The sequence below is a fragment of the Hylobates moloch genome, unplaced genomic scaffold (assembly GCF_009828535.3).
Source record: "Hylobates moloch isolate HMO894 unplaced genomic scaffold, HMol_V3 SCAFFOLD_11, whole genome shotgun sequence".
Classification (NCBI taxonomy): Eukaryota; Metazoa; Chordata; class Mammalia; order Primates; family Hylobatidae; genus Hylobates; species Hylobates moloch.
Window position 1 is genome coordinate 48364574 of NW_026652286.1, and position 288358 is coordinate 48652931.

Sequence of the window (288358 nt, forward strand, 5' to 3'; positions counted from 1 at the left end):
TCTCTCAGATTGGCTTAGATCAAATGGGCTATTTATGAGAGATCTACTTACATGTTTGCAGTAATGGGGAAAGATATTTGTTGCAGCATTGTTTAAAGCAGAAGTCAGCAGGTCTACCCTTTTTCTGTAAAGGGTAGACAGTAACTATTTTAGGCTTGAGGACTATATAGTCTCTTGAACTCCTGGGCTCAAGTGATCTGCCTGCCTCAGCCTCCCAAAGTGCCGGAATTACAGGCATGAGCCACCATACCCAGACTATATGGTCTCATTGTAGGTAATCCACAATGCTGCTACAGCTCAAAAGCAGTCATAAACAAATGTAAATGGATGGGTATGCCTGTGTTCCAATAAAATCTTATTTATGAATGTTGAAACTTAAATTTCATATACTTTTCATGTGTCACAAAATATTATTTTTTCAAAATCATTTATAGGCCGGTTGTGGTGGCTCATGCCTATAATCCCAGCACTTTGGGAGGCTGAGGCAGGAGGATCACTTGAGGCCAGGAGTTTGAGACCAGCCTGGCCAACATGGTGGAACCCCGTCTATAACAAAAATATAAAACTTAACTGGGTTTGGTGGCACATGCCTGTAGTCCCAGCTACTCAGGAGGCTGAGGCACGATAATCACTTGAACCTGGGAAGTGGAGGTTGCAGTGAGCTGAGATTGCGCCACTGTACTCCAGCCTGGGCAACAGAGCCAGACTGTCTCAAACAAACAAACAAACAAACAAAAAAACCCATTTATAAACATAAAAATATTCATAACTTAAGGTACATAAAAAACAAGAGCTGAGCTGGATTTGGTCAGGAATCCATAGATTGCCAACCCTGGTTTAGATTAACAGAAGACTAGAAACTATCTCAATGCCCCTCACTGGAAGAATGGCTAAATGCACTATGATATATCCTTAGGACCCCTGGATAGTTCCTCCTCATTCCTCAGGTCCAGCCAAAGGAGGTGTCCCCATGACACCATTGCTGAACACTGCTTTACACCTAAGCCCTTAAAATACCTGCAGTAGAGATGTGTTTATCACCTGCCTCCACCTGCATTTTGAAAAGAAAACACACCCATACATCCTTGTGTAGCCTGGAACTTGGGAGGATACAGAAGGGAGACAAATGACCACCTTTGGAGAAGGAAACTGGAGACTGAGGGAGCCAAGGGTGGGAGGAAAACGCTTCAAAGTGTACCCTAGTGCACTGTTTGGAATATGTTAATACCATAAGCCCATGTTAGCTTTTTCAAAAAACAGTCAATCAGCTGGGCATGGTGGCTCACACCTGTAATCCCAGCACTTTGGGAAGCTGAGGCAGGCGAGGTCCGGAGTTCGAGACCAGCCTGGCCAACATGGCCAAATCCCGTCTCTACTAAAAATACAAAAATTAGCCAAGTGTGGCGGCACGCTACTCGGGAGGCTGAGGCAGGGAAATTGGCTGAACCTGGGAGGTAAATGTTGCAGTGAGCCAAGATCGTGCTACTGCACTCCAGCCTAGGCAACAGGGTAAGGCTCTGTCTCAAACAGTCAATTCCCCACTCCCCCAAATAAAGATGTTCCATGACACAAAAGGATTTTTGGTGAAATAAGTTTGGTACATGCAGGATTAAGTGATGTTCAAGTGTCTTTGCTGCATAGGTTTGGGGTGGGGTGGCCTTTAACATGCTGCTGGGTCTGGTGAACCCATCTGAGGCCTGGTGCTCTCTACGCTTGCTGCTGGGACCATTTTTCCAGACCATCTGATGTGGTTTGGCTCTGTGTCCCCACCCAAATCTCATGCTGAATTGTAAACCCCAGCATTGGAGGAGGGGCTTAGTGGGAGGTGATTGAATCATGGGGGTGGTGGTTGTGAACAAAATGCTAATAGTGATATGGACAATGAAGTCCAAGCTAAAGAGGTCTCTGATGGAGATGAGAAACTTATTGGGAACTGGTGTAAACGTCACTCTTGCTATGCTTTAGCAAAGAGACTGGCAGCATTGTGCCCCTGTGCTCTAGGGATCTCTTGAACTTTGAACTTGAGAGAGATGATTTAGGGTATCTGATGGAAGAAATTTCTAAGCAGCAAAGGATTCATGATGTGGCCTCACTGCTTCTAAAAGCCTACACTCACCTGCATAAACAAAAAAATGACTTGAAATTGGAACTTATATTTAAAAGGGAAGCAAAGCACAAAGATGTGGACAATTTGCAGCCTGGCCAAGTGGCAGAAAAGGAAAACACATTTTCGGGGAAGGAATTCAAGCTGGCTTCAGAAATTTGCATAAGAGGAGCTTTACTCATTAAATAATTATGTTAAAGCATGTTAATAGCCAAGGCAATGGGGAAAATGCCTCCATGGCATTGCAGAGATCTTTGTGGCAGCCCTTCCCATCACAGGCCTGGAGGCCTAGGAGGGAAGAATGGTTTCACTGGCTGGGCCCAGGGCCCTGCTGTCCTGCGCAACCTTGGGACACTGCTCCCTGCCTCCCAGCCATGGCTTACAGGGGCCAAGCTATATCTCAGGCTGCTGTTCAAAAACAGCAAGCAAGTCTTGGCAGCTTCCTGTGGGTGCACAGAGAGCAAGAGTTGAGGCTTGGGAGCCTCCACCTAGATTTCAGAGGATGTATGAAAACACCTGCATGTCCAGGCAGAAGTCTGCTGCAGGGGCAGAGCCCTCATGGAGAACCTGTACTAGAGCACTGTGGAGGAGAAATGTGGGGCTGGAGCCCCCACACAGAGTCTCCACTGGGGCATTGCCTAGTGGAGCTGTGGGAAGAGGGCCACCATCCTCCAGATGGCAGAATGGTAGATCCATCAACAGCTTGCACCCTGTACCTGGAAAAGCCACAGGCACTCAACACCAGACCATGAAAGCAGCCAAGGGGTCTATATCCTGCAGAGCCACAGGGGTGGAGCTTCCCAGGACTTTGGGAGCCCACCCCTTGCATCAGTGTGGCCTGAATATGAGATATGGAGTCTTAAGAGATTATTTTGGAACTTTGAGATTTAATGACGGCCCTGCTGGATTTTGGACTTGCATGGGCCTGTAGCCTCTTTGTTTTGGCCAATTTCTCCCTTTTGGAATGGGAGCATTTACCCAATGCCTATACCCACACTGTATCTTAGAAGTAACTAACTTGCTTCTGATTTTATAGGCTCATAGGTGAAAGGGATTTGCCTTGTCTCAGATGAGAATTTGTTTTGTGGAGTTTTGAGTTAAAACTTAGGGAACTATTGAGAAGGAATGATTGTGTTTTGAAGTGTGAGGACATGAGATTTGGGAGGGGCCAGTGGTGGAATGATACAGTTTGGCTCTGTGTCTCCACCCAGATCTCATGTTGAATTGTAATCCACAGTGTTGGAGGGGAAGCCTGGTGGGAGGTGACTGAATCATGGGGGTGGTTTCTAATGATTTAGGCACATCCCCCAGTGCTGTCTTGTGACAGAGTTCTCATGAGATCTGGTTGTTTGAAAGTGCATAGCACCTCCCCCTTTCCTCTCTCTTCCTCCTGCTCCAGTCATGTAAGATGTGCCTATTTCCTCTTTGCCTTCCACCATGATTGTAAGTTTCCTAAGGCCTCCCAGCCATGCTTCCTGTACAGCATGTGGAACCACAAGCTGATTAAACTGCTTTTCTTTATAAATTACCCAGTCTCAGGTAGTTCTTTATAGCAATGCAAGAATAGACTGATACAGCATCCCTGAGGACTAGTATTCTGTGGATTAGATGTTGAGGATCACTACCTCCAGGAGCAAGTACAAATGCCCTCACCTTCCTGTACACACACACACACACACACACACACACACACACACACACACACACCCCTCCCGGCTTTTCCTGAAGTGCATTCCTCAGGCCACTGATCTGAGATTCTCCATGGTCAAACATTCTTGGGAAACACTGCTCTGTCAAAGTAAATGACAAAGTAAATGACAAATGATCACCAACATTTCTCCTAGACTTTAATACTTCTCTGCCTTAGCTCCCACCATTCTTTCCATCGGGACTGCTTTTGTTTTAACTCGTTTCTCTCTGCCAAAGTTCTATGTCATCTGTCAAGGGTTGAATCTCATGCTTTTTGCATCATGATGAAGGCTTCTTGAATCCTAGCAAAGTGCTTGAGGTGTCTGACGGGTGTCCCCACTCATTGAAATAAATAAATTACTGAGTGCAATAGGGGAATGACTGAAAGGAGGGAGGAGGAAGTAATAGGTGGATGGGGAAGTGGAGAATTAGATCATTGGGAGTGATTGTGACTGGGTTAATGAGTGGTGGCATGCAGTAGTTTGCTATTCCTGTCCACAATTCTACTCATTGTGGGTGGTTTAGGCAGGAGCTTGAGCTCTACAGGTTGGACTGAGGTTCCCACAGTAGCCTGTTGGTGGCTCTTGGGCAGCCCCCAGAAACAGCTGAAAGGTCCCTCTCCTCAGCCTTCCCCTTGGTCTCTCATTCTTTTCTGAGCCCCACCAAAAACACTGCCAACCACTGGACAGTGATCTAGGAGTGCCTTGCTGCATTGCCTGTTCTTGTCCTTCAGACCATCCCCACGGGCTCTCCAGAGGAGAGGGCACCTGAATTAGTTTGACCAGAGAAACTGGTAGGGCTCTGTGGAAACTGGGCTGTACTCACTTCCCACCCAGATTCTGCAGCTCACTGGACACCCCTACACTGCCCCTCTCAGGGGCCATAGGAGGTGGACCTCCAAAAGGACCCAAAATGGGGAGGCCTATTGACCTGCTTATCCTTATTTATTTTTTATTTTTTGAGACAGGGCCTCACTGTCACCCAGGCTGGAGAGCAGTGGCACAATCATGGCTCACCACAACCTGGACCTCCTGGGCTCAGGTGTTCCTCCCACCTCAGCCTCCCTAGTAGCTGGGACCACACAAGTGCACCATCATGCCTAGGTAATTAAAAAAAAAAAATTAATGGAGACAAGGTCTCACCATGTTGCCCAGGCTGGTCTCAAACTGCTAGGCTCAAGCGATCAGCCTACCTCAACCTCCCAAAGTACTGGGATTACAGGTATGAGCCATAGCACCTGGCCTGACCTACTTATCCTTATAAGTAATTTCCTCTGGAACCGTCACGACAGCAAATTATCTAACCTCTTTGAACCTCATTTCATCCTAACTCTACAATGGGTCTATCTATCTCACAGGCTAGTTTTAAGTTAAAGTGCCTGGCCTATAGTAGGTCCCTAGCAGCTGTTACTTTCCTCCTTTTCCCCAGTCCTGATTCTGAGCTGCTAGACAGAGACTGTTTTTTAGTTTTCCATCATGTGGTGTCAGGACACTGAATGTAGGATAAGTTGGGATGATGGGAGGGGCAGCTGTGGCCCAGTCCATGTCAAATACAGGTGTGCAAATTTTAAAAGCCTCATTGCACCTCCGCCCACCCCCCTCCGCCCACTCCAGGGAAGGCTTTCCTGAGCCTTTCCCCTTCAAGGATTGTTTTATTGTGCCATCTTGTAACTAGCCGGTTTTCTCATCAGTCTCCCACTCACTCCCACCCACCTCCCACAGATACGAACTTCCCTCAGATCAAGTGTCAGGGATGACTCAGGTCTGTGTCCTCAAGCCCACTCAGGGCTTGGCACAGAGCAGCCTCACCAAATAGAATAGTGAGAAGGATGGTTCTCTATAGCTGTCACTGAAGGTCCCTAAGAACAGTTTTACTGGCTGGGAACAGTGGCTCACGCCTGTAATGCTAGCACTTTGGGAGGCCGAGGCGGGCGGATCACCTGAGGTCAGGACTTCAAAACCAGCCTGGCCAACATAGCAAAACCCCGTCTCTACTAAAAGTACAAAAATTAGCTGGGCATGGTGGCGGGTGTCTATAGTCCCAGCTACTCAGGAGGCTGAGGCAGGAGAATCGCTTGAACCCGGGAGGCGGAGGTTGCAGTGAGCCGAGATTGTGCCACTGCACTCCAGCCTGGCAATAAAGTGAGGCTCCGGCCGCCCCCCACGCCCCCAAAAAAAGTTTTACTTGCTGCTGAGAAGGTGCAGAGCTCTTGCAAGGGTGAGTGGGCACTGGGAGCCGAGACAAGGAGAGGAGATGATGTGGTGAGAGACAAGGTGGACAGAGCTCAATGAGGAACAAACTACTTTGTGATTTCCCCTTGTATTCATTCATTAAACTCAATTAACAAGTATTAAGTGCCTAGTGTTTGCCAAAACCTTTGCATGCTCTGGCTTGGGGTACTGCAGTGCATTGGTTAAGAGTGATGTGGATCTTGCTCTATGCATTCTGCGCAAGTTGCTCAGCGTCTCTGAGCCTCAGTGATATCAACAATATGGCCATAATACCCAATGTTTCACGAGGTGCTTCTGAGACAAAACTTAAAAAATTTTTTTTTTTTAGAGACAAGGTCTCGCTTTGTTGGCCAGGCTGGTCTCGAACTCCTAGCCTCAAACAATCCTCCCACCTCAGCCTCCCAAAGTGCTGCGATTACAGGCATGAGTCACCACACCCTGCCAACACAACTTTATTGATGTAAACTGATAGACACAGTCCCTGCTAGATAATTGTTCCCTATTAAAGATAATAAAAATCCTCACTCAGTTCTGTGTGGTTAGAGTGAGGGCTCCAGTAGGCCTTGGAGTTCAGGTCAGCAATATAATTCCTTCATCCAAGAGCTCAGAAAACTGAGGCCAGAGAAGACAGAGGTGGAGCAGGAAGAGATCCCTGGCCAAAGGCTTATAGGGCACTCTCTTTCCATCTATGCTGTTGTTTTTCCCAGAGCTTAGAGTCTGCAGAGCAGGCGTGTATGCTGGTTTGCCAAGTGCTCTTTTGGGGAAAGTGGTATGTGAAGCTGGGGCGCAGTTTGCACATAACAGAGCAATAAAGGCGACTTCCTGGACTCACAGCTGAGGATGCACGTAAGGACTGGGCCTGCAACGTGCTACTCTGAGCACCTCCTCTCTCTGGCTGTCCCTTCTGCTGAGTTACAGCCTGGCCCGGGAGAGTTTATTGCTTTGCCCCAGAACATTCTCTTACTGGATAGAGTTTGAGGCAATAATAATGATACCAGTGTATCTGTAAGATTTTCCACTGTTTCCCTAATGCTATCATATTCTTGATTTCATTTGATCCCCGAAACGTGTTTTGTTGTTGTTGGTTTTTTTTACAGCTAGAAAAACTTTGGCTCACGGAGATAAGTATCTTATCTGAAGTCTTGGTACTGATCACCAGGTAGTTTCACCAAGTCTAGTGCTCATTGAGTACTTGAAATAAGAGTTGACACTGAGTGCTTCCTGGATGCCAGGCTCTGCTTGAAATGCTCCACCTGCAGTAGGTCCTAGTAATCTACACAGCCACTGTATGTGGAAAACAGTTATTATTCCTTTCCCAGATGAAGATGCTGAAGGACAGAAGTGAAGCAACTGACCCAAGGATACACAGCTAGAGATGGCAGAGCTGGGGTTCAAATCAAGGCAGTTAGGCTCCACAATCTATGTTCTTCATCTCAATGTCAGGGTTTCCTAACCTTAATGGGAATTTTGGGCCAGATGATCCTTGTTGTGGGGCTGTCTATGGGATGCTCGGCAGCATCCCTGGCCTCTACTCTCTAGATGCCAGTACCACTTCCTTGCACCATGGTCGTGACAATCAAAAATGCCTCCAGATACTACCGAATGTCACTGGGGGGTGGGGGTGGGGCAAAATCGCCCCCAGTTGAGAACCGTTGGTCTATGTTATGCTATTCTAAAAATGACAACATATAGTTATTCAATGGCAACCCATAATTGGACAAAATATGTTCCTGGAGACCTCTTCCCAAAATGAACCAACATTCAGACTCAAGCAACCTTAACTGCTCACCTCCTATGCCCAATTTATAGACCATTTAAAAAATGCATTGATGCCTAGAGAAATCAAGTGACTTGCCCAGAATAACAAAGCTAGTATGTGACAGAACAGAAACTTGAACATTGGTTCCAAAGTCCACGTGACTTTTTTTGGTAATATTCATTCTGAAGTGAGATAATTGTATTTTTTTCAATTCTAAGATACATTTTCTCCCCACAGTTTAATGGTTTTGAAATTGAGATGCAACATAAAACTAGTGTATGTTTATAGTTGAAATATTTTTTATTCCCCTAAAAGCTATTATGTAATTAAAAATGTGTCTCCACCAATAGCCTCTTAGAATTGAGACTCACGGGCTTGAGCTGTGAGAGTGGGGGATGGGGTCAGATGGAAGGAAAGAGACACAGCAGTAGCCCTCCTGTTCTGATAGGACACTGGGCCTCTACCCTAGCCATCCACACGAGTTCTGCATCCTTACCTGCTGACCTATCCAGTCTTTGTGACCTAGTTCACACCACACTCCTCCAAGAAGCCTTTCCAGGTCCCTTGGTACATATCTCGCCCTGTTCTAATTTCGTCTAGAAGCCTTTTTTCTGTCAGAGCATTTTAGTAACAATATTGTATATAGCTTATTAAATGCTTTCTCCTTCATCATGAGATGTTTTAGCATCCTTGCTTTACAGATGAGGAGACAGGCCCAGAGAGGGGTGGCAATCTGCCCAACATCTCTCTCAAGGTCAGTGGAAGGGTAGGGAAGGTAAGTGAGTCTCTGGGTTCTTCACACCAATATTTCATGCTTGTTGTGGGATAGTTAACCACAATCAGCTGGTGAGCAGTCAGGTTAGCCAGACCTTTCCTTGGAGAAAGTGGCATTCCAGGATGTGATGAGGTTTGCCCATAGACTCCACAATAAAAACTGTAATATGAGCTCAGAGAGGTGAAGTGGTTTCCCAAGGCCCCACCACTTCAAAGTGACAGCATTTAGATGGGGTGTCCCGACACCCTCGTTGTTGCTATCTCTGGTTCCTTGCTGCTGTTTTGTCCAACCCTGACCCTTTTCTCACTCTGATGCTTCCAGGTCCCGGCCACATTTGTCTCCACTTCCTCCAGCAGGAAAGGGACAACAGCCTCTTCTAGGCCCATGTCTTTGCTCTTATTGATGTCACAGGGGCTGTGGCTCCTCCAGCATCTCCCACCAATGCTCTCTTCAAGAGCCAGATTCAAATCCCTCCACCCACCACAGTGATATACACAGGACCCTATGCACCAGACTCCAAATCAGAAAGCCACAGAGCTGGCCTGGTGTGGTGTCTCATGCCTGTAATCCCAGCACTTACGGAGGCTGAGGCAGGTGGATCCCTTGAGTTCAGGAGTTCAAGACCAGCCTGGGCAACATGGCAAAACCTTCTCTCTACAAAAAATAAAAAAATTAGCAGGGAGTGATGGCTTACATCTTTTGTCCCAGCAACTAGAGAGGCTGGGTGGGAGGATCGTTTGAGCCCAGAAGGCGGAAGCTGTAGTGAGTCGTGATCACATCACTGCACTCCAGTCTGGGTGACACAGTGAAACCCTGTCTCAAAAACAAAAAACAAGAAAGAAAAGAAAGAAAAGAAAAGAAAAGAAAAGAAAAGAAAAGAAAAGAAAAGCAAGCAAGCAAGCAAGCAAGCAAGCAAGCAAGCCACAGAGCTGGAGGAAAAGAGACAAAGTCCATCCCAGCAGTGCTGCATTTTGGCAAGCCACTTGGGGATGACACTGCCATCTTATAGGCTGTTACGAGGACTGAAATGGCAAGACGTCTGTGCAAACTCTTGGTGCACCTTCGAGTGCTGTGGGATTGAGGCTGGCTGTGTGGTGCAGTGCAAAGAGCACTGCCTCTGGCTTTGGGCAGACACAGACCTCAGGCAAATGATCCTGAAATTCAGTTCTCCCATGGGAATAACACATTAGCCTCATCAAATTGTGGGTCCACAGTGCCTGGCATACAGGAGGCACACAATAAATATTATATTCCTTCCTAAGTGTAAGCGTCATTATATGAAGCACAGCAGAATCAATCCTTTAATTCTATTATTTAAGCACATGGATAAATCTCATGCTATGGGTAGGGAATTTAACCTCAAATGAGCCCTAAGATTGCTAATGATTTTAAGGCACAAGCATTTAGTCATCTATCTTTCAAGGAGACTGTACGCTGGAAAAAGAATTGCAGTCCAGAAGAAGATGCCACTATGTATGGAGGGTGATTTAAAAATGCACATCTCTTCATCCATACTGTTTCAGGTTGGCTCCCCTTCTGTATAAAAAGGCAAGAGCTGAGACACAAGCAGGTTCTAAAGAGGGCAATGAAAATTATATGGGTTGTGGTTTGAGAAGGGAAGGAAGAGAAGAAAAAATAAGGCAGAAATTATTTCACTTGGAAAGGAAGGGGTAAGACGGGTGATAAAAAGGAGGGTATTATACAGCAGCAGAGGGTGGTGAGTCGCATGCCAAGGTTGTTATTGTGGCAGGGGCCTGGGGGACCAAAGGGATCATGTCTCGAGACTTGGAACGCATTGGAAGAAAGATTATACATATCACAGACGTTATTAATTACGATTAACAGTGGCCAGTGTGAGGTTTGCTTTTTGATTGTGTTCTCACTTTTTTTTTTTTTTTTTGACAGTTTCGCTCGTTGCCCAGGCTGGAGTGCAGTGGCACGATCTCGGCTCACTGCAACCTCCGCCTCCTGGATTCAAGCGATTCTCCTGCCTCAGCCTCCTGAGTAGCTGGGATTACAGGTGCCTGCCTCCCATGCCCGGCTAATTTTTATATTTTTAGTAGAGACGAGGTTTCACCATGTTGGCCAGGTTGGTCTCAAACTCCTGACCTCAGGTGATCTGCCTGCCTCAGCCTCCCAAAGTGCTGGGATTACAGGCGTGAGCCACTGCGCCCGGTCTCTTCTCTCACTTTCTAAACATGCCCAGAAACTACAGGCTGTACTCTGCCATATGCATCTCACCTGCAAAGGGCACTCTATGACCAGGTCACACGAGCAGGGCCAACTCCTGAGCAGGGCTTCCTAGGTTTTCATGGATTGGCCCCTAAGTCCCTTTCTATCCTCACTTTGGTTGCTTTCCTCCCCTCCAATCCTCTAGCCACTCTGAATTTCCCATTGGCCCTAGAACCCACCATTTGTTCAACAAGTATGGAGCAACTATTACATGCCAGGTCCTGTTTTACACATTTGGAATACAACCAGTAAATAGGACAAAGTCTCAGCCCTTTGTAGAACTTATATACTAGTGTGAGAAGACCCATTATTTCCAGGAAAGGTAGGCTAGTTTTGAAAGGGTAGTCTGAGAAAACTTCTCCGTGGAGATAATATTTAAGCAAAGACCTGAATGGTACAAAAAATGAGCTAGGAGCTAACTGGGTCAACAGCTTTCAAGGCACATCAAGTGTAAAGGCCTTGAACAAGCTTCTCTCAATGAACTTGGTGAGCAGATGAAACCAAAAGACCACCATTAATAGCTGGGCAGAATGAAGAAGGTCCAGAAGTTGGCATAGACCAGCTCACATAGGGCCTTAAGAGTCATGGTCAGGAGCTTGGATTCTGGTCTAAGTGTGGAGGTCCGAGAAAAGGAGGTCCACGCGATCACTCTGCCTGTTGGGTGGAAAATAACCTTGTAGGGAACGATAAAGTGAGAGATGATGATGGTTTGGACTAGGCAGGTAACAGGAGAGGGGGTGAGAACTGAGGGCCAGACATAGGGGTACACTGGTTATAGGACACTTGAGCTGGGCCCTGAAGAATTAGCAGTCTAAGTTTGCCAACAGGGTCATTGTCTCATCTTTGCAGCCAAAACACCTAGCATAATACCTGGCATGACATGTGTTAAATGGAACTGGAAAAGTAGTAACAAATATTCTGGAAGAAAAATGTTTTCATGAAGTAATCTTGAATTTTCTATTTCAGAATGCTATTTAATCTTTTTCAAGATGGCTATATATATAATAGAACATTTGAAAAATTGAAATGTCAAGGACGGGAAGTTATAATTCCTCATAGTCCCACCGCCTGGAGACAAACTGGTATTTTGGTGTACTTTCCCCCAGTCTTTCCATACTCATTTGTAAAAAGGTGGGTATTTCCTCTTTGAGGAGCAGCCTAGTCTACCAGAATCAGTTGGTTAGGGTCTGAATCCGACTCTGCCACTGAGTGGTTTTGGACAAGCCATTTGCTCTCTGGTCTATCCCCAAAATGGGGATAGTAACATCTGATTATTGTGACCTAAATGACTGATACAAAGTCCCTAAAACGATGCTTGGTACATAGTAAGTGCTCAATACATAGCAGCTGCTATTAATAAAAGGAAGTCCAAATTCCACAAACCCAATTATAAAGAAAGCTTTCAACATCTCTTTTAGGAAATAAAGGCTTTGCAAATCTACAGTCTTATCACATGTACTCTTCTAAAGAAAAACAATCATACCAAGAATAGGAATTTGCCAAAAAAGATGTAAGGAATACCAAATATTTTTAAAACCAAATTTTACGGTAACACAAAACAGAAATGGTGCCAAGAATCCCAGACCCTGGCCTGTTTAATAAATCTCTCTCCTATAAAGCTGACATACTTATGGGATTACCATTTACACTAATAATAGTTTAAAGGGCAGACACTGCTCACCTGCCAAGAAATGATTCTTTCATGTTTTCCATCTTGAGTTACATCTGTGTGGTGTGACAGAGCACAGCACTGAGTGAGGACACTTCTGCTCACCCCCAGCCTCTGCCATCACCAAGCAGTGCGATCCTGAGCAAGCTGTCCTCTCCAGTACTCTGTCAAATGAGTTGTCTACAAAGTTTCCACAACTCCTTCCAGCTCTAAAACTCTACCACCATGAAGAATTTACAGTTCAATGTGTGTAATACTGGTGTGAGGAAGACTTATTACTTATATATCAGGTGACTTAACCTGAAATAGCATGCTGAATATCAGTTTTTTTTTGGGGGGTCGGGGGGCAGAGGATGAATCACATTATATGGGTATACTTGTAATGCTAAGATAAAAGCTACATTTTCACTGAGAAGGAAGTGAGAGACTAACCTAATATTTGGGGTCATAAAGTTGCACAGTACACACCATTTTCAAAGGTCCAACTACTGTTAGCAAATGCCAACTTCTCAGTGGCTTCAAACATGTTTCAACTGGACCTATATTGGCAATGATGGTGGTGAATTTGGCTTAGTTTTATATACCATCATCACTCATTAACTTAATGAGGTAATATATGGGGAAACAAATATTGCTGTTTTTATAGGTTTCTGCAAAGGCTGTTGCCTACCTCTTTGACCTCCTATATTCAATGCTGTCTACTACTCTGAGCTGCAAACTGGGAGACACCTCAGAGCCACACAGGTTCTCACACAGCTTTCATCCAGTGGCGGAGCCGGGCAAACCTGGAAGCACATGTAAGGAACCCCCAACCCAGATTTCAGGGATGAGGAAGCCCCTAGGGGAACTGGCATCTAGACTAAGACCTGTGAGGGTAATGACACACTACACATGCTGCACTCTGTTGATCCAGGGCATTGCCTCTGGTCAGTCAGGGTACTCTCCACTGTACTCCCCTCACACTGAGTTTACCTCTAGCTATGGTGAACAAAAGTCGTGGTGTGCCCTAGACAGTCTGTAATCTGTTGTCTGGCATAACTACTAATAGTGCCCCCTTACATGCTCGAAAGTGCTTTGGTTAGGACCATCAATTATAGGGTTACCCTACCTTTAGACCTGATCCTGGCAGACTCCAGCTTGCCTGTTTGGCTCTCCCATGTGACTCAGCTCACTGGGGGCCTGGGGTCAATCTTATTCTCCTGTGTATCCATGGCACGGGCTCTATGTCATTCACATTTGTATCCATGACAGCCTTGTGCCTGATGCCAAACAGACTGAGCAACATAGGTGTTCAATATGATATTCAAAATTAGAATGAGAAGCAAATACAATTAACAACAAATTAGATTTGCAAATCATTATATCATGTTGGGATTCTGGATTTACCTTTCACTAGCTGTGTGACCTTCTGATTCTTAGGTTTTCACCTGCAAAATGGGGATAATAGTACCTTCTTCATAAAGTAGAGAAGTTTAAATGAGACACTATAGGTAAAGTGTTTTGCACATAGCTGGCATATACTGAGCACCGTTAGCAGCAGCTGCCGCTGTGGACAATGATGACTGCTGCTGCCACAACCCTGTTTTGGTGTGAGAAAACTGACACCTAACAAGCATCCAGTAGAAACTCAGTAAGTGTGCACTAAAGGAATGCTTGGTCTCATGCTAGGTGCTGGCTTCACACCAGAATCTTGGGTTACGAGATGCATTAATCAAAATTACAATTTAGAAGTCAAAAGTTTTGACTCCAAGCCCAGCTTTCATAACAATTCAAAAAAACCTCCTCATATCCATAAGAAGCATAGAACACAGCAGCACTATCTGGCTGCATCCTTAGATGTGTACCAACATTTAAACTTCACCTTTGTTATAACTATACTCTTAAAATTTACTCATATAAGAATGCCAACTTGGATATTTGGGTCCATCTCTTCTCTTTTTGAACTGTCAACCTCTCAAGTTGTATGTGATTAATGTATATAGAGAAAAGTAGAAAGGCCTCAGATTGAGTCAACAGTTTTCTTGATCCCTCAATTACAATATCCTCTTTAAAGTATATCCTTGTTGAACATTTGGAATGAATTAAGACTTTAAACTTCCAGATGTTTAAACTACTACTGTAAATTTAAACTCATTAAAAAGGAGCAGATTTACTACCTCTACATAGTTTTGAAGTCTGTTGTTCACCCTGTCCAAATAATTTATGAAACTAAATACAGTGGCAGGTAGTGTATTCTATTTATATAGTATTCATGGTGAGAAATAAGGGGCATTTTAAAAAGGTCTGGAAATTAACTGCCATTTAGCCAACCTATAGATCACACTTATTGTTACTTCTAAGCTAGTAATTGTTTCCTGAAACTGATCTTGTGGATATTTTTATGCTCATCTGTACTAAAAATTACTTTACTTTTTCTGGCCACAAAAAGCCGGCTACAGAGAAGCATTTGATTATGGCAAGACAGCTGCATCCACTCTCATGAAATAAATGGACCTGGATCTAGTCCTCTGTGGTAGTGTCTTGGCAGCCAAACAAAGGTGGCAGCACTTCTACACCCAGTTTGTAAAGTCTCAGAAGTTTCAGGCTCCATTTTTTTTTCTTTGCAAGAAACCCATGTCAACTACAATGACTGCATTTTGGAGATGCTGTGCTGAAAGCTGGCAATGGATAAAGCAAGAACACAAAAGGAACCTATTCCTAAAGCAAATATTCCTTTTACAAACCTTAAGAATGAAGTGGCTTTCACAATCAATTTTAATAACGAAGCACTGGACTGAAGTACCTGCCTCTGGCACTTACTTGCCATTTAATTTGAGGCAATTAATTCATCTCTGTGAGCATGATTTCTCAACTGATAAAAGGGGGTTAATACCTGTCTGAATTTTTCTGAGAACTTGAATGAGATCATTAAAGTGCTTTGTAAGCTCTAAAGTAACACATAAGTATTAATAAACACTGCAAGTACAATTTTCCTGTTTTATGACTTACTTAAAATAGCACTTAAAAGTGGCTGCCCCTAATATCAAACAGAAATAAACCTGATCCAACTAAGTTACTGCAGAGGAACTGGTCTCAGAAGGAAGGCTCTTTCAACCCAACCAACTACTACTTACTTCACAGGAATTATTCTAAGAATTAACTGAAAATTACATAGAATTATTAATAAAGTGTTTGTTCCCGCTTATTTCACAGGTCACACATCCTACATTAGGCTTCAACTGTGTAACTTTTATTTTCCAAAAAAAAAAAAAAAAGAGATGTCAAAAGCAAAAATTCCTCTGATTAGATATGCTAAATCTTGAATGTCTTTCCTAGTACATTTGCAAACTATTTAGATATGATACAGACCTCATTTTAAAAAAACAGCACAAGGCTTTTGTGGATACTCTATATGTTATTTTCCTTTCCTTTAATTTCAATAAATCGGATTTTCTGAAGTCTATGAAGTTTGTGTGTGTGTAGTTATAAGTACGTACAATTGCATGTACTTATGGGCCAACTCTAGGCTGTAAGCTTGGTGAGTCAGAAAATGCACTGGGTATTGCCAGCACTTAGACAAGAGGCCTGGCACACAGTAAGCATTCAACTTATATTTGTGGAATGGTCATGACACCTACCACTTTCTAAATTATCTCATCTTGCAAAAGACAACCTGTTTCATCAGTGCACTGATTCAACCTACCATCAAAGATCAGTTTGTTGAAAACATCTTTTAATAAATTAGGTTTTTAAGCTTTCAATAGACTCCTAAATTGGAGAATATACATACATTATAAAAACAAATGATGGGCATCTTTAACTAATGCTTGTTGCATGAATGTTTTTGGATACATTATTGTGGCAGACTGAAAAGGGGGCCATTATTTCGTAGCTCCTCCCAACAAAAGGAGTCTATTTCCTCATCCTTCAAATCTAGACTGGCCAAGTGACTTGCTTTGACCAAAAGAATGTGGTGAAAGTGATGCTCTGAATTACTGAGTCCAGGCTTTGAAGCCACTGCCTTTGCTTTCCTGACTCTTGAGACCACCATTACATAGCGCAAGATAAAAGACCACACGGAGAGGCCCAGTCATCATATTCAGTCCCCAGCCACCCTCCCAGCTGAATGCAGAGAGCCCAGATGAGACTAGCAGAAGAACCACTCAACCAACCCACAGAACTGCGAGAAATGGTAAACTATTTCTTTAAGCCATTAAATTTGGGGGTAATGTTAAGCAGCAATAGGTCACCGATGATAAATTAATTAACCCTCATAGCACAACCTTAAGGTAGATTGTATAGTTGAGGAAACTGATCCAGGTTAAGTAATCTGCCAAGGTCACACGACTCTTTTTTTCCCCCCACACCACTCTTAAGTGCCCTAAGAACAGGATGAATGTATTGAAACACCAGCTTTGTGTCTCCTTCATTGTCATCCTGCCATCATGAACTTGATCAGTTCTTTCTGCCAAGGACAGAGGCATCTCTTAGAGCCCTGGTTACAAGACAAACTCTTGTTATCTTTTTGATAAGCTGCATGCATAATGTGTCCTGATTTGACACATCTGTGGGCTTTCCTAGGACAGAGAAATGGACTGTGGGCTATCATTCTCAGCAGTCCAGCAAATACACACCACTCTGGTTTCTGAAGCTCAAGGAACACTTACTCCCAACATAAAATAATTCATTAACACCTCTGCATTCATTTTAGCCAGGAACAATAAGACAAACTCCGACAATTTATATCAGGGCTTACACAGTACATTAAAAAAAAAAAAAAAACCTAGTTGGGTGAACCTTACATTTAATACCTTCTTAATTGTTTTTTTCTATAACCCAAGTAGTAAACCACATACAAAAGACTCACCTTGAATTGTGAAGCTGTTTACCAAATGTTTTTTAAGAGAATTTACACAATAATGTTTTGACCCCACCAAAAACAATGTGCCTAAGCTTTAAACAAAATTCACATTTTATTTAGATTGAAATAAACTATACAAAATTGATTTTCTTCACCAAAAATAACAGCAATATTTTCCATATTTTTCCAGATAAACCACAACACTTATTTTGTAGGTTTTCCAGGTTTTGCTTATAAATCAAGATGAGGCAGTAGGTAAGAGTCATGGAAAAAGACAGAAAAAAAAAAAAAAAAAAAAAACAGACAAATCAGTTGTCAGTATCCATGGCCTCTGATTCCGTCTCAATCATGAAACAGAAGTGTTCAACATATACCTGCTAAAAAGCTTAGGAAGATGTAGGCTCCACAAAGGAATGTAAACAGCAACGAGATGTGGAACAACAGCAGGCTTTTCCACTCAAACTTTGTCATTTGTTCCTTTAAGTTCGAGAAAGACAAAATCTACACTGAAATCCGTGTTTGGTGAGCTCACAAGCTTTTCTCCAGTAATTTCTTGTAACTGTCCAGTATAGATTTTTAACATACTTAAAACTCCTATTAGTCAAAGGTCAATTGTGGGCTTCACTATAACATTTTATAAAATGTATTCCTTCCTCCCACACCTCTTCAAAATATATTTCTTCAAAGAATTCATAACACCCAACAAGTAGAGATCCACAGTGATAATAAATGCTATGTCTAAAATGACTTAACTGAAACAATTCCAGAGTGCCGTCAACAGAGATCACGCAAAAGGAAGCATGGCACTTTCAACACTCTCTTCTGGAAGAACAGGTAGGTCTTCAAAGCATGAGAGTTCAAACAGGTGCCATTTAAACAGGTAGATTATCAATGGCTAATGTATTCAATGGAGTCCTATAGGCAAAGATATTTAGTTATTAAGTGGCCTACATACACCTTACGGCTTTTCTTCCAAATATCAAATATAAGAAAGCCTATTTTTAAAAGTCTCTTAGGTATTTTCCACGGTTTCGGAATTATCTGTAGGAAGCTCTGACTTACTTGTATAGAGTTTAATATATGTGTCCACCATTAAATCCAGGTCGTGTTTTATATCAAAATTTATGTTAAGCAAAGCCAAGTTACTTGACCTTTGGTCTGTCAAAGTGTTCCTCAAATAGGCTTTAAGACGCTTTCGTCCATTTTCATACCGCTCATTCTCAACCTTCATCACAGGAAGAATACACAGGACCTTCAGCAATGCATACACATTAGGAAAAAACTTGATGTCAGGTAGGTGGAGGGCTTCATAGATGGTGGACGGAAGCTCTATATCTTTCCCCCTGTGTTTCCATTTGATTCTCCAACAATGAAGCTCAGCTGACAGCGTGTCAGGATTGGGTAAGTCACTTCTATACATGTCAGCATGGTGTTCCTCCGACGTATTGAATTTGAGTTGTCCCATGACTGAGGGTACCAGAGATAAGCATTTAAGAGCTTTAAGGTGCTGTTCTGAGAATATATCTTTAAGTTCCTGAATAATGTGCTCCACTGTTGGGACGCTTAGGGTTTCTTTATAGTAACTCTCAGAGGTTAGCTGAGATTCCAAGTTACCCTGGTGAGCTCTGCGGAATTTCCCAGGGAGTTTCATTTGAATATCAAGTTTGGTTGCCAAATTTGTGGCTTCCTCAAACCAAAATTCATGATAAACTTCAATATTTTCCATCACTTCGTTGAGTGAATGCAGTACTGCAGTCAAGCTACCGGCTGCAAAGAAGACATCGGAGGTTTGCCCCTGGAGGTTTTTCCCAAAGGCTCTTGTAAAAGATAGGACATTTTTAAGAACAACAATAGTAACAATGAAATCAAAATCTGTTACTGCACTGCAGAGTACAAATGCTCGGCCAGCTATACAGTTACTCCATCTAATATTTGTGTCACTATTTATACCATCTAAACATAAAACAAGTGCTTGCAGGAGTTCCACTAAAATTTCAAAAGCATCATGCCTGCCTGTCCACTGAGAATGGCAGATTTCCTTCAGTTCTTTACCCCTTTCTTTACTGTTCTGAAAAAGAACAGAAATTACGTTGTCAAGTTCTAAAAGCAGTTGTGGTGATCGATGGAAAAAAGAACAAACTTCCTCAATTGTTCCTAATGCAACAGATACTCCCATAACAGGTACTGATTTTGCCAACCACATATTTAAGGCACAGGAAGAGCAGAGTGTGTAGATAGCTTGGGGATATTTCTCTAAAAGTCTAGAAGCAACAACTTTCATTTTGGAAGAAAATCCGCTAGAGACAATGTAAGCCTGGCCACGACAATACTCCATATTTAATCCCCACTTCTCAGTTATCATAGTGTGAAATTTCACAGCCAAAATTTCTGCATCGGCTTCATAAGGCAGGAAGCCTATAAATTCCTCTCTTAGGTTATGAGATTCATCAACAAACCTCACCAACACAGGTAGGTGCTCTTCCCCTGCTATGTCCACTACATCATCAGTGATAATGGAAAAGAAGTGTGAGTCTCTCACTTCCCTGAGAGTTTCTTCTCGAATACAGCTCTCACAGATCTCTAGCATCTGCCTCTGCTGTGTTTTTGAACAAAACAACGTGTTAACTGCTGTTGTCTCAAACCGCTTTCTCAGAACCTCTTCACCAGAGTTTATCCGACACTCCAGCAGTGCCTGAAAGTTATCTGGAGTAAAGAGACCTTCTGGGATTTCATCAGCCTCATGTCCATCCAGAGGTATGTTTTGCTTTCCCATCAGAATCAAGATTTCAAATAGAGATTTTAGGTATTCTTTGTTTTCCTTCTCTTCAAGGGTTAGAGGTAAAATGTCCTCATCTTGCCCTTCACCCTCTTCTTCGCTGGGGTTCTGAGCATTGCTATTGTTGGTTTCTTTATGTTTTTGTTCCTGCTCAGAAGTTTCATCAACTGGAAAACAAAGAATTAATTTTACAAACAGGCTCATGAAAAACGATACAACAAAAAATATTACATCTTTGGTTAAATATTTAAAATCCATAAACTCATTCATTCAATATTCACAGGGCATTTACTAGACCACAGACTAGGATAGAGATTAAAATAAGACACTAAGATAAGACACATTCTAGTGGGAGGGACAAACAGTGTAAAGAGATATATTTTAATCCTACATGTAAATGCTGTTACAAGATAGGAATAATTTTGTTTTTTTAAGTAGAGGGAGGGTATCAGTATGTTGCCCAGGCTGGTCTTAAACTCCTGGCCTCAAGTGATCCTCCCAACTCAGCTCCAAAGTACAAGGATTAAAGGTGTGAGATACCACATCCGGCCTAATTTTTAAAATACACTTAACAAGACATTCCACATACATAATGAATGACAGTCCATGCCCTCAGAAAAACAAAGTGGGACAGAACTAATTACTAAGGTACTGTGCTTAGTATTTTATATGCATCACATTACTCTCTGTTCAGGCAGGTGGTATCGGCCCCATTTGACAAACGAGGACACAACTTGCCCAAGATCACAAATACAGTTAGGAGAATGGAAGTAAAGTTGAAATCCAAGTGTGTCTGGCTCCAAGATCCATGCTGATGCTGTTTTTATCAAACCATTATGCCACACATTTACATGGGAGATGGGATAACTGTACAAACCAGTATAATATAAAGGAGATTAATGTAACTCTTAGGGCTAGTATTAGAATATCACACATCTTAGCCTAATCTCTTCATAGGGGATAGGAAAACTGAGGCCCTACAGGCTAAATGCCCTGCCCATAGTCATACAGGTCAGTGGTGTCTGCAGGAAAAGAACCCAAATCTGAGGAGGCACAGTTAAAACCTAGTTCTTAGAACATAAGACTAGGGCCAGGTGCAGTGGCTTACGTCTATAATCCCAGCACTTTGGGAGGCTGAGGTGGGTGGATCACGACGTCAGGAGTTTGAGACCAGCCTGGCCAATATGGTGAAACCCCATCTCTACTAAAAATACAAAAATTAGCTGGGCGTGGTGGCACATGCCTGTAGTCCCAGCTACTCAGGAGGCTGAGACAGGAGAATCGTCTGAACCCGGGAGGCAGAGGTTGTAGTGAGCCGAGATCGTGCCACTGCACTCCAGCCTAGGCAACAGAGTGAGACTCCATCTCAAAAAGAAAAAAGACTATGGAGGGCGGTGGGGAGAAACAAAAATTCAGAAGAAGTTGCATTTGATGACAAGGATAAATAAGGGGGACATGAACAAGGAGGGCATTTCAGTTGGTGAGAACTATTCCAGCAAAAGCACTAAGGTAGAAGAGGGAAGCAGGCTGTCCAAGTACAAAGAGAAATCTAGTCTGACTGGAGCCCGTGTGAGCCATGCTTCAGAGCTTCATAAGGGCTCAGCAAAATGCAGGGAGCATCCTTCCTTCACCCCTCCTCAAATCAGATGACACTGCTATTCATCATACATGACACAGCAGTGGTTCTATACTAGGGAGGCTTCCCAAGCCAGAAAGCAAGAGGTTATCCTGGACGCCTGCCTGCCTGGCTGCCTCCCTCTCTCCTCCATTATTTCTCCACTTCCAATTAACAAGTACTAATTCTCTTGCTTTTATTTTTTTTTCAAAAAGAAGTTCATTAAAGAGCAAGGAGTACAAACTGAAAAGTCAAGTCCCTCTTCTTCTGGGCATCTTTCCTAGGTGTCATAGGTATACAAATTTTTTAAGTTCCTTGAATCTATTCCCTTTACTCTCTCTACTATTGCCTTAATTCAAGGCCTTTCAACTTTTATTTGGTCAGCCCAACTAGCCTCCGTGCCTCCAGTGTTACCTTTTCTAATCCAACAGAGTACTCTATGTACCATGGAAATCAGGTCCCTGTTATCACCTACTTACAAACCCCTCAATGGTTCCCTATTGCTAATAGCCCACAAGTCTGCAAGTTCTGGCCTCTCTAGGCTCATTTTCTAACCATAATGGGTTATCACAAACTTTAACAACACTAAAATGAGTGTAGTTCCCCAAAACAGCACCCTGTTTCATGCACAGAATACCTTTCCCTCTCTTTGCCCAAGTCCATATCTCCTCATCCATAAAGAGAGAAATAACAGTACTTATCTCATGGCTATTGTGAGAATTAAATTAATTAATACAAGTAAAGCACTTAGAACAATGACTTGGCATCAGTAAGCACTCAATAAAATGCTATGTTAATAATAATAGCAATAGGAGGAAGAAATAGAGGAGGAGGAGTAACTAATAACCAACAAGAAGAAAAACAGCTTCTAGCCCTCGTCCTTTGGTAACATAATTCGGACATCAGCACCTACAGAAAGGCTGTTGTGACCACTACTCCCAATGGCACTATATGCCCCCACAGCATTTAGTCCTTAAACATTTACCAAGAATTTATTACATACCACAACTGGGTGGACAGAAAAGAGATTCAGTGCATGCCTCTACTGTTGCCTTTCCTTCCCTACAATGGAGCACTGTGTGCCTGCCACCCCTACCACACTGAGAGAGGAAGCGTCACCTCCATGAGGCCTGCATATAGCACAGTGCGTGGCATTGCAGCACTCAATAAAGACAAACTAAAATTAGACTTTAGTCTCACAGATAATTCCAAAACACAGGACAAAGTTGAGCACACTCCTACATTCATTCTCAAGGTAGGTTTTCAACACAGAACATATTTATTTGTCCTTACCAGGTCAAGGCCTTTTTAAAAGGCATTCAGAAGTTGAGTCATTAACACTATCACTTACTTTTTTTCTGTTTCAGTGTCCTGATTTCGTCTTCACTCTAAATGTCAAGAAAAAAAAAGAAAAAAACAAATCATCTTTAAAAAACTGACCTCTAGTGTATCATCTTAGACTCACAAATACAAATGCCTATTCTGAGTCAATTTAATTCTTTCAAGAGCATAAATTCTTTATATAGTATACATTCTTCAAACAGACAGACAATGAGAAAACCAGGATAAGCTGTTAATGACTCCAAGGTTATAACAAAGTCTTAGGGAAAAAAGAATATATCATTTTACTTATTTTCTACCTAAATCATCATAACTTTGGGTTATAAGTGTTTACTGGCTAATGAAAGGCACGAAAATACACCATGGCACTTGGAGTTAAATTCAAGAGGACACAAATCATTTTACTTCCCAATTTAACCCTGGAGATGTCCCATAAGAAGGAGGTTGCTGAATCTCAGGACTCAACACAAAAGTGATGAGAAATCCCTGAGAAGCAGAAGGTGAAAGAGTACCAGCATGGAAGAGATACACAGAGCATAGTAGGCCAAGTGGCACCAATAGGGTTAGACAAAGGAAGAACTTTCCAGCTGCATCCTTTACTTTCCTTCCAACCCTCTACAATGCTTAAATCATGAGCCACTCTGTTACTTTCTGTGGCAGAAAAGCAGCAATGCCAGTGACAGCTGAAGACAGCAGGATGCCTGTTGGGCAGCACTGGATATGGTGCTGGTAACAAGAAACATCAGCAGGTTGGTCAACCTGGACATCCCCTCCCTTATCCTATGGACTGCACGTTTATAAGGATGGTGGGTCAGGAAGAATATGCCTGCTGTGAGATATGTGAGGCTCTCTGAGGGACAGACTACAGGGAAATGATAGCTACAGGACAGCAAGTGATTGAGCTCCTCATCCTGATACATATTATACTTCGTATCTATGGATTCAACCAACCATGCACTGAAAATGCTGGGGAAAAAATGGATGGTTGTATCTATCTTGAACACGTACAGACTTTTTTCTCATTATTCCCCTATATATAACGTAGCATAACTATTTATACAGCATTTACATTGTAGTAGGTGTTACAAACACGTAAATGTATTAAGCATCATAAATAATCTAGGTATTATTTAAAAATGGATGGTTGTGCCGGGCATGGTGGCTCACACCTGTAATCCCAGCACTTTGTGAAGCTGAGGCGGGAGGATCACCTGAGGTCGGGAATTCGAGACCAGCCTGACCAACATGGAGAAACCTTGTCTCTACTAAAAATACAAAATAAGCTGGGCGTGGTGGCACATGCCTGTGATCCCAGCTACTTGGGAGGCTGAGGCAGGAGAATTGCTTGATCCCGGGAGGCGGAGGTTGCGGTGAGCTGAGATCACACCCTTGCACTCCAGCCTGGGCAACAAGAGCGAAAATCTGTCTCAAAAAAAAAAAAAAAAAAAGGATGGTTGTGTCTACACTGAACACACAGATTTTTGTTCTTGTCATTATTCTCTAAACAATGTAATATAACAACTATTTACATAGCACTACATTGTATTAGGTATTATAAATGATTTAAAGTACACAGGAGGATGTGTGTAAGTTATATGCAAATACTACACCACTTTATATAAGGGAATCAAGCATCTGTGGATTTTGCTCTCTGAGGGAAGGTCCTGGAATCAGTCCTCCATGGACACCAAGAAGAAAGCTGATATGGAGGACTATAATGTAAGTGCCAGTATTCATCTAAGAGAAGTCCCAGGAAAATAGAAATAAACAAATAGAGGGGAAAATGCATAAAGAAAAATAAAAACTAAGGATTTCTCAGAATTTAAGATGTAAGTCCTCAGCTGTAAGATGACAAATTAAGGTACATAAGAAACAAACTCACATCTAGATAATTAGCAAATTTTAAAATGTCAAATATAAAGAAAACTTCTAAAAGGCTTTGAGGGAGAAAAAGAAGATTACCTAAAAAGGAACAAGAATCAGGCTGGCACAGACTTCAATAGCAATAATGGATGCAAAAAAATCAAGAAGAATCAACATCACATAGACTATATGTATCCTCTATGTATCTCTTAATAACATTTAAAATTTAAAATATCAAATAGTTTTTAAAAATAATTCCACATCTGGAAACTAAGAAAAACAATCCTATGTTAACAAAATAGAGAAATTACAAAATACCTACAGCCAGACATGACAGCACTATATGTCTAAAGTTGTGGGGTATAGCTAAAATGGACCTAAGAGGGACTTTTATAGCTTTGAATACACATAAATATGAGCTAAACATTCAAGAAGCTAGAAAAAGAGTCAAAAAATAAATCACCCTAATCAAGGAAAAACCAATAAAATAGTTCATAGTACAACAATCACTGACAAAACTACAGGTTCTTTGAAAAGATTATTAAAGTTTCATAAATTTTTGGAAACATTAACAAAACACAAGAAGAAAGAGAACACCAATAAAGATAGCAGAATGGCAATCAAAACTTTCCCTCACCCACCCCAAGCCATCTAATGGTTTTACCAAGTTCTACCTTACTTTCAAGAGCAGATAACATCTATCTATATAAATTTTTCTAGGAGAAAAAAAAAAAAAGATACCTAACTTATTTTATGAGGCCAATAGAACCTTGATATTATAACTGGGTAATAAGAGTACATGAAAAAAAGTTACAGGCCAAGATTCACAAATGTAAAATCCTAAATATAATATTGACCAATTGAATCCAATGGTATATAAAAGCAAATAGACATATTGCAATCAACTAGAGTTCATTACAGAAATGCAGATGGTTCACAGAAAATCCATTAGTATTACTTACTGCATTAAAGAATGAAAAAAATGAACTTTTCTATTAAATACATGCAATGAAAGCATGTGATAAGTTAAATACAAAAACGGGATATAGATCAGGCGTGGTGGCTCACTATTGTAATTCCAGCACTTTGGGGGGCTGATGTAGTAGGACTGCTTGAGCCCAGGAGTTTGTGACCAAACTGGGCAACATGGCATGACCCCATCTATAAAAAAAAAATACAAAAAAATAAGACAGGCATGGTGGCACACACCTGTGGTCCCAGCTACTTGGGAGGCTGAGGTAAGAGGATTGCTTCAGCCCAGGAGGTGGAGGCTGCAGTGAGCAGTGTCTGCCCCACTGCATTCTGGCCTGGGTGACAGAGTGAGACCCCGTCTTAAAAAAAAAAAAACAACAGAACTCTGAATATGGGAGTAGAAGAGAATTTCCTTAACTTGATAAAAACTATCTAACAATACCAACAGCAAACATTATACTTAATGGGGCAAGGCAAGTATGACATTACTAGAATTGTTCAACATAGTACCAGGGATCTTGACTAAACAAGACAGGCAACAGAAAAAATTAAAATAATAAGAACTGAAAGAGACAAATTTCTCCTTATTTGCAGATGATACAATCAGTAACAGAGGAAAAACTCAGACGACTTATTAGGATTAACTTAAAAAGAAGTTCTTCAAAAGTGCTGGAAACAATTTCAACCAGAATATATCATCTGTACCAATAAGAATCATAATGTATTTAAGAAGTGATCTAAGGAAGAATGTATACATTCTCATTTAAAGAACTGTAACAAAAGCTCTCAAAATTTTTCATTTTCTGTACTCCTAAAAGTATTCTAATATTCTTTTCAAAAAACTAGTATTTAGTTTTGTTGACGATTGCTATTATTTGGTAGGTATTTTACGGGATATTTTTTTCTATTCATGGATAGAACTAGTTAATACTTTACAATAGTTTATACTGTAACAGTAAACTAGTAATATTCATTTACTAACATTAGTAATACTAAACTAGTAATAAATTTACAATAGCTAATATTGTAAAGATGTCAATTCAAAGCAATTATAATGAAAATCCCAAAAGAAGTTCTAGGAGAACTTGACAAAAGGACTTTCAAATTCATATGGAGAAGGCTGGTGGCTCACGTCTATAATCCCAGTACTTTGGGAGGCCAAGGTGGGTGAATCACTTGAGGTCAGGAGTTCGAGACCAGCCTGGCTGACATGGTAAAACTGCGTCTCTACCAAAAATACAAAATTAGTCAGGCGTGGTGGTGAGCACCTGTAGTCTCCGCTACTTGGGAGGCTGAGGCAGGAGAATTGCTGGAAACCGGGAGGTGGAGGTTGCAGTGAGCCAAGATCATGCCACTGCACTCCAGCCTGGGTGACAGAGTGAGACTCTGTTTTGGAGGGGAAAAAAAAAAAAATTCATAGGAAGGAATAAAGGTCCACAAATAGTTAAGAAAAAGAAGAGTTAAACAATCACCTTATTTGAAAGTAAGATATATTACAATGCCATGGTAATAAAACAGTGTGGTATAGTTGCAAACAAATAATACAGTGAAATGGAACAGAACTCCCCAAAACAGCCTTATGTAAACTTGTTATATAACAGAGGTGGCATTTTATACCAGTGGAGGAAAGGAAGAATTAACAGACTATGTTGGGAAAACAGTTTCTCTATAAGGAGAAAAAGTTATTATAGATCCCTACTGTACATCATACCTACTAACTCCAAATGGATAAAATATCTAAATAGGTAAGCACAGAATAAGGAAAATTAGATAAGTGCTATCTTTAAAAAGCACACAGTAGGTGGACTGATAGGACATATATTAAATACACTAGCATGGACACCAACTGGTAGGGAAAGGAATGGTAATGGTAATAGTGGGTGAAGAAGGAAAAATAATAAAGCAAAACAAGGGCCTTGCTAGTGGAAATGATGACAGAAAGCCATGGACTAAGGAGTTACTGTACTTCTGTTCACCTAAGGTCAACAAAATACAGACAGGTGTCAATCCTCAGAACTGAAGGATATCCAAGGAACATAAAAATATGTGTAAATTATGCCATATACAGAGATTTCAACGTTTTTTTCTAAACCCTGTCCATATTTAATAGTGATAGAAGCCTTATCTTTAAAACATTCCATGTCTCCACTTTGACACTTTCCCTTTCTTTATTCCTTTGTGCTGAACTCTGCAAACACCTCGGCTCTATTTTCCTTACTACGAAAGAAAAGGTAGCTTTTTCCTTCTTCTCCAGAAGGGAATGAGCTAGTGGCCTGTAATTAACAGCACACTCTGGACCAAGACAACAAGTATCAACTGGCTAACTTTGAGGGAGATTTTCCAGTTTAAATACTAAAACTCATCATCTCACATCTAGGCTACTATTTAACAACCATAACATTTATTTCCTGTTACATTACCTCTGAAATAGAGAGTAATTTGGATTAATTTTAACATAAATGCATCTGTATTTGATTTCGTAGTATTATGGGGGAAGGTGGGAAAGCTGAAAGTACATAGACATACCAGTTCTTTTATTCGTTTTCTGTGTCTACTATGTGGGTTGTTCAAATGACTGGTAAGATCAAATATTGTTGGTATTGCATTATCTCGAAGAACTGTCCTATAAGGACTCTGAAAAAGAAAAATGTGTTAATTCAGAGATGGTCCTTATAAATATATTACACATCAATAAAATTCTATGTTAATGACCTCCACAATATTCCTTCAACTCCAGCTCTAAAGTATAGAGACTTACAGAATTTGATGTCAGTTCAGGTCAGTCTACTATTTCCAACTGTGCCTGCATTTGCCCTTCTGGCAATCTATTATAAATTAAGAAATTGAATTGAAGGTAGGCATAAAACATAAAATGTACTTGCATTTTGCATATCTGTTTCTAATTCAGCATCCCAGCTACTTTATCTGTACTGGCATTCCATGAGCCCACCAAATCTACAGGAGGTACCTCGTACAAGTCTCCCAAAATAATCTGCACTCTTGTATGTTCCATAATAATGCATCCCTATTTTACCTAATGTTCCACTTTTGCTAATATTACTGAGAAGCATCAAGGTACAGTGAAAATATTGGACTGGGACCCAGGAGACCTAGGAACTAGTCCAAACTCTACTAGTGAGTGACTCACTAAGACACTCTGGCTAAATTACTTTCCCTTTTTGGGCTCCAGTTTCTTTTTCTGAATAAAATTCTGGTATTGAACTAGATCAACATTTCCCAAAATGAAATTATTCACATACTAATGATCCTAATGCTTGCCATTTCAGTTATATTACCATCTGTATTTTTACACAATCTACTCATTTTTTAGTTAGCACTGTCTTAAGTAATAAAACTGTAGGAAGAATAATCTGATGTTTTTCTTATGTTTTTAAAAAAGTTTTTAAAAATTTTATGTTTTTAACACATACTACAAAACTTCTAAAATAAAAATTGATTCATCTGCCACATGAAACCAACTCTCACACCACAAGTGATATTGATATACATAATCACACTTTTGCAAATGCTAATCTAGGTATTTCTATATTTCTTTCAAGTCCTAATCATCTTATGAAAGAATGATCATACTCTACCCTACTTCCTGTTAATTTCATCCAACTTGGCTAGAAGCTGGATGCATACTTAGATGGTAACAGTCCTACTGCCAGCCCTGAGGAGGCTGGGTAAGAGACAAGAAGCTTATTAAGAGGGACAGTAATAAATAACTGCTATTACACTCCCCTCAGACAGTCCAAAGAATAGTGCCTTTAATTTCTTCCTGAATTTGCAATGATAAAGGTAAGACGTACTTTATTTAAACAAGCTTTCTTGGAAGCAGTGATTATTTCAAAATATCTAAGCATGTTCAAAGAACATGCCAAACAAAAACAACAACTTCTAAATTTGTTCACCCAAGGAAGAGAGGTTGGGAGGACATGAAGGGAAAACTTGTATCTAAATGGAACACACTATCTTGGGTTGTACCCAAAGAGTTGTTAAACACATTTGGGATGAATTTCTATTCAGAGTCAATATTTTCTAGTTCAATTCCATGCCATAATAGAAAACACAAAGATGATTCTCTGACTTCTTAGTAACACTCAACTTCTAGCGCTGGGCTTGTGATCCTGAGTCTACTAAGGAGGCTGAATGAGGAATCGGTTAGGGACACAATCACTGAAGGGAGTACAAGTTATTATACTCAAAGCTCCCCCATCTTTCACACTGAGCAAATGTCCCCAAAATAAGCAAAAACACATACACAGTCAATTCTTGATATCTTACTAATTATTAAATAAGGAGGAGAGGAATAAAACATTTTAATAAATTTTTAAAAGTCAAATCAAATTGATTTTCTATTTGCAAATAAAGCAAAGATATTATAGATCAGAAAACAGAATGTATGAATGAAAAAAATGACATTTTATACATATTTATTTTGGCCAGGAATGTTGGCTCACACCTGTAATTACAACACTTTGGGAGGCCTTGGCCGGGTAGACGGCTTGACCCCAGGAGTTCAAGACCAGCTTAGGTAACATGGCAAAACTCCATCTCTACAAAAAATACAAAAATTAGCGAGGTATGGTGGCACGTGCCTGTAGTTCCAGCTACTCGGGAGGCTCAGCGGGGAGGACTGCTTGAGCCTGGGAGGTTGGGGCTGCAGTGAGCCATGACTGCGCCACTGCACCCCAGCTTAGGCAACAGAGCGAGACCCTGTCTCAAAAAATAATAAAAAAAAAAATACATAAATATCTATAAGGACACATGCCAAAAAAGACAATATTCAATTACTACGTATGATATCAAGTATCTCAGTATCAAGATTTAATCTTTAACTGCTGAATTAAGGTTTGAGCATAAAACAATAATCTTACTCTAGCATCAAAATAATAAAATATTTGGCTCCGGCCAAATTCAGTAGTCATGAATGTTTACTGATGAGATCTTTTTTTTTTGTCTGTTTGTTTAAAGACAGGGTCTCACCACCATGTTGCCCAGGCTGGCTCTGAACTCCTAGGCTCAAGCAATCCTTCAGCCTTGGACTCCGGAGTAGCTGGGACTACAGACACGTGCCACTGTGCCTTGCTACTGATGAGATCTTCAATGCCAAACTAATAAAGCCAAAACTCTTAAACATTTAGATACAGATATCAGAAAATCCAGGGGTTTTTGTTTGTTTTTGAGACACAGTCTCACTCTGTCACCAAGGCTGAAGTGCAGTGGCGCAATCTCGGCTCACTGCAACCTCAGCCTCCTGGGTTCAAGTGATTCTCCTGTTTCAGTCTCCTGAGCAGCTGGGATTACACGTGTGCACCACCACGCCCAGCAAAATTTTTTTTGTTTTGTTTTGTTTTGTTTGGTATTTTTAGTAGAGAAGGGGTTTCCCCCTGTTGGCCAGGCTGGTCTCAAACTCCTGACCGCAAATGATCAACCCGCCTCAGCCTCCCAAAGTGCTGGGATTACAGGTGTGAGCTACCATACCCAGCCCAGAAATCCAGTTTTTAATAACAACATCTCCTAGACGTATAGAAAGAACATTTTCTCACATTTGGATTCATTTATTCAAGATTGAAGAATCATTTAGAAATTTAAAAAGTAAACCTGGCTCATCTTTCTGTTCTATTCTCTAACTAAAGAATGTAAGAATGAACTATCCTTTAAATTTCTCACAATCTGGTTAGAATTATCTAATTAAGAGACCATATTTATTGCTAAAATAAAAATGCAAAAATGCATATGGCAAATGTATTTAAAATAATTTGGGATATTTTTACTTAGTGTCAAGAACATAAAAGTAGTTTGCCTTTTAAACATATGAAACCTTTTATTTTGGTTGATCATTATTACCCTCTTAACAAATCAAGGCAAAAATATTCCTCAAATATTTGTGATTAAACTGTTGAACCGGAATTGGCTCACCTCCCAGTGACTTCACAAGTATCTGCTTCAATTAATTTTGAGAAATAAAATAACCCAATCATTCTTTAGTTTTCTGATGCCTCTGCAAAATGTATCTGAAAAAAATATCAAAATAAATTGCTGCACAACAACATATAGTGTACCTTTGAATCAAGTTTATGTCTATCCCAATATCTGAGGTGTTACATTAGTTACAATGAAACAAGTCTGCTTCATTTCAATCAAATTTGTCTTATTTGTGCCTTTTATAAACTACAGCAAGAGAATCACAGAGGGTTAAAAATCTTAGAACTCAGGAACTACCTGGCCTAATCTCCTTATTAGGAACTGGGGCCCAAAGAGGGGAAGTGACTTGGCCAAGCTCACACAGTTAACAGTAGGTCCTGATATGAAATTACATATTATTGATGAAAATGTTTTTCCACACTACCTGGCTAATTTGTTTACTATTATATCTACCACATAAAAATTAAAAGTTGGTTCTAATAGTACATACAAAAACATGAAAACAAGAGCTCCATTCCGAGATGAAAATTTTACTCATAAAAAAGCTCTAGATAAACAGCTCCAAATAAAAACACCAACTTTACCTTAAATAAACATATACTTTTATAATCATCTAAAATTTTCCTGAAGACTAAATAATATTTAAAAGTGGTTACCTCGGCCGGGTATGGAGGCTCATACATGTAATCCCAGCACTTTGGGGGGGCGAGGTGGGCGGGTCACTTGAGGTTAGGAGTTTGAGACCAGCCTGGCCAACATGGTGAAACCCCATCTCTACTAAAAATACAAAAATTAGCTGGGCCTGGTGGCACATGCCTGTAATCCCAGCTACTTGGGAGGCTGAGGAGAGAGAATCGCTTGAGCCCAGGAGGTGGGGGAGGTGGCAGAGGTTGCAGTGAGCTGAGATACCGCCACTGCACTCCAGCCTGGGTAACAGAGTGAGATTGTCTTAAAAAAAAAAAAAAAGTAGTTACCTTGGGTGAGTAGAAATGGGGCATCAGGAATAGAAGAGTTTTTTGTTTTTTTTTTTTTTTTAATCATTTTGAGTTTTTTTTCCAGACAAGCTCTCACTCTGTTACCCAGAATGGAGTGGAGTGGCATGAACACAACTCTCTGCAGCCCCGACTTCATGGGCTCAAGTATCCTCCCATCTCAGCTTCCCAAGTAGCTGGGACTACAGGCATACGTCACCACACCTTGCTAGTTTTTTTGGTATTTTCTGTAGTGATGGTGTCTGGCCATGTTGCCCAGGCTGGTCTCAAAATCCTGAGCTCAAGTGGTCTTCCTGCCTCGGCCTCCCAAAGTGCTGGGATTATAGGCGCCTGGCAAAATCAGGATTTTAAGAACAAAACAGATACTATTCAGCTCCAAATCTGTCTTCATCTTAAAGTGGCAGGATATAGGAATACCTTCCAACATTGGTAAATACTTACATTTCCAACCAGAGTGAGAGAGAGAAATCAAGACAAACAGAGAGACACCAAGCTCTTCTATTACTCACAGTTCTACAGATCATAGAGGTCTCAAAATGTTTGGCACATAATCGATAATGTTTATTTAGCTGATCAGGTGTTTTATCTTCTAAGTCTGCTCTCCTACAGTTCTCCACCCACTTCTGGCATCTATAAATAAAACCAAAATACAATTATGAAAATGAGCTCAGCATTTAAATTTCAGCCTTCAGTTTTAGGCAAACATACATTAATAACAACTGATTCCTGCTTCCCTCCCTGAGAACATAATTTGGAGAATTTGATTAATAACAAAATAACAGTTGGAAAAAACCTTAGATGTCATTTAGTACCAACATTTCAATTACAGACAAGGTTAAGAAGTAACTTGCTTGGAGGGAAGTACAAAATCATCAGCAGAACTAGAACTGAAACCTGCATCTTCCAACTCCCAAAACATCAAAGAAGATTCAACCATCAGCAGAACAAGCAGAAAGCTGCATGCACAGCCACAAGGCTAACAGCTTAACATTCCTTTCAGGATTTCAACTTCAACAAGCAAACAAAACAACACTGTCACTGTAGAAAATCAGCAATTAGGCCGGGCACGGTGTCGCGCCTGTAATCCCAGCACTTTGGGAGGCCGAGGCAGGCAGATCAGGAGATCAGGAGATCTGGAGATCGAGACCATCCTGGCTAACACGGTGAAACCCCGTGTCTACTAAAAATACAAAAAATTAGCTGGGCGAGGTGGCAGGCACCTGTAGTCCCAGCTACTCGGGAGGCTGAGGCAGGAGAATGGCGTGAATCCGGGAGGCGGAACTTGCAGTGAGCCGAGATTGCGCCACTGCACTCCAGCCTGGGCGACAGAGCCAGACTCTGTCTCGAAAAAAAAAGAAAATCGGCAACTAGATGTTCTTTAAATAACTAGTTTCTAAGGGAAGCATAAAGGCTGTATTCGTTTATGTTCCTATGAACACAAATTATTATCTACAGTAATACGTGCTGACTAGATTGCAAGCTCCATGAATGCAGGGACTGTGACTACACAATCTAGTATACAAAAAGTGTTGAAGACAGAGAACAAGACAAAGTCCATGCCCTCTCGGTGCTTAAATATTTTCAGAAAAACTAATAATAAGCACTTATTATGAGCCAGACACTGTTCTAAGTCCTTTCCAAAGATGGGTACTATTATTCCCCTTGTGCAGATGAAGAAACCAAGGCACAGAAATATTAAATAACTTGGTAAAGTCACAACTAGGTCTTTCCTCAAATTTCTTTTCTTTTTTTTTTTTTTTGAGACAGAGTTTTGCTCTTGTTGCCCAGGCTGGAGTGCAATGGCATGATCTTGGCTCACTGCCTCCTTGAACTCTGCCTCCCGGGTTCAAGCGATTCTCCTGCCTCAGCCTCCCAAGTAGCTGGGATTACAGGCATGCGTTACCACACCCGGCTAATTTTGTATTTTTAGTAGAGACTGGGTTTCTCCATGTTGGTCAGGCTGGTCTCGAACTCCCTACCTCAGGTAATCTGCCCGCCTCGGCCTCCCAAAGTGCTGGGATTACAGGCGTGAGCCACTGCGCCTGGCCCATTCCTCAAATTTCTAAGAATAAAAGTTCTGCCGTGGATAAACAGTATCACAAATTATTTTTTTGAGATGGTGTCTTGCTCTTTTGCCCAGGGTGGAGTGCAGCGGTGTGATCTCAGCTCACTGCACCCTCTGCCTCCCAGGTTCAAGCAATTCTCCTGCCTCAGCCACCCAAGGAGCTGAGATTACAGGCGTGCACCACCACATCCAGCTAATTTTTGTATTTATAGTACAGATGGGGTTTCAGCACGTTGGCTAGCCTGGTCTCGAACTCTGGATCTCAGGAGATCTGCCCACCTTGGCCTCCCAAAGTGCTGGGATTACAGGCTCGAGCCACTGCGCCCGGCCCAACATATTCCTTTATAATTAAATCACAGTATTTTATTTTTATGTTTTAACACTATTGTCCACCTCCCCCCAACATACATGCCCCTGACACTTAATTCTCTCTACTCTAAAAATGTAAAATCATGGTAAAATGCTATGATTTTTTAAAAACTACACCTAAATTGTACAGCATTTCATTTGACCAACAAGTATTACTGCTCACAGTAATGATGCCTAAGATGTTCACAATTTAATCACACTTTTACACAGTTGTACATTATGATTATAAACATTTCATGTTTCAAAATCCAAATATTAAGTATAAAAACGATCTCACTATAAAATAATTTGCCATACTGCTACAGTTGTTTGTTTTTTAAATTCTTAAATCTCTGGAGACCTTCCACACAGAGCAATACTGTACATACTACCTCTGAACTAAGTTGAAGCAGCTTTCTGATATCAACAGCAACTCTTATTCAGACAATCAAGAACAGAATGGGCATCAGGCAGAGAGCCTAATTAAATACACCTGTCTTTCTATATGAACTACTTAAGAATAAATCTAGTGAAAGATGTGTAAGACCTCTAATAATCTTTTTAAAGCAAACTTAAATAAATACACAAGTTTATGAACCGGCACACTAAATTCCAAAGATGTCAGCTCTCCCCAAACCCATTTACTAATTCAATATAATCACAAGCCCAATAAGTTTGTGAGAGCAAGAGAAAGAAATGACAAATTACTCTAAAACTTTTTATACACAAATTTAAAGAACCAGAGATAACCAAGATAATCTTGAGAGAGAGAGAGAGGAAAAAGGAGGTTGAAAGAATTACACTACCAGATATTAAGACTTACTGTAAAGGTTATTAAGACAGGTACTGGCTGAAGGACAGAACAATGAAACAAAATAGAGCACTGCAGATACTTAAAGGTAGCTTTGAACAGCAGCAAATATGGATTTTTCTTTTCCAATAAATAAGGGCTGAGTCAGCTGAATATCTACATGAAAAAAATAAATCTTAACTCCTACTTGTACACCATACACAAAAATAAGTTCCAAGTGATTGCAGATCTAAATATGAAAGGTAAAACAATAAAGCCACTAAAAGATAACACAGGAGATTATCTTCATGACCTTGGAATAAAGATCTCTTAAGGCAACAGCACAAACGCTAGAGGAAAAGATTTATAAATTAGGCTACTTTAAAGTTAATAACTTTTCTTCATTAAAAGAAGCCATTTAAGAGTGAAATGGCAGACCACGAAATGTCAGATATTTGCAATACATATATCTAACAATGGACTCACATTCAAAATATATATGAAGAACTCCTACAAATAAATAACCCAACATAAAAACAGGCAAGGGGCCTTGAACAGGCACTTTATAATAAAAAGGTTATAAAAATGGCAATACATAGATGAAAAAAATGCTCAATCTCATTTGCCATCAGGGAAATGCTAATTAAAGCCAAAACAAATTACTACATACCCACAAGAATGACTATAATGTAAAAGAGGTAATACCAAATATTGGGGAGAAGGTGAAGTAACTTTGCCCATCAACAGCAGAATGGATAAACTGTGGTATATTCACTCAATGGACTACTACTTGGCTATGAAATGAACAAACTATCTATAATCTCACAAATGTAATGTTAAGCAGAAGAAACCAGGAGTACATACTACATGATTCCTTTGATACTAAATTCAAGAACAGGCAAAACTCATTTATAGTGATTGTTCAGAAAGAGTTAACACAGCAGACCTCAGGCTGCTGTCCTTAGCAAGGCCTGTTTGTTAAGGACCTTGGGCTGGTATCTGGGAACTTGGTTGGTAAACAGTTCCACACACAGAAATAAAATTTTTCCTAACTGATAATGCAGCTCAATGTGCCTAGACTGTTCGTGCAAACAACATGATTTATGCTGAACACCTGCCATCCCTTCTGGGAATCTGGAATTTTATTATATGCCAGGCAGAGGCTGCCTATGTGATCAGGACCCAGTAAAAACCTTGGACACTATGTCTCTAACGATCTTCTCTCCACAGAAACACGGCACATGTGTTGCTACATTTCCACCACTGGGGAAAAATGGGCTCTGGGTGACCCCCTCGTGGGAAGGAGAGAGCATAGGGAAGCCTATACATGGATTCCTTCAGACTGTGCCTGTGTCTTTTTCCCTTATGATCCAGATGTGTATCCTTACTACAATGCTGCAATAAATCTTCACTGTGAGTACAACCATATACTGAGTCCTGCAAGCCCTTCTAGTGAATCTTTAAATATAGGGTGGTCTGGCTCCGCCTCAACACAGTGATGGAATAGTAGATACATTTGGGGAGGGTAACAACCGGGAGTGGGCACAAAAGAGGCTACTGAGGTGCTGCTAATGTTCCATATCTCAAACAATAATAAAGCTTCCATTCATTCTCCCTCTTCCCCCCAAAATCTAACTAATCCAAGGTATGTGAAGTCACAGTGGCTACCACTGGGGAGAATGGGATAATGGCTGGGAGAACCATGGAGCAGAGGAAGTTTGGGATGCTAGTAATACTCTATTTTTTAAAAAATCCCAGTGAAATTTTCATGGATATGTTACTCTGAAAATCCAACATGATGTACAGTTACCATTTGTGATCTTCTATGCATATGTTTTTTGGGTTTTTTTTCTTTTTGAGAGAGAGGATCTCACTCTGTTGCCCAGGCTGGAGTGCAGTGGTACAATCTCGGCTCACTGCAGCCTCCATCTCCTGGGTTCAAGCGATTCTCCCACCTCAGTCTCCCATGTAGCTGGGACTACAGGCACATGCCACCGTGCCCGGCTAATTTTTTGTATTTTTGTAGAGACGGGGTTTCACCATGTTGCCCAAGCTAGTCTCAAACTCCTGGGCGAAGTGATCGCCCTGCCTCAGCCTCCCAAGGTGCTAGGATTACAGGCATGAGCCACCGCACGTAGCTCTTCTGTGTATACGTTTTTACATGAATAAAATTATAAAAATTATATATGACCGGGAGGCTGAGGTAGGAGAATCACTCGAATCCAGGAGGCGGAGGTTGCAGTAGGCCAAGATCGCGCCACTGCACTCCAGCCAGGCAAGAGAGCAAGACTCCATCTCAAAAAAAAAAAAAAAAAAAAAATAATATATATATATATATATATATATGACCACAAGTCTTTTCACATATGTGTATTATGAACATGTATATATATTTATATACATACATACCCACTTATATACTCGTCTCAAATTTTTACCAATGCCTCCCCTTTCCCAGCTCTCCCTGTCATTGTTCTGTTCCCTGTACTCCAGATTTTGTAGACTTTTCCCTTAGCACAGTGGAATGACTCCCCAAATCCATCTGCTTCTCTCCATCAGTAACACCCTGGTCCAAGCTACCATAATTTTTTACCTGGTCTACTAGCATCTCTTCCAAACTGGTCATCTGCCCTTCTCTAACCCCTTCTCCATGCTGCAGAGTATTTTTTAAAGCCAATTTGAGAATGTCTCTCCCATGCTTAAGCTTTTAGTGGCTTCTCATTACTCTCAGGATAAACAATTGTGTTCACTTCTATCCTGGGGCCTTCTCTGCGCTGTTTACTCAGCCTACTACACTCTTCTTGCTGCTTTTTATACACTTCCTATGCACAGTTAACTATGACTCAGCCTTCAGATCTTAGCTCAAATGTCATTTCTTGAGGGAAACTTTTCCTGATTCACATGTGTACATATATGTGGGTGTATGTGTATGAATATGTATGCACACAGAAAACTCCAGGTATTTAACACTTTCCACCTCTCCATATATAATATCTGAACTCCCTACATTTATCTTACTATATTATTCCCACCGTGTAAACATGCCCTAATGTCTCCCATCTTTAAAACTCTCTTAACCCTGATCCTCTTTATAGCAAAACTTGTTAAAGCATCCATTTGGACTGCATCCACTTATCTTGTTGTACTGTCTCCTTAATCAACGTCAAGGAGGCTCCTGCTCTATCCCTTTTCCACTGAAACTGCTCAAGACAATTATTAATGACCCTATCTTGCCAAATCCAACGGTCACTTTCCCGTACAGATTTTATTTCATTTTTAACTTTTCTTTTCTTTTTTTTTTAGGTGGAGTCTTGCTCTTGTCGCTCAGGCTGGAGTGCAGTGGCACAATCTTGGCTCACTGCAACCTCTGCCTCCTGGGTTCAAGCTATTCTCCTGCCTCAGCCTCCTGAGTAGCTGGGATTACAGGCACCCGCCACCACGCCCAGCTAATTTTTGTACTTTTAGTAGAGATGGGTTTCGCCATGTTGGCCAGGCTGGTCTCGAACCCGACCTCAGGTGATCCACCCGCCTCGGCCTCCCGAAGTGCTGGGATTACAGGTGTGAGCCACCGTGCCGGCCTATCTTTTATTTCATTTTTAAAGTAATGAGAAGAGGTGTCATTATATTGCCCAGGTGGGTCTCAAACTCCCGGGCTCAAGCGATCCTCCTGCCTCAACCTCACAAAGTGCTGGGATTACAGGCGTGAGCCACTGTGTGCAGCCACTTTCTGTACACACCTTAAACACCTTCAGCACTAGTCAACCATCACTGATCACTTCTTTGTTTTGTTTTTGATGTTTTTCCCTCATTGGTTTCTTACTAATGCAGCATTTCTAAAAGTGTATTCCAAGGAATCCTGTTCAAAGAATTGCTCAAAAAAAAAAAAAAAAAGACAGGGCCTCAATGTGTCGCCCAGGCTGTAGCACATGGTGCAATCATAGGTCATCGTAAGTTCAAACTCCTGGGTTTAAGCCATCCTCCTGCCTCGGCCTCTCAAAGTGCTGGGATTACAGGCCTGAGTGACCATGACCAGTCAGAACTGTTCCATTTGAAAAAAAAAAAAAAAGGGACCGGGCATGGTGGCTCATAATACCAGCACTTTGAGAGGCCAAGGCAAGAGGATCACTTGAGGCTAGGAGTTCAAGACCAGCCTGGACAATATAGGGAGACCTCGTCTCTATAAAAAATTAGTCAAGTGTGGTGGCGTGCGCCTACAGTCCCAGCTACTTGGGAGGCAGAGATGGGAGGATTGTTTGAGCCTGGGAGATGGAGAATGCAGTGAGCAATGATTGTGCCCCTGCCCTCCAGCCTGGGCGACAGAGTAAGAACCTGTCTCCAAAAAAAAAAAAACAGGGTTCCATGGTCAAATAAGTTTAGGTAATACCTATTTTATCCTGTCCTACTCTTAAGGTTTTAGACATTCTTGTAGGGCCTTTAAAAAAGTTAGCTAACCTCTCTGTACCTACTTTGGTCACCTGTAAATCAAGGACTACCTCAAAATTTACTGCAAGGGTAACATGAAATAATGTATATATAACAGAGAAGTATATAACAGAGCAGTGCCTGTCACAAAGAATACACTACATAAGTACTGTTCCAGCCTGGGCAACATGACGAAACCCTGTCTCTACAAAAAATACAAAAATTAGCCAGGCATGGTGGTATGTACCTGCAGTCCCAGCTACTTGGGAGGATAAGGCAGGAGAATTGCTTGAGTGCAGGAGGCAGAGGTTGCAATGACTGGAGATCGTGTCATTGCACTTTAGCCTGGGTGACAGTGAGACACTGTCTCAAAAAAAAAAAAAAAAAAAAAGGAAAAAAAAAGAAGTACTATTATTACAACTCATCCCATTGTTTGGAAGATTAAATGAGTTGATATGAAAGTACTTCAGGCTGGGCGTGGTGTCTCACATCTGCAATCCTACCATTTTGGGAGGCTGAACAAGGGAGGAATGCTTCAGCTCAGGAGTCCAAGACCAGCCTGGGCAACATGGTGAGACCCTGTCTCTAAAAAAAAATTTTTTTTTTAAATTAGCCGGGGGTTGTGACAGGCACCTACAGTCCCAGGTACTTGGGTGGCTGAGGCTGGAAGATCGCTTGAGCCCAGGAGGTTGAGGCTGCAGTGAGCCATGCTCCTGCCACTACATGCCAGCCTGAGTGACAGAGCAAGACCCCTCAAAAAAAAAAAAAAAAAAAAAAGTTTGAAATTTGCTGCTCACATTTTAGAGCAGCAATTCTCAAACTTCATAGTCCCAGGATTCCTTTGCACTAATACATTATTGAGGACTCCAAAGATCTTTTGTTTTTGTGGATTTTACCTAACAACATTTATCAGAAAAATTTTTAAAATATTTATCAATTCATTAAAATACCAACCTTATAATATGTTAACATAAATAACGTTTTAATAAAAAATTACATTTTCCAAAACAAAAACATTTAGTGAGAAAAATGACACTTCTTCATTTTTGCAAATCTCTTTAATGTCCAGCTTAACAGAAGACAGCTAGATTCTCACATCTACTTCTGTATTTAATCTATTGCTATACGTTGTTTTGGTTGAAATATATGAAGAAAATCTAGCCTCATAATGATACGCAGTTAAAAAGGTTATTACAATACTCCTCTTTTTTCCATATAATTGTGAATTCTCCACAAGTGGTAGTTTCTTCAAGATTAGTTGAAATGTGAAATCTGAGACCAGACCAATAAGCTTTTTCATCCCCTACTACATAAAAAATCCCATAGTCTATCTTACACTTTGAATAGATCTTTTATCCACATATGTCTCTGTAAAACCATAAATTGGTCACTTGGAAAATATTAGTTCAGTGAGTTATACACACCATATAAATGTTAACGCAATTCATTATACAAAAAAAAAAAAAAAAACACATCAGTATCATCAGTGATCTCACCAGAAAAGTCTTTAAGTATTAGAGAGCTGTCAAGCTCACAGTAGCACATAAATTTTCCAAAATTCTAATTTTCAACTTGAATGCTCAAATTATCAGTTGTTCTCCTTGAAGTGGCAGGCTTGTTTATTTCTGAGAAAATGTCTACCAAACACCCAGATCTGAATAATCATATTTAGAAAATTCTAGAAAACACAATAGAAAATTTATCAAAGCAATGATGCCATCATGTTATGTAGCACCCCCAAAATTCCACTGTCCACTCCTGAGAGACTGAATATGAAAAATGCAAATAATATCAGTGTTATTATGAAAATAGTTTTGACATTGTGGACTCCCTGAAAGGGTCTTGGGGATTGCTATGGTCTGAATGTCTGCATCCCCTCAAAATTCATATTGAAACAATCCCCAGTGCAGTGGTGTTGGGAGGTGGGGCATCTGGGAGGTGACTTAGGTCATGATGGGGAAGCCTTATTTGCCCCTTCCGCCATGTGAGAACAGAACAAGAAGGCACCATCTAAGAAGCCAAGAGTGAGCCCTCACCAGATGCCAAATCTGTCGGTGACTTCATCTTGGACTTTCCAGCTTCCAGAACTATGAGAAATAAATTTCTGTTGTTTAAAAATCACCTAGTCTAAGGTATTTTGTTATAGCAGCCCAAACAGGCACCCTCACGAGTCCCCAGAAAACCAGTTTTACGTTTCACAAAGTAGAGCACATCAACTCTCAATCAGCCTTCATTAAATTGCCAGAAGAACCTTGGAAGCCCTCACCCATCTTGGGTGAGTTAGTACTAGCTGCCTGAGGAGGAAGAAGAGCGCTTCAACGCCCAACTCACTCTAATCAGAGCAATTCGTTAGCTCTACCTGTACCTTCTCCTGGTTTAGGAAGAGCTCCACTGTGAGCTGCCTCACAGTGGCAAGCCTTGGCATTAGGCAAGCCACCCTGGGGCAATCAAGATTTAGGCTTTTTTTTTTTTTTTTTTTTTTTTTTTTTTTCACTTAAATCATGTCACTGACCTAAGCTGGGTTATTTCACTTTTTTAAAAAAGAAGCATATTAATGCCACTTTTTCTAAAACAATAAGAACTATTATGGCATGTAAATTCCACACCATACACTTTATTAATTACACTCTTGAAGTTTAAATTATTTCTAAATAGCTGTTTCTAAAAGCATGCATGGAATTTATAACTGATGACTGGGAATGTACTGTTTTAATAGCATTAAATATATTCATCTTTATTGTTAACAATGTTAGCATTTGAAGACTAGACTGGCAATGTCACCTTTTATCAACCTTCCCTACAACCTGTTTATAGAAGAAAAGGTGGGGGGGGGGGTTAGAGCTAATAACCCTAAAAATACTGTTATTAATTCAATAACACCTCTGGAAACTACTTCTTTGTTATAAATAACACTGGGCACAGTGAAAAGGAAACTATCAAATACAGTAGAACTTAAAATCATGTAGTATGAGGAGGTTTGATTTGGATAAAAAGACCTTGAACATATTAAGTTAAACAAGCCAGACATAAAAGGAGAAATATTGTATGATTCCACCAATATGAGGAACCTAGAACAGGCAAATTTGTAAAGACCGAAAGTGGATTCGAGGTTACCAAAGGCTGGAAGGGCAGGGGAATGGGAGGTTATTGCCTAATGATTACAGTTTTTGTTTGGGATAAATGAAAAAGTTTTGGAAATAGTGGAGAAGGTTGCACAACACTGTGAACGTAATTAATGCCACTGAATTGCACACTTAAAGGTTAAAATAGCAAATTTTGTTGTATTTTACCAAAATTTTAAAAATTAATGTATATACCCCAAATTGTACACTTTACATGGGTGAATTATATGTGAATTGCATCTCAATAAACATCTTTTTAAAAAGAAATTCATGATTTGGTCTTGAAGCATTCAAAGGAGTCTAATGCTGAAAAGGGCACAGACTTAGTGTGATCCTGGGGACAAAACTAGGACCTCCAAGGCCTCAATTACAGGAGGCAGATGTTCACTCAATACAAGGAAGAAACAACAGCCAAAGCTGTCCAGAATCATCACGTGTCTTCTCACAAAGGGGAGGACTATCATTAGAGGTGTTTTAGCAAGGGCAGAGATGCCCATCTGTCAGGAATGCACAGGGCCTATAAAGGCCCATAAACACCTTTGTCTTCGAATGTTAAATTGTGTCTATGTTTTTTCAGGTAAGAGTCCTTATGCTAGATTCTCAAAAGGGATAATAACCCTAAAAATGACTAAAAGTCACTATTATTGAGAAAATTCCAGTATTTCAAGTGAGATTTCACTAGATCTAAACACTTCTTTCAACTCTGAAACTGTAAACCCCTATAGACTATACTCCCCTTAAGGAGTGTAGTCAAAACAGGATTCACTACATATTAACACAAATGACCTGTGGTCCAGAACTGACTAGGGGTGCCCTCATTATGGAAGTGAAATAAACTTGTAAGAATGTCTTTGGGCTAAAATTTGGGTAAAAGGAAGATAACGCATAATGGGGCAAGGCCAAGTCAGACTAAGATGCTCCTCTCCTCTGTTCCCAACTGCTACTCCTCACTGTACTGAGCGAGTTCTTTCCCATGTCTCGGAACTTAAATCACTGGGAATGCCCCAGGACTCAATCCTCAGATCTGTTCTTTGCTTACTCCTTAGATAACCTTAACCCGTACCACGGTTTTAAATACCCTCTATAAACTGAGAACACCCATATTTACAATTTTCAGTCTGAAAGTCTCTGAATTTCAGACTTGTATATCCTATCCTCTCTTCAAGACATTGATTTTCTTTAAGGTGAAATTCTCATAACATAAAACTAACCATTTTAAAGTAAAAAACTAATGGCAATTAACACATTCATCATGTTCTGCAACCATCACCACTACCTAATTCTAAAACATTTTCATCACCTCAAAAGGAAACCCTGTAACCATTAATCAGTTGCTCCCCACTCTCCCTTTCCCCCAGCCCCAGGCAACCACTGATACGCTTTCTGTCTCTATGGATTTACTTATTCTGGATATTTAATATAATAGAATCATACGACATATAAGCTTTTGTATCTGGCTTCTTTCACTTAGCATGTTTCTGAGGTTCACCCATACCGTAGTATGTACTGGCACTTCATTCCTTTTCATGGCTAATATTTCATTGTATTGATATACATTTTGTTTATCCATTCACGCACTGATAAACATGGCTTGTTTCTACCTTTTGACTATTGCGAATAGTGCTGCTATGAATGTGTGCACATTTGGTTTTTTTAAATATGAGTTTGCAATTCTTTGGATATACGCCTAGGAATGGAATTGCTGGGACACACGGTAATTCTACATCTAACTGCTACTTGTGGTTTTGATTTTAACTTCTCTAATAACGAGTGATGCTCAGCATCTTTTCATGTGCTTTTTAGCCATTTATATCTTTTGTTTAAAGAAGTCCTTTGCCTATTTTAAAATTGGGTTGTCTTTTTGTTGCTGAATTGTAAGAGTTCTTTATATATTCTGGATACCAGACCCTAATCAAATGTATTATTTGCAAGTACCTTCTTCCATTCTTTTCACTTTCTTGGTAATGTTCTTTGACACACAAAAGTTTAATTTTGATGAAGTCCAATTAGTCTATTTTTCTTTTTACTGCATGTATTTTGGTGTCATATCTAAGAACGTAGTGCCAGCCAGGCACAGTGGCTCACACCTGTAATCCCAGCACTTTGGGAGAAGCCAAGGCGGGCAGATCACCTGAGATCAGGAGTTCGAGACCAGCTTGGCCAACATGGCGAAACTCCGTCTCAACTAAAAAAAAATACAAAAATTAGCCAGGCATGGTGGTGGGCGCCTGCAATCCCAGCTACCTGGGAGGCTGAGTGAGTAGAATAGTTTGTGAACATCAGTGGCGGAGGTTGCAGTGAGCTGAGACTGTGCCACTGCACTCCAACCTGGGCAACAGAGTGAGACTCTGTCTCAAAAAAACAAAAAACAAACAAGAATGTGCTGCCAAATCTAAAGTCATGAAGATTTACCTGTATTTTTTTCCTAAAAGTTTAATGATATGGCTCTTATAGTTAGGCCTTTGATCTAAACAAAAGTATAGGCCATTTGGAGTTCATTTCTGTATATGGTATGAAGAAAGACATCTATTCTTTTTTTTTTTTTTCCATCTATTCTTTTTTTCTTGAGACGGAGTCTTGCTCTGTCACCCTGACTGGAGTGCAGTGGCACCATCTCGGCTCACTGCAACCTCTGCCTCCCAGGTTCAAGCGATTCTCATGTCTTGGCCTCCTGAGTAGCTGGACAGGAACGCACCACTGTGCTGAGCTAATTTTTGTATTTTTAAATAGAGACAGGGTTTCTCTATGTTGGCCAGGCTGGTCTCGAACTCCTGACTTCAAGTGATCTGCCTGCTTAGGCCTCCCAAAGTGCTGGGATTACAGGTGTGAGCCACCATGCCCAAGCTAGACATCTATTCTTGAATGTCTATCAGGCCTCTCAAACCCAAACTTTTAGTATTCCTCTACCAAATCTGCGCTTCCCAGTCTTCCCTATCTCAGCAAATGCTCACGTTAAAAACCTTGAAGTCGGCTGGGTGCGCTGGTTCAGAGCCTGTTCTAGCACTTTGGGAGACCGAGACAGGTGGATTGCTTGAAGCCAGGAGTTCAAGACTAACCTAGCCAACACAGATTTTTAAAATCTTGAAGTCGTCCTTGAGTTCTCTTTTTCTTTTACAATCTACCTCCAAACCATTAGCAAATCCTGTTGGCTTCACCTTCAAACCATATCTCAAATTTACCATCTCCTCCTCTTCTAATCTGGATTATTACAACAGCCTTTTAACTGGTCTTTCGGCTTTCACCTTTGCCTCCCCACAATCTAATGAGCAGCCACTGATCCTGTTAAAATTTAAGTCTCTGCTCTAAACCCTTCAATGACTTCCTATTTCACTCATAATAAAAACCATAGTGCCTTCCAAGACCTACAATGTCCTACCTAAAGAATTTGCCCCTACCATACACACACCTTTCTGGTCTCATCTCACCTCTCTCCCAGGACTCCTGGCTGCCCTGTCTTTGCCTTCTTTGGAATGCTGCCGCCCAAGGTATCTCCATGGCTGGCCCCTTCACCTGGTCTTTGCTCAAATTCACCTTCTTAGTGAGGCCTTCTCTAACCACTGTATTTAAAATACCAATTGTGCATCCCTTGATACTACTTATTCCCCTACCCTCTAACCTTTGTTTATTTTTCTCCACAGTATTTATCAGCATCCGACACACTACGTATTTTATTTATTACCCCCCCCATTAGAATGTAATCTTCGTGAAAGCAAGGACTTCGATTTGTTCATCTGTAACCCCCACTGCTCACAACAATGCCAAACACAAGTAGACCTTCAATAATTAATTGAATTAACAAATAACATAAATTATAGTCGCCCGTTGCTGTACCTGTTCCCTTAATGGACTGAGAGCTTTCTGCAAGCAGTGACACCCTTATTCACCCATGAACTCCCAGCACCTAACATTTGCGCTCGGCACATAGTAGGCATTGATTTTAAATGAATGAACCAACAAGACAGGCCTATGAAACATCTCGGCTTTTCAAACACAGTCCCTATGCTATCATTCCCTAAATATAAGTCAGTGTGTGGGGGTTATCCGAAGGAAGAGGTTCCAATACCAATTCCCACGTCCTCACGCGTACACTCTCTGTTATCCCTACAATAACCAAGTGAGAAAATGAGTAACGGTGACAGCCAGAAAATGAACGCTGAACCGTGCAACGACAACTCCGAAGGAGAAAGCAGTTGTGATGAGATGAAAGAAGGTAGCGGGACTCAAAACAGAAACACTGTCCCGGGAGTGGTGGCAAGGAGAGGGAAGGGCCCCAGCGGCCACAACCATAGAGTCCTGCTCTTTTGACAGCTAAGGAAACTAACGCCCAGAGAGGAAAGCGACTCCCCCGAGGTCACACAGCGAGTGAGCCACGGCGAGAATCCACAGCATCCCGCGTCCGCGCGCCGCCCCAGCTCCCTCGCGTTTGGGGTGGTGTCCTCCGCGCAGAGCCCCCACCAGCGCACGTGCTCCGAGGTCCCCGGACGCCCGCCCGCCCACGGCTCGGGGCCGGCTCCCCATCTCGGTCCAACGCTGGGGTCGACGGCAGTGCGCTGCGCCCGCCTCCTGCGCCCCTCTCAGCCAGCCCGGGAGCCCGCCCGGGTCCGGCGGCTGGCAGCGCTCACCGCGAAGGTGGGCCTGGGCCGCCCGCTCTGCGCCGCCGCTTACCTGGCAGGGTCCCGCGGGAACCTGAAGAAGGCCAAGTCGGACTGCGTGCTCTTCCGCGTGCAGTTGGGTGCAGCGCAGAAGTTCGGCATCGTCGCCCGCCCGCCGGCCGACCCAGCCCTCCCCTCCCCGCCTCCTCAGGGCAGTCCGCCCGCCCGTCGGGGCAGGGGAGGGGAGCCAGGCCGGCCGGCCGGCTCGGCAGGGCCGACGCGCGGGGGAGGGGCGGGCGGGCTAGAAGCCGCGAGGGCCAGGAGGGGTGCCGCGGTCCGAGGCCGGGCTGGAGACGCGGCTCCACAGTGCTGTGAGCGGCCGGGAGGATTTACCGCCGCCGCCGCCGCTGGTGCACCTCCCGCCCGCCCGAGACGCTGCCGCCTCCTTCCCACAATGCACCCTGACGCCCGGGGGTGCCCTCTCTTCCCTCAGCCTTCCTCCCCCGCCCCTCCTTTCCGCCTTCTCAGCAGGCGGGCACGCACAAGGTAGCGCGCCTGCCGGGGTGTGGCGAGGCGGAGGCGGGACCTGGCGCGCGCTGCCGCAGTGCGACTGCGCACGGTCTAATCCGCGGGGGGGAGAGAATTGCGCATGCGCGCCTGTCTCCCGGGACGCTAGAGCAGGCGATAACAGGGCTGCTCCGGTAGGTTTGGCGTGCGCGGGTTTCTGCAGATGTAGGGCGAGCTTACACGTTACATCACCGATGCATCTCTTCTTGCTTGCTTAATTTGCTACCACTTAGGCCTTTCTTGCAGAATTCGCCATATACTCCTTAAGGGCCGCAGAATCGGAGCGACCTTGGTGACTGGCAAACTCGGCAGATGTGCGTGCACTGGTTTGATGCAGACGTGGTTGTAGGCGATTTAATTTTTCCCAGCTTTGCAGCGACTGTTGGCTTCCCAGAAGGGATCCCCCCAGCCTCGACTGGAAGCTGAGGGACAAAAATTCATAAAAGCAATTACTCTTTCCCGGTCTGGCTTCTAGAAGAGCAAGAATAGCGATATGATTACACCTGCAGCCCTATAAAGATTGATCTGTCCGTCTTTCCCTTACAGTCGTGGCGTGTTAACGTTCCTGTGTTGTTCAGTGCCAGAATGAGTGACCGCTATTTAGAACAAAGGATTAGTATCAAATTTTGCGTGAAATTGAACAAGTCTGCAAGTGAGACCCACCATCTTTTAAAAGAAGCTTATGGGGATGAAGTCATGTCAAGGGCCAGAGTTTTTGACTGGCACAAAAGGTTTAAAGAAGGTCGGGAAGATGTTCGAGATGATGCCCGAAGTGGGCGTCCAGTCACCCACCGAACAGATGACAATATCCAGAAGGTCAAGGACTTGGTTTGTTCAAACAGGCAGTTAACCGTAAGGATGATGGCTGAAGAGTTACATTTAGACAAAGAAACAGTTAGGCTCATTTTGAAAGAAAACTTGAACATGAGGAAGATTTCTGCAAAAGTTATTTCGGGTGTTTTGAAGGGTGAGCCTAAACCACAAAAACTTGACTTTCGGTCCGATCTTTCAAAGGAAACTAGGAAAAATAGCTCATATTTGAGGAAAAAGGTAACAGGTTCTGAAACATGGAGTTATCTCCAGGGTGAAGCTGGTGGGGAAATGCCCCTGCCGGTATCCCATCCCAGAGTCCAGTACCCTGCCAGTCAGCTTCTGCAGGCGTCATCTTCAACAAGCCTTCCCCCCAGGGTAGCTGAGAATTGGTTCACCCCATGGTGAGAGGAATGTGAGTTAGCTGAACCAGAACTAGGATGCTGCCTCACTGTTAGGCACCTTCTTTGGCTGCTCACCTATTTTTCAGTCTTCACCACTCCTCCCTATGTGCCATGGCCCTCCTCATTACTCTTTGCTGGACTCTTGGACCATTTTCCTTGCTGTTCTCCATAACTTTGAAAAACTTTTGGCTGTTCCCTTCTGGTATTTGCTTGTTCTTGATTTCTTTTGCTCAACAAGTTTGGATTTCTTCTCTGCCCAGACCTTAGCTCATTGTGGCTGTCCTGTTCCTTTGTTCTCAACATTCTGCTTCAGAGGATCATGCCAGTGAGAAGAGAGGAACAGAATCTCCTGGAATCTGTATCTCTGTGCCCAGGGAGGCATGCTTTTCTGGGAGGACCCCAAAAGAAGGCTTACAGTTTCAGCCTGCTTCGCAGTCAGGGCCTGAGGTATGGTACAGAAGGTAGTGGTATGCTGGTACTACTGAACAGTGCTGGGCCTAGGGGCTGATCTGGCCCAGACGACTCAGTAGGCGCCCCTTAGGAATCAGGGATTGGCCACCAATACTGATCTTCTCACAGGCCTACACCTCACAGAAGAGCTGGGTTTGTTTCATTCTAGTCCTATGCTTTGGACCTCCACTCATTTGGGTATCACCCCTGTTGGAAGAGGAGGATCTGGTGCTAGAAAATATAAACCCGGGCACCCAGGCCTAGGCTGTGATGTGTAGGGAGGAAGACCAGGTGGCTCTCCAGTCCCTGAATTAAGGGAGCCTGCTGCCTATATGCGGATTCCCACACAGCAGCCTGTTTTAGTAACTAATGCTTATAGTTTTGAGAACTTGCTGTTTTTAGAACACTGCTGGGCATTGACAATGTGGAAGTTATGAACAAGATCTCCAAGGGCTGATGGGCTTCATGGATGAGATGGTTCTTGAACTGGATCCATGAGGATGGGTGAGACGGGGCTGTGAAATTAGGGAAAGCTTCCGGGGCAGGTGGAACAGCATGAGGCTTCCAACCTGCATCAGTAGAAAATGACACTGGCCAGGTGTGGTGAATCATGCCTGTAATCCCAGCACTTTTGGAGGCTGAGGTGGACGGATCACAAGGTCAAGAGATCGAGACCATCCTGGCCAACATGGTGAAACCCCGTCTCTACTAAAAATACAAAAATTAGCTGGGCATGGTAGTGCGCGCCGGTAGTCCCAACTACTCAGGAGGCTGAGGCAGGAGAATCTCTTGAACCCAGAAGGCAGAGGTTGCAGTGAGCCGAGATTGTGCCACTGCACTCCAACCTGGCGACAGAGCTAGACTCTGTCTCAAAAAAAAAAAAAAAAGGAATTAGAAAATGATGACACTATGGGCTAAAATAACAAAGTTTAAAGAGGAAGATAATGGTGTTGTAGCAGATGAACAATTTGGGATAATTTGCTTTCTCTCCTAAGCCTCCAACTCTGTGCCACTTGTTGTTAAATTGCTTCCCCTGAGTCTGTGAATAGGTTTGTAACAACCAATTTGATATCTGATTTTCCATTTGGACCCCAACAAGCAGTTTCTGCAAGTTCAAACTCTGTCTCTTCTCTTCCTGCCTCTTCCAGGATTTATGGAATGGAACTTTTCCCAAGTGGGTTCCAAGTAATACCACATAGACTGGAAACATTCAGGGGGCAGGGGTTTGGTAATAGCATTTCACAGAATTGGCCAGTCTTTGTTTTACTCAAGGATTTTTAGATATAACAGCTCCTCTTAAACAATACTGCCTGATAGTAGAGGCACAACACTCATTCATCACAGTTACTTTTAGTGCTGTTCTTTCACTTTCTCTACTCACCTCCAAAAATTACAAGTTCCTCATTAACACCTGTTTTTGTTTTGTTTTGTTTTTTGAGACGGAGTCTTGCTCTGCTACCCAGGCTGGAGTGCAGTGGCACGATCTCTGCTTACTACAACCTCCGCCTCTCGGGTTCACATGTTTCTCCTGCCTCAGCCTCCCGAGTAGCTGGGATTACAGGTGAGGGCTGCTACACCCGGCTATTTTTTGTATTTTTAGTAGAGGTGGGGTTTCACCATGTTGGCCAGGCTGGTCTTGAACTTCTGACCTCAGATGATCCACCCACCTCGGCATCCCAAAGTGCTGGGATCACAGGCGTGAGCCACCACGCCGGGTCAACACCTGTTAGTTTTGAGGCACCTTGAAAGCTAGACCTTGTCCCACAAAGAGAAGATACTATATAAGAAAACTCTTAAACCAGGCAGCAGCTTATAGACCTCCAGCTCCTTAACAGTTTCTAGACATTCCATTTCAGGACCATTAAGTCTTCCTACATCAGATGCGACTCTAGGTTGCCCACAAGCACTTGACACCAGGGACACTGCACTTTAGGAACAAAGTCCCCACCACTAGTTCTTGCAGCTTTGTTGCTGAACCTCATATTAATCCTTGCTAGTGGTAATTGTTGCAGATTTATATGCTCCTGGACCCAGGCCAGGATCCCACAACCATACCTACAGGAGTTGTTTCTAACCTGTTATAAAACAGAGGTCCTGAGACAACTTACTTCTGGATTTTATTCCAGTCCTATGAACAGGGCTGGTGTGTCCCTGCCAATGATGCTGGACCAAGACCCATGGTGAAGTGTAGAGTACCAGAAGCTATGTTGATTCAGACATGGTTTAGACACAGCAACCAGAAGCAGGTAATTAGGAGTGTGAATTCAAATGGTTCCAATTGGCTATAATGAAAAGGACTTATCCAGAGCAAACCATTCACATTTGGCTGCTCAGAATCTCTAAACCCAAGGGTAGAGCATGATCTAGGCATCTCCAAATAGGAAAGTTCTTATATGAGTACTCCTAATGTGCCCACCTACCAAATCTGTTTTATTGCTGATGCACGTTTTGCCCTGGGCTGCACCTTGCTGCCTAGGCCTCTTGAGCTCCTGGTTCCGTAGTCTCACACATTCAGCTATGTGTCTGTCACACCCCAGGCTCTTGTCCTTGACTATTTTCAGACACCTCTCAGTTTATTCTCCACAGTTTGCTCTTACTCCTCTCTTTCCTTGTTGCTTTGTTTTCTGGTCCTGGGTCACATCTTCAGTAGCTGCTTTTGGTCACTTTGGTGTGCTGATCCTTGTATTGACCTTTGGGTCATGGTTTTCCACTTAACTTACAACTCTTCTCTCTGATTTTTTGGATCCTTCTTTCAGCTCCTCACTTCAGCTGCTGAGTAAGGAAATTGTCTGCTCCAGCCTTGGCGCCAGGTTTCCTTCCTATCTTAAAGAAGCAGGGTGGGATGACATGGGGGAATTATGTGCTGATTTTGTTTTTTCTAAAGGACATGGGCACCTTAGCCACCCTCAATTGTGCTCCCCAGAGGCACCCAGTGTCACCAGTTTCTCAAGGAGGCAATATGGTTACCTCTAGTAGCAAGAGTCATGAAACTTTTTCAGAGCTATAACATCCAAAGCCCATTCTCCTAGCAACTGTATTTTCCCTGGCAGGAGAAGCTCCACCTAACCACAAGAGATCAAGCCTGGCTTTCTGTGGGATGTCAGTAGGAGAGCTGGCCATCTGCAAACTTTCTCAAGCTTAACACTATCAGTCAAAGACTCCATTTGGCTTTCAGGTTGATCTTTGTCCCCGCCCCCACGCTCATTCTAATTCAAAGTCCACATGGAATGTTTTATGCCACAGCTGAGAGTCTAAGAGGAATACATGCCTTCCGGGGCAGATCATCCTAACACTGATTTTATGCAATTCTCCCCTTCCATCACCCCACCCTACCTTGCTTCATTTGCCCCACTAGTAATGATCAAAAAGAGAAAATAAAATGTTCACCAAATCTGTGACTTAGAAAAACATGTGGAGGGTTCAGCCATCTTCTGAATTCTGATCCTCACTGAGTCCTCATTGAAATGTTATCATTTGGGGAAGAATGTTTACCTGGGGCCTCCTTCCCAGAACCTTTTTTTCAGATCAATTTTTTAGTCAAAGTCTAGACTTGCCTTTGGAAATGCCTGGATCAATCTGGATGCTAAATGACTTGGGGACACCTAATAAAGGAATGGGGTACTAATGGGGAATTGTCTGTCATTGCATTACAAATGCTGCTCAGCCTCCCTGCCATTTTCAGATATCATCACCAGCGAGTTTCACTAGGCTCTTTGGGACTGGGTCTCAGCGGTGTCCCATGTGACTCAATGAGAGCCCACCTTTGCTGCTAAATTGTGTATGTTACCCTGCATTCTCCAATTGCTTCTTCTTCAGTCAGCCCACCCAGATTTTACCAGGCGTTTATATCTTTTCTGAGGTAACCATCATGTATTTATGTTCTACAGTGTCTCCCTTATCAGATCCTTGCAAATACTACCCTAGTTGAATCACCCCTTTCCCAGTATTAATATCCAGAAACAAAAAATCTATAGTGGGGAGCTCCAGTGGGTCCCCTCCAAGGACTCACTTGGGCATAGTCCAGTGGTCAACGGACTTCTGTAAAGGAGTCTTTATGGGCCATATGGTCTCTTTTGCCACTAAATATTTTAGTGCAAAAGAAGACATAGTTAATATAGAAACAGATGAGCACAGCTGTGTTCCAATAAAACTTCATAGTTGGGCGCGGTGGCTCATGCCTGTAATCCCAGCACTTTGGGAGGCCGAGGCGGGCAGATCACGAGGTCAGGAGATCGAGACCATGGTGAAACCCCGTCTCTACTAAAAATACAAAAAATTAGCTGGGCGCAGTGGCGGTCGCCTGTAGTCCCTGCTACTCAGAAGGCTGAGGCGGGAGAATGGCGTGAACCCGGGAGGCGGAGCTTGCAGTGAGCCGAGATTGCGCCACTGCACTCCAGCCTGGGCGACAGAGCGAGACTCCGTCTCAAAAAAAAAAAAAAAAAACTATAAATGGATACTAGAATTTGAATTTTATATAGTTTTTATAAAATACTATTTTGATTTTTTTAAACCATTGAAAAATGTTAAAAAGAGGCCGGGCACGGTGGCTCAGACCTGTAATCCCAGCACTTTGGGAGGCCGAGGCGGGTGGATCACCTGAGGTCAGGAGTTCGAGACCAGCTTGGCTAACATGGTGAAACCTCGTCTCTACTAAAAATATAAAAATTAGCTGGGCGTGGTGGTGTGTGTCTGTAATCCCAGCTACCTGAGAGGCTGAGGCAGGAGAATCGCTTGAACCCGGGAGGCTGCAGTGATCTAAGATCTCACCACTACTCCAGCCTGGGCAACAGAGCGAAACTCCATCTCAAAAAAAAAAAAAAAAGTTAGACATTCTTAGCTTTTAGGCCATAGAAAAACAGATGGCAGGACAGATTTGGCCCATGGGCTATAATTGATATAACCCCCAGTCTAGTGTATATAAAGTGTGTATATAAAAATGACAGATGATTATTTTCCATCAATAACATTATTAATGCCACATTGATCTGGCAGTGTCTGACAATTTATTTGTAGAAATTGTGGGCCAGGCATGAGGGCTCATGTCTGTAATCCTAGCACTTTGGGAGGCGGAGGCAGGCAGATTGCTTGAGGCCAGAAGTTAGAGACCAACCTGGGCCAACATGGTGAACCCCTGTCTTTACAAAAAAATACAAAAATTAGCCTGGCATGGTGGCACGTGGCTGTAGTCCCAGCTACTTGCAGGGCTGAGGCAGGAGGATCACTTGAGCCCAGGAGGTCCAGGCTGCAGTGAGCCATGATCGTGCTACTGCACTACAGCCTGGGCAACAGAGTGAGACCCTGTCTCAAACAAAAAAAATTGTGGAATATTGGAGGGAATCTGTGGAGCCAGGAGAGTAAACTAAAGCTGAATGATTGGCTATTTTACCTTGAAACATTCTGGTTCACAAAATAAATTTTATGCTGTTTTTGACTAAAAATGATATTATAAAACCACCTATATTATTCCCATGTAAAATATCAAAACCAGTGTTGGCAACACTGAAACTGATGCCAAGCTGCAACCAACAATAATAGAATGAACTGAAGGTAGTCCCAAAAATGATTTGACCATGGGTAGCATTTGAATAAGCTTATGTTACCACCTATTAAAGTGTGTACTATGGAGCTGACAAAACTCACTGAAATGTATTTTTTGCATGCTTGCAAATATATATATGTATTACAGATACATATGTGTATTTGCACCTTGCAACTGGTGCTGAGATGTGTCCTTTTAGGTAAGTGTATTTGTCTTTTCCCCTAGAGAGCTCTTTATTGTGTCACCTTTATTTAAACTGATTTTCCAAAGTTGTGGTAGAATCTCAGCATTGAACAGACCGTTACAACAGTGTCTGATCCAGCCAGTCATGTTTCCTATGAGTTCAGGAGTAACTAAACCCTACAGCTGCTGAAAGATTGCATCTGAAAGAAGATTCTGTGTTAATTCACTCAACAAATTTTTATTGAGTGGCTGTACGTGCCAGATGCTATCTTGTGTGTCGGGATACAGCAGTGGACAAAATAGACACAGGCCGTGGATTAGATGGTCTGAAATCTAATTATATTACTCTTCACTCTTGCAAACTTTCTGTTCCGTGTGGGCACACTAACCCATTGTTAACTGCATACCTGGAATTAGGTATGACCGTTGCCACATGCCTTTGTACTCTGGTTTTGATGCCTCTCCAGCTGCATTAATAATTTGAGGACTGCGTGTTTCATTTAACTTTTATTATCCTTTAGACAGATCTATATTGGTAGAAAAACACACTGGCAATGTTGGAAGTGTAGACTGGCAGTGGTTTTCTGAAAAGCAATTTGGCAATATCTATCAGGAGCTTTAAAAATGTTTAGATCCTCTGATCCTCCAATTCCACTTCTGGGAATCTATCCTAAAGAAATAGTCTAAAATGTGGGCAAAATCAATGCTTAACAATCTTAAAGTCCAACAGTAGAAAATTAGTTAAGTAAATTACAGTATGACTATCCAGTAGACTGTTGTGCCATCATTATAATTTATGTTTCTGAAGAGTATTTGACAGCATGGCAAAGTGCTTATAGTGTTAAGTGAAAAGAGTGATATACAAAATTGTATGTATAAATCCAAAAAATGTCTTTTAAAAAGACAGAGGATATGCAAACTCTGGGTAGTTGAATTATAGGTTTTCCTGGTTTTATGCTTTAAAAAAATTTCTCCAGTGTATTACTACTTGTATTATCAGTAAAAATCAATAGCATCTAGAGCTGGCAGTGGAGAGACTGAGGCCAGATCACTAGTTTGGTCCATGAACAATTAACTGGCTGGGTGGACACAGAGGCTGTATGATCTTGTGTTGGCAGCAAGGCTGGGACAGAAGGGAAAAGGACCTGCCCAGGAGGAGAAGGGACCGTGTGACTATGTGACCATAATCCCTACAAAACACAAAGTGTTAAGGGAAGACACCGTGGGTGGCATGCTCTTGTGATGTAGTCGTAGGTAGGTAAAAGACCACTTATGAATCAAGTATATTCTGACAAGTGGAAAAGGATATGAATGCTCTCCTGGGTAAAATTAACCTCCTTTGCATTTCATTCTCACATTCTCACACAAAATGAATTCTCGAGATGGATTTTATAATAGCTGATTCTCTGAAGAATCCCTGAGACTTCGTATGATTCTTTAGTATAGCAGTGGCTTTCGATGTGCCAAGTCTACCTCTTCTCATACTGGGACACTCAAGCAACACAGATGTACACTGGAATTTTGGGTATTCTATACTGAGAATACTGCACACATACCATTAGTCATCTTAATGTTGTAACTTACCAAACTCTTAAGGTTTGCAAATGTGATTTTGTTGGCATCTAGAACCAGTGTATTTTTTATTTATGTCTGAAAAATAATCATTGTGGGGTTTTAAAATGAAAAATCATGTAGCTAATGCCTATCCATAGATGAAATTGTTATGTTGGGAAAATGTGTACTTAATCTTTGCTTTAGTAAAATGATTATTAAAAAAATGTTAAATGTCTCCTCAGTGAAATTTTAAACCTCCAAATGAGTACACAAGGTAAATACATATTTTATAGGCCTATAGCTCATATAATTGCCAAGCTGAAAGAGTTCTTTAAGATCTAAGTATAAGTCCTCTGGTCTATAGAATGAATGAGTGAGGCTTGGGTTTCAGTTCTGGCTTCTTAACTAGCTATGTAACTTTGGGCAGTTCATTTGTACCCTCTAAGGTTGTCAGTTAATTCATCTGTAAAAGGGAAATAATGCCATCTATCTCATGGAGTTGTTCATTTTGTTCATTTCAACAATATTTATTGAGTGCTTATCTATGATGCTGTTCTAGATACAATAAACAAGACCCCAAGAAATGTTCCTCCTCTTGAGCACACGTTTCAGTGAGGGAGACAGACAAGAAATAAGATAAATTAGTAGGCCGGGCACGGTGGCTCACGCCTGTAATCCCAGCACTTTGGGAGGCCAAGGCGGGCGGATCATGAGGTCAGGAGATCAAGACCACGGTGAAACCCCATCTCTACTAAAAAAATACAAAAAAAATTAGCTGGGCGTGGTGGCGGGTGCCTGTAGTCCCAGCTACTTGGGAGGCTGAGGCAGGAGAATGGCGTGAACCCAGGAGGTGGAGCTTGTAGTGAGCTGAGAGTGCGCCACTGCACTCCAGCCTGGGTGACAGAGCGAGACTCCGTCTCAAAAAAAAAAAAAAAAAAAAAAAAAAAAAAAAGATAAATTAGTAAAAATATCTGTTAGATAGTGATTATTAGATGTGAGGCTTACGTTAAACAGTGTATATGAGGCACACAGCACAACACCTGGCATGGAGTACGTGCTCAGTAGAGAATAATTTCTTCTGTTTCTTGAGGCTTCCCAACAGCTCCGGAATTACCCTACAACATGGTGGTAGTCGGCAAGAAGCCTGACTCATTGCTTTCTATCTCTTGCCAGTTAAGGCGTAAACCTGTTTTTGCTTAAGAAGACAAAAGAATTCTTACAGTGGTGTTTTGTACTTCCTATATGGCAGATTAATCAAGGTGGTGCCTAAACACTGTTGATAAATGACCTTTTCTGCAGCCAGTTGGCAGGAGTCCTTGCCTGGGGTGGGATGGCAGGTGTTAAGTCCACAAAGACAAATGCATAGTGTCATTGCTATTTAAGCAAAACAGTCTAGAAGACCGAAACGGCTGTTTCTCTTAAAGAAAAGATGTGTGCCCTATGTCCTGGGCCAAACGCTGGAGCACTGAGCAAAGTTTGCAGTATTAGAAGGAAACTGCCTACTGCATTATTTATGGGAGACCAGGGCATTGACAGAAAGCCAGGAAAAGGAGAGTTTAATGCTTTGCAGTTTTGATATTTTTGTCCATTATAGAAAATTTGGAAAGTTTAGAAATGTTTAAAGAAGCAGCCAGAAGTCCACTCCTAGAGTTCGGGTCTTTCATCAGACCCATCTGCTTGCCTCAGCTTCCTCCTTCAAAAACATCCAGCCAGGCTGGGTGTGGTGGCTCATACCTGTAATCCCACCACTTTGGGAGGCTGAGGCAGGCAGATCACTTGAGGTAAGGAGTTCGAGACCAACCTGGCCAACATGGTAAAACCCCATCTCTACTAAAAATACAAAAATTAGCCGGTCGTGGTGGTGCACACCTGTAATCCCAGCTACTTAGGAGGCTGAGGCAGGAGAATCACTTGGACCTGGAAGGTGGAGGTTGCAGTGAGCTGAGATCATGCCATTGCACTCCAGGCCAGGTGACAGAGTGAGACTCTGTCTCAAAAAAAAAAACAAAAAAAAACAGTGAACAGTCATTTACTGAACTCCTTCTTCAAGCCTGGGCCTGCACTAGGCACAGAGTATAGCCCTTGTCTTTGGGCAGTGCCCAGCTTTGTGGGTTAGGGAAAGGGCCAGAGGTGGAGAGGAGCCCCAAGAAAGGGTTCCTACCTTAGATTGTCAATTTTTCCCAGAGGACAGAGCTAAGGAACAAACTTTTGTAAAGAATTGAAACAAAAAGTTGTAATCATCAACTGAGGGTGATTGTGAAAAAGAGACAGTGGACTGTAAAGAAGGAAAACACAGAACGATGGTAACTGTAGCTCTTCTTATGTAAGAGAGCCTGGAGCTCTGTCCACAAGGATTTAGTGTGTAATATTACCTCTCAGAAGAAACTGGACTTGAGGCTGCGGGCCAGTACCCCTGTACCTTGCATTAAGAACCTAATAAGTGAAAATTCAGAATTACAACCCAAACTCAATGAGGGAATTGGCCCAGGGAGGTTGGGTGATTTTCTTGAATCACACATTTAGTTGGTGGCAGAGCCAGGATAGTAATGAAGGACTTTGAACTTCGCTCAGTCCGTGAGTTTTTTCTATTACTCCATCAGTAATTATTTCCTTTACTAAAATGTACATTCTTATGATATCTTTAAAATCATGCTCACCCTTGCATTTAACAAATGATTTACCAACAGTTGATTTACATACAATTTTTAAGGAACATATTTATAGCATAGAAAGTGGTGCAGAGGGTTTTACCAAATTTCTCTGGGGTGTCCAGGTCCCCTGGTCCTTCCAGAGCTCTGTATTCATAAGTAAATGTTGGCATTCTGTCATCCATTTTTTTCCAGATGTTCTTCCCAAGTAGTGTGTTATGTTTTGTGTTTTTAATATTTCTCATATACGTTTTTAAAAATCTGGGCACATAAATCCTAATAAAGCTCTCAACTATCTCCTCTGTGCTGTCTCAAATTTCTGAGTATGCTTATATTCATGACACAGTGTCTGAAGTCATGAATGCTATCACGTAATTAGGACTTACTTCCCTAAACCCCAGTCTTATGTTTCTAGATGTTCTGAAAATTCTTTACACTTCACTTATAAATGCCACTATACTGTGCCATGACATTTCCATAGTAACATATATTTCAAACATGAAAACAGGAAGTCCAAGGAAAAGGGAAGTTGGTTTCCAATGCATAAATAAAAAAATTAAAAATTGTAGAATACATAAAATGAGGTAATGGGTGTAGTATAAGGGGATACAATTAGGGGACTGTATATTTTATTCTACTTTGACCTCCTCTGAACAGAATGTTCCTGTAGGCTCACCTTAGGGATGGGCAGTATCTACCACCCACCCAGTGGCCCAATCTTGGAATCATGCTTTCTTTGACCCTGACATCCTGGCAGGCCATGTGATTTCCCTAACATCTCTTATTGTCACCTACTGCAACTGGACACGGGTGGTCACCCACCTCTCACCTCACTGTCTGAAGACCATCCCCTACACTGCTCCTGTGCTATTTGGCCTGGAGTTTGCTGAAAATTGGAGACTTCTGGATACCAACTTTTTGAGCTTGCTCAATCATGCCCCACTTTGTGCCTGGAATCCCTCTCTGCTGCCATCCACCTGGCAAACTCCCCTTTTGGACTCAAGCCTCAGCCTCACCATTGCTGTTCTCCCCCACCACCCACCAACCCACTCAGTGAAGCAGCCACCCTCCCCTACCACCATGTAAAATGCACATTCTTTAATTTTTTTTTTTAGCTTTAGCTTTTGTGGATACATGGCAGGTATATATATATTTATGGAGTATATTGGATATTTTGATACAGGTATACAATGTGTAGTAATCACATCAGGGTAAATGGGGTATCCATCACCTCAAGCATTCATCCTTTGTGTTACAAACAGTCCAATTATACTCTTAGTTATTATTATTATTATTTTTTTTTTTTTTGAGAGGAGTCTTGCTCTGTCACCCAGGCTGGAGTGCAATGGTGCCATCTTGGCTCACTGCAGCCTCCACCTCTTGGGTTCAAGCGATTTTTGTGCTTCAGCCTCCTGAGTAGCTGGCATTACAGGTGCACGCCACCACACCTGGCCAAGTTTTGTGTTTTTAATAGAGACAAGGTTTCACCATGTTGACCAGGCTGGTTTTGAACTCGTGACCTCAGGTGATCTGCCTGCCTTGGCCTCCCAAAGTGTGATTACAGGCGTGAGCCACCAAGCCCAGCCTTCCTTTAGTTATTTTTAAATGTACAATTACATTATTATGACTGTAGTCACCCTGCTGTGCTATCAAATATTTGATCTTATCCATTCTTTCTAACTATTTTTTGGCACCCATTAACCATCCCCTTTTCCCCCCACCCCACCCTCCACTATCCTTCCCAGCCTCTGGTAACCATCATTCTACTCTCTATCTCCATAAGTTCATTTATTTTAACGTTAGCTCCCACAAATAAGTGAGAACATGAGAGGTTTGTTTGTCTGTGCCTGGCTTATTTCACTTAACATAATGACCTCCAGTTCCATCCATGTTGTTGCAAATGACAGGATCTCATTCTCTTTTATGACTGAATAGCACTCCATTGTGTATATGTACCACATTTTCTTTATCTATTCGTCTGTTAACAGACACTTGGGTGGCTTCCAAATCTTGGCTATTGTGAATAGTGCTGCAAAAAACATGGGAGTGCAGGTATCTCTTTGATATATTGATTTGCTTGCTTTTGGGTATATACCTAGGAATGGGATTACTAGATTGTATGGTAGCTCTATTTTTAGTTTTTTGCAGAACCTTCAAACTGTTCTCTGTAGTGGATGTACCAATCTACATTCCCATCAACGGTGTATGAGGGTTCCCTTTTCTCCGCATCCTTGCCAACATTTGTTATTGCCCATCTTTTGGATAAAAGCCATTTTAACTGGGGTGAGATGATATCTCATTGTAGCAATGCACATTCTGACGTCAAGAAAACTGTAACACTTAACTGAACTTTGTCGTTTGCAGGATGTTTTTCTTCCCTACCAGCCCAGGACCTCCTAAAAGCTAAGCCCACATCTGATTCTTCCATGTTCCCTGAATCCAGAATAAACCTTGCCTGGAACTGCTCAATAAATGTTTGATAGATGAATGAAAGAAGGGATTTTATGGTAATTTTTTATTGTGGTAAAATTCACATGACAAAATTCACCATTTTAACCACTTTAAAGTGTACATCTCATTTGCATTTAGTACATTCACAATGCTGTGCAACCATCACCACTATCTAGTTCAGAAGATTTTCATCACACTAAAAGGAAACCCTATACTCATTAAGCAGTCATTCTCCATTCTCTCTTATCCTTGGCCCCGGCAACCATTAATCAACTTTCTATCTCTATGGATATGTTCGGACTCATGTATGTTTGTTTTATATTTTGTGTAATAATCTCATACTGTGTTATTTATTTTGTTGCTCAAGTTGTTCCAGCTTTGGCCATTGGATGTTTTTTCAGGTTGGCTTCCGTGTCTCTTTGATGTGCTGCCAACCTTTTGTTTTTTCTTAGCAGGTCCTTACCTTCTGGTACTACGATATGCTCCAAGATTATCTTGTTTTTTGCCTCTCCACACCTGTGACCAGCCATTTCTCTATTCTCGATTTCTCTCTAGCCCTGGTTCCTTTTATTGGAGAATGGTGTTTAGAAAGCAAGATATGGGCAGTGAGTGTATTGTTACTGGAATTTGGGTCTTTTTGATATCTTCCATGTCTCTACTTAACAAGCTCAATTTTTTCACTAGGATATTGATCACATAGAATACAGTGATAATAGTTTTAATGACCTTATCTACCAATTTTACCCATCTCCCTCAGTTTCAGTTGACTGAGTTTTGGAAATAGCTTTTGGCTATTACTTTTAAGCTTTGTTAGATGAGACCAGAGTAATATTAGTCTAAGGCTAATTTTACCCCAGTGTTGAGGGCACTGAAACTTTATGAAATATGTCTTGCCACTCTAGATGTTAGGAATAGGAAGTGGACCTGTGTGATCTCCAAAAATGGTTCCTTCTAATCCTTTTAGGTAGTTCTTTCTCTGGCCTCTGGTAGTTTCCTTACATGCATGCTGAAGACTTGAGGGGGCTTCATATATTTGGAAGCAATGTTGCCAGGTGGTACTCAGAGATTCTGGGATATATCTTCCTGGTGAACTTTTCCTTTTATCATTATCATTATCATATGATTCTTTATCCCTAGTAATTATTTTTGGCTTAAAATCTGTCAATATTGCATTATTTTGCTTAGCATTTGCCTAGTATACTTTCCCATTCTTTTAACGTTTCTGTGCTGCTATTATTATTATTATTATTTTTTTTTTTTTTTTTTTTTTTTTTTTTTTTTTTTTTGAGACAGGGTCTCACTCCTGTTGCCCAGGCTGGAGTACAGTGGCACGATCTCAGCTCACTGCAAACTACGCTTCCCGGGCTCAAGGGATCCTCCCATCACAGCCCCCCAGGTAGCTGGGACTGCAGGTGCATGCCACCACACCCAGCTAATTTTGTATTTTTTTTTGTAAGGATAGAGTTTCATCACGTTGCCCAGGCTGGTCTCAAACTCCTGGGGTCAAGCAATCATCCCACCTTGGCCTCCTAAAGTGCTGAGATTACAGGCATGAGCCACCATGCCTGGGCTCAAATTAGATGTTTTAACAACCAGTGTTTATTTAGATTTATAAACCTGCATGCCGGTTTCGTTGCCTATCTTTCTCTCTTTTTACTGAAATATAATTCATATCCAATAAAATCGTTAGTATATTTACAAAATTGTAGAACCATCGCCACTAATTTTAGAAAGGTTACAGCATTCCAAAAGGAAACCCCCTACCCATTAACAGTTTCCTCATTTTCTTTAATCCCCTGGCAACCACTCATATACTTTCTGTCTTTATGGATTTGCCTATTTTGGAGATTTCATATAAATGGAATAATAATATTTAGCCTTTTATGTCTGGCTTCTTTCACTTAGCCTAATGTTTTTAAGGTTCATCCATGTTAGAGCATGGGTCAGTCCTTCATTCCTTTTTTTTTTCTTTTGAGATGGAGTTTCGCTCGTTGCCCATGCTGGAGTGCAATGGTGATCTCAGCTCACCACAACCTCCACCTCCAGGGTTCAAGCGATTCTTCTGCCTTAGCCTCCCGAGTAGCTGGGACTACAGGTGCGCACCACCACGCCCAGCTAATTTTTGTATTTTTAGTAGAGACAGGGTTTCGCCATGTTGGCCAGGATGGTCTTGACCTCGTGATCTGCCCATTTCAGCCTCGCAAAGTGCTGGGATTACAGGCATGAGCCACCGCACTTAGCCCCTTCATTCCTTTTTATGGCTGAATAACATTCCATTGTGTGAATCTACCACATTCTATTTATTTATCAGTTGATGGACATTTAGGTTGTTTTCAGCTTCTGGCTATTATGCAGAATACTGCTATGAATGTTCATGTACAAGTTTTTTGTGAACGTATGTTTTTAATTCCCTTGGGTATACACCTAGGAGTGGTATTCATAAGTAATTCATTATTTCTTGTATTCATTGGTATGCTGGTAAATATTTAACACCAGTTTTCACTTGGTAGGGTTGGGGATCTCTGATTTGTAACACTTGTTAATTTCTAGAGTGTAAATATTCAAATTACCAATGTGTCATCATTTAATGTAGAATTGGGAACAGATGCAGAGTAGTACACCATTCTATAGTATGTCTACTGTATAAACACAGGAGATAGAAATAAAAGTTGCATGGATGATAGCACAATGTGCTAAAATAATTAAGAAGGGATGCATTGTGAGGATTTTTGACCTTTATATTTAAAGTGATTCATTTAATTGTAAGTTTACATAATTTAATTTTTGAAAATGGGCCAGATGCAGTGGCTTATGCCTGTAATCCCAGCACTTTGGGAGGCTGAGGTGGGTGGATCATCTGAGGTCAGGAGTTTTGAGACCAGCCTGGCCAACATGGTGAAACCCCATCTCTACAAAAGTATGAAAAGTACCCTGGCGTGGTGGCCCATGCCTGTAGTCCCAGCTACTCGGGAGGCTGAGGTACGAGAATCCCTTGAACCCAGAAGGCAGAGGTTGTAGTGAGCCAAGATGGCACCACTGCACTCTAGCCTGGGTAATAGAGTGAGACTCTGTCTCAAAAAAAGAAAAAAAGAAAATGACTGTGTAACAACCAATTCTCAAAATTCCTGAAAGTTTTAATAGTCTGCTATCTGGGCTGATGAGAGCTAGCTTCAGTGCCTCACTTGTATCCCACACCTTACATGTTACTTCTTTCTGGATTCAATTTTCTTTTGAGACAGAGTCTCACTTTGTAGCCCAAGCTGCCAAGCTAGAGTGCAGTGGCACAATCTCAGCTCACTGCAACCTCTGCCTCCAGGGCTTAAGTGATTCTCATACCTTAGCCTCCTGAGTATCTGGGACTACAGGTGCATGCCACCACGCCAGCTAATTTTTTGTATTTTTAGTAGAGACGAGATTTCACCATGTTGGCCAGGGTGGTCTCGAACCCCTGATCTCAGGTGATCCGCCTGCTGCGGCCTCCCAAAGTGCTGGGATTACAGGTGTGAGCCACTGTGTCTGGCCTCAATTTTCTCTAAAAAAAAAATTGTTTTTTTATGGAGTTGGTCTTGCTATGTTGGCCAGGTTGGTCTTGAATGTCTGGCTTCAAGCGATCCTCCCACCTCAGCCTCCGGAAGTGCTAGGATTATAGGTGTGAGCCACCATGCCCAGCCTGAATTCAATTTTCTTATAGAAGTATATCTATTAATGTATTAAAATACTTTCAGCAGGTTTCTGTGAGGTAAACTAACTGTCTTTGTTCATCAGAAAATGTCTGAAAGTTTGGCTGTCGCTTACTAATTTGACTGTGTATAGGATTCTGGTTTGAGATTTATTTTTTGTGCACACTTTGAAGATATCCTACTGTCTCCTGGTTCTCCTGGTTCCCATTTTTGCTGATGAGAAAGCTGATTTCATTGTAGTTAACATTCCTTTTGATAATCTGTCCCTTGTCACTGCAGACTTTTATATTTGCCTTATGGTTTTGCAGTTTCATCAGTATGTGACTAGTCATGTAATTGTATTGTATTTTATTTTATTTTATAATTTATTTTATATTTTATTTTATTTTATTTTATTTATTTTATTATTTTATTTTATTTTACTTGAGACACGGTCTCACTCTGTTGCCCAGGCTGTAGTGCAGTGGCACGATCTCAGCTCACTGCAACCTCTACCTCCCAGGTTCAAGGGATTCTTCTGCCTCAGCCTCCCTAGTAATTGGGATTACAGGCGTGCACTACCACTGCCTGGCTAATTTTTGTATTTCTAGTAGAGATGGGGTTTCACCATGTTGGCCAGGCTGATCTCCAACTCCTGACCTCAAATGATCCACCCACCTCGGCCTCCCAAAGTGCTGGGATTACAGGCGTGAGCCACTGTGCCTGGACTGTTTATTTACTGTCTTGGTATGTTTCTCCAGTTTTGGGAAATTATCAGTAATTCATGATGGTTAATTTTATTTGTCAATTTGACCGGGCCACGGGGTGCCCAGATGTTTGGTCACACAATTATTCTGGGTGTGTCTGGGAGGGTGTTTCTGGATGCGTTAACATTTGAATCAATAGACTGAGGAAAGCAGACTGCCCTTTCTAATAATGCGAGTGGGCCTCATTCAATTGTTGAAGGCCTGGATGGAACAAAAAGGCTGACTCTCCCGCAAGTAAGAGCAAACTCCTCCTGCCTGGCTGCTGGGACATCAGTCTTTTCCTGCCTCCAGACTCAAACTGAAACATCAGCTCTTTTTTTTGGGTCTCAAGATTGCAGGATTTTGAACTGGAACTTATACCATTGGCTCTCCTTTTCCTCAGGCCTCTGGACTCAGGCTGGAAAGTCACTGTTGGCTCTCCTGGGTCTACAGCTTGCCAGGTACAGATCTTGGAACTTCTCAGCCTCCATAATTGCATAAGCCAATTCCTTATAATAAATCTCTCTCTCTCTGTACACACACACACACACACACACACACACACACACACACACACAAGGATCTTGTTGGTTCTGTTTCCTGTTTCTCTGAAGAACCCCATAATATTTTAAATAATGATTTTCCACCATTCCCTCTGTTAAATCTTTCTTTCTTTTTTTTTTTACTTTTTTGAGATGGAGTTTCGCTCTTGTCACCCAGGCTGGAGTGCATTGGTGCGATCTCTGCTCACTGCCACCTCCGCCTCCCAGGTTCAAGCAATTCTCCTGTCTCAGCCTCCCGAGTAGCTGGGATTACAGGTGCCTGCCACCACGCCCAGCTAATTTTTGTATTTTTTAGTACAGACAGTTTCACCATGTTGGTCAGGCTGGTCCTGAACTCCTGACTTCAGGTAACCCACCTGCCTTAGCCTCCCAAAGTGCTGGGATTACAGGTGTGAGTCACCCTGCCCGGCCCCGCCCTCCGCCTTTTTTTTTTTTTTTTTGAGATGGAGTCTCACTTTTGTCGCCCAGGCTGGAGTGCAATGGTGCAATCTCAGTTCACTTCAACCTCCGCCTCCTGGGTTCAAGCAATTCTCTTGCCTTAGCTTCTCAAGTAGCTGGGATTACAGGCGCGTGCCACCACGCCTGGCTAATTTTTGTATTTTTAGTAGAGCCGGAGTTTCACCATTTGGCCAGACTGGTCTCGAACTCCTGACCTCAGGTGATCCGCCCACCTTAGCCTCCCAAAGTGCTGGGATTACAGGCATAAGCCACTGTGCCTGGCCCCTCTGTTAAATCTTTCTGGAACTCCTATGAGACATCTGTTTGGCTCTCTCTTTTTATTCTTCATTTCTCTTAGATTCTTGTTCGGGTTTTCTCTCTTTATCTCTCTTTACTCCATTTGGGGTCACGTCCTCAAAATGTTTCTTCAGATTCCCTCTTCAGCTAGCTCGAATATGTAGGTTAACTCATCTTTGGGTCTTTAATTTTAGTAACTATGTTTTTATTTCTGGAAGTTCTATATGGTTCTTTTTCAAATTTCCCAACTCTGTCTCCTCCATACTATTCTGTTCCTTTATTATGGCTTCTCTTTTTTTATATATATATATTTTCTCTTTTTTTTGAGACAGGGTTTCACTATGTTGCCCAGGCTGCTCTTGAACTCCTGGGCTCAAGCAATCTGCCCACCTCAGCCTCCCAAAGTGCTATAATTACAGGCATGAGCCACTGCGCCTGACCAGACTTCTACACTTTCTTATCTCTCTATTTTAATCATCCTTACTTCATAGTCTCTTTCGGGTGGTTCCATTTTTACCCTTCATATCTCTAGTTTGTTTTGTTTGTTGACTCTCTATTTTGATATTTTTTTTCCTCATGTGATTTATTACTTTCTGAGATTATTTTCCTCAGGATATTTTTTTTCTAATAAATTTGTCAAGCGTCCATATCGAGCTATTTTGATTTGCTTCAGCCTAAACCTAAGAGTTTTAATGGGTCTTGCTCCCTCCTAACCTATGAATTTTAATGATCTGGACCAATTTTTCTGTTAATTTATCTTGCTGGGAGCAATGGCTCACGCCTGTAATCCCAGCACTTTGGGAGGCTGAGGCGGGCAGATCACCTGAGGTCAGGAGTTTGAGACCAGCCTGGCCAAATGGTGAAACCACGTCTCAACTAAAAATACAAAAACTAGCCAGGCGTGGTGGCACACGCCTGTAATCCTAGCTACTCATGAGGCTGAGGCAGGAGAACGGCTTGAACCTGGGAGGCGTAGGTAGCAGTGAGCTGAGATTGCACCATTGCACTCCAGCCTGAGTGACAAGAACGAAACTATCTCAAAAAAAAAAAAAAAAAAAAGAAAAGAAAAGAAAGAATTTATCTCAATGGGTGCCTGCATCTAAAGGTAGAGTAAATTCAAACTCCCCATCTTGCATGTGGCAGAGACTGGGGTTTCTATTTTTTGTAAATGCTATTTATTACCCCACCCACAGCCTCTTCAAAGATCAATCTTTCTCGCAACTTCTCTAACACCAGGGTACAGCTTTTCCAGTCTCCTTTTCATGGAAGAAACCCAGCTTCCAATCTCAGGGCTTTATCTCAGTTCCAACTTGCTCACCTGGCAGAAACTTAAGCCCTATCTCCTACTCCTTAGTGTGCAGTGAAACCCTAGCCCACAGCCCTCTGGATCTACAGCTAAGTCTGAGGTCCCTGTGTGTTGCCTAGGCACTGGCTGTACCCTGTCCTGCCTTTGAGCTCCTTTTTCATTTCTGATGTCTAGAAATTTCTCTTTATATTTTTCAAATTTAGCGATAAAAAATAACATTTTTAGGCTGGGCATGGTGGCTCACACCTGTAATCCCAGCACTTTGGGAGGCTGAGGTGTGTGGATCACTTGTGGTTAGGAGTTCAAGACCAGCCTGGGCAACATGGTGAAGCCCTGTCTCTACTAAAAATACAAAAATTAGCCAGGTGTGGTGGTGCGTGCTAGTAATCTTAGCTACTCGGGAGGCTGAGCCAGGAGAATCACTTGAACCCAGGAGGCAGAGGTTGCAGTGAGTCCTGATTGTGCCCCTGCACTCCACCCTGGATGACAGAGCAAGACTCTGTCTCAAAAAAAAAAAAAAAGATTTGCATTATAATTCATCCAGCACCTCCATGTGTCTATAGCAAGGAGTGCGACGTGAGACCCATCTTCATTAGTGTAACTGATCATGTTTCTGGAAGTTGCCAGATGAGAAACAATAATTCTGTCAAGTAGACGCTTATTTTTCTTAATATAATTTAATTTTTTTTTTGAGAAAGGGTATCATTCTGTCACCTCAGCTGGAGTGCAGTGGTGCAATCACCCAGGCTCAATTGATCCTCCAGCCTCAGACCTCCCCAGTAGTTGGGACTACAGGCACACACCACCACACCCGACTAATTTTTGTATTTTTTTGTAGAGATAGAATTTTGTCATGCTGCCTAGGCTGGAGGTAGACATTTATTTATTTGTTTGTTTGTTTATTTATTTATTTTGGAGACAGAGTCTTACTCTGTTACCCAGGCTGGAGTACAGTGGCACAATCTTGGCTCATTGCAACCTCCACCTCCCGGGTTCAAGCAATTCTCCTGTCTCAGCCTCCTGAATAGCTGGGATTACAGGTGCACACCACCACGCCCGGCTAATTTTTGTATTTTTAGTAGAGACAGGGTTTTACCATGTTGGTCAAGCTGGTCTGGAACTCCTGACCTCATGATCCGCCCGCCTCTGCCTCCCAAAGTGCTGGGATTACAGGCATGAGCCACCTCGCCCGGCCTTGGAGGTAGACATTGTCTCCTGTATTAGTCAAGGTTCTCCAGAGAAACAGGACCAATAGGAGATACATGTAAATAGATTGATTCTTTCACCTGATTTATTGTGATTGTGGAGGCTGAGAAGTCTAAGAACTGCCATTTGCAAGCTGGAGCCCAGGAAAGCCAATGGTGTTGTTCTAGTCCAAGCCCGAAGACAAAGACCTGAGATCTAGAGTTTAGCGGGTTTTGTTGTTTGTTTGTTTAGAAACAGGATAATGTTCTGGCACCCACGCTGGAGTATAGTGGCACGATTTTAGCTCACTGCAGGCTTGCATTCCTGGGCTCAAGCAGTCCTCCCGCCTCAGCCTCCTGAGGAGGTGGGACTACAAGCATGTGCCACCATGCCCAAATAATTTTTTATTTTTATTTTTTGTAGAGACAGAACCTCGCTATGTTGCCCAGGCTGGTCTCGAACTCCTTGTCTCAAGGGATCCCCCCACCTTGGCCTCCCAAAGCTCTGGGATTATCAGCATGAGTCACCATGCCCAGCCAAAACCAAGAGTTCAACAGTGTAAATTCCAGTCCGAGTCCAAAGGCCGAAGAGCGAGGAGTGCTGATGTACAAGAGCAGGAGAAGATGGATGGCACAGCTCAAGAAGCGAGAACAAATTTGCCCCTCTCCTACCTTTTTGTTCTATTCAGGTCCTCAATGAATTGGATGATGTCCATGCACGTTAGGGAGGGGTGCCTCTTCATTACTCGGTCTACCAATTCAAATGCTAATCTCTTCCAGAAACATCCCCACAGACACACCCAGAAATAATGTTTTCCCATCTATCTCAGTACTCCATGATCCAGTCAAGTGAACACATAAAATTGGCTGTCACATCTCCATTTTGTTTATTTTACTTATTTATTTTAGACTAGTTAAGTTCAGTAGTGAGAAACAGGGAAGGAATAGAACGAGGAGTTCAATCTGTGACTGACTGTGAACAATCGATTGAGATAACTTACTACCTTTGGACCAGCCATCTCCATTTTATAAATAAGAAAACTGAAGCTCAGAAAGGTTGTCGAAACTGCCAAAGCCATACAACTTTAAGTGCGGAAATAGGTTTTGTGTTCAATCTGCTTCTCTATAAAATCCCATGCAGGACATCCAGGCATCTAAAAGGTAGCTCAGTATCTCTGTCTTCTCTCCATTGTTAGCATTTATGGGCAATTTTTGCTGGAGCAAATATTCTGAAAAAGATTCCTCCTGTTTCCTATGGGAGTAGAGAGCAAGCAGGTGAAGCCGGGCTCTCTTGAGCCTGGGAGCCCCTGGTAGGAGAATTTGGCTGGAAAGATGTGGAAGTCAATAAGCATTTCCTCTACCACCCAGAAGCATCTCCAAGCTCAGGCAGGAGGTGGGCAGTGAAGGGGAATACCAAGCATCCTGCACATCATCTTTGACCTTCCTCAGGTAGAAGGAGGAAGCCCAGGCTTCCTGTTGAGTCCTGCTGGGTTTGGGCAATGTCTCAGCAGAGACTGGCGTAGTCTCAGGCTTTTCACTTCCTTCCTTAGATTGGGGGCGCCTCTTGCCCTGTGCATCTTGCACAAAGCCTGGTCCTGAGTAGGTGCCCTGCAAAGATGCAGGGGATCAATGGGGATGACTGAGGTCTAACTGAAGAAAAAGAAGGCATTTCAAGTCTCTACAGGATGGGGACTTTAATGCGTGTAAATAGCTACCCTTTATTGAGCATTATTTATGTGTGGACACTTTTTATGCATGTATATTGGAATATTTTTAGCCGCAAGTAATGATAATTAACAGTGACTTAAGTAGGTAGTTATTCTCTGGCATAACAAGAATTCCAAAGGTGCTCCTTTGGTCTTTCCATCTTGGTTACAAGATAGCTGTGATACCCAGCCCTCACCTCCAAGGCAGGCAGGGGTTGGGAGGTGCAGACAGTTCAGACTCCGCAGTCCTGTTTCATCGGGAAAGCAAAAGCTCTCCCGGTAACTCCCAGCAGAGTTCTACTAAATCTCATTGGCCCAAGGGAGCTGCAGTGGTAGGTAACAAGGAGCAAATGGCTTTTGGGTAGCCAGTCAACAGGGTCTGCCATATGCATAGAAAGCACAGTATGTATTTGGCATGGAGTCAGTACTCAATAAGCATTTAGCTATTTGGCGCACCTGTGTGTGTTTGTGTGTCTATGTGTGGTTATATGTATATTCTCCATTTTCCTGAACAGTCCTTGGAAGTAGCATCCTCCTTTACTAATGGGACCTAACACACAGCTGGCAAAAGGCACAGGTAGAGCCACACATCAGACCCATTTCTTTCTGACTGAAGTCTGAGGGCTCTTTCCATTGCCATGCCATGTTCCGCCCTCCCCTTCAACTGCCCCTCTAAAGTCACATCAGGTCCCAGTGGGCTTGATGAAGGAAGAAGCGGGAAGGAGATCAGATCAGTACTGTTGTCCAGGCTGGAGTGCAGTGGATCGTAGCTCACTGCAGCCTCCATCTCCATGGCTCAAGTGATCCTCCTGCCTCAGCCTTCCAAGTAGCTAGGACAACAGGTGCGTGCTACCATGCCTGGCTAATTAATTACAAGAATTTTTTTTTTTTGGTAGAGACAGGGTCTCACTATGTTGCCCAGGCTGGTCTTGAACTCCTGGGCTCCAGTGATCCTCCCCCTTCAGCCTCCCAAAGTGCTAGAATTACAGGCATTAGCCACCATGCCTGGCCTGGAGATGAGTTCATTTTTACTTTTTTTGAGACAGGCTCTCCTTATGTTACCGAGGCTACAGTGCAGTGGTTCAGTCACAGCTCACTGTAGCCTCTACCTCCTGAGCTCAAGTGATCCTCCCACCTCAGCCTCCTGAGTAGCTGGGACTACAGGCATGTATCACCATGCCCAGCTAATTTTTGCATTTTCTGTAGAGTCAGGGTTTCACCATGTTGCCCACTCTGGTCTCAAACTCCTGGGCTCAAGCAATCCACCCACCTAGGCCTCCCAAAATGCTGGGACTATAGGTGTGAGCCACCACACCTGGCCTGGAGCTCAGTTCTGAAATAAGTTGACACCTGTCCCTGGGGCTATCCACAGAGTAACGATGAAGTCATGAGAGGAGGTTCAATAACTGTGTACTAGAGTCATACCTCCACCTGAGTGCAGCCACTTTTAAATGGTCAGGCTAGAAGGCTCAGCCTTTATTCTGATGATGCCACTACTGCCCAGAACTCCTCTGGGACTCTCTTTACAAGTTGCAAAAGACCTCAATCTCATTACTGTAATATTGCACCTCATTTCTGACCCCAAACCCAGCTGCAGCTTCTCATCTCACAAATTTCATGTGACTTTTGACTATTGCCAAAAATCAAAAATCATTCCCTGAAGACAGAGTATATTGTAATTTAGATGCAAAAGAATGTGTTGTCTGCTTTGCAGCCAATTTTCAAATAAAAAAAATGTTTAAAGTAGTGGAAGCACTGTTTAAATAAATATGCCGGGCCAGGCGTGGTGGCTTACGCCTGTAATCCCAGCACTTTAGGAGGCCAAGGCGGGTGGATCACGAAGTCAGGAGATCAAGACCATCCTGGCTAACATGGTGAAACCCCGTCTCTACTAAAAATACAAAAAATTAGCCGGGCGTGGTGGCAGGTACCTGTAGTCCCAGCTACTGGGGAGGCTGAGGCAGGAGAATGGCATGAACCCGGGAGGTGGTGCTTGCAGTGAGCTGAGGTCGCACCACTGCACTCCAGCCTGGGCTACAGAGTGGGACTCTGTCTCAAAAAGATAAATAAATAAATAAAATTAAATAAATCAATCAATAAATAAATATGCCCTCCCAGGTTGACATCTTGGAATAGGATAACTCTAAGTTTGGTTGTATAATTTCTGCTGTGTTTAAGAAAAATTACTTAACTTGTGAGACATTGTGAAAAGGATGCTGGACTTGGTAAAGATACAAATGGGATTATAATGTTGGTCAGGTGAGACGTGTTGCATTGGTGAAATTATAAATTGATATTGTTTTCTCAGAGCAATTTGGCAATGAGCATCACGAAGCTTTAAAGAGTTTACACCGGGCCGGGCGCAGTGGTTCACGCCTGTAATCCCAATACTTTGGGAGGCCGAGGTGGGCAGATCACAAGTCAGGAGCTCGAGACCAGCCTGGTCAACACGGTGAAACCCCGTCTCTACTAAAAATACAAAAATTAGCCGGGTATGGTAGTGCACGCCTGTAATCCCAGCTACTCAGGAGGCTGAGGCAGGAGCATCGCTTGAACCCAGGAGGTGGAGGTTGCAGTGAGCTGAGATCGCACCACTGCACTCCAGCCTGGGTGACAGAGCAAGACTGCCTCTCAAAAAAAAAAAAAAAAAAAAAAAATAGTTTAAACCAGTTGACCTAGGAATCTTCTAGGAAGATTTCTTAGGAATCTTTCTTAGGAAAACAGTCAGAAATGCAGACAAAGATTTATGTAACAGCTATTCATTGCAGACTTATTTATAAAAACAGTAAAAAGAAGGAAATAACCCAAATGTCCCACAATGGAGAAATTGTTAAGAAAATTAGGGCATACTCATTAAGTGAAATAATGCAGCTATTTAAGATGATGTTTTTAAAGAACTGTCAATGATGTTTGAAGATGTTCACAATAAGACAGGTGATAAAATCAGACTATAAAACCACATGCATTATATAGTCCCATTTTTACCTTCTCTGTGCTAAAAAAAAAACCCTCAAGATATATCCAAAACATTACCAGGGGTTGATCTGGGTGATGAAATTATAAGTGATGTTAAATTTGCTTCATTATGCTTTTATATATATAATTTTTATTATTATAACTATAAATACTACTTTTGTAGTTAGAAAATATGTATAATGAACATTAAAATTACTTTATAAGAAAGAAAGAAATGTGTTTTACTGGGAGAAGAGAGGTTCTGCCCCCAGGGTTCTGATGGTTTAGTGGAGGAAATGAGACACGTACACAGATACGTTTATTACAAGGCAGTAAGGGCTATCATGGAGGTTTTATCAAGTGTGGAGGAAAGGATTAGCTCTGCCTGGGAGAGCTGAAGGCTAGTGAAAAGAGGTAACATTTGTTCGGGCCTTGAAGGATGAATAGGGGTCCTCTAGGGCTTTGTAAACTGTGAAGCACTATCTAAGTGTAAGTTAGTCTTTGACTTTTATGATTACTGTCAAGGCTTACCTCATATAAAGCTCTCTTTCTTGTCTCTTTCCCATGCTCCCTGAAGCCCAGGATCCCTGGGACAGGAAGCAGCAGCAGTTAAACAGTCACACATCAGTGCTCCAGCAAGTGAACTGAGGTGCATCCAACTAAGGAGCAGATCCAGGACCAGAGGAAATAAAATTATCTGGGAGCAGGGCCAGGAAGGTGCTGGTGGGTAAACAGTTCCCCCTTATTTGCCACCCTGTGGTAAGGCTGGCTTTGCTTGAGGCCTCCACCCTGAGATTTGGGGCCATCTCCATCTGGGGGATGGTAAAACCTGTGAACGAGCATCACACAGCAGTCTATGATTTACATTGGCAGGAAATGGTGTGTCAGATGTCCTTACAGCCTCCAGACAGGGTGGAATGGAAAGGAGGGGTGTGAGCGAGGGGATCAGGAAGGGTGACAGGAGATGATTTGTACGGGAGAAATTCTTAGAAGCTCAAGATTGGAAGGGACTTAAAAATTCTGTGATTTAATCCTCCCAATCCCCTTCCTAGCATCTCTATCACATTGTCATTCTTCCCGGGTGCAGCTCAGAGGCCACCTCTTCTATTACCTTCCACTTCAGTTCCTCTGGCCTATGCTTCAGGCATTTCCCATTATTTAATTTTACGAAAGAAAATTCAGGGTCCGCTGCGTGCCAGGCACTGTGCTTAGAATAGGTCCTCAATTGCGGTATGCCCTCCTGTGCCTCCTGTTGTTTATTTATTTATTCATACAATGAATGTATACCGAATGCCTGTTATATGCCAGGTAATGTTCTAGATGTTGTAACAGAGTGGAGGAAAATAAAGCCAGGATCTCAGGCTCTCATGGACCTGTCGTTCTAGTAGGAAAGATATACAATAAACAAATGAAAAATAAAATAAAATATTGGGTTATAAATGTCAAGAAGGAGCCGGCTTTGGAAAATTTAGGGGAAGAACTTTCTATACAAAGAGAACAGCTAGTTCCAAGATCCTATGGGGGTAACTCCTGTTTGCTCTAGGAACAAAAGGAAGAAAACTGTGGCCTTGTGTATGGAAAATGCTTTCTTCTTTATCTGTAAATGAAAATATTCTTATGTGTCAGGATGTAGTTCAAGCATTGCCTCTTTAGGCAAATCTATCCTGATTTCTCAGGTAGAAGTGACCACTATCTCCTTTCCTCCTCACTGCCCGAGTAGACTTCTGTGAGCACACCTGTGACACTTCGCCATTCTTACCACATTAAATCATTGTGACTCCCTAGTGGACCTCAGTCTCATTCAAGGGCAGGACTGAGCTTTCTATCTAAATCCCTAATGTTCAGGATAGAACCTGGCACAGAGTCTGTGATCAGTAATGGTTTGTTCCTGGAATACTGAACTGTCACCCAGCACCCTATCAGAGCCTCACTAGTGATGCTTATTTGGAATTGGAGACAATTTATTGATCAGTGCCAGGCCCTATGCTGGGTATTTTCTACCCTGCTCATTCTTATAAGTCTCACAGTCAACATGTCCAGTAAGTATCACTATTTTATTCTATAATTAAAACTCAGGCCAGACTCAGTGGCTCATGCCTGTAATCCCAGCACTTTGGGAGGCTGAGGCAGGAGGATCACTTGAACCCAGGAGTTCAAGACCAGCCTGGGCAACAGAGTAAGACCCCATCTCTACAAAAAAATAAGAAAAACTGGGTGTGGTAATGCACACCTGTAGCCCTAGCTACTCGGGAGGCTGAGACAGGAGGATCACTTGAGCCCAGGAAATGGAGGCTGCAGTAAGCTGTGATTACACCACTGCACTCCAGCCTCCCAAAGAGGGAGAAACTTAGAGAATTAAAGTGATTATCTGAGGTGGCTCAGTAAGAAGAAACAGAACTAAGATTTGAACCCAAGTCTTGATGTCAAATCCCAATGGTTCCTCTTCTATGTGATGTGACTCATGATGCATTAGTTCATCTGTCCTCTCTTTTCTCCTATATAATCATTTTCCTGGGAAAAGGGTCTTTTTTTTTTTTTTTTTTTTTACTTCATTCTACTATGTTCCTTATGACACCAGAACAGTGCTTTGTATTTAGCACACAATCAATACATATGTCTTAAATCTCCAAGAGGTAAAAAAGAAAGAATGAATGTGTGAATGAATGCTTCACCCAAAGTGAATCAGTCTCTGATAACAGTTCATAGGATGGTGATGGGCTGGAGAGAGGCGTTTCTGAGGGGAGGCGCCTTCCCAAATACCTCCAGGCGTCGATTCCAGGAGGGCCTGGAGAGAGCCGAGATGCTGTCTCTGTGCTAAAGCACTTGTTTCTTAGAAATCACACCTTTTGCTCAGCTGCACATCTCGGCAGGCAGGCAGAGAAGAGGGGAACATGCATGGCTTCCAACCAGTTGGGAAAATGAGGTTAGGTTTCAATTCAGATACTTATTTGTGTTTTCTAGGTCTGCACGGTCGATGAATTTTCAACGAGCAGTGATTCTGTTCCTCATCTTTCATTGCTTTATGAGACTTCAGGGAATGAAAGCATAACATCCTGCTTTCCCATAAGTTCTCTGGCTGCTACACTGGCACCAATTAAAGACATGTCTATGCAATTAATCAAAACCAATTTGGAGGCACTCTGGCACTGCTCCTCTGATGTACTGCCTGCTCCACATACAGTAGTTCCTCAGCTGCGGTGATGGAGCCAGGCACATAGGAGCTTTTGATGAACTGGCTGTACTGGCTCCAAGTGTTAACTATGTCATCTGACATGACTAATGAGGCTCCGGACTTGATCCGCGTGAGTGGAGCAGCCCTGCTGTCTGGAGGAGGCTCAGTTTCCACAGCCAGCCTGGGAAGAGGCTGCAACGTGCAGGGTACACACTGCATCATGTCAGCTGGAGTCCTGGAGGCCTCTAGTGTTGGAGCTGGGAGTCATCCATTGAGAGGGTGATGGAAACTGTGGGCCAGGCTCTGTGTTGGGTGCCAGTGTGAATGTGACCCAATTTAAACTTCTAGCTCAGCCTCCTCATTTTAGACCTGAAAATCAAGACCCAGGAAAAGTGTGAGGCTTGCCAAAGACCTGAACTTTGGAGAGAGAAATGATGGAGAAAGCATGGTCTCTGCCCTAGACGAGAGGTAAATATGTATGAGGGTAACAACTGGGGCCTGGTGCAGGTATACCTCATCAAGGGTTAACCATAGGCTTCCTTTCTTCCTTCTGCAAACCTTTATCAAGGGGAAGGGTTGCTTGTGCCCCTGTCACCTCAGCAATTCCAAGAGCATGGAATTTGGAGTCAACAGATCTGTGTTTGAGTCCTAGCCCTACTCTGAGTTGATGTAATCTTGCAAATCACTTCATTTTTCTGAGCCTTGGTCTCCTCAGCTGTAACATTGGAACAGGCCATATACTGCCCAGCCAGCCTACTTCCATGAGCCCTTCTGTGACTCAACTGAGTTAATGGGTGTGAAAGTGTAAGTAAGAGCCTCTGCATGTGTTAGTTATTATTCCAGTTTTCATCCCCCTAAGGGGCACTGGCTGAAACCTCTGGAATATGGATCCACAGATAGCTTTAACTCTCTTCGTCTTCCTGCCTCTTTCAAATGGACATAAAAACCAATTGGTCATCTGCCTATAATTTCAACAGCTTTCCCAGAGAGCCCATGCATAGAAAGAGGAAGAACTCAACCGTTGTAAATTAATGTCATTCCATACATTGATTGAGCACCTACCACACGCCAGACATTGTGTGAGGGATGGGAGTTGGATAAGACATGTTTCTTGGCCACCTTGAGAAGCTCACCATTTAGTAGGAGAAACAGAGCTGGGCATAAATAGCTATAATTTACTGCAGACAAATGCAATTGCCATAGGAAAGATACAAATCAAGTGTTTTGGGAGCCAGAGGATGGAGTGATTCATTCCCCAAAAGGAGACTGGAAAAAGGTTCATCGACAAAGTGGTACTGAAGGATGGGCAGGGCTTAGCTCTGTCAGGAAAAACGAGGCAGGGCGTTCCAGACAGAGAGACCAGCATAGGCAAATGTATGAAATCTGGAAAGGAATGGCGATCTAAAGGATAGAATAAAATCAAGTGAGGTATGGGGTGTGAGCATGAATCAAAGAAAAATCACTGCACCCCAGCTCTGAAACCCAGGCATAAATGGTGCTGTTTCACTGTTCTCTTTGCTGGCTGAGGTCACCTTGGCCTCTGTCCCTCAGTCAGAGAGAATCCCACACTGGCCCTTCCTCCAGCAAAGCCAAACCCAAGCCCCAGCCAGCAGAGGCAAAAACAAATGAACAGGGATCAACAATACCATTAGATGCAAAAATTCTTGAGCTGGGAAGTGCCAGGTCACAGCCATACCTCCCCAGCCAGGGTAAGAGCTTGATCAGATGTGGCAATGACACCAACCCTGGAGCATGATGGCAAGGAACTTAAGCCTCTTGGCATGGGTCACAGGCTACATTTTTCTCCTTCCCCCCTTCATCCAAAAGAAGCTAGCTTCTTCTTTACGAGTGCTGCTGTCAGAATGGCTTTGGAAAGCCTAGAGCTGCAGCTGGACTCAAGGCATGGCCATGGGCCACCCCAGGGACTCGTATTTTCTCAGTATTTCTATCTTTCCTTATGAATAGTTTTTTATTGTGCAAATAATACAGTGTTAAGAACGGAAACTTCAAGAAGAGAAAGAGGAAAGAGAGCACCCACTCACACATTATCTGTTTCCATTTCTCCTTGCCCTTTCCTGCTGTTGTCCATGAGCATAATTTTTTGGCCGCTTGTATTACTGATACAACTATGTATTCTGTTTTTATTGCTTAGCCTTGTATCATACAAGGCTACTTATTGCCAGCCCCTCGTATCCACACTGGCTTGGCATTGTTCTCCCAAGACTGAAGAAATATGCCAGGGGTCATGTAAAGGGACTTTCCACAGATAACACGATCGCCATTGACAACTGGCATCATGTGGCAGAGGAAAAGCATCGATTGCTCTGCCATCATGTTGACTTGGGTTGGAATCTCAGCTCCTCTACTTTGAAGCTAGATGGCCCTGGGCAGATCATTCCATCTCTTTGAGCCACAGGTCCTCATCTATAAGATGGGGATGGCATTAGTACCATCTTATGATACTAATGGGATCACAGTGAGAATTAAGTGAGATACCAAAAGGGGAATGCTCAGTAAAGAGCAGCTCTCCTTCCCAACCCTTGAGGGGCCGACCTAGAATCCACTCTGCTTTTTCCTCTCTTGCCCACATTTGGCCACCTCCCCTCCCCTGGGCCCAGCAGGCACCCTGGGTGAGCCCACCTAAATTATGACAGGCATACCAGTCGGCATATTTATTGTTCACTGGGTGAATTTGCTATCTTTTACTTAAGTATTTTCCTCTGATGAAACTTTTGTTTTTGTCCAGTTTTTCCCTATTTCCAATAATGATGAAAAAAAAAAAAAATACCAGTGTGTGCTGCTCACCCTATGCTTTAAAAATTGTATTTTCTCAGAAACAATCCCCAGGAGCAGGATCACTGAGATAGAGGATAGAAACATTTTCAAGGTTTCTGATGTGTATTTCCAAATTGCTTTTCGGATTTGTACTTGTTATGCTGCCACCAATTTGAGGGAGGGGACCACTTGGGCTACATTGGAGGCCGCTGGGCTCTGGTCACAAACTTCTGTCTCTGCTTTATTTCTACTATTGTCTTCTCTTAACATGGCTCCTGGACTTCTCACTCCATGGGACAATTCATTGTTTGTCCTCAAAACAATGCTCACATGCTTTTGTGCCTTTGTACTTCCTATTAGTCTTCACCACACTTGCCCAAGAATATTCTTCCTTAAGATACCCTCTCACCTTAGAGCTCAACCTTTGTGGAACTGGGAACTTCTATACTCTCTTCAAGACCCGGTTCAAACACCCCTCTCTCTGTGAGCCAGTTCCAATCCCCCCAAGCAGAGCTCGTCATTTTTGTTATAAGTGGTACCTGGAGGAACCCTTGGCATCCAAGTATTCACCAAGAGTCAGCCATCCCCTAACCTCAGCTACAGGCCCCAGTTTTCGTGATTCTCTCTTCTCTTCTCCTCTCTCTTTGCACCAGGCAATCTCACCAGGTTTTCCCAACTCATGTCCTAAATATTCTTAGATCTACTTATCTTTGCCTCATGGTCATTGCCAGAGCTATCACCTCTCATCAGGATTCCTGCAATGGTCCCCACAAAAAAAAATAAATAAATAAAGAGTAATATGTACATGGTTCAAAAGCCAAAATAGTCTCCAAGGCTTATTACAAGAAACAGTAGATTCCTGCCCTAATCCCCCCTACCCCAAACCTTACTCCTCAGAGACAACTAGCCACTTTCAGCTATTTCTTTCGGTATTTACTTCCATTTGCCAAATAAGACACCTATACTGCAGCTTCTTGATTTTAAGTTCAGGCATTATCTTTTTAAAAATTTTTTTAAATATTTTAATAAACTTTTAGTTTAGAATAATTTGATTTACAGAAAAGTTTCGAAGATAGAACAAAGAGATCCATTTACCCCCACGCAGCTTCCTTTGTTAACCTTTTACATTCCTTTCATACATTTGTCAAAGCTAAGAAACTGACATTGGTACAATGCGATTAAGCTCCAGACTTTATTTGGCTCTCACCAGTTTTTCCGTGAATGCCTTCTTTCTGTTCCAGGATCCAGCCCAGAACACCACATTGCCCCGTTTCCCTATGCCCCCGGCTCAGTGCCCTTGGCTGCCTTAGTCTCTTCCTCTGTTTATGCTTAAAGCAGGGCAGGCCTTCCAACAACGCCAGAGATCCCGCTGGGCTGGGAAAAAACCTTTAGGGGCCTAGCTCTGGGCTTGGGCATCCCCACTCCGCCACCGCCTCCAGTACGCTGGGTTCCAATGCTGCCTCCAGCTGTGTTGATTCCCTGATTATCTGTGTTCCCAGGTCATTCCCCACCCCAGCCTAGCTGCTCCCGAGAAGCCAGTGAAGGTGTGACCCCACATTTCCCAAGCAGCTCTGCTGTGCTCCATGCGAGGAAAGCCGGGGTTGCTGTGATCTCTAGGGCGGAGAGCGGTCTCTGGCCTGGGCAGGTGACGGGTGTGCTACGGCCCGTGTCCCGCCGGTGTGCAGGTGCTGCCTGGTGGCGCGGGCTTGGGGACGCGGCTTGGCACGTGGTGGGAGGTGAAACCTGGAGGGCGTGGCGGGGCGCCTGGCTGGAAGGAAAATGGGGGGCGCGGCCTGGCGTTAGGGGCCTGTGGCGGGGGGCGTGGCCTGGCGCGTGGAGAGAGGCGTGGTCACCCGTTGAGGGCTGGGGGCGGGCTGGTGGGAGGGGTGGGTTCAGCTTGGTGCGTGACAGTTGTGGGGGACATGGCGCGGCCTAGCGCGTGGCCCTCGGGGGCTGAGGGCGTGACCTTGTACGTGGCCGTTGGTGGGGCGTGACGGGGGCGTGGCCTGGCGTGTGGCCATGGGGGGGCTGGGCGTGGCCTGGCACGTGGCCGTTGGCGGCGCGTGACGGGGACGTGGCCTGGTGCGTGGCAATTGGCAGGGCGTGATATGGCGTGGCCTGGCGCGTGGCCATGGGGGGCTGGGCGTGGCCTGGCACATGGCCGCTGGCGGCGCGTGACGGGGGCGTGGCCTGGCGCTGGGCGGTCCGGGGCTGGGGGCGCGCAGACTCGGCTGCGGCGACGTGGCCCTGGGGCCCGGGTCAGCGGCGGCATGGGGCGATTGAGCTGGCAGGTGGCGGCCGCGGCGGCTGTGGGCCTGGCTCTGGCTCTGGAGGCGCTGCCCTGGGTGCTGCGCTGGCTGCGGTCCAGGCGGCGGCGGCCGCGGCGCGAGGTGCTGTTCTTCCCGTCTCAGGTGACCTGTACCGAGGCCCTGCTGCGGGCTCCGGGCGCGGCGCTGGCCGGGCTCCCCGAGGGCTGCCCGTGCGGCCTGCCCCACGGCGAGATCGCGCTAAGCCGCCTGCTGCGTGCCCTGCTGGCCGCCCGCGCCAGCCTGGAGCTCTGCCTGTTCGCCTTCTCCAGCCCGTAGCTAGGCCGCGCCGTGCAGTTGCTGCACCAGCGTGGGGTGCGAGTGCGGGTCGTCACCGACTGCGACTACAGGGCCCTCAAAGGCTCGCAAATCGGCCTGCTGCGCAAGGCAGGTAGGCCCGGCGGGGTCCAGGCGGAGAAGGCCGGCTTGACCCACGCGGGGTCCTAGGCAAAGGTGGACACTTAGGGGAGGGGGTCTGGGGACGGGCTGAGGCCTCATTTACTTTCCTCGTGGCCTTGTGGGGTCAGGGTGGTGTAACGCGGAGAAAGCAGAGCTCCCACAGGTCTAGCCGGCTGCGCGGGCATAAGCGAGCCGGGCCCTTGGTACCTCCGCGGTGGGGGCGGTTCTCTAAGTGACCTGTCCCGGCATGCTGGAAGCAGGTGGGCCTGCGTGTGCCGGGTTAGAGGCGGAGCAGGCTCCCCTAGCAACTCCATGGGCGCCGCTAGCAGAGTTTTCGTGACTGCTGCAGCCCGGGCCCGCCCTCCCACAGGCTGCCGGAGACCCCCGGACGGCCTCTGGTAACCTGGATCCTGCTGGCCGGAGAGCTGGACGCCAGGGTTGTGCTTGGACTTCCAGACTGAAGGGCTCTTCACTCGGCCACCTGCTGCCGAGTGAATCTCAGGCCACCGGGCTCTGGGAGACCTAAACATATGTTCTAGAAAGCAGCGCCAGGACGTTCGGTTGTTTTCCCAGCTGCAAAAGGAGGGGAACACATATCTCTCTGGCGGGGGCTCCTCTCTCATGGAGTGGGGACAGAAGGGACCAGGAAATGTGAATAATTGGGATCCTTGTCCCACCTGAGGATTCTCAGTCCATCCTGGCCCAGTTCGGCGGCCCAGCCTGCTCTTGCCTTTTGTGTATTTGCCCCCACAGACTCTTGGGCCTCTCTGTCTCCCCTCACTCAGGCACCCAGAAAGTCACGCCTGCACATGCAACCGTTGGATCTGATAATTCTGGTGGTCGCAGTGACCGAGAGACGTGTGGAGCCCTGGGAATTGTCCAGGCTGGGCAGTAGTCACTGCCACGCTGTTCCTTCTGCACAGCCATAGCCTCTTGTTGACCTGGGCCTCAGAGCAGCCTCTCCAGAGTCAGCCAGGGTCCCTCCCTGCTCTGGGTGGTGTGGGGCATTGTTGCGCGCCATGTGGGAGCAGAGTGGGGCACGTGGTTTTCATATTGAGGATGTCTCCTCCTCTTTGGGGCAGCCACAAGAGCTGTCCTCCCATGTGTTGGTCATTTTAATGGGAGGTTTGGGGACCTCCAGGCGTACACAGTACAGTTCTGTTTGAGTTGCTTTTGGAGTCGTAGAAGCTGAGGTTGGTGAACACCCTTCAAGGGCCCCTAGACCAAGGTCCCATCGGATCCCCTCTGGGATGGCCTCCCAGCGTCCTCGCTGACTTCGAGGCTGTCCAGTGGCATTCATCTGTTCAAGGCATGTCCCCTCTGTGCCAGGATTTGTGAGGAGCTAGAACATCCTACAGCACAAGGCCAGGTTCCCACGGAGATGCCAACTAAGTCACGAATATTTCATTTAGGGCACTAAGAAGGGCCAAGAAAACTTCATAAAGCAGGGTAAGGAGGCAGTGGTGTGAGAGGAAGTGGCGTGGGCCAGGTCAGCTGCCCAGGAGCAGTGACACTCAGGGCAGGGACCTTGCTGACACGAGTGGACTGTCCGGAGGGAGAGGCATGCGGCTGGAAGGGGCAGCAGCACAGACGCCCTGGGTCACAGACTGACTTCCTTGTGAGGAACGGCAGGGAGTCCTCTGTGGCCAGAGGTGGCGGCCCGCGGGGAGGGGACGGGGAGGTGGGCAGTGGATCCCAGCGGAGGCAGGAGGTGTCGGCAATGGTGGGGTTTTAGATTGCCCACCATGTGGAGGAATGTGTTTGGAGGGCTGTGCCGACAGGACATGCTGGAGGAGTGGCCAGAGTGTGAGAAGGGCTGGCTCCCCGAGGTAAGGAAGCCACCGCGTCTTCATCCTGCCAGGCCCAATTCAGAGGGCACAATTAAATATGAGTTCCATGCACAGGGAGTAATTTTTAGGGTATGTTCCCAGTACTCCATGGGACACACTTCCCTTCAAAGATTACTCTCTATCTGAAATTCCACTTAACTTGGATGTCCTGTATTTTGATTCGGAAAATCTGGCAACTGTGTTCCATGGCAGCCTGTTTAAAACTTCTTTTAAGCCCCATTTCTGATGGCCTCATTCCTTGAGCAGGTCGTGAGTGAGGCAGTGTTATTCCAGGGGAGACAGACACAGGCCCTTCCCAAGAGGAGTTTGAAAGCTGGGAAGAGCAGAGGCCAGGATGCCCGGTTCTTTGGTGAAGGAAGCAGGGGGGTGCGGAAGAGGAGAATTCATTTGTGCGTTGTTAGTTAGGGCCCTTCCTGCCTTGGTGGCCGAGGTTGTGCCAGCCAATTGGGCTCTGCTCCCAGACGCCAGGGCCTCTCTGGGCAGAGTGGGCACGGCTCTCAGCCTTAGCTGTGGAAGAGTCAGAACCTGTCTTTGCCCTGGTCACCCTGACTGGGTTAGTGACAGCCTTGGCAGTAACCAGTAACCCCGAAGGGACATACTGGCTGGTATAGACTCGGAGGTGTGGTCTCACCCAGACCACGGCCTGCCCAGTCCCCCATAGCCTGTGTGTGATGCTCTGGCCCCATGTGTGATGTCCCCTCTGTGGTTCTCAGCGTCCCTCCTGGGAGCTTAGCCACCACCACTCTGTGAAAGCGTGGCGGGCTTTCCTGGCCCGCCAAACTGGAAACATATAGTAAAGCCAGTAGCCCCCAGGAACAGTCCACACTGGAGGCGGGACTCCTGCATGGAATGAAATCACCTTGTCCTTTCTGCAGGGATCCAGGTCCGGCACGATCAAGACCTGGGCTACATGCATCACAAGTTTGCCATTGTGAACAAGAGGGTGCTCATCACTGGCTCGCTCAACTGGACCACACAAGCCATCCAGAACAACAGGGAGAATGTTCTCATCATGGAGGACGACGAGTACGTGCGGCTTTTTCTGAAAGAATTTGAGCGCATCTGGGAAGAGTTTAACCCTGAAAAGTATACCTTTTTCCCACAGAAAAGGAAAAGTCACTGAAGCTGTGCCCCACCTGTCTCCAGAGCTGGAGGGAGATTGCTTTCATGGCACAGAACTTGCAGCACCTCCAGCCAAAACCAAACCTAACCAAGAATGGGGTTGAGCCCTCCCTGCGGGCTGCTGTGCGTTCTGAGGGAGGGAGACCTCAGCACTAGAAAAAAATCGTTAAACCAAAGTCTCATCTATTAGAATACTAAATTGAACTAAAGAAGGTTAGGAAAGGGAAATTTCTGTTACTTCAGGTCAGTTATTTCGGGCCAGACCTTTTTTTTCCCCCTTTGCCAAAATAACTTCAGTCACGACCTGCCACCGGGTATTTTCAGGAGTGTGGTCCGTATCTTGGTTTGGAATTGAAGCTTCTGCCACAGCACAGAAAAGGCACAGTGCCTCTTCCAGGTCGATCCCATTCCCTTTCCTGATTCTAGAAAAGCCTCTTCTGCTTTGGCTGACGTGGGCCCTTTCAGCATCTCCCTGAGAGTTCGTCCCTCTCTCCATGGGTTGGTTGGGGCCGACAGTCTCCTTGTCCCTCACAGTCTGCCCCTGCCAGAGCTCGGTCCTCAGAGTAGGGAAAGGAAATGGAAGTCAGGAGGAAGGGAAGATGTGAATGTGCGGTGCAGGTGGCAAAAGCAGCCTTTGTGGCAACCCCGTGAGCATCATTGCCACCAAAGGCTGGCTGTTCCCTTGCTTCCTTGCATAATTGCTCTTTAAAACCAGTATGCACGCCAGTGCCAAGCTCTGCAGCAGCCTGTCCTTGGGTAGTAAGTGCCGTGGTCTGTCAGGACTGATGGCCAGCAGCTGTTTCTATTTCCATGTTGGGCTTTTAACTTTTTTTTTTTTTTTTTTTGAGATGGCGTCTCACTCTGTGGCCCAGGCTGGAGTGCAGTGGCGCAACCTCGGCTCACTGCATCCTCTGCCTCCTGTGTTCAAGCGATTCTCCTGCCTCAGCCTCCCGAGTAGCTGGGATTACAGATGCCTGCCACAACACCTGGCTAATTTTTTTTTTTTTTTTTTTGGTATTTTTAGTAGAGACGGGGTTTCGCCATGTTGGTTAGGCTGGTCTCAAACTCCCGACCTCAAGTGATCCACCCACTTCCGCCTCCCAAAGTGCTGGGATTACAGGTGTGAGCCGCCACGCCCGGCCGGGCTTTTAACTTTTAACCTCCTAATGTTTAAGGTAATTTTGTTGTGTGTTTAGAAGTGACCTTACCTTTAACACCTGTGGAGTTAGTGCGTGCACATTGCTGGCTCAGCGTAACCCAATATGGGACTGGAGGAGAGGAGGGAAGAGGAGAGCAGCTTCAGGCTGTGGTGTCTCCCACGTCTGTGTTCTTATTTGCAGCTCAGGGTTTGCATTCCCAGGTAGAACAGGTGCCGTACACTTGGACCTGATGTTTCTGAGTTGCCGGGTGACACAGGATCTGTCTGTCTTCAAGAAGTCAGGGTTGCTTTTAGATTTCATTATATCATATCCGGACACCATGGCACTGTCAGGGGACTTTTCCCCCAGCGCTTCCGTTGCAGCCTTGAGCTGCTCCTTCAGCCTGCTGATGTCACAGCCTTAGCCTTCGCGATGCTGAGCTCTGTGTAGATGTCTTTGTACTTGTCACTTGCGTGCTTGTTGTCCCGCAGTGCCGTCTGCAGCTCACCCTTGAGGGAGCTAATCTCCTGTTTCAGATACTATATTTCCGATTCCTTTACCCGCATAAGACCTCTAGTTCATAGGCATCCTTGCCCTGTGCAAGGGGTGACCCAGTGGCCTCCCCACCGCCGTCCCCAGTCAGCAGCATCCACAACCGTGTAATCTCTGCAGCCAGGCAGTTGTTCAGCTCCTGGTTGTGGGCATTGAGCTCCTGGTTCTCACCCTGGCACTGCCACAGGGCCTGCCGCTCGGCCTCCAGCGCCTGGGCCAGGTGGGCATTCTCCAGGCACTTCCGCAAGTACTGCTCCGAGAGGACCTCCAATTCCCGCTGCACCGACTGCAGCTCCTCCAGGTACTGGCGGCGCAGGGCCTCAACATCCGAGTTGACGCTGCTGATCTGGGACCGCTGGCTCTTCTTCAGCTCCCGCTCCATCTCCTCCTGGTGGGCGTTCTTCATGGCTTCGATGGCTGAGATGGTGGCCGCTGTCTCCTCGGCTAGGAGGCGGTCTTTCTCTTCCCGAAGTTTCTCTAGCTCCCGCTGGTGCTGCCTCTGCAGATCTTCAATCTTCTTCTGGTGCGTTTCTTCCATTGCTGCAAACCGTAGCCCTCACAGGCGCTCTGCTCCTGGCCGAGGGCCACCCTCAGCTGGTCCTGCAGGAGCCGGTTCTGCTCCAGAAGGTCTGAGGCCCTTTCTGGCTCTGCTCCAGCTCCTTCTCGAGCCAAGAGGTCAGCTTGTGTGTGGAGAGCCGGTGACCCCCATCTTCAGAAGACAGGTGGACGGGGGCGATGGGCACCTTTAAAATTTTTTTTAAATTTTATTTATTAGTTTTATTACAGACCTAGTCCTTTTTTTTTCTTTTAAGGGTATTCCTGAAACACCAAGGTTCAGACATTATCTACTGACTTTGACCAATGGAAGATTTCTCTAATAGCGCTTCCCTCCTCCGTTCTCTAATATAATTGTATCTACAATTATTTAACAATTTTTGGTTAATCATTTTGCAGTATTTACACATTATGACCACAGAAGCCATTACAAAATATTTATCCTCTGAGATACCAACATCTCTTCCGGGGCTGCTGTCTCTCCTGGTGAGGTTTGAGCCTCCTGGGGGCAGGTGGAGCACTCAGTGACAGGGGCTGATATGTGGGAGGTGGGGCTAGCTAGCTATTGGCTGGCAGCCAGGTGGCACCAGAACAGTCTCAGGATGGTTCTCATGCAGGGCTCCCTGGGCCAGGTAGGTGTTGCAAGCAAGGTTCAGGTCAGCCTTTTGGGGGAGCCAAAGGCAGTGCCCAGGAGGGACTGGAGGCTGCTGACTGGCACAGAAACTGACTGATCCAAACAAATGCTGGCCTCTTGAACAGGGTTCTGGGGCCCCTGGCTATATGTCAGGTACTGTCTTTTTAGTAGCTGGATCTGATGGATAGCCATAGTTAAGCCATCACAGTGCCTGGGATATAGCTGGACCTGACAGATTTGGTCATCATACTGTTCTTTCAAAGAGTTTGAGAGAAGACTTAGTGATAGAGATACAGAAAGTAAGCGAAAGAAAACAAAAAGGCAATTATTAATGTAGGAGAAACTGAAATCTTAACAAGAATGGAAATACACTCAGAGACCCCTACATGGCTTAACTATGAATAACATTTACATAGTCATAACCCCGGCCAACAGGACTGCATTAGGTACGTTCGACTGTATTGGTGATTAAAGTGTTGAAATATCTCTATACTAGCTAGTAAATAGTAGCCATCCTCAAGCTCCCTGGGTACCCTGTTGCCACTGTACCAGCCATCCCGCCCACCTCCTCTCCCCGCCTGTTAGAATTCCCTGGAACTTCCCAGGATCCATCAGATCCAGCTACTAAAAAGACAGTACCTGGCATATAGCCAGGGGCCCCAGAACCCTGTTCAAGATATATAATTAATAATATATAATTTTGTTTAATTTTAGTACTTAAATGTTAATAGCCACATGTGGTTAATGGCTACCGTGTTGGACAGCACAGATCTAGAATGATGTGTTTTCCTGACAGGACACTGCTGATATAATACTTGACATGAAAGCGGTCATGGGAAACTGACCCTCCATGATACAAATCTGGGATTGTAATATGACCTGAGTGGGCTTGAATTCAATGATGACTTCATTGCCAGTGGAAAATGGGATACTGTGTCAGGGAAGAGCTCCAACCTCATGGAAGATGGCAAGGAGTAACAAGACTCCAAACTGACTTGCCACAACTCTATGGGTGCTGAAAGTAGGCAAGACCCAGTGGATGAGAAAAAGACAGCATAGCAAACAAAAGGGCCAAGAGCATGGTAGAGCAAGTTTCCTTGCCCTCAAATCCCACGAGTCAATACAATGGCCCCGATGTTAGCTATGCGTGCCTTGGGCCTGTGATGTCACCGAGGAACCCTGGGCTAAGGGCAGAACCTTTTATAGCAAGCAGTTAACAAGCCAGTCTCCTTCCCCTGGAGAGTGAATTGCTGGACGTTGTGGTCACCTTGACCTACCCCTACCTACCTAACTGTTTTTGACTAATTATATAAACGATTCAGGGTCAGAAAATGGTTAGTCCTTGCAGTCTGGGACAAACAAGAATATACAAGGACATTTGGAGGTCGGCGAACTGCATCTCCCAAAACTGTCCGCCATAGTCCATGGCATGCAATAGCAAACGTTACTTAAACTAGCACCTTGTGAATAGCTGGGATGAAATGCCTTCAAAGGCAAGTCTTTGGAAGACCAAATGGCTGCTGAAATGCGCTACTAAGGTGAGAATTGTGACCAAGGATTTTAAGATGGAGTAGTTGCTTCTGACGATGCTGAAGTTCTTATTAAAAAAACCTTCAAGCTCAGGATTCTAAACTCTCAGTTTAGGCATGTTCAGAGAACCAGAGAGCTTCCATTATAGCTTTAAAATATGTATGTATTTATAACTAATATACAAAACTATATATATATTAATATGTTACTTATATTAATATATAACCTATTATAGCTATGGGACAAAGATAATTGAAAGTCAGACCCAAATTTTAATCCTGTGGGTGCAGAATTACAATGTTCGTAGAAATTACAGGTGCCCTAGGTTTCTTACAGGAAAGTTAGAGCATTAAATGGCAAGAAATGGGATCCTGAAATGTGGAATGGAAACATTTGGTTCACCTTGGAGAAATATGAGAATCCGGAATGCCTAAATCCTCCTGCGCTCCAGAAAAAATAAAAAAAGAAGTTTAAGGGCCTCTTTTCTATCTAATTTATTGAAGAAGCATGGGAATGTGATCTTTTTTTAAAAATCAATCTCCGCCTATCAAAGTGCGTGCATGTTGTGAGAAAGAAACAAAAATCTAGGATGCACATGTGCATAAATGCACACGCATCCCCCAAGACCATTGGGAAACTCTTATGTTTGAAGACAGAATGTAAAAATTTAAAGCTGTTTCCAAGTCAAATGAATTTAGGTGTCCTGCTTCCTCCAAATCACTTTGGCTTTATGTCCCGCCCTGCGTGCTATTATACTGGAGGCAGGGAAGATCCATGAGGAAAAACAAACTTCTCAATAATAAATCTATCAGCTTTGGATGTATTCACAGCCTCTTGCCAAGTCTCATTCCAATCCTCCTCTTGGGGTCCCACATTTCCCTCTTCCATTTGTTCCACACTTATTATTTATTTATTGAAATGCTCCACTTGCTAGGATAGGCTCCCAAGGAAGGAAATCATCTTGCTATTTGTTGTAGTTGGGATTCCGGGGATGAGAGGGGAGGGAGGTGAATGATTCCATGGTGCTACTGGGGCTCCAGGCAACACCCATAGAACTTCATTGGAACTGGAGCTCCCCTTCAGTGAAAACACTTCTTTGCAGTGATGACATTTCAACACTATATTTTTCTGAGGATAAAGTAATGAGTAAGTCCAGGGACCTTCGTCTTAATTTGTGGTCTCACAACTTAGTGGTTAAGAAAGACAAGTAAAAGTTCCCATCCTGGGACAGCAATGCAATTATAGCAATACGTTCAAGGTATCCCAGTTAAAATGGCTTTTATAGGCTGGTTGTGGTGGCTCCTGCCTATAGTCCGAGAACTTTGGGAAGCCAAGGCAGGTGGATCACATGGGCAACATGGTGAAACTCCGTCCCTGCAAAATACACACAAAAACTTAGCGGGCATGGTGGAGGATGCCTGTAGTCTCAGCTACTCAGGACTCTGAGATAGGAGGATTGCTTGAGCCTGGGAAATCAAGGCTTCAGTGAACCATGATTGTGCCACTGCACTCCAGCATGGGCGACAGAGTGAGACTCTGTCTCAAAAAAAAAAAAAAAAAAAGTCTTTATCAAAAAGACAGGGAATAATGGATGCTGGAAAGAATGTGGACAAAGGATAACACTTATACACTATTGGTGAAAATGTAAATTAGTACAGCCACTATGGAAAACCCTATGGAGGTTCCTCAAAAAACTAAAAATAGAACCACCATATGATCCAGCAATTCCAGGACTGGGTATTTATCCAAAAGAAAAGAAACCAATATATCAAAGAGATACCTGCATTCCCATATTTATTGCAACACTATTCACAGTAGTCAAAATACAGAATCTATTTAAGTGTCCATTAACAGTTGAATGGATAAAGAATGTGTGGTATGTATATACAATGGAATATTATTCAGCCATAAAAAAGAATCAAATCCTGTCATTTGCAGCAAAATGTAAGGAACGGGAGGTCATTATGTTAAGTGAAATAAGCCAAGCACAGAAAGACAAATTTATGTGGGAGCTTAAAAACTGGATCTCATGAAGATAGAGAGCAGATTGGTGGTTACCAGAGGACAGGAAGAGTAGGAGGGAAGGGAGGTGAAGAGAGCTTGATTAATGGGTACAAATACACAGTTTGATGGAAGAAATAAAACCTAGTGTTAGATAAATATGTAATACATTACAATAATATATATTTCAAAACAGAAGAAAATAATTTGAATATTTATAGCATAAAGAAAAAAATATTTAATGTGACAGATATCCCAATTATACTGATTCAATCTTTACAAATTATATGAATGTATTAAATCACCACATGTACCCCCAAAATATATACATCTATTATGTATCAATAAAAAAATTTAAAAACAATACTGATAAACTGTTAAAAGAACAAAAGAAGTAAGTCCAAGGTGCTTTAGGATCATTTGAGCTGTGGGCAGGAGGTGGAGAAAGAGGAAATGCTTTCCTGAACCCCATCCTGATTGGTGAGGATGAAATGGGGTTGGCATTGATTCTGGAAGGGAAAGTAACCTGTAAAGGCTTGGAGGGGAAGATACTGTGGTCTGTTCAGGAACATCAAGTCATTCCAAGTGACCAGAGGGCTGAGTTTGAGGGAAAGGTAGCAAAACATGAGGCTGCGCCCCATTTTACAGGTCTAGCAGATGATATTCAAAGAGAGGTAAAGCGGCGGGGTATGGTGGCTCACCCCTGTAATCCTAGCACTTTAGGAGGCCGAGGTGGGAGAATCACTTGGGGTCAGGAGTTCAAGAGCAGCCTGGCCAACATGGTGAAACCCAGTCTCTACTAAAAATACAAAAATTAGCCAGGCATTGTGGTGCATGCTTGTAATCCCAGCTACCCGGGAAGCCGAGGTGGGAGAATCACTTGAACCTGGGAGGTGGAGGTTGCAGTGTGCCGAGATGGGGCCACTGCACTCCAGACTGGGCAACAGAGCAAGACTCTGTCAAACAAACAGAGGTTAAGTGCTTTGCCTAAGGTCACACTGTTCATAAGTGGCAGAGCTGGGATGGGAATCAGGGTCTGACACAGCTATAGCCCAGGGTGCTGTGGAGAATTAAGCTCCCATCCTGAGTTGAGGACTCAAAGCCCAAGAAGAGGGATCTTGGATCAGTTGATGTTGGTGTTGGGCCATCAAATCCAGTGGGAGAGGCAGGATTGCCTTTAGTGCCCTCTAAGGGCAAGGGCAGGGGACCACCTAGCAGAAATCACTTTCTTACTGGATCTCCTTACATGAAGGGAGAACTATTGGGCATGGGCAACTGGATTAAGGTCTGGCAAATTAACACACAGAATCACAATTATAGAAAATTGAGTATGAACAGTTTCTAGTGCTCATGCTTTTGAGCTTTTCAGGCTGGTGCCAACTCCAGGAACCTTTGCTGGAGATGTCGGCCTGCTGCCCAAGTACTCTAGCAATAATTATATACAACTGTAAGTAGCTATCATTTACTAAGCTCCAAAGACTTCACATGTGTCATCTTGTTTAACTTTATAACTATCCAACAAAGCTGATAATCCTACTCCTATTTTCAGATTAGGAAATTGGGGATCTGTGAGATTTGTGACTTGAATAAGTTCATACAGCTAGTAAGAGTTAATAACAAGAGTTAAATGCTTAAATGCTTACTATGTGCCAGATTCCATGCTGTAAGAGACCGTGTTGCTTGCGTACCCAGTAGCCATCCTGCCCCTTCTCTGCTAACAGAATTCTAATTTTACCCAGCAATCCATCCGGCAGGAAAAGGGGCTCTATCTGCAGTATAACTGGCCAAGCCAATGATAGTGATCCCATTCCCCCTTTGTCAGCAATTGGATTAAAGGCAGGCTTATTACCCAGCTCTGGCCAAAGATGTGGGGGAGAGTATCAGTGAGATGTTTCTGGGAAAGGTTTTCTTATTTTTAGAAAGACACAAAAGAGATGACCCTTTTCTGCTCTGTATATTGTAGTATCTGGATATAATGTTGGGAACTGTGGCACCCATCTTATGACCATGAGGGAAGCCAGCCCAGGAAAGTCTATATACCAAGGTTGGAAAAGCATTAAGATGAAAAGAAGGGCCGGGCGCGGTGGCTCGCGCCTGTAATCCCAGCACTTTGGGAGGCCGAGGCACGCGGATCACGAGGTCAGGAGATCAAGACCATCCTGGCTAACACGGTGAAACCCCGTCTCTACTTTAAAAATACAAAAAATTAGCCGGGCGCGGTGGCTCACGCTTGTAATCCCAGCACTTTGGGAGGCCGAGGCGGGCGGATCACGAGGTCAGGAGATCGAGACCACGGTGAAACCCCGTCTCTACTAAAAATACAAAAAAAAAATTAGCCGGGCGTGGTGGCGGGCGCCTGTAGTCCCAGCTACTCGGAGAGGCTGAGGCAGGAGAATGGCGTGAACCTGGGAGGCAGAGCTTGCAGTGAGCTGAGATTGCGCCACTGCACTCCAGCCTGGGAGACAGAGCGAGACTCCGTCTCAAAAAAAAAAAAAAAAAATACAAAAAATTAGCTGGGCGCGGTGGTGGGCACCTGTAGTCCCAGCTACTCGGGAGGCTGAGGCAGGAAAATGGCGTGAACCCGGGAGGCGGAGCTTGCAGTGAGCCGAGATAGCGCCACTGCACTCCGGCCTGGGCAGAAGAGCGAGATTGTCTCAAAAAAAAAAAAGATGAAAAGAATTTTTGATGAATTAACCAATCCTGAAACTTCCTTACTTCTAGACTTCCTGTTATATGAGATGATACATTTTCCTTGTGTATTCTGCCGTGTTTCAGCCATTTCGAGTTTTGGTTTGTTACTTGGAGCTAAAGACATCCTAGCTGACACACGTGTATTTTCTCATTTAATTTTCACCAAAAATCCATGAGGATAGTGTTATTATCCCTATTTTACATATTAGAAAACGAAGGCTCAGAGAAGGTGGGTAATTTTCCCAAAGTCATAGAGATAAGAAGTGGCATAATAGCATTTGAACCTGGTTCTGCTTAATTCCAGAGTTCTTAACCACATCATACTAAGCAAAACAATGAAAATTAAACCTGTTCTGGCTGGCTCCAAAGGCCGTGCTCTTTCCTTTATATTTTATTGCCTCCTAATTTATGGGATGAAATTCCAAGAAACTTGAATCTATGATGTATGGTACTTAAAATATGATGTCTCCTCCCGTCCCCTCACTCCCCATGGGGATGAGGTAGGCTAGCTACACAATGCAGGGGAGGATGATTGCAAAGGACGCCTGACTTGGCTTGGTCTTGGTTCCCCGTTACCAGTGGACTGGGCCTGTCTTACTACTGTGGCTTGAGAACATCTGGCAAAAAGGATAGCCTGGGCTAGCACGGTGGCTTATGCCTGTAATCCCAGCATTTTGGGAGGCCAAGGTGGGTGGATCACTTGAGGCCAGGAGTTCAAGACCAGCCTGGTAAACATGGTGAAACTCCGTCTCTACTAAAAATACAAAAGTTAGCCAGGCATGGTGGGGGGCACCTGTAATCCCAGCTACTTGGAAGGCTGAGGCAGGAGGATCGCTTGAATCCAGGAGGCAGAGGTTGCAGTGAACCGAGATGGTGCCATTGCGCTCCAGCCTCGGTAACAGAGCCAGTCTTTGTCTCAAAAAAAAAAAGAGACAGCCTGGCCCCCAGTGAGACACAGTTAGACTAACTCTGATGCCTTGTGTGTGAACTTTCTCTCTTGCCCAGGTATTTAGTCTCACCTGGATGGGTCTTACTACTTTTCCATCTGCTCTAGTGGGAAATTACTTGGCATCCTTCCTTGGCAGGGATGTCAGGAAGAGATGCCTATCATCAAATGCAAGACTCGACAAAATAACAGTTAAGAGCCATTCCTTTGTGAAGAGATGAGGATTACATGAGAGGTACCAGGAAGGTAGATTTTTTTTTTTAATCCACCAAAAAATATGGCAGGAAGAATGAACAAAATTCAAGGAAATATTTCTAAGCATCTTGGCATTCACCAGGCCCTGTCCAAGGAATGGTGACACAGGCGAATGCATAACCCCTTTTGTCTAAGCTCAGCCTTGCAAAAAGGCTAAGGTGTGTGGCCATAATTAAAAAAAGAAATAGACTATACCCAGGGTTAAACAAGGAGAACAATGTATGGCAGGTACCTCAAGCAAGAGTGACATGTGACTAGAACCATTAGGAGTTTTGAGAGGTGGCTCGAGATGAAGTTTGTAGAATGAGTAGGCTTTGGACAGCTGGAAATGGGCACGAAGGAAGAAAAGAACCAAGGCAAGAAACCTTCTTGCCTGCAGAGATGGCCAAATGAAATTTTGGCTGGAGCATTTTGTTGTTGTTGTTGATTGTTTAGATGGAGCCTCACTCTGTTGCCCAGGTTGGAATGCAGTGGCGCAATCTCGGCTCACTGCAACTTCCACCTCTTGGGTTCAAGTGATTCTCCTGCCTCAGCCTGCCTAGTAGCTGGGATTACAGGCCCGCGCCACCACACCCAGCTGATTTTTGTATTTTTAGTAGAGACGGGATTTCACCATGTTGAACAGGCTGGTCTTGAACTCCTGACGTCAGGTGGTCCACCTGCCTCGACCTCCCAAAATACTGGGATTACAGGCATGAGCCACCGTGCCTGGCAGCATTTGTTATTTATAGTGGGAGATAAGCCTAGAAAATAGCATTTTGGGGTCAGCCTGGGATAGGTCCAACACGCCAGGGCAGATAATTTGGTTTGAATTTGGTAGGAAATGAGGAGCTGCTCAAGGCTTTTGATGAGAAACATGACATATTTAGCATTATGTTTTAATGTATAGTAATTCCACGGGTACAAGCAGAATTGAGGTGGGAAAAGATGGAGGAGCAGAGAGATCAATTTGAAGACTTAGGGGATCCCTTCTCCCTGACCATGTAGTAAAAGCACTGTTTCTAAGACCGGCAGCGCCCAAGTGTTTGACTTACTGCAGAAAGCCAGCTTCAATGGCTTGGGAGGAAGCTCACACCTCACTCAGGGTTCCCACCCAGCTGGGAGCTCACACATGTCATAGTGTACACAGCAGAGGCGCTGACAGAACCAGAGGACTGGGATCAGTTACATGGGGAGAGGAGCTGAGCTGCAGAGAATCATCAATGAAGACAGGAGGCCCCCACAGAGCCCAAGGCAGCCTCCTTTCACCAGCTACGTGGAGCTCAGAAGCAGCAGTTCGAGACTCTGAGAGGGCAGGAGGGTTCAGATTAGCGGAAGTGCGGCGCAGTCCCAGGATGTGAGGGTGGGGCAGGGGGAAGCAGGGGCGAGTCTGAAGGACCCAGCAACCCTCTTACTGAGAAGCTGGGCCAGTTCTGCATGATTACAGGGAGTGGTTCTGGCCTTTAGGCCCTAGATCCTGGAGTTGGAGGTTATGCTGCATTTCCTCTATGCTGTCACTGGCTGCATTAGCTGCCTGTGGCCCCCAACAAGCTCTTTTTTGTGTCCTTCCAATTTCTTTCTACTTGATTCATCACTTATTTGAGGCTGTGAGAGTCAGTGTTGGCCTCTCTTTGACAATCTCTGGCCAGACACATACATGTCTCTTACACTTTCTTTAAGACTAGAACACCCAGCACATTCCTGCTTGACGGTCTGTGAGCATCACAAGTTTTTATTAAAGTAAGGTGGCCCGGTGGTCATTATTCTTTAGATAGCAAATCCTGTAGGTAACATAAACAAGTGAAGAGAACTGGTTTAAGAGAAAGTTGCAGTGTTTTAATGGATATACTTTGTTTCTTTATTTCCACAAAGAAACATGCTGTTCCCATTTTCTGAAATGCCTGGCTCTAACCTTCAACTCTTTACTTTTCACAGAGATACTGGTAGTGAGAAATGTTTCTCCCCCTAAAGAAAAACAAGAGTGCAGGAGTATGAGGACAAAGAGGTGCGGTGGAGACTAGCGAGTTACAAAACACATATGGCACTTAAGAAGGACAAGCAACGAATGACAACCTAGTGTGGCCAGATCACCTGATTTTTCCACAGAAGCTGGAAACCCAGAATTTTATGTAAAACCTCCCAGTTTTAAAATACTGGCAAAGCAAATGTAAAAAAATTATGTGGGGTGAACAAAGCACATATCTGGGCCAAATCCTGATAATTTACCACCTCTGTCCTACAGTGTCAGGTCTAAGTTCATTAGCTTGGAATTCAAGCCATCCACCGCCTGACATTTGTTCATTTCCCTCCACTTCTCAACTGCACGTTCACACTCTTCTCACCACACCAACCCACCTGCGGTGCCCACACCCTGATCTCTCCTGTCTTCATACCTCTGCATTGCTGGTCTCTGTCTACAATGCATATTCTCCCTTTCTCTGCCTGGGAATCCCCTATGCAGTGTCTCATTACTCAGATCAATCCACACTTCCTTTTGACAACTACCCTTCTCCAAGTTTAGGTGATCTTCATTCTTTCTATGTTTCCATAGTACCCTAAACTTATTTCAACCAGATCTCTTACCACACCATCCTGGAATTGCTGGTCACCTTGTCTGTTGTTCACCAGTTTGAGTACTCCCTGAGGGCAGGGACTTTTCATAGTCTCTGACCTGAGAACCTAGGGTATGGGGTGAGAAATATGCCAAGAAAGAGAAAGTATTTAATCAGATGGGAAAAATGAAAATTCAAATAACATAGCCAGAAGCCTGAACATTTGAAGGTCTAAGAGGTGATAGCAGGTCATAAACAGAGGTCAAGCTCAGGATTCAGGAATCAGGATAATTAAAACAGGTTCGAAAGTGAAATGTGGTGAATGGTTTAAGATATAAGCTGTGGATGAGGTGAGGGTGTCTGGGACCTGATTTTGCAGGGTGCTGAGAGTGTGACAGACACAGAGATGGGTCTCACTGCCTTAATATGTTAGTACTGGGTTCTACTACCAGCTTGATAGTCTGATGAGCTTCTCTGTTTCAAGGACTAATTTTCTCAGCAAACATCTACTGGGCATCTACTCTGTGCCAGACATTGTTAGGCATCATAAATATAGAGAGGAATCAGATATGACCCATGTGCTTGAGCTTAAGGTCTAATGGAGGAAATGGACACATAAATAGATAATGAGAATAAAATGAAATATATACACAACAGAAAGCAGCACATGGGGACTATGATAGCACAGAGGAAGGGCTCCAGATTCATTAAGGCACAGAAATGGTCATTTCCCTGAGTTCAGACAGCTACAGAGGTGCAGGCCCAGAATTAGAGCCCAGCACTGTTAGACTTATAAGTCCAATTTTTTTCCACTGTAGGAAACTGGGAGAAGACAGGAATCACTTTATGGTTATGGAGAAAATTTATGTGTGTCAGCTTGGTTAAACTGTAACTGTATGGTTCTAGGTTAAAGTCGGTTAAGAGTGACAGTTGCAGCCAGGCATGGTGGCTCATGCCTATAATCCCAGCACTTTAGGAGGCCAAGGTGGGCGGGATCACAAGGTCAGGAGTTCAAGACCAGCCTGGCCAACATGGTGAAACCCCGTGTCTGGTAAAAATACAAAAATTAGCTAGACGTGATGGCACATGCCTGTAATCCCAGCTACTTGGGAGGCTGAGGCGGAAGAATTGCTTGAACCCGGGAGGCAGAGGTTGCAGTGAGCCAAGATCATGCCATTGCACTCCAGCCTGGGCAACAGAGCAAGACTCCATCTTAAAAAGAAAAAAACAAACAGTGATAGTTGCTTGAGATCTAGAGGCAGAAGTGAATCAGCAGCCATCGCTCTCTGAAGATCATGGGGGTTTGTTACAGCAACAGGCGAGGAGGCACCAGCAGGTTCACTCTCCTCCACTCCATATCCAGCTTTTCCTGACTGCTGACCCTGTTGACCAATAGTAGCTCCAAACCTAGCACCAGATATTTGCAGTGGACCCACAGCCTTCTGTAGATGTCTCCATCAGCTCCTCCTCTGCTGCCCCTTTACAACCTCTGAGTGTGCTTGGCTGCTAGGATTGACTTCTTCAGTGACTCCATCGATCCCTGCCTCCCTCCAAGTTCAGAGTGGCACTTCCCCAGCTGCACCCACAACTGTATTAGTTTGAATTCCTATAATAAATTCCTTACGCATTAATTCATAGTAGTTCTGTTTTCTTAGGTGAATACTGAGTTCGCAAGTAATTGAAGCCTGGATGTGGTGGCCCACACCTGTAATCCCAACACTTTGGGAGGTTGAGGTGGGCGGATAGCTTGAGTACAGAAGTTCGAGACCTGCCTGGGCAACATGATGAAATCCTGCCTCTACAAAAAATACAAAAGTTAGCCAGGGGTGATGGTGTACACCTGTAATCCTGTTACTGGGGAGGCTAAGGTGGGAGGATTGCTTGGCCTAGGAGGTGAAGGTTGCAGTGAGCTGAGATGGTGCCACTACACTCTAGCCTGGGTGACAGAGCAAGACCCTGTCAAGAAAGAAAGAAAGAAAAGGAAAGAAGGAAGGAAGGGAGGGAGGGAAGGGAAGGGATGGGAGGAGAGGGGAGGGAAGGGGAGGAGAGGAAGGAAGGAAGAAAGAAAGAAAAAGAAAGAAAAGGAAAGGAAAGGAAGAAAGAAAACAAAAAAGAAGGTAATCAAATAGAACAATGGACTAAGGTTAGAAGTCCAGCTTCACCAACATATCCATAACTCCAGTACCGTGCATTTAGTAGTTCAGAAAATGTTCAGTTGGATTGATGTTTAGGTTGCTTTAGTTCTTTACTGGTACAGATATCACTGCAAAGAACAGCTTCTAGGAAACTTTTGTTTTGCTTTTGCTTCTGTTTCTTTTCCTATGGTCAGTTCAAGAGTGTATAGTCATTTATGGCCCAGGCTTTGAATATTTGACCCAGGACAATATCTGTTGTGTTGGCTTTATGTGCTCTTCATCTCTTGGGGTATGATAGATTTTCCTCTGGCTTCGATTATTCTCACTCCCTCACCTTCTGTCCCTTGCAAAACAGAGAAAAACCTCACTGTTGTGTATTTACTCCAAAGAAAGTATTTCACACTCTAATCAGGTCATCAAAAAACACATATTGGGTTACCCTTATGGGAATGCTTCTCTGGCCTGGCTAGGCTGGAAGTGGGAGAAACAAAAACATCTGGAAATTGAGGCTCTGCTTACTTGGGCTGGATGGACAGCAATCAACTCTGAAACACTTAATTGCAGGGAAATTTTCTCTTTGCTACTTAGACCATTCAGCACTTGCTGGGAGAAGACATGTTACATGCTCACTTTATCTTCTGGAAAGCTGGATTACATGTTATATTTCAATTAGAAAACCATTTACGGAATGTCTCTCCTAAACTAGTCCCTCTGCTAGTTGCTGGAGATAGTGCCTTGAGGTGTTTTCAGCTTACAGGGGAGAGTAACACAATGAGTTACAGCACAAGTCAGCATATAGCGCTATAAGAGAGGCATAAACAAGGCATTATGGAACAGAGAAGAGGGCAATAGCTGATAAGGGGGTGGTGGAGCAGGGGAAGGAACCTAAGAGAGATGTTAAAGGATGTATAGGCAGAGGAAACTAACAGTTATTAAGCACTGAGGTTTCACAGAGGAAGATGAATAAGCCTAACAATCATGCATTGATAATCTATCCTGTGCCAGTCACTGAGCTAGGTAGTTTACATATTTTATCACATTAAATCTTCCCTAAAACCAGCCAGGTGCAGTGACTCACACCTGTAATCCCAGCCCTTTGGGAGGCCGAGGTGGGTGGATTGCTTGAGCTCAGGCACTTGAGACCAGCCGGGGAAATACAGCAAAACCCCATCTCTTAAATAAATAAATAGATAAATAAATAAATAAATTTTCCCCATAAACCACCTGGAAGAAACTGAGGCACAAAGAGGTAATTTAAGAACTTGAAAGAAGTAGAATTGGGACTCAAATCTAGATTTCTCTGACTTCCAAGAACATTCTCTGCTCCCCCTTGTGCTTGAAGAATTATTTTCAAAAGACAGTGAGATAGATTATGAAGAGCAAAAAGGATTTTGACAGACTTTGAAAGGCACGGAGGTGCAAGAAGGGATGGCATTCTAGGCAGAGGAGTAATCAGAGGGGTACAGCCACAGGGCAGGGTGTGAAGGTGCAAGGCCTGTTTGAGGCACTGTAGGCAATCTAGTGGGACTGCGGGAAGACATTGCCACATGCCCATACCACTGTCTTCTCAAATTCAACAGGCCAATCATCAGTTCAACACTGCTAGGGGATTCAGAGCACAAAAAGCCTCAGTCCTTGCTCCCAAGCAGTCTCCAATCTAATTATGATCTGGTGAGATAACCGCCATTACCACTGATTGCCTTGTATGTTTCAGCACAGAATGTGTGTGTGTGTGTGTGTGTGTGTGTGTGTGTGTGTGTGTGTGTGTGCAAATACTCATTCAAGCATTATTTGGACCATTTCCTTCCCATAATTATTTCTTGACACATATACTCCCTGGGCTCTCCATAAGCGTGTGTTCCTTTATTACCTCTGCCTTCAGCAAGGCTTGAATTTGAACTACTGGCCTTGGAGCGGTAAGTTTAAAGCCCATAGCATCTCAACAAGTGTCCTTTCAACCCGAGAAAGACCTGACTTGATCTTCCATTAGCTCACTTAGAAAATAATGCTCAACTCTGGGGTTGCAAAGAAAAGATCTTAATTGGAACTGACAAGAAAGTGGACACCTTCTACCATTTCTCTGCAGACTTTACAAGTGCTCAACACTTCTTGAAAGAGTATGGCTCCAAGCCTTTCCATTTAGCTGGCTGGAGCAGAGTTTTAAAAATGCACTTCATCTCTGGCAAATCACAGCAGAACGCCATCAACAGCTGGAAACTCTCTGAGGTGAAGACAAGTTGGATATTATGCTTGGATTTATAGCCCCCTACCCCATGATAGCTGATTTCCATTTCTGGCAGGGTTATTATTTCCATCTTTATAAAATATCTTGAATTTCACCTTGGATAATTACTGATTATCATCAGCTCCTCACCTGAGGCATCTTAGCACTTGGGTGAACATTTAAAACAAGGGCTTTTTTTTTCCCCAAAAACGAACTGGGGAAAACTCAGTGTGTGAGACTATGTCTTTATTTCTATTTTCATTTGCAATCCCCTTTGGTTTTCTAATGATCAAGCCATTCATCAGTGTCAATTCACCATCCAGAGTACAGGCAGTGTTTTTGCCACTTGGGTTCCAATATGGATTAAATGGTAATAACTTGTGTTAGTAAGTCTGGTGGTACTATGGTAAACATAGATCCAAAAAGTTTTAGGGCATAGACAAGATCTCAGTAGCCATCTAAGTTTTTTATTCGAGGATGTATGTCACAATCTTCCAAAATTTAATAGAGCTCTGTAAGTTATTCTAACAAGTACTCCCAGTTGAGGACCACTAAGAGTCTAACATCCCTCATCTTGCTTTTCAAGGTCACCATTCTATGTGTATTTTTTTTTTTATGTCTTCATGCCTGCCTTTGCTTTTCCTATTTTCTCTGCCTTGCTATCTTTGATACTCTCTCCGCACTACTCTGCCTGGTGAAATGCTGTTCACTTTATGAGGTCTAGCCCAAATGCCACCTCTGCTATGAAGCCTTCTGTGATGGAAAGAATCCTTCTTTTTTTTTTTCCCTACTCTCATAGCACAGTACCTTTAGGAACATCCTGTGTTATTACCTTCTTCTATAATGTATACAGCTATCTGCATGTCTATCTTCCCATCCCATCTTCCCCACTCAACTACAAGCTCCAGAAGAATAAAGGTTGTGCCTTTTTAGCCTTTTTTAGAGACAGGGTCTTGCTCTGGCACCCAGGCTGGAGTGCAGTGGTACAATCACAGCTCACTGCACCCTTGACTTTCCAGGCTCAAGTCTCAGCCTCCTGAGTAGCTAGGACTGCATGTGTGTACCACCATGCCCAGATAATTTTTGATATATATATATATTTTTGAGATGGAGTCTCGTTTTGTTGCCCAGGCTGAGTGCAGTGGCGTGATCTCAGCTCATTGCAACCTCCACTTCCCAGGTTCCAGTGATTCTCCTGCCTCAGCCTCCTGAGTAGCTGGGACTACAGGCACATGGCCCCATGCCCAGCTAATTTTTTTTATTATTGGTAGAGATGGGGTTTCACCATGTTGGCCAGGCTGGTCTCAAACTCCTGACCTCAGGTGATCTACCCGCCTTGGCCTCTCAAAGTGCTGGAATTACAGGCGTCAGCCGCTGCGCCCAGCCTCGATTTTTGATTTTTTTGTAGAGACAGTGTCTCACTGTGTTGCCCAGGCTGGTCTTGGAACTCTTGAGCTCAAGCAATCCACCTGTCTCAGTCAGCCAAAGTGTTGGGATTACAGGTGTAAGCCACCTTGCCTGGCCTAAAGTTTCTTCCTTATTCATCTTCATATCTCCAGGGCCTGGCATGGAATGGGGCCTGGTGCTCATTCTTTGAATAAATGAGGAAGCTGAAAAGTGAAGAGACTTTACATTGGTCCACTTAATTTAGCCAGATGTGGACTTCCTCTGCATTTATTCAGTAAATTGCTTATAAAGAAAGGATGAAAGTAAATTGGACTTCCTCTGCATTTATTCAGTAAATTGCTTATAAAGAAAGAAAGCAAGGATGTGAAGGAGAAGGACCTAAATGGCCATGATATTAGTTTTAAATATTATTTGTAAAACATCACTTTCCCAACAAAAGCAATAATAGCTGGTTTAATCTGAATTAGTGATGAAAGAATGGATATCAACTTGAACTTGAGGATGCGTTTTCAGGAAAGCAATCTCACAAAATTCTAAAACTTAATTGACTGCCTCAATCAGTGGAAGAAATATTAGCCTGAAAATCAGGAGACCTGCTTCCTGGTTCCTGTATGACTTAGAACAAATTGCTTCACCTTTCTAGGTCTCAGACTTCTCTTATATAAGAGGAGGCAGTTAAAGTGGATTATCTCTGAGGTTTCTTCTAGCTCTGAAGTTCTATATCCTTAGCCAGAATCATTAGTTGACTGATGTCACGGTTTCTTTATTTTGGTTCCACTCCAAATTTAGGAGAATGAAATATTTTTAATAAGATAGAGTTTGACACAATATATTATGACATTATAATGATAATATAAATACCTAAAAGGAAACTTGGAAATAGAGAAAAGAAAAAAGAATAATCCATAGCTCCACTACCCTAATATGCTAATGTTTGGACATGTTTGGACATGTTTTCTTCTTTTTTTTTTTTTTTGAGACGGAGTCTTGCTCTGTTGCCAAGGCTGGAGTGCAGTGGCACGATCTCAGCTCACTGTAACCTCTGCCTCCCCAGTTCAAGCGATTCTTCTGCCTCAGCCTCCTGAGTAGCTGGGATTACAGGCACATGCCACCACGCCCACCTAATTTTTGTATTTTTAGTAGAGACAGGGTTTCACCATATTGGTCAGGCTGGTCTCAAACTCCTCACCTCGTGATCCACCTGCCTTGGCCTCCCAAAGTGTTGGGATTACAGGCGTGAGCCACTGCGCTGGGCCTCTTCCATTTTGTTTTTATATTCACATGCATATGCTTTTCCACTTATTATAAGCATATTCCTTGATGTCAATTATTTGTAACGTTCATTTAAAATGACTCCATACTGAGTAGATGCTTGGGATAGGTAAATACTCTTCTATTGCAAGATAATTAGGTTGTCTTCAAGTTTTTGATAGCATTGAAATTCAAATCCCTGTAAATATAATTCTTTCCATCTTTTGGATTATTCCCACAAATAGGAATCCTATATCAAAGGTGCAGCAGAGGAAAAATATCTTTTCCTTCTACCCTTCTAAGTTCTGAAGTCCTGGTAATAAAAGACAGATTAACAAAAGAAAAGCATTCAAATCTATTTAATGTAAATTTTACATGATATAGGAATCATCATAAGGAAATAAAGACCCAAATAAATTGCTAAACCTAAGCATTTACATGGGAGGTTTGATGAAGAGTGGAAAGTCATGGAAAAATATGATAGGACAAAGTGGGTATAAGCTAAGGTTAATAAGCTGGGGGAAACTTAGCAAGGCCTGTTTGCTCAGATTCTTCTTGGTGCCCCTCTATCTTGGAGAAAAGGATGTTAGGGATAGCACCTCTCCTAAGTGCTAAGAGGTTCCTAAGACCTGCTTTGGGTATAAGGATGGGTGGAGGTCAGAGAGCTCTTCCTGCATCAGTCATTTTCTCAAACTCCTTTAGCTTAAATATTCAATATGCCAAGATGCCATATTTTGGGGTAGTGTATTCTGAGCCCCATAGAAGGGTATGAACATTTGAGCGACTCTTATTACACATTTCCATGGTGTATTTCAGCGAGCGACTGTGATTTTGCTCTGCAGCATTCTTTCACCTTCCTCTGACAGCAGTACCCCAATTTTCCTAAGGGCAACCAAGCCCACCTTCGCACTCACTCCATGTTTTTTGGGAATAACTGACTTTACCCACATCGCTTCCTCTCTCCCCAGAGTAACATGTGGTTCAGACCTGGCAAATCAGGGCATTACATGCCCCTGTCTACAGTTCAGGAATGGGCATGTGACCCAGATAGAGCCCATAGCAACAGAGCACGGAAATTTTGGTAAGATTGTTCATGAGATGGCAGGTGCTCTTTTCTGCTGAGGCTGTAAGCAGGGTGGATGATGTAAACCTGGGGCTGCTGGGAACCAACAGATGGAACCTGAGTATGAAGTGAACACAGATGGCAGAGCTCAGAGATGAGGAGATACTAAGACTGGCTCTGTTTGAATCCCTAGATTCAGTAATGCCTGAAGCCAAAACTACCCCAGAACTTCTCAGTTAGTGAACAACAAACATTTTTTTTTTTTAAGAGACAGGGTCTCACTCTGTCATCCAAACACAACATAGCTCACTGTAAGCTCAAATTCCTGGGCTCAAGCCATCCTACTGCTGTAGCCTCCTGAGTAGCTAGGACTAGCGCATCACCATGTCCAACTAATCCATTGTTTCTTAAGCCATTTCATTCATTCGTTCATGTTTGTCACCAAAAGAAAAACAAAGCCTAATTGGTATAGGTGGGCTTTTTGTTTTCTTTTCTCTTTTTTTTTTTTTTTTTTTTTTGAGGCTGGAGTGCAGTGGCATAAACAAGGATGTCTCATTTCAGCCTCCACCTCCTGGGCTCAAGTGATCCTTCTGCTTCAGCTTCCTAAGTAGCTGGGACCACAGGCATGTGCCACCACAGGTGGCTAAGTTCTTTTTATTTTTAGTAGAGACAAGGTCTTGTAGAGACAGGGTTTTGTCATGTGGCCTAGGCTGGTCTCAGATTCCTGGGCTCAGGTGATCCTCCTGCCTCAGCCTCCCAAACTGCTGGGATTACAGACATGAGCCACCATGCCTGCCCTGTTTTAATTTTCACTTTTTAAAAAATTAATCAACTTTATTTTTTTAGAGAAATTTTAAGTTCACAGCAAAATTGAGGATGTTGTGTATATCCCATCCCCATACATGCATAACCTCCCTCACTATCATCCTGCACCAAAGCGGTGTGCTTGCTACAATCAATAAACTTACACCGACATAGCATCAGTCACTGAAAGCCCATCATTTACACCAGGGTTCACTCTTGGTGTTGTCCATTCTATGGGTTATGACAAATGTATAATGCCACGAATCCACCATTATAGTGCTTTTTATTTTATTGAGATACAATCTATATAAAGCACATAAATCATTTATGTACAGCCTAATAAACTTTTACATATGCAATATCTATACATACAGCCCCTACCCAGATCAAAATATAGAGATTGATAGCATCCTAGTAGGCTCCCACGTGTTCTATTGGTCGCTCCCCAAAGGTATTTACTATTCAGACCTCCATCACTATAGATTATTTTCAACTGCTTTTGAACTTTATATAATATAAATGAAATCTCACCCTTTGATATCCAGGAATTGTTTTATTTTTGTTTTTTAAGCCACATGCATGGATATGTTCTACGGTCATCAGGGCATATTTATAAGTAGCTAAATCTTCTACATTTTATCTCCAGCATTGGACCATGGTAACCGACATTCAGAATAAACACTTTTTTTTTTTTTTTTTTTGAGAGGGTCTCACTTTGTCACCTAGGCTGGAGTGCAGTGGCATGATCATGGCTCACTGTAACCTCAAATTCCTTGGCTGAAGCAATCCTCCTGCCTCAGTCCCAAGTAGCTAGGACTATGGATACGTGCCACCACAGCTGGCTAATTTTTAAAAAATGTTTTTGTAGAGATGGAGTCTCACTATGTTGCCCAGGCTGTGAATAAACACTCTTAAAATGCTGCAAGTTTCAATTTATTAAACATATTCAATACACTTTTCAAGCATCTACAATTTGCCAAGCACTATATTAAAGGTTGGATATAATAAAAAAGGGGTGTAGTTCCTTCCTTCAAGGAGCTTTGGCATCGGCAACTACCATGGAAACAAGCAATTATATTCTATATTATTAAAGAAAGAATAAATTTCATTCATTATCTGATACTGGGAAAGTGGGGTATAGATTTGAGGAAGAACATTCATTTACTGAATTATTTATTGTGCCCATCTAGGTCCTAGGCATGGAGAATACAAAGAATCTTGGCCCATGCCTTCTAGAAGCTTCCTACCTGCTAGAAGGAATTATTATCTCAATACGGTCTGATAGTTACCTAAAGTATGGCATGAAACAGGTGCCTTGGGAACCTACAGGAGGAAAACTGATTGTGGCTGGTGTGGGAGGAGGGGAGGCTTCTAAAAAAGAGGGAATTTGGCAAAGTCTCTTGGATAAAGAGCAGAGTGCAGTGGGAGCATCCCAAAGATTGATCTCCATGCTTCCACTTTTACACTCTTATTCTCATTCTCACAGTATCAAATATTATGTCTAACGTTTGAAAATGGCCTGGCATTTTCTCCCAAAGTAGAACACATGAATATTTAACTTTAGGAGAAAAGTTGACCCAACAATTTCACTCTTGGGTTCAAATGACTTAGAGAAATTCATAATTTCAATAGGTGGCATGAACAAGAATATTCAGAGCAAACTGTTCACATGAACAAAAACAATAAAGTGTTCATCAACAGGAGAATGGGTGAAAAAATGGATAAATTCACACAATGGAAAAACAACAGTTAAAATAAATGAACCACAGCAACACGCGACAATATAGATGACTCTTAGCAATATAAATAAAAACAGTAAATAAATTCTAAAATATTACATACAGCATCACATACTTTTTATGATATAGAATTTTTTTTTTTTTTTTTGAGATGGAGTCTCACTGTCGCCCAGGCTGGAGTGCAGTGGCGTGATCTCGGCTCACTGCAAGCTCCACCTCCCAGGTTCATGCCATTCTCCTGCCTCAGCCTCCCGAGTTGCTGGGATCACAGGTGCTCGCCACCACGCCTGGCTATTTTTTTGTATTTTTAGTAGAGGTGGGGTTTCGCTATGTTGGCCAGGCTGGTCTCAAACTCCTGACCTCATGATCCTCCCGACTCGGCATCTCAAAGTGTTGTGATTACAGGAGTGAGCCACTGTGCCCGGCAGTTCTATAAATTTTAACAAAGTTTTTGTAACTACCACTATAATCAAAATACAGAGCAGTTCCATCACCCTCCCCCAACTCCAAACCCTTGGCAGCCATTGATCTGTATGCTGTTGTGATATTTGTACCCTTTGGAGAATGTCATGTAAATGGAATCATATAGTATGTAACCTTTGGGTATTGGCTTCTTTTACTCAGAATAATGCCTTTGAGATTCACCCAACTTCTTGTGTGTATCTTACCTATTTTTTATTGCTCAGTAGTATTCCATTGTATAAATGTACCACAGTTTGCTTATTCACCCACTGAAAGACATTTCGTTATTTCCAGTTTTTGGTGAATATGAACAGAACTGTTCTAAACACTCATGTATGTTTTCATGTGAAATTTTTCATTTCTCTAGGCAAAATGTGTATGAACGTTATCGCTGAGTCATATGGTAACTGTTTGAAAGTTTACAAGAAAATGCCAAACTGCTTTCTAGAGTGGCCATACTATTTTGCATTCTATCAGTCATGTATGAGAGTTCCAGTTGCTCTGCATCCTCACCAGAGTTGGTGTTGTCAATGTATTTTATTTCAGCCATTCTATTAGGTGGGTAGTGGTATTGTATCATGATTTTATTTGATTTAAGAGACGGGGTCTCACCATATTGCCCAGGGTGGAGTGCAGTGGCTATTCACAGGCACAAGCACGGCACACTACAGCCTCGAAATCCTGGGCTCCAGTGATTCTCCTGTCTCAGCATCTGGAGACAGCCTCTGCACCCAGCTCTAACATTGTCATTTTACTTTGCATTTCTCTTATGGCGAATCGTGTTCAGTGTGTTTTCTTGTGCTTATTGCCATCTGTATATCCTCTTCGGTGAAGCGTCTTTTGCCTATTTTTAAATGGGGTTGTTTTCTTACTTAGATACGAGTCTTATGTCTGATAAGTGTTCTGCAAGTATTTTTCTCCCAGTCTGTTGCCCACTGTTGCATTCTTTTAATGGTGGCTTTCACAGAGCATTGCCTTGGCAGCTTTGTAACAAATCATTTGACCTCAGACTACCACTTATAGAAAGAGTATATTTACTTTTCCCTATTCCTTCAGTTAGGTACAGCTAAAAACCCTGGACACTATATGTAAAACATTATACATAAAACAGATGTAAGAAGAATCTGAAAGGTGACAAGAAGGCAGACCACCTAAGGATCTGGGACCCAAGGAATACACAGTAATGAGTTCCCTGGGTTTTCTTTTATATATCCCAGATTGGGTACTGGAGAAGCTGGCAACTCAGAAATGCCAATGGGCACAGCATTTTTTTTTTAAAGCCCTAAGAAAAGCCTGCTCTGTCTAGTCAAAGGACTGGGAAAGGAGCAGCTTTGCAAGACAGAACATTTTTAGATGATAATGTCTCTACTCCAGATAAGTACCACGGGAAAAAAACTACAACCCAACCCCTACCCCCACCAGCAAAGGCCAGGTTCTAATGAGACCACCCAAATTCCTTTCTCCATTTCTGGGTTCATGTCAGAGAAGACAGAGGGGGAAGCTTAGACTTTCATCCTCAATGGACAGTAACAAGGCCCTCTCCTAATACTTGCCCCTCACCCTTGTCAGCCCACCACATGTAAAACATGGAATTTCACCTGTACCTGGTGGCAAAGAGGTGCCCTTCCCTTCTCAGGTGGGATGGTGTCAGACAAGGCCAAGTGGAGAGTTGGGACTTTCACCTCCAACCAGTGGTAATGAGGCCACCCCAAACCCCCACCTAGCTAAACTGAAATGTATGCATTTCCCAAAATTCTTATGTTTATGCCTGTGAGTTGGCCATTGCTATTTCTTTCTCAGATTTGAATAGCCTTTCCTCCTTTGTCTGTTGAACTTCTGTCTTTTAAGGCCCTACTTGAATGTCTTCTTGGTGACTTTTCCTTACTAGCTCCTAGGAAGAATTAATGGCTCCTTAACTCTTTTCTTTTTTTCTTCTTCTTTTTTTTTTTTTTTTTGAGACGGAGTCTCACTCTGTCACCCAGGCTGGAGTGCAGTGGCGAGATCTCCACTCACTGCAAGCTCTGCCTCCCAGGTTCAGGCCATTTTCCTGCCTCAGCCTCCCGAGTAGCTGGGACTACAGGCGCCCGCCACCACACTCGGCTAATTTTTTGTATTTTTAGTAGAGACGGGGTTTCACCGTGTTAGCCAGGATCTCCTGACCTCGTGATCCGCCCGCTTCGGCCTCCCAAAGTGCTGGGATTACAGGAACTCTTTTCTTAAAACTTGCTTATACCAGCTAGGTGTGGTGGCTCACGCCTGTAATCCCAGCACTTTGGGAGGTGGAGGAGGGTGGATCACCTGAGGTCAGGAGTTGGAAGACCAGCCTGGCCAACATGGTGAAACCCCATCTCTACTAAAAATACAAAAATTTGCTAGGCGTGGTGGCACGCACCTGTAATCCTAGCTACTTGGGAGGCTGAGGAAGGAGTATCACTTGAACTCAGGAGGCAGAGGTTGCAGTGAGCCGGGATCACGCCAGTTGCACTCCAGCCTGGGTGACAAGAGTGAAACTAAAAACAAAAACAAACAAACAAAAAACTTGCTAATACCATGAACACCATATTGTATGGCAATTATCTGTGTATGTGTCTGTCTCCCTCACTAGATTATGAGTATGTGAAGGGCAGTTGATCATGTTTAGTAATTTGTTTCTCCAGAGCCTGACAGAGCTTCACCCACAGTGGGTGATGATAAATGAACTTTATACGTAAATTCTTTAACTGAGATTATTTTTAGAAGGAAGAAAAAATATAGCTAGCCTTTAGAATTATTCTCATGCTTAAAAAGCACACTTTTTGGTTACCCAAAGCCTCTGCTTTTACCATGTTAGTATGAAGCTGGTATGCTGTTCTATATAGTTTGTTTTCAGATTGATCTTTTTCCCCTTTAGTTCCTTCTATGCACACGGATCATTTTGTTTTTTAAATTTAATATTCATCCATCTAAAAAAGGTATCATGACATGGCTGGGCACAGTGACTCATGCCTGTAATCCCAGTACTTTGGGAGGCCAAGGCGGATCACCTGAGGCCAGGAGTTCAGGACCAGCCTGACCAACATGGTGAAACCCCGTCTCTAGTAAAAATACAAAAATTAACCGGATGAGGGGGCATGTGCCTGTAATCCCAGCTACTTGGGAGGCTGAGGCAGGGTAATTGCTCGAACCTGGGAGGCGGAGGTTGCAGTGAACCGAGATCATGCCATTGCACTCCAGTCTGGGCGACAAGAGCAAGACCCCATCTAAAAAAAAATAATAAATACATAAATTTAATATTCATCCATCTAAAAAAGATATAATGACATGGCCGGGCGTGGTGGCTCACGCCTGTACTCCCAGCACTTTGGGAGGCTGAGGCGGGTGGATCACAAAGTCAGGAGTTCGAGACCAGCTTGGCCAACATGGTGAAACCCCATCTCTACTAAAAATACAACAATTAGCAGGGCATGGTGGCGCATGCCTGTAGTCCCAACTACTTGGGAGGCTGAGGCAGGAGAATCGCTTGAACCTTGAAGGTGGAGGCTGCAGTGAGCCGAGATCATGCTACTGCACTCCAGCCTGGGCGACAGAGTTAGACTCCATCTTAACAAACAAATAAATAGATAAATAAATAAATAATTGCTCTCAAACACTGGCTATATTTTATGGAAAATAAAGAAAGCCTCTGAAAGCAGAACCCAGAGGCTTGAGGGTAGAGTCAAGAGCTGTAGAGAATAATTCCTAGAGATCATTAATGCCTCTGTTGAGGGTAGAGTCAAGAGCTGTAGAGAATCATTCCTAGAGATCATTCCTGATCAAGGAACTAGCATCAGAGCTGTTATGAACCAGTGGCCCTGGCATGCCTCCTTTATTCCCCTTTCTGATTAAGGTCTACAGTGGTTTTTGCATGCCTGTCGCACCATTGTATGTTGGATGTGTGGTGAAAAGGTAACTTGTCTCTTTAGTTGCCGAGTCTTTACTTTGAAAGCAACTGCACCTAAGAAACCTAACCCATATATGGACTTGATTTAGGTGACAAGATCCTGGATCTCAAGCCTAAGCATGTTGCCAAAATGGAAAGACTTTGGGTGGTAGGAATGAGTGCATTTGCATGTGGGAGGAATATGAACTGTTGTGGACAGAAGATAGACTATGGCAGTTGATATTTCTAAAAATGAGCACAGTAATATTCTGGTGTTCCAGGATGCTACTATGCTTCTATCAAGAGATAAAATCTATTTCCCCTTTCCTTGAACCTGGGTGGGTCTGTGACTGATTCCAGACAACAGCCAATGGCAACTGCTGGTCTTATGAATGAACGAGCCCTCATAAGATTCCAGACCTCAGTCTTCAAATTTCCCTTGCTGATGTCAAGAGGAGTAGAGATTAACTGTCTCCACTAAGTGCCACCCAAATTGGAGATTCATGAGCAAAACAGATAATTTAGGCCACAGCAATGGTTATGGAATCACAGATAACCAGACCTCCTTAACACCTGTGTATTCGGGGAAGAGTCTTCTGGTGATATTTGAATTTGGACAAATGATTTTTCTCTAGGGCTTGGTTTCCTCAACTGTAAAATGGAACAATAATTACCAAGTCATAGGAATGTTGTAAGGTTTAAATAAGATAAGCAAGGTGTTCTTTTCATAATGGGTCTGTAATAAACACTACGCAGTATTATTTCAACTTATTCCCACCAGTTGTTCTAGCTTTACTGCTTTGTACAAATTCACCTTCAGAGTACGTGAGTTTTATATACATTTATACAAACATATATAAAATCTGATTTTATATCTAAATCTCTCTGTATACATATTGCAACATTATAGCTTCTGTAACACTCTTGGATCACTTGCTCTGGGGCAATCCAGTTACTATATCCCAAAGATGCTCAAGCAGCCTTATAGGGAGGTCTACATAGTGAGAAACTGAGGCCTCTTTCCTTGCTGACTTTCCAACCAATATGAGTGAGGTACCTTGGAAGCTGATCCTCCAGCCCCAGCCAGCCTTCAGATAGCTGCAACTGCTTGGGAGACCCCAAGCCAGAACCACCCAGCTAAGCCACTCTTGATTCCAATAGAAAATGCAAAAACTGTATAAAATTTTTAAAAATTATTCTTGTTTTAAGTCACTAAAGTTTGGGATAATTTTTCTTATGCACTAAGAGTTAACTAACAGCTATATCAAACATGAGGAAAGATGGGAAACTGATCACAGGTTGAGGACTATTTCAGGGTTGATGGAAGGACAGAGATGGTTGAATAAACTTGAAAGTACTGATTGAGACTGAATTTGAAATAAATAACCATGGGGTCCAGGATAGAAAGGAAAAAAAGTAAATCCAGCAAAGGGGAACAGATTTCTTTTTTAAAAAAAATTTTATTTATTTTTTTGAGATGGAGTTTCGCTCTTGTTGCCCAGGCTGTGCAACGGCGCGATCTCGTCTCACCACAACCTCCGCCACCTGGGCTCAAGCTATTCTCCTGCCTCAGCCTCCCGAGTAGCTGGGATTACAGGCATGTGCCACCATGCCCAGCTAATTTTGTACTTTTAGTAGAGATGGGGTTTCTCCATGTTGGTCAGGCTGGTCTCGAACTCTCGATCTCAGATGATCCGCCCGCCTCGGCCTCCCAAAGTGTTGGGATTACAGGCGTGAGCCACCGCACCTGGCCAGGGGAACAGATTTCTGTGTATTTTCCCAGACTAGAGGTAGTTATAATCATGTCTAATAGGATAGTAAGTCTCAGTTTTTCTTCTTTGGTTGAGTGTAGAGTGGCTCTCATTTTATTTACCACACATTTCCTGGAGCCAAAGTGCTTTTATTTAAAATCATGGCTCTGTTACTTACAAGCTTGTTACCTTGGGCCAGCTATTTAACCTCTCTATGCCTCAGTTTCTTCATTCATAAAATGGGGATAAAAGTGTATCTGTAAGGTTATAGTAGGGATTAAACAAGTTAATGTGTATAACGTGATCTGGAATACAGAAAGTCCTATGTAAGTATTAGCTATTATTCTTATTATATGCTAGGCTCTACAGTACACAGACCTGACTGGTTCCTCTCCTCAAAGAGCTCGTTGTCCAGTCAGGAAGATTTTCTTTTCTTTTTTTTTGAGACAGGGTCTTGCTCTGTCGCCCAGGCTCGAGTGCAGTGGCGCAATCTCGGCTCACTGCAACCTCCACCTCCTGGGTTCAAGCGATTCTCCTGCCTCAGCCTCCCGAGTAGAGTAGCTAGGACTACAGATGCACACCACCATGATCGGCTAATTTTTCTATTTTTAGTATAGACGGGATTTCACCATGTTGGCCAAGCTGGTCTTGAACTCCTGACCTCAAGTGATCAGCCCACCTCGGCCTCCCAAAGTACTGGGAATATAGGCATGAGCCACCACGCCCAGCCAGGAAGATTTTCAAATAAATGGCCATAATTCAGTGTTCTGAGCTCTGTAACAAGGTGTACACAAAGTGGTGGGGGAGCAGAGGCAGGGATGTCTGTCTTATCCTAGAGGGAAAGACAGGGGCAGGATAAGCTTCTTGAGGAAAAAGTTTGAGTCTAATCCCTAAGGAAGAGCATGTTGGGAACATTTGAGACTATAAAGCAGTCACAGGCAGCATGGGAAAGGTAGTTTCTGGCTGCAAAATAAATATGTTTAGGAGAAAAGGGAAGATGTGAACTGTAGTATGTAATGACCAGCACCATCAACATCACCTGGGGGCCTGTTAAGACTATAGGATCCAAGCCTTACCTGATACCTATACTACCAATATTTGCATTTTAACAAGATCCTCAAGCGGTTCCTATTGACCATTAAAGTTTAGAACCACTGTTCTAGAGCATAGGCTCTGGAGCCAACCTAATCAGGTTTAAATCCCAGCTCTACCTTTTTTTTTTTTTTTTAAGATGGAGTCTTGCTCTGTTGCCCATGCTGGAATGCAGTAGAGCGATCTTGGCTCACTGCAACCTCCACCTTCCTGGTTCAAGCAATTCTCCTGTCTCAGCCTCCCGAGTAGCTGGGATTACAGGCACATGCCACCACGCCCAGCTAATTTTTGTATTTTTAGTAGAGGTGGGCTTTCACCATGTTGGCCAGGCTGGTCTTCAACTCCTGACCTCAAATGATCCACTTGCCTCGGCCTCCCAAAGTGCTGGGATTACAGGCGTGAGCCACCATTTTCTTATGTGTGACTTTAGGCAAGCTATTTTGCTTCTTTCCTAGACTTTAGTTGCCTCCTTTGTAATTAGAGATAATAAAAGTTTCCACCTCATAAAGTTGTTCTAAGGACTGAATTACTATGTAAAATGCTTAGACCAGTATGTGGCACTTAGTAAGCACAAGGATTGACTATAATAATTCATCACTCATATGCTACTTCTTAAGGTCAGAGTCAGTTTTGTAAGCCCCTTGTCTTTCAATTTCTACTCCATTGTAGAGGAGTAGACATTCATTGTCATTTTGACATTCATTGTAGAGGAAAGGACACTTGGAGGTCAGAAGACCTGGGATTACAAAGCCTAGCTCTCTTCCAATTCCTAGCTCCGTGAAATTTGGTGAGTCCTTGGAACATCTATGTTTTTCTCATTCATAGTATGAAAGACCTTAATCATACCTGTCGCACTGAAATGTTGTGAGGCTCAAATCAAATACTATATGTTAAAGTACAAAAATCCTCTATGAAGATTTCACTTACTATCTTTCCAAGAGTTCTTAAGCAACTGGATGCATAGGAAGATAAGGGAGACAGCGGAGGGAGGGCCTGGTGATTAATATGTCCCACTTTACGATTTTCTGAAGGTGTAGGTTGGGTTTCAACAATAGTGATTTTCCTAGACCTCAGAGGGTATTTTTAGCTAATGGGCAAATAGTAGTAGGAAACTTAAATGCTGTTATTTACCTTCTCTTCCTAACCTACAGTTCCACTCAAGAACATGAAGAGTCTCATACGTTTGTATAGTGGTTCACAACGTTTACGTGGTGCATCACAAGATCCCTATAGGGTAGTATTAACCCAATTTTTCAAGAAGGAAACTATGTCTGGAAATTGTAGAATGCATATCAAGAACTCTTTCTGACGAGCGTTTCTACCGGATCCGATGTTACCCAAAGTACAAAATTTAAAGAGGGAAATCAATCACAAGATTTCATTGAATCTTCAGTATCAGGCAACTGGCTTCTATTTTATGGCCGCAAATAACTATATATTGGGCCCCTTTTCTCACCTGTAAAATAGGAACGAAAAGACCTTCTCCACAAATAAGATGAAATAAGAACAAAGGCTGAGGGTGAACCTACCACGTCGTAGGTCCTCAAATAAATTCCTTCTCCTTCTTGCCCTTGACAGAGATAGCACGAGATATCACTACCATTCCCATTTCACACGTGGAGGAAACCCAACTCGAGAACGCTCGGATTTCCCTTTCTCTACTTGCAACTCCGTAACCAGCAAATCCGCTACGGACAACTGCGATGTCCACTATGTTAGTTCTCGAAGCGTGGATTCTCTCTCCTCAAGATGCCGTCTGGGGGGCTAGAGGCCGCTAATAATTGCCCTCACGATCGAAGAAACTCGATCCTAATCCTCGACGGCACTTCAGGAACAAAGCTGCTCTCCCATCGTCCCTAACCTCACTACCCTAAAGGTCGCAGCAAAGCCCCTGCTCCAGCCGCTAGCGCCATCTTGGTCGCGACGTGTGACGCCACACGTAGCAGAGAGCGCAGCAGATTGGCTGGGAGACGGCAGCCCAGGAGAGGCGCGCGAAGCCAGAGACAGGAGGGTATGCAGGAGAAACCAAGGGAACTACAATCCCGGCCTTCCTTGCGCGTACGACAGCAAACCTGGAGCGAAAGAGGTTGGAGTTTGGATTCGGACCACAACTCCCAGCACCCTCCGCGATGTCTGTCCTTTTCTTTCATAACGCGGAGGAAAAGAAGGACAAGATGAATGGAGGCCTTTTGGTGTTTGTTCTCGGAAAGGCGGGAAAGGGGAACTACACCTCCCGACTGGCCGCGCGCGGCTGCGCCTGCGCCCTGTTACCTGTCGCCATCTTGCCCCTTCAGAGGCACCGCAAACAAACCCAATTCCTGGTGTCCCCTAGTCTTGGCGGAGGAGCCTTTTAGATGAGCCCCGAAAGGCCGGGCAGGTGGGTGATTCTCAGGCAGGGTCCTGGGAAGAGCTGGCAGGTCAGCCAGGCTAGAGGAGCGCCGGGCCAACCATTCGGAGCCCGGCTTGGGGCTCCCAGCCCCATCCTCCGTTGTTTCCTAACGGGATCGTGGGGCTCCCCGAGGTGGACTCAGGGGGACTCTGGCTGGCCTGGTGCTGGGACTCCGGGGGTCTAGCTCTGGGAGACTCCCGGTGAGTCCAGGTCGTCTGGCTGGATATCCGCTGGCTTACTCTCTCTCGGTTGTCCTCTCTGCTGGGGAGGGAGTGAGGCGCGGGTGCCGGCCGGGACCCCTGACAACAGCTACTGGCCCGGAGGGACTTGGGTCGTGGACTTGACATTGGGACCGGCGCCGAGAGGCCCGGGTGAGGAGCCTGGGCTGGCTGCTCTTGTTGTGGTGCTGCTGGGGAGTGCGTGTTTGGAGAGGGGGCGGGGCGGGCTTGTCTCCTTGACACTTGAGTGGGGAAGGAACCTACAAGATCCCGGTTCCCCGAGCGGGCTCCGGAAACTACTGCCCGGGTTTCCGATGCGTTGCGGCCCCGCTCTGGGGTCCCCTGGCTGGGACGCGCCGGGATGCCGTGACGTGGTGCTAGGTTCGAGCAGTCGCCGGCCGCCTCCAAGATCCTGTCGGAAGGCGGGGACTGGCTTGTGGAGGGAGCGGATTCCTTTGGCTCTGCCCCTTCTTCCTCTTCCCCACCCCTTTTCTTTATGTCATACTGCTGGCTGGGGCGCGCAGTCCAGTTCTTCTTGCCTTGGGTTGGTTCTGAGCTGAGAGGACTATGGGAAGTAGGGGGAGGGGGGCTCACCTCGGGACACAGAATTGGAGTTAGCAGCCCCAGCGCCTGGAACGGGATATAGCAGTTATTTCGGTTCGGTGTCTGACTTCTAGGCTAGACAGTGAGCTCATTCATTCATTCATTCATTCATTTTGCTCAGGCGCGTCAACCATTCACTTACCCATTTAACAAATACTTACAGCGGCTCTACTCTGTGCTAAGCAAGTGTTGCGCGTGCCCCCAGCGCCGTGTCTTTTTGTCTTTTACACGAGGAAATTCCCAGTTCTAAGTAAGTTCCTGGCAGCTCAACTGTTGGTAAATGGTTGTTTAATAACTACAGGATCAAAATTCATATTCCATTAAGACTTGAGAGAGTATATATATATATATATATATATCGTTCCAATTTTAGTATATGTGTTGCCGAAGCGAGCACGAGGAGAGTTATTTATTAAGTTTCTTTGACTTGCTAGGAGCTTTACAAATTTTATCTCATGTGATTCATAAATGAGAAAGCTGACAGGAGTCAACTTGCCCAAGGTTGGTAGTACCACCTGTTTATTACATGAAATGCCAGCCACTATGAAAGAACTTTACATATAGTGTTCTTTAATACGCATAACAAACTGAGTGGTATTACCTCTGTTTTATAGATGTGTAAAGCTTAGGCTCAACCAGTAGGTTGAAAAGTTGGGACTAGAAACCTAAAGGTGTCCGGCTCTAAAGTCTGTGTTCGTTCCACTGTGATAGTTAAAATGACTTAATTCTTGATTTGTCAAAAGTTGGAAAGTGTGGTGGTGAGAAAGGATTGTAAAATAGTAATATCTTTTGGTTTACTTCTTAGCCTGTGGCTGGATCTCCAGGTGAGTGGCCCCTTGAATGTACTTTGGTACTTTGATAATTTGACTTTTTTTTTTGTTCTGGTAGGGAGGACAAGCTCTTTGGGGCTACCAAACAGAAGCAGCAATGCCTGTTGTGTGGCCAACCCTTTTGGATCTCAGCAGGGATGAATGCAAAAGGATTCTTCGAAAATTGGGTATGACGTTCATTGTTTTTTACCTCTCTATGATACCTTTTTTCCCTTTCTGCCTAGGTCATAGCTGTTTGCATGGATGTCATATCTCACGCTACATCAGAAATTCTTTGGAGATACAGCTCCCATCTTACTCGTTGTTTCCCTCAGTGCCTAACATAGTGCTTTGTAAATAGTAGGTGTGTGAATTGTAATAATACTAGTAGCTAACATTTATTGAGGGCTACTTGGCTATTCTGAGTCTTTTTTATATAACATCTAATTTAAATATTTTAAGAATTAGCTTTGTCCTTTGAAAGCCTAAAAGGTAGGTGTTTTTTGTTTGTTTGTTTTGTCTCCATTTTACAGATGAAGCTTAGAAGCCAAGGTAATGGTGATAGACATGGAGTCAGTATTTGAACCAGGGAGTATGCTTTCAGTCTCAGTTTAACATACTCTTAACCTTCATGATTGTATGTGTCAATTACATACTATTTCTGAATTCTAAGTTGATGTAAGCTATGCTCACTTTTTCAAATTATGTTTTACTATCAATAATAAAACACATTTTATGCTTGTAACTTAGTATTTAGTGCTTCTTTTCCCTTACAGCAGCTTTTCTCCACCAGCATTGAGGGAAAGAATTAAACCCTAATGCTAAGGTATCCTTTGTATGTAAATTCGCCCTGTGCATCTAGAATGCTATTAGTTACTACTTTCCTTGGGAAAATTGAGAAAAGAGTTATTACTCAAATCATTTTGTGTTCTGTGGTTCAAATGAGGATCTTTGGTTGAGAAATGCTGCCTTAGACTATGAGGACCTTGTGTCTTATTTACCACTGTAGTCTCTGGCTAGCACAATAAATGAAATAATTGAAAAAATAATTTGAAAAAGAAGATTAAATGTTTTGGCAGTGGATATGCATTATTTAGATATCTGTGATTTTAAAGGAAAAGTATAGGTCTTGAATTTAGACAGACCTGGGGTCTTGGTATTATTACGAATGACCCATGTAACCAAGGACAAGTTATTTATTCTTCCTAAATTTGTTGATAGTTTTGTTAAAAAAAATAAAAGGAGAACACTATCTGCCTCATTAGTTTGTTACGTGTGTTAACAGTATACATAAAGGGCCCATCATAGTAAATCTTTGTTGGGAATTTTTCTTTGTAAATCAGATAGAATCATAGCTGCTCTGGCCCTGCCTGTCCTTTTTATTCCACCCAAGGCCACTATGAGGATTTCAAATCACTTTTTAGCAGCATCTTTTAAAGCAAGTCTAAGAGAGTTGTTTTTGAAGAGGGTGTGAGGGATGTCAATCTTTTTTTTTTTTTTTAACCTTATATCCAAACTTTTAGTGCTAATCTGAAGATAGTTTTCTACACACACTTACATACAATTAATATAACTTGTTAGTTGCCGATTATAAAGTTGGACTCATATTTATTTAATAGCTGAAATTGCAGAACATATCTCAAAGACAGTAGATTGGGGTTTCTGGGCTTAGGGGCCTTTGAATTGAGAGATTATGTTTAAATATAAAAATGGTAACCTCTAAGTCTAAATTTATTCCTAATTTTAGTCAGAGCTGTGTGGGTAATGTTGCTGCAGAGTGCTTCTATATGAAAGAAAACAGTCATCTTGTATGGTAATATCATCTTCATTGACCCCTCACTTTGGGAGGTGAGCTTTGATAGTGATTTGCCAAAGACTTCCTCCCCACCCGTTGGCTTATTATCATAACAATGAAACCTTTGAATTGTCTTCAAATGCTAACTCTAGGTCCAAAGTTTAGAAAAGGTACATACAGTTTTTAAAAATTAGCTGTATCCTTTAAAAAATAGTTATAAATCATTTTAATATAAGATGTTAAATACTTAGATTTTACATACATATAAAGAAATTGGGATAGAGAATTTCTTTTTTTTTGTTGTTGTTGTTTTTTTTTTTTTTTTGAGACGGAGTCTCCCTCTTTGACCCAGGCTGGAGTGCAGTGGCGCGATCTCGGCTCACTGCAGGCTCCGCCCCCCGGGGTTCACGCCATTCTCCTGCCTCAGCCTCCCGCGTAGCTGGGACTACAGGCGCCCGCCACCTCGCCCGGCTAATTTTTTGTATTTTTAGTAGAGACGGGGTTTCACCGTGTTAGCCAGGATGGTCTCGATCTCCTGACCTCGTGATCTGCCTGCCTCGGCCTCCCAAAGTGCTGGGATTACAGGCGTGAGCCACCGCGCCCGGCCGAGAATTTCTTTATATATACTGAATGTGTCAGTGCTAGATAAATGCTTCCTTCTCTCTGTCTTGCCTCTCCCGTTCCCTATTTTTGTGATCATTCCTGAGCTGTAGCTCCAACACGGGGCTTTATGGACTATAGTGTATTTGAATGGCTGATTTAATGGACCAAATTGAGGGCTTTATATAAACGGTTTGTCAAACTTTTCGTTTTTGGAATGTTCATATGTGTTTGTTATTTTATTCTATTTTTATGTTAACACTGCGATAGAATTGCATGAAAAATAATACCAGAAATTCAACTAAATTTGAGGTATGTGAGGATCTAAGGATACCCATCAAAATGGACATCAACAAATGTGAAGCAGGTTGGGAAGCTAATAGGGTTCTTTACAATGAGTGCATTTCTTGTGAAGAGGAGAAAGTGATGTGGATCCTATAGCTGTGGTAACTGTGTTCAGAGTCCCAGTTTTGTGTGTGAGGTTGCCGTCTCTTGATTTTGTACATGACTTCTTAGACTTGAAATGTCAGAAATATTTGTCGTATTTCTTTAGTTAATTTTATTTTATCTGAAGTAATGCCTTGATCATCATAAATTCCACAGGTCACAAGTGTGAACTTCTTTTTCATTTTTCTCAAACTATTCCCTCACTTTGACCTCTTCATTTCTTTTTATGGCATTGCCATTTTCCTGAACATTTTGCATGCTGCAAAATCTGACTGCCTTCTGTCGTTACTTCCCACAATCAATCAATTACTGAGTCGTATCAAATAAAAACATTTTAGACTGGAAATAGAGGCTTTTCTCAGTCTGGCCACAAACTACTTTTCCATTTTTACGGTTCTCTATTCTCTTACATGTGTGAACTAAAATCTTTAAAATAGTTATTTGGATATATTTCTTAGGTGCCTTGTTGGATTTTAATCACCTTGAGGATAGGGATTTTATTTTGTTCCTAGAAATATTCTCCATGATACCTTGTAGCAGTAGTGTTCAATTAGTAGTTTGGTTTGAGTTGGGGACTATCCAAGTACAGACATATTTTTACTGCTCTTAGTGTAAAACTCTCAAACATAGTTACTGACTGTTACTGGAAGTTACTGGAATAATATGAAACATTATCTGTTCTTCTACTCTATTTCTTTTGTACATTTGCTTTTTTTTTTTTTTCCCTGCCTGCCTGGTGCACAATTCTCTTTCTGATTAAAGCTTCTGCTTCTACACTAGATGATGTATTTCTCCTCTGTACTTAACTCCCTGAGGGCAGGATTAGCGCACCATTTGGTATATATAATGGGACTCAATACTGATCTGTTGAATAAAATATTTCATAAATGGGGGAGGGCATAAACATTTAGGGTATACTGCCTTCTTGGTTATCCCTAGTGCTTTTTCTGGACTCTATTCTGGGTCTGATAAAAGCTGAAATATGTTTCCTGAAACTAAGTATTTCCTTCACTACTCTGAGCAGCAGAGCTTTGTGCTTCAAGAGTGACCACCCCATTGAAATGTCTACATAGTATCCAACACAGGTTGAACATGCAGGATGTTAAACTTAGGGTCATTTGGTTGGACCAGACATTCCTTTTTTTTTTTTTTCTGAGACAGGGTCTTACTCTGTCACCTAGGCTGAAATACAGTGGCATGAACATGGCTCACCACATCCTCAACCTCCCAGGCTCAAGTGATCCTCCTACCTCAGCCTCCTGAGTAGCTGGGACCACAGGCGTGCACTACCGCCCCCAGCTAATTTTTAAATTTTTTGTAGGGATGGGGTCTTGCCATGTTGCCCAGGCTGGTCTTGAACTCCTGAACTCAAGCAATCCTGCCTCGGCCTCCCAAAGAGCTGGGATTACAGATGTGAGCCATGGTGCCTGGCCAGGTTTTTTTTTTTTTTTTTTTAAGACAGGATCTCGCTCAGTTGCCCAGTCTGGAGTGCAGTGGCATGATCACAGCTCACTGCATCCTTGACTTCCTGGGCTCAAGTGATCCTCCCACGTCAGCCTCCTGAGAGGCTGGGACTACAGGTGTGCACCACCACACCCAGCTAATTTTTTGTATTTTTTTTGTACAGCCAAAGTTTTGCCATGTTGCCCAGACTGGTCTTGAACTCTTGGACTCAAGCAATCTGCCCACCTTGGCCTCCCAAAGTGCTGGGATTACAGGTGTGAGCCACCGTTCCTGGACCTGGCCAGACATTTCTATTTAATGTAAAAATATTTAAGGTAGGCAGCCCAGCCCAGTCTTCTACATAAAGCTGATATTTGACAGAACAGTGAATAATATCAACTGAATGAGACTATTAGTTTATTATTGGTGTAGTACTTAGTCTGTGGGCACTTGTTGATTATTTGGCTCACAGTTTTTGAGTTTCTCTTGTGTGTCAGGTATTGGCAAATAGCAAATACTCATAATAACTTGACTATGAAAACAACTCTAGTTTGGACATTTATTTCCCACCATTCTTGGTTTGCTCAGATATATCTGTTTCATAGTCAATGGTTTAAAACAACAACTGTTTTATTATTTCTTGCCTTTCTGTGGGTTGTTGGCCTTGTCTGAGTCCTTTCAGGTATTCAGTGGTAGCTTATATGGGGACTAGGCTCAGCTGAGGTAGCTGGACTCTCTCTTCATGTGGCTTTTCATTCTGGGCTTCACAGCTTGGTGATCTCAAAGTTGGTTCCTAAAGAGCAAGGCCCTGTGTGCAAGTACTTAGCAAGCTTCTGTTTGCATCATGTTTGCTGTTGTTCCCTTGGCCAAAGCAAGTCATATGCCAAGACTAGAGTCAATGTGGGAGGGTACTACACAAGGGTAGTATACAAGGGCGACACTGAGAGGCATGTATAGTTCATTGGAGGCCACTGGGGACTTTTGGTTTTATATTTTAACCAGTCCTGGAGACTGACAGTTTTCTTTCTTTCTTTTTTTTTTTTTTTTTTTTTTTTTTTGAGACGGACTCTCTCTGTAGCCCAGGCTGGAGTGCAGTGGTGCCACCTTGGTTCACTGCAACCTGTGCCTCCCGGGTTCAAGCGATTCTTCTGTCTCAGCTTCCCAAGTAGCCAGGATGACAGGTGCCCACCACCATGCCCAGCTAAGTTTGTATTTTTAGTAGAGATGGGGTTTCTCCATGTTGGTCAGTCTGGTCTCGAACTCCTGACCTCAGGTGATCTGCCCGCCTTGGCTTCCCAAAATGCTGGGATTACAGGCATGAGCCACTGTGCCCGGCCCGACAGTTTTATTTCTTAATGGTTATTTCTGTGGAGAGAGTGAAATGAAGATGTCTAGTATTAGGATTCAGTATATTATGTCCTAGTTGCTGCAAGAGCATTTCATGTTTATGTTTCCCAATTAGTCATTTTGATGATAGTTTTTATAGATGCCAGAGGATCTTACTTCTGGAGGGTACCTACAAAGTCCCTTCTAGGTAAGGAAACCGGTTTAGAGATGAGAAAAGACTCGCTGAATGTCACACAACTAATAAGTGGCAGTGCTGGAGCCAGAATATTTTGTTCCAATATTTTTTCCATTGCATACTATTTACAGTACTTTCAATTACACAGGAGGGAGGTAGAATATAGTTTGAATTCTTAGGCAAGCCTAAGGAATTATTTTAAGAGTTGATTAATGAACATACCTTTTAGTAATGCTGAAAACCTCTCAGCCTTGTTACATCACTTGGTGCCTATTCCCAGTTGTTAGTATCATTTGTGTTATATGTTTTTTAGTGACAATGTGTGAAACAAAATATCTACTGTTAGATTTTTCTACCTAAACATTTTATATACATGACTTCTGTGAGGCAATGAAAAACAAAATATAAAATTATAAAAGTCACATTTTAATGTTATTAGATAAAATTTTTGAAAGGAATTTAAAACAATATTTGTATTTAATTATTTTTAGTTTTTTTGCCCTGAAGTTTCACTATACATAGCCATAGTGTTAAAATATTAAAGGCCTATCTTGATAAAATAATTTTCTTCTTCTAGAATTGGAGGCATATGCTGGAGTTATCAGTGCACTTCGAGCACAGGGGGATCTCACCAAGGAAAAGAAAGATCTTCTTGGAGAACTATCAAAAGTTCTTAGGTAAATTATTGTAAATGTTTGTGAGACTCTAGAAATTTCATTTTGAGGGATTTTATTACTTATCACTCTCAAATTAAGTAACTGTCAACTTAAGTTGAAGAACAGAGGTGTTCAAATTGTTGGTGCTAAGAGACTCCATCCCAGTTGTGTGCTCTGTTACAGAAAATTGTATAACTTACCACTTATTGTGTAATCCAGAATGAATATAATCCAGAATGAAGAGCGTGCAAACTCTTCAGAAAGACTTGAAGGCAGTTTATCTTACTTTTGGCCCACCTGGGTAAGGGAGGTGCTTTTGACATAGGTGAAGGAAAGAAGAGCAGTAATTGGATATGATGATCTAGAGTGGCATTTGTTGGAGGGAAGAGGTGATGTGAGGAAGATGCCTTAATTTACATAAATGGGCAGTGATTATGTGGTCATAGCCTTAAACATAGTCTTTTTTAAGTGAAAATATGGAAGAGGCTCTTCCTGTTACTTAACATTAATATAGGGATGTTATTAAGCCAAATTCTCAATCTTACTGTCTTCATAGTTAACAATTTGTATTTGTTTGTTGTTTATATTTCTCATAAATTCTGTTTTGTAGCCTCTTAATTCTGTTTTGGTCCATATTAGAGATTTAGCTTAAAATTCTGTTTTGGTCCATATTAGAGATTTAGCTTAAATAGTATGGAATACAATTTGAAGAGTGGTATTCATTTTATTGAATATTTATGAATGGAATGGGTATAACCTTTTAAAAAGTTGTTTACTATTATTAACTTTACATATGTTTAATCAGGATTAATATAAGCACATTTTTACCATTGGTAACATAATGTAATGTAGAAGATATGCAGCTAAAGTATTGAATAATAAAGGAATATTACCCTGGTGTTAAGTTGTATAGCATATAGCCACAGGAAACAGATTATCTTGCCACTCCATTTGTTTATTATATTCATTGAACGTTAAATTATAGACTCCTAAGCTTTAGAAAAGACCTTAGAAAACTTTCTTGTAAGTGACAAAATCCTCTTCTTAGCAGTCACAATTAGGAAGCCATTCAGCATCTGTTTGCATGTTTAGATAGCAGGAAGCTCTGCTGGTCTTACCCATGGTCTGACATTTCTGAGATTTGGAAGTAATACCTTGATATCAGGCTGAATTTGTCTTCCTATGATTTCTAATTTGCAACTAAATATTTCTTCAGTTACACAGAATTAGTATGAATCCTTTTCTAATCCTTTTCTAATATATATCTTTTGAAGATATATATTAGACTCCTGTCTATATCTTTTCACAAAGCAATCTTGTCCCCCTTCTCCCCCCAAAAATGTTGACTTAAACATTAATGAAAGTATAGAAAAGAGCTGCCTGCTTGGCAGAGTTCTATAATGGCTATTTTTCTTCATAGCATCTCAACAGAACGCCACCGTGCTGAAGTTCGGAGAGCAGTAAACGATGAACGGTTAACAACAATTGCACATAAGTAAGCCATTAGTCATACCATCCCTGATTTTTTTATGACATAGTATAACATAGTTTTGAAACAGTCTTCCTATTGTGTAGCAGATTCCTGAGTCTTTTAAGTAACAATATCTCTATACTCAGGGATCCTGATCATAGCAGTAAAAGTGATATTAACTGTTTATTCAGTTGGTTGTATTTTTTTGCATTTGGTTAGGCAAGCTTTAAGTACTCAGGTCAAATCCTGTTACAATGTAATCTCTGTCTAACTAAAAATCACCACAATTTAGCAGATGATTCACTTACTTGAGGCCAAGTTCAGTAACAAAGTATTGTGTCCCCTAAAATTGAAAGCCCTTTAGAGGTTCTTTGTAATGGTATTTGATATGTTATTACCTTATAAATAGGCGTTGTAACTTTTTTGATATCTGACTCATTATTTCATGTATTTTGAGATTCAGAAAAAAATGTAAAATTTGTGTTCTGTCTTTAAGAAATATGAATATAACATCTCTTAATTTATTTTTAAAAAGCCAAAAAAATAAAACGATTAAAGATTCTTACCGAATTGTTTTCTGATCATTATAACTATTTAAGAGGAGGGGTGGAGGGTGGTAGAGGATTGAGGGCAGGGATTAAGCCTTAATTGAGTATGTATGGAGACAGTGCCTCCTAAAGAATACAAAGGAACAGAAATTAGCCTTTAAATGTTTATACAAGATGATAAAACATTTCATAAAATATGTTATAGTATAATTCATTTGTTTTTTATTTTTATGTTTTAATGTTAAATTAAAGGGAAAAATTCAGTGCATTTCCATAGTGTGATAACTTAAACATTGTATTTAAGTCAATTGGCAATATTTGAATTGACCCCAAAGAGCTTCATCTTGTGCTTCACTGTCCCTCATTTTAGTTAACATAAAATGGGGTGCTACCTTTTCAACAGCATAGTTTGAAGGTTGAGCTGTTTATTCTGGAATTTTGAGATTCTTCAGTGGTAGGTATGCACTGTAGAAATTTGAGAATTTTCCATTAGAGACATTTAGTAATCTAGTTGCTAGGCTAACATGGTTGAAACACTCAAATATTAATCAATGTGTTCTTTCTTTAATTTGCACTAAGCTTTTGAATTGGGGTGTTCTAGAAGTAATGGTAACTGAGCTTAGATTCTAATTTGAGAACTGGTAATAGGAAATTTATGTGCTAGAGAATAAAGTAGTAAACCTTAGCTTGCATTTAGAGGCACTTAGAAACAAATTAGTATTGTAGAAGCATTGGAACGGTATTGTGGGGCAACTAGTTGTAAGTTGATGCATCAGTTTCATACTTTAAGGATAACATTTATTTAGTCTCCTTTTCCTTTTTTCCCCTTTAAAGAATGAATTTATCCTTATATTTGGGTGAAAGACCAAGTTACAGGTATGCAAATAGGTTATTATTATTTCAGGCTTTTTCTTGTATTTATTTCCAAATTGAAGCTCTCAATTATTCAGGGGCACATTATTCCATTTATGAATTAACCATGCCCCTTGCTTTCCTTCTCTTTCCCTCCTCCCCCTCCTAATACTGCCCACCCTTTAGCCATTTTGCTGCTTGGGAGTACCTCTAGTCAGAGGGTGGGAAGGGAGAGGAGGTGAAAATTTTAATTAGTCATTTTACTACTTGTTAGTTGTCCTGGAAAAGGTTTGGTGGAAGAATTTACAAGTATTTGCCAAAATATTTTTGGATAATATATGAGTTTCTTTAATCTATTTAACCTCTCCCTTTCCCTCCTCTCTCCATTAGCATGGATAATTGAGAGTTGGCTTTTATCTGCCTGTGTTTCCTCTTTTTTCTCTCCTTTCTGATTTCTTTAATACATAAATTTCATTTTTTTGAAAAGAATTTACTTCAGTGTATAATTTTGAGCTTCTTAGGTTTTTCTATATTCTTGTTTTAATATATTATTGTTTTAGTTGGATTGGATGTTTTATTTACTTGTTGAGCTCAAAGGGTCAGTGAGTGGGGATTGGTGAGGAAGGAATAGGTCTCTCATTCTTTCCATCTCCTCTGCCCTCTTCCCCTCAGAAGTAGCAACAGGAGCCTAGTTCCAAAGATTATCTATAGCTTCATACTCCAAGCCTGGAAAAACAACTAAAGGAATGCGCCTGAACTGACTGCATTCCCTTTCTCCTCCCCTCCCCTCCCCTCCCCCCACTCAAAATAGGAGTTTAGGCCTGAAGGAATGTGGTTGAAAGGTGATGAGAAAGCTGAGAAGATTGAGCACAAAGGAGGGGGAAACAAAACGAGTGGGATATCTGTGATCTAAGAAAAGCCTTTCTTGTGGCTTGAAACATAACACATGTTTATTGTTTGGCACCAGGCCACTTATTAAGTAGTTTGATACTCTTAATTCGGTTTTTAATTATATCAGAATGTTACAGTATTAACGCCTTGGATGTCAAGGAGCTTCGGATTTTTTAATTGGACCACTCTTGCCCATGTTGTCTCTAGATTCAGGAGAAAGTGTCTATCTGGAATTTCTGCTCTCCTAATCCTTTCCCCATCACTCAGACATTCACAGGATAATGCGTCAGTTTCTGTGTGAGGATGAGGATTTCTTACTGGTGCCTTATACACCAAAGGATATGTGGGCCAAGGTAGTTTCATTAGTATAATCTTAGATTTCTCAGAAAAGGGACTAGAGCAAGGCTTCCCCTATCATACTTAGTATAAATAGAGAGACATTCTTATACTCACACTAAAGTATCTCAGTGAAGCCCTCCAGGAAGATGTTTAGTCTGTAAAATCTAGTTTAGATAACTTGTGTAACTAATGCATATTTACACTTACATCTTCATTACTAAGCAAATAGGAATTTCTGATCTAATTCTAACATGATACTTAATTTTCCACTCAAATTTGAGCATGTTTGCATGAGTAGAAATTTGGAAGATTTATAGATCTTTCTAAAAGTTGCAGTTGTGTCTTTTGCACTGCAAGTTTTGTCTTTTCAGTAGCATATGTTCATGTTCTTCAAATTATTAATCTTCCATAATTTCTGCCACTACTTAAACAATGTACCAGGTAAGTGTAGATGTCACTTAATTTGTGTGGTAAACTCTCACTAAGCAAGCTTACTAGTGATATAATAAACTGATAGCAAAATAAAAGTAAGCCAAGAATATGCTGAATAGCTTTTAGAATTTTTTCCTCTAACAATTAGCTTTTCTATCTCTTTCTTGTTTGTACCATTCTTTGTTTCAAAAGTAGCATCAACTTGGGGATTATATAATAACAAATTTGTGAGTGTTACTGAAGTTTTAGGAATTCCCCTTTCCTTGGTCTTAGGTAGGACTGTGTTAAACCATAAAGGAATTTACACATTTTCCATAGTAACCCAACTGGATTCATCGGCTCGTAGAAATTCCTTTCTGAGCTGAACTTAAATCCTTAAATTGTAAAAGTGATTTATTCCATTCAGTGAAAGTTGGTAGTAATTCAGCAGCAGTATCTAATTGGTATACATCAAAGGCAAAACCCATTTGAAAAATTTTATACTTTCTACTTATCTGTCAAATAATTTCAGTAGTATGATTACGCTGGTCGAAGGAGACATTTATTAGTTGTGTGACCTTAGGCAAGTTATTTGATGTCTCTGACTCAGTTTCCTCATCTGTAAAATGGAGGTAATAATACTACCAAATTTATAGGATTGAAGAGTTAATACATGTAATATGGTTAGAACAATCCTTTACATAAGTGCTTAATGATAACTATCATCATTACTATCATTATTATCATTATCATTTTTCCACTGCCCACTAACAAGGGCTTTTATACTCTTATCTAAATCTGAGAATGGGTGGACATACAGAGTCTTAAACTGTAAGTTAGTTTGAAGAACCTGTGGTTTCAAATGCAGAAATATTTCTGATTTAGTGAAGAGATTGATTATTTCTGAGTGACTTTAAACTTCAGCACTAATCATTAGTCAGGGTCTTTCATGGAGCCAAGTTAAGAGAAGTGATACAACTACCTTTTGATATTCCAACCTCTGGTTGGATTCTCGGAATAAAATTTGCTCAAGGAATTTAGGGTAGAGAAACTGAGAGTGGTGTTTGCTTAGAGAGAGAGTTCAATTGTCTCAATTCCTTCTTAGAGTGAAGGGTGGTATAAATAAATACAAGTAATGGTGCATTTCTTCTAGTGTCGTTAGATCTAGTCTGTTTTAAACAGGAAGGATAATAACAATATATTGTCAGTGACACATACGGTTATATATACAGCACTCTTCTGTTCTTTTCTACTTAGGCTCCCTCGTTTACTGCCTCAGTTTCTCTTGTTTGAAAGCCTTAGAACCTCTGGCCATGCAGGCAGTTGGATAATTTTCAAAAGGTTCAGTGAATTCCATCCTTAATTAGGAAAATCTGACTTTTAAAATTATAAGTGCTTTTTACTTTCTTGTGTTAATTATAAAATTAAGTTCTAAAAATTGGTTGAAATAACTAGTTTTCATTAGTGATAGCAGATTTAAGTTAATGAAACCAAGGCCGATATTTATTTAGAAGGCATAGTAAGATTTCTTGTAGTTTCAGTTATGTTCATGATAAGATTCAGATTATAGAATAAACTGTGTAAGAACCTAAGTGTGTGACATTCCTTGAATTATAATTATTCATAATTTTGATCTTGCTTGCTTAAAATAAAGCCTCTCCTATTCACTCAGGGCACTTTTTATAATTTAAAAAGTTATATATGTTTGAGCATATATGTTTGATTTGTTTTTAGTGATTGAAAACCCTTGTAGCAGCACTTTCTTTTTTGTTTAGTATGTCTGGACCTAATAGCTCTTCAGAATGGTCCATTGAAGGTCGTCGATTGGTACCACTGATGCCCCGGCTTGTTCCCCAAACCGCCTTTACTGTAACAGCTAATGCTGTTGCTAATGCAGCTATCCAGCATAATGCATCTCTTCCAGTGCCTGCAGAAACAGGAAGCAAGGAAGGTGAGTAGAAAAATATGCCTGTATTAGAGATTACTTTTCTTAGAATCTTCAAGAAAATTTCAAGGAAAGTTGTCTTATTTTTCATCTACTTTTATTCTAGCGTTTAAAGGTTATGAAACATAGTAGGAAACTCTAATTCTGAAATTAGACTGCCAGGTTTTTAGTCTTAGACAAAATTTAGGTCTCCCTTTTGTCGAAGGTGTGAATTACGTTAATCATCAAAATTGCAAAAACCTTGGAATGGATTTTTGATATCAGTGTGTCTTGTTAAAAATGAATAGAAGGCCTTAATGGATGACATTAGAAAATAAATAAGGTAACAGAAGTCATTTAGCTACTAAAAAATGATTCTGAACTGACAGCTTTAGAAAATAAAGCTGTTTCCATTTTCTGGAATCAGTGATATATGCTACTTCTTTGTTCTGGTTAATGAATGTGCTGAGTCCATTCCCTGGCAGAAGGGTTTTCTTATCATTATTTATCTAGTAATTGACACATGCTTTAAAAATCCTCCAATTCTCTAGAGGCCACCAAGAGTAATATTAAATTTGAGAGAGCATATTTGGATTGACTCAAGTAATTTAGTTTGTTGTTGCATGACAATGACCCTAAAAACAACGCATTTGTCAGGTTACTCTGGGGAATTGTCTTTACTTACCTAGCAATGGCCATGGAACAGAGTAAGATGCTCTTTTTATGCATGACAGGCTCTGTTTTAGGGTGAGAAAAGGTATATTTGGAGGAAGACAGTGTATAAACTTGGCCTCCATCGAGTTCTTCCATCTACTGGCTCTCAGGTAGAGTGGAAAGAATATAGAGTTTCCACTAGTCAAATCCATGTTTGAATCTTAATTTGTCATTTCCTAGCTGTATGACCTCCAGCAAGTTTGAGCTTCTGTGAGCCTTGGGTTCCTCATCTTTAAAATGAGAATGCGATATTGTGAGAATTAGTGAAGATGTATGGAAAGGATTTAGTGTGCGGTACTCAATAAATGGTGCCTATAACCTATTCTTACTGTTGTTTAGCTGTATCCCTTCGTTGAATGATAGGTTGAAATATGATGTTGTCATTATTTTAGTTGAGTTGTGCTGCTTGGATGGCAATGACTAGTGAGTTGATTTATAGAAAAGAACGTTACCTTGATTGTTCCCTAGTGGCCACGTTGGAAATTGCTAAGGTTAGGGGAAAATTATCCACCCATATCATTGGTGCTGCTATTAGTATTAAAAGGGAATACAAGTAAGTGCCTGTTGTCCGACTCCTGCCATGAGTGAAAATTATTTTCATTTTTTCTCAGTATAATTTTAAACTTTATTTCTTTGTAACTGTGTTTTTCTCCGTCGGCAATGTCACCTGTAGACAAGCTGTTAAATACTTGGGAAAAATCTATTTAAGTGATAATTTTCAGGAAAGGTTATTGATGCCTTTTAATCTGTGGACCTAATACCTAGTACTGGCCTCTGACTTCTGATCACATGAAAATGTTAAAATTGGCCTGCAATAAAAATAATTTTTTTGTATGCCTGGACAGTTTTGGTGAAAGTTAACAGCAAACTTTTTTATCGTTCCTTCAGTAGTGGTTTGCTATTCCTACACAAGTACCACGTCAACCCCAACCTCTACCCCTGTTCCAAGTGGCAGCATAGCAACGGTTAAGTCTCCAAGACCTGCCAGTCCTGCCTCCAATGTAGTTGTCTTGCCAAGTGGAAGTACTGTTTATGTCAAAAGTAAGTGATACTCTCAGTGTTATCAGGGCCGTCTTGGCTAAATGCTGCAGTCTAGGCTCTGATTAGACCTGCCTTCCTGGATTAAATCATTGGTCCACTAGCTGTTAGTAGGTTAGTTTTTGAAGATTTTAAAGGATTCCTTTCTTTACATATGACTAGGTATATATTGCTTTTTTAGTCAGTTCTGGGGTTTGAGAAGTGACTTCATTTTCGTTCTCTGTGGGTAATCTGCCTTTGAACTGTGCTATCCTTAAGAATTCACTTTTTTGATTGTCATGAAATAGAAATGTTGTGAATAGAAACTGAAGGAATGTGCTTATGTAATTTATTCAATATTTCTCCTATAATTGTTGTAGTATTTTCTTAGATTATTTTATATAATGTATTATCCAGCTGTTATATTCAGTGAAACATTCTAGAGAGCCTATCTTTATTTCTAATTGACTGTAATTTTTGAAGTTTCTTTTGTTTGTAGTTTTTAATTCCTTGATTCTACCCTATGAAACAGTTTGGTGTCCTGTTCATTTTTTTTTCATTTTTTTGTTTTTAATTTCTGTTAAGACAATGTTGCTTTATATATATATTTTTTAATTTATAAAGAAAAGGGGCCGGGCACGGTGGCTCACGCCTGTAATCCTAGCACTTTGGGAGGCCGAGGTGGCGAATCATCTGAGGTCAGGAGTTTAAGACCAGCCTGGCCAACCTGGCGAAACCCCGTCTCTACTAAAAATACAACAACAACAACAAATTAGCTGGGCGTGGTGACACATGCCTGTAGTCCTAGCTACTCGGGAGGCTGAGACAGGAAAATTGCTTGAACCCGGGAGGCAGAGGTTGCAGTGAGCTGAGCTTGTGCCACTGCACTCCACCCTGGGCGACAGAGCAAGACTCTGTCTCAAAAAAAAGAAAAAAAAAAAGAAAAGTGGTTGATTTGGCTCACGATTCTGCTGGTTGGAAAGTCCAAGTTTGGGTGAGGATCTTATGCTGCTTCAACTCATGGCAGAAAGTGGAAAGAGAGCAGGTGTATGCAGAGAGATCCCATGGTGAGAGAGGAAGTGAGAGACAGAAACTGAGGAAGCCAGAATCTTTTTAAATTTTATTTTTTGCTTTGTTTTTCCTATCAACTGGAGGTGATTAATATTTGATTTTCATTTTTCTCAATATAGTTATAAACTTGATTTCTTTGTAACTTAGAGGTAAAGTTTGCTGTTTTAGACAGGAACAATTCTAGGTCTTTGTCGGCCCTGTTTAAGAGTTAAAAAATTGAAGGTGTAGGGGTTATATTTTATTACTAATTTCATGAATCATGCTATATAATTGTTTATGTCTGCTCTGCAGAGATTTTCTATGTTAAGTTGCTATGTTTCATGTTTCTCACTTGGTTTTTAAAAAGTCTACAAAAACAGTTGAGGCTTTAGTTCATAAAGAAAAAATTGCAGAATCTAGGACTATTAATTAAATTTTTGTCTGATTTCTGTGGATTTAGCCAAGGTGGTCTTTTAAAATAACTGTAAAGACCTACTTTTTGATCATTTTTAAAACACTAGGCTGGAGCCGGGCTCAGTGGCTCACGCCTGTAATCCCAGCACTTTGGGAGGCTGAGGTGGGTGGATCAGTTAAGGTCAGGTGTTTGAGACCAACCTGGCCAACATGGTGAAACTCTGTCTCTACTAAAAATACAAAAACTAGTCAAGTGTGGTGGTGGGCGCCTGTAATCCCAGCTATTTGGGAGGCTGAGACAGGAGAATCACTTGAACCTGGGAGTCAGAGGTTGCAGTGAGCTGAGATTGTGCCTGGGCAACAGAGTGAGCCTCCATCTTAAAAGAAAAGAAAAGAAAAGAAAAGAAAACACAACACTAGGCCAGGCATGGTGGCTCATGCCTGTAATCCCAGCACTTTGGGAGGCCGAGGCGAGTAGATCACCTGAGGTTAGGAGTTTGAGACCAGCCTTGCAAACATGGTGAAACCTCGTCTCTACTAAAAATACAAAAAAATTAGCCAGGTGTGGTGGCGGGCGCGTGTAATCCAGCTACTTAGGATGCTGAGGCAGGAGAATGACTTGAATCTGGGAGACAGAGGTTGTGGTGAGCCAAGATCGCGCCACTGCACTCCAGCCTAGGCAACAGTGTGAGACTCCGTCTCATAAATAAATAAATAAATAAATAAGTAAAATACTGAAAGTGCATCTCAAACATGAAGAAACTATTTCACATAATATGTAGTTTTAAGTAACAGGAAGATTATTGCTTTATGCTCAGAAGTCATACCAACAACATTAGTTTGGGATATAATTGTTTATTTACCTAACTTTGTATGTGCAAGGCACTATACTGGGGAAACAAACCAATAAGACTTAGTCATTACCCTCTGGGAGCCCTTTACTAATGGGAGATATGTAGACAATCACATTGCCATCTGGTAAGTGGTACAGCTTAGGAGAGAGGTGGATTAGCTTTGCTTAGAGGAATAAGGGAAAGCTTCACTAAGGAGATGGCTTGTAGGATGATGATTGCAGAATGATGAAGAGGTCATTGATGGTAGGTGGTGTTCCCCAAGGAACAATGTATATGGATACTCAGAGATGGATAGAATGTGGTTAAGGTGGCTTTGGGGAATGGTGAGCAGTTCAGAATCCCAAGATTATAGGGGTACATGGGGTTGGATGTAACAGGTATTGTGTTCTTGGAAAGATATGGAGTCTTGAATGATATGGTAATGATTTTGTGCCTCATCTTGTAGGGAGATAAAAACTACTAAAGGATTTTAGGCAGTGCATACGCATGATTAGATGTGAAATTTTGCAACCCGTAGTAGGATTGAGGGTAGATAGAAGTGGACAGACTGGAAGCATGGACATCTTTTAGGTGATTGTTGCTAAGATACTGGCAGGAGATAAGAAGGCCTGACATGGCCATAGGTTTAAAGAAAGGAGGGAAGGCCAGGCACGGTGGCTCACACCTGTAATCCCAGCACTTTGGGAGGCCAAGGCGGGAGGATCACCTGAGGTCAGGAGTTCAAGACCAGCCTGGGCCAACATGGTGAAACCCTGTCTCTGCTGAAAATATAAAAATTAGCTGACTGTGGTGGCGGGCATATGTAATCCCAGCTACTTGGGAGGCTGAGGCAGGAGAATCGCTTGAACCTGGGAGGCAGAGGTTGCAGTGAGCTAAGATCACACCACTACACTCCAGCCTGGGTGACAGAGTGAGACTTTGTCTTAAAAGAAAGGAGGGAAGGCATTCAGAGACCACTTCTCTGAGGGAGGATTGATAGAACTTATTGGCTAATGGTGTAAGACAGAGAGAGGACAAGGATGATATAAAGATTTTAAAAATAAAGTGTAAAATGCAAGATTTGTTTGGTATACATATAGCAGTATTGTCATTGCCCTTCAGGTGTAAGCTGTTCAGATGAAGATGAAAAACCCAGAAAACGAAGACGAACAAACTCTTCCAGCTCCTCTCCTGTTGTTCTAAAGGAAGTTCCAAAGGCCGTTGTTCCAGTCTCAAAGACGATCACTGTGCCTGTGAGTGGTAGTCCCAAGATGAGCAACATCATGCAGAGCATTGCCAACTCCTTACCACCCCACATGTCTCCTGTGAAAATAACCTTCACTAAACCGTCAACACAGACAACAAACACAACAACACAGAAGGTATGTGGTGGAGGGAGTCTCTGCCTGCCAATTGTTTCTTTCAGACAGTATGATTCAGATTTAATAAACATGCACTGAGTGCTTACTATGTGCTTGGCATTATGCTGGGGATGTTCACATCTTTTACTTTGTTTAATTCTCCAGATAAGGCTTTGGGATAGGTATTATTATTTCACTTTTGCAGATGAGGCTTTGCGATGTTAAATGACTTGCCTAATATGACACAGTTAGCCGAATCTCTTCTAAGAATTGTGCTCTATTTTATAGTTGTAATCCTATTTGGAAAAAATTTAAAGTAGAAAAAAAATTTTAACCTATATTGTATGACCTTCCCTGTAGCAACTCAGATTTTAATTTGCCAAAGTAGTAAAGTTGTCAGGTGTTTCATAGAAGAAAGGAAGGATATAATTAAGTGAGTAACTTCTATTATCTTTTTTTTGAATTCTTTGTATGCTGTTATTAATTCATTCCTAAACTCTAAATATGTTGAAGTCATTAGTATTTTGTCAGTTTCATGTTTTTAGACCCCTCTGTCTTCCCACACTGATCTGGATGGACCATAATGGCTCTCTAGGCTTGTTGCACACCTATATTTCTGGGATCTCTCTTTAACCATCATTCTGATCTTCTTTGTTAGTTTCTTTGCTCATTTTGCTAGAGCATATCCTCTAGTAGCTACCTGGTGTATGGGTGGATGGAAAGTAAATTTTTGGGGACCTTGCATAGTAGACTGCAAAGTTCTTTATTCTACCTTCCCACTTTTTTTATGGTTTAACTAGGAAAAGTATTCTAGGTTGGAAGTCATTTTCCCTGTTAATTTTTGAAGGTGTTGTTGTTCTGTTGGCTTCCGGCTTCCATTATTGATTTTGGAAAGTCTAGTACCATTCTAATTTCAGATACTGTTTTTCTCTTTACCAACTTTCAGTAACTTTCAGAATTCTGAAATTTCAAGGTAATGTTCCTTGGTGTGGGTCTTTATTTCATCCGTTAGGTTGTATACTCAGTGGGCCCTTTTATTCTGAATATTTATGTCCTTCAATTCTGATACATTTCTTGAGTTATTTATTTGATTTGTCTCTGTTTTCTCTTTTTGGATCACCTGTTATTTGCCTATTGAACTGCCTGGATTGATCCATTTATCTTTCTTATTTCCATTTTCCATTTGTTTGCATTGTTTTCCTACTCTAATATAATGGAAAAAGCCTGTATTTTGGAATTGGGCTTCTTGGATTCAGATCCCAGCTTTTGCCACTTACTAGCTGCGTGACTGTGGGAAAACTAAGCTCTCTATCCGAGTTTTCTCATCTATAAAACAGAGAAAACAATGTATTTATTTTATAGGATTTGTGGGTGTAAATACATGAAATAATATATGAAAAATTGTTACAGCCTTGCACGTAGTAAATGTTCAGTATTTTTATTTTCTTTATCATTTAATTTTATTTTTCATTACGTTTATAGAGTTTTTCATTTTTGCTCTCGTACTTTAAATTTCTAGTAACTCTTTTTCTCTCAAAGTTCCTTTAAAAAAAAAAGCATCCTACTCTTTCATAGAAGCATTGTATTCTCTTACCTAATGAGATTCATGACAATTTTTTTAATGTTTTCTTCTTTCATGTTCTCTCTGTAAGTTCCTTTTATCTATTTGTTTTGATCTCTTTTATTTAGTTTTCTTAAGTGTCTGACTGTCTGCTTACGAATGAAAATAGGCACTAAAAAGGTGACAGAAAACTGTGTGTATGGGTGGGACGTGCTGACTGGTGACTTTCATCGTAAATTGACCTAGCTGGACTATTTTGTTCAGGAACATCCATTACCTGTTTACCTCCACCATTTGTCACTGTCTTTAGGGCTTTTGTTTGGACTGGTAGGATTGTTCAGAAATATCCCAGTCTCCTGCCTTGAGTAATATAACCCTGGGTGGCAGTGTTTTGTTTGGGGGTTAAATAGAGGGAAAGGGCTGGGTGGGCTCACCATTCATGATATATATACTTCACTTATCTCCTCTGTTTTTAGCATAGTACCTGGCCCCCCAGATGTGCCTGATGTCATTAGATTTCTTTGTCAATCTCCCTCATGACAGTAAATTCTTAGCCTTCCCTTAGGATGGGGGAGAATAGCTAGGGATCTAAATGGTTCTGAAACAGATTTTCAACTAATTTTCCTCTCTTTAGTTGCATGTTTATCCCCACTTCAGAAGTATCTGGTGTTCTCAATTCCTGAGTCTTTCTGGGGCTCACAAATGCAGATTGCCTTATTTTTTGTTACTGTTTACTGCCTTAGGTTTTTACTTTCTTAGATATGCTTAATCCATTCTTATTTGTCTGTTTTTCAGTTTCCAAACTTTATAGCTGTTGTCTCCTTTTTGTTTTGACCTTACAGGTTTATGTGCCTTTTCCCTTTTAAAAAAAAATCCCTTCATGCTGTTTTAGAGGGATTTTGGGGAAGGAGTGGAGGTAAATTCTGTGTTCAGTGTATGGTCTTTCAACCTTTGAATCTTTACTCCTGTGATAACTTCCCCTTAAAGAACCTCCTCGAGTTTCCTGCAAAAATGTCATTATATAATATATTAAAAATTATCATTATTACTAACTAGAAGTGATAATGAGCTGATCTGTGGGATGTAATTCTATTTTCAGTCTGAAGATGAGAGATTATGGTATGGTATTAGAATCAAACAAAAACTTCGAGAGTCAAGAGTCCTGGGTTAGAACCCTAGCTCTTCTAGTATGACCTAAATAAATTAGTCTTTCTAAATCTGTTCACTCATTTATGAGATGAGAATGATGTCATCTTAGGACATTATTGCAAGGATTAAATGAGATTGGATATTTAAAGAGCAACATAAGGTATGTATTCAACAATTGTTAGTTCCTTCCCTTGCAGGCATTTTATGGAATGTAGAGTTTTGTTTATTTACACTGTTGATTAATGAGCTGTTCCAAATAAATGAATTCATCAGTTCACTGAAGCATATCTCTTCATATATAGAAATTAACTATTTTTGATGACTTCTTAAGTTTTATACTGAGGATAATTTTTACATTTTTATTTGATGACTCCAAGATAATCTTTCTCAATGTCACTTTTTATATGCTATTATAGTTATTGCTTTCTAAGCTGGCCCTATATTAGGTGGCATCAGTCTGCTGTGCCCTGAATTTTTAAGTCTACTTACTGTAATGCTTTTACTGCCTTTGTTGCTGGATCTTATTTTCTCAGTAATTCTTCTCTCTTACCTGTTTCTTGTCTAGTCTTCTAATTTAGTATTTGAGAAATAGTAAAGCAAAGCTGTAGCTAAGAGTACCTACCTTCCATCCATATCCTTCTATTCCTGGACTCTGTTTTATTGTTATTCATTATACTTAAAACTAGTTGATATTATATTACAAAGTTGTTTATCTTCTATTTCTCCCAGGGACTATAAGCTGCTAAGGGTAGAGACTTGTCTTATTCTTCAATGTATTCCCTAGTATTTAGAATAGTACCTGGCATGTAGTAAGTGCTAATTAATATTTGTTGAATGAGTAAATTAATTAATGAACGAATAGATGTATCTGGTTCCAATACTGGCTTAGCTACCTCCCTTGAGCCTGTTTCTTTATAAAATAAAGATGATCATAGGCCGGGTGTGGTGGCTCACACCTGTAATCCCAGCACTTTGGGAGGCTGAGGCAGGTGGATCACCTGAGGGTAGGGGCTCTGAGACCAGCCTGATTAACATGCAGAAACTCTGTCCCTACTAAAAATACAAAATTAGCTGGGCGTGGTGGCACATGCTACTCGGGAGGCTGAGGCAGGAGAATCGCTTGAACCTGGAAGACAGAGGTTGCAGTGAGCCGAGATTGTGCCATTGCATTCCAGCGTGGGCAACAGGAGCTAAACTCCGTCTCAAAAAAAAAAAAAACTTAACATAATACATACAGTGAGTGCTCAGTAAATGTCACCTAACACTATTAACTTTTCAGTCTTCTTTGGTAGACTTAGCTAAAAATACGTGTAGTAGATGAAGACTCAGTGAAGTTTGTGAACTTTTTTTAAGTTCATTGACTTTATCATATATTTATTTTTATTTTTTTCTTCTGAATTTTCAATTGAGAATGGATAGTTGAGGTTTTCAGACTTGTGATGTTTAAAAGAGGGCATATTTATCTCCCAAGTTATATATGAGCCATACCATGAGAGTTCAGGTTCAGAACCTTAGATTTGGCTTACTACGGTTAAAAAAAACAAATGTTTAAAATAAATTAAATTAAAAATAAGACTCATTCATTCCACAAATATTTATTGAGCACCTACTATGTTCCAGATGTAAAACTGTGCTCTTTTACTTCTTGTGTACTCAATGCCATTACTTTTATCATTTTGTGGACAAGCTGATACGGGTAGGACTAAAAAATGTTCTTGGAGTTTTATGTTTTTCTTTTGCTTGGGTAATTGGATTTTTCTGAAATCTATCCAAGGCTGTTGCCATTATTGCATTCAGTTTGGATTTGTCACAAATCCTATATAAGGCAACTTAGGAATTATTGTAGGTGAAGTGATTTTTATATTAAGTATAATTATTTATGAATTTGTGAACTTTATTCAAATTCAAATAGGTAATATATTTTCAGGGTAGACACATTTCCACCTGTGTTAATGTGGTGCCTTCATTTTAAATATAACATTGATACAGCACTTATATATCAGAGCAGCAGAATTTAGCTTTATGCCTTCATGTGCTTGATTGATATTTTTCATTTTGTCCTTAGGGTGCAAGTCCCAGCACTCTTAAGGAGTTTTTGTGAGTGCTAGAAGGTCAGTAATTTGAATTATGGCCTGAATAAACACTGTTTGGTTCACTTGGTTTTAAACTCCTATACTTCCCCCTGTTGTAATGAGTAACTTTAAAGTACAAGTAGGTTTCCTCCAAGGTGGATCTCTAATGAAGGATAACTTCTTTTCAGATCAGAAATCATCTTGCAGGCTGAAATCTCAAAATAGATTTTATCATTTGTATCTGTAACCTAAAATATGCTCTTAAAGACTCTAGATTCATTTTTCTGAGGTTTTGTCTTAATGTTAAAGCCTACATGTATATTCTAATTCTGAAATTGCAAATATTTGGTACAAGTGTGAAAGCTTCCCTTGCCCTTGCCCATGACAGACATTGCTAATTAACTGTGGCATACTTTCCTGCTAAGCCTTGGTGAATTCTTATCTGGGCCTCAGAGTCCTTATAAGCATTGTGCTCCAGGAAGCTACTACAATTAGTTCAGAACTGGCAAAAGTGAACCCTAATTGCCATTACTAGTCTAATGGTTTGGCTGTGGCAGCAGCTGTGAATTCTTTGGATTCTCAGAGGTATCAGAATTTGGGAAAAAAAAATAAGAAAACTTTTAAGTGAAACAAAGTATATTGAAATACATTTTCAGATTGATTTGATGTATAATGCCTTTACTGATACCCTTTTCACATTTATTAAGTAGTAGTAATAAGCTGCTAATAAGTACCATTTGTTGACTGCCAAATATTGACAACCTGCTATGTGCCTAGCACTATGTCGGATGCTTAACATCATTATATCGTTTAATCCTTGTAATGACTTTGCAAGGTAGGTATTATTATCCCCATTTTATAGATGAAAATTGGAGCCCAGAGATTCCAACATGTCTAGGGGCCTGCCATTTTTAAGTGGCAGAGGCAGGATCTAAGTGCAGGTTCATTTAAGCTTGTGGTCTTTTTGCCATATTGGTCTACTTCTCAGTTTGTATCATGGTTGATTGTTGTTTTCTAATAATGCTATATAGGTGTTTGGTGATCAAGTCTATCTATAAATATGTGGGTGACTCTATATAGGTGTTTGCTGATCTTATGTATCTTTCTTGATGCCTCAAATAATTAACTAACAAACTCCTTAAAGTAATGGACAAGTACCTATATCTTGTAATTCTCTGTAACACTGGATAAGTACTCATATCTGGTAATTCTCTGTAACACTCAAAGTATATAATAACAATGTTATGGTCAGAGCTTCTTTGAGATGTAGGTCCTGAGTACAGATATATTCAGTAAATTTTGACTGACTAACTTCTGGCCTTCTTTAGAAGTGATATAAAAATGAAAAAGAATTTTCCCTTAAATTCTTTAGATTTTTCAAAACAGTTTTTCTTTTCTAGATAGGTACAAATAATTTCATTTAAAGAAGAAGGAGATAATCTGCTCTGTTTTGGGTTTTACTATACCACGCCAGAATAAAAATGTGATACTACAGACTTCTAAATAATTTTTGTGTTCTCATTTGTAAAATGGGGATAATAATAGTACACATATCATAGAATTGTTGGGAGATTTAAATAAGCCAATACATATTAGCCCTAGGAGCTATTCTTGATTCTGTTCTTTTCCTTATCCCTGCCATTTCCATTCATCAACAAATCCTATTCTCTCTACTTTTCAAAATAATCTGACTCTGATCACTTCTCTTTGTTTCTGCTACTAACACTCCAGTGCAGGCAGCCTCTATCATTTTTTGCTTGGTCTGATGCAATAGTTTAACTGGTCTCACTGCTTCCCCTCTTGCCTATTATCATATAGCAGCTAGAGCGATCTTTTAAAATATACATCAAATTTTGTTTTTCTTCCTACTTAAAATCTTCCTGTGGCTTTCTATTATACTTAGTATAAAAATCTAAATTCTGCATTTGATGTAGCCTCTGCTTACTTTTCCAACTCCTCTTTGCCCTATGTGCTTTTTGCTACACTACTTTCTTTTCTGTTTTTAAATTTATCAAGCTGCTTCTGACTGTAGGTCCTTTCCTTCATACTATTCTCTCTGTCTGGAATGATTTGTCGCTAAATCATCTACAGTTTTCTAGTTATACTGGCAAAACCTTGACATCTCTTTCCTGCCTCTCTTTTTCTCCATTCTTCATATCAACATACAAGCAAATCCTGTTGGCTTTACCTTTGCAGTGTATTCAGAATCTGTTCACTTTTTACCTCTTCCACCACAAATACTTTGGTTACCATCATCCCTGCCTGGTTTATTACAGGAGCTTCTTAATTTGTCTCCCTGTTTCAAACTTCATTGCCCTACTGTACTTTTTACCTAACAGGTAGAGTAATGATTTTTTTTTAACTGGACTTTATTTTTTAAAACAGTTTTAGGTTTACAGAAAAATTGAGAAGATAGTACAGAGAGTTCTCATATACTCTGCACCCAGTTTTCTCATTCTTTTTGTTTTTTACCAACTTCCTGAGAAGTCTCCTTTATTCTGAACATTTTACATTGGTGTGATACATTGTTACAGCTAATGAACAGTATTAAAGCATTAATGTTAATTAAGTCCATGGTTTATTCATATTTCCTTGGTTTTTACCTATTGTCTTTTTCTGTTCCAGGATACCATATTATATTTAGTTGTTATTTCTCCTTAGGCTCCTCCTGATTCCTCTTTACTGTGCAAGTTTCTCAGACTTTCCTTTTTTTTGATGACCTTGACAGTTTTGAGGAGTACTGGTCAAGTATCTTGTAGATACCCCAACTGTTAGAATTTGTCTGATGTTCTTCTCATGATTAGACTACGATTATGGGTTTTTGGACAGAAGACCTCAGAGAGAAAGTACCTTTTTCGTCACATCATATAAAGGGTATATACTGTCAACGTGCTCTTACATGGTTTAGTCTTTCATTACTTCTCTGCAGTTGTCTACTACTAATTTGTACCCTGTACATTTCTATCCCATTCACTAGATCTTTGAAGTTTGTTGAACATACCAAGCTTGCTTCTGCTTTAGGGCCTTTGTATTTACTGCTCCCTGTGCTGATGGATGGTCTTCTGGGTAGCACCATGGTTCATATCCCTACTTCCTTCTGGTTTCTGCTCATATGTCACCTTACTGAGAGGTCTTTATTGAATATATTACTTAAAAAATCATACAGTGCTCCCATCATTCTTTATTCTCCTACCATACTTTTTTGTCTCTTCCATTTGTCTCTGCGTGACATATACTTACTTTTCTGTTTATTTCTCTCCCACTACTAAAATGTAAGCTACTTGAAGGTATCAACTTTGTTTCTTTTGTTCTTTCTTCTATTCTCCAGCGTCTAGAACCATGCCTGGCACATAGTAGGTGCTCAATAAATATTTATAAATGAATGAATGTTTAAATTACTTTCTAGAAAGAGTGTGCCAATTTATACTCCCTAAGTAGTATGCTGAAATGTCTACTTTCCTGTATCTTATGCAGCATTGATGTTATCTTTTAAAATATTTGATTTGTAAAATTGTTGCTTTTAAATGCATTTTGATGATCACTAGTAAAGGAAAACTTTAATATATTTTTAGTTGTATATTCTCTGTTGAATTGCTTCTTCGTTTTTCATAAGCTATTTTTAAATTGTATATAACTAACTGTGAGTCTAGATACATTAGTAGTTTAGTGGGTACATAAAAATAACTTATTTTTTATTCCTTAGGTTATTATAGTCACCACATCACCAAGCTCAACCTTCGTGCCCAACATTCTCTCCAAATCCCATAACTATGCAGCAGTCACTAAGCTTGTACCAACATCAGTCATTGCTTCTACAACCCAGAAGCCGCCAGTTGTTATAACTGCTTCACAGTCCTCTCTGGTCAGTAATAGCAGCAGTGGCAGCAGCAGTTCTACACCATCACCTATTCCTAATACAGTTGCAGTAACAGCTGTGGTGTCCTCTACACCATCTGTGGTCATGTCAACAGTAGCACAAGGTGAGTGCTGTTTCACAATTTAATTCTGTCACAGTTGCTATATGGAATTTTGAAGAAAACTTGGTGGGTGTGTTTCTCTGCTTTGGGTGTGAAGGTCCCTACTGTTAGACCCAAGATCATCACCCCATGTACCCCAGTTTGAGAATGTCAAGATGGTAGGTGATTGCATTTTCTTATATTAATATGCTTGCCCCAAGTTGTTTTGCACAGTACCTAATTACCTGGGCTGCTAACATTCACAAAATGTAGGTTAAATCTTGTCACTATAAATTTCAAAGGGCTGTACAAATATCTTTAATATAATGAAATTTTTAAATGAGAAATTTGAAATTATATTGCCATAGGTTCTTCAGAGGAAACACCAAGTGCACATCCTCTTCAAAGTAAATGATAAGAGGTAGGAGGAAGAAGATGGTTTCAAGGATATGCCATTTGCTTTTTCTTCAGTCTCCTACATTTTTCTTTTCTTTTCTTTTTTTTTTTTTTTCCCTCGTTGAGACAAGGTCTCACTCTGTCACCCAGGCTAGAGTGCAGTGGAGCAATCTTGGCTCACTGCAGCCTCCACCTCCCGGGCTTAAGTGATCCTCCCACCTCAGCCTCCTGAGTAGCTGGGACCACAGGCACACACCACCATACCCGGCTATTTTTTTGTATTTTTGGTAGAGACGGGGTCTTGCCATGTTGCCCAGGCTGGTCTGGAACTCCTGAGTTCAGACAATCCACCCGCCTCAGCCTCCTGAAGTGCTGGTATTACAGGCACAAGCCACTGTGCTCCACTAGTCTCCTAAATTTTTCTGTATGGGTAGATGATGGAAATATTAACTGAAGAGCAACTGAGACCTGAACTCAAGGGCAATTGCTGCTTAATAGCAGAGTAAGCCGGGCACAGTGGCTCACGCCTGTAATCCCAGCACTTTGGGAAGTGGAGGCGGGTGGATCACTTGAGGTCAGGAGTTCAAGACCAGCCTGGCCAACATGGTGAAACCTTGTCTCTACTAAACAAATACAGAAATTAGCCGGGCATGGTAGTGCACACCTGTAATCCCAGCTACTCGGGAGGCTGAGGCAGGAGAATCGTTTGAACCCGGGAGGTGGAGATTCTAGTGAGCTGAGATTGCACTACTGCACTCCAGCCCTGGTGACAGAGTGAGATCCTGTCTCAAAAAAAAAAAAAAAAAAAAAAGGAAAGGAAATGTGGAAATCTCAGTTCCATTTTAGCTTAGTTTCTTAATACCTTTGTGCTCCTCCCATATGAAAGACAAGACAAATAGCATATCGTCAGAAATTTCCTTTTTTAAGTGTTCGTAGGTCTTAAGAGAGTTGATTAGAGGGAAGCATATATTATATAGAATTCATACCCATATTTATAGTCTGTCAAAGGGAGCTTGGAAGCAATATAGAAGGGTACTTGGTATTAGTTTTCATTGAGTTTTATGTGAATAATATATAACTCAAGACAGATTGGGCTTGGAAATATTCTAGTTTATGAACTAGGAGTGAATGCAAGCACTCAAGTAGGAAAACAGTGTCTTGATTGCTTTAATGATGTATTGTGTGTTTTATGTAACTGTTAGCAAGGAAGAGATTACATAGATATAGATGCAGTCAGTATTTCTTCACTCTGCAGCTGTTATAGTAGGATATGGGAGCATCTGTCATTATTTTCTAGTTCTAATGCCCATTTAATGTCTCAATCAATGACAACAAGTAGCAGTCTTCAAATTTCCTTTTATGTCACCTTAAGTAATTTGAAAAAAATTCCAACATTTCTATTTATACAGCAGTGAATGAGAATATAGTCCTGTTAAATACAGAAATATATAATTTTTGAGTTAGAGTCTCCCTCTGTTGCCCAGGCTAGAGTGCAGTGGTGTGATCTTGGCTCACCGCAACCTCCGCCTCTTGGATTCAAGCAATTCTCCTGCCTCAGCCACCCCAGTAGCTGGGACCTCAGGTGTGTGCCACCACGCCCGGCTAATTTTTGTATTTCTAATAGAGGTGGTGTTTTGCCATGTTGCCCAGGCTGGTCTCGAACTCCTGGCCTCAAGAGATCCTCCCACTTCACCTACCAAAGTGCTGGGATTACAGGTGTGCGCCACCACGCCCGGCCTAAATATAAAAATAATTTTTATACAGAAAATTTGTTTAAAATGTTGGTTACAAACATGTTCCGAATTCACCATTTTATAATTTGAAGGTTGAGAGAAGGAAAGACCACCTGACTCCTCATCTGACTGATCTGTGTATCGACACTAATATAAATTATCATCTGTTGATAGTTGTTTTTCTCTGCCAATACTCATCCAACAGTTTGCTGGTTTTACTGTATTAGAAAGATTACTGTTTTTCCAAGATAGATGGTACTATTTGAGATGAGGGATATTTCTCTTGGTTACTAATAAAATATCTTGAAGCAAAATGAATATTCCAAGCTTCTAATTTTCATTCTTAATTTTCTCCAGGTAGCCACTGAATCTCTTAGGAACTTAGGACTTTCTTCATTTTCTCCTTTGCTTCTTAGCATTCTACATCTCTTTGAGCCTTAAGTAATTATAGGGGAGCTGTATGTGACATCTCAGAGATTTCTCTTAAAGTCACTGGAAGCTAATAGAGAATGAAGGATGTGAAAGTAAACTCTGAATATGTATACTCAAGGAAACGATGTGATTATTTCTGTTTGAGATATTTAATTTAGATGTTATTAGTACTAAGAAATCAAGGAATTTTTTTTTTTTAAACAAGGTAAATATTGATGGAAATGGTAACACATAGATGGCGTTTGTGATTTTGCCTGCAGGGCTTCTGTGGCAGCTCCTGTGTGGGTACATCAGGCAAGAGGGCATTCGGTGTCTCCTTCTACTATGGACTAGAGTCATATTGTTTTAGAGCTGATGTATCTCTGGTTGTGCCTGTAGGGATAGCTGGTGGTAGAGGGGAAAGGGTCTTAACAGTAACTTGGTAACTGACTCCATGTTTGTAAGTGTAGTGATGGTCCACACTGCATTAATTGATGTAGTTATGTCTCTTTTAACTTAGCTGTCTTCTCTCTCTCTCTTTTGTCCTTGCAACTTGTTGAAGGAATAACTAATTTTTTCGAGAGTTTCCCATGGTCTGGATTTTACTGATTTCATCTGTGTATTGTAGTTTAACAAGGTCTTCTGTTCAATGCATTTCCATAAAACTGGTAGCCAAATCTAAGAGCTTGATTAGATTCAAGTCTGATTGTTTTTGGAAATAGGAAGAATGAACATTTTATATAAGTGGTGGTGTGTGCTTCTTGTTGCATTATTTTAAGAGACACGTAATGTCTGTTTTTTCCCTTTAGTGATGTTAACGTTGACTAGAGGATACAAGTGTTAGTTACCAAATGGTTTTAATAGCTATTGATAATCTTTGCCTAGATCTAGTATTTTATTGGTTGTTGCAAAATGCATTTTATCTTTATTTTCATTTATTAGCTAGAATTCTTAAAGAAGTACTTTCCTTTATTATTATTGCTTACCCTGAGGTACAATTCATATGGGAAAAGCAGGATACATGCCTGATTATTTCTCTTTATTTGTATGTTTTCAGATGAATTGGTTCATTGGCCAGTAAGATTTTCACTTCCCATATTATTAAGATGTTTGATGTCTATCAATACATTGCAGATCTTCCTTCTGGTGCTCACATTGTTCCATCCTTGCCAGTGGGAGCCTCTTAGTTGGTTTCTAAATTCTTTTGACACAACTACATTAGTCTTTAATAGTGTCCTTGTTTTGTGGTATGTTGAGATGTTTCTGGTTCATCTTGTACATTTTCTCCCCTAGAGTTGAAATTAGACATTTCTTCAGGGATTCCTGGTTTCTTAGTGAAAAATGGTGTTTAGATACCACAATCTGGGCATTGTGGGGGTGGTCATTACTACTGTATTGGTCATTGTTTCTGCATTTTATTGGTGGACAGAGCTACAGTTCTTTTCTGTTTGTTTAAGAGGAAATACATCATCACTTCATACTGATATTACCAATTACAATTTATAATTATGGGTTTTAACTTTTTCTATTTGTATGTTTGTATCTTTTTTTCTCCTGATGATTCAGGAAGAATCTTTAGGAATCAGAAAATCCTGATTCCTAATGATTAATAAAATTATACCTTTAATGTATTGTATAATACATAATAATTTCAGAATAACAGAACCAATATGATTATTGAACATAAATTTTTATTGTAGTTATTTAGTTTTTAAGGGTATTCTAAGGATATACAATCAAATTACTGTATTTAAAAGTCAGTTGAAATAATTCTTTTCTCTGTAGTCAAGCATTATAGGTTAATTTGTTTCTGGGTTTTTTTCGTTTTTGTTTTTTGTGTGTTTTTTTTTTTTTTTTGGATTGTCATTTTGAAAATTTTTGCTAAATTTTATTTATAATTATATAACATATTTACGTAGTTCCAAAATCAAATCCACAAAATCAGATATGTTCTGAGAAGTCTGTTTATCTATGACTCCAACAGTGTTCTGTCCTCCCTGATGGGTAATCTTTTTAATTTTTATTTCTCCCTTCATTTTTTAACATATAAGCAAATATGTATTTATTATATTTTACCTTTTTCTTAGATAAACGTAATATACAAACTGTTGTGCACTTTAATGTTTGGAAGGAGTAATTTTTAATTTGGTGGTTATAAGTCTGGTGCTGGTAATACAGAAAGAAATAATAGCTGAAATGTGGTTTGTGTGTATAGAAGGAAATAGTTTATCTTAGATGGCTGCTTCTTCATAGTTGATTCGTCTTCCTTTTTCCTCCAGATTTTGTACTTAACAGACTAGAAGCTGTAATTAGCTTTTATTGTTATCTCTCAAATTCATTCTCAAATGGATTATTATTTCTTAGATTGATTCCACTTTTTTTTCTGCCTGTTTCTTAGATTAATTGTTGCTCCTGTTTTTTTTTCTTTTACTTTGGTGAGAAAAATTTGCTCTCATCTTGTTCTTTTTATGTTATTTTATGGATTTCATGAATTATTTACCCAATGTTGTGACAATCTTCTGCTGACCTTTTATTTTCCCTCCTTGACCCGTCTTCAACCTAACAAGTTACTTCCAGTTACATTGTTTCCATGAATACTCCTGCTGTCTGCACTTTATTTACTTTCTTTAGGCTGGCCCGGAATGCAGTTTCTGTTTTCCATTCCCATTTCACAAAATACCTTCCCTGTGAAATCCTCCAACCTTATCAGTTCAACATGGTTCCCATTTAGTATCTAAAAGCATTTAAAAGTTATTTAAAACCTAACAATATTAGTAGAGTCAGACAGTTTAGGAGAACAGTAGAGAACAAAGCGATACCAGTAATCCCACCACTGTACCACAATAGCACTTTCTATTTTCTATATTATTACCTTTTTACCCATGTGAATAATTTTTTTTTTTTTTTTTTGAGACTGAGTCTCGCTCTGTCGCCCACGCTGGAGTGCAGTGGTGCAATCTTGGCTCACTGCAGTCTCTGCCTCCCAGGTTCAAGCGATTCTCCTGCCTCAGCCTCCTGAGTAGCTGGGATTACAGGCGCGTGCCACCATGCCCCCCAAATTTTTGTATTTTTAGTAGAGAAGGGGTTTCACTATCTTGGTCAGGCTGGCCTTGAACTCCTGACCTCATGATCCACCTGCTTCAGCCTCCCAAAGTGCTGGGATTACAGGCGTGAGCCACTGCATCTGGCCGTGAATAATATTTTTTACATATTTGGAATAAAAACTTCATATTCTATTTGGTAGCATGCTTTCTTCATATATCGTTGCTTTGTTAACATTATTCTATTTTTCTATAAATATTCAAATTATTTTCAGAGCTGTTTAATATTTTTATTATTGTTGCATAATTTATTAAGTTTATTATAATATATAATGTATAATAATTTATTAAATTATTCCCTATTGTTGGGTATCTAGTGTGTTTCCAGGGTTTGATATTCTAGATTTAACTATAGTGAACATCTTTGTGAATTTAACTGAGGCTTCCATTTTCTTAGAACCAGCACTCAGGAGCAGGATTACCAAATAGAAGAATTGGAATTTTTTTGTAGAGTTTACTAAATACCATATTTTGTCCACGTGAACTATACCCTTTCAGAATGTTTCATTAGTATATGGCCAGTATTAAGTCCTTATTCTTCTTGTTTAAAAAAAAAATGGGCAGAGGGAATAATTTTGGCGGTTAAAGAAAAATTGAATAGCATACTGCTTAACCAGTAGAGTTTGATCATCCCTAATCCGAAAATCTGAAATCTGAAATGCTCTAAAATCTGAAGCTTTCTGAGTGCCAACTGATGCCACAAGTGGACAATTCCACACCTGACTTTATGTGGTAAATTGCAATTAAAACACAGGTGCACACCACACAGTTTATTCAGCGTTCTCAAGGGAAAAAAGAGTCCTTCTGCCTTCTGTAGCAGTGATATATCTTTTCCTTGCACACCTGGATTCCCCTCACACAAGCACTCCCACAGAGGGTAATAAAATGGCATGTATGCAGGCTGGATGCACCAATAACAGGTTCCCCGCAATGCCCCACATGGGGCCAAGACCTATGTGCATCACTTACTGTGTTTTTTTGCTTATTTTCTGTTCTGTGGTGTAAAGATGTTGAAAATGTCCAAAAGGCCTGCAGTTACCTCTGAGGGGTAATAGTGACAAGGACACAAGGAAGCATTTATGTTTATCTACAGCACAGAAAGACAAGCTGTTGGAGAAACTGGACAGTGGTGTTAAGTGTGCAGTGTGTTGCAGAAGAGTATGGTGTTGGAATGACTACCGTATATGACCTGAAGAAACAAAAGGATAAGCTATTGAAATTCTGTGCTGAAATCATGAACAGAAGTTAATGAAAAATAGAAATACACTGCACAAAGCTAAAAATGAAGATCTCAATCACGTATTGAAAAAGTGGATCCATCAGCATTGTAGTGAACTCATGTCACTTAATGGTAATACTGGTCGTGAAACAAGCAAAGATCTATCATGATGAACTAAAAATTGAAGGAAGCTGTGAATATTCAACAGGCCATTTGCAGAAATTTAAGAGGAGACACGGCATTACAGTTTTAAAAATTTGTGGTGATAAAGCATTTGTTGATGATGAAGCAGCAAGAAGTTCATTGACAAGTTTGCCAAAGTCACCGTTGGTGACTATCTTATACCAGAACAAGTCAGTAATGTTGATGAAACATCACTGTTTTGGTATTAATGCCCCAGAAAGACACTGGCTCTAGCAGATGAGACAGCCAATACAGGAATTAAGGATGCCAAGGACAGAATAACTGGGATGGGATGTGGTAATGTAGGAGGCACTCATAAGTGCTGTGATGGGCAAAAGCTTGCATTCTTGCTGTTTTTAAGGAGTGAATTTCTCACCAGTCTGTTATTATGGTAACAAAAAAGCATGTATTACTAGGGATATCTTTTCTGATTGGTTTCCAAACATCTTGTACCAGCAGCTTGTGCTCACTGCAGGGCAGCTGGACTGTGCAACAATGGCAAGATTTTATTTCTTGATGACTGTTCTCATCTTCCAGTTGAAATTCTCCTCAAAAACAATGTTTATGCCATGTACTTTCCCCCAGTTTGACTTTATTAATTCAGCCATGCGGCCAAGGTATCCTTAGACCAATGAAGAGTTAATATAAAAATGCTTCTTGGGGGAGTGGCTGGCAAGATAGCCGAATAGGAACAGCTCTGGTCTGCAGCTCCCAGCGAGATCAACACAGAAGGCAGGTGATTTCTGCATTTCCAACTGAGGTACCTGGCTTATCTCACTGGGACTGGTTAGACAGTGGGTGTAGCCCATGGAGGGTGAGCCAAAGCAGGGTGGGGTGTTGCCTCACCCAGGAAGTGCAAGGAGTTGGGGAACTCCCTCCCCTAGCCAAGGGAAGCCGTGAGGGACCCTGCTGTGAGGGACGGTGCATTCAGGCCCAGATACTGTGCTTTTCCCATGGTCTTTGCAACCCACAGACCAGGAGATTCCTTTGGGTGCCTACGCCACCAGGGCCCTGGGTTTCAAGCACAAAACTGGGCAGCTGTTTGGGCAGACACCGAGCTAGCTGCAGGAGGTTTTTTTGTTTTGTTTTGTTTTGATTTGTTTTGTTTTTGAGACAGAGTCTTGCTGTGTCACCCAGGCTGGAGTGCCATGGCGTGATCTTGGCTCACTGCAAGCTCTGCCTCCTGGGTTCATGCCATTGTCCTGCCTCAGCCTCTCAAGTAGCTGGGACTACAGGTGCCCGCCACCACGTCTGGCTAATTTTTTGTATTTTTAGTAGAGACGGGGTTTCATCATGTCAGCCAGGATGGTCTCGATCTCCTGACCTCGTGATCCGCCCACCTTGGCCTTCCAAAGTGCTGGGATTACAGGCGTGAGCCACCATGCCTGGCCAGGAGTTTTTGTTTTCCATACCCCAGTGGCACCTGGAACACCAGCGAGACAGAACCATTCACTCCCCTGGAAAGGGAGCTGCAGCCAGGGAGCCAGGTGGTCTATCTCAGCAGATCCCAACCCCATGGAGCCCAGCAAGCTAAGATCCACTGGCTTGAAATTCTTGCTGCCAGCACGGCAGTCTAAAGTCAACCTGGGATGCTTGAGCTTGGTGTGGGGAGGGGTATCCACCATTACTTAGGCTTGAGTAGGTGGCTTTTCCCCTCAGAGTGTAAAGAAAGCCACCAGGAAGTTCGAACTGGGCAGAGCCCACTGCAGCTCGTCAAAGCTGCTGTAGCCAGACTGCCTCTCTAGATTCCTCCTCTCTGGGCAGGGCATCTCTGAAAGAAAGTCAGCAGCCCCAGTCAGGGGCTTATAGGTAAAACTCCCATCTCCCTGGGACAGAGCACCTGGGGGAAGGGGTGGCTGTGGGCACAGCTTCAGCAGACTTAAACGTTCCTGCCTGCCAGCTCTGAAGAGAGCAGCAGATCTCCCAGCACAACATTTGAGCTCTGCTAAGGGACAGACTGCCTCCTCAAGTGGATTCCTGACCTCCATGCCTCCTGACTGGGAGACACCTCCCAGCGGGGGTTGATAGACACGTCATGCAGGAGAGCTCTGGCTGGCATCTGGCAGGTGCCCCTCTGGGACGAAGCCTCCAGGGGAAGGAACAGGCAGCAATCTTTGCTGTTCTGCAGCCTCCACTGGTGATACCCAGGCAAACAGGGTCTGGAGTGGACCTCCAGCAAACTCCAGCAGACCTGCAGCAGGGGGGCGCTGAGTGTTAGAAGGAAAACTAACAAACAGAAAGGAATAGCATCAACATCAACAAAAAGGATGTCCACACAGAAACCCCATCTAAAAGTCACCAACATCAAAGACCAAAGGTAGATAAATCCATGAAGATGAGGAAAAACCAGCGCAGAAAGGCTGAAAATTCCAAAAACCAGAATGCCTCTTCTCCTCCAAAGGATCATAACACCTCGCCAGCAAGGGAACAAAACTGGATGGAGAATGAGTTTGACGAATTGACAGAAGTAGGCGTCAGAAGGTGGATATTAACAAACCTCTCCAAGCTAAAGGAACATGTTCTAACCCAATGCAAGGAAACTAAGAACCTTGAAAAGAGGTTAGGGGAATTGCTAATTAGAATAATTAGTTTAGAGAAAAACATAAATGACCTGATGGAGCCGAAAAACACAGCACGAGAACTTTGTGAAGCATACACAAGTATCAATAGCCAAATCAACTAAGCGGGGGAAAGGATATCAGAGATTGAAGATCAACTTAATGAAATGAAACATGAAGAGAAGATTAGAGAAAAAAAGAATGAAAAGGAATGAACAAAGCCTCCAAGAAATATGGGACTATGTGAAAAGATCAAACCTACGTTTGATTGGTGCACCTGAAAGTGACAGGGAGAATGGAACCAAGTTGGGAAACACTCTTCAGAATATTATCCAGGAGAACTTCCCCAACCTAGCAAGACAGGCCAACATTCAAATTCAGGAAATACAGAGAACACCACAAAGATACTCCTCGAGAAGAGCAACCCCAAGACACATAATCGTCAGATTCACCAAGGTTGAAATGAAGGAAAAAATGTTAAGGGCAGCCAGAGAGAAAGATCGGGTTACCCACAAAGGGAAGCCCATCAGACTAACAGCGGATCTCTCTGCAGAAACCCTACAAGCCAGAAGAGAGTGGGGGCCAAAATTGAACATTCTTAAAGAAAAGAATTTTCAACCCAGAATTTCATATCCAGCTGAACTAAGCTTCATAAGCAAAGGAGAAATAAAATCCTTCACAGGCAAGCAAATGCTGAGAGATTTTTGTCACCACCAGGCCTGCCTTACAAGAACTCCTGAAGGAAGCACTAAACATGGAAAGGAAAAACCAGTACCAGCCACTGCAAAAACATACCAAATTGTAAAGACCATTGACACTATGAAGAAACTGTATCAACTAATGGACAAAATAACCAGCTGGCATCATAATGACAGGATCAGATTCACACATAACAATATTAACCTTAAATGCAAACAGGCTAAATGCCCCAATTAAAAAACACAGACTAGTAAATTGGATAAAGAGTCAAGACCCATCGGTGTGCTATATTCAGGAGACCCATCTCATGTGAAAGACACACATAGGCTCAAAATAAAGGGATGGAGGAATATTTACCAAGCAAATGGAAAGCAAAAAAAAGCAAGGATTGCAATCCTAGTCTCTGATAAAACAGACTTTAAACCAACAAAGATCAAAAAAGACCAAGAAGGGCATTACATAATGGTAAAGAGATCAGTGCAACAAGAAGAGCTAACTATCCTAAATATATATGCACCCAATACAGGAGCACCCAGATTAACAAAGCAAGTTCTTAGAGACCTACAAAGAGACTTAGACTCCCACACAATAGTAGTAGGAGACTTTAACACCCCACTGTCAATATTAGAAAGATCAACGAGACAGAAAATTAACAAGGATATTCAGGACTTGAACTCAGCCTTGGACCAAGTGGACCTAATAGACATCTACAGAACTCTCCACCCCAAATCAACAGAATATACATTCTTCTCAGCACCACATCACACTTACTCTAAAATTGACCACATAATCGGAAGTAAAACACTTCTCAGCAAATGCAAAAGAATGGAAATCATAACAAACAGTCTCTCAGACCACAGGGCAATCAAATTATAATTTAGGATTAAGAAACTCACTCAAACCTGCACAACTACATGGAAACTGAACAACCTGCTCCTGAATGACTACTGGGTAAATAATGAAATTAAGGCAGAAATAAATAAGTTCTTTGAAACCAAGAAGAACAAAGATACAATGTACCAGAATCTCTGGGACACAGGCTAAAGCATGTTTAGAGGGAAATTTGTAGCACTAAATGTCCACAGGAGAAAGCAGGAAAGATCTAAAATTCACACCCTAACATCACAATTAAAAGAACTAGAGAAGCAAGAGCAAACACATTCAAAAGCTAGCAGAAGTCAAGAAATAACTAAGATCAGAGCAGAACTGAAGGAGATAGAGACATGAAAAACCCTTCAAAAAATCAACGAATCCAGGAGCTGGTTTTTTGAAAAGATTAACAATATAGAAAGACTGCTAGCCAGTCTAATAAAGAAGAAAAGAGAGAAGAATCAAATAGACACAATAAAAAATGATAAAGAGAATATTACCACTGATCCCACAGAAATAGAAACTACTATCAGAGAATACTATAAACACCTCTACGCAAATAAACTAGAAAATCTAGAAGAAGGCCAGGCGCAGTGGCTCATGCCTGTAATCCCAGCACTTTGGGAGGCCAAGGCAGGCAGATCCCCTGAGGTCGGGAGTTCGAGACCAGCCTGACCAACATGGAGAAACCCCGTCTCTACTAAAAATACAAAAAGTTAGCTGGGCATGGTGGCACATGCCTGTAATCCCTGCTACTCGGGAGGCTGAGGCAGGAGAATTGCTTGAACCTGGAAGGTGGAGGTTGTGGAGATTGCGCCATTGCACACCCAGCCTGGGTAACAAGAACAAAACTCCGTCTAAAAAAAAAAAAAAACCTAGAAGAAATGGATAAATATCTGGACACATACACCCTCCCAAGACTAAACCAGGAAGAAGTCAAATCCCTGAATGAATCAATAACAAGTTGTGAAATTGAGGCAGTAATTAATAGCCTACCAACCAAAAAAAGCCCAGGACCAGACGGATTCACAGCCAAATTCTACCAGAGGTACAAAGAGGAGCTGGTACCATTCCTTCTGAAACTATTCCGAACAATAGAAAAAGAGGGACTCCTTCCTAACTCATTTTATGAGGCCAGCATCATTCTGATACCAAAACCCAGCAGAGACACAACAAGAAGAAAATTTCAGGCCAATATCCCTGATGAACATCAATGAAAAAATCCTCAATAAAATCCTGGGAAACTGAATCCGGCAGCACATCAAAAAGCTTATCCACCACGATCAAACTGGCTTCATCCCTGGGATGCAAGGCTGGTTCAACATATGCAAATCAATAAACATAATCCATCACATAAACAGAGCCAATGACAAAAATCACATGCTTATCTCAATAGATACAGAAAAGGCCTTTGACAAAATTCAACACCCCTTCATGCTTAAAACTCTCAATAAACTAGGTATTGATGGAACGTATCTCAAAATAATAAAAGCTATTTGTCACAGACCCACAGCCAATATCATACTGAATGGGCAAAAGCTGGAAGCATTCCCTTTGAAAACTGGTACAAGACAAGAATGCCCTCTCTCACCACTCCTATTCAACATAGTATTGGAAGTTCTGGCCAGGGCAATCAGGCAAGAGAAAGGAATAAAGGGTATTCAATAAAGGGTATTCAAATTGGAAGAGAGGAAGTCCATGTGGAGAAATTGGAACACTTTTACCCTGTTGGTGGGAGTGTAAATTGGTTCAATGATTGTGGAAGACGGTGTGGCAATTCTTCAAGGATCTAGAACCAGAAATACCATTTGACCCAGCAATCCCATTACTGGGCATATACCCAAAGGATTATACATCATGCTACTATAAAGACACATGCACATGTATGTTTATTGCAGCCCTGTTCACAATAGCAAAGACTTGGAACCCACCCAAATGCCCATCAGTGGTAGACTGGATAAAGAAAGTGTGGCACATATACACCATGGAATACTACGCAGCCGTAAAAGAGGATGATTTCATGTCCTTTGCGGGGACACGGATGAAGCTGGAAACCATCATTCTTGGCAAACTAACACAGGAGCAGAAAACCAAACACCACATATTCTCACTCATAAGTGGGAGTTGAACAATGAGAATACATGGACACAGGGAGGGGAACATCACACACTGGGGCCTGTTGGGGGGTGGGGGGCAAGGAGAGGGATAACATTAGGAGAAATAACCAATGTAGATGACAGGTTGTTGGGTGCAGCAAAGCACCATGGCACATGTATACTTATGTGACAAACCTGCATGTTCCGCACATCTATCCCAGAACTTAAAATATAATTAAAAAATGCTTTCTTGAACAGCATACTAACAGCAGTGAACAGAGGCATGAGTGTGGACGATTTTCAAAAAGAGTTTAACATGAAGGATGCCATGTATGCTGTTGCCAATGCTTGGAACATAGTATCTAAAGACAAAGTTGTGCATGTCTGGCACAACCTCTGGCCTGGGACTATGTTTAGTGATGATGATCAAAGTAGTGACTTTGAAGGATCTTGTATGTCAAATGAGAAAAAAATGATCTCTGACCTCTCCTCCTTACATTTGCAAAAAAAATATACCTTCAGAGTCTGTCTGGAAGGTGGGTGAAGTGGATATTTAAGAAGTTTTTAACGTCCATAATGAGGCTGCAGTTACTCCAGTTGACTGATAGTGAAATAGCCAAAATGGTTCTGAATCAAGGTGGTCATAATAGTGATGATGAAGATGACATTAACACTGCAGGAAAAAGTCCCATACATGACATGGTGAAAATGTGTGATGATCTTACTGAAGGACTAGAGCAGTGATCATTTATAACAGAATAAGAAATCATGTCAGTTTATACAATCAGAGAGAAAATTCTAAAGCAAAAACTGTTGTTAATAAGACAGATGAGGCTGGGTGCAGTGGCTCACGCCTGTAATCCCAGCACTTTGGGAGGCTGAGGCGGGCGGATCACTAGACCAGGAGATCGAGACCATCCTGGCTAACACGGTGAAACCCTGTCTCTACTAAACAAAATACAAAAAACTAGCTGGGCCTGGTGGCGGGCGCCTGTAGTCCCAGCTACTCAGGAGGCTGAGGCAGGAGAATGGCGTGAACCGGGGAGGCGGAGCTTGCAGTGAGCTGAGATGGCGCCACTGCACTGCAGCCTGGGCGACAGAGTCTCCTGGTCTCTCATCTGCTTCTGATGCTTCTTATTACCTAAAAACAAACACAGAAACAAAAACAGGATACAGTAACCTTTTAATCAAAACACAACATCATAGGTATAGACTGAAAGCCTGTCTTCATTTGTTCTTGCTTTTGTTTAACAGCTGATACAAGTATTCTGGTGATACTACTGTGCTGCTAGGTTACCCTGAACATATTATTTTTTAACTGTATCAGTAGTATGTAATATTTTTTACTGTTAGATACTTATGTGTAAATAAGTGTAAGAAAATAATTGCTTATCAGTAGCATACAAGTTCAGAGTCAGGAATGGTGGTGATACCTAACAACCGCAGATCGTCCACATGGGTGCCCAAGATAGTGACGCCTTTGCTTTCTGATGGTTGTGTATACAAACTTTGCACAAAATTATTTAAAATATTTTATAAAGTTTATCTTCAGGCTGTGTATAAGGTTTATGTGAAACATAAATGAATTTCATGTTTCGACTTGGGTCACATCCCCGAGATACCTTGTTATGCCTATGGAGATATTCCCAAATCTGGAAAAGATTCAAAATATGAAACACTTATGGTCCCAAGCATTTTGGATAAGTGATACTCAAACTTTATATAATTTTACACCTGATTTTTTTCTTTAATATCTGTGAGTATAACACAAAACACAGGTAATGTTTTTAACATTTATGCATTATCTTTCCCCTTCACTTACATGACTTTTTAAAAAATGTTCTTTGAACTTCATATTTCTCTAGGGCTCGTGTTAAAAACTCTGAGTATTTCATATTTATTCAAAATTACCAATGTAGCCTGAACTACAGTTCTTCCAAACATGGATTAATGTCTTTGTTTCAGTAATATTCACAGTAGCCCATTTTTTTGTGTGTATTTAAATGTTTCATAAATTTAGGCTGGGTGCATTGGCTCATGCCTGTAATCCCAACACTTTGGGAGGCCAAAGAGGGAGGGTTGTTTGAAGCTCGTAGTTCAACATCAGCCTGGGCAACGTAGCATGACCTCATCTCTACAAAAAATACAAAAATTAGCCAGGCGTGGTGGTGTGCACCTGTAATCCTAGCTACTTGGGAAGCCTGAGTCAGGAGGATTGCTTGAGCCCAGGATTTGGAGGCCGCATTGAGCCATGATTGTGCCACTGCACTCTAGCCTGGGCATTAAAACAAGACTGTCTCAAAAACAAAAACAAAGTTTAATAAAGTTATTGTTACAGAGCCCATGGATTATTTATGCTATTTTTTTTTTGTTTTTTATTTTTTAGCTGGATCTGGAGATTCTTATATGGATTGTTAATATCCAAACTTACTTGCAAAATACGATGTGATTGAATGAATATCTTTACATAAATCTGCATTGATCGAGTGATTGGTTTTTCACAATAAAATTTATTTTCTCACAAAACCAGAAGTCCAGAAGGGAGGCCTAAGTTAGGCATTAGCTCATTTGAGCCATCAAGGAATTTCTTTTCACCTTTCTCTTTGCTTTTCTTGGTATATTGGCTTTTTTCTTGGGTAATTCTCATCCTGGGCAAGTTGAGTACATTTCAGGTTCTACATCTAGCTGTGACAATGTCAGGGAAAGAAGAGACAATTCCCTTCTGTGGGTCTGTTTTAGGAAACAAAAAATCTTTCCTAGAAGTCTTCCATGAGATTCTCCTTATATTATGCTGGCCACAACTGTGTCACATGTCCTACCTAAACTAGTTCTTTGCAAAAGTAATGGGGCCACCATGACTGGCTTAGATCAATTAGGAATTGCCTGTATGGCTGGCTTAAGGTCAGCCCTCTGAAAGTACATGCCAATGCCTTGTGGATTCTTCGGGAAAGAAAACAGGTTCTATTAGAAAAGAGGAGGGCAGAGGAGAAAGGAAATTAGACAGGCAACCAAGAGTGTATGCTGCATTTGATTATTTAATAAATGGTTTTAGAACAATTGACTTTTCATTTGGTTCTGTGCATGTCCATGTTACTTGGTTGTTGGACTTGATCAGATTCTTCTTGTTTTCACCTTTTTTTTTTTTTTGGTCTACTTGTTATGTCAGTTACTGAAAGGGAAGTGTAAAAATCTCTAGCTATATTTGTGGCTTTGTACATTTCTCCCTTTAATTCTGTCAGTTTTTATACACACACACTTAGGATTATTGTGTCTTCTTGATGGATTAACCCCCTTTTCATTATGAATCATTGCTTTTTATCTCTGGTAACCCTTGATGTTATCACCGGTGTTTCCATGTCCGCCTTTTCTGATGTTAATATAGCCACTCCAACTTTCTTATGATTACTATTTGCTTGATGTATCTTTTTTTTTTTCGAGATGGAGTCTTGCTCTATTGCCCAGGCTGGAATACAGTGGTGTGATTTTGGCTTACTGCAACCTCCGCCTCCTAGGTCCCAGTGATTCTCCTGCCTCAGCCTCCTGAGTAGCTGGGAATATGGTCGTGTATCACCACACACCACCATGTCTGACTAATTTTTGTATTTTTAGTAGAGTCAGCATTTCACCATGTTGGCCAGGCTGGTCTCGAACTCCTGACCTCTGGTGATCCATCCACCCCGGCCTCCCAAAGTGCTGGGATTAAAGGCGTGAGCCCCATGCCCGGCCTACTTGATGTGTCTTTTTTTTCGTGATTGTATTCTTAACCCATCTGTGCCTTTGTATTTAAAATATATCTCTTATGAACATTGTATAGTTAGGTCTTTTTTTCCAGTCTGATAATCTCTGACCTTTAATTGGAAGGTGTAGTCCATTTACATTTAATATTAATTATCAGTAGGATTGAGTTTAAGTCTGTCATCTTGACAATTGTTTTTATTTGTCTCATATGTTCCTTGTTCCTTTTCATCTCTTTTCCAGTCTTCTTTTAGATTTATTGCTTTTTTATTTTAAGGATTCCATTTTATTTCCTCCACTCGGTAGCTACGCTTAAAAAAAAAATAGTTGCTCTAGAGTAGGGTTCTCAACCTCCACATTGTTGACATTCTTGACCAGATAATTTTTTGTTCTTGAGGTTGACCTGTGCATTATAAACCTGACCTCTACCCACTAGGTGCCAGTAGCATATGCCCCCCACCCCTGTTATGAAAATAAAAAATGTCTCCAGTGATTGTCAGATATCCCGTGGGATGAGGAGAGGCCGAAAAATTACTATTGGTTGAGAATCCAGCTTTAGAGCTTACAGTATGCATTTTCAATTTATAACAGTCTACCTTGAAATAATATACTATTTCATGTATTGTGTTAGAATCTTAAAAGAGTACTTCTATTTCCTCTCTCCCTTCCTTGTGCTATGGTTGTCATACGCTTTAATTCTATATGTATTTATAAACTTCACATTGCCTTGTTAATCTTTTTCTTCAAACAGGTGATTTTCTTTTAAAGAAATTACAAAAGAGGGGAAAACATGTCTTTTAGGTTTACTAGGTTCATCTTATACTTTTCCTATTCCAGCCTTGGAATCAGTCATTTTTTCAAGAAGTCTTGGTTTCTTATAGTAGAAAGTAATAATTAGAAGCTAAGATCTGGGTGCTGGATATGCTCATTGCTAGGGGGTGTGTGTGTGTGTGTGTAAACACATGTACATCTGTATTTTCATATATTAAAAGCTGAGTTCATAGTGATACATCCAATTTCAATCAAACATTGCATGTTAACTTGTTTCCTCTCTCTATTAGTGAAAAACCTAACTTCTATTATCTTGAATATACTTGTATATCAGTTTCCTGATATGTGACCAATCTCACGTCATTGCTGTTGTTGCCTCCTCCCATATGCAGATGCTGTCCTCATTCCTCTCAGGCTCTGACATCTGCATACTCCTACCTCAGCCCAGCTGAGTTCTTCTTCTTCTTCTTCTTTCTTTTTTTTTTTTTTTTTAAGAGATGGGGGTCTTACTCTGGCACCTAAGCTGGAGTATAGTGGCATGATCATGGCTCACTGCAGTCTCTAACTCCTATGCTCAAGGCTTCCTCCCACCTCAGCCTCCTGAGTAGCTGGGACTACAGGTGTATGCTGCCATGCTCGACTTTTTTTGTTTGTTTTTTTGTAGAGACAGGGTCTTGCTATGTTGACCAGGGTGCTCTTGAACTCCTGACCTCAAGTGGTCCTCCTGCCTAACCTCCCAAAGTGCTGAGATTATAGGCATGAGCCACCGTGTCCAGCCCTGCCTGAGTTCTGACACCTTCCCTCAGCTACCCCTTTGCATGGATGCCTATCTCAACCTGGTCAGCTCTGACAGCCATGCCAGCTGGCCCTCCTAGGCAGAAGCCCTCACCCAGTTTGCACTCTGTACTCACCCTAGCCACCCTTTCCTATGGATACCCTGCTGAAGCTTTGAGATCCTGTGCTAGGTAGCTCCCACTCATGGAAGCCCACTTTATCCCACTTAGGTTCAAACTTTACATGCTGGGTTATCCCATGAACTCTTCTCAGTGTAGATGCTCTCCTTCTCCTACTCTGGCTCCCATGGTAAGCCAGTCTCCAGAGTGAGCTCTGACACCTCATGCTAGACCACTCTTCTGCTTAGCTGCCTAGCTGTCCATCCTGCTTTATACCACCAGATGGCTTTAGTATGTAATTGTTTGGGTAGCTAAGGGGGATGGAAGAGGAAGAAGACCTTGTACTTGTTAAAACGAAACATTTATTAGTTTGTAATGATAGACTTGTGTGATCATTTGATTGTCTTCTCTGACCTTTCTTAAGGTAGGGACTGTTCCATGGATACAAAATAGTTTTCCCAGGATCTAGCATAAAGTATGTACTCAAGTTTTTATTGAATAAATAAATATTCAGAAAGATTAAGTACTTTAATCAGGTCATACAGCTATTATGTTTTTATGTGTTGAAGACACGGATTTAAATACACTTCTGGTTGGGCACAGTGGCTCATGCCTATAATCCCAGCACTTTGGGAGGCCAAGGCCAGCGGATCACTTGAGGTCAGGAGTTTGAGAGCAACCTGGCCAAAATGGTGAAACCTCTACTCTACTAAAAATACAAAAATTAGCCATACATGGTGGTGCGTGCCTGTAATCCCAGCTGATCGGGAGTCTGAGGCAGGAGAATCGCTTGAACCGGGAGGCAGAGGTTGCAGTGAGTTGAGATCATGCCACTGCACTCCAGCCTGGGCCACAGAGTGAGACTCCATCTCATAAATAAATAAATAAAATAAATACAATTCTCTGATTACAAAAATAAATACAAGCATCCTGAATGCTTTCACATCAGATACTTTTCCTGTATAAAAGTATATGGAAATCATAGTGATGGCAGTGGTGGCCCATCTGGTAGCTGCTGCAGAGATGCTGCAGTGGGGGAGGCGTCGCCAGGGCTGCCCATTCCACAGAGCCCACAGGGAGCCAGGAACAGATAGGAACCCTACTCTCTTCTGAGTTGGCAGGGCAGGAGCCCTGCCCTCCTGGGTGCAGCTCCAGTGGGTGCAGTGGACTCCAGGTGAAGTCCTCAGACTTAGAACCTAAGTGGGATAAAGTGGGCTTCCATGAGTGTGAGCTACCTAGCACACACTCAGGTGGAGTGAGAAGTTAACAGGGCTTTTTCTGGCCCGCCCATGGCCACCCATGGACCAATCAGCATGCACTTCCTCCCTGCTGAGCCCATGAAAACCCTGGACTTAGCCAGACTCCAACAGACTGGGGAAAACCTGCCTGTGGAAAGGAGCTACCCACTGTGGGTCACCTCCCCACGCAGACCTGGGCATCCCTGTGCTCTCAGGGGCCAGGGAAGCCCCCCCTTCCCTTGCAGTCTCCGAAGTGCCTGCTCCTGCTGTCTGCTCCGGTTTCAGAGCAAAGTTGAGGCCTAGCCTGGGTGCTGTTACCACCCAGCTGGGTGCACACCACTTGGGGTGGCACTGACGTGCCAGCCCCCTGCCGCCTGAACATTCCCCCCCAGACTTTGGGTGCCAATGAGCACGGGAAGGAGGCCAAAGGGGGTCGAGGGTGGGTTGATGCGGGCCTGCAGGCGCCCCTTCCCGGAACAGCCTGGGCTCTGTGATTGATGGCAGCAGGAGGCAGACAGGCTCCTGAGTGGAAAGGGGCGGGTCCTGGTGAGGTCCCACCCTCAAACCAGGGATGGCCTGAAGCATGGGATCTGGGCTGTCAGTTTCAGGTGGAGTCGAGAGTGGTGTGAGAAGTTACAGGGCTTTTTCCGGTCCATTGGCCACCCATGGACCAATTAGCATGCACTTTCTCACTACTGAACCCATGAAAACCCCTGACACAGCCAGACTCCAACAGACGTGAGGAAGACCTGCCTGTGGAAAGGAGCTACCCACTGTGGGTCTTCTCTCTGCTGAAAGCTGAACACTCGTTCAGGAGACCTTCTTGTAGAAAGGAGCTACTCGCTTTGGATCTCCTGAGAGCTGTTCTGTTGCTCAGTGAAGCTCCTCTCCGCCTTGCTTACCATCCAGTTGTCCGAGTACTTCATTCTTCCTGGATGCGAGGCAAGAACTGGGGACCCGCCAAATGCCGGGACTGAAAGAGCTGTAACAAGCAGGGCTGAAACATGTTCCCCTGCTCCCCATGTTACCAGTGACAAGGAGGAGAGAAGAGCTGCAGCCCTTCGGGGAGCCCAGACCTAGGGGCTCCCCAAGCCTGGGCTCTGATACCCTCTTTGGGACTCTGTGGTTCTGGTGTCTCCAAGCTTTCGGGCGTCACTGTGTTCTCGTTCAGATGCGGATGCCCACAGCAGAAGCTGTGTGCGGTACGTCTGGTCCAGCCGCAGCCTCTCATGTAGCTGGCATCTCTGCCAGTGCCTGGAGCTGGCCGCCCCACTGCAGCAGCTGGCATCTGCACCTGGCTCACTGTTGACAGGTGTGGGATCTGGGCCGGTAGCATGAGCCAGGCACCGCCTGCAGGGACAAGTGGGCAGAACGAGCCCAGTGGGCACAGGCAATACTCAGGTAGAAGGTGCCGCCGGCCACAGACGTTTCTGGCTGACAAAGTGACACCCCAGAGATCCCGTGACAATAGTTTAGTTAGGGAGTTACCCATGTACATGATTATCTTCATTTACTATAAGACCATACATTATGTGTGCCATATAAAGTTTAATGCTTTAGGTAGTATAAAAATATCTTTCACTTGGATAACTTTATATTCATTGACTCATAAAATGTTGGCACTGAAAGAGGCTCCAGAGATAGTCTAGTTCAGCACAACCAAGCAATACAGAACATACATGTTACTAGTATTCAGGAAGGAGTGAGGAACTATGTAAGTAATGGAAGTAAGCCTTCCAGGTGATTCTGACTACCTTGCCTGCCTGCCTGCCCTCCCTCTCTCCCTCCCTTCCTCCCTCCCTCCCTCCCTCCCTCCCTCCCTTCCTTCCTTCCTTCCTTCCTTTCCTTCCTTCCTTTCCTTCCTTCCTTTCCTTCCTTTCCTTTTCTTCTGTCACCCAGGCTGGAGTGCAGTAACGCCATCTCGGTTCACTGCAACCTCCGCCTGCCAGGTTCAAGTGATTCTCCTGCCTCACCTTCCCGAGTAGCTGGGATTACAGGTGCGTGCCACCGTGCCTGGCTAATTTTTGTATTTTTAGTAGAGATGGTGTTTCACTATGTTGGCCAGGCTGGTCTTAAACTCCTGACTTCAGATGATACGCCTGCCTCAGCCTCCCAAAGTGTTGGGATTACAGGCGTGAGCCACTGCGCCCAGCCTTCTTGTCTCAAAGTGTCTCTCAGTCTGTGATTGATCTTGATCTGCACAGCAGCTCTTAGAGACACAGGGCAAGGAAAAATTCAACAAATGAGGATGCTGAGGTCTAGAGAGTCGTAGTGACTTCCCAAGTTTTATCCTCCATCTTTATCATTCTCTAGAGACATTTTACATAAGAACGTGATATTATTTAAAACCTTTTCTGTAATACAGTGTATTTGTCATGGTGAGGATGTGGTAGAGAAAGGTGTGAAAAAACATCCTAAGTACTTGAGAATTAGGCTATTAGTTTCTTTTTATTGTTTCAGCCTGCTTAAAAAGTTAATATGATGAGTTATATTCCAGGTTCTCTCAGGCATATTAATTTATTGATGGATAATAGTCCTTTTAGATAGTTGATGAATTCAGAAAAATTACAGATGAAAAACCTGCGAGAGGGAAGAATATCTGAAACTCATACATCTTTAGTGAAAGTTACTAGTACTCCTTACCTATGTATGCTTGCTAATATTAGAATCCCACTGAGAAGAACCTCATATAATCAGAATCTTTTTGCTGTGGATATGTTGAGTATGCCAATTTACAACTTTTCATTTGATTAATGATTTGGAGTTCTTAGGATATGACTTTTTCTGTTTTTATTAAAAATTTTTTTTCCTCTTCACCATTCTCAGAGAAAAGGAAATTACTTTATCTTGTTCAAAAGATGAATGTGAGTTATTTCATGGATACTGTTTAAATTGGCTGATTAGAACCTGAAAAATAATATTTGAAAAATATATAACATATAAATAAGATTCAAAAATTAATAAAATTGCTTTGTTCTTATATTATTCACACTGAGAACCTACATTTTCTAATAGAAAATCTATTAAGAGACAGGTCTGGGAACATCCTGTCTGATAATTTGTTTCTTTCATTCTTACTCTTCACCAAGGGAAAATCAGTTCATTTTTAAAATCTGAGAACAATGGTTACCTCCCTTGAAGAGTTTGAAGACTAGATATCAAATATGTAAGGTGCCACACATTTTATCTGACACTTAGTAGGTGCTCAATAAATTGTACTTTTTGTTGATTTCCCTATTCTTTAAACTATTATCTACTATAATAACCAGAAGTAACTTTAATTTTGCTTTCCTATCAAATTCTCTTTTCCCTTACTCCTTTTCTACAGGTGTATCTACATCAGCAATCAAAATGGCATCAACCAGACTTCCTTCTCCCAAAAGCTTAATGAGTGCCCCAACTCAGATTCTTGCACAGTTCCCTAAACAACATCAACAGTCTCCTAAGCAGCAGTTATATCAAGTGCAACAGCAGACACAGCAGCAAGTGGCCCAGCCTTCTCCAGTATCTCATCAGCAACAGCCTCAGCAGTCTCCTTTGCCACCTGGTATTAAACCTACCATCCAAATCAAACAGGAATCAGGTAACTGGAAAATGTTTATAAGATATGGTAATTCTTCTTTATTTACCAGTTTTTTTAGTCTTCCCGTCCATGAACATTGTATGTCTCTTCATTTATTTAGGTCTTTGACTTTTTCATCAATGTTTTACAGCTTTCAGCATATAGATTCTGTATATGTTTTGTTAGATTTGTACCTAAGCATTTCATTTTCTTGTTGTGATTATAATTGGTATTATGATTTTAATTTCAATGTCTACATGTTTTTTGTTAGTATATAAAATTAGTGTTGATCTTGTATCCTTTGACCTTGCTGAACTCACTTGTTCTCAGAGTATTTACATAGATTCCTTGGGATTTTCTGTATACGCAACTATGTCATCTATAAATAGGGACAGTTTTGTTTCTTCCTTTCCAATCAATTGCTGTTTATTTCTTTTTCTTGTTTTATTTTATTGTCAAGAACTTCCAATACTATGCTGAATGAATAAGAGTGAGGAAAGTAGACATCCTTGCTTTGTTCCTATCTTAAGGAGAAAACATTCAGTTTTTCACCATTAAGTACAATACCAGCTGTAGGCTTTTTATAGATGCTCTTTATCAGGTTGACGGAGTGCACTTCTGCTACTAGTTTTTGGGGAGTTTTTATCATGAATGAGTGTTGGATTTTGTCAAGTGCTTTTTCTGTTCAATTAAGTTTTTTCTTGTTTAGTCTATTGATATGCTGGATTATATTGATTGATTTTCTGTTAAACCAGCCTTGCATATTTGAAATAAATCCCACTTGGTCATGATATATAATTTTTAAAAATACATTACTGGATTCAATTTGTCTCTCTATTCATGAGACATTTTGGTCTGTAGTATTCTTATTTTATACTGCCTTTGTCTGATTTTGGTCAGGATAATACTGGCCTCATAAAATGAGTTTGGAATTATTTATTTCCTTTCTACTTTTTGGAAAAGACTGTGTAAGATTGATGTTAATTCTTTAAATGTTCAGTAGAATTCTCCAATGAAGCCATCTGGGCCCAGAGAGTTCTGTTTTTAGAAGCTTTTAATTGATGAATTCCATTTCTTTATTAGTTATGGGACTTTTCAGATTATCTGTTTCATCTTGGTTTTGGTAGTTTGTGGTTTTGAGGAATTGATCCATTTCTTCTAAGTTGTCAAATTTTTGCGTGTAAATTTGCTTGTAGTAGTTCCTTACTATTCGTTTAATGGCTATAGGATCGATATTAATGTCCTGTTTCATTTCTGATATTGGTGGTTTGTATCTTCTCTTTGTCAGATTTGCTATTTATTGCATTCAAAAATTTATTGAATTTTTTAAGAACTAGATTTTTGTTTCATTGATTTTTCCTTTGCTTTTCTGTTTTTAATTTTATCTTTATTATTTCTGTCCTACTTTCTTTGGGTTTATTTTGCTCTTCTAATTTTTTGAGGTGGGAACTTAGATTATTGATTCAAGACATACTCTCTTTTCTAATTACTTAGCATTTAGTTCCATCTATGTAAAGACATTGGTCACAAATTTCTCTTGGCACTATGTTAGCTGGCTTCCACATATTTTAGTATGTTCTGTTTTCATTTTTATTCAATTTTTTGTATAAGACTTATTTGACCCATGGATTATTTAGAATTGTGTTGCTTAATTTCTAATGGAGATTTTTCTGGGTTGATTTGTTTGTTTTGCTGTTGATTTCTAGTTTGATTTCATTATGGTCTGAGAACACACTCTGTATCATTTCAGTTCTTTTACATTTATTGAGGTTTGCTTTTTCACCCACAATACGTTTTACTTTGGTGGGTGGTCCATGGTGCTTGTAAAATATCTATGCTGATGATGTTGGGTGGAGTATTCTATATATGTATATCAACTAGATTCTGTTGGTTGATTATGTTGTTCAGTTCTCCTATATCTATGCTGAATTTTCTGCATAGTAGTTCTATCAGTTGATGGGAGTGGGGTAATAAAGTCCCCAACTAATTGTTGGATTCTAGTACTGCGAAAACAGCTCTCTCAGTTTTTGCTACATGTATTATATTTTGATATATCTATTGTTTGATGCATACGTATTTAGAAACATTGTCTTCCTGGTATGTTGATCCTGTCTCATTATGTAGCGTTCTTTTTTTTTCTGCAATTAATTCTCTATTTTTTTAAATATAAAGGCTGATTTTTAAAAATTTCCATTCTTAAAATTTAATTCCAATTTAACTTGTAAAGTCTGCCATATAAACTAAATGATGATAACTAGCCTGCATTAGTATATTTAGTGCATGTAATAGAGAACATAATATTGACTGGAGGGGAGTGAGTTCTATTGCCTTGTAAAGTATACTTTATCTGTAATTAATATAGCCACTCCTATTTTCTTTTTATTCATGTTCACATAGTGTATTTTTTTCTCATCCTGTTACTTTCAACCTACTTATATTATTGTATTTGAAGTGAGTTTCTTGTAGACAGCATACAGTGTAGTTATATATTTTTATATCAACTTTGCCAATAACATTTTTTTTTTGTTTTTGAGACAGAGTCTCGCTTTGTCACCCAGGCTGGAGTGCAGTGGCACAATCTTGGCTCACTGCAACCTCTGCCTCCTGGGTTTAAGCGAGTCTCCTGCCTCAGTCTCCCAGGTAGCCGGGATTACAGGTGCACACCACCACACCCAGGTAACTTTTGTATTTTTAATAGAGACAGGGTTTCACCATGCTGGCCAGGCTGGTCTCGAATGCTGATCTCAAGTGATCCGCCCACCTCAGCCTTCCAACATGCTAGGATTACAGGTGTGAGCCACTGCATCCGGCCAACCAATCTTATAGCTTTTTTTTTTTTTTGAGACGGAGTCTTGCTGTGTCGCCCAGGCTGGAGTGCAGGGGCACTATCTTGGCTCACTGCAAGCTCCGCCTCCCGGGTTCACACCATTCTTCTGCCTCAGCCTCCCAAGTAGGGGGGACTACAGGCGCCTGCCACCACACCCGGCTAATTTTTTGTATTTTTAGTAGAGACGGGGTTTCACTGTGTTATCCAGGATGGTCTCAATCTCCTGACCTTGTGATCTGCATGCCTCCGCCTCCCAAAGTGCTGGGATTGCAGGCATGAACCACTGCGCCTGGCCCCAATCTTTAACTTTTAAATGATATATTTAGATCATTTACATTTAAGGTAATTGTTGATATGGTAGTGGTTACATGTGCCATTTTATTTTGTTTGTTTCTTTCATTTTTTGTTTCTTTTTTATTGCCTATTTGTAGTTTACTTGAAGAATTTGTAGGGTTTCATCTTGACTTATATATGTATTATTTTAAAGTATATTGTTTTGTTCTGTTTTCTTAGTGTTTGCTTATGATATTACAATATACATGTTTTGGCCATGTGAGGCCAGGAGTTTGAGACCAGCCTGGGCAATATAACAAGACCTCTACCCTTTTGTAGAGACCATTTTTTGGTCGCTACAAAAAAATTTAAAAATTAGCTAGGAATGGCAGCATGTGCCTGTAGTCCTAGGTACTTGGGAGGGAACAGGAAGATTGCTTGAGCCCAGAAGTTTGAGGTTGCAGTGAGCTCTGATTACACCACTGCACCCCAGCATGGGCTACAGAGTGAGAGCCTATCTCAAAAAAAAAAAAAAAACCAAACCCAAAACAATAAAAAAAAAAACACTGTGTCGCTTATCACATTTGACCTTTTCACTGCAAATTACTCTATATTTGAAATAATTTTATCTTTCTAGTAAAAAAGGGAGATTTCACCATATCTAATGTTACTTAATATAATACTTAATGTTACTTAATGTTAATATAATACTTAATGTTACTGGCTCAGAGACTTTGCCAAAGAATAGAAATGATTCATAAAACAGATAGCTCCTAATCTCTTCCCAAAGGAACTAACTCCATTTATACCAGAGCATGGAGAAGTTCAAGACTAAGGGCATTCTCAAGAACAGTGAAGGAAGTGGTGAAAGGCAACCAGAAGGAGATTCATGGATGTAATGAACATATAGTCTAGACTGCAGATAGTTTATAGGGAAGAAGCAGATAATATAAAAGCTGGGAAGAGCCTTCATGAGGTTAGAAGAAATATCAAAAGTGAACCCCAGAAACTATTCCTTCAAAGGAGCCAAAATTCGAATTACAGAGTAACGTATGCTCCAAAGCTTTCTTGAAAACAACAGAGCAATCAGCCAGCAGTTAATAGAGTTTAACAGCTGGGTGTGGTCAAGGAAAGAACAGAAAAAAGCCAAACTAATACCACTGTCATCCCAAAGTGACTATAAGTATACCCAGAGCAGTGCCTCCATGAGGAGTAATATCAGATGCTTAGATGAAGGAGCATGGGCTGGAGAGGGAATAAAAAGACTTCACTAAAATAACTGATCCCATCACTAAACAAATAACTATGCAAATAACAATAACAAATCCCTGGTGAGGGGAGACCAGTACCCAGGTACTGCATGGTCATCCCTCAGTATCCATGGAAGATTGCTTCCAGGACCCTGTTGGTACTCAAATCTGTGGATGTTCCAGTCTTTTATAAAAAATGGTATAGTATTTATGAAACCTATGCACACCCTCCTGTATACTTTAAATCATCTCTAGATTACCTATAATACCTAATACAATGTAAATGCTATGTAGCTGTTATACTATATTGTTTCTGTATTTGTATTATTTTTTACTGTTGTATTATTATTTTTGTTGTCTTTTTCCTAAATATTTTGATCGATGGTTGCTTGAATCTGAAGATGTAGAAGTTACAGATACAGAGGGCTGTATGTATATTATCTAAAATGTCCAATTTGTTATCTAACAAAGACATAAGGAGGCAGGTAAAGAAACAGGAAAATATTACCCATACATTAGAAAAACAAACAAACAACAGAAACTATAAGAGCAACCAGATGTCAGACTTAACTGAAAAGTACTTTGAGGTAGCCATTACAAATATGTTCACAGAACTAAAGAAAAACATGATTATAGAAGTAAAAGAGGCTATGAGGACAATATTACATCAAATAAAGATCAATAAAGAGATAGAAATTAGTTTTTAGAAAGAGCCAAACAGAAAATCTGGAGGTTAAAAGTAAAGTCACTGAACTAAAAAATGCACGAGAGGGGTTCACATGTAGATCTGAACTGGCAGAAGAAAGAATTCGCAAATCTGAAAAATGATCAATAGAGGTTACGTGAGCTAAAGAACAAAGAGAAGAAAGAATGAAGAAAAATTAACAGAGCTTCAGAGAAATGTGGGACATTAAATACACCAACATACATATAATGGAAGTACCAGAGGTGGGAAGAGAGAAAAGAAAAGAAATATTCAAAGAAATAATGGCTGAAAACTTTCCAAATTTATTGAAAACAATAACAGATATGTTTAAGAAGCTGAACAAATTACAAATAAGATAAACACAAAGATCATAAACAGACACATCTCAGTAAAAATGCTGAAATTCAAAGACAAAAAGAAAATCTTGAACATAGCAAGAGAAAAACAACATATCACTTACAAGGAAATTGCAATAAAGTTACCTAAGAGCTGACTTCCCAGTGGAAACAATGAAGCCAGCAGGCAGTTGGATAACACATTTGAAGTGCAAAAAAAAAAAAAAACAACCCACCAACGAAGAATCCTATATCCAGCAAAGCTAGCTTTCAAAAATGAAGACTTTACCAAATAAACAAAATCTGTAAGAATGTGTTGCTAGCAGACCCACCTTACAAGAGACACTAAAAGAAGTTCTATGAATAGAAAGAATAAGGAAAAAGACAGTGATGTCTGCTCTTGACACTTCTATTCAATATATACCAGAGGTTCAAGTCAGAGAAAATGGGCAAAAAAAAAAAAAAAAAAAAGCATCCAGATTGAACCAGAAGAAACTCTACCCCATTTACAGATGACATGATCCTTTATATTATTTAAAAAAAAAAAAGAAGCATCCAGATTGAAACAGAAGAAACTCTACCCCTATTTGCAGATGACATGATCCTTTATATTATTTAAAAAAAAAAAATTAAGGAATCCACTAAAAGATATTAGAACTAATAAATGAGACATGAGTTTGGAAAGGTTGCAGGATACAAAGTCAATGCACAAAAATCTATAAATTAGCAATATACAATCTAAAAAGTGAAATTAACAATTCCATTTATAATAGCACCAAAAGAACAAAATAGGAATAAATTTAACAAAAGAAATACAAAATGTATACTCTGAAAACTACAAAACATTGAAAGAAATTAAAGGTCTAAATAAATAGGAAAGCATACCATGCTCACAGATCAGAAGATTTAACATTGTTAAGATGACAGTGCTCCTTAAATTAATCTATAGATTCAATGCAACCTATATCAGAATCTCAGCTGACTGCCGGGCGCGGTGGCTCACGCTTGTAATCCCAGCACTTTGGGAGGCCAAGGCGGGCGGATCACGAGGTCAGGAGATCGAGACCACGGTGAAACCCTGTCTCTACTAAAAATACAAAAAAATTAGCCGGGCGTGGTGGCGGGCGCCTGTAGTCCCAGCTACTCGGAGAGGCTGAGGCAGGAGAATGGCGTGAACCCGGGAGGCAGAGCTTGCAGTGAGCAGAGATCGTGCCACTGCACTCCAGCCTGGGGGACAGAGCGAGACTCCGTCTCAAAAAAAAAAAAAAAAAAGAATCTCAGCTGTCTTCTTTGTAGAAATTGACAAGCTAACTCCAAAATTCATATGGAATTTGATAGCAATATGGATAGCCAAAACAATCTTTAAAAAAAAAGAAGTAAAAATCACAGGCGGGAGCCCCATCATGGTGGCTCCCGCCTGTAATTCCAGCACTTTGTAGGGCTGAGGCAGGTGGACCACCTGAGGTCAGGAGTTCGAGACCAGACTGGCCAACATGGTGAAACCCTGTCTCTACTAAAAATAGAAAAATTAACTGGCCATGGTGGTACGTGGCTGTAATCCCAGCTACTCGGGAGGCTGAGGCAGGAGAATCACTTGTACCTGAGAGGCAGAGGTTGCAGTGGGCTGAGATCGCACCACTGCACTCCAGCCTGGGTGACAGAGCAAGACTCGGTCTCAAAAAAAAAAGGAAGAAGGAGAGGACTCAAATGCTTCCTGATTTCAAAATTTACTACAAACCAATGGTAATCAAAACAGTATGGTACTGGCATAAGACATATAGATCAATGGAACCGAATTGAAAGTCCAGAAATAAAACCATACAACTATGGTCAACTGCTTTTTGACAAAGATGCCAAGATCATTCAATGGGGGAAAAATAGTCTTTTTAACAAATTCTGTTGGGACAAATGAATAGATACGTGCAAAGGAATGAAGTGAGACCCTTACATCACACTGTATACAAAATTAACTCAAATGAGTCAAACATTTACACTTAGAGGTAAAACTATCAAACTCTTAGAAAAAAACTTAGGGTAAATCTCTAACATACTGGATTTGGCAAAGGATTCTTGGATATAACAATAAAAGCATGAGCAACAAAAAGAAAATAGAAAAGTTAGATATCAAAAACTGCTGTATTTAATTTAATTTATTTATTTATTTGAGATGGAGTCTTGCTCTGTCACCCAGGCTAGAGTGTAGTGGCGCGGTCTTGGCTCACTGCAACTTACGCCTCCTGGGTTGAAGCAGTTCTCCTGCTTCAGCCTCCCGAGTAGCTGGGATTACAGGCACGCACCATCACGCTGGGCTAATTTTTTTTTTTTTTTTTTATAGAGATGGGTTTTCACCATGTTGGCCAAGCTGCTCTCAAACTCCTGACTTAAGTGATCCACCTACCTTGGCCTCCCAAAGTGCTGGGATTACAGGCAGGAGCCACTGCGCCCAGCTAACTGCTGTGTTTTAAAAGATACCATCAAGAAAGTAAAAAGACAATTCAGAGAATGGGAAATAATACTTGCAAATTACATATCCGAAGCAACTGTACCATTTTACCTTCCCACCACCAGAAATAAAACCATACATGTACATGTAAAATGGTACAGATATATAAGAGTTTATATATATATATAAATTATATATATATATTTTATATATATATAAATTATATATATATTTTATATATATATAAACTCATATATCTGTACCATTTTACATATATATATTTTATATATATATAAAAACTCTTACAACTCAATGGTAAATAGACATATAACCCAATTTTCAAATGGGTAAAGGATCTGAATAGCCATTTCTTCAGGGAAAATGTATAAAAGATACAATAAGCACATGAAAACATACTAAACATCATTAGTTATCAGGTAAGTACACATCCGAATCACAGTGAAATATACTTTACACAAAGCAGAGTGCCTAGAATCAGTGTAAGAGAATAACAAATGTTGGCATGGATGTAGAGAAACAGGAACCCTCATACATTGCTGGTGGGAATGTAAAATGGTACCGTTGCTTTGGAAAACACGTCAGTTTATCAAACAATTAAATTAAACAAAGAATTAACATATGATCCTGAGACTCCACTCCTGGGTATATACACAAGAGAACTGAATACCAAAAAACTTGCATACACATATTTTCAGCAGCATTATTCGTAATAGCCAATAGGTGAAACAATCCAAATTCATATCAGTGGACAAACAGATAAACAAAATGTGAATTTTAATTGGCCATAAAAAGAATGAAGTACTAATACATGCTATGAGATGGATGAACCTCAAAAAGATTACATTAAGTTCAAGAAGCTAGTTACAGAAGACCACGTATTATATGATTTCTTTCGTATCAAAGTCCAAAGTACAGAAATCTACAGACAGAAAATAATTAGTGGTTACTTGGGGCTGGGGGTAGGAAACTGAATGAATGGGTGCAAGGAGTATTAGATCATATTATGGGGTTTCCTTTTGAAGTAAAGTGCTCTAAAATCAATTGTTATGATGGCTGAACATATCTGTGAATATATTAAATAACATTACATTGTACATTTTAAATGTGTTCATTGAATGCTTAGTCAATTATATTTTGATAAAGCTCTTTAAGAAAAAAAAATTCGGCCAGGCGCGATGGCTCACGCCTGTAATCCCAACACTTTGGTAGGCCAAGGCAGGAGAATCACTTGAGGCCAGATGTTCGACACTAGTCTGGGCAACATGGCAAGACCCCAACTCTACAAAAAAATTTTTTTAAATTAGCCAGGTATGGTGGCATATGCTTGTAGTCTCAGCTGAGGCTAAGGCAGCAGAATTGCCTGATGTACTTAAGCCTGGGCAACAGAGCGAGACCTTGTCTCTAAATAAATAAATAAAATTTAAATATAAAAAATATTCCAGGGCATTAAAAAAACTTTCAAAATTCTTTCTTGGAAATACACATAATGCTCAAAGAAAAACCTGGCAAACACTGCACACAAAAAAGAAAATTACAGACTCAAATCACATTTGGTTATCAATATATTGTATTGTCTAACCTCATACCAGTTTAAATTCCAAAAGACTTCAATACAAAAATTGTAAACTGTGATGGAAAATCTGGAAGCATTAAAGACCACACTGATAAATTCAACTACATATAAACAAATAGTGTTTTGCACAGAAAACCCCATAAAGTCAAAAGACAAATAAACTGGAAAAAAATCTGCAAATTATGAAATGCACAGAATGCCAATTATCCGGACAGTGTAAGAATTCCCAGAAATTGATCCAATAGGAAAGTGGAAAGTGGATACAGATAACACACAAAAAGTGAATTACAAAGGGCACTAAAAGATATGAATAGTTTCTCAAATTCACTCTCAATAAGAGAAATGAAAAATAAAAAAAATACTGAGATAACATCCACCTGCCCCTATCACATTGGCAAAAATCCAACTGCTTGAAAATATACTGGTGGGAAGGGGGCACTGTGAGGAAACTGGGACTCATGTACATTACTGGTAGGAAAATAAATCAAAAAGCCCGATAAGATGAAAACTTGGCAGTATCTGTCAAAACTGACATAGCAGTCATACTTCTGGAAATTTATCCTACAGATACACATGCAAAATGACACTATATAGGCTTATTCACTGCGTTTTGTTTGAATTTTAAAAAAAGAAAGACTAGAAACAACCTTACAGGGGATTCATTACATAAATTACGATTCTGGCATACTTTGTAGAGTTTACAGGTTCAGTTCCAGACCACTGAAATAAAACAAATATCACAACAGAGGAAGTCACACCAAAGTTTTGGTTTCCCAGTGCATATAAAAGTTATGTTTATATTATACTGCCATTTATTATGTGTGTAATTGTATTATGTCTAAAAACATACCTTAATTTAAAATAGTTCATTGCTAAAAAATGCTCATGATCACCTGAGCCTCCAGAGAGGTGTAATCTTTTTGCTGGTGGAGGGTCTTGTCTCAATGTTGATGGCTGTTGACTGGTCAGGTTGGTGGATACTGAAGGTTGGGGTGGTTACAGCATTTTCTTAAAGTAAGACAACAGTGAAGTTGGCTGCATGGATTGATTTTTCCTTCTGTGAAAGATTTCTTTGTAGCATGGAATGCTGTTTTACAACATTTTACCCACAGTAGAACTTCTTTGAAAATGGAAGTCAATCTTTTAAACTTGCCATTGCCTTCTCAACTAAGTTTATATAATACTCTAAATTGTTTGTTGTTATTTCAACAACATCCGCAGGACAGGGCACTATTACTTCATTAGAAGATTCCATCTCAAGAAACCACATTCGTTGCTCATCCATGAGAAGCAACTCCTCATCTAGTCAAGTTTTGTCATAAGATAGTTATTTCTCTCACTGAAGACCTGAACCACTCAAAGTCATCCATAGAGGTTGGAATCCACTTCTTCCAAGCTCCTATTAATGTTGATATTTTGACCTCCTCCCATGAATCAAAAATGTTCTGAATGCATCTAGAACAGTGAATCCTTTCCAGAAGATTGACTTTGCCCAAATCCATTAGAGAAATCATTATGGCAGCTGTAGCCTTACAAAATGCATTTTTCTTCTTTTTCTTTTTCTTTTTTTTTTTTTTGAGACATAGTCTGTCAGCCAGGCTGGAATGCAGTGACACAATCATAGTTCACTGCAGCCTCAACCTCCTGGCTCAAGCAGTCCTCCCACCTCAGCCTCCCAAGTAGCTGAAACTACAGGCATGAGCCACAGCGTGCCTGGCTAATTTTTTTTTTTTAATTTTTTGTAGAGACAGGGTCTCACCATGTTGCCCAGACTGGTCTCAAACTCCTGGGCTCAAACAATCCACCTGCCACAGCCTCCCAAAGTGCTGGGACTGCAGGCATGAGCCACCACACCCAGCCTAAAATTTGTTTCTTAATAAGACCTGAAAGTTGAAATTATTCCTTGTTTCATGGGCTGCACATGGATGTTATGTTAGCAGGCATGAAAACAATATTAATCTTGTACATCTCCATCAGAGCTCTTGGGTGACTAGGTGCATTGTCAGTGGGTAGTAATATTTTGAAAGGAATCTTTTATTTTTTTTTATGGGCAGTAGGTCTCAATAGTGGGCTTAAAACATTCAGTAAACCATGCTGTGAACAGATGTGGTGTCATCCAGGCTTTGTTGTTTCATTTATAGAACACAGGCAGAGTAGATTTAGCATCCTTTTTAAGGACCCTAGCATTTTGCGAATGGTAAATGAACATCAGCTTCAACTTAAACTCAGCAACTGCATTAGTCCCTAACAAGAGAGTTAGTCTGTTCTTTGAAGCTTTGAAGCCAGGCATTGACTTCTTTATCTATGAAAGTCCTAGATGGCATCTTCTTCCAATAATGAAAATCTGGTGTTTAGTATAGCCACCTTCATGAATGATCTTAGGTATATCTACTGGATAACTTGCTGCAGCTTCTCCATCAGCACTTGCTGTTTTGTTTTGCACTTTCACATTCTGTAGATGATTTCTTTCTTTAAACCTCATGAACCAACCTCTGCTAGCTTCCAACTTTTCTTCTGCAGATTCCTCACTCTCCTGGCCTTCATAGAAATGAAGTTTATTAACTGGCCTAATTTCAATATCGTTGTGTCTTTGGAAACAAGCAAGCCCAAGGAGAGGGAGAGAGATGGGGGAATGTCCAGTTTGTGAAGCAGTCAGAGCACACACAACATTTATTGATTAAGTACATCATCTTACACGAGCATGGTTTATGGTGGCCCAAAACAATGATAATAGTAACATCAGAGATCACTGATCACCGATTAAAGTAACAGATATAATAATAAGAAAAAACTTTGAGTTATTGTGAGAATCATCAAAATGTGACACAGACATAATGTGGGCGCACACTGTTGGAAAAATGGTGCCTACAGACTTACTCGGCACCATGGGGTTGCCACAAACCTTCAGTTTTTAAAAAACACTTTGGGAGGCCAAGAAGGGCAGATCACCGGAGGTCAGGAGTTCAAGACCAGCCTGGCCAACATGATGAAACCCTGTCTGTACTAAAAATACAAAAATAAACCAGGTGTGTTGGTGGGTGCCTATAATCCCAGCTACTCGGGAGGCTGAGGCAGGGAGAATTGCTTGAACCCAGGAAGTGGAGGTTGCAGTGAACTAAGATTGTGCCACTACACTCCAGCCTGGGTAACAGAGCGAGACTGCATCTCAAAAAAACAAAAACCAAAACAAACAGACAAACAAAAAAACCCACTAGTACTAAGAAGCACAATAAAGCAAAGTGTAATAAAACAAGGTATACCTGTATCACTGTAGAATGAAGAAGCAATTTAATTTTATGTACTGACTATATTAAAAAGATCTCCAAGATACATTGTTAAAGGTGGGGGGAAAAGCAAGGTGCATGTGTTATGTTTTACAAGTGTGTAAAGAGGGGAGGTATAAGAATCCATATTTAAATTTTCTTGTATTTGTGGAGACTCTGACAGTATATAAGAAACTAAGCTTTCGTTAATGGCAAGGGAGAACTAGACAGGACAAGGAAAGAGGACAAGTTATTTACTCTTAACTTTTTATACTGGTCAGTTTTTAATGAATGCTTTCTCTATTCAAAAAAATAAAATATAGACCAGGTGCAGTGGCTCATGCCTATAATCTCAGTGCTTTGGGATGCTGAGATGGGAGAATTGCTTTAGCTCAGGAGTTCAAGGTTACAGTCATCATGCCACTGCACTTCAGCCTGGGTGACAGAGCAAGACGCTGTCTCTAATAAAAAAATTAATAAACTGGCTGGGTTTGGTGGCTCATGCCTGTAATCCCAGATCTTTGGGAGGCCAAGGCAGGGGGACTGCTTGAAGCCAGGGTTCAAGATCACCCTGGACTATAAAGCAAGACCCTATTTCTACAAAAATAGTAAAATTAGCTGAGTGTGGTGGCATATGCTTGTAGTCCCAGCTACTCTGAAGGTTGGGGCAAGAGGATTGCTTGAGCCTAGGAGTTCAAGGCTGCAGTGATCCATGATCACACCTTTACACTCTACCCTGGGTGACACAGCAAGACCTTGCCTAAAATTAATTTAGTATAATGTAATAATTGATTCACAAATAAAAATGCCATTGATACAGACCTTAGAAACTGGAACCTTGCAGAAATAGGAAGTATCTAGGGTGGGGTAAGTGACAGACTTCTCTGACAGACCCCTGCTTTAGGCACTGAGTGCTCACAGAGTCAGGGTAAGGGGTTGGGGAGCAGCCTGAGGTCCTCACAGCTTGCCTCACTTGGTGGTGGAGTCACTGCCTCACAAGCCAGGGCAAGGGCTATCAGTACTTCAGTATACTCAGTGGTACTGTGCCCAAGGTAGAGCTTTGTCCACAAACTGGGGGCTGGGCAGAATAAGAGAGCTCTCACATCCATACTGCTCTTGCCCAGAACTTAGCCTTAGCAGTAGGTAGCTGAGGGCAGGATGATATAATCTGAAGTCTCGTTTCTCCTGAGAAGAAAACCTTTCAACTGGGAGCTGGCAGAGAAGGAATCTCGAGTTCTTCACTGCAGCCATCTGGAATGGAATGTCTCCCTTGCTGAGCTAGTAGTGGGGAAGGAGGAAATGCTCTTGGTTTAAATACCACAGATCTTGCCTTTCTCAATGAATTTTTTGAGATTTTCTTGAGTAGATGTTTTTTCATTTACTATTTGCCCTTGGCACCATTTCCGGAGCCTTTCAATGGTGGTTGTTTTATAATTTTTACCAGTTTCACTGGGTTAAGGGGCCAGCAGAGCTCATGCCACCATGCCAGATATCAATATTTGGAATGGCTTTAAGTACACTGGAATTACTTTCTTTTTAAGGGACTGTAGAATTCTCCGATGCAACTATCTGAGCCTGCTACTTTTTGGCAAAGGGGTACAGCTCCTGAAATTTTTATCTGTGGAAATTTGTCTATTTACATTTTTTCTCTTTTCTGGGGTCAATATTGATAAGTAATAATTTCCTAGAAAATTACCTATTTGATCCAGATTTTAACTTATTTGCATATAATTGAGCAAAGTCATTTTATGATTATCTTAATTTTTTCTCTGTGTGGTTATTTCTTTAGAAGCTTCTTTTTATATGTGCTTTAAGAATTAATTAATTCTGGCCGGGTCTGGTGGCTCACACCTGTAATCCCTTTGGGAGGCCAAGGCTGGTGGGTCACTTGAGGTCAGGAGTTCAAAAACAGCCTGGCCAACATGGTGAAACCCTGTCTCTGCTAAAAATACAAAAAAATTAGCCGGGCATGATGGCAGGCACCTGTAATCCCACCTACTCGGGAGGCTGAGGCAGGAGAATCACTTAAACCCAGGAGGTGGAGGTTGCAGTGAGCTGAGATTGCACCACTGTACTCCAGCCTGGAGACAGAGTGAGACTCCATCTCAAAATAATAATAATAACTGTAATTCACTAATGAAATAAATGCTAGAAATTATTCCCCCCACAAACCTCAGTGCTTAAGATTTATTATAATCAGAATCTTAAAATTTCCATAATAATTATTTACTGAATTTTTACTGTTGATTATGAACTTTACAGTTGTGATTTATTTAATCTTAACAACAGCCTTGTGAGGTATATACTAATAGAATCATTATTTTATGAATGAGGAGACTGAGTCACAGAGATTAGGTAGCTTGTCTAATTATATACTTAGATGTCATAATTTTAACAACTTTGTTGGCTACAAGAAATTTAAAATTATTTACGGCTATTAAATAAATTGATCTGTTTGCTTCCTAATGTCTTAACCTAAATCACCATCTCAAAAAGTAATATAATTCTTAGTTGTCTATAACAACATATTTTATCTCATGAATTATTTCAGTGAAGATAGTAGTGGGGAAAGAGTGTTACCAAAAATTTCCTTCCTTAACTACCAATTTAAATTTATAGTTGGCGTAGGAAATTTTCTTTTAACCCTTTTCTCATTTACCCCAAGAATACTTGCTGGTGGTGCTTGCAGCTGTAGCGTTTACCCCAAGATAACTTTGCCAGGAAATACCTTGCTTTGATTATTATTTTTGCATTGCTCTAGTATATTGACTTTGGAAACAAAAGACATTATTCTATTTATAGCATTCTGTTTTTAGTAGTGGTATTTCTGTTTACAAAATATAGTAATTCTCAACTGCTGAAAATGTCAAATCCTAGAAGCTAGCATTCCTATGTGTGATGTTAACATAGTTCTCAAAAACAGTTTTTATATTTTATTTTCATATTGAAAATCACTCAGATTTGTTTCAGCCTCAAAGAGCATGTTTATATAAAATTAAATGAATGCAGGCAGCAAGCTACACTTTTTTTTTTCTAAATGGGAAAAGGGTTAAAAGAATGTTTATGTTTGGAAAGTCAATGTAACAATTATGGCGTTATAAAGAAAAATTTAGAAAATGTAAAAAAAACAAAACCATAACATCACCACCCTAGCAGTTTAATTTTATTTTTGCCTATCACCTTCAAGTTCTTGTCCACACACATTTTTTGTGTAGGTAGAATAATAATATATCTTTTTTTGTATCTTGTATTTGACAAAGTGAGCTATTAAAAATTATTTTAAAAGAAGGCAGTTAAAAAATTCAAACAAAAAATGTTCTTTGTCTTTATATTTTTCAACAGCTTTTATGTAAGTTTAAGGAGTAGTGCGAATATTTTGGCAAAGTTGGGGATACATAAAAGCACATTACCTTTTGTTTCTGACCTCTTATGCTAGTCCTTTCATCCTAAGTATTTGTATGGAAAGGATTATTTGCCTGTAAAGTCAAGTCCAGTGGATAATTTGGTTTGAAAGCTCTTGTATAACACAATCATAGACAAAAGATTTGTTTTTCTTTATGAACTTTGTTAATGCAGTGTTTTCGTTGCATTTCTGAAATGAGAAATAAACTAAGAAAGATGGGAATTTGAGGAATAAAAGTTTAGAGTTTCATCAGTATTAAAAAAAAACTTCTCTTTAGACAAGACTGAGTGAATGTGTGTGACTACTGCCCTCTTGGGTTGGTATAAGGGACATGTATTTAAAAATAATTTGTGCTGAGATTTATCTTTCTTCTTTCAAAGGTGTTAAAATCATCACACAACAGGTTCAACCAAGTAAAATCTTACCCAAACCAGTGACAGCAACTCTACCCACCAGTAGCAATTCCCCTATTATGGTGGTTAGCAGTAATGGTGCAATTATGACAACTAAACTGGTAACCACTCCTACTGGTAAGTTCTCTTGAGCATCAGTTCATTTATTCATCATACATTCATCAAACAGTTTCTCTGTACCAGCAATATGCTTGACACTTGGGATATAGAGATTAATGAGACAGTTTTTCAAAGAGGCCTTTCTTGATTCTCACACCCCTACTGCCCTGACGTTAACTTTCTTTTGTTATTCTTTCTGATGATCCTTTGTTCTTTTCCTTTATAGCACTTCCCATAATTTCTTACGGATCTAGTTGTATATTGATTTGTTTGATATTGTTCCTTTTATTGGACCATAAGCTCTATGAGGGTAAGGGACCATATCCTTTTTATTTACAACATATATAGAGCTAGTCTATAAGTAGGTGCTCAGTCAGGATTTGCTGAATGAATTAAAACAGTCCCAACCCACAAGGATTTCACTCTGATGAAGTTGAGTAGAGTATATTTTACATTACAGTTTAGTAAGCGTTACTGAGACTGAGGGAAGCACAGAATGGTATTCTGCCCTGATAGGCAAGCAACCAGCATATGCTAGAGGAAGTGACAGTGTTGAACATTTTGGATAGTAACACTATCTAAAATGTGACCTTGAGCAGATTACTTAATCTCTCTAAATCTTTTTCTTTGTTTATTTGTTTTTGTTTTTTTCCTTGTTTATTTAAATGGGATAATAATACCTATGCCATAACGTTATTATAATTACTAAATGAAATCAGGTATGTAGAAAGTCCCCAGCATAGTGCTCAATAGTTGTCACTATTAATATTATAATTAGCCATTACTGTTATTTTTAAATGTATGACTCTTTAACCAAACTTTTTGAGGATGGCTAGTATTTAGATGACAGAATTTAAATAGTGTAAAATGATACTTGTCTCAAGCTTATAAGCTGTCATTTATTGGCCAGTGTGTAAAGGTCTTTACAAACATTGCACTTCGTCTCCTTTAGGCTTTATTATCTCCATTTTCAGCAACTTGCCCAAGGTCATGTAGCCAAAAAGAGGCAGAACTGGGGATTGAACCAGTTTGACTCCAAAACCTGTGCTTTCTTTTGTTTTTTAAATTGCAGTAAAATATATATAACATGAAATTTAACATTTTCAAATATATAGTTCATTGGCATTAAGTACATTCACAATAACCATCAACACCATCTATCTCCAAAACGTTTTCATCTTCTGAAACTGAAACTCTGTGCTCATTCAACAATAATGCTTCATTTCTCCACTTTCTCCAGTCCCTGGCATCACCATTCTACCTTCTGTCTCTATGCAAAGCCTGTGGTTTTAAACACTATTATTCTTTAGTATTAACTTTATCATACTTCCCCTAAACTTTTCTAAATAGGTAACAGTGTTATGCATGTATGATTCTTCATGTTATGGAAAAGTAGTGAAAAATAATATTTTGTCTATTTATGTGTCTGTGTTATAATAAGTGTTTCTTTTTTTTAACAAAAACTTAATTTGAAATTTTTTCAGATGTAATTTGCCGAGTTCAAACTATGTATCCATATAGCATATTTACTTTGCACTAGTTTTGTGGGGTTTTTTTTTCATTCAGATGTATGCTTATAACCAATTTAATTCTACTTATTATTCCTCCCATTCTCCCTTTTTGGGTAATGGTTGTATTTTTAAAAGGTGAATAACTTGGTAAAAGCATTTTTTTGTGGGGGAGGAGGCAATTGTTGAAAATGGCTATCAAAGTGGTCCGTGAATTTGATTATCATGAAAGATTTCTTCAAGTGAAGATGATGTTATCTTAGTCATTTTTTTTTTCATTCTCCCTAAGGCTATTGATGCTTAATTTAGGAATAGCCTTTCTGAGTTACTGGATTTGTAAGAAACGACAACAGACTCATGTAGTTATTTTTTTTTTTTTTTTGAGACGGAGTCTCGCTCTATCGCCCAGGCTGGAGTGCAGTGGCGCAATCTCGGCTCACTGCAAGCTCCGCCTCCCAGGTTCACGCCATTCTCCTGCCTCAGCCTCTCCGAGTAGCTGGAACTACAGGCGCCTGCCACCACGCCCGGCTAATTTTTTTTTGTATTTTTAGTAGAGACGGGGTTTCACTGTGGTCTCGATCTCCTGACCTCGTGATCCGCCCGCCTCGGCCTCCCAAAGTGCTGGGATTACAAGCGTGAGCCACCGCGCCCGGCCCGTGTAGTTAGCTTTTAATTCCTGTTTGGAGAAAAGAAAAAAGTGTTAGAAATAGTGGGGAAGGGTATAAAATCTTTTGAGACACTTGAAGAAAAATAGTCTAACAGGTCTAAAGTTGAGGAAATAGGTAAATAGAGAAAATTTTAGGCTAAAGAGAAATATTCCTGGCAACTCTAGGAAGCTTTAACTTTAATCTTTACTAAAATGATAGACTAACCAACCCTTTAAAAGGTGGACGTATATTTAGAGGGTAGCAGAGTACAAAGCAATGAAAGTTTGTAAAACTTTAAACAAACAATACTGCCTTATTTGCTCAATGCCAACATTGAGTTTGGCACTAAGACAGCATAAAACAGATGCAGAGACCTTAAAATCTATGACAGAAATATCTAAAATACTCTGGCAGGAAAGATGATTAAATTTGTTTCTTTTGGCATAAAACTAGTAGAAGAAGGGTAGTGGAAGAAGGGAACAGAGTTTACTTTTTCTTGGGTTAGTAATTTGATGCAACACATCACAAAATTTTATGTGTAAAATTAATTTAAATTGACTTGGCTGTAGTACTTTCTATATGTGTTGAAAACTGGCTGTAAAATTATAAATTAATTTCTTGACACCTTGAAATTCCATTTTCAAGTTATAGCAATGTAGATTATATTGAATTACAGTTAAACTGTATTAATTATCATTCTTCTGTAAGGAATGACAAGTTTTTCTTTTGGCTTTTCCCTTTCTATAGGCACACAAGCAACCTATACCCGGCCAACAGTGAGCCCATCCATTGGTCGGATGGCTGCAACCCCTGGAGCTGCAACCTATGTGAAAACTACGAGTGGTAGCATCATTACAGTAGTACCCAAATCATTAGCTACCTTGGGGGGCAAGATAATTAGCAGTAATATAGTTTCTGGTAGGTATATCTGAAATATGTTAAAGGTATAGGTGGCCTTTATTGAGAGAAAAAAAAAAACTTACTTCATTGAAGGATTATATTTGATCTCAATTTTTTGCTTAGAAATCTAAAGCTTTGTTTTAGTCCTTATGTTTCATGATTAAATAAAGTTTTTAGTTTTAATATTCAGTATTCACATATAAAGCTTTTGATATTTTTAAAATGGAAAGAACCTTTAGTTGCTTTTAGTCAGAGTGGAAAGATTATAGTTTAAATTTGCATAGAGATTTTTCATTTGCAAAGTATTCTCCTATTTGTCAACCTATTCAGACCCCATAACAACTCTGAGGTGGTTGCTATTGTGCTGAATTTACAAATGAAGATAGATTTGGGTTTAGAGAGATCAAATTGACCTGTCCAAGACCAATTAGAGTTAGAAAGTGGAAGAACTATTATTTGTTCTGAATATGTTTTAGGGAACATATCTCGTAATTTCAATTACTGATGTCACTTTAGTTTATTAAAAATAAAAATATTTGAATACTTTATTTGCCTTTTGCCATTTATATTAACTTTGCTTTTCAGAAATATTTTACTTTAATAGTGAAAGCCAACCATCTGCCTATTTATTGGTATATTGAAACCATACCTGGTTTTTATTGGCTCATTAATCTCTGTGGTTCTTGAGTTGTAGACCCTAATGTGGAATGTTAAAATGGCATCTGTTTTCATCGATTATTATTTTTAATTAAAATGATGTAAATAATCTCTGATGAAGCAAGACTGTAGACTTTAATTGTCTACCATTTTTGTAGACAAGTCATATTTTATATGCCCCAGGTGAGTTGTTCTAACATTTTAAAGTCAAGGGATTGAAGTTCCTGGCGGTAATTTGATGTTGCTGATAACTCAGGGAGTTAAAAAAAAGCAAAGCAGAGCATGATATTGGCATAAAGTGTTATATTTAAAGCTGTTAATTTGGGCTCTACTTTTAAGTGTAAGTGAGAAAATCCAATGTTTGCCAGACTGAGGAGGGTGAGACCAATAGGGAAAGAATCATCGTACTCCAGCTTTTAAGAGGATATTTTAAATAACACAGTTAAATTATAATTTATTACTTGACAATATCTTTACATAGTATAAAGCACTTACTCAAACATTTGTCAAAAAGGGATCGTGTATTCCATTGGTAGGTAGTTTTTTATGACCTTAAGGATTTTTCTTTATTTATACCTGAATTTATAGTTTCATATAGCTTGAAGGAATGTTTAGATGTCATGAGTCCTCTATTTTCAGACCTAATTCATAATATAGCTGCTTTGTACCTGGTTAGAGCAATACAAGCAAGCACATTTTCCTAAAAGCAGAGATGTCATTTGAAATTTATATATCTTATACATGGTATAATGTGTTATCCATCTTTGTATTGAATTATAAAACCATTCATGGTTAGTTGCTACTTCAAGTGCATGAGTGTACATGAGTAGAGACTTTTCCAGCACTATAGGATATACTTGGCATACAGTTTAAACAACTTTATTCATTGCGTGGTGCTCATTATATCTCTATCTCTGCTTCACTGACACTTTTATTCCAAAGAACTTTTCTTCTTCTGGTTGCTCTAAACTGATCCTTATGTTACATCTCACTATTCTTTATAAAGACATTTTTCGTATTTTATAATATTATTGTTGATCCATGATACTGGGATTATAGGTTAGTTTTAAAATCTTTCATTGCCTATTTATAGTAAACTGATAAGCCTGGTTGAATGAATTTATACAGTTTTCTGTCTTCATCCATGAGCAGATGCTTTTCCTAGGGTCCCATCTTCCGCAAACAAAAAAGAAGTACTTTCCTTTTTTTTTTTTTTTTTTTTTAAGACAGAGTCTCACTCTGTTGCCCAGGCTAGGGTGCAGTGGCATGATCGGCTCGTTACAGCGTCAGCCTCCTGGGCTCAAGCAATCCTGCCACCTCAGCCTTCCAGGTAGCTAAGACTACAGGCCCACATCACCATGCTTGGCTAATTTTTGTATTTTTTCTAGAGACAGGGTTTTGCCATGTCACCCAGGCTGGTCTCAAACTCCTGAGCTCAAGCGATCTGCCCACCTTGGCCACCCAAAGTGCTGGGATTACAGGCATGAGCCACCGTGCCTGGCTCTTTTCTTAAAATACACTCAAACATCTAGCTATAAGACTAGAAGGCTTAAAAAAAGATACTTTCCCTCTTATTGTGGGGGAATTTGGAAACTATAGCAAGGTTCAAAGAAAATTAAAAACCTATGATTTTTACTATCCATAGGACTGTGTTAAAATTTAGGTATATTTCTTTTTATTCATTTTTCTATTCATTTGTTTGTATAAAGTGTTTGTGTGTGTGTGTGTGCGTATATATATATATATATTTTTTTTAATTAGGATCTAATATAGTCAGATTTTATCCCTGTTTCCTATAATAATGTTATTTTCCCATGCTAATAAATGTAGTTTGACACCCCCCCCTATTTAACTTTTTTTTTTTTTTTTTTTTGAGACAGAGTCTCGCTGTCGCCCAGGCTGGAGTGCAGTGGCGCGATCTCAGCTCACTGCAAGCTCTGCCTCCCAGGTCCACGCCATTCTCCTGCCTCAGCCTCCCGAGTAGGTGGGACTACAGGCGCCCACCACCTCGCCTGGCTAATTTTTTTGTATTTTTAGTAGAGACGGGGTTTCACTGTGTTAGCCAGGATGGTCTCGATCTCTTGACCTCGTGATCCACCCGCCTTGGCCTCCCAAAGTGCTGGGATTACAAGCGTGAGCCACCGCGCCCGGCCTTATTTAACTATTTTCTTATTGTAGCAAGTTTTAGGTTGCTTATAGGCTGTCTTTGTGTGTGTGTGTGTGCGCGTGTGTGTGTGTCATTATAAATAATTCTATGACGAACATTATTATTATACATAAATTATTTTGTGGAATTCTTACTTCCTCTGTATAAATATCCTAGAATGCAAGTTAATGCTTCCAAAGTACTTTCTAGAAAGATCACTTTGTTCTTTTTATTAGAACAAGCAATTAAATGGAAGCCATGACTATCTTTATAGTTGATTCATATCTTTTTTTTTTTTTTTTTTTTGAGGCGGAGTCCTGCTGTGTCACCTAGGCTGGAATGTAGTGGCGTGATCTCTGCTCACTGCAACCCCCGCCTCCCAGGTTCAAGCAATTCTTCTGCCTCAGCCTCCTGAGTAGCTGGGATTACAGGCACCTGCCACCACTCTCAGCTAATTTTTGTATTTTTAGTAGAGACGGGGTTTCACCATGTTGGCCAGGATGATCTCAAACTCCTGACCTCAGGTGATCCACCTGCCTCAGGCTCCCAAAGTGCTGGTATTATATGCGTCAGTTACTGCGCCTGGCCAATTCATATTTTATAGAGTCAAATATTTATTTACATGTGTACACATTAGATTGTCAGATTTGTAAGTTTTTTTGGGAGCTTTGTTGAGGGTTAGATGAATAATTATATTGGATTCTTCAGAGTTGAACTCACTACCTTGATTCTGAGGACATTATGAGAACCTGTGACAATAGCAAAACTTTAATTCTCCTAATCTTTAGTACAGTGTCCAGGAAAGGAGCTATTGTTTTTGCACTTTTTCATTCGTTCATTCTTTGAGGAAAGCAACATAAAACATTACCTAAGAGACCAAGATTGTCAGGTGATTTTAGAATCTGTAAATAGAATAGTAAAATCTGAGCCAATAAATTTGTGTTCTTCTTTAAGCCTGCCTATTATAATGCCCAGACTTTTACAGGGATCTTTTTAAAAAATAAGAATGCCTGGAATGCATCAATATCATAGTTCATTATTATCTACATGGGATTTACAGTTATTTGCACCCATTATATCTCGATTGTTTTATAAGTGAAGATTATATAGGTGGGTCCTTCTGATATGCTACGAGCCAGATACTCTGCTGTGTGTTGTGATACAGAGGAATATATTACATGAGTTTTATTATCTGCCTTGAAGAATGCTAAACAGGTGAACTTGTATAATTCTGCTGTAACATGGGAACAGCAGTCTACTGTGAAAGCATAGAGGGTGACTTTTTTTAATGAGTAATACTTCTTCAATATAATGTATTTATCCCCTGATACAGAAACATGTTCACTAGAATTTCAGAAATTTATAATTGATCATTCTATCAATTATAAGTTATATTCTATTTTAATATAATGTTAGACTTGCTTTTCCTTATGCTATTCCTTTTTCTTCTATTTTCTGACATTTGCCCCCCCACCACATTTTGTTAAACTTGTGGACTTGGTTTGCAACTAGCATATAAATTGAAAAACCTCTGTAATGGAAGAGATTAGACATTTTAGTAGGTAAAAATATAATTCATTTGTTAAGCAAGTTTTGTCAAAAAGTGGTCCTTGTACTTTGGTATAAAGTCAAAAGCATAGTAAATCATGTCAAAAGAGGTCTGTATGAAACCATGTCAAAAAAGGTCTATAGAGTTAATCACATGTGAGGGATTAAAGTTAATTAAGAGTTAAAGTTAGTGTAAGTGAATCATGGGCAGCTTGGTTTTTGAAGTTCTTAACAGCTGACTATTCAGAGACTACAAATAAATGGAAAAACAGTTGTGAAGCTAGTTCATAGATTAAAATGCTCTTTTATGTAACCTCAGAGCATGTTACCTTGGACTAATGAGACATATAATGGCAAATATATTATAAAGACATTTTTTGTAGCAGTGTTGCCAAAATTAACATATAACTAGAATATTCTTATTCTTACTGTAACTTTGTTTATAAAACTTAAGTAAGGAATATTAAGGTTTTCCAGTAGAAAATAATAAAATTGTGTTTAATTATTTTTTGAAGACATATTACTCATGTGTTTACTAAGTAATAATTCTGTGCTTAGTCATTTGATAAATGATATATAGGCCTATAGAAGAAGAACTTGACATGCCTCTTTTCATAAGCAGAGGAAATTACAGGAGCAAAAGTAGCATTGGGATTTGTATGCTCAGAAACCAATGTGGAAACCAGCAAATTAAAGGAGAGGCGTATGTTAGTTAATTCTAAAAATTAAGGTCTGACAAAGCCTGGAAAGCTAGGCAGAGGAGTTTGGGCTTTGTGTGGTAAGTAACGGGAAGCCGTAATGAAGAAGTTACTTCTTAGATCAAAGTTTATGGTGTGTACTCTGGAGTACATGCTAATTAGATCAAAATGGTAGATTAAGGGACAGATTATGTATTAATAGGATTTTGAAACATGAGGGAAAATTAGAACTGGGAACGAAGTGGGAAATTAGGGAGTTTAACCAGTTGACATGTTCCAGGTTCTTGGCATGATAAATTTAGTTTTTTAAGGATGTAATTGTCATCCACTGTGCTAAGCACTGAGGAATCATAAAAAGGTACAGTGTGGAGATTAAGGGGCTTTCATCTTGTTGAGAGGTATAGGGAGTTAAGACAAGGAAACAGGCCAAGACTGGTGGCTCATGCCTGTAATTCCAACAATTTGGGAGGCTGAAGCAGGAGGATCCCTTGAGGCCAGGAGTTCAAGACCAACCTGGGCTGTAGTAAGACCCCATCTCTACCAAAAAATACAGAAATTAGCCAGGCATGGTGGCACATACCTGTAGTCTTAGGTACCTAAGAGGCTGAGATGGGAGGATTGTGTGAGCCCAGGAGTTGAAGCCTGCAGTAGATATGATCATGCCTCTGCACTCCAGCCTGGGTAACAGAGTGAGACCCTGTCTCTCTTAAAAAAAAGAAAAAGTCTAGGCACAGTGGCTCACACCTATAGTCCCAACACTTTGTGAAGCTGAGGCAGGAGGATCACTTGAACCTAGGAGTTTGAGACCAGCTAGCAGCCAGGGCAACATAGTGAGACCTTATCTCTACAAAAAATCAAAAAGTAAGGTGGGAGGACCACTTGAGCTCAGAAGGTCAAGGCTGCAATGAGCCGTGGTTGCTCCACTCCATTCCCGTCTGGGTGACAGAGCAAGACCTTGCCTTAAAAAAAAAAATAAAAACAAAATTTTTTGAAAAAGAGAAGAAGACAAGGAATAAATCAAAGATTTGTGCCAGAATTTACATCTGAAGGTTGGAAGGTAGATTTGATAGGTAGAAGAGAAGCCAATTATGGAAGGATGTGTGGGAGAGGGCAAAGTAATACTGTGTTTGGATCAGTAGGTATAGACCTATTAGATAGATCTTAATAATTGACAGTAGAAGTTTATATATGTAAATTAGAGTTTTATCCTCACACTCTCCAGAGTGCTGCAGATTACAAAAGCATACATTGAATCTGTGACTTGTTTTGTAAATCGTTTACTTTGTCTTTTTTTTTTTTTTTGAGATTGAGTCTTGCTCTGTAGCCCAGGATGGAGTGCAGTGGCGCAATCTCAACTCACTGCAACCTCCACCTCCCGGGTTCAAGCAATTCTTCTGCCTCAGCCTCCCAAGTAGCTGGGATTACAGGCACCTGCCACCACCCCCAGCTAATTTTTTTTTGTATTTTTAGTAGAGGTAGAGTTTCACCATGTTGGACAGGCTGATCTTGAACTCCTGACCTCTGGTGATCTGCCTGCCTCAGCCTCTCAAAATGCTGGGATTATGAGCATGAGCCACCACGCCTGGCCTACTTTGTCTTTTTTAATCACAGAAAAATACGTGGCTTATTTCTTTTCATAACTTTTTCTAGAGCTTAGTGTTATGTAAATTTAAGTATTTACTTCATGTTCTTTTTTGAAGGATTTTCCCATCACTTCAGTCACAGATACAATACTGGGTTTGGGGGAAATACATGTCATGGAATAGAGATTGTGATTTGTTTCTTTTAACTAGTCAGACAAAGAATATTGATGGTAAAACTGATGTTTTTAGACTCTGAGTTTTGTGTATAGGTTCTCAGTTTCTAAAAAGATGACTGCTTTAAGAGTAAATTCTTAATATTCTCTCATTCTGGTATGACTTATAACTTACTATTCCAAGCCTTCATTTTCATCATCTTGACAGCTTTCATGTCATCTAGGAATAACATTTACTATATGTACTAATTGTGTATAATATAAACAAAAATAACCAAGTATCTCTAGTCCTTAACTCAGGCCTCCTTTTCTTCCCCCTTTTCTAAGGAACAACTACCAAAATCACTACAATCCCAATGACTTCCAAGCCCAACGTGATTGTTGTACAAAAGACTACAGGAAAAGGAACGACCATTCAAGGCCTCCCGGGCAAAAATGTTGTCACAACGTTGCTAAATGCTGGAGTAAGTAAGAGCTTCAACTGCAGACTTAGCAATTCACAGAGGATTTAAAGACCAGCTATATAAATATTTGCACAAGGACTTGAGAACCCCACAATAGCCAGAATGGCTTGATTTACCACTGCTGGGATATAAAAACTGTTAAAGCACCACCAACTGATGCCATTTTTCACAGTAATTTCTAAAGCATGTTGCTCGTACTTGCTCATAGCTAGGTTGCTTGTGACCATGATTTAGATGCTTAGCTTTGTCCAGGTAGAGAATTCCATTGGCTTAACTGTAGGGGTACTTCTGTTGGAGCACTGTTTTATTCCTGCTTATGGTCAATAGATACTGACTTAGTATTTGGCTTAGGGTGGGCAAAGAGAAATATGTGGGATTAAGACTAAATTAATTGATGGGGATTTGTTACTTTCTTTTTTCTTTTCATTTTTACCTCTTTGAGCTATTAAAAAACAAAATCAGACTGGATGTGGTGGCACATGCCTGTAATCCCAGCTGGTTGGGAGGCTGAGGTAGGAGAATCACTTTAGCCCAGGAGTTCAAGACCAGCCTTGGCAACAAAGCAAGACGCCTACCTCTACCAAAATGTATTTTAAAAATTAACCAGGTGTAGTAGCATGCACCTGTAGTCCCAACTACTTGGGAGGCTAAGGTGGGAGGATCACATGAGCCCAGGAGTTTGAGGCTGCTATGAGCCGTGATCATGCCACTGCACTCCAGACTGGGCAACAGAGTAAGACCTTGCCTCAAAAAAAAAAAAAAAAAAATCAAATAAATAACAGATTCATTTGTAGTTCTGAAGGCAGTTGGTAGGAGGTTTGGAGTTAGACAAACCAGGGCTTTGTTTCTCTATATTGTAGTTGTTTGACTTTGGGTGATATAGTCAACCTCTCTCATTCTTAATTTCCTCATATGTACATTGGGGTGGATGATCTTTACCAGTGAGGTTGTTTAGTAACTGGTAGCTATTGTGAAAGTGCTTAGAATAGTGCCTGGCACATAAGAAGTCCTCAATCATTGATTTTCTTCTTCTTGTTTTTCTTGGTACGTAACTGTTTAGGCTTGTTAGTATCCCTACCTTGCCTAACTTCACTAGAACATGGATTGCTTTACTTCACTTAAGTAGATCTCATAAAAGCTTCATTGGTAGGGGTCCAGCATTAGATTTTTTCAATGTGTGGGAAAACAGATTGCTCCTAGCCTGAATTTACATAGTAAGCCAAAAGTAAAGCCAGGATTAGAATTCAGATTTTCAGAACCCTTTGTAATGTGGTTTGCAATTTCAAGGAACTTGGTATGTAAGAGGGGATGCTTTGTATTCTAGGCCCTGTGGTCACAAAGATCTAAGAGTCATGTATGATTCATAGCTGTTAGATATCTCCGATAACAACTGTTTGACACAAGTAGCTCTAGTAAAACAAGCAAATCAACGTATAAGACCGTTTTCTGGGCTGGGTGTGGAGGCTCATGCCTGTAATCCCAGCAATTTGGGAAGGCAAGGCAGGCGGATCACTTGAGCCCAGGAGTTTGAGACCAGCCTGCGCAACATGGTGAAACTCCATCTCTACAAAATTACAAAAATTAGCGTGGAGGTGTGCACCTGTAGTCCCAGCTACTTGGGAGGCTGAGGTGGAGGATCACTTGAGCCTGGGAGGCAGAGGTTGCAGTGAGCTGAGATCTTGCCACTGTACTCCAGCCTGGGTGACAGAGCAAGACTCTGCCCCTGCCACCCCTGCCAAAGACCACATAGGCACAGTCACCTCTACTCACCACTTGCTCACCTATGCATGCCCACAACACACATCAGAAGAGCTTTTTTGAAAAACGGGCTGCTAGTTGGTTTTGTTTGGCTTGAATGGGTCATCATACTTGGACAGGGTCCATTGAACTATTTAATAGATAGGTGTGGTCACTTGCAAACTAGTGGCTCTTGGCAAATGAACTAGAGCTCTTTCCAGAGATGGTGCTGTGAAGAGTATGCATGTGTTGAAATAAGTAATAACACCATTGGCAGATGCTTCATGTTTCCCTTAAGTAATTACAGCAGATAGTTAAACTTGTGATTTTTGTAATTATATTTAGCTCTGAATTCACAATGATTGCTTTTTAGCCAGCTCACCTGGGTGCTTTGTTTTTACTGGCTGCTAAATTTAGGTAGGCACACGTTTAGATGATGCTGGCTAAAAATTAAGAAAAACTGATGAGGTGAAAATTCTCAAATCTTTTCATTTCCATCTTAAGTTTATGGATTTTAATTTAAAAAAATTTTTTTTTTTTTTTTTTTGAGACAGAGTCTCGCTCTTTCACCCAGGCTGGAGTGCAGTGGCGCAATCTCGGCTCACTGCAGGCTCCACCCCCCGGGGTTCATGCCATTCTCCTGCCTCAGCCTCCAGCGTAGCTGGGACTACAGGCGCCCGCCACCTCGCCCGGCTAATTTTTTGTATTTTTAGTAGAGACGGGGTTTCACCGTGTTAGCCAGGATGGTCTCGATCTCCTGACCTCGTGATCCGCCCGCCTCGGCCTCCCAAAGTGCTGGGATTACAGGCGTGAGCCACCGCACCCGGCCTAAAAATTTTAATAATTTAGTAAAGTCACTGTATTTAAACTTAATTTAGTTAAGTTCATGTAAAAAGATGTTGATTTCATGAGTGACCAGAAAATGGTACTTAAGAATAAAGTAGATGAAAGTATAGAAAATGATGAAAAGTTAATGGATATAAGCTATCTAGTTAATAGACTAAAAGGATATTAGTAATATATGAATAGTAAAACATAGGAAACACTCTGAGTTTTCCCTTCCTTTTTTTCTATATGTAACCTGATATATTATTAACAATATATAACATTCTTTCTTCATAGCATATGTTCATCAAATTTTTCCTTTGTATAACCTTAGAAAGAATGTTAATACCTCTGCTGATTTTGCTTGCCCATACTTTTTCATGTAGACATTCTACTATATATCCTTATAATTTCATATATGTAGAACTTAGGGGATTTATTTTATGTGTGTACATTTAGCTACTGGTATATTGCACAGTAATTTTCTAATTACACGAATACTTATTTCAGATAAATTAGAAAATAAATACGTATGTGGGGGATAAGACTTATAATCCCAATTCTTGGAGACAAGCATTAGCATTGTACTATACCTTCTTCCAGAATTTTCTATTATAATATATGTATTCCATTAATGGGATAGTGTAATAAGTATTTTTGCATGTGGTAATTTTTAAAAATTCACTCATCAGAGAATAATTAATTCCTTCTTTGGGTAGAAAGTTGGTCAGATGACTTTCTAGATCATTTCAACCAAGTCTAGGATTTTTGATTTCCTGGAAACATTATACTTTGTTACATAATCTACAGCCCTTTTTTCATCATCCTGGTAAAACCTTACTGATTTTTCAGTGAGAGGACTTTATCATTTATATGCATATAAATTTCTTATGTAATCATTGACTTCAATTTAGGGAGAAAAGACTATTCAGACAGTGCCAACAGGAGCAAAGCCAGCTATCCTCACTGCTACAAGACCCATCACCAAAATGATTGTAACGCAGCCAAAAGGAATAGGTTCTACAGTTCAACCAGCAGCTAAAATCATCCCAACAAAAATTGTTTATGGGCAGCAAGGGAAAACGCAGGTATGCTATAAGATATGATGATTTTTCTTGGCTCTTAAATGTTTTCAATTCTTAAAATTCCCAGGTAGAAATTTGAAGGAAAAGATCAGCAATCTTTAAGAAATCAGATTGTTAAAAGTTATGTTTGAATGTGTTAATTATTCACGTATTGTCAAAACTTCATTTATCTTTTCAGTACTTTCTTAAAGATATCTAAATGTGTATGTCATGCTATCAGCAAAGATTATGGGGAAATAATTACCTGGGAATACAATTTGCTGAAGGTGTATTTTGTGATTTGAGGGGGGTGGTTGAGGGAGGATCATAGTCATTCAGAATCACTCAAAGAGAAATATTTACTTTTTATAAGCTACCATGGCCTTCAAAAGCATTTTATTTACTTATAAAATTAGCTTTGCTTGAACCCTTGAACAATAGATAAGCTAGAGATGTATTTATTTTTTAACCAATAGAAGATAAGGGAACTTTTCTGAAAATTTGCCTCGGAATTTGAGGCTCAGGATCTAATCATATGTTGCTAGGCTACTGTTTATTTTGTAGGTATTTTGCTTTTCTGAGAATATCGAGGGAAGCGCTATTAGTTTTAGTTGAGAAATGCCATCCTAGAATTTTTGTAAGAGGTATTAATTTACCTATAAACTACTAATTTACTTTTAGAATCTGTTCTCTCAGAATTATAGCCAAATACTTTACGTATCTAAAAAAAAAATAAGCTTTGTGACAAGTCCAAATTGCCTATGGAGTTTAATTGTAATAATTTCATTTGCTTCATCTAAAGTATGGTATAAACCATGTTTTCTTTCTTAATTCTTGGAAATGGGTAACTTAATAGAGTCTGAGAAATTTTAGAATCTTATATATGGTAGAAACAAAAATAATTATGATGAGTTAATAGTTTTTATTCCATGGACCCAATTGAAGTTAACTCCTAGAGTTCAGATTTTGAAGTAGAATGGCCCAGTTTGAAAATTTTCTCCCATTTCACTTGTTTCACTGTCTGTTTTTGACTTTGCCGGGAGTTGATCCAACACATGTTCCATGTTGCTTCTGATAGTTGGCAAATCAATATTCATCTGGGGTTTCTTCAAAGATTAGGTCCCAAGCAAGTTTTGCTTTTTGCAGATGTGTCAATTAGGAATTTGATTTAGTTTCTAATGAAAAAAAAAAAAAGAAAACAAACTGGAAGAACACTCACTCAAACAGAGTAGGGTTTTATTTTTATTATATTAATAAAAGTTCAGAGGGAGGAAGTCCTGGACTGATATTGCAGCACAAAAATTCCACTGGGAATCTAGACTCCTTGTGTCCTTTTGTTCTGCCATCCTCAGCTTGTGGATATCATTTTACTATATAGTCTACAGATTATAAAATGACTCCTGAAGTCGTAGGCAAACAGGCACAAAGGTTCTTGTCAGAATCATGGCTATTGCAGTCTGGCATGTACCACTTAAAACACTGTATATGGCTTACACTGTAATTTGTCTGTAGATTGAATTACCCTTCGATGAGCAATGCTGTGCCTAAAAAGTATAATGTACAGAATATTTTCCATACCAGGAAAATATTAGTTTATGACCTAGAAGTTTAGCATTTTTAAATCGTTTTCTAAAATTTTATCTCAGTATATTTCTGCTTTTCTCCTAGGTTCTTATTAAACCCAAACCAGTGACTTTTCAAGCGACAGTTGTTAGTGAACAAACAAGACAGCTAGTAACAGAAACATTACAGCAAGCATCCAGGGTAGCAGAGGCTGGTAATTCATCTATTCAGGAAGGAAAAGAAGAACCACAGAATTATACAGATAGTAGTTCCTCTTCTACAGAGTCCTCCCAGAGTTCCCAAGGTAAGATCTATTTTACTTCTGATTTATAAAAGTACTACTGACATAGTGCCCAAGTTCTAAAATACAGGTTGCTTCTACGCATTTCTCAACAAATTTGTATGCTCTGTCAATTCTTTTGCCTTTATTTCTTTTTGTTGTTTGATGTTAAATCAGTGAGCTGAAATTTTATTTTTGGTAAAGGTTACCATTCTTTCCTGCATGGAATATGTCCATCAAATAATTAACTTTAGATGATGAATCTGTCAGGTAGGTAATATTAAACTGGATAGAGTTATGATTCCCAGATGATAATTTTCATATTCTTCCTCTCTGGTTTGGGTAAGTAGGAGAAAAAGTATGTAAAGAAGTGAATATATATTTTGAAATGGTTGTTGCTATACCCTGAGAAAGAATCAAGGTGGTCAGAGGTAGACTGTAAGTGGACTATAAGTAGGGTGACTATACGTTCCAATTTGCATGGGACAAGTCCTAGTTTATGTTGTTCTGGCACAATTATTAAAGTACTCCCTTTCACTCTGAAAAGTATCCCAGATAATCATATGGTTGTCCTAATTATATGGAAGGAACTATGAAGCTAGATTCTACAGCAGAAAACTCTTTGTCCTCGGTGCTGTTTGAATTATGTTACTCTTCTAGGAAATCTCTTGAAATAAATTCATGATCATAAGCTTTGAGACCTTCTACAAATCTAGTACTCATGTCTCTCAGTTATCTTAACTGCCCTTATCGTTGGGTGGTACATTTATGTCTGTGCTTATGTGCTCTGATGCATCTAAGCAAAGCTGTTTATCTTACCTTGTTCTTTCCACACTCTCTCCATTCCCTCTCTCTGCCTTCCCATTATCCTCTCTGGAGTGCTTTCTTAGCAACTTCACTTTTCTTATACACAGTCTTCATATTGTGCAAACACTAGTATTTTAACTCTTTGGTGGAGTCTTCCCAGATTAGTCTTACATGATTCACATTGCTGATTAGTCCATTAATTCAATTTGACAATTATTTATTAGTTTATACTACATACTAAGCATTATGCTAGACCCTACAGAAGAGTACAATATAGTTCTTGCCCTCCAGGAGCATAAAATCTAGATCTAGAATAGGGGATTTAAAAAATACACATACAACTCTAGTGTAAGAATTTTATTAGTAACAAACAAAAAAATGCCAAAGACTGAAAGTTGACACTCCAGTGGGGAGAGGAGAGGAGAGGATAAGAATGCATTCAAAATGTTCTTTGAAAATTCATCAATTAAAAATAAATGAAAATGTTGATTTTTAACAAACATAATATGTCCCTCATTATAGAGAGTGGGTAGTTTCCTTCAGCATATTATCAGTGATAGTAATATTTTCTGAATCCATTTGCTAAGATGGACTTTATCATTCTGTATTGACTATGAGTCAATTATCTGCTGGTTACACTTGGTTGATGCTGATTCTCCAATCATTTCTTTTGGTCTGCAGTTTTTTGAGCAATACTGGCCTTTTTTGCATTCGAGGTATACAAGATATATTTTCAAAGAGGGCAGATAAAATGTTTAGTATGAGTTGGTGCAGAAAGGGACATGAACAGTAGAAGTCTGTATATACATAATCCCAAGTTATCCTTTGAAATTGTTAGTCCTTTCCTAAGAGAGCTGTAAACCAATTAGTACTTCCCGAACATGCCATTTCATTAGTTAAATCTTTAGGGTTTTTTTTTTTTTTTTTTTTTTTTTGAGATGGAGTTTCACTCGTTGCCCAGACTAGAGTGCAGTGGCGCGATCTCGGCTCCTGGGTTCAAGCGATTCTCCTGCCTCAGCCTCCTGAGTAGCCGGTATTACAGGCACGCGCCACCATGCCCAGCTGATTTTTTGTGTTTTTAGTAGCGACAGGGTTTCATCATGTTGGCCAGGCTGGTCTTGAACTCCTGACCTCAAGTAATCCACCTGCCTCGGCCTCCCAAAGTGCTGGGATTATAGGCGTGAGCCACTGCGTCCGGCCGAATCTTCAGTTTTTATTCTAAGAATGGGACATAAGTTTGCGTCTTCTGTTTTTATTCTATTAGGTTGGTGCAAAAGCAGTTGCCATTACTTTTAATGGCAAAACTGCAATTATTTTGCACCAACCTGATATATCTTTCATTGTATATTACTTTTTAAAATATTCTATAACAGAAAATTTCACAATTTAGAATAGGCATAGTTGACTATAAGGAAGATTTTTATAATCTGTTTGCCCCTCCCCTTATCGCCTTGTATAGCTGTTTACTACATTCTTACAAAGACTAGGTCTGGGAATATATATGCTGTGATTTAAAGAGAAAGGGATTAAAATGTTGGTTAGTCTCAGGTCATGCTGATTTTCAAAGTATATGAGAATATTCCTACTTATTAGGAATGTAAGTACTACATAGTTTATTTTTCTGTTACATTGTTGCTTTTGTAGTTTTTAGCCACTTTTTTCTTTTTAAAGTAACCTTTTCTTTTGATATAATTTCAAAATTACAGAACAGTTGCAAGAATAGTAAAAAGAACTCCTGTGTATACTCTTTACCTAGATTCACTACTTATTTACATTTTGCCCCATTTGCTTTGTTGTTGATTCTCTGCCTTCCTTCTGCTGTGTGTGTGTATATTTTTAAAATTTCTTAACCATGTGAGAGTAAGTTGAGCTAACATGTTTCTTATATTTACCTACATTTGTAGGCCTATATTTCTTAATGATTCTTCTCTTTATGACTAAGATACAATTATCAAAGTCAAGAAATTTAATGTTGTAATAATTATCTAATTTACAATCCATATTCAAATATTGTTAATTAGCTAATAATGTTCTTTATGGTTTTCACCTGTCCTCAGTAAAATTCAGGTTGACACATTGCATTTAGCTGCATTTAACTGTGATGGTTTTTTAATTCTCTTTAACCTGGAATAGGTCCTCAGCCTTTCTTTGTATTTCTTGACTTTGATATTTGAAGAGTGTAGGTCAGTTACTTTGTATAATATTCTTCAGTTTGGTTTTGTCTGATGTTTCCTCATGATTCGATTCATCAGGAATTCCACAGATAGGATGTTATATCCTCAGTTTTATCAGGAGAAACATGATGTCAGTTTGTCCCAGCATAGATGATGTTAACATTGATCACGTGGTTAAGATGATGTCTTCTAGTTTTCTCCACTATAAAGTTAACATGTTTCCCTTTGAGATTAATAGTAATTTGTAGGAAGGTACATGATATAAATATCATGTTCCTCATCAAACACTTGTCCAGTAGTTTTAGCATCCATAGATGATTTTCCGAAGTTCATTATTCTTTGCACATTTAATAGTTGGCATTCTACTCTAAGGAAAAATCAATCTTTTATTGACTTCAGGGCCTTTTTCTGGTGACTTCTGCTACACAAGTCCTGGAATAAGGACAACATATGCCAAGAGAATGCCTTGATTCCACTTGTGGTTTCTGAACTTCACCTACTGTCCTCCACCCCCAAGGAAGAGAAATTTTTATTTCTCAACTATCTCCTTATAGGCTAGAATATCATCACCCTATTTTGAGACTTTCCTTGATCACCCTGAGAGGATTCATTCTTCTATGTTAGGCTTCCAATATTGCTTTGTACATCAGCTCTTTTAACATTGACCATTTTATTTTGTATGTTGTGTTTGTTTGTGTGTTATAATTGTTTTCTTTTCCACTAGGCTACTAGCTTCTCAAGCTTAAGGATCATATTCATCTTCATACATATCTGGTATTTATCCAAAGAGTTCAGTTAGGACTGAGAAGGTACTCAGTAAAAGTTTCACCGAATGAACAAATAGCAGAGCAGCAACCATAATAACTGTGGCACTGGGTTAAGCTGAAGCCTTATAAACTCATTTTTGTTGCCTGAGTTTTTTTTTTTTTTTTCTGGAGTTCCCCCTAACCTTGTGAGTGGGCCTTTTAAGTAGTAAGTAGTATACACCTAGATATGGATAGATAGCTAGGTGACCAAACCTAATGGATTAAGGCCATCCTCGCCTATGTCACTTACTGAAGATCAGGTCATATGTCATATCGTTCCTGTGCTTTTCTTCCTAAATGGGCTTTTTCCCCTTTCTCATTTGGGAATGGGGTAGCCTAGAACGTATTTGGGAATGGGTTCCAGATTTTTTTTAAAACACATATTAAAGATTATTTATATTATGCTTTGTTTCCAAAAGGTTTTAAGGTGGATTAAAATATAAGATTATATTAAGTGAAATGGAAGAAAACAAGGAGACAAAACCAAGGGCAGAGATTTATAATGGAATAAGGCATGAGTCAAATACAAAAATGTGTCTTGTAAAGACATTGCTTTGAGTAAGTCATAACTCAGTTTCTAGAATGATTTCTTTCTGAAGTTTCATGATCTCAGTATGTCAAGGTGAGGGTGGGGATAAATCCAGGTTGAGCAGAAACATACTTATTGCAGAACTTTTCAGAGCAATTATGTGCTAATATGTATATGAAAGATTAAGAGTGGAAGATACAATATAAAATGTTCCCCAACTTTTTTGACCATGGAACTCTTATTTTGCAGAACATCTTGAGGAACAAATGTTCTCTGGAACATTTTGGGCCTTGCTGTCTAGGCAATTAAATACTGTGAAGTCCTTGAGCTTTATGACAGTGCTTCAGAGGGAAGGTATATATTGCATCGTAAAAGGGATATAGATATCTTAGGTTTAGTTTAGAAGCAATGATTTAGATGTGTAAGGTATTTGGAATCACTTTGTATGAGCTGAGCAATAGTTGGTGGAGACGGGATTTATCATGAAGAAGAGAAGATGGGGGTGGGTTGGGTTGGTGGGGACATAGGAGCTTTTGTCAGTTATCTTCAGGACTGTGATGTGGAAGAAGGAAAAGAATTGGTCTTTGTGGATACAGGAACAGACGCTAGAAGTGCTAAGTAGAAGTCACAAGACCTGTTTCTACTCAATATGAAAAAACTTTCTGATTGTCATAACTGTGCAGAGTTGTAAGGAAAGTGTCTTAGAAAGTAGTGAGTACTTTGGTGCTGGAGTTCTCAGACCCGTGGGAATATTGTGAAGATTATAGTATAAGATTGATGGCAGCATTAAACAAACTTTAAGATGCCTTCTAACGGAGAAGTCTTAAGATTCTATGAAAGTATGATCTAGGCCATTTATAATAGAGACATAGGAGATATTCTTCCATAGAGATGTCTGAGTCTGCCTTTGAGTATAATGTTAAAGTGTATATCTCTAGTATCTAACTTGTAGTAGGTATCCAATAAATACTTCTTCAGTGCAGAAAGACATATGAGGGACAGGCTGCCATCTGCAAGAGACGCAGGAAGTCTAGATGAATGCACACTGCATAAGCACATGTTACTGGTGCAAGCTCCTGATTTCCTAGTCATTGCATTCCATGACTTGATAGACAGTAGATTCATTTAGGTCTAAGCATAAGCCAAAAGTAGGAGAGAGAATCATTTAAAGATGAGTTTTCACATAGGTTCACACACTCATCTTGTGTCACAGGGTTGCTATGGTGATACTTATGATGGTCAGCTGCTCTTTCTGAGTATAGACAGAAAGAGATGTAGCAATCTCTCTAGTACCTACGAGGTGATGTTGTTTGGGATAATGGTCTTTGATAGATGCTCTCCTATGGAAATTTGTTTTCCCTTTTTACTCTCTCTTTCTACCTTATTTCTATAAACACAGTCCCTGCCTTTTTGTGGATATTCAGTGTGTCTTGTAGGGTTGGGTTGCAAAGTCATTCTTTGCCTACATCATTATGAAAATTTCTTAAGTTTGAGAGCTTAAGTTATATAAAAGCAATGGTTTCATAATATAATCAATTCTCTTAAGTTTAAATTCTACATATCTACTTAAAATGAATAAAAGCTGCTCTATGCTTCACATGGCATTTGATATTGCGGGATAGCATCCAGTCTTCTGTATTTCTGGGGAAGTTTAATGGAAAATTATATATCTTTAGTGTGGCATATATTCTACCTGGTGTTTTGGGGAGGAAAATTTAGTTTGCTTATGGTAATTAAAAATTCTAGATCTATTGTATATTGATTTTGTTTTTTTCAGGAAGACTGTTGGAAGAGTTGTTCCCCTTGCCCCAACATTTTTCAACAACTTTGTGGCTTTAAAAAATATAAGGTTCACAGAAGGTTAAATGTTTATTATGTTTATTCTTGTTTTGGGGGGCTACTTGAATTCTTTTCATTCTTCTGTGATGCTTTCACTGACCATCCCAATTCAAACCAGCCTCTTGCTTTCTATTTGTCTTGTTTGCCCTAATCATTTGATATTTGCCCCAAGCTACAAAGCCATATATCTTTATTTGATGTTTCCACCATTATAATCTGAATTTAGAAGAAGGAATCATGCCTTTATATCCTCCACAATTTCCTCTATGGTGTCTTGGACAAAGGAGTTTAGGAAGTTTGTAATAGTCTAGTCCAACTTGCTTATTTTATAGGTGGAAAACTGAAAAAATAACTTGTTGCTTGATTTGATGCACATTTAGTATTTATATGTGTACCTGTATAGCATGAATATAATAAGCCTCGGATTAGGGCTGTAATTTATTTTGAAACTAACAAAGGGTCTTAGAATTGAGAACTTCCAAGCTACAATAGCAACAATAATAACATTTCTATTGGCCTTCCTAGTTTATAAAGCTCATTTCCATGTATCATTTCATTGCATACTCAGAAATCCTATGAGGAAGAGAGGTAATTTTATTCCCATTTTAGAAGTAGTGAAATTAAGACCCAAAGAATCAACTTGCTAATAATTGATATAGTTGGGGCTATAATCCATGACTTTGAGGTCCAGATGTTACACTTGTCCTGTTATATCATGCTGGTTCTAGGTCATCTGTCTTTTCTTGCTGGCAGTGAACAGGATTTCCTTCAGTAATTCAGCCATCCAATAAGTGTTGACAGAATGCTCAGGCTGTAATACAACACATATTTTCAGGTGCATTGGAGAAAATAAGACTCCTACAGCATTTTGTTCTTACTATACACAAACATGCACTCACCTACACATATGCATATCTATTTATAATAGCAATTATCACATTGAATTGTAATTTGTCTTTTTACATGTTCGTCTCCCCAACCAGATTATGTGCTTCTTGAGCATCCTCTGATTATTCTATGAGCTCCTTTATGTCTTCAATGCCGTATCTAGATTCTGGCACATAAGTGTCCAGTTTATTGTGGAATCAATGAATGAGTGAATGAATAAGTGAATTCAGAAGTGAAAGACATTATGCCTTCTAGGGGCTTATAGTCTTCTTGGGGAGATAAAGCATGAAGTTTACAATAAATAGAAAGATAAGCAAACAGACAAAAAAATTGTTTTTTTTTTTTTAAGAGAAACTTTGTTTATAGGGTTTGTTTTTTTTTAACTAATATAAAACAGATTCCCAGCCTGTAGTTCATGTAATTGCTTCCCGGCGTCAGGATTGGTCAGAACATGAGATTGCAATGGAGACTAGCCCTACCATAATTTATCAGGATGTATCCAGTGAATCACAATCAGCTACTTCAACAATCAAAGCTCTGTTAGAACTCCAACAGACAACAGGTATGAATTCACATGCTCAATTGAATGAAGCATGTTTTCTCTAGAGACGGGTTGTGCTAAAATACTACCACTGTTATTATTATTACTATTATGTATTATTATTATTGCTATTATTTGAGCACATTTCCCCCCTCTGGACTTGTCTATAATCATTGGTACAGTCTGGTTTACTTGTGAGTTCAGTAAGATGTGCACAGGAATATTGAAGTACAGATAGACTATCTGTAGAAAAGAGAAAAAAAATTGACAGCTCTGTCTTCTTTGTCTCTTGCTTAAAATGGACAGTCCTATTGTTTCTTAGCACTAGAAAGGAGTAGTTCTATCACTTCTAAGCACAAGGCTAGATACAGTACAGTTGCCAATTGCATTGAAGAATAGCAGGAGGCAGACTGAAGGGCCTTGCCATCCTCCTTTATATTGGTAGAGCACAAAACACCTTTAGTGGCCCTTGCTAACATTCTGATTTGTTTTAATTTTATCTTCAGACTTATTTCTTTGAATAGTATAGGTTAGCCACTTGAGCTGTCATGCAAAGTTGTCCTCATATAACTAGATCCTATAAGTATTTCTAATTACTAAATATCTTTGATAAACTCTAGAACAAACCTGTGGAAGTTATACTGGCTTTTCCTTTATAATAGGTCAAAGATTTTCAGAGTATTTAAATGACCTTAGCAATTACGTCTTCCAAACCTTTCATTTTATGGATAAGTAAAATGAGATTTAGAGAGGTTATCCAGTTGATTAGTGGCAGAGTGAGACTCATCTTTTGGTTCCTAGTTCAATGTCCTCTCTACTTGTAGGGTGACTTTTGTATTTTTGTTGTTGTTGTTGTTATTTTACTTACTTTGTTTAATTGTTTTGATTTTTGTCAGGTTATGTACTCAGTGGGTATGAACATTCAGTGGACTTAGTTACTGGTTACCGTTTATTGTAACTTCCACCTTGTTTGATCCAAAGATTACTAGCATTTAATGTAAGTCTTTGGTTAATCCTTCTGTTGGTGTTATTTTTGACCTTAGGGATTTCTTCAGTTCTTTGTCGTTGACATGCTGAGCCATTTCTCTTAATGCCTTATAGAGTGAGGACTTTGAACGCATAGATTTTGTAGAAAAGTTGATAACAAGGTAGAAAATGAATCTATTAATGGAAATCATTCTTGATTCCAGACTGTTATATCAGACATTTTTCTAGAAACAGAGAAGCCATTTTTTTCTAACAATGAAAATTTGTATTCTTTAAAAGTTGTTGAAGACATTGTAACATTCCTTTGGAGATATCTTGAATTTTTAATAGCTCAAATTAAACTGGTCACTGTGTTGTGCTATTCTGGGTAGATGTGTCCTAGAGCAAATCATGTTATGTACTGCTTATTCACCCTTTGTTTTTAGGTTGATGAACTCAAGACCACAGGGAATACCTTGAAGAAGGGTATAGGAAATACCTTAAGGAGAGTGTACAAGATAAAAATTCAGTTGTTCGGCTTAGAGATAAAAAGGAGATGATTTTTGTGTTATTGTATGTGAGTCCTTTTTACTAGGCTGCTGAGTATGGTTATGCAAGTTGTGCACTAAACAGCCATACATAGCAATCTGCTTTTTTCTTTTCAATTCACTGTCTACTTAGTCACTGCCAGTGTGGCACCCCAGAGGTCTGGTTCATTATTCCTGTGGACAACTCTGGTTTTGGTACTTGTTTGTAATAAAAGTTAACTTTTCCCCTGACTTTTTTATGCAGTAAAGGAAAAATTGGAATCTAAACCAAGACAACCCACTATTGACCTCAGTCAAATGGCAGTGCCTATTCAGATGACCCAGGAAAAGAGACATTCTCCTGAGAGTCCATCAATTGCTGTGGTAGAGTCAGAACTAGTAGCTGAATACATCACTACTGGTAGGTGTCCTCTTAAAACATAGTATTAAGGTAGGAGAACTACCTTTCTGGATTTCATGGGATGATTGTGTGGGAGAGAATATATTCTTTATATTTTTAGCCTTTTTCCTCTTTGTTTTCAGAGCAAATTCACACCATCCTTGGGATTTACCCTGTCTTTAATGACTAGGAAAAAAAAAATAGGATGTTACAAAGTTTGTAGGTAATACAAAACTACAAGTCAGCCGTAAATAACAACTGTGAATATACAGCAACAGTTGTAGGGAGAGGATAAAATATCTTTTGTCTAAGAATGAGTTTTGTTTGTTTTTTGTTTGTTTGTTTTGAGACAGGGTCTCACGCCCATCGCTCAGGCTGGAGTGCAGTGGCGCAATCATGACTCACTGCAGCCTCAACTTCCTGGGCTCAGGTGATCCTCCTGCCTCAGCCTCCTGAGTAGCTGGGACTACAGGTGTGTGCCACTATGCCTGGTTAATTTTTTGTATTTTTACTAGAGATGGGGTTTCGCCATGTTGCCCGGGCTGGTCTTGAATTCCTGGGCTCAAGAGATCCGTCCACCTTGGCCTCCCAAAGTGCTAGAATTACAGGCATGAGCCACTGCGCCTGGCCTAGAATAAGTATTTTTATGCATCTAGAGTTTTTAGTTTTGTGGGAAGGTGGGTCAAGGGGGAAAGAAGAAATAAAATCCGGTCCTTTTAATATTTTTCAAAAAGTAGAAAACCTTAGCCAGGTGCAGTGGCTCACGCCTGTAATCCCAGCATTTTGGGAGGCCAAGGTGGGCAGATTGCTTGAGGTCAGGAGTTTGAGACCAGCCTGGCCAACATAGTGAAACCCCGTCTTTACTAAAACTACAAAAATTAGCCGGGTGTGGTGACACTTGCCTGTAGTCCCAGCTACTCGGGAGGCTGAGGCATGAGAATCCCTTGAATCCGGGAGGCGGAGGTTGCAGTGAGCTGAGACTGTGCCACTGCACTCCAGCCTGGGTGTCAGAGGGAGACCCTGTCTCAAAATAAAAACAAAAACAAGCCAAAAAAACCCTTAAATCCATGTAAATACTTACAAGTTCTGGTGGAAAGCAGATTAGGTATTTGTTTAAAATGTGGTCTGGCAGCAAAACACTGAGATTTTTAGATGGCATATATAGAGAAATAAAACAAGATAGATTATTTCTCTCCTATTCTGATTAGACCACACCTGGAATACTGCTTTCTCTTTTGAACACTTTATTACCTTGAAATTTGAAATAGTTCAGAGAGCAGTAATGTGAATAATTAAAGGGTTTAAGAGAGATGACTTATGAGGCAATATGTAGAGGACTCCTTTCTTAAGTTTTCTTGAGCAGTGATTAAAGGAGAACATAAACTTACAGATATTGAAGGACATAAATACCAAAAAGAAAAGGAATTCTTTGGCATCATTTTAGGAGATAATATTATTAAAGACTAATGGGTTAAAATTGCCAAAGGGGAAAATCCAGGTAAGATATGGAAAGCCATCTAGAATCTTTCTTTAGAGATATTTAGCAAAAAGCTAATTAAAGCAGAGGCCAGTATTCTGGGGAACGTAAATAACCTCTGGGGGTAGACTAGATTCTTGCATGGTGAACAGATAAAAAGACCTATGATTTCTTCCCTTACTTATCCTTTCAGAACGCACTGATGAGGGGACAGAGGTTGCTTTTCCCCTTCTAGGTAAGTGGTGTGCATCCATTTGTAGTATCACTGAAGGTAAAAGATGATTGTTTTGGGGGGAACCACTTAAATGGATGCGCTCTACTCTCATCTGGTAGAGGAAAGGTAAGCTCCACTTAGTGAAAAGAAGAGAGATTTTTCTTTTGTAGAATAGTGGAATTCTTTCTCAGAAATGAGCATTTTGACAGTGGAAAAAAGAGTTCTTTAAAATAATAAAAATGACTGCTTTATGGTGTTTATATGGCCCAGTTAAGGTCACTTCAGCTATTTTCCAGGTGTTTATTCTGTGACCTTCTTCCATAATCTCCACCCATGATATCCACAGCCATATTGAGCATTTTCTTTGACTTAAAAACCAGCTGCTTGGCCTGCCCTTTGTATCATTCTGCAGTGGGTGCTAGTTCTCTCTAACTTTCCTGAAGTTATTACCGTGGAGAATTACCGTGAAGTAATTTATAGTTGAAGGATAATTATTTTTAAATAGACTTAGTTGATCTTTTTAAAATCCATTTCACTTCTTAATAAAAAAATGCTTAATGTAATAATTATGAAGATTAATATGGGTGGTAGAAGTGTTCCATATAATCTGATAATTTCATCTGAAATGTATTTTTTATTTTCACATGTCATTCATTTCTGATGCTTTCGTTTAAAAACCATTAATTTGCTTAATTTTAATATTATAATTTGTTTTTTCTACTCAGTCATATTGTAAATTACTTCAGTCATTGTTGTTTTAGTGTAAACCTTGACTATCTTTTTTTCGGTTATGTTGAGCACATATGGAAGATTTTATTAACTCACATAATTTAACATGTGCATACAAAGCATACTGTGAAATATTGTAAGATACTACAGAACATTTATAAAAGAATACTGGTGATGCTGCCTATAATCTCAAATCACATGTAGATATACGTATAGCAACAATAGAAACACCGCATTTGTGAATATAGATAGAATATGTCATAAAAAATAAAGCCTATTTATATTTCACTGGATAGTTTTAAAGTTAGTCCTTATAATACATAAATGGCGTTTTTACATTGATTTCCATAGTGATCATCTTACTCTTGAACACCCCACTATGACTTTTCTAAGCAGGAAATCAGTGCTATTTGAAATTATAGATCGGGGTATATGAACATTAGAATCATGGATTATTGAGAGTTTCAATAATCCCAAAAGCCTTAGCTAATTTACAGATATGTTGTATTTTTATCTGTTTCTAATTCAAAGGGTTAATTTCCCAATAATCATATATGCATTTTTAAAGCTCTGTGGACTGTGTAAAAAGTTGAAGTTGAGGCCAAGTGTGGTGGCTCATGCCTGTAATCCCAGCACTTTGGGAGGCCGAGGTGGGTGGATCACTTGAGGCCAGGATTTCAAGACCAGCTTGGCCATCATGGCAAAACCCTGACTCTACTAAAAAATACAAAAATTAGCCTGGCGTGGTGGTGCACACATGTAATCCCAGCTACTCAGGAGGCTGAGGCATGAGAGTAACTTGAACCTGGGAGGCGGAAGTTGCAGTGAACAGAGATTGTGCCATTGCACTCCAGCCTGGGTAACAGAGCAAGACTGAGTCTCAAAAATAAATAAATAAATGAATGAATAAAAAGTTGAAGTTGAAGCTGGTAAAATTTGATAGATGGTTACTTCATGGGACCTTTGTAGCAATAGAATAAGGAGCAGGGATGTTTCCTATACTGCACTCTTACCCGTTTGTGCCAGGTGAGCTAAATTTGAGGTGATAGAACAGATTTTTCTATTATTTTGTTAACTCTTTATATTTGTTTAGTACTTTAAGGACAATTTTTCAGTCTGTTACTTCATTTGGTCCTCTTCTAGGTAGAAACATCAAGCTTTTATTATCTCATTAAAATAAAATCAATCAAACAAAACAAAACCTCTTAAGTTTTAGAGGCTAATAGAGGATGATTAGCCTTCTTCAAATTCACTTGGCTGTTTGATGGTAGAACAGGACAGGATCCAAGTGTGATTCTTGATTCAGTTTATTTTCTGCATTATCACCCAGACCTTTAGATTTTTAGGAACTGTAAGGTTGTGAGACAGAATCACTTAATACAAAGGAGTGAATGCTACTAATGTTTTTATTGCATGTGGAACTGAGACCAAGAGATTAAAGAATGTGTATTGCCTTACTTTCCTTAAAGATATTATTTTGGGATTACAGAAATTGATTACTGCTTTGTTACCTTAATGGGATGAAAGTCATTGGAGAAAGTGAGTACAGCTCATGGGAGGATGCAACTTTAAGGGGTTTGTTCCTCCTTTGTGATAAGAGTTTTCACAGTGCTTCCATATACATTTCTCATCTCATCCTTATAATAGCTCTGTTATTCCCATTTTGCAGATGAGGAAACAGTCTCAGAGAAGATAAGAGACTTTCTTAGAGTCACACAGCTCATAGATGGGCAGACTGTGGTCTTCTGCCTCCTAGTTCACAATACTACACTTTCTTTCTGTGATACAAGCTCACAGACATTTGTTTAAAATGACTACTGGTTACAGATGCTGTGGTGATTTCTGGAGAAATATCATCACCTCCTCTATTTTCAGTCAGCCATCGCTCCCAGCCCCAACAGCCTTCCCAGCCCCAGCGGACCCTGCTCCAGCATGTGGCTCAGTCACAGACCGCAACACAGACTTCGGTGGTGGTGAAGTCCATCCCAGCATCTTCCCCTGGAGCAATCACCCACATTATGCAGCAGGTTGTATCTCTTCTTTTTCTTCCTATCTTCTGTAACTACCCATGCTTGAAATAAGATTCAGTGTCATCTTGTATTTTAAAAGGAGAAATAACTGGAATGTAGAGTGTTTGTGTAATTCTTTTCTAAGAAATGAGTAAAGGAAATGAATTAAGAGTCTTAACACCAGAAAATAATTCTGAAACAGTATTCTTAAATCTGTGAACTCTTACCATTTCAAAAGGGTGAGAATGTCTAGATGAATCTAATGACATCAGGATTGGTCACTGTTTTTGTGTATTTTACTGTGGAAGAATGTATCATCGAGGTAAATAAGATTTTCAAATGAAATAACATTTGGCTTGTTTAGCTGTTTGCTGCTGGGTTTGTGGTTTTTTTTTTTTTTTTTTTGCTTTTATAATGAATCCTCATAATAACATGAATAAGGAGGAAAATAAATATTTGATTTTTTTTAACTATACGTGGTCATTTACAGAGGAAGAGATGCAACAGAAAGTTGAGAATATAAATCTAATGTAAAACAGGACATCTGGTATTAAGGGAAATGGGGAAAAGGAAAAATATGTTGATAGGTTGATTTTGTGTCAGATACTGTGCTTTGAGCTTTAAGTAAATTGTTTGATTCTTACTATGATCTTGCAAGGTGGGTGTGTTATCCCTCTTTTACAAGTGAGGAAACTTTTATGCTCACTTCAGTAAGAAAGTAAGAAACTTGCTGTAGGTGGCAGAGCCAGGATTTAAACCCAAAGTGAACTGCCTCTGTTAAATAGTTATATCATGGATATCAGATTAAAGCATGACTTACCATTAGTAGTCACGTAGGTCACCATCACTCACATGATGATGAATCTAACTGTAGGCAAACTACTGGAAAGAAAGGCAACGGAGAATGTTAAATTGAAAGCCTGTATGTGCAAAGTCATTATGATATAGGGGGGAGTCACAACTGAATCTCAAAATTTTATAGTTTAGGATTTAAGTGTAGCATATGATAAGGCGGTAGGGAGGATGGGGATAGGGTGGATCTTGCTATGTCACTGAGGGAAGCCAACTGGCTGGAGGTTTTGTTGGGCAGCAGGTCTCAGCCTGGAGTCCGGCCCTCACCTGGCAGCTCGTGATATTGACCTTTCTCCAGACACCTAGAGAGGTCTGACAGGCTGGCCCTAACCATGTCACTCAAGTTGATGCCTCCTCACAACACTTAGCACTGACACTGGGCACTTTGCCTTTCTGCTGACAGGAGTGCTCTTGTCCCCTCGTCAGTCGCCTTCTGTCCTGGGAGCCAGGGCTCTGGGATCTGAGCAAAGGGGCGAGGAATGCTAGTCGAGAGGTGCTCCATGCAGACCTTGGTGAAGCCTGAAGAATGATCTTCACCCATGCAGGGGGCTCTCTGCGGGGACTGGGACAGGCACGGGTCTCAGACAGTCTTCCTGACCTTCCAGATAGCACTGGACCTGCACACAGCCACGGTGGGCTTCTCTGAACCTTGGCTTTTCTTGGGACCTCATGGCTTGGTTACTTACCGCTTTTAGACAGGTTAACATCATGAATAGGCCGGACGGCTGTTTCTTGAGCCAGGGAGCCTTTCTCTTCTTTTTCCGTGTTAGGTTGTGCTTGCAGGGCCATCTTATTCTTCTAATCCGTGAGTTCTGGACCCTTTAAGACTTTTCTTATAGTAGTAAGTAGACCAGTTTTTGAAGCACTTACGTCTGAGAGTTGAAATTGCAAGTTTCAGTAGAAAGCTCCTTGAGGTTTCTAGGCCTTTCCAGGTTCTTCTGAAAATTTTTGAGTGAATCTCGTAAGTCTTTTTCAGTTAAGAGGAAAATGTAGCAATGTAGATGTTTTTCTTATTTCATTCTTACTTTGTGCCTTTTTTACTTAGGCATTAAGCAGTCACACTGCTTTTACCAAACACAGCGAGGAACTTGGAACTGAGGAGGGCGAGGTTGAAGAGATGGACACTTTAGACCCTCAGACAGGTCTGTTTTACCGGTCTGCCCTGACTCAGTCACAGTCAGCTAAACAGCAGAAACTTAGCCAGCCCCCGCTGGAACAGACTCAGCTGCAAGTGAAAACTCTGCAGTGCTTCCAGACTAAACAGAAGCAGACCATCCATCTGCAGGCAGACCAGCTCCAGCACAAACTCCCGCAAATGCCCCAGCTTTCCATCAGGCATCAAAAACTCACCCCTCTCCAGCAAGAACAAGCACAGCCCAAGCCAGATGTACAGCACACACAGCATCCCATGGTGGCCAAAGACAGGCAGCTTCCTACCTTAATGGCACAGCCCCCGCAAACCGTAGTACAGGTGCTTGCAGTGAAAACCACGCAGCAGCTCCCTAAACTGCAGCAGGCTCCGAACCAACCAAAAATCTACGTGCAACCCCAAACCCCCCAGAGCCAAATGTCGCTCCCAGCTTCGTCAGAGAAACAGACGGCAAGCCAGGTAACGGAATATTGATAGCATGTAAAGTTAAACTTCTCTGTTCACGGAAAAAAAAAATGAGAACATCACGACCCTATCATGATATCAGTGCTTTCTCCTGGCAAGAGGAAACCCAAAAGCCTCATTACGCTGGTATTACTTTGCCCCATCAGAAGGTTGACATTAGGGAAGAAATGCACGCATTAATATGTAGGAAGAAAAAAAAGCATAGCAGTCAGAACTTGATTTTCCAGGCAGTTTTTATTGAAATCACTTCAGCATTAACCAACAGTGCATAGAAGCGATATCCCTAAATTATTTTTAGTTTTTGGTATAAAATATTTATTTCCATGCCTGTAAACTCTGATTTCTGTGGTAACAGTGCTAAGTAAACTACAGTCTTTTAAGGAACTTCATTGAACATCTTTCTTTGTAGTTTATATCGTAGCCATCTAGTTAAATTTATTTTTTAGATTTATCTTCTAGATTACAGAGGAATTATTGGTGGATAATTAAAAGCAAAATTATGTTAGCAAAACCAGTGGCTCTGGAGTGATGTATATGTATGTATATATTATAAATACATATATATAGGATATGTTTGTATACATGTATTTTGAAGCAAAAGATTGGAAAAAATCTTCTTTTTATTTTAAAAAGCAGAAGATTGTATGAAATAATTTGAGCCAGGTTAAAGGTGTACTGTTTAGGGCTGTAAATCCCAAAGGAAAACTAGGCTGCTAAGACTATTTTTTTCTTTATTGCTATAAACCTTGGCTGGCTGAACAAAGGTTCTTTCAACCCCTCCTCTTTCTCTAGGTTTTGTAAAAGTAACCAGATCCTTCCTTTCCAGCCCTTTTTTTAAAACAGCAAGCTTCAAAACTGTCTTCCTAGTATAGCGCACAAATGTTTCTTTTGCCATATTGTCTGGGGTGTTTGATTAGATTTTCTCAAAGAGATGTAGCTATAACACACACAACCCCAATTTATTTTCAGGTGGAGCAGCCAATTATAACCCAAGGATCCTCTGTTACAAAGATAACTTTTGAGGGGCGCCAGCCTCCCACAGTTACAAAGATAACTGGTGGCAGTTCTGTGCCTAAGCTGACATCACCAGTTACAAGCATATCTCCCATTCAGGCCTCTGAGAAGACAGCAGTGTCTGACATTTTGAAAATGTCTTTGATGGAAGCTCAGATTGATACAAATGTAGAACATATGATAGTGGATCCCCCAAAGAAGGCTCTTGCCACTAGCATGCTCACTGGTGAAGCAGGATCATTACCCTCCACCCACATGGTGGTGGCAGGGATGGCGAATTCCACTCCCCAGCAACAGAAATGTAGAGAGTCCTGTTCGAGTCCATCCACTGTTGGCTCTTCCCTAACAACAAGGAAAATTGATCCACCAGCAGTGCCTGCGACAGGCCAGTTCATGCGTATTCAGAATGTAGGCCAAAAGAAAGCTGAAGAGAGTCCAGCAGAAATTATCATCCAGGTAAGAATTGGAAGGAAAATGAGAAATCTTGGGCATCTTGGGGGTTGTGGGTTTGTTTGATATGTTTTTGACTTGTCACAGGAAGAATCAAGCCAAGACAGCAGAAAGACATAGATATTATCTTTGAGATGGTGTTTGACAAATTTGGTTTAACACCTATTACAAAAATACAAATTTATTTATTTTCTGGAAGAGAATCAGAAAATTGGTGGACATTGTCACCCAGCACACTGTAAAGGCAATAAAGAGCCCATGTGTCAGTTTGATTTTGTAAGATACAAGCTATACTTGCCAATGTGTTCACTCATTAAGTCAACCCAGAAGATAGGAAGTTTCTGGGTTCAAATTTTGTATTCCTCAATTTTTGCTCAAAAAATTCTGGAATGTAACTGGATTGCCCTTCTATTTCAAGTTAATTTGGGGGACCTTTTTCTTGGAAAAACAGTTCTTGTTCTTGATCCAAATTTATGACTCAGGACAATCAAACCTCAACTGCAATGTCTGGAGAGACATGTTCTAAGGTGATATTTCTAAATAATGTTTATATTTAATTGGGGACTAACCATGAACTTTACTGTTTAATTCAATTATTGTTATTAAAAAATCTTGTTTGGTTACTGTCATGCCTTGGTAAGTACAGGCTAATTAACACAGTAGAATTATTCATTGATAATAGATGGTACCTCACATTCCCTTGATTCTAAAAATCATCTCTTGTCATGCATAATAGGTCAAGACTAAAGAATTACTGAATCCAGGCTACCCCTTAGAAGTTGTATTTTATCTCCCTCTCTCCTTGCAAGGTATCAGGTTGTTTTCTTGACATTTGTCATTCTTTGCTAACAGATATATAGCTTGGAAGGTATCAGAATAGCACATTTTAGTTAATTGAGAATTTGGATTTATTGAAATGTGAGTAGCCTAGGATTTACCATCAATTCATTATGGTAAACTTTCTCTTTGCCATGATCCCAAGCTATGGGAGAATGCAAATTGACCAATAAGGCAAGTAGAAATGGCCATTGAATTATTAAAATTACTTGTTTCCCTTTGTAAAAACAAATGTAAATGAAGTAAATATTTCCTGACAAAAGGATTTGTGATTTTTTTGTATTTTCTCCTGAAGAGGTAAGGTGTGGTGGAAAAGGAATGGTTTTCTGGCTTTGCCATTCATTGTATGATTTTGGGCAAGGCTATTTAACGTCATTTTGCCTTGGATTTCTCATCAGTAAAATGGGAATCAGTAATGCCTACTTTACAGGATTGATACAAGGATTACACAAAATCAAGCACCTAGCACAGTACGTGGCTCATAGTGGTTGTCTAACAGATGGTAACTATTACTGTTTTTACCAAAATTATCATGCCTACTGGGGGCTTAGATTCCTATACTTAATAAATTAAAAATCATTTTGAACAGCTTATTTCGGAATTATTTTTCTGCACTTTATAAACAGGAGTGAAAATGTAATTTGCTTCATGTATCAAGGATGATAGTTAATGGATAGGTTCTTTACAGAATTCGCAGCCAGCTTTTAGCATGTCCCATGTGCTAGGTGTGCTATGTCAGAGGTAAGGACAGCAGAGTGATTAACAACCACACTTTTGGAGTCAGAGATCCCTAGATGTGATTTCTACCTGTATCCGTTATGTAACAGCACTGTGGGTTTGGGCAACAGAACTAACCTATGTATCTCTCTTTCTTTACCTATGAAGTGGAAACGTTAACATCTACTTCACAGGGTTGATTTGAGGATTAAGTGAGAAAATTTATATAAAGCACCTTAGTCAAGTGTCTGTGTAGAGCAATGCTCAATAAAGATAGCTCCTATTATTGTACTCATTATTAATATATTGTTAGAGCATTTTCAGGTCTTATTAGTTATGTTTAGCTTTGATCTGAAGTATTGATTTACTGAGTCTGTAAAGTGCTTTGATTCTTGAAGAATGCTCTATAAAAATTCAACATGTCTGATATTAAATGCTTTGAATGAAAAGCATTGCTCTTTGTGGACAGTCTGTATTTTATTCATTGGTTAGTTCGTTCATTCATTCATTTATTCCACATATATGTTTAACTACTGTGTTCCAGGCACAATGCTAAGTGCTGAGAATAGGGAAGTAAACAAGATGTATCTTCTATTATAAAAGAAGTCTATATATGTGGAATTCATAGACTTTTAGAACTGCAACGATCTTCACAGTGTATCCTCCAACTATCTTATTTTACAAAAGATTAATGTGGGGCTCAAAGAAGTAGAGTGACTTACTCAGAGGCCCACAGCAAGCCAGAGACAGAGCTGAACTAAAATCCAGGCCTCTTGACCTTGTCTAGTAGTCTTACACAATTATCAGGTATGTGGAAAAAAGGAGCAGAAACAAACAAACAGAACTTCGTGACTCCAGAATCAGTGTGTAGACATCTTGCATTATTTTCTTGATAGTGTAATTTATATTTTCCCCAGTAAAGGGTTATTTTGGTCAGGTATGTTTGCAAAGTGCTGATACTCAACTTTGATCTGGGGTTTTTAATGTTAAAAATGTATATTTATTCATCAAGTGTTTATTGAGCCTCTGCTGTGTGCCAGGCCCTGTTCAAAGCTCTGGGCATCTAGCAATGAGTAAGATAGTCAAGATCTGTGCTCTGTCCACATTCTCTTGGAGCTTACATTTTAAGAGTAAGAAACAATTTAACAGATGATAAATGCAATGAACAAAAATGTAACAGAATGTAATAGAGATGGGGGTGGGATGAACCCACTACTTTTGGGTTGGTGGTCATGGAAGGAAAGCTTTTCCAAGCATTTGAACCAAGTTGCAGATGACAGGGCAGAGCCAACCATGCCATGATTTGGAGGAAGAATATTCCAGGAAGAGAGGAAGGACTAGTACAAAAGCACTAAGGTACAAGTGAGTTTGGCATGAGGCTGGTAGCCATGGTAGGGTGTTTGGTTGTATATAGCACGTACAATAGGAAACAGTTTTAGAGTTTTAAACAAGAGTATGACATGAACTGATAAACCTTTTTAAAGGATGTCTAATAAAGAGGAAAAAGAATCTGATAAGGCAGTATACCTATGACATTTACTTACCCAGAGGTCTACAGCAAGTGTTCTTCTACTGGTACTCCTCTTGCAGATAATAAAGGGCAAAATTAGGCTACATTTACATTTACATTTGCTTAATAATCAAATGAAAGCTTCATTCAAAGTTCTTCTCTTGAATTAGGCAATAGATTTGGGCCTCCTTTGTTAGAAGAGGCACCATAAAGGAGTGGAAAGATTGCTTTCAGTTGTACAAGATTTGGATTTGAATCTTGGCATTAACCCTGACCAACTGTGTGACTTTGGTTAAGTCATCTACCCTCTCAGTTTCCTCATTTGTAAATGGGAATAATAATTTCCTTATAGTGCTGTCACAGGGATTTAGCAGAATATGATGGGATTTAGTGAATATGATGTGTGAAAGCACCTTGCACAGTGCCTGGCATGTAGTAGTTGTCCAGTTGTCCAAAAAATGTCAGTTTTCTTTTTTTTTTTTTTCTTGGTATTGTTGGGGAAGTTATTCTGCTACCTTTTCTTACCATAAAGATTCTCCTGTGTCTTCTCTTCCAGGCTATTCCTCAGTATGCTATTCCTTGTCACTCCAGCTCCAATGTGGTGGTGGAACCCAGTGGGCTTCTTGAGCTAAACAACTTCACTAGTCAACAGCTGGATGATGAGGAGACAGCAATGGAGCAGGACATAGACAGTAGCACGGAGGATGGAACTGAACCCAGCCCTTCTCAGAGCTCTGCTGAACGGTCCTAGTGTTTGGACACAATAGTGCACTTTAAAACCTGCTTGGTTACCAAGTGTCCAGGGAAACCCTTGTATTTTGATGACTAAAAAGAGCACTTTGCCCGTACTTAGGCTGTGGACCCTAAAACAGCAGTGTTTCAACAAGATATTGCTGCAGGAGCAGCTTTTTAAAACAAGATAAAACTCACAGGGGAATGTACTTTTTAAAAAAAAAATGAAAAAGGAAAAAAAAAAGCTGCACATTTACAGTGACTTAAGACCTGGTCTTCTTTCTCTGTTGGATCGTGGCCGGTGAAGAAGTTTTGTCTTGCAGTGGAAAGAGACTTCCTGTGAATGTTTCTCAACTGGTTTCTACTGAGTAAAATACCATCTAAAAGGAGAATGTGAATAGTTGTATTTTGAAATGATGTGTCAGGAAAAGTTTTTTAAAAACTTGTATGTTTTTGCAAATCCCTGGAAGTGTTGAATTGGTTAAAATTTTACATTTGCTCAGTTCATAATTAGTTTATAAACACCTAGAATAATACTGGCATTAAAGAATCCTTGTTGGATGGTAGAAATCAGATCCCTAACCAGTGGGAAGTACTTTTTGGGTGGCTTGTGCATTCTTATCAGTTGTGTGCTAATTTATTGTATTGTTCCTTTGTGCTCTAAGCAGCACACTTGCCTTCTATTTATTTAAGTGTAAACATTTCAAAGCAGGCCGTACTCCTTCTGACAAATTTCTTGTAAACCAGGATTGCCTACGCTTTCCACTGTCGTCGTCTCCCCACTTTCTCTCTTCCTTTAAGAAAACTTACTAAAAAATGTTTCATTGTGAAGCAGAGGAAAAGAAACATTTTCAGACCTAAAGGAAATGTTCGGTCATGTTAAGAAAACAAATTATTCATTCATATGATGCTTTCTTAACGTTGAAATTGCACATTCACATTGGACTGAGACTTTGAAAATAACTTTTACATACTTTTGTTTAAGCCCCTTTGAAATGTATAAAAAGTTCATTTACAGTTCTAAATGTAATGTTTTTAAACCTTCTATCTTTTTAGGACACAGTTTGTTTAAGCAATATGTTTTGGTCTTGTGATCGCTGTCTGTCACAAGTAGAGTGAAAGGGGTAAGGGGGTGGGAGGGTAAGAGTTTTGACAAGTTGTGGCAAAGGAAACTATACTTTTCATTTTAAAAAATGTAAATAGAAAAGTTTTTAACGGTTTTATATAGATTTCACTATAAATAAGCATTTTAAGACTGACAAATGTTGAACTGTACATACATTTATCAGCATAACTGCCCAGTTTTTTTGGTGCTGAAGTACTGTAAGTAGAATTCATCAACAGTCTCCTAATTTTTGCATCTACATCTGGGGGGAAAAAAAAGCTGTGATACTATAGTTAATAAATTCCCACTAGAGTGACACTGAAGATTTAAACACAAGCATTCATAAGATGCACTGATCTCTGGTGGTTGTCACTAGTTCTGCTAGGTGATAATGATTTACCCATAGATGGAGCTGTTGGATATTATTTTATTGTACAAATTCATGTTTAAAAAACTTTGTGACTGTTTCTAGTTAAGTAATTTTTTAACGTTTCTTGGGTCATAGACTTCTTTGGTAAACTTTGAACTCTCACCAAAAAGATACACATGCAACATGTTAAATACATGTTAGACTTTGCATACAATTTTAGGGGCTCATGGGCCTCTAAGCCTATCCATGTATTCCAGGTTAAGCCCTCTGTTATGGTCAATCCATTACTTACAGATTAAGTTTTTATAAAATAAAGTATCTTTTAAATATTCATGGATCAAGTAACGAGCAAACTTGAATAAAGTTATGTTCTACATATTTTGGCAGCATAGCATACCTGTGTCCCTTGAGAATTTAGCCTTCATATGTTTCTGCAATTGGAATGGCCAATAAAAGTGCCATCATCTACATTTTTTAAAAAAATTGTGAATATTAAGAAATTATCAAGTGAAATTTAAAATTTTTCTTTTAAAGGTGCTAATTCCAAATAGAGCATGCATTCATTTATTTATTCAACAAATATTAATTGAGCATCTTCTGTATGACAGGTAGTATTCCGTGCACTGGGGATACCATAGTGAACAAACAGGAAGTCCTATCCTTATGAAGTTTATAAACAGGGCTTCCTGCTCATGAAATGGATACAAGGAATGAAGATAGGAGAAAATAAGAACAATACTTAGGTTTTTTTATTAAGTGGATAGATGATGATGCCATATATGGATTTTCAGACATCCCTTTACTGAAAGTCTTAGCATTATATCTATTAGTATTCCACATTTAAGTACATAATTTAAAAGTAATTTAAAGTCATCTCTTTGAAGGATATTAACAAATTACAATGCAAATGCTATAGAATTTTTAGAATCCTAACAACTATTAGTCAGTGATAAGAAAAATCCATTTGGTTTAAAGTAAACTTTAATAAGTGCCTAGTATTGCAGATGCAGTTTATGGTGAACTTAGAGGATTAAAAACCAAAGGGGGCTTCATTGAGATATTCACATGCCATAAACTCACCCATTTAAAGTATACTGTTTAATGGTTTTAGTATATTCACAGAGTTGGGCAACCCATTACTACAATCAATTTGAGAACATTTTCGTTCATCACAAAAGAAATCCTGAACTGAAACCACCACCACCGTCACTCCAGCCCTGGGTGGCCACTCATCTACTTTCTGCCTCTTATGGATGTGCCGTAAGAAATGTGGACTTTTCATATAAATGAGATTATATAATATGTGGTCTTTTGTGACTTCTTTCACATAGCGTATTTTAGCGTATTTTCAAGGTTCATCCATGTTGTAGAATGTGTCAGTACTACATTTCTTTTTATGGCCATTCCATTGTGTGAAATATATCACATTTTGTTTATCCATTTATCAGTTGATGGATATTTACATTGTTTACACTTTTGGGCTATTATGAATGATGCTGCTAGGAACATTTGTGTACAAGTTTTACGTATTTTCAGTTCTTATGGGTATATACCTAGGAGTGAAATTGCTGGGTCATACAGTGACTGTTTAACCTTCTGAGCAAGTGCCAGACTCTTTTCCACAGGGACTGCATATCAGCAGTCTATAAGAGTTTCAGTTTCTCCACATCCTTGCCAACACTTGCTGCTATTTGTCTTTTTGATTACAGTCATCCTCATGTATGAATCGTAAAGTGGTACCCCATTGTGGTTCTAATTTCCATTCCTCTGATGGCTAATGATGAGCATCTTTTCATGTGTATATTGGCCATTCGTGTAGTTTTGGAGAAATACCTATTCAGCTTCCCATTTTCCATTTATGGAAAATAATTTTCCAATTATTTTCTTTTTCTCATTTTAAATTGAGAATTTTTGAAGTATAGGAAATACTACTAGTCTTAGGAGAAAAGTAATGTTTATCACCCTTAAAATCCTAGGTTAGGTTCTAGTTCTGCTTCTCTAATGTAACAAATTGCTTAGCAGTATTAAAACAGTATAGCTTCATAATTGAAAACTTGCTTTTAATTACATTTCTTTGTGAGGTTCTCACAGTAGCCTGCCAAGGTAGGAGACTTAGTACAAAGGAAATAGTAGTCAGGCGGTCTGGATTTGACCCTTAGACTCTTCTGTGTATTGATCATGTGAATTTTAGCAAGTCACATTTCCTCTCCAAGTCAGTTTCTCCATAATAAAAGTGAGTATTTCTAACCCCATGGGATTATTATGAAGACAAGGTGAAACAGTACATGTAAAAATGCCAGTGAGAGTCAGGTGCTCAGTATTTTTTGAGTCCAGTAATTACACCACTCCTACTTTATAAATAGAAAACTGAGGGTTCAAAGAAGTTAAATAATGTACTAAAACTCAGATTAAATGCTATTGACACCATGCTGAGCCATGAATTACTACTTTCTCTAGAAGGAAGTATTGGAAGGATGGAGGAACTCCGTATTGGGCTATTAACATGTCTCCTAATCGGCCTTGGGTGCCTTTACACAGAGGTGCTAGATTCAGGCTTTTTTTTTCTTTTAGTTTAATTATGTGTCATAAATCCCATATAAGAGGAAGTGGAGTGAAAAAAAGCACTGTATAAGCAAGACCTTTCCCAGAAAGGATATTGAAAACAAAGTCTGCTGCCTCTGCTTGCAGGTTCGTAAGCTTTAAGTAAGCAAGACTTGATGACCTATATATTGAAAAAGAAGAAACACAGGATCAGATTTGTAATTGTGAAAAGGCTTGCTCTGCCTTCTTCCCTCTTCCATGCTCACACATCCACACTGTAACTGAAAACGTATACTTGCTTTTTTTTTTTTTTTTAAACCAGACAAGCCCTGTGAGCTTGGGCCAGCTCTAAAAGGCATAAAACAGCAGAGGACAGAATGAAATAGTACTACTTTATCTGATTACTTAAAACTGATAGATAAGCAATCTCTTCTCTCCAAGTGGTTCTGTCTGGTGTCCTGACTTTTCTTTCTCTGTCTTGCAACAGGTAGTTAATGGGCTCTTTCTGTGTGCAGACATTGAGGATACAGTTGTCAGCTAGGTGGGAAAAGCCTCTATTGTCATGGAACATCCAGCCTAGTGAAGGAGACATGTTAATGAAGAATTAAAACTAGATGGATTAAAGGTTAAAAGATGTGATGGAGAAATGCATAGTGTCATGATAGCATATAAATGGGGAGGTTAGGGGGAGTTTCCCTTAGGAAGGAATGCTGGAGCTGTGATCAGAAGGAACCAGAGGAATTCAGATGTAACTAGGCAAAGAGGAGGGAGATAAGCTGTGAAGAGATAGGACAGCAGATGCAAAAGCCCTGTAGTGCGAGAGGCATGGTGGGAGGGAAACTTCGAGTAGGCCACTGTGGCTGCAGCATGAGCAGCAAGGGCAGCATGGTGAGAGCAGACGGTGATAAACAAACTATATCAATCTCGCAGGTTGTGTTAAAGGTGTGTTTGTCTTTATTCTATGAACAATGGGAAGTCATCAAGAAGTTTAAGTCACGAGCTGGCAAAATGAATTAACACACTTACAAAATATTTGGAGTCTTGCTTGATTAGAACAGAAAAATATGTTTGACATTTCTTTTTTGATGACAATGTTATCTCCTTATGTCCTTTTCTCAAACATCTTCAATGGTTCCCTAATACAATGGTATGAATCTAGCATTTAAGGCTCTTAAAGCATCATTTTCTAGATTCATATTCCTGTTTTACTACCCTGACCTACTGCCTCCCCCACCACATACACACTATGCTCTGCATTTGAAAGTCTCACCCATTTGTCAAAGTCCAGCTCGAATTCCACCTCCTTCATTTAGACTGCCCAGATCTCTTCAATGAGAACTCAACCCACCCCACTGCTGGGTTCCTCTAGCATTTGGGGAGAAACACATGCTTACTTAGCACTTACCATTGGTTACCTGCTATGAATTATTTGCAGTGCATAATGATCCTCTTTTGGTGTAAGAATTCACATTTTATTTTTTGAAGTTACCAAGTTCCTTATGGGAATTCCAAGAGTCCACCATCACTCAGTGAGTGGGTTTCTTTGTAGTCCCACACAATGTGCCTCTGAGAGAGTCCTTGAGATGCATTATTTTAGGGAGTCATTCTAAAAAATTTTTTAAAATCATAGACACTGAGCTTTCTTAGTTCTTTTTTTCTTAGGCTGTTGAATTAAATCTCAGGCTTAATGTTCAAGTTAGAAAAGGGTTTAGTGAAATCATAAATAATCTTGATAAGATTCACTCTCTCATTCATCCCAATACTGTTCCTATTTGGTCCTCCACAGGATCAACTTTATTTTCTTGCATGGTGGTATTCACCAGGGTTTGTACTCAACCCACATCCCTTCTCACTAAGCACAGTCTTCTTGGGAATTTCATCTATGCTGTAGATTCGACTTCCACCTAGGTATGGATTAATTAAGTCATTGAATATTTATTGACTGCATGTGTCTCAGGCAGTGTTCTAGCCACTAGGGATATAGCAGTGAACAAAATACTAAAAAAGTACCCGCCCTATGTAGCTTACATTCTAAACAGGCGATAAGTATAAGTTAAAAATGCATAGTATCTTAGTGATAATAAAACAAGTAGGGAAGAAGAACATGAAATTCCAAGATGCGTGTGAAAATTTAGATAGGTTAGACAGGGAAGGCCTTACTGAAAAGGCAACAACAACAACAAAAAAATGGAATTGAGAGAGTTAGCCGGGCTGATGTCTGTGGAAAGTGTTTCAGGTGACAGAACAAGTGCAAAGGCCCCAAGAAATGTGCCTCGCATGTTCAAAGATGGAAGAATAAGACAGGATTAGAGTGAATGGGGAGGAAGGGAGTAGTAGGACAGAAGGTGAAAACTGGAAGCATTTCTAGTTTTCTGAGTGTCACCATAAAAGGGTGTTGAATTTTGTCAAATGCTTTTTTGTTTTTTTGCATCAGTTGAAACAATGTGGATTTTTTTCTTTGTTTTATTTTTATTTATTTATTTATTTGAGACAATCTCTCACTGTCACCCAGGCTGGAGTGCAGTGGCGCAATCTTGGCTCATTGCAACCTCTGCCTCCCGGGTTCAAGCGATTCTCCTGCCTCAGTCTCCCAAGTAGCTGAGATTACAGGCGCCCACCACCACACCTGGCTAATTTTTTTGTATTTTTAGTAGAGATGGGGTTTCACTATGTTGGCCAGGCTGGTCTCAAACTCCCGACCTCATGATCCGGCCGCCTCGGCCTCCCAAAGTGCTGGGATTACAGGCATGAGCCACCGCGCTTGGACCCTTTTCTGTTTTTATTGATGTCTTTTGTGGGCAGCATATTGGATCATGGTTTTTTAATCCATTCTGCCATCTCTTGTTTTGGATTGGAGGCTTTAATCAATTTACATTTAATATACTATCGATAAAGAAAGACTTTTTTTTTTTTGAGACGGAGTCTCGCTCTGTCGCCCAGGCTGGAGTGCAGTGGCGCCATCTCGGCTCACTGCAAGCTCTGCCTCCCAGGTTCACGCCATTCTCCTGCCTCAGCCTCTCCGAGTAGCTGGGACTACAGGCACCTGCCACCTCGCCCAGCTAATTTTTTTTTGTATTTTTAGTAGAGACGAGGTTTCACCGTGGTCTCGATCTCCTGACCTCGTGATCCACCCGCCTCGGCCTCCCAAAGTGCTGGGATTACAAGCGTGAGCCACCGCGCCCGGCCAAGAAAGACTTCTACAATTTGATATTTGATTTTCATATGTCTTTTACCTTTTAAAATCCTCTATTTCATTCATTGCTGTCTTTTGTATCAATATTTTAAATTAACCTATTTTTATTTCTTTTTTAAAAAAATTTTTCTCCTAATCTCTGTGTTGGTCAATTTTGTTTTTTTTTTTTTTTGTAATGAAATGTTTTGATTCTATTCTCATTTCTTTTGTGGCTATTTTAAAGATTTTAGTATTTTCTTTGTGGTTACCATGGGGGTTATATTGAACATCATAAATTAATAGCAAACTAGTTGAATTGAAACCAACTTAACGTCAATAGCATACAAGAAATTCTGCTCCAGTATATCTTTGTCCCCCTTTTATGTTGTCACGAATTATATCTTTATGCATATGTAACCAATAACATAGATTTATAATTTTTTTATTCATCTTTTAAATCATGTAAATAACTGTCTTTTAACTCTTCTCTAGGTTTTTCTGGGCTTTTAGTTTGTTTAGTTGGTTATTTGGTTGAAGGCTGTAGTAGTCCATTTGTCTAGTGGCTTTTTCTATTTATTTTTTCATAGGTTGTATTCCTTTTCATGTGTGGTCACTGGTCACTGAAGTTGCTCTTCCTTAGCTTGTGCCTAACTAGTGTTTTGACAGATTTCTTTGAATGACAGGACCTAAACAAACAAAAACATTTCTCTCAGTCTTTGTAGGTTGCTTCTGTTCTCTGGCTCTCCTTCAACACTTACGCAGACTTCCACTGAACCTACGGACCAACCTGAAGTGAAAGTTTGAGGTCTTTGACGAAGCTTTCTCAATTCCTCCATATACAAGGGTGCTTTGGAGTCCTCTAATTTCCCAAAGAAACACTCTCCTTGGCTTTTTCTTCTAGGCTTTCAGCAGTCTATTATATGTTGCAGCCAAAATGTAATCTTTTGCTTCAGGCATCTGCAGGTTTTTTTTTTTTTTTTTGTCAGCCTTATAATGTTTATAGAGTACTGTCTGCTACTTTTCTGGCCTGGGTACATTCTGCGTTAAGCAAAGCAGACTGTGTCTTGCATCGGTCCCTTGAATAGCCCTGAGGCAGATTAGAGCAGACCTACACAATAATTTGAGAATGATGTCTCCTCTGCCCCTTCTAGAAAGAGGGCCCACGATCCACGATAGAACGTGGGCTGTGGTCTTTAAGACTGCTGCCAAGCCGGGACCAGGGCAAGGAGTAGTAATGCCACACAGCTTGCCTGTATCATATTTTTTTATTGTGGTAAAATATACATAACATAAGGTTTACCATTTTAGTTATTTTTATTAATAAGTGTACAGTTCAGTGACGTGAAGCACATTCATGTTGTGGTGCAACCATCACCACTGTCCATCTCCAGAACTTTTTAATCAACCCAGACAAACTTCTTTAAACAGTAGCTCCTCATTCCTGCCTGCCCCAGTCCCTGGTAATCACCCTACAGTCAGGAGTTGCCCTCTTCTTGATTCGGTGTTCAGTTGTTGCTGTAAACCTTTGGCTGTTTTCTGGAGTTCTGACAAAGTTGGTTCTGACAGTTTCTGCTTGTTTTTTGATATTTCTGTGAAGCTGCCTACCCTACCATTTTGCTGACGTTACTATTAATGCCAAGGTTTTTGTTCTGAGCACCTTGGAAGAAGAGAATGGCTATTAACTGAGATGAGAAAGACTGTGGGAAGATCTAATTTGGAGAGTAGAATATCAACGGCTCAGTTTTGGATATATTAAATTCAAGATGCCACTAGATATCAAGGAGAGAAGTCAAGTAGACAGTTAGAAAAGAAAAGAGGTCTCAGGACTGAGCCTTGGGGTGGTAAGGACATGGGGGTCAGGATGATGAGGCAGAACCAGAAAAGACTGAGCAGGAGTAGCCAGAGGATGGGAGGTAAAATTGGAGATTGTGGTGTCTCAGAAATAGGTAAAGACAGTGTTTCTTCTGCTAAGTCAAGTAACATGAGGACTCATGGAGTTTGCCATGTGGAAGTCATTGGCAATCTTGGGAAAAGCAGTTTTAATGGAGTTGGAGGAGAATGGGAGGAGAGAATTGGAGACCAAGAGTACAAATAATTTCATGAGTCACTGTAAAGAGGAGCAGAGAAATGGGGCAGTTGCTGGAAAGGCAAGTGGGATCAAGAATTGTTTGTTCAATGTAAGAAATTGGGATTCCTGATGGGATTGATCCAATGGAGAGGAGAAAGTTTGTGATGCAGGAGAGGGGAGAATTGCTGGTGCACTGTCCTTGAATAATGGGAGGGGACAGAATCTAGTAGAGGTGCTGGGTTCATCTATTAGAAGAGGAAGAAGCAGGTAGGTAGGTAAATGCATTTGCTTCAATTTTATGATGGGTCTCAAATACACATCTGCAATTGCTCTCTTCTTTGAGCCAAAACTTACTTCCTTAGGACATCCCTGACTGGATTTTCTGAAAGTACGTCAGCCTCAAGTTGTCCCAAACCAAGATCAACCCCTTTCCTTTCAACTTACTCTCTCTGCTTGTTACTCCCTATCCATGGCAGCCCATTCATGCTGAGAAGAGGAAGGGTCAGTTTTTTCAGTGAGGTGGAAGCATCAAGGAAAAGGCAATTCCAGAGCTGAGGCTGGAAGATGGGTAATTTATCGTGTGGAGAAAGGTGGGGAAGAATGAGACAGATAAAGCATCAACGGTGGGGAGGGACACTAAGCTTGGGTTGGGGGGTGACTGGGGGGCGGTGAGCTCAGAGCAGTCACCTAGAGGCTATTACACTCCCAGATGCCAACAAAGCATTGTTAGGGGTTGTGGAGTTTCCCATAGGTTGTTATGTAATCCAAAAGGCTACTTGTCTTGAATTTTTCTTCCATAGCATTAGACTGTTGTTCTGCCAGAAGAACCCTGCAAGCTGCTTCCACCTCCGGACCTTGTGCCGGCTGTTCCCTCGTCATGCAGTGCACTTCCCTCTGACTTTTGACCAAACCCCCCTCTCACCGATCATCTCCGTGGTCACCTCTTGGGACACTTCCCCAGAGTCTTTCTCCCTTAGCCTCCTCATCTGTCTCTCATTTATGGCTTTTCTCATTTGTTATCCCAATTTTTGCTCTGTGAGGGTTTTCCTCTGAGGGTTGAATTCATCTCATGTCCTTAGAACAGGGCCTGGCATGGAAAAGGCATCAACAAGTTTGTTGATTGACTATACAGAAAAAAAACCCAAACCATCTTGGTCTTAGGTCTCTGCCCACAGGTGCACAAATGCTTACTAACAAGCAAAGCCCAGAAATAACCTCCTTTCAGGCTGTTTTTAGATGAGGATGTTATTGTTGTGAGGCGCGTGTGTGTCATCCATTCTGGACTCAGGAGACAGTGCCCATCTCTGCTGTCATTTGTTCTGTCACTTCAAAGTGCAGGAAAACCATGGGTGGTGATTTTAGAATCTTATTCAGAACCCTCAGGGAATGAGTCATTGTGCACTGACGACTTTTCCGGATTGCTGCAGTTCAAATAAATTAAGCAACAGGACATTATTGTTGTTGTTATTGTTGTTAATTTTAACTATTTTCGATGGTAAATTTCAGAAATGTATTATCATACTTTCCTCAGTATGATTCTACCATCTCATTTCTTCAGAATCATGACGATGAGCATAGTTATAATAATTTTTCAGCTCAGCAATGAGAATACAGAGCTTTGCTGGCCTCTGCCTGGAGCAGATCCGGACCACAGCCCTAACTGTACGGTGGAGGGAGCTGAGCTGCCCCCAGAAATCAGAGGGGTAAGTCAGGGAAAGAGGCAGGCCCAGACCCCAAGCACAGGGCCAGTGAGTCCCAGGCTTCAAGTGCACCAGAGTCCCCTAGAGATCTTGTTAAAATACAGGTTCCGATCCAGTAGACTCAGATTCCTCTGTGGGCTGGGATCAGAGTTCTGCATTTTTAACGAGACCCTGGGTGATGCTGGTGCGACCAGACCACAGATCATCCTTTCCGTATCAAATCTTTCTGTATCAAGTTGACCTCGCAGAGGTTTTCTTGTGATCTTGAGTGGATTTTACTGGGAAGCTTATCTTTCTCTGGGGCTTCTTACATGTACCAGGTGGCCTCTGGTGATAATAATTCCTCTAAAGTTTATTAAATGGTCACCTATTTCTCTTCATTCTCACAATAATCCTAGGAGGTAAATTAGCACGCTTTTACCGACTGGGACACCAATTCCTGACATCACATGGTTCCCAGGAGGTGGAGGCAGAGCTCGTGGCTCCGTGTCTAGTGTGCTTCTCATCCCTTTCTGCTGTCTCCCCTTATATCTGTGCTCTGTGCTGTATACAGCCTTGTGGACTCTCAATGCTGTGGGAGTGCTGTGGGGAAAATAATTGTGTGTGTGCACACATGTGCGTGCGCACACATGTGCGTGCCTGTGTTAAAAGGAAAGGCTGATTAGCAACAGCTGTAGCACGTGAGGCCCATGTAGTCTCACTTGGGACACCCTGGCAGAGACCAACATTTCCTCTCTGCTCCATCTCCCTGTACCCGTGAAGCCCTGGCATCATATTGTATGGTGAAATATTGTGTCACAAGCAGCAGCAGTCCCTGCAGCACGTGCTGAGATGCTGTTGCTGCCCCACCTTCACCCCTTCTCATTTGGGGGCAGGCTGGCTGGACTTGATCTGCCAGCATCTGCTTCTCTGCTTGATGCATTTCTCTGACCACTGGGGCTACTTTGCCCTGTACAAGGTGCTGAAGTGCTGGGAAATTAATGCCCCTCAGTCAACCAAGGGCTAATGGAAGCTGATGTAAAATAATCGAGCTCTCCTAATTTAGGATAACTCCGTGGCATTTTCCCCCACATTAAGCCTCAGCTACTCACCGTGGTGACTTCCTTGATAATGTCTCACTTCCCCACTCCCATAATGGTAGTTCCTGGGATCCCTTCCTAAAGGAATGACTTGCACTCAACTCGTTGTCTCAGGGTCTGCTGGAGGAGGCCAAATTAAGGCCCTTCTCCCAACCGCTCTTTCTACTGACTTACATCTGAACCCATATACCTAACTTTCCTCTCGTCACAGTGGAGAAGTGCCTGGTGAGGTCAGACCCTCCATGAGGGGCCTGGATCGCATCCTTACAGCCCTCTCAAGATTTCCCTCTTGATATTATTCCCCTTCTCTGTGGCATCATCTTTCCTTCTTCCTCTCGCTTCCCTCTTGTCTCACTTTTCTCCTCCTCCTCCATCTCCCTCTCTCCTAGAAAACACCAACCTAGAAACAGGCCTCAAGATGACCCCTCAGGCCATGGTCTTCTGATTCTGGCCAATATGGAACAATAGTGACTGGATTTTTCTCATGTGCCTGAAACAGCCATAACAGTAACAACACCACCACCACTATATGACACTGTGGTTTTCAAGACACTGGGCCTCAAGTAACAGCAGCCAGAAGATGGGAAAGAAGCAGGGTGAAGCCTATGATTGCCCTAGCACAAGAGCATAGGGAAGAGAACTCAGGTAGAGCCTATTGGGCTCTCTGATTTGAGAAAACTGGACTAAGAGTCCAGAGAGACCAAGGTAGTTAGAATGTCCAGGGCAAAGTATTAAAGGAGAGAGCTTCACAGAGAGAGAACTCCTGAGATTTGCAGTGATCCATGCATGCTTGCGAAGAAATATACAAGGCTAAGGGAAGCACCACCGGAACTAGAGGAAATCATAGCTAGTGCTCACACAGGGCCAGAATAGTGCCTGTTCCCACCGGTCAGTCTGGAAAACCTCATGCTTCACAAGACATTGAGTACAGTACTCCGAAGGGTTTTGCCTCAGTAGTGGGGAATAGTAAGCCCTAGACTAACTGCTGCTCTAGTCCTTCCTAACAAATCTTAAAAGAAATACCAAAATGATCAAACTGTTTCCAAGTAACTTAACTGCATCTCAGAACAAAGTGCAAGAATATTTATAGTAATACAAAAATGTCCAACACTCAGCAAGATAATATTCACAATTACTATCATCAAATAAAAAATTAACAGGCTTGCAAATCAATTAAAACTGGCCCAGGATTGACACAGATGTAAAAACTAGCAGGCAAGAACATTAGCACATTTATTATAGCTGCATTATATATATTCAAAAGTTAAGTGGAGACATGGAAGATATAAAAAAAAGACTCAGATCAAATTTCTAGAGATGAAATCTCTAGACTTCATTTACTGAAGTGGATTTCTTCCACTGAAGTCTTGAACTCCTCAAAGTCATCCATGAAGACTGGAACCCACTTCTTCCAAACTCGTGTTAATGTTGATATCTTGACCTCCTCACATGGATCACGAATGTTCTAAATGGCATCTAGAATAATGTTCCTTTCAGGAAGGCTTTAATTGACTTTGCCCAGATCCATCAGAGGACTCACTGTCTGTGGTAGCTATTATACCCTTACAAAATGTATTTTGTAAATAATAAGACTTGAAAGTTGAAATTACTCCTTGCTTTATGGACTGTAGAATGAATGTTGCGTTAGCAGGCATGAAAACAATCTTGTACACGTTCATCAGAGCTCTTGGGTGACTAGGTGCATTGTCAATGAACAGTAATATTTTGAAAGGAATCTTTTTTTTTCTCAGCAGTAGGTCTCAATAGTGGCTTAAAACATTCAGTGAGCCATGATGAAAACAGATGTGCTGTCATCCAGACTTTGTTGTTCCATTGATAGAGCACAGGCGGAGTAGATTTAGCATCATTCTTAAGAGCCTTAGGGTTTTCAGAATTGCAAATGGGCATTGGCTTCAACTTAAAATCAGCAACTGCATTAGTCCCTAACAAGAGAGTCAGCCTGTCCTTTGAAGCTTTGAAGCCACGTATTGACTTCTCTTTCCTAGCTATGAAAGTCCTAAATTACATCTCCTTCCCTTCTGTCTACACTGAAAATCTGGTGTTTAGTGTAGCCACCTTCAACAATGATCTTAGCCAGATCTACTGGATAACTTGCTGCAGCTTCTCCAACAGCACTTGCTCTTTCACCTTGCACTTTTATGTCCCATAGATTGCTTCTTTCCTTAAACCTCATGAACCAGCCTCTGCTAGCTTCAGACTTTTATTCTGTAGCTTCCTTACCTCTCTCAACCTTCATAGAATTGAAGAGAGTTAGGCCTTGATCTGGATTAGGTTTTGGATGAAGGAATGTTGTGGCTGGTTTGATCTTTTATCCAGACTGCTGAAACTTTCTCCGCATTAGCAATAAGGTTGTTTTGCTTTCTTATTATTTGTGTGTTCACTGGAGTAGCACGTTTAATTTCCTTCCAGAACTTTGCCTTTGCTGTCACTACTTGGCTAACTGGTGCAAGAGGCCTAGCTTTCAGCCTGTATCAGCTTTCAGCATGCCTTCCTCACTAAGCTTAATCATTTCTAGCTTTCAACTTAAATTGAAAGATGTGCAACTCTTCCTTTCACTTGAACACTTAGAGGCCACTGAAGGGTTATTAATTGGCCTAATTTCAATATTGTTGTGTCTCTGGGAACAGGGAGGCTGGAGGAGAAGGAGAGAGATGGGGAAATGGCCAATTGGTGGAACAGTCAGAACACATACATTTACTGATTAAGTTAGCTGTCATATGGGTGTGCTCTGTGGCAGTCTAAAACAATTACAGTGGTAGTATCAAAGATCACTGGCCACAGATTAACATAACACATATAATAATAATGAAAAAGTTTGAAACATTGGGAGAGTTATCAAAATGTGACACAGAGACACAATGTGAGCACATGCTAGGGCAATCAGGCAAGAGAAAGAAAGAAAGCATATTCAGTTAGGAAAAGAGGAAGTCAAATTGTCCCTGTTTGCAGATGACATGTTCGTATATTTAGAAAATGCCATCATCTCAGCCCCAAATCTCCTTAAGCTGATAAGCAACTTCAGCAAAGTCTCAGGATACAAAATCAATGTGCAAAAATCACAAGCATTCCTATACACCAATAACAGGCAGAGAGCCAAATCATGAGTGAACTCCCATTCACAATTGCTACAAAGAGAATAAAATACCTAGGAATCCAACCTACAAGGGATGTGAAGGACCTCTTCAAGGAGAACTACAAACCCCTGCTCAATGAAATAAAAGAGGACACAAACAAATGGAAGAACATTCCATACTCATGGATAGGAAGAATCAATATCATGAAAATGGCCATACTGCCCAAGGTAATTCATATATTCAATGCCATCCTCATCAAGCTACCAATGACTTTCTTCACAGAATTGGAAAAAACTACTTTAAAGTTCATATGGAACCAAAAAAAGAGCCCACATTGCCAAGACCTTCCTAAGCAAAAAGAACAAAGCTGGAGGCATCATGCTACCTGACTTCAAACTATACTACAAGGCTACAGTAACCAAAACAGCATGGTACTGGTACCAAAACAGAGGTATAGACCAATGGAACAGAACAGAGGCCTCAGAAACAACACATATACAACCATCTGAACTTTGACAAACCTGACAAAAACAAGAAATGGGGAAAAGATTCCCTATTTAACAAATGGTGCTGGGAAAACTGGCTAGCCATATGTAGAAAACTGAAACTGGATCCCTTCCTTACACCTTATACAAAAATCAATTCAAGATGAATTAAAGACTTAAATGTCAGGCGTAAAACCATAAAAACCCCTAGAAGAAAACCTAGGCAATACCATTCAGGACATAGGCATGGGCAAGGACTTCATGTCTAAAACACTAAAAGCAACAGCAACAAAAGCCAAAATTGACAAATGGGATCTAATTAAACTAAAGAACTTCTGCACAGCAAAAGAAACTACCATGAGAGTGAACAGGCAACCTACAGAATGGGAGAAAATTTTTGCAATCTACCCATCTGACAAAGGGCTAATATCCAGAATCTACAAAGAACTTAAACAAATTTACAAGAAAAAAATCAAACAACCCCATCAAAAAGTGGGCAAAGGATATGAACAGACACTTTTCAAAAGAAGACATTTATGTAGCCAACAGACACATGAAAAAATGCTCATTATCACTGGTCATGAGAGAAATGCAAATCAAAACCACAGTGAGATATCATCTCACACCAGTTAGAATGTCCATCATTAAAAAGTCAGGACACAACAGGTGCTGGAGAGGATGTGGAGAAATAGGAATGCTTTTACACTGTTGGTGGGAGTGTAAACTAGTTCAACCATTGTGGAAGACAGTGTGGCAATTCCTCAGGGATCTAGAACTAGAAATACCATTTGAGTATACACCCAAAGGATTATAAACATCTACTGTAAAACACATCACACATGTTTATTACTATTCACAAACACAACTTGAACAACCATTCTGAGCAAACTATTGCAAGGACAGAAAACCAAACACCACATGTTCTCACTCATAGGTGGGAATTGAACAACGAGAACACTTGGACACAGGGTGGGAAACATCACACAGTGGGGCCTGTCGGGGGGTAAGGTGATGGGGGAGGGATAGCATTAGGAGAAATATCTAATGTAAATGACTAATTAATGGGTGCAGCAAACAAACACAGCACATGTATATATATGTAACAAACCTGCACGTTGTGCACATGTACCCTAGAACTTAAAGTATAATTTAAAAAAAGAAAAAAAAAGAAAATATGTGTACCATCATTAACCATCAGAGAAATGCAATTCAAAGCTACAATGATATACAACATAAGGATGGCAATCCTTGTCGTTATCAACATCATCATCATGACGTAAACTTGCTGAAGACAGGGTTTCTTTTCTTTCCCTTGCTGTATCCACAGTTCATAGAACACTTTCTGGCACATGATTGTTGACTAAAGCAGAGCCATCCAGGCCAGAGAGAATTACCAGAGGTATGCATTGAGGGTAGAAATAGTAGCAGCAGGGAGCTAGGTATGAAGGTTAGCAGGAGGGGGTGAAAGTCATGCCTAAGTGAAACCAACATTGCCTCCAGCAGCTGTGGGACTGGAGGACGGCAGGACTGGCTGCTCTCTGAAGGTCAGCAGGCTAAATAAAATGCTTAGAAAGAGGCTCGGGTGGTAGGAATGGATGCTTCTGCACTCTTATTTAATAATTTTTTAAATTTAGAAATTAATATATACAGAAGAGTGTGGAAAACATATATGTGCCCTTTAAAGAACAACTATAAATCAAATATCCATGTAACCACCACCTAAGTTAAGAAATAAGACATTAGGCTGGGCATGGTGACTCACATCTGTAATCCCAGCACTTTGGGAGGCCAAGGCAGGTGGATCTCCTGAGGTCAGAAGTTCGAGACCAGTCTGGCCAATATGGTGAACCCCGTCTCCACTAAAAATACAAAAATTAGCCAGGCATGTTGGTGCATGCCTGTAGTCTCAGCTGCTCAGGAGGCTGAGGCAGGACAACTGCTTGAGCCCTGGAGGCGGAGGTTGCAGTGAGCAACCTCCTGTCTTCTAAAACAAAACCACTCTCTTGATTTTTGTTATAATTATCCCTTGCTTCAAAAAATAGTTTACCATCTACTTCTGTACACCTAGAAAATATCTTATTCAGTTTTTAAGCTTTATATAAATGGAGTTATAATAAATGCATTCTTCCATGATTTGCTTGTTTTCCTCTTAATACTATATTCACAAGATACTTTTGTATCTTAATATGTAATATATATATATGTTTCTTAAGTAATTGATTAACTTACAATCCCGTTAGCACTGTGTGCTTCCCACCTTGGTTAACAATCAATAATTTTACACTACATAATTTTTGCAATTTGATAGATAGGTAATCATATTTTCAAAAAAATAAGTGAAATTTTCGCATAGTTTTAAATTTAGAGAAAAATTGCAGAATGGTATGGGAAGTCCTGTATACCCCTCAGCCAGTTTCTCCTATTATTAAAATCTTTACATTATTATGATATATTTGTCACAACTGAGAAAGCAACTTTGCTACATTACCATTAACCAAACTGCACACTTTATTTGGACTTTACTAATTTTTCCATGAATGTTCTTTCTTCTAGTCCAGGATCCCACCCACTATGCCACATTCCATTTAGTCATCATGTCTCCTTAATCTTCTCTTGTCTGTGACAGTTTCTCAGTCTTTTCTAGTTTCTCATGACCTTGACAGTTTTGGGGAATACTTGTCAGGTATTTTGAAGATTGTCTCTCAATTTGGGTTGTCTGACGTTTTCCTCGTGGTTAGACTTGGGTGATGGTTTTGGTGGAAGAAAACCGCAGAACTGAAGTTCTCTTCTCATCATATCATATCAAGGGGACATACTATCCACATGACTTATCAACGGTGGTGTTAATCTTCATTATCTGGCCAAGCTAGTGCTTGCCAGGTTTTTCCACTGTACTCTCCCTCCATCCTTTCCACACTCTACTCTTTGGAAGAAAATTACTAAATGTACTCCACACTTGAGGTGGAAAAAGATTATGCCCCACCTTCTGGAGGAGGGAAATATCTAAGTAAATTATTTGCAATTCTTCTGAATGGGAGATTTGTCTCTTCTCTCCATTTATTTACTCAATCATTTATATTAATATGACTTAGGAATATTTATTTTATACTTTGGATTATAACACTACATTATTTATTTTGTTGCTCAAATTGTTCCAGCTTGGACCATTGGAGACTCTTTCAGATTGGCTCCTATATCTTTGGCACTTCCTTATTTTCTGGCTGTATAATATTCTCAAGGCTTATCTTCTATTTTTTTCTGCCCCAGCTCTAGAACCAGCCATTTACCCGAGTAGCCGTAGTTCCTTTTATTGGAGAATGGTGTTAAAAACCAAGATCTGAGTCTTGAGTGTGCTCACTGCTACTGGCTGTTGTTGGTCCTAGGCCCTCTTAGCGGAAAGAGCTAGGAAATAAATATGCACATACAAACCCACAGATACACATACATATCCATAATTATTTCTGTATCTATCCATCTGTATCTCCATTAAGTTAACCATGCTGATGTGTCTTGCTCTATCCAATATTACACTGTTCACTCTAGCCTTCCCCTCTTGCTTATATGTAACTTCTCTCCCCAACGGTGAGAAATCTAACTCCCATCATCCAGCATCCATTTATTTATTTGTGCATCCTCAGTTTACATGGACAGTAGCTTCAGAATTGTTAAGCCATATCCCTGTGAGAAATAACTTTACCAACTAGAACACAGTGCCTATGTATAATTCCTTTGTGTTTAGCCTTACAGTTTCCGGCCAAACACTGTTTTTTCAAAGTTACTTAGGCCAGCTCCTTTCTTCTCTATCCCCTTCAAATGTTATATCATACATTTGTAACACAGTTAGATTCTTTTGTCACAGTCTGAATCCATCCTAGGAGCCCCTGACCTGGTTGATTGATTTTTAAAATATACACACATTGGGCCAGGTGCAGTGGTTCATGCCTGTAATCCCAGCACTTTGGGAAGTGGAGGTGGGCAGATCTCTTGAGCTCAGGAGTTTGAGACCAGCCTGGGGAACATGACGAAACACTGTCTCTACAAAAAATGCAAAAGTTAGCAAGCGTGGTAGTGCATACTTGTAGTCCCAGCTACTTGGGAGGCCAAGGTGGGAGGATCACCTGAGTCTAGGAGGTTGAGGTGCAGTGTGATTGCACCACTGTACTCCAGCCTGGGCAGCAGAATGAGACCCTGTATCGAAAAATTTTTTACATTCATTAAAGTTCACTTTTTGTTCTGTAAATTTCTAAGGTTTTGACCATTGTATTGTATCATATATGTACCACTCCAGAACCATACAGAATAATTCAATCACCCTAGAAATTTCCTAATATTTTCCCTTTTTAGTCAACTCCCCTTCCCCAAACCCCTGGCAAACACTGATTGCATATTCATCCTTCTAGTTTTTCTCTTTCCAGAGATGAAAAACCATGATTGCATATATTTCATCTCTCTAGTGATAATTTTTCTGTGAATTAATAGCTAGTTCCTCTTTATCACTGCATAGTATTCCATTGTACTACAGTGTGATGGTTAATTTTATGTGTCAACTTGGCTAGGCTATATGTCCAGTTATTCAATCAAACACTAATTTAGGTGTCTCTGTGAAGGTATTTTGTAGATGTGATTAACATCTATACTCGGTTTACTTTAACTAAAGGTGATTACCTTTGATCATGTGGGTAGCCTCATCTAATCAGTTGAAGGCCTTAAAAACAAAATCTGAGATTTGCCAGAGAGGAAGAAATTTGGCCTCAAGACTATAGCATCAGCTCCTTCCTGAGTTTCCAGCCTGTTGGCCTGCCCTACAAATTTCAGACTTGCCAGCCCCTACAGTCATGTGAGCCAATTCTTTTCAATCTCTTCCTATTTCAATAGATAGGCAGCCAATAGGATACAGATCCTCTGGTTTCTCCGGAGAACCCCGACCAATACACACCATTTGTCCATTCACCTATTGAAGGGGCAGGCCATCTTGGTTGTTTCCTGTTTGGGGCAATAATGAATAAAGCTGCTATAATTATTCACGTGAAGGATTTTGTGTTTAGTTAACTTTTCAGTTCACTTGAATAAATACCTGGGAGTGTGATTGCTGGGTTGTATGGTAAGTCTATGTTTAACTTTATAAGAAACTGTCAAAGTGTCTTTTAAGGTAGCTATACTATTTTGCATTCCCACCAGCAATGAATGAGAGTTCCTGTTCCTCTGCATCCTCATTGGTATTTGTTACTGTCAGGTTTTTGGATTTCGGCCATTCTAATAAGTGGAATCTCATTGTTGTTTTGATTTGCATTCCCCTATAGACAAATAATTTTGAGGGTAATTGTATTTTTAATTTCCCTTTTTCTAATTATTATTAAGGTTGAGTTTATTTTTCTGGATTTACTGGCCAGCTGATTTTTCTTTTCATGAAGTGCCTGTTCAAAATTTTGCCTATTTCTTATCTTTTTCTTATTGTTTCTTAGAACTTCTTTATGCATTCTGGGTATAGGTTTTCTCTGATGGTATGTATCACAAATATTTTCCCTTACTTTATGGTTTGCTTTTCACTCTTCATAAGGCCTTTTGATGAACAGAAAACTTGCCTTTGAACTAGAGCATTTGCTCTATTTACATTTAAGTTAAATACAGACATATTGAATTTATATCTATCACTTATTCTGTCCTTTCTGTTTATTCCATCTGTTTTATTTATTTTTCTCCCCTTTCTCCTCTTCATTGACTTATTTGGTATCATTCAGTCTTTCCCTCTACTGCTTTGAAAGACATATACTCTTTTTAAATCTTCTTAAGTGTTTTCCTTAGAAATTAAAAGATCATCCTTAATTTACCAAAATCTAATGTAGTAAATATCCTTATCCTCCTCTTGAGCAATAAAAGGACCTTCAAACACATGTATCTTCCACTCCTAAATCACATGCTATTGTTACTGTGTATTTTAACACTGTCTTTTAAAAAAACTTTCTCTCACAGTATAATATACTGCAGAAATTTTCACATAGAAAAACGCTGACTCGATGAACTTTACAAACTGAACACATCCATGTTATCAGCACTCAGATCAAGAAAGATAACATTATCAGCACCCTGAAAGCTCCTTTTCAGTCAGTACTATGACCTGCCAAATGGTAACCACTATCGTGTCCTCTAACAACCTAACACAGTTTTGCCTGCTTTTGTACCTTATAAAAAAGGAATCATACAATATGTATTTACTTGTGCCTGGCTTCTTTTGCTCAACATTATGTTTGTGAGGTTTACACAGATGATTACTATCATTGTGATTTTGGTTATCACTTTGATTGCAGTCTAGTTTGATATTAACATGGCCGCTTCAGCTGTCTTCTTTTTTTAATTTTTTCTTCTTTTTTTGACTTTTCTTTCTCCAGTCTTTGATTCAGGATTCAGCTTTTTTTTGATTAATGTTTTAATAGTATATTATTTCCCATTCTTTTACTTTTTTTTTTTTTTTGATACAGGGTCTCACTCTGTCACCCAGGCTGGAGTGCAGTTGCACAATCACAGCTCACTGCAGCCTCAACCTCCCCAGGCTCAGAAGATCCTCCCACTTCAGACTCCTGACTAGCTGGAACCACAGGCATGCGTCATCATGCCTGTATTTTTTTGGTAGAGACAGAGTTTCACCATGTTTCCCAAGCTGGTCTTGAACTCCTGGGCTCAAGCAACCCTTCTACCTCATCCTCCCAAAGCGCTGGGATTATAAGTGTGAGTGAGCCACCCTGTCCAGCCCATTCATTTACTTTTATTTTTATTTATTTTGTTTATTTTTTTTTGAGACGAAGTCTCACTTTGTCACCCAGGCTGGAGTGCAGTGGCGTGGTCCGGGCTCACTACAACCTCCATTTCCCAAGTTCAAGTGATTCTCTTGCCTCAGCCTCCCAGGTAGCTGGGATTACAGGCACCGGTTTAGTAGAGATGCGGTTTCACTATGTTGGCCAGGCTGGTCTTGAATACCTGACCTCAAGTGACCTGCCTGCCTCAGCCTTCCAAAGTGCTGAGATTACAGGCTCGAGCCACCGTGCCCAGCCCCGTTTGTTTACTTTTAACCTATCTATATCTTTACATTAAAATGGGTTTCTTGTAGATGACAAGTAGTGTGTCTTGCTTTTTTCCTTAATCTGACAATCTTTTTTAACTGGTGTGTTTAGACTATCTACATTTAATGTAATTATTAATAGAGCCGAATTTAAATCAACCACTTTGCTAGTATTTTTCTGTTTGTTCTATCTTTTCTTTGTTCTACTTTTCTTTTTTCTGCCTTCATTTGGATGCAGTATTTCTTAAATTCCATTTTCACTCCAGTATTGTCTTATTACTCATCCCTATTTTTAAATTGGTGTTGGGGGGGGTGGTTCCTAGAGTTTAAAATATGCTACCTTCAAATAATATACATTCAAAATACTACATGCCTTCGCATAGGTGTAAACATTTTACAGCAACAATATACTTTAAATTCCTCCTGACCATTTTTTTGTGTTATTGCTGTCACACATTTTACCTTTATATAAACTACAAACTCCAAAATACAATGTTACAATTTTTGCTTTAGACAGTCAATTTTCTTTTAGTGCAATTAGAAGAAAAAAAAAATCTTTCCACTTACCTTCATTAAAAAAAATTTCTAGAGCTACTCATTTTTTCTGTGTGTATCTCAATTTTGTCTGGCATCGTATTCCTTCTTCCTGAACTTCTAACACTTCTTGCAGCTCAGGCCTTCTGGCAATGATGTCTCTCAGCTTTTGTTTATCTGAAAAGGTCTTTATTTTGCCTTCGCTTTGGGAAGATAGTTTTTACTGGAAATATATTTTTGGGTAACAGTTCTTGTTATTGTTTTCTCTTTCAGTACTTTGAAGATGTCACCTAACTGTCTTCTGGTTTATGTAATTACTTATGAGAATTCTTCTACAGCTCTGAACTTTGTTCCTCTCTAAGCAATATACCTTCTTTTTTTCTTTGGGGGTCTTCAAGATCTTCTCTTTTTTGTTTATCTATTTTGTTTCTGAGGATGAAATATCTCGACTTTCTGGTTGGTTTTTGCTTTTGTTTTGTTATTTATTCTTCTTGGGGTTCTCTTCGCTTCTTGGATCTGTGGTTTGCTGTGTATGTTTTTCATTATTTTTGGAAAATTCCTAGCCATTATCTACTTAATATGTCTTGTGTCCCATTCTCTTTCTCCTCCTTCTTGGGATCCAATTCCACTTATTTAGACTGTTAAATATTGTCTCATAGCTCATGCATTCTCTGTGCTGTTTTATTGTTGTTGTTGCTTTATTTTGTTTTTACTCTTGTTTTCTTTTAGTTTGGGTAATATCTACTGACCATCTTCAAGTCCATTGACTTATTCCTCAGTTGTTTTGAGTCTTCTGACACGCCACAGAAGGAATTTTTCATCTCCAGTATGGTGATTATATTGTCCACTTTTTCTATTAGATTCTACAACATATTACTCCTATTTGGTTTAAAGTCCCCTTATGATAGTTCCAACATGTGGATCATGTCTGCATCTGGATTTATTGATCACCTTGTCTCTGGACAATGGGTTGTTTGTTTCTTGCCTTTTTTTGTGTGTTTTTATTTTTGATTGAATGTCAGACATTGTCGAGCAGTAGACCCTGAGATAAATAGTTATTACACCTGGAAAAAGGCATGTCTCCTGTTCTGTCAGATCATTAGTGTGTGAAATTGAGACAATCTAGTCAGGAGTTGAGTTGGGTTTGGGTTTTGTTGTTACTAGGGTTATCTTCAGTGTTTTGCAGTCTTCGAATTCTTCTAGAATTGCCTCAGGTTTAGGACTGGAAATGAGATGCTGAAGGATTTTTCTCAGTGATCTCAGGCTTCAGCCATTTCTGTACTCCTGTACCACATAGGGGCTTCCTCTCCACATTCTTGCTCTTCTCCCAGTAGCAGACTGATCTTGCTTGTTACAAATGCTTGCCAGGCTCATCATGGGGACAGGGAGGCGTCCTCTTTGCTGTGTCCCAGTCTCAGTGTTAGGCAGGCCTTGTGTGCTCGGGCCTCAGTGGGGAGAGGGAGGTTTGCTCAGGATTCCTGCCCCTTCTCCCAGTGGAAGCCAAAGTTTGCCTCATATCTGTGCAGAGTCTGTACTGGATAGGGTTTCCGGCCCTCTTCCATTCGTAAGAAGTCTCTAGTGGCATTTGTTTAGGATTCTGGGCCTAGAAGAGTTTCCTTTTCTTCTATCCTTCACCTGTCAGCAATGGAATCTTGCCTGTGCCCATGCCCTTGAGGGTAACAGTGTTTGCTACCTCTCCCCTCATACACTGGGTTTTTTTGTTTTGTTTTGTTTTGTTTCCATATGAGAGCAGGGTTTGGGCAGGGAAACAGGAGAGTGTGTCTTTGCTGTAGTCATTTCTGAACTCTCCCTGCACATATGCACTACCCAAGGCTGCTCTCTACAATCGCTCAGCCTTTCCCTAGTTGTGATCATCAGCACTTGATGGAAGCCCAAGGAAAAGGGCCCGAGAGTATATTAAAACTTTCCTCTGGGACTCTAGACTGCCAAGCTAGCCAACACTTGGCTTTCAGCCTTTGTTAAACTTTAAGCTATTTTCTTCTCTGCCTGTATGGTGGTCAGTGCCTCTTCCTATGCTCTGTCACAAGTGACCCAATCCCTGGATCTCCTCTCTCCTTGGAGGTGCCTGTCCACCTTTGGAATTCAGGGTATTTGGTTGTCCTCTGACCTCAGATCTCTGACGGATTCAAGAAAAGTTATGATTTGTAGTTTATCTGGCTTTTTCTTGCTGGGATGGGAGCAACGCTTTTTTTAGCTTCCTATGTCTTGGGTGGTAGTAAAACCTCCCTCCTGCATTCTTTCATTTATTTTTATTTTATTATTTTTTAAGAGATGGGGGTCTCACTATTTTGCCCAGTCTGGTCTTCAACTCCCGGGCTCAAGCAGTCCTCCTGTCTCAGCCTCCAGAGTAGCTAAGACTACAGATGTGTGCCACCATGCCTGACTCTCCCTCCTGTATTTTTTTTTTTTTTTTTTTTGAGATGGAGTCTCGCTGTGTCACCCAGGCTGAAGTGCAGTGGTGTGATCTCAGCTCACTGCAACCTCCGCCTCCCAGGTTCAAGTAACTCTCCTGCCTCAGCCTCCCCAGTAGCTGGGATTACAGGCACCCACCATCATGCCCAGCTAATTTTTGTATTTTTAGTAGAGACAGGGTTTCGCCATGTTGGCCAGGCTGGTCATGAACTTCTGACCTCACATGATCTGCCTGCCTCGGCCTCCCAAAGTGCTGGGATTACAGGCATGAGCCACCATGCCTGGCCCCTCCTGTATTCTTAAGAAAGCAAACAGGCTTCACCTCTTTTGCCAAGTCCTCCTCCCTCCCTACTGCCCTCTGATCTGTTTCCTCTCTGCTCACCAACTCAGTTCTCAATTCTTTATTCCCCAAAAGATCCTATCTGGCATTGTAAGGCCCTCTATAAAGGACAAGGATGGGGAAGGGAGAGAAGAAATAGGGTGGAGATGTGCAAGTTGGCAGGGGTTAGTTAGAAGAAACCTTGAATTCTCATACGTTAAAGTCTTGTCCTGTCACACCTGTAAATAATAGCAGTAACTGGGATGAGACACAGGTCACTAACACAGGCTGGTCCTCCCCCAGCCAGTCCTATGAGGGACCCTGCAGTCTTCCCCTTTAATTTCTCTATTGCTGGATGACAGGTCAAGTGAATTAACATGATAAAGTATTGGAAATGAGAGGAGCAAAGTAGGGAGATGATGAGAAGTTGCTGAATAGCTTGGGGGTGGGGTTTTCAGGGAGTCTGAGAAGAGAGGAACCAAACCAGGCCTAGGATAGAAGTGGACAGGAGGAGAAAGTGGACTCAGTGCTGCATGGACTGCATATTTATTTTATTTATTTATTATTATTTTTTTGAGATGGAGTCTTGCTCTGCCATCCAGGCTGGAGGGCAGTGGCGTGATCTCAGCTCACTGCAACCTCTGTCTCCTGGGTTCAAGTGATTCTTCTGCCTCAGCCTCCCGAGTAGCTGGGATTACAGGCGCCCACCATCACACCCGGCTAATTTTTAGTAAAGACAGGGTTTCACCATGTTGGCCAAGCTGATCTCGAACTCCTGACCTCAGGTGACCTGCCCACTTTGGCCTCCCAAAGTGCTGGGATTACAGGCGAGAGCCACCGCGCCCAGCCTGGACTGCATATTTAGATTCATTTTTCTCTTTGAGAGAATCAAGCCAAGAATGGTGTCTTCCTGGCCTTTTCTGTGTAGGGGTGCTTCTTAAACATGATGCGACTCTGAGACTGAACCAGGAGTGTCTCAGCTTCCATAAGGGTTACACTGCAGGCTCCCGAGGTATGTGCCAGAACTGTACTAAGTACCTTACAGATGAAGAAACTGAGGGTCAGAGATGATGGGTGACTTGTCCCCAGTCACAGATAATAAGTGACAGAGTTTGGACAAAAATCTAGCCAGGTCTGACGTTCTAGCCTGAGGTCTTTCAGACAGCTCTTCCCTGGGAAGCCACTGACCCCTGGCTCATTCCTGCCCCCTCATCCTTCCTGCCCCAGTATGCAGGGGTAGGCCTTCCCTCGGGGCCTGGCTGAGTCTATACCCTATCCAGCCGCACCATATCAGCCTCTAGAGACAGCCTTCCTGACACTCCCCAGACAGCCAGGCCCCAGGGCGTGCAGCCAAGCGGAACCTCTCTGGGTGCCCCCAGCCTGAGCTCTGGGTGTGCTGCTCCCAGTCACAGCCCAGGAATGTGGGCATCCAAGCATCAGCAGCAGACATGCTCGCTGGCTGTCAGCCGAACCAGGGCCCCTGAAAACTGACAAGAGCTGAAAGAACCATTAGACAGGAAGGCTGGATTGAGAGGGCAAATTTCGAGTCACCCGAGCTGTGCATGGCAATGCAAAGCAGCTGAAGCTGGTAATGCTGGGAAAGCCACTGCCTGATGGGCCTCAGTTTCCCCATCTGTAGACTGTGGATGATATCTCTTGGCCTGCCTGTTTCACCAGGCAGCTGTGAGAACATAACGTGATTGATTGCATCACCTGATTATATTGCTACCTCAACCCATCTCAAAGACCCACAGGGGAAACTGAGACTCTGAGAGCACACAGATGATACCTCGGTTGGTAATAGGGCCAGGCCAGGAATTCGGGCCTCCGGGCTCAGCTCTCACTGACTCAGGATTGGACCCTGGGTAGATCTCTCTTCTCAGAGCCTTGGCTTCTTTATTGTAAAATGGAGGAATTGCCACGGCAGTGCTTCTCAGACTTAGATGTATTCACGTAGCACTGGGCCCTTGTTAATCCACAGATTCTGATTCAGCAGGTCTGGGGCGGGGCCTGAGAGTCCGCATTTCTAACCAGCTTCCAGGGTCTGATGCTGCTGGCCCTGGGGCCACATTTAAGAGCTAGGGCCTGGAGGAGCCATACGGGCTTTCAGGTCAGACATTCCTAAACTTCCAGGGCTCTGGATGCCTCCTTCCCTTCATCCCAGCTCCCATGGGGCTGTCCTGAAACTCCTAGGTGGGAGCACTTCCTCCCTTCCCCACGACCCTCTGCTTCATCTGCACCTGCCTCACCTTCAGAATCAAGAAGTCTCCAGCTCCTCCTCCCTCCCCCGGGACCTGCCCTTCTCCCAGCCCTTAGTGGGAGACAGAACCCCATCCCTATTGAGGATGTGAAGAGCTCAGACCTCTGGAGGATTAGAGAGCAGGGCTTCTAGGAAGTCTCTCATCCCAGGGATCTTGCTGACTCAGTGGCTTTCCTGCCCTCCTGCCATGCCCGCCCAACCTCAGTAGCTGCTGGAGGAGATTTGTATGCCATCAGGATTTTGTAAAGAAAAGAGGGTGTGTGTTGGTAAGGAAGGAAGAAGCCAACATTTATTAAGGTCCTATTGTGTGGCAGGCATATTCGCAAGCATCGCTTCCGGCCAGCCCTTGGCCCTGTGAGGTGCACTTGCATTGAGCCGTCATTGTGGGGATGAAATACGGTGCAGCCCGGGAGACTCCTGAGGGACAAGTCAGCAGTGTGAGGAGGGGACAGAGGCCAGCCTGGTTTCCCAGCACAATGAAAAAGGAGGCTGGGGGCAGGGAGCATGCAGCTTGGGGAGGGCCTACAGATCAGGGGTGGAGTTTGACTTCTTTCTGGGACAGCGGGAAGCGGGTAAAAGGGCCAGGCAAGTTTGAGACAGGATCAAATGAACTCTTCAGAAGGACATGGCCGTTGAGTGGAGATGGGGGTCAGAGGGACCTCCATGAGGCTCCTTCCACTCGTGGGACCTTGAGCTGGACAGGCTATGTGGCAGCCCTGTCGTTTGTCTACACTCGAAGTATCTCTACAGCACGTTCTTACCACGATCTGGATTCCCTGTAAAATCCCCAGGAGGGGGCAGCACAGGCCTCAGTCTCCCCTTTGGGAGAGAGGTCCAGGGAACACCGCAGGCTTCCCCAAGACCACCCCAGGATGAGTCACTGGGCCGGGATTGGAATCCAGACTCCGTAGGCGGTCTGCTGCCAGGACTCTGGGTCCTGGGAGGGAAGAGGCCGGAAGGCCAGGGCCCAGCCCGGGTCAGCAAGCACCCATCACCCGAGCATTGCCTGGCTGGCCCAGCTCAAAATAGCTTTCCAGACACAAGGAAATATTTTATCCCACTCTGTTTTCCCACACAAAAAAAATAAACATCCCCAAATCTCAATGGGGCCAGACTCCGAAGAGGGGGGAAGGGGACCAAGAACATGGCTGGCTGCCCACTGAGAAGTCCGGTATTTGTCCTTTTAGTTCCTTTCTTGGGGTCAAGACTTTGCTTCCTGATATGAGCGTGGAGACTCCCACTGCTTTCCCAGTGGGGACTGGCTTTCCCTTGGTGTTAGGCTGCCCTTTCCCAGGGGTCACACACCTCAGACATTGTGATGCGGATGGGACAGCTGCAGGGACCATACATGGAAAGATTAAGAAGCGTATGACACAGCTCTGCCCTTGACGGGCTTACACGCCACTGGGAGGCATGGCTGGGCTTCCTCTCTCCCTGAGGAGTTCTTGGACACTGGGGAAGAGAAGACTAATATTTCCTGAGTGCCAACTGTGTGCCTGGTACACAGCAGGCTCTTCCAAAGACACAGTCCCATTTGACCCTCACCATAAGCCTTTGAGGCATCTATTATCACTTCCCATTTTACAGATGAAGAAACTGAGACTCGGGGCAGGCATGATCTGTGCAAGGTTTCAGAACCAGGGAACGATAGACTGAGGACTTGATTTTACACAGGTGGCTCTAAGGCCGCACTTGGCATCATGCTAGCATTGGTAGGGCCCACTTGAAGGCTGGTGGGTGGTGAAATGAGCCGGGGGTTGCTTGTGCACAGAGCTCCTGTTCTTCCCTCGGGTTGTGGTAAACCCAGTCTGTAGTGTCCCAGGACCTGACTGCGAAGGCAGAAATGAGGCTGCTGTTATGGATTGAATTGTGTTCCCCTAAAAGGTATGCTGAAGTCCTACCACCCCCGACATACCTGTGAATGTAACCCTGTTTGGAAGTAAGTTCTTTGCAGATGTAATCGAGTTAAAATGAGGTCATTAGGAAGGGCCTCATCCAAGATGACTGGTGTCCCTATACGAAGAGGGAAGGACAAATTGTTTTGTTTTCATCCTCCCAGTGTGGGGTACTTTGTTATGGCAGCCTCAGGCCATCTATATAGCTGGGGTCTGCCTGGGGGTCCCTCAGCCTCCTTAGGCAAAACGGCAACCTGGAACCTGTGGGAGAGGTGCAGGGTCCAGGGCTCAGTCCTCGGCTCTGTGAGGGAAAGAGCTTTCTCCCAGTCACAGCATCCCAGAGGAGGGGCCTTCTAAGGTGCCGAGGGCCATGTGGCGGGAGTGTGTATATGGAGGAGAGGATGGCCGTTTGATGAAGGTGTTGGGTTGATTGTCTCCTTCTTATTGATTTTTGAGTATTAGTTTATATAGATATAGCTATAGAAAGGTTGGCCTACTTGGTAATGAGTTTGTTGCAAATGTGTGTGTTGCAAATACGTTTCCTAGTTTGGGGCTTGCTTGTCTTTTCATATTCTTTATGGCATTTGTTTGTTTGTTTGTTTGTTTGTTTTTTAAGAGACAGGGTGTCTCCCTGCCACCCAGGCTGGAGTGCAGTGGTGCTATCATAGCTCACTGCAGCCTTGATCTCCTGGGCTCAAGCGATCCTCTCACCTCTGTCTCCCAAGTAGCTAGGTCCACAGGTGTGCATTACTGTGCCTGGCTAATTTTATGCAATTTTTTTGTAGAGATGAGTCTCACTTTGCTGCCCAGGCTTATGGTGTCTTTTGATCAACAGAGGTTCTTCATCTTAATGTTATCAAATTTGTCCACTGTTTTTCTTTATACCTTTATGCTTTTAAAAATCATTTTTCATCCCAAGGTCATAAGAGAAGCCCCTATATTTTTCTAAAAATTCAAAATATTACTTTTCACAAGCATTTTTTAATTCAACTGCAATTTATTTTTGCATAGGGTATGAGGTCAGGTTTCTATTTTAATATAGATAAGCAACTATCTCAGCATCATTTATTGATCAGCAGTGCCATCTCTGTCTTATATCTGTCCCTGTATCAATACCTCACAGTCTTAATTGCTAGTTTTAGTTATTTTTACTGTACTTAGTTTTAGTAAGTCTTGATGTCTGGTGGAGCAAAACTCCCTATTCTCATCTTGTTTTTCTTCTGTAATGTCTTTGTTATAGTTTTTGTACCTTTTAATGGTTCCTTTAAAAATTCTTAACACAGTTATTTATGTAAAAGTTATCTTAAAATAAAATAATTCTAATATTACTATTAATTTGAATAATTTACTTTAAGATTTGTATAACAGAGAAAGTGAGAGCTTGACAGTTTGGTATATATTCATTTTTTTTCTTTTTTTTTTTTTGAGACAGAGTTTGGCTCTTGTCCAGGCTGGAGTGCAGTGGTGCAATCTCAGCTCACTGCAACCTCCGCCTCCTGGGTTCAAGCAATTCTCCTGCCTCAGCCTCCCGAGTAGCTGGGATTACAGGTGCCCACCACCATGCCCAGCTAATTTTTTGTATTTTTAGTAGAGATGGGGTTTCACCACATTGGGCAGGCTCGTCCCAAATTCTTGACCTCAGGTGATCCACCCGCCTTGGCCTCCCAAAGTGCCGGCATTACAGGTGTGAGCCACTGCACCCAGCCTGGTATATATTCTTATAAAAAATTTTCAGTGGATATACCAACACACATGTACACACATATAATTTATTTATATATACATTATGACAGAATCATTCCTCATATACTGTTCTGACATTAACTTTTTCACTTAGAAATAGGTCTAAATATATTTTCATGGTGGAAAAATAGAACTGCCTCATTAAAAAAAAAAAAAAACCTGCACAGCATCCCATTTTAGAGAAGTACTCAAATATAGTCAACCAATTCCTTATTGAGGTACGTTGGTGTTGTTTCCAATGGTTCATTTTTTAAAATTAATTCTGCTTCCAGTAATAAATTACCCTCCAGAAAGACTGTACCCACTAGCACTGTATCACACTGCCTTTTGGGTCACATGGGCACCAACACAGGATATTTTAAACAAAATAAACAGATACAGTAAAGACAAAGCAAAGAACACAGTAGGCATTGTGTATCTGCCGCCCACACATTTACTACAAGTTTGCCACACATTTACTACATTAGCTTTTTATTAAATTTGCTTTGGAATTTTTAAAAAAATTTTAAGGAAATTTCAAACATACACAAAAGTAAAGTAAATGGTATCATGAACCCATCACCCAACTTCAACAATGATCTGTTCATGGCTGCGTCCATCTACATTCCCAGCCCCAAATTATTCTGATGCAGATGCCAGACATCATATAATTTCATCTATAAATACTTCAGGAAGCCTCTCCAAAAGATAAAGACTCTTTCATACTTTAAACAATCAAATATTTTCTAATATAATATAATGTCCAAATATATCAAATTCCCTTGGTTGTCTTTAAAAAAAAAATAATTTGGCCGGGCGCGGTGGCTCAGGCCTGTAATCCCAACACTTTGGGAGGCCGAGGTGGGCGGATCACGAGGTCAGGAGATCGAGACCATCCTGGCTAACACGGTGAAACCCCGTCTCTATTAAAAATACAGAAAATTAGCCGGGTGTCGGGGCGGGCGCCTGTAGTTCCAGCTACTCAGGAGGTTGAGGCAGGAGAATGGCGTGAACCCGGGAGGCGGAGCTTGCAGTGGGCGGAGATCGAGATCGCGCCACTGCACTCCAGCCTGGGCGACAGAGCGAGACTCCGTCTCAAAATAATAATAATAATAATAATAATAATAATAATAATAATAATAATAATAATTTGTTTTCAAGATTGGGAAAATGTTGGTCCAAGGACACAAAATTTCATTTAGGCAATAGGAAGAGTTTCTAAGATCTATGGTACATCATGGTGACCATTGTTAGTAAGGATACATTGTACATTTGCAAATTGCTAAGAGAGTAGATTTTAAATGTACTCACAAAAAATGATAAGTATGTGAGGTAATGCATATGTTAAATAGCTTGATTTAACCATCCCACAATGTATACATAGATCAAAACATCATGTTGTACAGCATAAATATACATAATTTTTGTCAATTAAAAATGTTGCTTAACTAAGTATTGTCAATTAAAAAATAATTCATTTGCTTGAATAAGTATTCAGAATAAAATCCAGACATTGTCTTTGTGACTCTTAAGTTTATTTTTTTAATTTTGTAACAATCACAAACGTACAGAAAAGTACATTACAAAGAGCTTTTCTTCTCCTGACTCTTTTGAGAAGTGAGTTGCAGACCTGGTTCCCCGTCACTCCCCAAATCTTTTTTTTTTTTTTTTTTTTTTTTGAGATGAGGTCTTACTATATTGCCTAGGCTGGTCTCAAACTTCTGTCCTCAAGCAATCCTCCTGCCTCGGCCTCCCAAAGTGCTGGGATTATATGTGTGAGCTACCAGGCCCAGCCTCCCCAAATCTTTAATGCTTCCTACAAACAAGGACCATCTTCTCTATAATTATAATATAACCATTAAACCCAGAGATTAACATGGACTCATTACTATCTTCTACTCCTCAGATCCCATTCAAGTCTTGCCACTCATCTCAACAATGACTTTTATTGTCAAAGGATCTAGTTCAGATGCACACACCATATTGTATTTTAGTTGTCTTGTTCCTTTAGTATCCTTCAGCCTGGAAACGTTACTCAACTTTCCTTGAAATTTTTGAAGTTATTTTGTAGTCTATCCCTCAGTTTGAATTTGCTGATGTTTTCTCATGATTGTACATCTTTGCAAAGTCTGTAATTGTGCATCTTTGCATAGTATATGAATACTATGCATCTTCAGTAGGAATATCATGGAAGTGATACTGTGTTTTTTCTCATTGCTTCTTATCAGGTGGTGTGTGATTTTAATTGGTCCCATAACTGATGATTTAGGTGATGTCTACCAGTCTTCTCACTGTAAAGTTACTCTTTTCTCCTTTGTGATTTTTATAGATAGTTTGAAACGATGCAAATATCTCATTCCTCATCAAACTTTCAACTTATTCTTTAGTTTACATCAGTATGGATTTATGATTTCCTATTTTATTCAATGGGTCATAATCTCTTACTATCATTACTTATTTTTAAGCTCAAAATGTCCCCAGTTTGGCCAGTGGGAGTCTCTTTAAGCTGTCTCTTGCATCCTTTTGAAAAATCCCCATAATTCTTTGGGCACATCCTTACTTTCTGGCATTACAAGATGTTCCAGGCTGATTTTGTACTTTTCCTGTCCCAATCCTGTAATTAGGCATTCTCTAAGGAAATGCAAAATGGTGATATTCTAATTATATTTTTTATTTATTAGCCAGAATTCCTTTATTTAAGAAACAAACTTCCTTTTATCAACTACATTCGTTCATTTCCTTGAGTGCAGTTTGAATAGCAAGTCAGGATAAATGTTTGAGTGTTTCTCATTACTTACCAGTTTTAATAATAATGAGTTAGTTTTCTAGCCTTCTCCAAAGCTAATCAGTAAAGTATTTTTTAGTAGTATAATAAACTTATTTATGGCCTGGCGCGGTGGCTCACGCTTGTAATCCCAGCACTTTGGGAGGCCGAGGCGGGCGGATCACGAGGTCAGGAGATCGAGACCACGGTGAAACCCCGTCTCTACTAAAAATACAAAAAATTAGTCGGGCGTGGTGGCGGGCGCCTGTAGTCCCAGCTACTCGGAGAGGCTGAGGCAGGAGAATGGCGTGAACCCGGGAGGCGGAGCTTGCAGTGAGCCGAGATTGCGCCACTGCACTCCAGCCTGGGTGACAGAGCGAGACTCCGTCTCAAAAAAAAATAAAATAAAATAAAAAAATAAACTTATTTATTTTTAAGTATGTCAATCTATTTGTCATTATTTTTATTGATGTTCAAATTGTCCCAACTTTGGACAGTGGGAACCTGTTTTGAAAATTTACATATGAATCCGATCATGAGAAAAAAAATCCACACTGAGTTTTTTCACAGTGAAAAGAACACTGGGAATTTTGTTTGGGATTACATTGACTCTACAGGTCAATCTGGGGAAAACTGACACTTTCGAGATAGCCTTCCTGTTCATGAACACGGTATACATCTTTGTTTATTTAGGTCTCCTTTATTGTCTTTCAGTAAAATTTTATTCAAGATCTTGTATATCTTTTGCTAGATTTATTCCAAGATATTTTGTATATTTATTGCTAATACCAATTATATCCTTTTTAAAATGCATTTTTTAAACTGAAGAAGTGGTAATATATAGAAGTGCAATTGACTTTTGCATATTGATTTGATGTCAGACATTGCTAAATTTTCTTGTCTAATAATCTTTAGATTATTTTGCTTTTCTAGGCAGAAAAGTATATCATCTATGAAAAATGACAGTTTTATTTCTTTCTTTTCAATACTTATTATTTTATTTCTTGTCTTAATTTTTTTCCGGAATATCTAGAACAAAGTTGAATTAGAAATAGCAATAGTAGGCGTACTTGTCTTATTCTTGATTTTAAGAGGAACACTTTTATGTTTCAGAATTTAGTAAGATGTTTTCTATAGGTTTTTTAAAAAACAGATGTTAGATTTAGAAGGTTTCTTTATATTAGTTATTTGCTAACAGTTTTATTTTTAATCATAAATGGATATTGAATTTTATCAAATTTATATATAGGTATGTATCTATACACATGGTTTTTTTGCTTGTTTTTGTTTTTTCTTAAAGACACGGTCTCCCTCTGTCACCCAGGCTGGAGTGCAGTGGTGCAATCATAGCTCACTATAACCTTGAACTCTCAAATTCCTGGACTCAAGTGATCTTCTCACCTCAGCTTCCTGGGCAGCTAGGACTACAGGCATATGCCACCATGCCCAGCTAAGTCTTAAATTTTTTGTAGAGATAAGGTCTTGCTATGTTGTCCAGGCTGGTCTTGAACTCCTGGCCTCAAGCAGTTCCTCTACTTGGCCTGCCAAAGTGCTGAGATGACAGATGTGAGCCACCACACTTGGTCTATATTTTTTGAAATAATTCTATGGGGTTTTTTTCTCTTTAATTTGTTAATAAAAAGCAATAATTCATTTACAGATTTTTCTAATGTTGAACTTGGTGATCAGAGACCATGGTTTGTATAAACTGAGTCTTTGGAATTTGTTGAGACTTGCATTATGGCCTCACCCATTATGCAAAAGTGGTCCATATGTGCTTCAAAATGGGTGTATATTCTCCAGTCATTGAGCATGAAGTTCTATATACATGCATTAGGCAACTTCTTAGTGGAGCGGCTAAAGTCTTATTGGTGATTTTTTTCTGTACTTGATCTATCAAATCCTAATAGAGGAGCTTCCACTATTTGCCTGATATATATAAATATCAGACAAATAAATGTATGTGTGTATACATATATGCACACTCATATACACATATTTGAAGCTGTGCTATTATGTGTCTACCCTCTAAACGGTTTCGTTTCTTCCTGGTTAATTGATTCATCATTTTGCAATGACCCACTTTATATAAACATTTATAGTGATGTTTTTGTCTTCAAGTTTGTTTTGTCTGACATTAATATGAATACAGCAGATTCCTTTGAGTTAATATTTGTCTCGTGTGTTTTATTTCATCCACTGACTTTTAACTTTTCTGTGTTCTCAGAGCTGAAGTTTTTTGGTGTGCCTACTTTGACCATCTTCACCTTGTTATTGTGATTACTGATGTATTCAAATTATTTCTACCATGTAGCACATAGTAGGTGCTCAGGAAATGAGCCATTGTCAACCCTGAGGCCTCTAGAAGGCTGCTGGGAGTGGGGGCTGGGAAGGGAAGTGAGGCTTCTTGGGGCGGGGGTGTATGTTGCTATTACCCCCTAGTCCGGGGGGCCTACAGGACATGGGTTTTCCTGAGAAAAGCATGGCGTTTCCAGAAAGCATGGCTGAGAAAACCCCAACCTAGTCTGAGGCCACATAACTGTTTCCTAGAAACTAGATGTGAGTGAAACTCGGCCCATGCCCGAGTCACAGTTTCCTGTTTTTCATCCACTAGCTAATAAAGTTATTTCCTTCGTAGCTGCGCGGCTGAGCAGGAAGGCCCCAGCGGCTCAAGGCTTGAGGCTAGCTGTTATCCAACACCCAGCTCCAAGCAAGGGAGGAAGTGGCCTGGGCTCCGCTGGGGAGGCGCTTCCTCTCAGTCAGCACTGTCCACGCTTCACCCCTCCAGGGCGTCCCAGCACTCGCAGCTGCCCCGGGGCTTCAGAGCCGTCTCCACCCTGACATATTCCAGAATTTCCTCCCTGGGCCTGGACACCCACCCGCCCGGGCCTCTTGGAAGTCTTCAAGATGTCCCTGACCAGATCCTCCAGTCTCTCAGGTCCCGAATGAATCTTATCTTGCCTCACCCTGTGTCCTTCCTGGCGTTCCTCATCTCTGTGTGCCATCACCGTCCAGCCAGATTCTGCTCCGTCAGAATCCAGGGCGTCACCTGACCCCCACTCAGGACCTGCAGGGACCTTGATCTGGGCTCCGACGCAGGTTCTACTCATAGCAGCGTGGAGAGGGCTGGCCTGCCACAGCTCTGCCCTGTTCCCTGGCAGTGGCTGCAGGGCAGGGAGAGGTCAGACTCCTCCCTGTGCCCCTAGTGCCTGCTCAGGGTGTGGCCTGGGCAGACTGCTGGAGGGTTTGTTGAACGAATGAATGAATCCACAGGCCTTCTGGAGTCTTCTCCAGGATAACAGCTGCCACCCCACCTCCCCAACCACCCTTCCAGGCTGTGGTTTCCAGAGCCCTCTGCCTCCAACACCTTGCTCAGAACTTGCTTTGGTTTTTGTATTCATCTGCACATGTGGAACCCAGCTGCAGATACTGTCCAGGTCACTCTTGGGAGTGCAGGGCCCTGCCCTCGGGTGGCACGGTCCTGCACCGGCAGGGTTGGCTCTAGGTGCCAAGGACATTTCAGTGGGCCATTCATTCTCTTTTCACTCAAACATTTATGGGGCCTGGAACACGTGCCATGCACTCGGGATACAGCGTGACAAAGGTGGACAAGGTACCTCCTCCCACGAGGCTTACCCACCAGGGTGGAAGCAGAGGACCCAACAACGCCGCGTCCCTGGTGGCATCAGGTGGGCTGGGGCCCCTGCAGTTGAATGTGTACGGTAGATACAGCCACAGGATAACAGGGCAGGAGGGCAGTGGGAAGCTTGTGCAGGGAACAGGCCCTGCCCCACAGCAGGCTGAGCTGCAGGGCTGAGTCCAGCCCCCAGAATGGAGTGTGGCCGAAGGATGGAAGCACTGGCCCTGAGGTCTAGGGTCCCCTGCAGATGACCCAAACAGATGATAGAGTGGGAGGGTCACAGGTGCCGGAGTCAGCCAGCCCCAATGCTGAGGACTGTGTGGCTTCGAGCAAGTGGCTCTCTGAGCCCATTTCCTTTTCTGCAGAATGGATGTTAAGAATCCCCACCTCACTACAGGATAAAATGCATACACATAGGGGGCATTTAGCAAAGCCCCTGGCACATATGAGGGGCTCATGCTGGGACTCAGCTCCTGTTGGGAGCCCGCAGTCACCCTGGAGCATGGGGCTGAGGCCGGCGCTGCTGACAACGCCCTGCCCTCCACTGCTCTGAGGCCTCTTGCAGCTAAGAGAGCCAAGGAGGAGGGGCAGGGAGTTCAAAAGGCTTAGGGCTAGGGGGAGAGGAGGGAGGAGGATAGAGTTTTGAATTGGGCATTTTATGTGTATGAAGTCACAAAATCCTCAGAAACCTGGGGTCAAGGGTCAAACACAACCCCCCCCCCCCCCCACTGCCTTACCATGAGGAAACTGAGACTCAGAGAGGAAGTGATGTGCCACAGGTGTGTGGAAGAGCTGTGTTTAGATCTAGGGGTGCAGGACTCCTGAGCTCATGGCCCTTGTCTTGTGCTGAGGTTGGGGGTTTCAGCCTGGCCCCCCACCTTCTTTCTCACAAGCCTTAGCCCCTGGGGTTGACTGAGTGGTCCTCTCTGCCCTGGATATGTGCCCCTGCCTTTTTGAGCATCTTATTCATTCTTGATCAGTTCGTCTTTTCCTTCCGACCTGGCCTGGAGGCCTGCAGGTACATGGTGGACCTTATTCTCACCTTGGCTGGGCTGCTCTACATGCTGGTTTCCTGGATTTGGAGCCAGAGCAAGTTGAAGCTGGAGCAGCCTCTGTGCTTAGCTCCTGGAGAGCGGGGCCTAGGCCTGCCTCATCCCTGTGTCTCCAGCACCCAGCCAGGTCCCTGCTTGAAGGAGCTGGGAAATGCTTGCTGAAGAAGGAAAGGGTCAAGGGTGGGTGGCCTGGGTTACCAGAATGCCCTGAGCAGGTGACAGTTTCTTTACTGTCTGAAAGGTAATCAAAAATATGGAGCTTGATGCTGCACAGTCCCAGACGTGATCCCACCTTGATCAGAGTGAGACTCCGTCTCAAAAAAACAAAAACAAACAAACAAACAAAATTAAAAAACTCTTCAGGAAGTATCTGAGAAGGCAACTTTTATCAAAGTGCCCCAGAACCTAAATGGCAATTCTAAAGTGTATGTATATGCATTTATAGAGTTTGCTTCATTTGAAGATGATAAAGAAGCTTTAAATTCCTGTAATAAAAGGGAAATTGGGGGCAGAGCAATCGGGCTGGAGTTGAGATCCCACCTTGGCCACGGGTGTAGGAGTGTGTAGCCAAGTATATGTAACATCAAGTTTACCACTTTAACCCCTTTTGAGTGCACAATTCCATGGCATGAAGCACATTCACATTGTTGTGAAACTATCACCATTATCCATCTCTAAACTCTTTCATCATCCCAAACTTTTGACAGTTTTTCTGGCCATGTGCCCTAAGGTGAGTGAACTCCCTTCCTTGGAAACTCAGCATCTCATTTCTGTACCAGGGAGAGAGCTCCCTTCCTCCTGGGTCCTGGGAGACTCACCTCCTTCAGGTGAGTGGGCACGGCCAGGCTTCCAAGTCAAGGGGTGTGCACCCAGGAATGGCTCTATTGTTCCCGTTGGTTGGCACTTCCCACAGGGTGGGATCGTTTGTAATGATAAGGATAATTATGGTGCAACCATAAGGAGCGTTGAGGGGAGGACCCCAGTGGCCGGGAGCAGGGAGACCTGGGTCCTAAACTGCTCTGCCAAGTAGCTGTGTGGCCTTGGCCAAGTCAGTCCCTGCACCTCCTTGCATCTGGTTCTTCGTTGTGCAGAGAGTGGGGACAAAGGTCCCCCTTGCGTCTTCTTGCAGTGCCCAAAGCCCCTTCTCCTCCATGATCAACCTAACTCCTCACCTCACCTAGGCCAGGAGGCTGGGTGAGGGTCAGTTCCCGTGAGTGAGAGTGGAGAATCCAGATGCTTCTGAGGCCCTCTGCTCCCTGAACATGATTGTGTTCTTGTCCACCAAGTCCAAAACCTTGTGGACAAGGGGTCCAGGCTTTCTCTTATTCATTCACTCACTCAGGTATTCACTCATATACTTAATAGACCCTTGTCTGTGCCAGGCCGTGTGTTGGGCCAGGTTTGGGGGCCACAGAGATGCATCAGGCCTGGTGCCTCCCTCTCCCCATCTGGTGGGAGGTCAGAGCCAGGTATAGACAGGATGGCTCCGTGCTGGGCCTGCAGGGGCGAGATGAAGCCTGGTGCCATCTACTCCACAGAGGGGCAGAGTGGGCATGGCCTGGGGTGTGGACATGCTGTGGCAGGTGCTCAACTCTCCAGCTCTGTTTGCAAAACAAGGATGAAGAACGGCAACTGCAAGGGCAGATGAGGTGGTGCAGGTGAAGAACTTAGCTCTGTAGCTCAGTAATCTGCGCTGTGATCACGAGCACCCCACGAGGCTGAATCTGTGGACCCCACTGGGAAATGCTGCATTTGTGGGTCCTTCCATCTGTCAGCCACACCCTTCCTAGCATCTGTTGGAACAAAGCATGTTGCAGGCCCAGTGTTGCATACATCACACAAAAGCGAGCTGCTCCGTTCTGCGAGGGACTTCTTGAGAAGCCTTATAGATGCTTATCTCCACTTCAGCTGTGGTTCTCAGAAGGGACCTACTGTTGGTTGAGCATAAACCTTAGGTCTGGGACACAGAGCATAAGGCTCGGGCCCCTCCCTCCAGATCCTTTGTCTAGGGGGCAGACGACAGGTGTGGAACTGCAGGTGGCCTGCTGTGTGTGTGGTTCACAGTGTGGCCCCAGCCCTGCACCCAACAGGGGCTAGGGAGGTGTTGGACAGAGATATTGGCTCCATCTCATGGAGGGAAGGTAGGATGGAAACTGAAATAAAGAACCATTTTGGCCAACCCTGATGTTTCTTCTCACACCACTACCACTGCATGCACACAGACACATGGACACACAAAGGATTCAGTTGTTATATCTACAGTTCTCACTTACAGATGTGGAAACTGCAGCTCCACAGCTCTGACCTCTTCCAGATTTTACCTTAAAGCCACAGGGCTGGAAATCTCCATCGTCTTCTCTGTTGCAAGCCATCAGGCAGTCCCTGGGAAAGTGGTGGTTTGGTAATCCCCACATCTCCCACAGCCACCACCTGGGAATGACCCTCCTTTCTCAGGTACAGCCCAGGTCCACAGGCACCTCTTTACCCTGGGGTATGGCACTGGGGACAAAGCCTCTTTGTTGTATTTTCTGCCCCGCCTGACCCCGCCCTCAGCAGCTTGGATCTGGGGCATACTTGTGGCAACTGTGCCAGCCAAGTGTGGGGTTGCTGATGAGGCAGCAAAGCCCATGTGTCCACAGACTTAGCATGCAGCTCCCAGCCCTGCCTGCACAGCAGATCCACCTGGAAGCGTAAAAAAAATATCCCAATGCCAAACAGCACTACAGACAAAGACCACATGATTATCTCAATACATGCGGGAAAGGCCTTTGATAAAATTTAACATCACTTCATGGTAAAAACTCTCAATAAACTAGGTATTGAAGGAACATACCTCAAACTAATAAGAGCCGTCTATGATGAGCCACAGCCAATATCATACTGAATGGGCAAAAGCTGGAAGCATTTCCCTTGAAAACCAACACAAGACAATGTGCCAGGGCAATCAGGCAAGAGAAAGAAATAAAGGTATTCAAATAGGAAGAGAGGAAGTCAAGCTGTCTTTGTCTGCAGATGATATGATCCTATATCTAAAAGAACCGTCATCTCAGCCCCAAAGCTTCCTAAGCTGATAAGCAACTTCAGCAAAGTCTCAGGATACAAAATTAATTTGCAAAAATCACTAGCATCCCTATCCACCAAAAACAGGCAAGCCAAGAGCCAAATCATGAAGGAACTCCCATTCACAATTGCCACAAAAAGAATAAAATACCTAGGAATACAGCTAACAAGGGAAGTGAAAGACCTCTTCAAGGAGAACTACAAACCACTGCTCAAAGAAATCAGAGATGGTGGTCGGGCACAGTGGCTCACACCTGTAATCCTAGCACTTTGGGAGGCTGAGGTGGGTCGATCATTTGAGGTCAGGAATTTGAGACCAGCCTGGCCAACATGGTGAAACCTGTCTCTACTAAAAATACAAAAATTAGCCGGACATGGTGATGGGTGCCTGTAATCCCAGCTACTTGGGAGGCTGAGGCAGGAGAATCTCTTGAACCCGGGAGGCGGAGGTTGTAGTGAGCCAAGATCGTGCCATTGCACTCCAGCCTGGGCAACAAAGCAAGACTCTGTCTCAAAAAAAAAAAAAAAGAAAGAAAGAAATCAAAGATGACAAAAAAAAAAAAAATGAAAAAACATTCCATGCTCATGGATAGGAAGAATCAATATCATGAAAATGGCCATACTGCCCAAAGTAATTTATAGATTCAGTGCTACTCCCATTAAACTACCATTGACATTCTTCACAGAACTAGAAAAAACTATTTTAAAATTCATACGGAACCAAAAAAGAGCGTGAATAGCCAAGACAATTTTAAGCAAAAAGAACAAAGATAGAGGCATCACACTACCTAACTTCAAACTATACTGCAAGGCTACAGTAGCCAAAACAGCATGGTACTGGTACAAGAACAGACACATAGACCAGTGGAACAGAATATAGAATGCAGAAATAAGACTGCAAACCTACAACCACCTGATCTTCAACAAACCTGACAAAAACAAGCAATGAGGAAATGATTCTCTATTTAATAAATGGTGCTGGGAGAACTGGCTAGACATATGCAGAAAGTTAAAACTGGATCTCTTCCTTACATCATATATAAAAATCAACTCAAGATGGATGAAAGACTTAAATGTAAACCCCAAAACTATAAAAACTCTAGAAGAAAACCTAGGCAATATCATTCAGGGCATAGGCACGGGAAAAGACCTCATGATGAAGACACCAAAAGCAATTGCAACAACAGCAAAAATTGACAAATGGAACCTAACTAAACTAAAGGGTTTTTGCACAGCAAAAGAAACTGTTATCAGAGTAAACAGACAACCCACAGAATGGGAGAAAATTTTTGCAATCTATCCGTCTGACAAAGGTCAATATCCAGCATCTATAAAAAACTTAGACAAATTTACAAGAAAAAAAACAACCCCATTAAAAACTGAGGAAAGGACATGAACAGACACTTCTCAAAAGAAGACATACATGTGGCCAACAAACATATGAAAAAAAGCTCAATATCACTGATCATCAGAGAAATGCAAATCAAAACCACAATCAGATACCATCTCATAGCAGTCGGAATGGCGAATTAAAAAGTCAAAAAACAACAGATACTGGCGAGGTTGTGGAGATAAAGGAACACATTTACACTGTTGGTGAGAATGTAAGTTAGTTCAACCATTGTGGAAGACAGTGTGGCGATTCCTCAAAGACCTAGAGGCAGAAATACCACTTGACGCAGCAATCCCATTACTGCGTATATACGCAAAGGAATATGAATCATTCTATTATAAAGGTACATTAACACATATGTTCATTGCAGCACTATTCAAAATAGTAAAGGCATGGAATCAACCTAAAAGCCCATCAATAATAGACTGAAAAAGAAAATATGGTACATACACACCATGGAATACTATGTAGCCATAAAAAGGAATGAGAACATGTCTTTTGCAGGGGCATGGATGGCACTGGAAGGCATCATTCTCAGTAAACTAAGGCAGAAACAGAAAACCAAACACTGCATGTTCTCACTTATAAGTGGGAGTTAAATGATGAGAACACATGGACACACACTGGGGCCTGTCGGAGGTTGGAGGATGGGAGAAGGGACAGCCTCAGGAAGAATAACTGTTGGATGCTAGCTTAATACTTAGGTGATGAGATGATCTGTACAACAAATCATCGTGGCACACGTTTACCTAGGTAACAAACCTGCACATCCTGCACATGTGCCCCTGAACTGAAAATAAAAGTTGGAACAAAAAATCCCAACGTCAGGGTCTCACCCCAGACCAATTAAACCAGAGTCTCTCAGGATGGGGCCCAGGCACTGCATTTTATGAAGACTTGTTACCGGATTCCTATTTTTTATTTTTTTAGATGGGGTTTTGCTCTTATTGCCCAGGCTGAAGTGCAATGGTGCCATCTCAGCTCATCACAACCTCTGCCTCCCGGGTTCAAGCGATTCTCCTTTCTCAGCCTCCCCAGTAGCTGGGATTACAGGCTTGCACCACCATGCCCAGCTAATATTTTGTGTTTTAGTAGAGACAGGGTTTCTCCATGTTGGTCAGGCTGGTCTCGAACTCGCCACCTCACGTGATCTGCCCGCCTCGGCCTCCCGAAGTGCTGGGATTACAGGCACGAGCTGCCGTGCCCGGCCGGTATCGGATTATTTGTGCAGCCAGGTCCACCTCAGTGGACCATAATGCAGTCCTAATGGTCGTGGCAGCAGGGCCTGGCCTGCACAGTAATTTGCACTGATCCTCCACCCTCCCTGCACCCCAACAGGTTTTATATTATCTCATGTCATGGGTTAAATCACATCCACAAAAATTCAAACATTGAAATCCTGACCCCCAGAGCCTCAGAATGTGACCTTTTCGGAGATGGGATCTTTACAGAGGTCATCCAGGTAAAAGGAGGTCGTCAGAGTAGGCTTTCATCCAATAAAACTGTCCTTGTAGGAAGGGGAAATTTGGAGACAGACACACAGGGAGAACCCTGTGTGAAAACGGAGGCAGAGACCGGAGTGATGCTCTCACAGGCCACAGGACGCGGAAGACTGCCAGCGAGCACCGGCAGCCAGGGAGAGGCGCAGGACAGGCGCTGCCTCACAGCTCTCGGGAGGAAGCCCCTGGTGACATCTGGACCTTGGGCTGCAGCCTCCAGAACTCTGAGAGGACACCTCCCTGTCGTTTCTGCCCAGTGTGTGACACTGTGCTATGGCAGCCCTGGCAAATGGATCCATCTCCTTTTTACCGATGGGTATAGCCAAGGTTGGGAAGTCATTCCCGTGAGCACGGTGGCCTCACTGGCTGGAGCTTGTTGCTCAGCCACCTCTTAAATGCCGATCCCCACCTCCACCTCCCCACTCCATCCTCCATCCAGAGCCCTCAGCTCTTCAGGTATTCATCATTTATGCACCTTTGAGGCAGGCAATGCTCCAAGCATAGGGTCCAGCAGAGAAACAAACAACCAACCAAACAAACAAACAACAGACACCATTCCTCCACGTGGGGAACAAACAATAAGCAAGGTGAATGACAGGTTAATAGCATGTTCCATGGTATACGTTCCACAGGGAAACTGAGGCACAGAGGGGGATAGGGAGTGTGGAATGGTGGAGTTTTAAACAGTGCGGTTTGGGAAGGCTCACTGGGAAGGTGCCCTCCTGGCCACTGCCCCTTCCCACACTGCAGCCCACTCCATGGAGGCCTCCCAGGCCCTCCGTGCCCAGGCTCTCTACCCAGCATCTCCCCCAGGACTCACACTGCCCAACCCCAACTCAGCCTCCCCATGTGCTCCCCACAACACATCCCAGCAAATGCCACCACCATCCATCTGCTTAGTATTCAAACCAGAAACCTGGATGCAAACTAGACCTCCCCAACTCTTGCCCTCACTCCATCTGGCCCTGGGAGCTAGAGGTGCTCCCTTCATGAGTGCGGGAGACACAAGCTTGGTTCCCCCTCCAGTCGGGCAGAGCACCCCAGTGGCAGGGGAGCGGGGACAGCTGTTTCCATAACTGGACCCAGTGGCCACGTCTAATCCCCTGTGCAGACTCTGTCCTCTGCCTTCAGAGCCCATGGTCAGGCCCTGAGCCCTGCAAACCCACCTCCTCCTCTATACCCACCAAATGCTGCACCCCTCCCAGGGGCCTTCCTTGCCTTGACCAGTGAGAGCCAGTGGATGCCCAGGACCAAGGCCCAGCAGCAGTCAGGGAACCCAGTCCCACCCCTTTCTGGACCTTCGTGTCCTCATCTGTAGAATGGGCAAAATCCCCGCCAGGCTGACCCTCAGGAAATCTTGGCTGAGTCAGTGGATGTGAACGGTGCTGCTCTGGGTGGTGTGGACACATGGACCAGCTGGGGTGAGGGCAGCCAGGGTGGGAAGCTGTGTGGGTTGATGTGGACCAGCCAGAGGCAGCACCTGTGACCCATGCACATGCATGTGTCCATGGGAATGGGGAGAGGGAAAAGCCACGTTCTAGGTGGGCTCAGCTGGCACCACCCACACCAGCCTGTGACAGGGCAAGATGAAGGAGAAAGAGGCTGCTGCTACCCGCCCGCCTGCCTGCCCACCTCCTCCCTGACTCCTGCATGAAGAAAGGTGGCTGAGGGACTCCCCTAAATGTGCCAACCCTCACTGGGCAAGCGTGAGGCTGGGGAGACGTGTGAGGTCAGCAGTCCTGGGGTGGGGGGCCTTCCTTTGCTCCTCTGTGCCCCTGGGGTGGGGTGGGCTGCAGCATCATCTCAGTGCGGGGGGTGACTAGCTCCCATCCTGCTAGGAGACTTTGTGCCAGCCACCCGGCTCCACTGTGTTGACTCCCTCATCTACCTAACAGGGATGATCATGCTGCCTTGAGGGGTGTTGAGAAGACTAAATGATACATGACACTTGGTCCCAGGACCCTCTTGTGACCTCTGGGTCCCCTCACCGTTCACTGAGGTTTGCCCCTTGGCTCCTTCAGCATCCTCAAGTCACCCCTAGAGGTCTCTCTAACTGTGCGCTCCAGCTTAGTAGCCACCAGCCGCACGCGGCTACTGGGCATCTGAAACGTGGCTGGTCTGAAACGAGCTGTGCTGTGGGTGGAAAAGACGCACCAGGTTTCAACAATACAAAAAAAAAATGAAATATAACATTCATAATTTTTAGTACTGATTACATGTTGAAAGGATAATATTTTGATATATTAGGTTAAATATATTGTTAAAATTAAGTTCACTTGTTTCTTTTTGCTTTCTTAACGTAGTTACTGGAGAAATGTCATTACAGCCACGTCTCACATTCTGTTTTATTGGATGGCCCTGCTCCAGAACCTTGGAAAGGCCACTTCCAGGGCATCTTCCTGGTGGCTCCCAGGAAAAGCAACCCCTGGGATTTCCAGCAGCTGCTGAAGAATGTCTGCTCCCCTGGTGGCCCCAGGCTGCAGAACACACTCGCTGTAGCCTCACCCGCTCCCCACCCTTTCCCGCACAACCCGTAGCCTCCCAGGAAGCTTAGACTCAGCTAAGGGACCCTCCCTGCTGCCCCCACCATGAGGGTAGCCAACAAAGCCTGCAGCCCCCTCCCCCAGCTGCTAAGAACCTCATAGCTATATGGGAATTTCCCTGGAGTCACTTTCTCTTTCCCAGCAGACCCCAGGGATGTGGCTTCCTTGCCCCAGGCCCTGAGTCACCCGCAAGGAATCCCTTCTCCTCTGGAGAGGGTTCTGCGGGCAGGAGGCACCCTCTGTGGTGCTGAGGAGCATGGCTTCAGGAGTCAGAGAGACCTGGAGGTGAGTCCGGGCACTGCCTCGTGCTCACTGGCCCCTCCTGTCTGCACCTCAGCTTCCTCACTTATGAAATGGGCATAATCACCGTGCCCACCTCATAGAGCTGTAGGGACGTCGTCGAGGCATGGCGCTCTGCACAGTGCTTGGTTTGTAGTAAACAGCAGTTGTTAAAGGACCTGAAAGAGTTAGGGATGTGGCTTTTGACTTCAGGCTCACTAAGCCAGCCACAGAGAGGAGGCAGGTGCCAAGGTGGTGGGCCAGGGAAGGGTGGGGAGCAAGGGCGGCCACATGGATATGCAGGGAAGGGTGGGAGCAAGTGAGGCAGGAAGGAGGCAGGGGGATGGTAGTTCCCTTTCAGGCCTCAGGCTCTATGTAGCCCAACAGATAGCCCGGCTGGCCCATTTTCAGATGAGGAAAGTGAGGCTCTTAAAAGTGAAGCGACTTCCCCAAGGCTAGCGCTGGGGGTTGATTTGGGGGTCTGTTTCCAAGGCCTGTGTTCTCTCTGCCATCCTGTATTGTGAAGTTGGAGAGGAGTTTCTGGAGGAAATAAACACAAAATGGTTAGAGAAGAAGCTTGAGCTAATATAGTCCCTTTCCTGCAGGTGGTTTTGAGCCTTTGAAAGAAAGTATTCACAACTCCTGTCCTAAATGTCATCCCTGCAAAGCAGACCTTGACCCAAGGGCTTGGGTGCAGGTAGTTCATTCAGGAGGCGATGCCAGGAAACAGTGAGGAACAGAGAAGTGGGAAAGGGAGGGAGAAAACCCAGGAAGGTGGCTTCGATGAGCGGGTTACCACTGTGGGCAACTGGGCTCCATCCTGCTGGGCACCCTAGGAGCTGGAGTATAGAACACACATCATCAGAATCTCAAACTCAAGAGCTGGACATTGGGGTATTGTCCACCTTCCATTCCCTGAGATTGAGGACTGCCCGTGAGGGTGTTGGGTCTCTGGCACATCCCTGCACGGGCTGAACAAGGTCCTTTGGTGCTGGAAGAAGCCCTTGGGTAGAGAGACGGAGAGGAGAGAAGGGAAACAGGTGCTTGAGGCTGGAAGCGGGGCTGGCATGGGCAGATCATCCACAGGGTTGGCTCAGCCCCACTCCCGGAGCCGCCTCTGAAGAAAAGCATTCAAACAACACAATGACACTCATCACAGTTAATACCAATATAATTTCTATTGTTTATAATACATTTAACAGTAAAAATATATTATTATAATCATGTTTCTATATTATATTGATATAGAAATATGATATTAATATTAACACTAAATATTATATTAAATTAATATATTATGTTTATATATTAATATATTTCTATTCTGTATATATATATATATATATATATAAAATTTAGAAATAACCTAAATATCCAGTAAGGGGGGGACTGGCTTAGTAAATTATGGTGCATCAAAAATACAGAATATTCTGCAGCCAAAAATGAAGACTCTGTTGCCACATGGAAAGGTGCTTAGGAAAGAATATTAAGTAAAATATGGTGCATGCACACACTTCCCACCGTGGAAGGTGCTGTGGTCTGAGTGTTTGTGACCCTCAAAATTCATATGTTGAAACTTAATCGCCAGTGTGTTGGAATTAATGGCTGGGGTACCTGGGAAGTGACGAGGTCTTTTTTTTTTTTTGAGATGGAGTTTTGCTCTGTTGCCCAGGCTGGAGTGCAGTGGCTCGATCTTGGCTCACTGCAACCTCTGCTTCCCAGGTTCAGGCAATTCTCCCACCTCAGCCTCCTGAGTAGCTGGGATTACAGGTGTGCACCACCATGCCCTGCTACTTTTGTATTTTAAGTAGAGATGGGTTTTACCATGTTGGCCAGGCTGGTCTCAAACTCCTGACCTCAAGTGATTCACCCGTCTCGGCCTCCTAAATTGTTGGGATTACAGGCGTGAGCCACTGCACCTAGCCCGTGACCAGGTCTTGAGAGTAGACCCTTGTGAATGGGATCAGTGTCCTGATAAGAGAGGCCTGAGGGAGCTTGTTTGTCTCTCCTGCCATGTGAGATGCAGTGACAAGGCAGCAGCTATGAAGCATGGGCTGTCATGAGACGCTGACTGGATCTGCTGGCACCTCCAGCTTGGACTTCCCAGACTCCAGAACCATGAGCAATACATTTTTATTGTTTACAAATTGTCCAGTATTTTCTGCAGCCAAAAGAGATTAGGACAGAAGGTGAGGGCTCTAGCAGAGAAACAGAACCAGTAAGAGGTACACATTAAGAGATGCACTGCTAGGAATTGGCTTATATAGTTGTGGGGCTGGCTAGGCCGGTCCAAAATTCATAACGCAGGCTGTCAGGAAGGGCAGGCTGGAATTCTAAGCCAAAGTTACTGTCCACAGGTGGAATCTCTCCTTCTTCAGGGAAGCCTCTGCTCCGCCCTTAAAGGCCTTCGCTTGATTGAATCAAGCCCACCCAGATTGTGTGGGATAATCTTCTTACTTAAAGTCAATTGATTTGGACTTTACTTCTACTAAAATCCTCCACAGCAACACCCAGATCAGTGTGGGAATGATGAGGAGTGCAGCCTAGCCAAGATGACACTTAAAACCGACCACCACAGAAGGTATATGGAGCTGTTGTCAGAGTCCTAGTGACAAAACTCACTTCGCGACCAGAGTCTGGCTCCTTCTGAGGCAGAGTCTGGGCTCACCTGAGACCATGGAGGTGAGCGAAGCCTCCAGCTGCATCCAGCTGGTGCCAGTCTATCCCGAGGCTTGATACTTCCAGAGCCTCTGCCCCTGCCGGCAGATGTCGGGCAGCCAGGGCGGGGACCACTTTCTCTCCTGCAACCTTGGCCCCAGTGCTTATCACTTCTGGGCACAGTGCCTGCACTGACACAGCATAGCCCTCTTCCTTCCTCCCCTCCTGGGCCTCCTGGGGCTGGGTGGGAAAGGCTGTGGGGAGGGGAGGTGGCGGCAGAGACAAGGCCTGAACACATGGAACCCATCAGTGACTTCACACTGACTGGCCGTCACTAGACTTTCCCTGGCCTGGTGAAGGTCTGGCTGAGGCTGCCCTCGCCCTAGGTGTGGGATTTACACAGCCTCCAGCCTCCCAGGAAGATCCGAGGCAAAGGGGAAAGTGCGTCAGGATATGATTGACTGTTACCTTGGGCAAGTCCCTGGGCCTCTCTGTGCTCTCTTGTCTCCACTCACTGACATGGGAAATGTTTGATGATGCCATTGGCCTTAGTCTATTTGTGCTGCTGCGACAAAATAATAGATACTGTATGGCTTATAAGCAACAGAAACTTATATCTCACAGTTCCGAAGACTGGGAAGTTCAAGAGCAAGGTGCCAGCAGACTTGGTGTCTGGTGAGGGCTCACTCTTTGCTTCATGGATGGCACCTTCTAGCCATGTTCTCATGTGGTGGAAGGAGCTGGCTAGCTCTCTGCAGTCCCTTTATAAAGACACCAATCCCAATCCAATATAATCACCCCCCGAAGCCCCCACCTCCTAATACCATCACCTTGGTGGTTAGGATTTCAACATATGAAATTTGGGGGGACATGAACATTCCAGTCACCACACCAGTGTTAGCCTCTGTGTATCGTGGGGTTAGTAATCAGAGTCGAACTGCCCAAAGGAGGGCTATGTGGATGTGGGAGCTGGGCCAAGCGGCATGAGCTGGAGCGGCTAGCTTGGGGTAGGGGGTACTTATGCCTGGAGTCTGATCTGCCCCTGTTGGCCTCAGGAGCCTTGTGCCACAGTCCTGGGAGGAGCCCACTAGACCCCTGGACCCTGTAGTATCCACCTCTGAGGCATCAGTGCCCAGCCCAGGGTCTGGCATAAAGGGGGCTCTCAGTGAGTAGGAAAGAAAGAATGGGAGAGAGAGGGGAGAGAGAGGAAGGGAGGAAGGGAAGAAGGAAAGGGTAAGACTAAGAGAGAGTGAAAGAAAGAAAGAGAGAGAGAGAAAGAGGAAGGAAGGAAGGAAGGAAGAAAGAAAGAAAGAAAGAAAGAAAGAAAGAAAGAAAGAAAGAAAGAAAGAAAGAGAGAGAGAGAAAGAAAGAAAGAAAGAAAGAAAAGGGAAGGAGGGATGGAGGGAGGGAGGCGAGGAGATGGAGGGGAAAAGGACAGGGACTGCAGGAGTGGCTGCGTGAAGGAAAGAATGAGACAGATGACCAGGCAGGTGGGTGGCAGAGGCAGCAGCCATCTCCTCTGTGGCCCAGTTTTGCTGCTGGCTCAAAATGTGCCACTGGATGGGCCTTTAGTGATCTCCAAACCCAGCCCTTTCTACAGAAGAAGGAGCTGAGGTCGTGTGCAGAATAGAGGCAGGGAAAGACAGGGGCTCTCATCTCATCTCAGGCTCATGGTCCTCCTCTTCCCACCTCCCAAGGTCACCCTCAGAGAAATGGTTTCCTAGAGCCAAGTGGGGAGGTGACTGGAAGGTGGGCCCTGGAGAGGAGACCAGGGACAAAGGCCCCTTGGCCCAGGAGGGTGCCCTCGGGCCAGGTGTGCAGGTCAGGGTCCCTGCTCTGGGAGGAGGCAGCTGAGGCTGGCCAGGCCAGTGGGCAAGAGCCAACCCTTCTGGTATGACCATGGCTACCCCAGGACTACTGCTATGGTGGGGACCACCTGGGCCGAGAATCCCCATGTTCCACTGGTCTCACCAGCTCCTGCTGTTCTGGCATGTTCTGAGCCGTGTTCTCTCTCTCTTTTCACACTGTCTCTCCCGCCCCAATTCCTGTTCTCCCTCCCTTTTTCTCCCCATGGCCTCTCTGTCCTCTCTGGTGTCACATTGTGGAGTTTGGTGTCTGCTCCCCCCGCCTCTCCCTGAGGACCCAACTCTCAGCGCCCGCCTCTCTCCCACCTGCTCCCTGTCTTTGCGTGCCATCGGCTCTGCCTCCTGCTGCCGTCAGCTGCAGCCCACCTCTTGCTTTCAGTCAGTTCCTGTCTTGCTCTGCTCTGTCCTGGTGTCTCCCTCTGTCTCTCTCTGTCTCCTCCTGTCTCTATGTTCTCTCTGCCTCCGTCTCACTCTCCCTCTTTTCAAGTCACTAAAGCCTTGGCAGGCAGTTCTGGGCAGCACACCCCTCTTTCCTTCCCACCCCCATCTTGCGTACCTCTGGTAACAATTACTCTGGGCTGGGACGGAATCTTCCAGTGCCCCAGACAGGCCTACAGACAGCACATGGGGACCAGATGGTGATAGATTCCCCAAGAAACTAACCACTTCAGCCAAGGGAGCAGGAGCCCCCAGGGAGGGTGAAGCCAGCTCAAGAGCAAAGACCTACAGTCCTGCAGCTGCCCCGGGACCCCCTAGAGCTACAGGCAGGGCTACTCTTCCCACTAAGCTGAAAGGCACATGGGTGGGCCCAGACCCCCAAGCGCAGACACCGGGAGCAACCTAAGGCAGAGAAGACCCCCCACAAACCACATCGTCCTGCCCTGACCAGCCTGGAAACCTTCACACCCTGGCAGTGACCTTCTCAAGGTCACCGGTGACTGGGCAATCGACCAAAAGGCCTGAGTCTGAATCTGGGATGTGTTCCCAGGAGTGGGAGCCACATGGTCTGGGATCTAGGCCCAGCTCCACCACATCCTGGCTGTGGGACTTTAGGCAAGTCACTGAACCTCTCAACATCTTTGCCTGTACATCAGAAATAATAGTAGTACTTGTCTCAAGGATTGATAGGAGGATTCATGAGTTAATACGCATAAAGCACTAGCACACAGCCTGGCCAGAGGGAGGGTTCAGTCAATGATAAATAATCCATCCACACATAATAGTTACATTATTATTATTATTAATCTTCCTAAACACAGCTCAGCTCAAGCCACTCCCTACTCATAAACCTACTGCGGATCCCCACTGTCCTACTGAATAAAGTCCAAGTGTTACAGTAGGTAGCTAGTCAGACGTGAGCAGGGCAGGAGAGGGCCCCTCCCAGGGAATGTCTGGTGATCATCAGATGATGGTCAGATAGTTGTTAAACTGTCTCTCTAAAATAATAACTGGGCACACCCAGCACCAGGGAAAGGCAGTCTCCCAAAAAATAGAAAACACTTGATCCTGGTAATCAGCAGCTTCCTGATAAGATCTCAGGAGTTGGGAAGGTGGGCCTAAGCACACACACTGAGAGGCAAAATGGTGGAGTTCAACTGGTATTTGGCCTTGCTCTAGGAACACTCGACTGGTGAGGGAAGAACAGCTCAAGTGAGCATGCACACAACTTCAGTAAACACACTATGCCTGCGGCCCCTCTCAAGGGCTGGTGGGCCACTGTGCATGCAGACAGCCCACCCCAAGGAAAAATCGAGGGAGGGGAGATGCAAAACCCCAGAAGCATGTCAAGGTATGAAACCCCTGGGTCAAAGGTCAAAGGTAAAGCCAGGCACTTGGACCTCTCAAGTCACCTGCTTGGCCCTCTTCCAAGTGTACTTTACTTCCTTTTGTTCCTACTCTAAAACTTTTTAATAAACTTTCACTCCTGCTCTAAAACTTGCTTCCGCCTCTCCATCTGCCTTATGCCCCCTTGGCTGAGAATTCTTTCTTCTGAGGAGGCAAGAACTGAGAGTACTGCAGACCCATACGGATCCGCTGCTGTTAACACAAGCACGCTTTAGTTGTCAGTTTCCTGTCCCCATCTTGCTCAGCTTTGTCCAGCCAGCGTCTCTCTCTTGGCATGGAGGCCTTTGTGCATTGGCCCCCAGGACTCTGCCCACTCCATCGGCCAGCCCCTTCTCACTCTTCTGCTGCAAACTTCTCATTATCTATCTCTTTAGCGTGGCCATGCCCCAGCGCTCAGTCCTTCACTGCTTCTTTCCATCCGCCCCCTCCCTTGGCTGTCTCAGGCAGGCCCGTGGCCCTCAGCGTCGTGAGGATACAGAAGCCGCCCACATCGCAATATCCAGCCTGGCCTCTCCTTGGACTCCTCCCCATGGCCAGCCGGTTCTCTCCTTGCTTTTCACACTTTAAGCCAGAACTCGTGATCTGCTTCCCAAGCCTTTTCCTCCCCCGTCTTTGCAAGTTCCCATTACGCAGGCCAAGGACCAGGCAGTCACTCTGGAATCTTCCCTGTCTCTCACCAGCCACGTCCAAAATATCAGCAAATCCTGTGGGCTCAGGCTTCAGAAATACACCCAGAAGCCACTCTAAGCCGCCACGAGTGCCTCTGGCTGGTCCTTGCCTGCCACCTTCCCTCTCCAGGCCTCTCCTCTCAGCAGCCTGCAGGACCCCTTTCAAAAGCAAAACATGGTGTTTACATGTCTGCATTTGTCGAAACCAAAGAACTGTACACTAGGAAGGGTGTATTTTACTGAATGTAAATTATATGTTAATTTTAAAAATGGAACAAAAAAAGTGAAACAGCTTTTGTCACCCCTCCTCAAAACTTGCGTAATGACTCCATCTCAATCTTTTTTTTTTTGAGACAGAGTCTCACTCTGTCACCCAGGCTGGAGTGCAGTGGCGCGATCTTGGTTCACTGCAACCTCAGCCTCCCAAGTTCAAGTGATTCTCCTGCCTCAGCCTCCAGAGCAGCTGGGACTACAGGCACGCATCACCATGCCTGGCTAATTTTTGTATTTTTAGTAGAGACGGGGTTTCGCCATGTTGGCCAGGCTGGTCTCAAACTCCTGATCTCAAGTGATCTGCCTGCCTTGGCCTCCCAAAGTGCTGGGATTACAGGTGTGATCCAGGCCCCATCTCACTCTTTATAACGGTCTATAAGGCTCTATATCAGTGTTTCTCAAACTGTGGACCATGACCATTTAGTAGCCCAGGAAATCAATTTGAAGATCATTACTCATATTATTTTTTAATGAAACAGCATAAAATAAAATAAAATGTATAAGAGTGCATACATATAGTTTATCTCAGTTGTATGTTTATATGTAGATATCTGTCTTGGATTGCCATATAAAACTGATTTCTTATGGAAGATGTAATCAATAAAAATTAAAAGCCACTGCTCAGCATGGTCTGCCCCCCAGGCCCATCACCCCCTTCCTTTCTCTCTCACCCTCACTCTGCCACAGGCCTACCAGCTCCACACTCTTCCTACACCCCTTGGGGCACACTCTTGCCTCAAGGCCTTTGCGCTAGCTGATTTCTCTGCCTGGAACATTCTTCCTCCCCATATCCCTCTCTCACTTCAGGTCTTGGCTCAAAGGAGAGAGAAACTTCCAGACGGGCCTGTTTAAAACAACCCCCCCATTCCCAAGGTTCTCATAATTCCCTTGTATCACTTTATTTTCTTCACAGCACTATGACTACTTTGAGTATTGTACTTTTGTTTTTTTGTCCCTTTCTCTCCATGAGAATGTCAGCTCCATGTGGGCAAGGACTGTGTCATTTGTACTCTTTGTTGTACCCCAGTGCCTAGAATACGGCTAGAATAAATACCATTCTTGGTTTAATGAAACATACAGTCTGGTTAAGATGGCCTCCTGCAGTTCTCTTTAAATGGTAAAACTCCTGGAAGCTCTACCGAAAGGAAAGAGGGCCCACTGGGGAATCCATCGGGGTTCATTGGCCTGGTGAGCTCTGAACATCCTCTGGATGCATCAGGAATTGGCTTTTCCGTGTTCTGGAACGCCTCTGCTGAGATTTCCTATTGTCCTGCTGGGATCCTGGTGGTCTCTGCAGAACCCCCGGGCCTGGGCCCTGATGAAGTAAACAACACGGAAATGCTGTGGTTGGGATGTTTTGTTCCAGTTGCCAAGATTTGTGGGCTGAGAGCTCCCGCTGAGACAAAACAGAGGAACCTGAACCAGATGGATGGCAGCTTCCCCACTGGCAGGAGAAGGAGGCCTCCTTGCACGGGAGGCTGCCCCGCTGGTTTGGAAGCCAGCCTTGCCACAGTGCCCCATCCCATTGGCAGCAGTCAGGAACCCCACTTAGGAGCCTACACCTGCCTCAGAGGCAACTGACTTTTTGGGGAAGGATAGGGCAGGGAGAGGGGACCACACCTTCAATAGCTCCAGGTTCAGGGCGAGTTCCCTTTACCAAAATGCTCTTATTCCCCCAACATGGTGAATCAGAGGCTCAGACCCCTGGGAGAGCCCATTGAGATCATGAAATAGAATCCCATTTCACGGCCAGGAAAACTGAGGGCCAGACAGGGAAGTGACATCCTCGGAATCACACAGCAAGCTGAGGCTAGGGCCTCATCTGCCAACCATCAGCCTGGGGGCTTTTTGAACCAAGTAAAGTTACAGGATGGACAAGCTTGAACCAGGGACAGAAAGCAGTGCAGCATGGCCACTTATGCATAGGCCCACGGCACCAGAGGCCTTCACGGCCGAGGCGGCCTTTGACTCTTCATAGACGGGCTGGATTTCAACAGATAAAGAAGGCTTTCCTGGGTGGGTGGGTTGAGGGGAGAATGGGTTACATCATTTCAGATGTGGGGAGTTTGTTTGGGGCATGATGTGGAACAGTGTGGCTAGTGTTCAGATTGAGTGTGTAGGGTGGGAGATGAGGCTCAGGCCTTATTTTGACAGTCAGTGGTTACCCTGATGCACACTGGAATAATGTGGGACCAGTGACTTAATGCTTGGAGGGGATCAGGGAACACAGGAGTGTACCTGGAAGGTTTCCATCCAGACCATCCCCTGCCCTTCTCCCTCCGCTCGCCTTGCCCCTCACCCGGGCAGCACTGTCCCTGAACACAGGTGGCTGCCTCTCCTTGCCAAGTGCTGATGCTATTTTGGGATGCAGAACCTGCCAGCTGAGTAGGGCTCCACCTCCTGCAGGGATGCCGGTGGGTTGGGGAGGGGGTGGCTGGGAAGCAGGAGCAGGGCCTGGGAAAACAGGCCATCAAAGCTGCTGGGCAATTCCCTCCGGCCATGGAGAGGAGAGGGCTGCAGGGTCACAACAGATGGCTAAATATAGGGACACTCGGAGGTGGAAGTGGTTCCTGCCACCCGCAGGGGGCCGTCCAGTTCCTTCTCATAGGGACAGGGAACCAGTGTTTGTGAGACTGAGCCCCAAGTGCCGGCCCAGCCTGAGGCTGGATCAGGCACTTGGAAGACCTCAGTCTGGATTTGGTGTCAGATATTTATCTACGGCTGGGGTCATGGCTTGTGTTACCCACTGTATTATTCCAGTCATTATCTATTAGGCTCTGACTCTGGGCTAGGACTTGTGATTGGAGCTCTGGCTCAGAGGTCCCTGCTCTTAGGAACAAATGCTTTCCTGGGAAGATAAACTTGTAAATGGCCAACCGTCTGTAGGTAAATGCAGTAAGGACTCACCTAGAACATCAGCATCCACCCCACTAGAATGCAAGCTCCCTGCAGGAGGGATTTTTGTATGATTGCTTCACTGCTATATACCCAGCAACCCCTAGATCAGTGCCTGGCATATAATAGGCCCTCAATAATATCTGTTAACTAGCAGAATGAATGGCTCCACCCGGAGAATCTGAGCAGGCTTTATGAAGGGGTGGCCTGGGGCTGGCTCTTGAAGAAAGTATAGAATCTTGAGCTAATCCATTGGGATGAGCCTATCAGACAAACATAGCTGCATTGCAAAGACACGAGAATGTGTGATGCATTCAGGAACATTAGACCTAGTTTTATGTAAGCACCAAGGTGGAAGGAAGACTGGAACGGATCCCAAGGGGCTGTGAATGTGGCCAAAAACCCTACTATGTACCCTAGAGGTGTCCAAAATGGAGCGCAAAGTGATCCATTCATACAGAAAGAACATTCTAGAACTTTTTTTTTTGAGACAGGATTTTGTTCTGTTGTGCAGGCTGAAATGCAGTGGCACCATCTTGGCTCACTGCAGCCTCAACCTCCCAGGTTCAAGCAATCCTCCTGCTTCAGCTCCTCAAGTAGCTGGAATTACAGGAATGTGCACCATGCCCAGCTAGTTTTTTTTTGTTGTTGTTGAATTTTTAGTAGAGGCAGAGTTTTGCCATGTTTCCCAAGCTGGTCTTGAACTCCTGAACTCAAGCAATCTGCCCATCTCAACCTCTCAAAATGCCAGGATTACAGGTGTGAGTCATAGCCTGGTTGAAAATTCTAGAACTTCTATTTATATTTACCTTCTAAAAAAAAGGAAGAAAAATTCAAGCTCTACTAATATTTATTAAGTAAGCTGACATTGGTGTCCTCACCTTGTCCACACCATAGTAGGTCATATGTCCAGCACGGGTTTGGCTGACCATAACGTTGCCATCCCACTGCAACACCTTCAGTGAGCCTGCCACAAGATGTCATCGAGGCACTTCATTTTATAAAAACAGTCATTAAATCATAGCATCTTATCAAAGCGTCTTAACAGAATAAGTGGCTGCAAAAACCTTTTGTACCATACAGAAACTTGCTGGTTATCTCACAGCAAAATACTTAAAAGAGTTACACCTTGAAGATGAGTTTTGCCTTTTTTTCTTTCCTTCCTTCCTTCCTTCTTTCCTTCCTTCCTTCCTGCCTTCCTGCCTTCCTGCCTTCCTGCCTTCCTGCCTTCCTCTCTCTCTTTTTCTTTCCTTCTTTTCTTTTCTTTATTTTTTTATTTTTTATTTTTTCATTTTTGAGACAGAGTCTCACTTTATCACCTAGGCTAGAGTGCAGTGGTGCCATCCCAGCTCACTGCAACCTCTGCCTCTCGGATTCAAGCAATTCTTCTGCCTCAGCCTCCTGAGTAGCTGGGATTCTGGCTAATTTTTATATTTTTAGTACAGATAGGGTTTTGCCATTTTGGCCAGGCTGGTCTCGAACTCCTGACCTCAAGTGATCCACCTGCCTCAGCCTCTCAAAGTGCTGGGATTAGAGGTGTGAGCCACAGCACCTGGCAGAAATTTGCCTTTTTCTTCTACGAAAAGACAAATGATCCAAATGTGCTGGCTCCTTCTGTGACAATTAGGAGATGCTATCCAGCAGATGCTAAAATGAATGAATACCTGGCAGAGGTAAAGGTGACATTTTAAGATTGAATAAGAAAGTAACTGCTTTGGAAACAAAGTCACCCCACAGGGAGAACACTTTGCTGAATAAAATCTTGGGATGATTTTGTTGCTGAAGTTCAGTGTGTTTTGAACTCATTTGTCAAAAATATTAAAAAGTAACACCTTCGGGAGGCGGAGCTTGCAGTGAGCCGAGATTGCGCCACTGTGCTCCAGCCTGGGCAACAGAGCGAGACTCCGTCTTAAAAAAAAAAAAAAAGTAACACCTTCAACTGGTTGGCATCAGTTAAACCAAATTCCAACCAAAAGCCTGTGCACAGAATTGAAAATTGCACCTTGTGATTTAGTAAGTGCAGTCAAGAATGCACATCCTCCACGTGGCACTTTGGCTCTTTGTGAGATATATTTTTTCAACTATAATAACCATTAAGCCAAGTGAAAAGATACGTGGAATTTAGTACCAGATCCTCAAATGAGTGTACCACTTTATTAATGCAAGATTTTATTTAAAAATGAAGCATACTTAATGGCAATTTTTAGTAATAATGTATTTAGTCAGAGCAAAAGGCTTTTTAATACCATTAAATAAAATGAAAATAAAACTTTTAAAATGATATTATTTATTTAATCTTTCTCTCATTCTTTTTCCAGTGTCTATTATTGGCGTATGTTTTCAAATTTATCCAAGCATTTGTGTGGCAGCATATGTATATAATTTATAAATAAACACATGCATATAGTGGATTGATGGTGTGCATTTTTTTTTAATGATAGGAGGATGAGATTCAGCCACAGCTGAGTGTGATGCACAAGCTAGGGAGGAGCTCAGGAGGTGAGGGCCAGGATCTACTTGAGGCTACCTCCGAAACTGGGGGCCAGGAGTCTAGAGGTTTCACAGGGACCCTCTTGGAGACTCCTACTGGGGCCAGGGGTCTACGGTCTAGAGGAAAGGCTGGGCATTGATCCGGACATGGCCCAGGAGGGAGCCAGAGCTGGGCCCAAGGTCGAAGACAAGGAAGAGTGGAGGAGGGGACTCCAGAGGCTTTTGGGAGAAGGCAGAAGTAAGTGCAGGCTGTGGTGATGGATGGGATGAGAAGGTGAGGAGAGCATGGGAGATACCCTTGCTGCTGCCCGAGACCCTGTAGCATGTGTGAGGGTGGTGGAAGTGTCCTCACTGAGATGGGGCATGACGTGGAGGGGAAGGAGCAGTTTTCCAGGGGCAGTTCAGTTTTAGGTATGGTCTGGATCCATACAGGGTCCCTGCTGGAGAAATCAGGAGACCAGGGGCTCAGGGAGAGAGAGAAGCCAAGGACTCAACTTCCTCTCTATTCTCCCCACAGGGTTACATGTCCCCAAAGGCACAGACAGGGCCTGCTCCTGCCCTATTCTCCTCTCACAGCCCCGCTGAGCCAGGGAGGGCTCAATATAAGTGCTCAATGCCAGCAGCCAGTTTGGGGTGGGCAAGGGCCCAGGTCCCAGGCCACAGAGCCTGAAGGTCGCCCTGGTAACAGGCCCTGTTATGATGCTTCAGGGAGCCAGGGGGCTGTTAGTCAGAGCCATGCAGGAAGGGGCCGTTATGTCCCCTCCTGCCCTGGAGGCCTGGCGGGCCAAATCTGGACACGCCTGGGAGTGGTCCAAGGACTGGTCATTGTCTGGCCTGGCCCTGGCTGCCCGTCAAAGGGGACAGCTTGGTCCCACAGAAGCTCCCAGTGGGGATCTGGGTCCAAAAATCAGTCTACTGTCCATTAACAAACCATGATGGGGACGACAGGCAAATCAGACCTGACCCTCGGTAGGGGAAGAGGGGATCCTGTCTGTCACGTGAGATGGGATATCAGGGGTGGCACCAGCACAGCTCGGGCTCAGCCTTCCAGACACGCCTCAGCCCTTGATGCAGTCTCCTTGGGAGCTCCCTGCGCTGATGCCGGTGAGATGGCCAGGGTTCCCACATTTCAGGACTCCTTGTGGGGATCGCTTCAGAGCCACAGGGGAAAGGCAGCCCCTTCTGACC

General features: G+C 41.7%; 4 protein-coding genes, 1 long non-coding RNA gene and 1 pseudogene across 20 annotated transcripts; 3 read left to right on the top strand and 3 right to left on the bottom strand.

Moving 5' to 3' along the window:
• Nucleotides 1–17392: 17392 nt before the first annotated feature.
• THAP12 (THAP domain containing 12) lies at nucleotides 17393–48586 on the bottom strand. Of its 2 annotated transcripts, XM_032166961.2 has the most exons (5): nucleotides 48202–48586; nucleotides 33299–33419; nucleotides 28393–28500; nucleotides 23042–23078; nucleotides 17393–20242 (listed from the first exon to the last, which is right to left on the bottom strand). In XM_032166961.2, the coding sequence occupies exons 1-5, from the start codon at nucleotides 48288–48290 to the stop codon at nucleotides 18312–18314; spliced, it is 2286 nt and encodes a 761-aa protein (XP_032022852.1). In that variant the 5' UTR covers nucleotides 48291–48586; the 3' UTR covers nucleotides 17393–18311. The 2 variants fall into 2 exon arrangements, with proteins under 2 accessions (XP_032022852.1, XP_058302856.1); XM_058446873.1 differs by lacking the exons at nucleotides 33299–33419; nucleotides 48202–48586 and adding an exon at nucleotides 32454–32690.
• Nucleotides 48587–48777: 191 nt separating this feature from the next.
• GVQW3 (GVQW motif containing 3) lies at nucleotides 48778–92096 on the top strand. 3 transcript variants are annotated; one of them, XM_058424522.1, is made up of 4 exons: nucleotides 48840–49745; nucleotides 78550–79228; nucleotides 86966–87116; nucleotides 87196–92096. In XM_058424522.1, the coding sequence occupies exons 1-2, from the start codon at nucleotides 49281–49283 to the stop codon at nucleotides 78787–78789; spliced, it is 705 nt and encodes a 234-aa protein (XP_058280505.1). In that variant the 5' UTR covers nucleotides 48840–49280; the 3' UTR covers nucleotides 78790–79228; nucleotides 86966–87116; nucleotides 87196–92096. The 3 variants fall into 3 exon arrangements, with proteins under 3 accessions (XP_032022854.1, XP_032022853.1, XP_058280505.1); XM_032166963.2 differs by lacking the exons at nucleotides 78550–79228; nucleotides 86966–87116; nucleotides 87196–92096 and adding an exon at nucleotides 71352–75820 and having other exon boundaries at nucleotides 48778–49745; XM_032166962.2 differs by lacking the exons at nucleotides 78550–79228; nucleotides 86966–87116; nucleotides 87196–92096 and adding an exon at nucleotides 71352–75820 and having other exon boundaries at nucleotides 48778–49662.
• LOC116476709 (mitochondrial cardiolipin hydrolase-like) lies at nucleotides 83761–92096 on the top strand. The gene is given in 2 exon segments (XM_032166965.2): nucleotides 83761–84232; nucleotides 86966–92096. Coding segments are annotated over 2 exon segments (762 nt in total). The 5' UTR covers nucleotides 83761–83805; the 3' UTR covers nucleotides 87301–92096.
• On the bottom strand, nucleotides 88460–91518 carry LOC116476161 (myosin phosphatase Rho-interacting protein-like; annotated as a pseudogene).
• Nucleotides 92097–116469: 24373 nt separating the features above from the next.
• On the bottom strand, nucleotides 116470–119801 carry LOC131380688 (uncharacterized). The gene is made up of 2 exons (XR_009208781.1): nucleotides 119402–119801; nucleotides 116470–116776 (listed from the first exon to the last, which is right to left on the bottom strand). It is a non-coding gene; the product is annotated as an uncharacterized LOC131380688 (long non-coding RNA).
• A 150-nt stretch (nucleotides 119802–119951) lies between these two features.
• Nucleotides 119952–228218, top strand: EMSY (EMSY transcriptional repressor, BRCA2 interacting). Of its 13 annotated transcripts, XM_032166971.2 has the most exons (23): nucleotides 119952–120249; nucleotides 121971–122079; nucleotides 128276–128375; nucleotides 129775–129849; nucleotides 131208–131249; nucleotides 134642–134817; nucleotides 136393–136545; nucleotides 139941–140200; nucleotides 148665–148941; nucleotides 172149–172403; nucleotides 188857–189006; nucleotides 191891–192061; nucleotides 199176–199312; nucleotides 202789–202962; nucleotides 204607–204805; nucleotides 212222–212386; nucleotides 214124–214279; nucleotides 215929–215970; nucleotides 218554–218705; nucleotides 220585–221148; nucleotides 222124–222624; nucleotides 223355–223427; nucleotides 226239–228218. In XM_032166971.2, the coding sequence occupies exons 2-23, from the start codon at nucleotides 122010–122012 to the stop codon at nucleotides 226307–226309; spliced, it is 3963 nt and encodes a 1320-aa protein (XP_032022862.1). In that variant the 5' UTR covers nucleotides 119952–120249; nucleotides 121971–122009; the 3' UTR covers nucleotides 226310–228218. The 13 variants fall into 13 exon arrangements, with proteins under 13 accessions (XP_032022862.1, XP_032022857.1, XP_032022863.1 ...); XM_032166966.2 differs by lacking the exon at nucleotides 223355–223427 and having other exon boundaries at nucleotides 119953–120249; XM_032166972.2 differs by lacking the exon at nucleotides 223355–223427 and having other exon boundaries at nucleotides 119953–120249; nucleotides 222268–222624.
• Nucleotides 228219–288358: the final 60140 nt, after the last annotated feature.

Coding starts and splice junctions, on each gene's coding strand:
- GVQW3 (XM_032166962.2), top strand. CDS start 49,281: ATGAGTGACCGCTATTTAGAACAAAGGATTAGTATCAAATTTTGCGTG. Junction 49,663..71,351: donor TATTTCGGGTGTTTTGAAGG/GTGAGCCTAAAC, acceptor TATTTTTTGTAG/AGACAGAACCTCGCTATGTT.
- EMSY (XM_032166966.2), top strand. CDS start 122,010: ATGCCTGTTGTGTGGCCAACCCTTTTGGATCTCAGCAGGGATGAATGC. Junction 122,080..128,275: donor AAGGATTCTTCGAAAATTGG/GTATGACGTTCA, acceptor TTCTTCTTCTAG/AATTGGAGGCATATGCTGGA. Junction 222,625..226,238: donor CAGCAGAAATTATCATCCAG/GTAAGAATTGGA, acceptor CTTCTCTTCCAG/GCTATTCCTCAGTATGCTAT.
- THAP12 (XM_032166961.2), bottom strand. CDS start 48,290: ATGCCGAACTTCTGCGCTGCACCCAACTGCACGCGGAAGAGCACGCAG. Junction 33,420..48,201: donor TTCCCGCGGGACCCTGCCAG/GTAAGCGGCGGC, acceptor TTTTATTTATAG/ATGCCAGAAGTGGGTGGAGA. Junction 23,079..28,392: donor GAAAACGAATAAAAGAACTG/GTATGTCTATGT, acceptor CTTGACATTTAG/AGTGAAGACGAAATCAGGAC.